Source organism: Sorex araneus, chromosome 1 (assembly GCF_027595985.1).
Source record: "Sorex araneus isolate mSorAra2 chromosome 1, mSorAra2.pri, whole genome shotgun sequence".
Taxonomy (NCBI): domain Eukaryota; kingdom Metazoa; phylum Chordata; class Mammalia; order Eulipotyphla; family Soricidae; genus Sorex; species Sorex araneus.
The window spans coordinates 132,068,871-132,357,228 of NC_073302.1; the positions used below are offsets into that span (position 1 = coordinate 132,068,871).

The 288,358-nt window shown below is 37.6% G+C and overlaps 3 protein-coding genes and 1 pseudogene across 5 annotated transcripts; 2 read left to right on the forward strand and 2 right to left on the reverse strand.

Moving 5' to 3' along the window:
- Positions 1 to 16,656: 16,656 nt before the first annotated feature.
- PARP8 (poly(ADP-ribose) polymerase family member 8) lies at positions 16,657 to 189,768 on the forward strand. Of its 3 annotated transcripts, none has more exons than XM_055136503.1 (27): positions 16,657 to 16,805; positions 17,878 to 17,979; positions 19,016 to 19,070; positions 103,105 to 103,142; positions 114,353 to 114,442; positions 115,220 to 115,290; positions 117,359 to 117,436; positions 118,625 to 118,719; positions 128,407 to 128,467; positions 129,402 to 129,492; positions 135,656 to 135,722; positions 141,629 to 141,754; positions 142,542 to 143,106; positions 145,044 to 145,094; positions 145,180 to 145,275; positions 156,446 to 156,538; positions 160,418 to 160,543; positions 162,731 to 162,796; positions 165,460 to 165,527; positions 167,135 to 167,183; positions 168,237 to 168,349; positions 170,588 to 170,660; positions 171,819 to 171,888; positions 173,670 to 173,743; positions 175,356 to 175,425; positions 176,946 to 177,030; positions 189,435 to 189,768. In XM_055136503.1, exons 1-27 carry the CDS (start codon positions 16,769 to 16,771, stop codon positions 189,535 to 189,537), a joined length of 2,613 nt encoding a protein of 870 aa, XP_054992478.1. In that variant the 5' UTR covers positions 16,657 to 16,768; the 3' UTR covers positions 189,538 to 189,768. The 3 variants fall into 3 exon arrangements, with proteins under 3 accessions (XP_054992478.1, XP_054992485.1, XP_054992469.1); XM_055136510.1 differs by lacking the exon at positions 16,657 to 16,805 and adding an exon at positions 17,293 to 17,429; XM_055136494.1 differs by lacking the exon at positions 16,657 to 16,805 and adding an exon at positions 17,340 to 17,779.
- Positions 16,673 to 17,544, reverse strand: LOC129404310 (uncharacterized protein C10orf95). The gene is made up of 2 exons (XM_055136529.1): positions 17,229 to 17,544; positions 16,673 to 16,788 (listed from the first exon to the last, which is right to left on the reverse strand). The coding sequence occupies exons 1-2, from the start codon at positions 17,542 to 17,544 to the stop codon at positions 16,673 to 16,675; spliced, it is 432 nt and encodes a 143-aa protein (XP_054992504.1).
- Positions 137,882 to 138,349, forward strand: LOC105943003 (60S ribosomal protein L21-like). Its single transcript, XM_055136520.1, has one exon. It carries the CDS (start codon positions 137,882 to 137,884, stop codon positions 138,347 to 138,349), a length of 468 nt encoding a protein of 155 aa, XP_054992495.1.
- A 49,227-nt stretch (positions 189,769 to 238,995) lies between the features above and the next one.
- On the reverse strand, positions 238,996 to 239,084 carry LOC129401159 (U2 spliceosomal RNA; annotated as a pseudogene).
- Positions 239,085 to 288,358: the final 49,274 nt, after the last annotated feature.

Here is a 288,358-nt window from a genome sequence, read left to right on the forward strand (position 1 = left end):
CTGCTAAAGAAATTTTTAAAATATATTTTATGTAAGCACATTTTTTTTATTCTTTGCCACTTATACTTCTAGGTTTGTAATCAAGCAGCTTATGCTGCAGACCATCTCTGAAAAATTACTTTTTTCCTATATTATTGTTGCCTAAAGAGAATCGTTTAGCAATGGGAAACACTGGAGCATTGAATCAGTGTATAATTGCCCTTAACCTTCATAACAAACGTATGAAATGAGTACTATTTATTATCCTTATCTTGAGGATGAGAAATCTGTGATTTATAAGAACAAATTTCACCAAATTCATCAGAGAAAAACAGTTGCAAGGCCAGAACTCAAATTGAGGCCACCTGAATGCAAGCCTGAGTTCTTTATGTCTATCATAATTATTTCCTACTGAGATGTATATTAAGATGCATATAACATTTTGCATCATCTACTTTTTTTATCTCTCTCTCTCTTTCTAAAAAATTTGCTGTAGCATAGAAATTTATTCACCTCTGCATTCCCCAGAGCATAGCATAGGGCTTGGAAATTAGAAAATGTTGGAAAATATTTACTTGGAAAATTCTCTTTCTGTGAAAGTGGTTATAAACATTCAACTAGTTGTATGTGCTTACCAATTACTGTAAGGAGCAAAGAGAAAGAGAAATTATAGACCTTACTTTAGATAACATATAATTTACTTAGAAAGGTAAAGTATATACATTTGAAAGGACTGAGAGATATTTGTAAAAGACTTTAAGTATCTTGCCTGGAGTATTTAATTAGAATCCCTAGAAAAAAATATGACATTTATAGTACATAACATAATATTCAGTACCTATACACATATAGTACTACCTAGAGAGAACAGGAAGGAAAAATATGGCAAATATCTCTTTCTGCACTTTTTTGGATTTAAAACCCTTCTATAATAAACACAGTACATAATGTTAGCAAAAGAGCACACAGATGTTATTTTGCCTCTGTAAAGTTTTATAAAATCATCACAATGCAGTATTTTTAATTTACATTCAAATTTGGAAGTTTTATTAGCATGAAGAATATACTCTTGTTTCAAACATACAGAAATCATAGATATAATAGGAAAAATTTAAATATATAGCAAAATAATAATAATAATAATTTTACTAAAATTCCCTGACCGTCTTAGGCACAATGTCATGTATTGTCCTGAAAGTTTCTATAAGATATTGGTATAAAAGCTGAAATTCAAAATATGTACTGAGAAAAAAGACATCAAATAACAGTAATAATTTTGTTTTATTATTTTGTTGTCTTCAATTTAAACTTTCCCGTAAGATGGAATTTTCAAATATTAAACATTTTAATTTAAAAAGAAATATTTGGGCCAGAGAGCGAGAGAGTACGGTGGGTAGTGCCTTGTACTTGGTCAACTAGGTTTGATTCCTGGCATCCCATGGATGCCCAACGGCTAAAGCCCAAGGGGAAAAATGAACATTTTAAACTTGAAGCATTGAGAGGTAGAGAAGAATTCCTCTCCCCCTTTGCATTAAAACAAAAACAAAACCAAGTTCAAAATACTTCGAATCAGGAGCCGAAGAGATAGCATGCATAGTCATGCCTTTTCTTGCTCTGCTTTTTGATCCCTGGCACCACCTATGGCTCTCAGAGGTCTCCAGCCAAGGTTCACTCTTGAACACAGAGCCAGGAATAGCCTCTGAGCACTGCACAACATGCCCCATCCTCATATATATATATGAGATGAAGATAAAGAAGGTAGAAAGAAGTTTAAGGTTACTGATCGAGTTGCTTAACGGCCATGATCCCAGGGACTCAGAAACAAATCTTCGAACCCAGCGTCTTCTGGCAGAAATCCCTCCAGATTTAATTATTAAAATTTCAAAATTCCAAAATTTTGGTAGCGCCGTGCGGTATCATATGCTATTCATAATCAACAATAGAAAACAAATTGTCTAATGTTGCCTTTCAGCACATCTGAGTGCTGGGGTAAAATCCCAAATAATAATGGTAGATCTGGTGTCGAAATAGTGAATGTAATCGAAGTAGAGAGAGAGTAATGTGGAAATTATCTGCCACACAGGTAGGAGGAGGATGTAGGTTGGGGGGGATACTGGGGTTTTTGGTGGTGGAAAATGTGCACTGGTGAGGGAATGGGTGTTTCATCATTGTATGACCAAGACTTAAACCCGAAAGCTTTGTAACTCCTCTCACGGTGATTCAATAGATAAATTTATTATTATTTTTTTTTTTAAAGAGGTTTAAGACCTGGAAGAAGAAAGAGCCTCTCCTTGCATCACTGTGGAGGAGAAAGGCATGATTCAACCAAGACCTGCAGTGAGGGGATTAGCTGTCACTACCGGAAGATGAAACTGAGTGAATGGACTCAGCTCAGCCTTATAGAAAATTCCTAATGAGTAGGATGATGCTCGCTGAGCTTCCGTTCTGGAACCATGCAGACACCCTCCCCCTCAACCCCACAGTAAGATGTCTAATAGTCCCAAGTGACAGGAGACTGTGTCCACAGTGGGGGCTCCTGAATCCCAAATATGCCAGAGGTTGTAAAGATTGGGGAATTGGAGAAAGTCCCTGCTTCTGAGCACTAGACAGAAGCATAATATAGAATTTTATTCTATATATGGAACTATGTAGTACAGAATGTTACACAAACATCAGATGAACAATATCTAAGAAACACATCCCAGGAAATGGGGTTTTACTGAAGAAGCTCATTTAAAAAAGGAAAATTTTCAGAGTTGGGTAAAAATAAATTGTAGCCATATTAGCTTTCCATGTCTGTGTTGTTCTAAAATTCCCATTGGGAAACAAATGGTGTTTCAGAATCTCTAATTTGAGAAGCAAGCTAAATTAGATTCTGCTTAAAAAATAAACTGCAATGTTTCAAAATTATACACACCATTCATATTCTTATTGCAGCTTTAAAAGAGAAATGAAGATATTGCTAACACCAATGTTTAGAGATAGCCACTCAACACTTTAGAGTAGTTTTCAGGCATACCATGCAACATAATCATACAGATTTAAAGAATTTGATTTTAGAAGTTTAAATTGAATGAGAAAGCTTTATTTGGGTGGGCCAGGGAGATAGCGCAAAGGGATGGAGTCCACACTTTGCAATGTGTGAGGCCCCAAGTTCAGTTGCTGGAAGAGGCCCTAGAAGTACCACTGGATTTGGATCCAGGGAACTCCGGCCCCACAAGGCTTGAGCAAAAAGCTGTCGAGCTTCCACCATCAGGCAGGTGACTTGGAGTGGACCTTCAAGGTTCCCAAGCTCCACTGGAAAGTTTCCCACCCTCCTACACCCTGCAATCATAAGGTTCTCATTTAGATGGTCTCTTCTGTTCATCAAATAGAGTTTCTTTTTTTTTCTTTTCATTTTTTTCTAAATAATTATATATATAATTTTAATTGAATCACAGTGAGATACAGTTATGAAGTTGTTCATGGGTTTCAGTCATATAGTCATATACTGTTCCAACACCCATCTCTTCACCAGTGTGCATTTCCCACCACCCATGTTCCCACCTCCCTTCCTCCCCCATAGAGGCAGGCACTTTTCTTCTCCTCTGTCTGTCTGTCTGTCTGTCTGTCTGTCTGTCTGTCTGTCTGTCTGTCTCTCTTTCCTTTGGCAACTTATGGCTTGCAATGCAGATAATGGAAGTTTATCAGATATATCCCTTTACCTACTTTCAATTCTCAGTTCCTGTCCAAAATTCTCATTTCAAACTATCATTGTCATACTGGTCCCTTCTCTATCCTAACTGCTCTTCATCCCTGCCATGCCTCCCCTCGCCCCTCCCCCCCAGACACTCTTGCGGCAAGCCTCCAGTCATTGATCAGTTCTTCTGGCCCCTGTTTTCCCTGGTCTTGGATAGTAGTTTCATATTAGATATATTTTTATATCCCACAAATGAATGCAGTCATTCTATATCTGTCCCGCTCCTTCTGACTCATTTCTCTCAGCATGATACTCTTCATGTCTTTTCAAAAATAATTAGAGTTCTAGTTTATACAAGCAATGCTTTGTTGAAATGTTTACATAGTTTTAATCTATTTCTTTTTGTCTCTACTGCTGCCAATCAACAATTATCTCAACAGAGCTGAATATCAAAAGTAAACTCCAGAGTGTCTAGTATAAAGCAGCCAGGGTAGAAGAGATAGTCTGGGGCTAAAGTGCAAGAATGGCATGTGTCTGACCCCTGCTTGGCCTGGGTCCCACATAGTCCCCCAAGAATCACCAGGTGCGTGGCACCCTCAGGTCCTCAGGTCAAGTGCAAACCACCTATGTATCAGTCCTAGTTCCCCCTGAATGCTGCTAGGGAGACAACCTCCTTAAAACAATCAACCTTTTTATTCTCACTTACATGTCTGTTCTTGATAAGGTCTGGGGTGTATAGACTGTGTCCGCTCTAACATGGCAGGATTCCAAGTTGCAAGTTCAGTTTATTTTTTACCTGTCTCTCCTTCTTTGGAAAATAAGCAGATTACCTAGGTTATGGTCTTCTCGTAGTGATAGCATAAGTGCAAGAGAATAAATTCCAACACACTAGCACATCCAAACATCTGCTGGTTTCTGGTACTTAGGAATAAGCTAATACCCAGCCATGAGGATGTACAAGTCCAAGGGCTACTGTAGGAAGGTACATATCAGCTGGATAGAGGTCAACAGAAGTCACATATTCGACAATGAAAGGGCCAGATTCCTCCTATTCAGGTTAGAGGAAAAGGGGAATTTTCAAATAATCTTATCTGTTCTATTATGTTGGGGCTGGACTGAGCTACCAGAATGAGCCCATGTAAACTACTCCACACAAGGGCAGGAACATAGGGACACATGAAAATGGGCTAGATATCTTGTGTGTCCTGACTGGTTTGGATGAGGCTGAACATCTTCTTTTGGCTGCCTTAGTAAATAATTTCCTAAATCTCAGTATACCGAAATTGTCAGTCTTCCTTTTCTCACAGATCCCTGGTTCTACTTAGACTGTCTGTTGTCAGTATGCAGATTCTAGGTACTTAGCTTGTTTGTCAGTATGCAGATTCTAGGTACTTAGCCTGTTTGTTGGCAGTATGCAGTTCCTAGGTACTTAGCCTGTTTGTCAGTACGCAGATCCTACATTGTTTGTTTTCAATATGCAGAACTTTGCATGATCTTCCTGTAACTCCTTTGTTGATGACCTCATTGTATCGAGCCCTGTGAACTGTAGGATGGTAATAAAAAAAGAGTTCAGGATTCCCTGCTTTTGTCACAGAGTCAGAGAGAACCTGAACCTTCCATGACATAAATTTCTTTTGCGTTCCTTGTCTCAGCACCTCCAACTGAATAAACATTCAAGCAACACCATTAAATTTCAATGGAAACTTTAAGCATCATAAAGTTAGCTTTGTGCTAATCTTTCAAGTATAAGTACTACTAATGTCAGTGGCACTTGTAATTTTATTTACAAACATTTACCCTATTACAACATTTTTATGGAGTTCTCAGTTTCATAAAATGAGCAAAGAGAAAAATCCTTCTGAAATGAGATAGATCATCCTCATTAGGTTTTTCTGTAACCATTTCTCCCTCACAGATTCCAGGCTCTACTACCAATTTTATTTTGTGAACTATTAAGCATACTTTTAAGTAGCATATTATTTTATTTATTTTGGATTGAGGGTCATCCTCAGAGATGCTCCCGGATCAATTCCATCTCAGTGCTTGGGGGGTTGCTCCTTGCAGCTTCTTGATATAGAACGAGGTGTCCTTCATACAATGTCTGCTCCAGCCCATTGGGCCATATATCTCCCTGAGCATAATTATTTAAAACCCAAAAGGTTCCCTGCACAATGCAGGAGAAAGACCAGAGCCCCCAAGGAAAAAAGAGAGTGAAATTTAGGGAAATAAAACCCTATGGTCTGGTTTTGATATCAGGAACCAGGAAGAAAAGAAAACTGGCTCTTTGCTATGATTTCAAGTAGGAATTTTGCAACTCTGTGAAATGATAGCACCTCAGAGTTTCATAAAAAAAAAAAACACAAAATGAAAAATAACTTAGTGACTTTGAACTCAGTGCTTTAACTTGCCTAAGCTGCTGCTTTCACTATTCTGTAAGTTTCCATGCTTTTCTCAATCAAGCAGGGTAACTTCTTGTTCTAATGCATACAGTTATCCCTTTCTCTCCTTTGCTCTGTCTTTACTCTCTTTATTCCCCCTCCCTATTCCTCTTTCATGCTTTCTCTTTATCAGTTCATGGATTTGGAAGCAGTGTGCCAGCCTACTTAGCTCATTCTTTTGCTATTAGACAGAACCACACCTAAAATGACCTAGACAAACTTTAAAAATATATAGATATGGTTAACATTGGCAACTTTTTTTGTTGCTGTTGTTGGAAACTTGCTAATGTCAATATTTCAGGAGACTGGTGTGCCTGGCAGTAGAAGAAGCTAGACTTGTAATATATGGGGCAGTTAAGCTACCCACTCTGATTTAAAATTGCTGTCATGAGCACACCTGGTCCTGATGGAATCCAGCTTAGGTTGGGTCTGACATAGTTCTAGACTTAGGCGTAGGCTAAGATTGATTTGCTAGGGCAGGCCATAATTTCACTGGAAGCCAAGCGTTTATTATAAGGTGGCTGTGCCACCTTCTGCCAAGTTTTCTCTGCAGAACTATTGTGGAAGAACTGACTCTAGCCAGCTGATATTGAGCAAGCAGTGTCATGTGCTTTCCCTTTCAAAACCTTTTGGTGGCTAAGAAATTCAGATGTCTATGCTGGAGACGTTCCTCCGGGGTTGTTGTTGAGTGCTCTTTTAGTCTCCAATGTAATGATGTTCAGGCCCCCTTCTACTTTCCAGCAACGGCCTGATATTTTACAATTCAGTTCACTGAAAGGGCAAAAAAAAGATGTTTGTTGCGATTTCTGTGGTGTTAGTACTGTGTCCCTAAGACTGATTTCAAGCAATCAACATGACCATCACTAGATGGGGTGTGAAGAAGAGCTGATCTTGTGAGCTTCTAGGCTTTCACACGGCCTAGAATGTTCATTGCATTCCTGCTGCTCTCCCTTTAGTAGTCCGCCTTAAAGGCAGCAGCAAACCTTCACCCTCAGTTTTGTGGGCAGGTTCATATCTGTGTTTCTAGCTGTCCATGAAAGCGTACTCTCCTTCTCTGCACAAGTACTCACTGCATGCTCTGTGGGTTTCACTAATATGTGAAGGGGAAATACTACAAAACCGAGCAGATTTCACATGCTCTGAGGACATTTTCTCAGCCTCTTAAGAGAGAAGACAAATGGTGAGTGTAGGCAACACTAACACTTATGCAAGCACGAAAGGGAGGAGCACAACCTATAATTAATATTCACTCTGTGAGAAGAAGGAATAAATCCAAACTAGTGAAAGGGAAATATTTCATCCTCAGAAAACACAAAGATGAATGTATGCCTCAAGGTCCAGGGAGGACTGCAGAAAATATTGTAGGGGAAACAAGGCTATTTTTTTTCTATTTTTTCTTTTTATTGTATTTCTAATTTACAGTAGCAAGAACCCCAACCAACATTGCCTTCATTCTTTCCCATGTGCTGGCCCTGAAACGGAAGAGAAACATTTTCTGGGCCTAACAAATCGTAGTGCCACTGGGCAAGATCTACTTGGCAAGGAACAGTCGTAGCTGTTTTAAAAGTAAACTCTTGACCCAAGCTAGATTTGGAGTCAAGCTAATTATATTATCCACACCCTACCTCCCCTCCTGCCAGCCTAGGATTAATGTATAGGATTTGGAGAAAGAGACAGTATACCATTGGACGAGGGATTTATTAAACTGGAATATTTGGCCTTACCAGATGGCCATTTCCTTGTTACTAAGAGTCTATAGAGGCCAAGCAGAAATGGGAACGAGAAGTGAAAGAAACCTCCCACATCAAGTTCCCAGATACATCCTCTAGTTCCTCCAGCTCTTACTTTGGTTGGTTAGACTGGACAGCGTTCTGTTCTATGGGATCACAAATCAGATCTTGCCATGGCTGTTTGAATTAGAGTTCTGCCAGATAACGAAATGTCTCCTGACAAATACAGTGCCCCTGGATTCCTTCTCAGGAGGCAAGACTGGGTTATCAGAAATGTTTCTTCCGAGGAGTTCCTTGTTCCAGTTCCTTCAGCTACTGCCTCTACCTCTAATCTGTATGGATTTCAGGGTGGCTCCAAGCACACAGGGCCAACAAATCTGCAAAAGATAAAAATTCTTTTATTTATTTATTTGCTTTTTTGGGTCACACCCAGTGATGCACAGTGGTTAATTTTGGCTCAGGCACTCAGGAATTACTCCTAGATGCTTGGGGACCATATGGGATGCGGGAAATTGAACCCGGGTCAGCTGCATGCAAGGCAAACGTCCTACCTGCTGTGCTATGACTCCAGCTCCAAGATAAAACTTCTTTCACAGAAAACTATAGCTTGCTTGCAACAAATGCTTGCAGACAATGTGGGAGAATCTGGAAAAAAATTAATTTGATAATTTTATAGATAAGTGAAAAATTTTTCTAAGTAATTCCTTAAAAATAATTAATTCTCATTAAGCAGCATTTATATTTCTTTGCATACATTTATTTTATTTGATCCTCTACAGCTTTCACTGATGGGAGCCATTGTTTTTCTTTTTCAGAAGGAAAAAACTGAGGTCTTATGTAATAATAATGCATGATTGCATATCATTGCGAATTATATCTTTAGTAAGTTGGAGAGTCAATAAAACATTGATCCAAAGATTTTACTTCAATACTAGTGATTATATTGTCAAAACTGCTTAGATATTTATGCCACCAAGAAGAATATATAATGGAAATTTGGGTTTGGATTTTAAAAATATATATTATTGAAATCAAGGAAACAATAATCTATTTCCCCCAAACTAATCAAGCAAAAGCTCCAAAGTGATCAGTTAGTTGCTGGCTTTTGGAAATGACATACATTTCTCTTAACTGAGCATTTTGCAGGCCCAACATTGGAAAGTATAGTCAAATAATCAGAACCTTGAGCAACTTGAAGAAGAAAATTATTGATAAAACAAATTAAACTGCTGGGGGCCTATAGTTTGAGTATACGTCAGCTTCTTTCCTGAGCACAGTTACACTATAAGACTTTATTAAGTCTAATTGGACTAAGATGGCACTAACAAATAGCTTTGGACTGGAAAGAACCTTAGATCCCTGACCTGAAATATCTGGTCAGTGAAGACTTTAACAGAGCTTTTGAATAACCATCACCTTTCTTCATTGCTGTACTAAACCTCCCCAATGCCATTTCTCCATTTTCTCTACATGCAGCTTATGGTGATGTATGTTCATTGTATATTCTTCAACTGAGCGTGCTCACCGTTGCCGCTCGCAAATGTCCATAAATTTCCCTGGAAAACTTCTAAATTTGTATTGATGGTGTGTTACCCAAAATTATATCAGAATAATGCCTGATTCCCCTTTTACTTTCTAAAGCTTGCTAGTCACATTCACTTCCTAACCTGTAAGTTGTGCTTTTGACAATAAGTCCCTTCTTTTCTATTCAGCTGTTTCTGTACTTTTTGTGTGACAAAATTCTTTCTAAAAAATAAAAACAAAAACCAAACTCTAATCTATTAATCTCTAAGTTTACTTAGATTTTAAACCAATATTTTAATTTTATATGATATAAAATTAATGTTACATCAAATACACTTGGCAAGAATGTGTGTGAATTCAAAGGTCAGAACAGAAATCAATCAATCATTCACTCACTATATAGGTACTTCATACCTCTAATATACGCAACATTATTCCAAGCAATAATGCAATTATTATTAGCAAGTAGCAATAGTGCAAAAAAAGACTAAACCCAAGTACAATCTTATGGTCAAGGTTTTTTAAAAATAGCAAAAGATAATAATTAAAATCCCCAAGTCAAATAATTATCCATTATGCTTCTTGTATAATATTATAATAATCTCTATTATAAAGTCAATGGATGAATAGGAAACTTGATAGGGCATTTGCCTCACATGCAGCCGACTCGGGTTCTATTCCTCTGTCCCTCTCGGAGAGCCTGGCAAGCTACCCAAGAGTATCTCGCCCACATGGCAGAGCCTGGCCAGCGACCCGTGGTATATTCAATATGCCAAAAAACCCCAGTAACAACGAGTCTCAAAATGGAGACCTTACTGGTGCCTGCTCAAGCAACAGGGTGACAGTGACAGTGACAGAAGCTAGTTCATACCTTTAAGAAGCCTACTTTTTCAATAGGGAGTTCAAGAAAGGGGAAATAGTAGTGAAAAAAAATTTTTTTAATAGGAATTTTTACGGGGCCATACCCAATGGTGTCAGGGGAATAAGGATCAGGTCTGGTGATGGTTGACCCATGGGTCAGCTGTGCTTAGGGACAACTATTAGAGATATAGTAGTTCTAGTAGTTCTCAGGAAACCATCTGGTGCTGGGGATGGAAACCCAAGTCTTGTACTTTCTAGGCATATGCTCCACCAGCAGCTCTTTGGTCTTTGGAAAAGTTCTTTAGAAAGTTGTATTCGATTTGAAAAATTTCACTTGACATTTATCATTATTTTGTGGGACTGGGATCAAACTAAAGAAGAAACATGCCTTTTTTACCATGCAGTTATTTTTACCATGCAGTTATGTCTCTAATCCCCTTTAAAAAATATTTTTGGTAGTGCTGGAGAGATAGTACAATGGGGAAGGCATTAACTTTGCACGTGGCCTACCTGGGTTCAATCCCTGGCACCCCGTATGGTCCCCCAAGTACACCAGGATTGGTCTCTGAGGTCAGGGCCATACTGCCAGGAATAACTCCAAAATCAAAAAAATATTTTTTAATAGAAATTTCACATGTCTTTATGTCTACAGAGTACAGCAGAAAAGGAATTGTTACCTAGCATATAAGTAATAGTCTATCAGTAAATAATAAAATTCCAGAAAGCAAGTAGGAAAATTAAGTATATGGTAGTAATAATACTTAATAACATTTTGATATGGGCTGAAGTAATAGCACAGTGGATAGGACATTTGCCTTGCATGCAGCTGACCCGGGTTTGAGTCCCAGCATCCCATATGGTCCCCCAAGCATTGCGCGGAGTAATTTCTGAGTGCAAAGGCAGGAGTAACCCCTGAGCCTCACCAGGTGTGACTCAAAAAGCAAAATAATAATAATAATAATAATAATACTTGGATACTAAAATGATGATACAAATTTTCAGTAAATGGTTTTGGAAAACTGGACCACTTCTTCTTCTCTCTCTCTCTCTATATATATGTATATATATAATAATCTCTATTATAAAGTCAATGGATGAATAGGAAACTTGATAGGGCATTTGCCTCACATGCAGCCGACCCGGATTTGATTCCTTCGTCCCTCTCAGAGAGCCTGGCAAGCTACCCAAGAGTATCTCGCTCACATGGCAGAGCCTGGCAAGCTTTCTCTCTCTCTCTCTCTCTCTATATATATATATATATACATATATATATATATATATATATATATATATATACCTATATATCCAGGACATGCAAAAAGAAGTAAAATGTATATTTTAATGTAGCTAATTAAAAAAATTAAAGATCAACTGTTCATATTGTTGGTAATGCTGTAGAGAATTAGGTACACTCAAAAACAGTTGCTGAGTCTGGGAGATAGTTTAAGGGACTTTGAGAATATATTTTGCCATTGATAGTTTCAGGCTCTGTTCTTAGTACCACATTTCCACCTGATCACTGACTAGAGTAGTCCCTAGCACAGAGCTCCAAGCATACGACACCACCAGGTATGGCCAAAACAAATAAAATAATAATTAAAAAATCAATGACAAAAGTTTGCATATAAAAATAAGAATAATTAGATGGTACCTGTCAGCTATTTCAATTATTTTGTCACTATTATCTGATCAATCCACTTTTAACAATATGTCCCAAAGACACATGAAAGTAATTTTAATTCCAAACCTTTATAAAAATCCACATTTTTTTGTCAACAAAATTTTGGTTAAAATGTATTATGGCAGATTCATTCAATGAAGTGCTCTGCAGTGGCTAAACCGTAGAATGAATTAAGTCTCTCTGCAGTGACATAAACATTTCTTTAAGGTAGTGGACTGACAAATTTGCAAATCCAATTGTCTTTGGGTCCAGTGATAGCTGAGTTGGTAGACTGACTGTCTTGCAGGCATGAGGCTGTGAGTTTTCTCCTTGTCACAGCCCCACATGTTGATTGTGATCCCAGGGGTGCAGCTGTTTTGTTGCCCCAACATCACAACAAAGTATGTGATCGATGGCACAAACAAAACATGTGATCATGTGCAAGCACCACACACTAAAGTGTTCGATTCTCTGTGAGCACCATGACTCAGTGTGTAAGTCCCACAACCAAGTATGTGTAAGCCCAACTAGATGCAGATGATGAACATGCGACTTTGTGTACAAACATGCCAACCAACTTTGGGAGCACTGAGACAAGTATATGGTCCGGAGTCATCACAACAAGGAAGGCAAGGGAAGGGTGCATATCAAACAAAAAATGACTGCATGGTTACCAGAATGAAAGGATCCTCAATAACTATTGATGTCAGTAACCTTTGGAGTTGGGACTTGGGGCAGGAGTGAGAATTTTACAGTTCACTTTTTTTTTTTTTTACTATTTTGGGTCATACCTGGCGATTGGTTCCTCCTGGCTCTGCACTCAGAAATTACTCCTGGCAGTGCTCACAGGACCATATGGGATGCTGGGAATCAAACCCAGGTCAGCCGAGTGCAAGGCAAACGCCCTACCCCCTGTGCTATCGCTCCAGCCCCTCACAGTTCACTTTTTTGTACTAATGTCTGTCTTAAATGGCTTGCACTGAGAAAATGTTCATACTGTATTTGTGCACTTTAAAAAGCAAACAAAAGAAGAGATATCTAAAAGAGAGCAGGATGTAAATCATTGGGTGCTGACAATAAATTTGTGTGGGACGAAGAGGCATCTATGGAAACTGGAACAAGGAGGTTTCCATAGTCTAATAAGAACTAAAGGTTGATGAGAGAACAAATGATACCAAGTTAATAAAGGGTACATTGGAACTAGAAAAGTCTGGATTTCATCCTGTTGGTTTGGTATAAGGTAAGTTCACTTCAGTTGCTAGAAAGAATAAAAGCTTTAGCACATCCACTGTCCCACTGTATTTAACCTTAGAATAGAGGACTTGAAAAGGACCATATTGGAATGATTCTCTATTGTGTAAACACACAAAAAAAGGCGGCACTCTACCTCTCCCACCGCCCGAGTTCAGTAGTCTCCAGCCTCTTCCCCCACCCCGGGGAGGTTGATGGTGATGATGAGGCAGGCGAAGGAAGGAACGAGGGCCAGGCTGGTTGGTCTCAGTTGCAGTTTATTCCATTCCCATCTCCATTCTCCTCTGAGTCTCCTCCTGCTTCTTTTTCTCCCATGCTACTTCATTCTTCTTCTCCTCCGGATCTGGATGTGGATCTAGCTTCTCTAGATCTGGCACTGGAACTGGCCCCCAGCCCACTCTTTCAGCCTAGTTAAATCCCCAAGGATGAGCGATTGGGGCTTACACATAGGTGTGGTCACAATCAATAGGGGTAAAGTTCTTTTCCTTAGGGGATGCTGCTTCCAGGACAGATTCTCTTCCAGCAGGACGACTCACCCAAGAGCAGAATCCTATGGGTGTGTTTATCCTCTCCTTGTCCAACTAACATATAAGTATTCATAATATTAATCATTTTGTATGGACATAGCAAGAGATGCATTAAGCTTATAGAATTGCTCTCCTGGGGTCACCTCGATCTCAGACTACAGTACTCAGGCCTATCCCTAGCAGGGTCCTAGTCTCGTCGTTGCTGTTGGATCATGACATGACATGTCTATGATCAAGCTCTTAACGTATAGTTAAGCATTAGGCACTTTGGCCAGGCCCATCTTGATGCCAGGGTAGCACATAACTCACCGCTTGCCCTGGGTCTGTCCCATCCCTCCTTGGGACCCTGCTTTTGGGGGTGCTAGGAAATAAGGGCAGCTGAGGCTTAAGTCAAGAAAGCAGATGCCCAGGAGTGAATAATATTCGAAGCCAATTAAATCCCATGTTACCAAAGCATATTAACAACTGTCTTTCTTTGTCCATACAAAAATGACATTGTTTTAAAATAAACTATTCAAAAGACATGAGGAGAGGAACGAGGCAATATTAACTTACAATACAAGTTCACTGTCCTAGCAAGGTCTGACATTACAAATTAACAGAGTCTGATTAGGGGAAAAGCTGATTAATTGGTTGGGGAAGAGAGCATAGAGAAGTGGTTACAGATAGACAAAGGAATGGGAGTGACTCGGGAGCACTTTGATTGGTGTGACCCGATAAACCTAAGCTCTCTGTAGCAAGGAGAACAGGAAATACCAATGTTGTCTTAAAATGTTTAGGGATTATTACCAGATATGCCTAAACTCTGTGGCAAGGGAGAAAGGACAAACCAATGATATCCTACATCTCCCCCTTTTCTGTTTACAAAATCACAAGAATTTGAAATAGAAAGAGGAACAATTCCAAACACAATAGTCTCATTAGTTGTACTAAAACTTCAGTCCATCCCTGAACCCAGAGCAGTGCTTTTAGTAAAGCATCCAATTGTTCTGCACTGTCCACGGGTGATGAGAGTCACCAATGATGAGTCATTTTGTCCCGTTCTGAAGAAATGAAGTGTCTGGATTAAAATTTGAAGAATTGTTTCTGCAACAGCAGCAGCAATGGTCACAGCAATGAGTCCCAGGGGAGCAGCTATAGGAGTCTGATGAACTTCATGAAGTACTGGATCAGGCAGGGAGCACTGGAACAGGAGCATCACAACTTCTGTCAGGAGTCCTTCAGCAGGGGAATGCAGCCCTTCTCTGGTCAGGTTCACTAGCAGTCATATATGTGCAACCTAGCTTATGTTTGGAAAAAACACTTTTTTAAAGTTATCAGAGGCTTTGACCATTGGGGTTTGGTACATCTCCATGCCTAAGGATAGAGAAAGAGACAGGGGGAGCTCCAACATGAACAGTTATCCTAGAAAGAAATTAAAGGGTCTTTCTATTAAAAGTCATTTCTTCTTCCTTTGGGAACTGAGGCACCCGTGAATTCCAAGGAGAGGGTAAAAGGAAGGAATTGTTAATCCAAAATATGGGGTCCTGGCATTTTCCATTCCAGGACCTGTAAAGGAAGGATACAAGGAATGCTCTTAATGTGACCTCATGATACGTTAAAAGAGCTTCTAGAGGCCTTTGCTACAGGCCCTCTGATGCAAGCTCCTCCTCTGGTTTCCTTGCGGCTTCCAGCTGAAATCAGTTTGGGGATGGCTTGGGGCTGGAATTTGGAGGATTGTGAGACTGCAAAGTTCTGAAAGTTAAAGCAGGCAGATGAATTCAGCTCCTGACAAAATGCAAAACGGGACCCAAAGTTTCTTGGTGGGGTTATCTGTTGAAAGAAAAACGTAGCCTTTTCCTCGAGTGAGGAGTCTCCCTGCTACCCATTCTTGGTCAATTTTAATCCAAATAGGAGAATTAATAATTTCCTGAATCTGTGCACCTTCCTAAAAATGCCTTTTAGCTGCTGTATATGGCTCTCCTTGAGGTAAATTCAAAAATTTTAAAGATAACAATGACAAGGAGTCAAATGGCGGGGCTCAGGGAACCATATGGGATGCTGGGAATCAAACCCGGGTCGGCCGAGTGCAAGGCAAACGCCCTACCCGCTGTGCTATTGCTCCAGCGCCCCCCCCCCTTTTTTTAAAGTGTGCTCAAGTCATAGGTCCAGGAAGACCAGAATGAGATCTGATTTGAGTAATAAAAAAAGTTCAGAGCACTTTTGTAAAACAGCTTGTAGCTGCTGAAGCAATTGTTGAACTATAGTGTTTAATGCATTTACAGACACAGTCATAATACCAGGGAAGAAACCAACAACATAAACTGAATCTGAGATTATATTAGCCAGCCCTGGAACACGGGCGAGTGAAGAAACCTATGTGGCAAATTATAGCCTTCATTGGAAGCTCTTTTCTGATATCAGAAATAACCTGCTTCATACTCATGCACACACAAGCAGAAGTATCCTGGTGACAGTGCCTTCTGTCCCTCACCAGATTCAGCATCTGTAGTGGCCGAGTGGGTGAGCACCCAGGATTTTAAGATTCTCTGGAGAATCTTAAAAGAGCCTGTCCAGGAGGACCTCGATGTCTGGTGTCCCCTCTCCCCGCTCCTCCCCCAAATATCACGGTGCCCCTGTTAGAATTCAGACTGAACAGACACTGAGTCTGGACCAGTTTCACAGCCCTTGGGTGCTTACGCTGACAAGGAAACTGGTTGAACTCAGGGTACCCATAGGGAAAAGAAGCTGCAGGAACAACCCAATCAGCCAACATTTAAGCCTCCGTCCCATAGACCAGGCGCTGCACCAGGCGCGGGGAATGCAGAGCCGAAAGAGACAAGGTCTGCTCAGAGAAGCTTTCTCAGCGGAGAGAAGATCCACAGGAAAAGTGGCACGAAGGGCTTTCGTTGGGGGCATATGGCAAGAGAAAGGCAGAACTGCCACAGCAGCTCCAGGTGTGCCAAGGCAGAAAAGAAAAGTGAGGGGCGGGCACTCACTCTCTCATTTCCAAACAAGACAGCCGGGGTGTGGGAGCGCCCTCTTCACGACAGGCAAAGGCGGGCGTGATTTATAAAAGCAAGCCAGACAGATGTCCATCTTTTAGGAAGACCCTGGCACGTGTCCGCGGATTCTGCCAAATGCTCACGGCCAGAAGTATCTGGGAGAGAGGAACTGGTGAGTCTTTGCAAGTGGAGGCAGACCCCTCCAAAGGGGCTGCCTTTCTTAGAGGGCATCACGAAGGGGGTCAACTCCCTCCCCTCCCCGCCCCCGGGGGGAAATTCACCCCAGAGCAGAAAAGCCCAGACAGTTCAGGCTGGGGCGGGGGGCGTGCACGCCAGGAATGCTTTTTTTCCGAGCTTTCCCCATCTTGCCTGATGTGGCCACAAGGAAAGATCTGTTCGCTTTATTTATTTTGATTTGCCAAGATTTTTTTTTTCTTTTTCCCCGCTGCCTCCTCCCTCCCAGCCACTCGGGCTTGGGTTCTCCATATGACTCATAATTCCTTCCGAAAGTGGAGTCGAATTCATAAAAGTGGTGGTGGAGGAGGAGGGGCGGAGGGTTGCCCGCGGCTCCGGCGCCCCGGGGAGTCTTCGCTACCTGCGAGCCCGGCTCGAGCCTCCGGCGGCGGTCGGGGCGGGGACGTGCCCCTCGGCAAGCCCGGGCGGCGGGGGCCGGGTGACCGGGGCGGCGGGCGCGGCAGGGGCTGCGGCGGGCGGCGCTGCAGCAGCCTGGGCACGGCCGCCGCCCGCGGGCGCGAGTGTGCGCGGGTGTGAAAGGCCGGCGTGCGGGCCGCCAGGGGTGTGTGTGCTCGCGACGCGGAGCCCCGCCGCCTCCCGGCACCCCCGGACTTCCCGCGGCCGCGGGTCCGGGCGGGGGTGGGGAGGGCGCGAGTGAGACTCGGTGGCATCACCATCCATTGTCAGGAGGGGAGGCAATTGGAATCCAGCGGCGGCGAGCAGCAGCAGCTGGGCGGTCACATCTGGGAATGCAAAGCCGACCTCCCCCTCCTCCTCCTCCTCCTCCTCCACCTCCTCCTCCTCCTCCTCCTCCACCACCACCCCCACCACCACCTCCTCCTCCACCTCCTCCTCTCTCACCCCGGATCACTTCCGAAACCACTTCGCCTTCAGCCCCAGCCTCGGCCAGAGGTTTCATTTTTTTAAACGGAATATTTACGAAAAGCTGCCAGCGTGCGAGAGGGGCGGGAGGGGGGGTGGGGTGGCAATAGTGGCTGCTTCTTTTCCAGGGATTTATTTCATGGGGATGTGTTCACGGCAAGAGCGCATTCAGAAGGATATCGACGTCGTGATCCAGAAGTCCAGAGCCGAAAAGGACTGCCTGTTTGCAGGTGAGTTCGCTTTTGCCTTCCCGGAGCCGCGGACCCGGTGCCCGCCCGCTGTCACCCTTTTCAGTTTTCTGACCGCGACGTGTGTGACTGACTGCGGGTGCAAGGTTTTTTGTGTGTGTGTGTGTGCGTGTGTGCGCGCGTTTGTGTGTGTGTGTGCGTGTGTGTGCGCGCGCGCGGGGTGGTGGCTTGCACGTCCCCATTCTGGGGTTCACTTGGCAACAGCTGCTGCAGCAAGAGCTGGAGCCACCCGGGGGGAGGGGGCTCCGGCCTCCCCCCTGCCCCCTCCCGGCCTCGCGCGGTGGGCTCTGAGCGGCGCGCGCGATATTTTTAGCCCCCCCACCCCCCTCCCGAGGATGCCCCCCGCGTCCACGCTCGCCTCCCGGCTCCCGGCAGCAGCGGCGGCTTTGCGCAACCGGCTGAGCGGCGGCGGCGGCCGGGAACGGCGCCCGTTGCGCCGCGCGGTGCTGCCCGGCTGCGCCCCCTCGGCCGGGGGAGGCGGTGCTGGCTCGGGCTCCGGCTCCAACCGCTCCCGTTAGGTCCCCAGTGCCCCGGCTGCGCGTCTGCCCCGGAAAGACAAGGGGTGGTGGTGGGGGGGGGGCTCGGGCTTCCCGAAGCGCGGAGCGTCCCATTGCATGCGGGGTCGCCCTGCGTCCATTTTTTAATTTTTTAATTTTTTTTTGGCTCCCCCGAGAGAGACAGAGAGAAAGAGAGACAAGCGTCGACTCTGCTTTCGTCGCCGCGAGCTCGGCGGGGGCCGCTTCCGGCCGCCCGGCCCGGGAAATTCCCGCCGTTGTCATGGCGCCCGGCACTTGTTGCGGGGGGCGGCCTCCCCGCGGCGCCCGGCCCGGGTGCGCCGGGCGGAGAGCGCGGACCTCCGGGCGCCCCGGCCCCGCGCCCGCCCCGCCCGGCCGCCCGTGCGCTGCAGCGAATAGTGGCGGGGCTGCAAAGGACGGTGGGGTGGGGGGGTGGGGGGGGTGATGGGGAGGGGGGGGAGATGCGCCCCGAGGTAGCTTTTAACAGGACTTTCCCGGTTCAGATTTCAGGTACTCAGACTCCACCTTTACATTCACCTACGTTGGAGGCCCCAAAAGGTATTTGTGTGTCTTGAGTTGCTTCATTTCCTGTTCACACGCTTGTGTTTCCTTTGTTCCTGGGCGTGTTCCGCATTCGTTTTTATCTCTGTTTTTGTCTTTTCTGATATTATTATTATTATTAATTTTTTTTATAAGAAAAAAAGAATGCCGCCTTCTTTCTGTCCGGTAGCCACATCCCCAGCCCGAGGTCCGTGCTTTCTTCAATAGGAGGGCAAGGGAAAAAGGTTCGAGCTGTTCCCAACTTGTAGGCACATTCAGGCACTAAGCAAAGTCTGACACTTGCACGTGAAGGCAGTTGTGCAGAAGTCGCTCGTTCTTGAGGCGTTTGGGAGTTCTCAGAGTCAAGTGGATGGCAAACTGGAATATAGGGTATGAAGTGAAATGCACCAGAGACCGAGATGTCACAAAATAGTTGGAATTGAATTGCCTGGTGAATTCGGACTGTATGTTTTTGTTTGCTGAGGGTTGACATAAAGAAACCGCCTACCAGTTCTCCATTTTTTGTTTTTTTAAAGCAAAGGTCTCTTCTCTTCCCTTCCCCCTCCCTGCCCCCTTCTTCCCCCCCCTCCCCCCCACCAGCCACACACAGTCAGCTGTGGGGAAGAATTTGGAGATTGCATGTAGCTGGAGCGCTTAGCTTCCTTCTGGAGGGGAAGGAATGAGAGCTACATGTAGAAGTATTCAGTTAACTGTGAAAGTCCACAGTCTCACTTAAGAGGTAGAGTTATGATGAAAGAAGGCCACTAATACAATTTGCTGTTTTCTCCTGTTGGAGAGTTTCAGCCCTGTTAGCACTTTCAAGACCGAGTGATTGCACAGCATTGGCCCCTGGGAGGACCATATGAGATGAAGCCTTGTCGCTGGGGTTTGACATCCAGTATCAGTTGAGCCCGTTCCAAAATATCTCCCAGGAAATAGAAACATTCGTGAGCATATAATTGCCAAAGAAGCCAACTTTTAAAGAGGCATTTCTTTTTAACAGTTTGAAATTAATATGGATCCTTAAAGTGCTTGGGATCTGTGTTGTAAATACACATTTCAGAAAAACCATTCATTAAAAGTTACCAGGATGGCCGCATTTGCACTATACCTAAGCTTCTGGGTTGATTAGCTGCAAATATACAATATGAATTTTTGTGGGAGAATAAAATGATAGTATTTCTTAATTAGTATAGTAGCATCTTGTATATTTTGAATAAAAAGTAATTAGAGGAAATTCAGCTAAAGTAATGCTACTCTGACTCAATGTCCAGAAGGGTGTTGGTATACGATGACAGTCTTTTCGGCTATTTTGACAGTTGAAATATTCTTTGTGGCTGTTTGGGGACACTGCACACTTTCAGGTAGATATCTATTGAAATTAATTGTCTTTTTCACAATTGTCACTGTTTCTGTACTGAGAGGTATGAACTGGGAAGTCTCTAGATAGATTGACTTCTCAGTGAGTTAGCTTTATGATTTTCAATAGGATACTTCAGTTCTTTTGGCCTCCTTTTTGATATCTGTACAATGAGGGGGCAAATTTCATCTCTAAGTTAGCACAGTAAGATTTTTTAATCAGCAAATTTTTGAACTTATGTACTGTCATATTAGCATGCCAAGAGGTGGAGAGGGTATGAATGTATCTAGGAGTAAAACTTGGGATTGAGATGAATAATCAAGATAACATCACCTTTCATTGTAAGAAGAAATATGGTTGCTTTTAAAATCTGAAAGGTTCCCCCCCCCGTGTAATCCTATTAAGATATAGCATTTTCTTTTGACTGATTTAAATACCTGACTTGAAAATTTAATGTAGAACAGCATGTTGAAGAACAAATTGTTATAATAGTTGATGTGATTGCTTTGTCTCCTCAAAAGATTGTTCTGTAATTTATTATATAAAACTTTGTTTCAGTGTGATGATAGTAACATCCCTAATTTTATTCTCTTATGAGTTTGTAGCTTATGGTAGAAAAAATATTTTCCTGCAAATAACAATATACCACATTTATGATCCATATTAGAATATGAGTGTTCTGTACTTCTCAATGTAATGAGTCAATTGGACATTGAAAATTGAAAATCCCTCTGTTATTATTAGATATACTTACAATATACAATAACATAATATTCAGCCAATGGCATCATTTCAGGTAAAGTAGGCTTATTTTACCATTAAAGAATGTAAGATACTTGGGAGGATTAGTATGTGGTTACCTTAAATGATACTTTAGCAATCATCTCATTTCAGGTTGTAAATAGTACACCATTTCTGCATTGAAGCTTCCCAGGAGTTATACGTAGCTCTAAAGACAGAGGTTGATCTTATCTGTTCATACTCAAACTCAGAAATTGAGTTTTCTTTACTAGTGCATTTTGCTTTTATATTTTGTGGTGCAGTGGATTGAACCCAGGGCCTCACACATGTAAGAGAACTGTTCTATTTCTGAGATGCATCTAGCTTATTTATTTTCTTGTGTGTGTGTGTGTGGGGGGGGGGGTGGTGGTGCAGTGGGGAAACGGTGCTTTTCAGTGATTCTTTACTAACTGGGCCTGAGATTCTCTTCAGAGTTCTGAGTCTGTGATTTCTGGGATTACCCGAGCCAATCTGGTGATGCTGGGTCCATGTGTCTCCAGATCTCCTCCTTCTCAACAGTGCCCAGGGACCTTCAGGCCCGTACCCAGTAATGCTTGATGCTTAGGGCCACCATGAGTGCTAGGGATCCAACCTGATTGTCCTTATGTGAGGTATACCTTAACATATGTACAGTCTCCCCAGCCCCTACATGCACATGTTAATGTTCCTGTGGATAGGAGCATGCCAGGAGATCGGTGTGTGAGCACTGGCCGGTGGTCTATCATTTGACTTTCCATTTGGATTTCCTCAGAGGGACCTGGTGCTTGTTAGCTGCTCTGCCTTGGTGTTCTTCAGGTGAGAAATGAGGGGGGAAAGCAGTTGGTGCACTTGAAGCCTGAGTTCACAAAGAATTATTTGTTATCCTCGCTTTGGATAGACACAGGGTACAGCAAGGTTCCAAGGAATTTAAGGAACACACAGATTTATTGCTGCATAAAACCCTGTTCTAAGACTCCTGAGGCTTGTGTTCATCCCTCTACTTTAGTATTCCCAGTCTTTTGGACTGCAGACAGATTTTGACATTAGAAAACCGCAGGTAGTTAAGATTTTTAGCCTTAATGTCTTTGGATTGACAAATAGGAGCTATTAAATGTCTTGCATTTGGTTATCTATATAGGCTTGAAAGCTTGGGACATATACATATATGTGTTTGAGTGTGAATGTATATATGTTACTGTTGTTTTTTTTTGTTTTGTTCTGTGAACATGCCTGATGTTTCTCAGGGATTACTCCTGACTCTGTGCTTAGGGATTGCTCCTGGCAGCTTACGGGACCATCTGGGGTGCTGGAGATCAAACTCGAGTCAAAGCTTGCAAGGCAAGTGCCCTCCCTGGTGTACTATGTATCCAGCCACTAGTGTATGTGGATGTATGAAGAGCAGGATTAATTCATTCACAGCGGCCCTTACAGCTCCTCTCATCCATGTCATAGACTCATACAGTGCTATCTCCCAGTTTGATAGGTTGCAAGATCTTTAAGCCAGGAGCCTCAATTCTACACAGATTTCAACGGCGAGCTTTTGAGCCACACCTGGAGGGCTTGGTGGCTACTCCTGACTCTGTGCTCAAGGGACCATCAGGTGATGGGATGGGAATGAAGTAAGCCCGCTGTGTGCAAGGCTTTAGCCTCTCTACTGTCTCTTTGGCTCCTGGACACTGTTTCTTGTGATCGTGGATAGATGGCATCTTTTGAAATGCACTTCATTTTTTTTTAGTTGTTTTCACATGCATTTTTGCAGCATCACGTATAACACTAATTGTATTTTACAATTCCTCAAATAATGTGCTGCTGCCTTTTACTCCTGTGCCTTTGCTGCTTGGGATACCCATCTACATCACAACCTTCCCCTAACCCCTCTGTGTCCCAGCCAGAGTCCGCCTGGCCTTTACTCAAGGTCTTTGCTAAGTCATATTCCCCTCTCAAGTATATGATTCTGTTAGGTATTTCTAAAGCCACATATATTCTGAATTGCATTGCATCGCGTTGTACTGTTAGCACCATTGTCTTGGTCATACATCTGATGATGAACCTTTTGGAGGCAGATTCTGTTCTATTTATTGTACTTTTCTCAGCTCTTGGCTGGCATACTGCCTAGAGCTGTATATTTTGTGTATGGATAGAGTTGAGTAAATTACCAAATGAGCACTAAACAGTTTCTGACTGGTGCGAAATCATTTCCTAGCCTTGTGACCAGATGTAGAGATACTCAGATCCTTCAACTGTACAATCTGGTGATGTCAGTGGAATCTCTTACCAAGTCAAAGTGACAGAAATTGCCTGGTCAAGTTGTGAGGTCTGTTTGCTGGGTGACATATTTGAGTGCTTTCTGGGAGCAGACAGGTAGTACAGTTGTGTAGGATAATGGAAGCAGTGGGGACTGTGATCCCGTGGAGTGTTTGGACTCTGAAAGAATTTAATTTTCTGATAGCACAGCGAGTAGGGCATTTGCCTTGAATGAAGCTGACCCGGGTTCCATTCCTCTGTCCCTCTCAGAGAGCCCAGCAAGCTACCGAGAGTATCTTACCCGCACGGCAGAGCCTGGCAAGCTATCCATGGTCTATTTGATATGGCAAAAACAGTAACAACAAGTCTCACAATAGAGACATTACTGGTGCCCATCCGAGCAAATTGATGAACAACGGGAGGACAGGGCTACAGTGCTGCAAACGTATCAGCACTGCGGGCATCAAGCAGATTTTCTGAGGGCCCTGATACACCTGGCCTCCTGATGCATTAGTTCCCATTTCATTGTATGCCTTTGAGAGAAATTCTGATTGGCTGTGGAAATGCATTGGTTTGCTTTTGAAGTTCTGTGAAGTCCGTGTGCCTTCAGGGGCGGGGAATGGGAAAGGTAGCGAAGTATTCCAATCATATACAAAAGGTTCATTAGTTTTTATTATGAAAGAAGTACACGCTCATGACAGGAATCTTGAAATAGGGAATTATTTTGAAACCCTCTTTTCAGATGTTCTTTTGAGGAGGGTGGTGGACTGTATTAGACTCCCGCAGCACACTGCAGCTCTCCAAACCCTTGCCTCGGCCTTCCTGAGGTGCTTCATTTTTCCATAAAGGTGTTCTTGAGGTGTCAAAATGAAAGATCACCTTTTAAGTAAAAAATTACCGTATCTAGCATGTTAGCAGTGGAGACTTGCTCCCCCAACATCTTTTTACACTGATTATTTCCCAAAATAATTATTTAGGGAAAAAAGAAGCACGTATTCCTTAGAGCATTGGAAACCAACTTTGAAAGTAGCGAAGAGGGAAAGGAAGCAGTGGGTGGGGGGAGGTCTGGCCTTTCATATCCCTTTGTGAATTTGTGGTTTGGTTTTTTCTCTCTTCAGCACAATGTTTCCTTTGAGTAGGTTTTCGTTGTGTAATGAATTTTAAGACCACTGACCTATAGTTACCACCAGCTTAACACAAGTATAACTTTATTGAGTCTTAATTTTTAAAACAATATTGACACTTCATTTGTTTCACTGATTTAAGAGAGTTACTGTTAATCTACCTTATTGAACATCAGTTCTGTGCTTTTGTCTACTTGACATTCTGTATTTGCAACAAAGGTAAGTGGGTGTTGGCTATTTTATAGCTATAGACACTGAGGTTTGGTAGACTTAAATATTTTGATAAAAACAGATAAAAATATATTGCTGGAGTAACTGCATATATTACAGTATAAGCCATTGTTTCTATAAGATTTAAGTGACATTGGTTGAGCTGGCATGGCTGGAATGTTTTGAAGTGTTTGGCCAGAGAGTGCTTGTTAATGGGCTGTGTGCTCTGGGCAGTACAAAAACTTCACTGGTTGACAAGGGATGTTGTCCCTTGTCATTTCCCAACATTGATGTTGGGAAATTGGGAACATTGGATGTAGAATCCTGATTGGGTTGGGCCTATCCTTTGAAATTCCCTGTTACTTCCCCTGCAACATTAAAAAAACTCAAACATAAAAGTAAAATTCCATCAGTCTTAAAAATATTTTGTAATCTTCTACACTCTCTTTCTGATACATCTCGCAAGCCTCTTTCTCATTCTTTAAATTTCCGAGAGCACATTTTCCAAGTAACTCCAGGAACAAGTTATAACAAATATGTTTTTATTACTAAGGCACAGATATAATCTAAGATTCTTAAAGTCAGTTGACTTAAATGTTGGACAGATCTAACGTACCAAAACAACCAATTGTTTCCTTTTTTGTAAGAGTCTATTCTCACAGACTGGTCAGTATTGCATTTCCTGAGCCTGCGTGCTACACTTCCCATATCTCACCTCTTTTCCTCTTGTTTTTTATTTCCTTTTGAGTTTTTAAAAATCCATTTATTTGTTTTTGGGCCTTTGGATCACACTTGTCTGTGCTTATGGTGATACTCCAAGCTCTGTGCTCATGGATCACTCTGGGTGGTGCTTGGAGAACATGTGTAGTGCTGGGAATTGAATCCTGTTTGGTTGTATCCAAGGGAAGCAAGCATCTTATTGTTCTTTATCTTTCTGGCCCTTCTTATTTACTGTTTTGAAGGGGAAGGAACCTCACCTGTGGTTTCAAGGCACCGAAAAACTACAGTCATCAGTGCTCAGGAGGCCGTGCGGTCCCCGGGAATGACCATGGGACACCGTGCACATGAGCCATGTGCTCCAGCCCTCTTAGCTGTCTCCCCAGCAGGATCTTCACGTCCTCAGAACCTCCACTCTCTCGCAGTGTGAAATTATGGTTGAGATACTCATTCCTCTCTGTGTCAATAGTAGGCCTTGCCCAGTCATCTTAAAATTTAGGTCAGTTTGGTGTCTTAAAACTTTTAATTACCGAACTGCTCATTCTGTGAGTTCATTTTTATTCCCTTTAAGCATGAATTTGATCATAACATTTTTCTGCCTAGAGGCCTTTAGATGCAATCATAGCTTCTTCCATAAGGAATGTAACACTGTTCCTGGCCTTCAGACATCACCTTCTCCATGCACTTATGCATATCCTCAGACTTTCAAACACCACGCTACTCCTGTTTATTGAGAGAGTGTGCTCAACGGTAGTTTGTATTAATTTAGTATATTAAACTCACCTAGTGGTTCGAGGTTTATTGATTGATGGGATCTGTGTCAAATAATATGCTTGGTTTAGATACCAAGGCTGTGGTTTGTATTATCACAATGGCCAGTTCCTTTACTCTTTTCTTTGACCACAAGTGTCATTTCTGTGAAAATATAAGATGTGTTTATGCTCAAGAGAAGGGTACAGTCAGAACAGAATGAGAGTGCGAAGGCAGAATGAATCCGAGGAGGATGTGCTCTGCATGTGAACAGACTATCTCTAAGCCACTATAGACAACCAGGGCAGCAATTTCCTGAGGGTAGTTGATTTGCATTTTGGTGCCATTCTAGTTTGTGACTGGCACCATATTGATATTAAATGCAAGATGCCTAATCGTTCATTGTGCAGTATAAAAGGGGGACATCCACTTACGCCTTCCTGTGGTCAGAACAGTTTTGCCTATACAGAAATTAGCAGACCCTAGCTGCTAACTGACTTTGTCTCAGATGGTTTCTTTCTGAACATTTTGGTCTGTAAACGGAAAGGACCTCGTTGATGACCGGAAACCCTCCTTAGGACTTGTTAACCAACTCTGATGTGTGGTAGGTTTTTTGAACTTGAATCACTGTGTTGTTATCCAGGATCACTTTCAGAATTTTGACTGTGTTTGAAGCATGGAATTGAATCAGAGACTAATACATAACCATGTTCCATTTAATAGGTGTTTTTGTAGACAATGAAAAATTTCACTGGAGAACAAACAAAATGTCTAAGGAGAGAGCTGTGTAACAAAAGAATAAGTTAAATAAAAATAAGTCACAAAAGATAAATCAACACTGCTGAAAGGCTAGAAATCTAGTTCTCACCACAGGGCCCAGATCATATGTATTTCCTGTTATTTACTAAATGATATTAAAATTTCACATTATATGTTATAGCACTTCCGAGACTACTTAATTGGATGTTAAGTATGTAATCAGAAATGTTTGAGAAGTCTTAAACAGTACTGACCAGTTTTTGTAGTTGATTTTTCGGAACCTTTCTTTTTTTTTTTTTATATTTGAGCCTTTTATATATTCGGTTACGTTATATACATCTAGGAGGTGAATGAAGGATTTGCTGTTTTCAAGTCTGACTTCAGATTTGGAACCTTTTGAGAGAGTTGTTTGTGGCAAGCACTTTTCAAATGTAGTCTCATTCATTAAAAATAGTCTTTGAGTAAATAATATAATAGGAATGGAAATTGCTGATTCACATTAAGCTCTGAAGAATTTATTTTCAGTAATTTTTATAGAACTTGCTCTATGACAAGGAAAGCATAGTTAAAGGCATTTGGTATTTCAAGTCACTAAACACTTCTGCATGAGGCTTTCCTTCTCTGGGTCTCTCGCTCTCTGTGTGGTGTTGAATCCATTTATGATAAGGGCTCTTAACTATTCTTCTCCATCAAAGCCTGAAGGTAGCAGGGCCCTCTTTGGCTCATGATTAGAAGTCAGTCTCATAAGGAAGTGTTAGGGATGGATAATGATCCAGTGCGGCAGACACTCTCATTATGTCCTCTTCAATGCTGTCACTTTGACTGCACCAGGCCTTTATAGTGAGCAGCCTTTGATGGGAAGATGCTTTTGTAGAAGCTTGCAAGTAAGGGAAATAATTACTTTATCTGAATCTTTCTCTGAAAGATTGCATTTAAAAAAACTCAATGAGGGTGGGCTGGAGCCATAGTACAGTGGGTAGGGCGCTTGCCTTCCACATGACCAACTTGGGTTCCATCCCTGGCACCACATATGGTCCTCTGAGCCCCACCAGGAGCAATCCCTGAGCACACAGCCGGGAGTAAATCCTGAGCATAACTGGGTGTGGCCCAAGTCCCTCCCCCAGCTCCTCACCCCACCAACCCCCTCCCCAAACACACAAAAAATAATCAATGAGGTTCTCTATTTTGCATAATCATTTTCCTTGCAGTGAGAAAATGAAAAGTTTTCTGAAGAAATTTTATTGTATTTCTTTTTGTTTTTCTGTTTGTATTTTGGGCACACCAGGCTATGCTCAGGGTTTATTCCTGGCTCTGCATTCAGGGGTAATTCCTGGCCCTGCCTGGGGAACCAGATGAGGTGCTGGGGATTAAACCCTGGTCACCGTGTGGAGGCAAGTTCCCAACTCACTCTACTGTCACTCCAGCTTTAGTTTGATTTTGTTTTTGTTTTCTGGTTTTGGAGCCACACCCGGTGATGCTCAGGGCTACTGCTTCTTCTGCACTCAGGAATTACTCCTAGCGTTGCTTGGGTGACCATATGGGATGCCAGGGATTGAACCTGGGTCCGCTGTGTACAAGGCAAGCACCCTATCCACTGTATTATCTCTCCATCCCCTCCATCCCCAGTTTAAATGTCTTTCTCAACAGATTTTCAACATTACTTAGGAAGCCTGACCCTAACTTCTTTTTAGCCCAACCCCAACCTCATTCTGTAAAGTTGAGGAAGCAACACAGATATGGACTGGAACCTCAGCTTTGAAATACACTCTTATGGGCACAGGGCCAAATATATATTTAAAATAACTTATGCTGGAAGTCCATTTATTTCTGTTTGATTACTCTATAGTGATTTGGGAGATGGGTGGATTGTCACAAATGCAGGAATCCAGTTGATTGTAGGTTTCTCATTTGGAAGTTGGTGTGCAAAATCTGAACTGAGTGAATTCATGATTGTGATAATATATTTGCCAATCTGTACATATCCCTGTCATTGATCTTCATAAGAACAAAGTGCTAGATGTTGGCCTGTGGAGACCTAAGCAGAATGCTTAAATAGGTTTCGTGGATAAAAGCTGATGCAGTCATCATTTTTCATTAAAATGCACCACGGCTAGAGATGCAGCAAAATAAGGAGAAGTTAGGCCTTTCAAATGAAAAGCTGTCATCACTGTATTATCAAAACAGAATTTTAGAATTCTGTTTTGATAATAATGAATTCTCTAGTGGATGATCAAATTCATTTTTTGTTAACTAAGAAAAAAGTTGGAATAATTCTCTGAGCCAATTCTTTCTTTAGCAGTATACCCATATGGGAAAACCAGACAAGAACGGTGATTTCAGACTTTCAATAAGTGATTTCAATGAGAATTGCAGATTTATGACTGATTTTAGCCCCCACATGTTACAAAAGGTCTAAAACTTTTTTTTTTTTTAATTATACTCATTTGACTTGACATTCTGGGAAATGTTGCGTTTCAAATTTTAAGCCAACATGCATCTGCTCAGCACTTCACATTTATTGGAATGGTCAAAATCCAGAAATCTGTAACTCTGGACAATGGGTAGTGATAGGAATGCCCTTTCACTGTTGGTAGAAAGGCAAAATGCTGAAGCAGTAGGGCTGGAAGACAGTTTGGCATTTTCTTACAAAACTGGAACTATAGTCATAACACACGAACCATTAGTCACACTTGTTGGTTGGCATTTGCCCTGAGAATTGTAAACTTATATTCACCCCAAAACCTGCTCACAATGTTTATGTTTATAAATACATCATTAAAGTTGTTCATACTTGTAAGCAGTTAAGATGTCCTTTATTAGGTGAATAGGTACATTGTTACATTAACAATGGAGTCAGTATAGAAATGAATGAGCTAGTAAGCCATGAGAAACATGGAGAGTCTAAATTCATGTTATTAAGTGAAACAAGCTAATCTGTAAAGAAATGTATGAAGTGATTTCACCTCTATGATGTTCTAGAAAAGGATAAATGATTGCAGGTGTAGTAAAATCGCCAGTGGTTACCAGGGAGTGGGAGGAGGGAGGAATAGGCAGAACAGTGAAATTACTATCCTCTAGTATGATTTTGTTTGCTAGATACATGTCATTACACATCTGCCCCAGTTCACACAAGTACAGCCTGGAGAGTGATCCCTTACTGAACCCTGGTGGTAATTGATTCAGTGGAGATACATCATTAGTAACAAATGTGCAGGCCTGTGAGAGACTGCTGGAAATGGAAACAATAGCATGTGTAGAGGTAGGAAGTGTATGGGGAATCTCTATACATTTTACCCAGTTTTGCTTTGACGTGGAACCTGCTCTCAAAAACAGCTGGTTAGTAAAAAGCAAAAAAAATAACAGTTGCTTGGCAACTTCTAGAATTCTCGTCTATGTTTATAGAAGGGTTACGAACTTTAAATCATCAAGCCATAAAAATTTAAATTAAGAAAATATAAACTTAGCTATTTACTTTTATTAAATAAAATGCCTTAACATAAAATTAAAATGCATAACCTATATTATGGTTTTACCCTGTAGCTAATTATATAGAAAGTCACTATTATAGCTTAGAAATCTATTACTGTTACTCAGATGTAGATTATAAAATTACAGAGTAATTAGTGTTCTGAATAGTGCTAATAACCTACAAAAATTCTCTGTGTACGAATTTTCACTCGCCACAATATTTAATAATGTCAGTGTACTTCTAAAATAAAATCAATTAGGAACTGGTATTATCAGACATTTCTGTGGTCAAATACTAAGCTTAAACATAAAATGTATGTGAAATGTGTTTCCTACATTCACACATACTTGTATGCACAGGCCCCAAAATATATTTAAATTACAGTGCATTTGAAACATACTAATGCATTAAAAACAAAATATATGTTCCTCTAAAACATACAAAGATAATCTTCTTAACTACACATACACACACTTGGTTCTTAAAGATAGGAAGCATTGGGCATTTTTAATATATAATTATATAAACATAATACTGTTAATTTTTTTTCTCTTTATTTTTGCTTTTGGTCAGGTCTGGTGGTTCTCAGGACTTATTCCTGGCTCTGTGCTCAGGGATCACTTTCTGTCATTGCTCAGAGAGAACGATCCAGGGTTCTGGGGGTTGAACAGTATATAAGACAAGTGGCTTACTTGCTGCTATCTCTCCAGCCCCCAAATTAAAAAAAAATCTTGGTTCTGTACTACTACTTGTAGAACCACTGTAGACTGATGAAATTCTAGGTGATTTAAATAAAACTTTTAAACTGTCGATGATAGTCTAAACATTTTGGGGGGGGGGTCTTATGAGATTGATTGATTTTCTGTTTTTCAAAGTAAATGTTGCAAACATTGACTAAATTTATAGGATTACTTTAAAAAGTCCTTATTTTATACAGTGCTGTATAGCAGAACAGAAAGATTGATTTTGTTTAACGAGTGAGTGAAATAAGGCTAGTTTCCCTGAGCCTTGGTTTTGTGAAAAATGACAGTAATATTGCAAGGTTTTCAGTATTAAACTGGGTAATATGTTCCAAAGGGGATCCTGAAGGTTGCTCCAGGCCTTGGGGCTTTAGAGTTCATGACATGGAGTCATAGGTCTCCAAAAGTGGTTACAGAGGAATGTATATTTAAATCAGCAAAGTCCAAAGCTCATAGGGCAAAGACCAGGAAGAGCCAGGCACAGGTTTGTAAGTGCCCTAGACATACATGGAGTCTTAATTTTCCTAGCAAGGATGTGTGGTAACACATGCCAAACATCCTTCTCCCAGGGAAGCTCACCTAATTCTTAGTTTCCAGGTTTTGTAATTAGGGGACAGTCCCATAGATAGATGTGATTTTTGTCACTGACATCAGCCACTCAGATACCAGCCTCTGATCACAAATAGGGCTTCGTCACAAATCACCTTTGTTTGCTTGAATTCCAGGATCAAATTGGTACAGTACAGCCCTAGACCTAAGGCTCATGAATAAACTGTCTTTATCAAGCAGAATATTCCAAGGACTCCGAGCTCATTTCCTAGGAACTGGCCAAATGCCAGCCTTAAATATAAAAGGTTTGAGCAGTTAAGGCCTGATCTAACCCTTTCTGCATATATTCTGAGAGTGTAGCACAGGACCTGACAGGGAAGGCAGTACTCGATATCATTACTCAGATTAATTCAATTCTAGTCTTTGGAGTCAGGACCTTTTGAGCAAGATGAAGAAAGAAAAATAATTGCCTTCTCCATTATTTGGTAGGACAACAGCACTGGCTGACTAGAATTTAAACTTTCCTTGATTTAAAAAGTTTTTAATTGCATTGCCATTGGATAAACAATTTTCATAAAAATGACATCAAATGTGCATAAGAGCTTTTAAAAAATGCAATTCTATCCATTCATTTACCTGCCTTTAATTTTTCTTTTTTTCCCCCCAAATCTCTTTCATTCTGATTTTTGTACCACATCTGGTAGTGCTAAGTGGATATTCCTGGCTGGGTGCTTGGCGATCACTGGTGGCTGAGTTTGGGGACCATGTGCTGCTGGGGAATCCAGCCCACCCCTCCTGCATGGAAAACAGTGTGTGCTACCCATTGAGCTAAATGATCAGCCCTTTTAAAAAAATTCCACTTGAACAAAACCCAAATATAAGATTACAGATTTAAGCCTTTGTATGATTAGAAACTAAAAATCTTCCCCACTCCTATTTAGTTTATTATCTGTTTATCACAGAGTTCTAGAGATACTTCTTTTCTTCCCTTGTGTCATGGGTTCCTGGTCTTCCATCCGTACCTTTAAGATAGTTGGGAATCAGTTTTTTGTTTTTGTTTTTGTGTCATACCTAGTGGTGCTCAGGGATTACTCTTGATTCTGTGCTCAGGGGTTATTCCTGGTTGTGTTCAGAGGATCATATAGGATGCTGAGCATGGAACAGGAGTTGGCCATTTGCAACCATCTCTCCAACCTCAGGAATTTTTTAATATGGAAAGTTACAGGTTTTGTCTCCATTTCGTATTTGCTTTCAGTCTTGTATTTTCCCTTTCTTCAATTTGTGTAATGTTGAAAATTGTTGCTCTAGAAAGTTAATCTAAAACCTGCTTCAGGGTTCTTTCTTACCAGGTTGCACTCGTCTACAGTCCTTTACTATCCTTTGAATGGCTCATATGTATTGTTACTTGTGGCAGTTTCACCTGTCCTTTCTGACATGTAAGGACTCTCTGAGTAAGGAAAAAAAAAATCTTTATTTTAGGGTTGCCTCGTAGACAAGTGTTGATTACAAACCAAATGACATTAAGGCAACAATAAAATAAATTTAATTCATATGTTAAATCTAAATTCTCACTTTTTCTGACATGGAGAGGTAAATGTCACAACTTTCTCCTGAATAGTGGTTAGGAGATTTCTTTTGATGCAAATTTTTGAGACATGAATAAAAACACTTGGGAGTTTTGTAAACAAGAAATTTCATAGCTGAGCAAAAAGCTCTCTGAATAACTAATAAGAGATGGACAAAAGAGCAACCATGAGATAGGCAATTAATTTCCGCTTCTTAAATTACCTTTACAGTTTGTCTGAGGCAAATATCTCATTTTATCCATATAAAAGGTTATCTAAGGAGGCTGTTTGAAGGCAAAGGTGCCTGAAACAGCTTTATACATACTCATGGCCTGGATTGCTTTAACATTTACATTTTTAATTAAAGTCGCTGGTTATTTGAATTTTAAGTGGCGTAATAAAGGGAAAGCTTTTCAGATTCTGTGGGAGAGTGCTTCAGATAGTCATCACTAGGCTTGCAGCTTAGACTGCCTTCATTATCCTGGATCAGTGCCCTTTATTATTTTTCACAGCTCCCTCACTGTAGATTCGCATACCTTACACGTTCTCCACAAGTTCCCCACAAGCTTCCGGTGTGCTTCTTTTTTAACAATGACTCTCACGGCTGCAGCAGTTGCTACAACAGTCAAGATGAGAAACTGTGAGGGTGACTGGGGCATGGAGATCCTTTGTAAATCATCTGTGCTCTTGCTGCTCTTTCATTGACTTAATCTCTGTCTCTCCTCTTTACAATATGTATATAAAAACACACATGTTCCTGTACAGGTCCAATAGATTGACTGTTAACACACTTCGATCCTAGAGAAAATAGGTTGCTTTTCATTGGCAAATGAGTGAGTTGATTTTCTCCCCTTCTACAACTTGCCTAAGTGTATTGAAGTGATATACTCAGTTAAGAAAAACATCGGTTTCATACAGTGTTTCACTACCATATGCTGTAACTGAAGCTTCCTCTTTGTAAGGATAAGTCTGTAATATTTGGAAGCCTTGTGGCAACAAGTCAATTATAGAATCAGATTTCAATGGAAAAGCAAAATCTTGATAGATTCAGCAGAGTTCCACTGGTCTTGTATACTTTTTCAGGACTTCTGAGGACGTGCCTGAATCTCATAAAAGTGATGCATTGTCCTTCAAACGTGCAAAAAGTTCTATGATACTACTCTTGAAGTCCTGTGAATACCTTTAGTGTATTAAAGTTTTGCAAATGGTTGACATTTTATGCTGGGCTGTTTTACTATTTGTCCTGAAATGAAGACAGGCATTAGCCTTCCTGAAAATTAATTAATTTGCATAGGTAATTTACCTAATAGAATAAAATTGAATTTATTTTCAACTAAGAATATGTAGTTTTCTAGATAAAAGAATAGAGAAATCATTATATATTTGATTCCATTGGAAAATATTACTCTTGGGCCAGAGAGATAGTACCAGGGGCTAAAATATCTGCCTTGCATGTGGCCAACCCCAATTTGATCCCTGGTACCACGTTCCCCTGAACACTGCCAAGAGTCACCCATGATCACATTGCCAGGGCCTCTGCTGGGTGTGGTTCAGTATTACTCTTTCTTAAAATTATAAATTAAATTCTTAACTATCTCATTAAAAATTTGTTTCAGTAAAATATAGCTGAGCAGTTGAGATGGTTTACCTCCTTGTCTGTAAATTTTATGAGGTTAAATTTAAGTGTGTTTAGCCTCAAATCTGGTCTTTTCTTATTTTGAACAACCTTTTGGAGCTCCATGATCAATGCACAAAAGTGTTGGTCTGCTTGTGGACGGTCACTCCTAAGCATTTAAAAAAAAAACTTCCCTATTTAGTAAGGGAGAAAGAGGAATTAGCACGGGAAATTGGAAAGGAAATAGTAAACATTCCTCTTTGATAGCTATAGCAGCAGGCTTACCGATTCATTGTATAGACTCCTGGAAATTATTTAAGAGCTTCATATGAATTTCCAATTCTAAGCAGTTGTGAAGCATTTGATCCAAAATAAAATCATGAGCTTTTGCTTTGCAGTTGTTGAGGAGACTCAAGAAATTAGAATGAAGTTTCTTTCAACTTACTCTTTAATCTTTCTGTGAGTTGGAGGGCAGGGCGTCAGAATGCAGACCTGTTTATTTTATCCTCAAAGGGGAACTATTCTAGTTGCTCTTGTTGCTTTGTTAAGGAACTTCCAACCCTGAACCCTCACACTCTTGTCTGCCCTTAAGTCTTCCCACACCCTTGCTTCATTCACATTATTGCACTGTGATGTGATCAGGAACCAAATAACCAACCTTGTCACAGTGGTGTCTAAAATGATACAGGCTTGATTCAAGAATTTGACCCTGACCCTCTGATATAATTTTTGACTATTTAAAGCATGTTTGTCTACATGTTTAGTTTTCTTCATTTTATGTTAATCACTCATGTACTCTGTTTAGCTTTGACTACAAAGTTGTACAAGTGTTGCACATGGCTGCCCCTTGTCATAATGATAAACAGCAATGTATAAATAGTTGAAATTTTATAGTTTGATCAGGTTATGCCATTAGAAATGTATTTTCCAAAGTGTCAGTACATCCTCCATTTTTGAGTGGAGGGAACTTAGATCTGAGAGGAGCATCATTGAATACACAAGATTGGGGTGTGTGTGTGTGTGTGTGTGTGTGGTGTTTGTGTGTCTGTCTTTGGTATTGGGGAAGGAAGGGGTTTGATGCCACTTTCTTTGCTTAGAAGTTGTTTGTTGTTTTTGGATTTGAGTAAAAAAATTTCTCTCCCCAATGTATGATATTACATTTTGCTAAGCTAAATTTTAAATAAATCATTTGGGCTTATTTATAGTCACTTAACATTTTCAGTTCAAGTGTTAGTGTTAATTCTTCTTGCTGGAGAGAAAATACTAAAATGATATTTAATGTGATATCTACTTTGTTACTGTGGAAATGTAGAAGTTTGGCATTCTAAATATCATGTCTTAAGTTAACAGAAAATTGCCAGTGTCACATAATACTGAGCAATAATAATCTGTGCTTTCTTGTATATTCCTTTAATCTTTTATTTACAAAGTAAGCCTAGAAACTTTATACTATTTAAAAATTTCAGAATTAGGTCACATAATGTGTCAGATTTCTAACATATATATTATCCTCATGAATAATGATAGTTTACATTCTATAAATTAGATAACTTTGAATGAGAGGTTAATATAGAGTAAGACTAATATTTTCACATGCTAGTAATTTTTTATATGGTATATAAAATTTTATATAACGATAAGATTCTTAAAATTTCTTCCTTCACTCACTGGTATTGGAACATATGTTTTGATAATAGTGTACATTTGGCAAGGCAAGATAGTACTCAGAGTTGATTTGGAAAAGACTTGGTCCTATTATCTGTGGACTAGTGTAGGAAGGACTGTATTGGAAAAGCAAGGGAATGATAGAGAAAACAGATTAGCAGCAACATTTTGTGATCCCAGGGCTGTATCCTGAAGAGATAGAAGATTCCTGTGGTTAATGCAGCAGGAACTCAAATTGAAAGCCATCCACCCAGGAAATAATTTAAATATCCTGGTCCTAGCTGGAGTATGAATGCTTTATTTACTTTGTGGAGCTGTTTGACCTTTCTCAGAAATTCCATCAATTTCAGATGTAGTGTAAATACATTTTCCCTTTGGCTATTGTACAAGGACGTTGAGGATTAATTAAATAAAAGAAAGTAGTGCATTGAACTCCCAGGAGACTAAGGAGCTATTTATCATTTTCTCATCATTCATTCCGTATTCATTCGTTTTACAAAAAATTGTTGAATACCAATTATAATAAAGACACTATACCAGGTGCCTTACTTGGTGATGAATGGTTAGGGTGACTTCTTCCCTCATTATGTTATGTGTTTATATTTTATTTGTTAAATCCCATTATCAGATGAGTAATTGTGCTGGGATATGCTGCCAATCTCAGCTATAGTTGATCTCTGACTAACCGTGTTGACACATTCATTATTTTCTTCCTAAATTTAGACCCAGTCTTTAATTTCTGCCTTTAGTGATGCATAAAAACAATGTTTTTCCTATGTGAGAATCACTATAACTACTTTGTCATACAGAAAAAAAAATAACACATTTGACAGAGAACCTAAATAACACATTCAACAGAGAATGTAAAGCTTTGTTATAATTTCTTTAAAAATATGTAGGCCTTATTTTAAACGGCACACAAATTTTTGAGGTGCTGGGTATCAAATCTAGGTGTTATGCGCACAAAGTATGGGCTTTGCCATTGAGCCACATTGGAGCTCCTAAGAAAATATAACCATATACTTTTTTTTGGTTTGTTATGTTATTTTTGTTTTATTTGGGCCAGGGGCTACTTCTGGCTATGTGCAGAAGATAGCGCCTGGTCATACTCAGGGGACCATGTATTGCTTGCTAGAGACTGAATCCTGGCTTCCTGCATGCAAAGCAGGCCCTTAACCTGTGAGCTGTCTCTCCAATCCAACCTTATAATGTAACTTTACTAAGTGGAAATTTTTATAAATCTAATGTGAATATTAGGTTAATTTAATATTACTGAGCATTAAAGACCTAACCTTTGATCTGTTTGAATAAAAATATGTTATCAAGGACATACATTTAGACTTCTCTAATAAGTATTCAGAGACTATTCTAGTGGAAGAAAGCACACGATTCTCCAAAGAGCCTAGTGAAATTTTTTTAGCTTAGGCAACTTCAACTGGTTCATTCTTAAAGCTGTTTAAATAATGAGAGAACTGTTTGATTATCAGTCTGAAAATGTAAACTTTTAAAACTATCAGCCTAAGCCAGTGAAAGTGTTAAAATTATAATGTGTGTTCTGTTCCCCTCTGGTTTATAAACAAGCGGAGTCTACTTTAGTATACAAAGCAAAATAACTCTTCTTGAGTGTTTTTCAATTCACATTGGTGTTTTTGGTCAAGGAAAGTATTAGTGCTGGAACTAGAACCTTTGTCACTGTCAAGTAATGCAGAAATGCAGAATGTTTTGTGTTTTGGAGTGGTTGTGTAACAGGATAATTAGTTGTGTGGTCTCGGGTTAAATCTGTAAAAACTTAAGAATCTGGATCATGAAAATTTGGTTTGAAGAACTCAAGGTTGAGAATAACTAACAACTAAATTTATACATACAGATATATTCACATATATTCACATATTCTTTTACTTTTCGGCTTCCAGAGCATCATCCAAATGCTGAAGCTCCTAAACATAATCCTGACAGAACACCAACATCCAACTTCTGCTTGATTCACACCAGCCTATCAGAAACCTTAGAACAGTATTTCCTATAATTTATTTTTACAGCTTGATCTTTTCAAGAAGATTGTATTAGTCTGGTTATTTGAAAGCTTAGTAACTCTCACCAATGGCACGTATTTCAAACCCTGTCATCTTTTTCCTTCCTCCAAAGCTGGGTGTGGGATGAGTTCTCTCTCTCTGTAGGTGGTTTGCTTGCTGGGCAATCAGGGAACTTGAGGTTCTGGTTTCAAGTCATTAAACATCTGTTGCTTCATCTGTCCCACTTAACAAACAATCACCCTAGATGGATTATCTGTGAGGTTTTTTTTGTTTATTTTTTAAAGAAACCAGTCTTTATATTTTTCCTAATCTTGGTGTTTGCCTTGTTGAAAAGTCTGGTTGATGAGAAGGGGAGCAAACCAGCTAAGATTTCTAGAATACACTTATCTCCCTTTTAGTCTGGAGAATAACAGTAAGCTTTGTGTCTGGTATTTGTGTGTATATCAGGATACCTTTGCAAATGACCAACTCAGATGGGCTGAAATTTTGTAAAAAAAGGATTTTCTTTTATATTGAACTCTGAACTTGTTGGTCATTTGGTTTCCAGATTGGTTCAGGACTGAGCAGTGTCCTCAAAGACTTGGTTGCCTCCCAGAAGTGGTCCTTGGCTCTCTTTGTCTGCTTGTATCCTTTCTCATGCCACTGTTGGACAGTTGCAGACAACTTCAGTGGGGTTTTTTTTTCACTTCCCTATTGAGAGAGGCAGCATGCTTTTGAAAACTGATTATTTTAGACTTAAATTGCATGTCCTGTTGCTGGACTTCAGGGCTGTCTTCGTTGTTCCCAAACTAGCTGTCCCAAGAAAGTTAAGATATACTTATGAAGATTAGGAACACTTCTTTAAAAGGAAATAGATGTTGGTGCGGGCTGCTGCAGAGTCCGCCAGAGAGTTTTCTACTTGCATCTCATACATCATTTTTCTGTCTGACTTAATAAAGTCTGGGGAACAGTTGAAAATAATCTTCAGCAATTACATGTACCATGTTTTATGAGAACAGTTAATTTTGACCCACAGCATCTGCAACACAAACAAAAGACGTTCCTTGAGTTGAGTGTGGCCAGGGCAGATTTCTGTAAATGTTGCCAGAGTGTTTGAAGGTAGCCGCAAAGATCCCTGGAAGTAGTTATTGCATAAGAGGCTACACAGGAGATTAGCGGTTCATGGGGAAATGAGACACAATATATTGTAATGAACTCTCCCATTTCGGGGCACAGGGCAGAGCTTACACTATGTAAGTACTTTATTCTTTCTTCTAATGCTCAGTGATTCACTTGAACTTCCATAATAATGTGGGTTTCAAAGCGTATATGTGACATGGAGTATGTATTTTAAAGGCCAATAATGATAGTAATTAAAAAATCAGATAAATTTTGACTCTATAAAATATAATTATAAAAGTTCTCAGTTAATATTTAAATACTATCTAGAAGTAGAATCTCGCTTGACTCTTCAGGTAACATTTACATTTCTTACCGGTAGAAAATCACGTCATGATAAGGAGCTGCATATACTTGATCCCTTTTGTTATACGGCTTGCTCTGTGAAGCAGGCTACGATGGCTTGCGGTGTTGCCTAAGCTGCAACCCAAGGCACACGGACAAGAGAAAGACCACTTCAACACAGTTGGACAGTCACTGAGAAACTGCTCCCTTTTTTGTGCCCAGATGGGGTTCTGGAAGATGACGACATATGGAAAAAAAAAGGGTCTTGCTGAGTACTTCAGGATATTTCCCAGTGTGTTGGGGCACTCTTAAAACGGCTGTTTTTCACCCTCTGACTTCGGGGGAAACAATCAGATTCTTTATTCTACATAGAATCTGAGTGTGATTTTTCCAGGAGGTTGGGCTGCTTGGAAAATTCAAGTGATTGCTTTATCCTATTTACCTACCCCTTCTCTTTTGGCTCCAGTGGCAGCTTTTGATTGTCTTGGTAAAAGTGATGTTATCTGCACTGAGTGACTTCAGACTTGTGTTGGTGAGGTTGGAGGTCGAATAGCTTCAATGGAGAGATGTGACCACCCTCGTGCTGACCTTGCCTGGGAAGTGCCTGGAAGGGCAGGACTCACACGAGGTGGCAGGAGCCTCTGCACTGCGCGGGCACCTCTGACGAAGCGGGCAGTTCCGCTCCACCTTAGCCCCCACTTGATCTACGTTGCACAGGACTGACCCTTATCAGTTGAAGGTTTAGCCTTCTCAGCCTGCAGCCAGGTCATTTACTTTATGGGAAAAGGAAAGTTGTCCTGACCTCCGCCCAAGTTTGCCATCTATTCTCACAGGGGGAAAAAATTCTGGATAAGACAAATAGTGAAGCAAAGGAATTCTAATAAAAAGGTAAAGTAAACTGAGTGGGGTCTGGGAGGGCAGAAAATATCCAAGAGAGAATACATGCTTCTCCCAATAACAAAGTGGGGCCTCTCGAAAGAAGGGATAGGATTGTACACCCAGTGTAGAGGGGGTGGGCAGATCCAAGATGTAGACCCCATTACCTTTGCAAAGCTGGTTCTATAGACCTTTCCCCAAGCTGTCCTGTCCTTGCAATGACAGGACATTGAGTTCTTTGCCTTGGACTCATCCTTTGTTGCCAAGGAAAAAAGAACTTTGAGTTCAGTGGTCTTCGTTCACCTCGATTGACCCTGTGGACTCATCTCCAAGAGAGGTTCAATATTTGACTTTATACCTTTTTTTGCTACTTACAGAATTGCCTTTGCATTTTTAGACTGACTCCTTTTTCCCATCATGTCCTGGTTTTATTATCTGAAACCTGTTGCCCAGGATTCCTCTGCCATCCCGGTCGGTCTGCCTCCTCAGGCTCTAGTGACCAAAACACTGAAGTCTGAACCGCGTCATTTTATTAAGTTTGGTTTGTTTCTTATTCTCCATATCCTTCATTGACTGGAGGGAGCTCCGTGTAAGGAACAGGGGTATCAGATTGAACAGCTTCCAGCTTGTCGGCACATTATCTGGAAACATCTTTTTACTTGAGTCTATTTCATGGAACAAAGGAAGCTCGATCGCTTTCTACGTAGGCTTTTTTTCTGTTCTCAACCCAGAAGTGGCACACATTACTTAACTCACATGCCATGGACTCACATAGTCTGTCCAACACTAAAGCTTAGAGCGAGGGTGGAACAAAAGGAGTTTTGGTAAGCATTACTACAACTGTGATATTTTTCTGTGGTGCCAGAATGTTGAAATTTCTGAACACATGGTGAGGACTAATTTGTCTTCTCACTCCACTTGGTAGAAGGGTTACTTATTATCCTTAGTTATAGGTTAACTCCTAAATGAAGCATTTGTTTCACCCTCCACTGAGGATGCACATGTGTTCTGATGGGAGACTCTTTCTGAAATTATCATTCTCAGTGTTAATTCACACACCTGAGGCTGTTTAGTTTCTTGTTTCACGTGGAGCTTGGGCCTTCTCTGAGGCCAATCATCTTGTAGCCTTCCCATAAGGGTTGCCTATTGGCTTATATCCTTTTGCTTTAAATTAGGAGCTGGGTTCAGTGAATTATGAATGATGCACAGACATAAAAGGATTCCTATTTGATAGCTTCAATTTCTTTATGAAAGAATGTAGACTTATTCAGAAAGTTGGGATAAGAATTGCCATATCAAGAAGTGTGGAAAGAAGAGAAATTGTTCATGTTTTCTTCTGTGTCCTCTGTGAAATTTCTACTCTTGTAATTCTTGTCATACTCAAACTTTTTTCTACATTTCCTGTTTTTCTCACCCTTTCCTTCTGCTGACCTGCACTAACTCTTGGTTATTCTCGCTTGTTTATTGAGAACTTTAGCACCTGGTTTGAAGTCTTAGGATCATCCTAAATTCAGCAAGCACAAAAGACTTTAAAATCTACATTGTGGACCTACTTGATATTTAAAGGTCTCTTAATTCTTTTCCTCTCATAACACTAGTTTTTTTCACATCCTTACCATGTTAGCCTAATAGTCCTACCCTGGAACTGCTTAAACTCAAGTTACCCCTCACACCACTTTCACACAGTTCCCTCCAACCCCCCCCCCAGTTCTCAGATAATCAGTGGATCTCATGGCTCATTTACTTTCTATTAACTTCCTCTAATTTTATCTTTTCCCTTTTTAGCCATGATAAAAACCCTCTTGCCTTTATCAAAGTCCCATTTGCCCTTATCCTCTCAACTTTCTTGTCCTTTTTCCATTCTTTAGCTAACCTACATCTAAAGGTCTGTTATCCTACTCCTCTCCTATATGCATGCTCATATTACTACAGGCAGAAGCTCAGCAGAATAAAATTATCCCTAAAATATAATCTTCAGCCTCAGCTGGGTCCTCACCTGCCATAACTTATTGAAGGAATGTTAAAGACTGAGAAACAAGCTTTCTCACCCTTCATCTCCCTCTTGTTTTCCATAGTTGTTATTCTAAACATTGCCTACTCATCCTTCACCTTCCTTTGCTCTTCCCAGATATCTTCTTTGCACCTTTTTCTAGTTGACATCACAGAAAGGTTCATATTAAAATTAGTTACTGAAGCAGACAACTCATTTCTCACTAGCTAGCTACCTTCACCATTGTGTTCTCTCTTTTTTTAAAAAAAAATTTTATTAGAGAATCACTGTGATGTACAGTTACAAACTTAAGAACATTTGTGTTTGCATTTTACTCATACAGTGATCGTTTACCCATCCCTCCACCTGTGCCCATTCTCCTCCACCAATGATCCCAGTATCCCTCTCACCACCCCCACCTCCTCCCCCACCACCCCACCCTGCCTCTGTGGCAGGGCATTCCCCTTTGTTCTCTCTCCTTTTGGGTGTTGTAGTTTGCAATAGAGGTATTGAGTGGCCATCATGTTTGGTCTATAGTCTACTTTCAGCTCGCATCTTCCAACCCGAATGGGTCCTCCCGACATCCTCTGCTTGGTGTTCCCTTCTCTATCTGAGCTGCCTTTTTCCCTAGCATGTGAGGCCAGTTTCCAAGCTGTGGGGCAGACCTCCTAATCTTTATGTGTTTTCTCTTGATCACCTTTTCTTCTTGTTTTTAAATCTCATTGGAATGTTGCCTGTGGCCTATGTGCTTAAGAACTCTTTATGCACTGGAACACGGTCCATGTTTTATCCTTCTTTGGTTTACTTTCCTTGCTAGCTCCTTTATGTTTTTCTTTTCTTTTCTTTCTTTTATTTTCTGTGTGTGTGTGTGTGTGTGTGTGTGTGTGTGTGTGTGTGTGTGTTGGGGTAGGTGGAGGAAGCAAGCCTATAAATTACAAAACTTTGTTTCCTCACTCTTCATTTGCTTCTGTAGACATTCTTTCCAAAATAAAATTCGTACAGAAGTGTGTGTATGTTTTCTCTTTTCATCCTTGTTCGGCCATGCTCTTCAGTTGCGCAGCAACTTCAGTTGAGCAGCAGCCTGGTGTGGCATTTAGGACTACATTGCTTTATTACTTGGGTAACTAGAATGCAACCTCCAATGGAGTTAATGATGCCTTAGCATCGGAAATGTTCTCTTCTCTTGGCCTGTGATGGATTTTTAATTTTGCCACACATCTTCAGCTGCTAGGTCTTTTTTGATGCACTCTACATCCTGTTCGAAACCCCTTAAGTGTAAGTGTAACTTAATGTTCCTTTGTGATGTATCTCATCTTTTACCTTCCCCCAGCACTCAGGAAAATCTCCATCAATACCCTTGATATTATCAATATAGAATTCAGTTAATGTCTATATTGACATCTTTAAGAACACCCAAATTCCTAAACCTAAATTTTCAACTCTACCCTTCTTTGCAATCTATTTTCAGTTCTGATTTGTGTTTTACTTTCCGTGCACTTGTCTACTAGATATCACAAACTGGAAACTTTAAGGAACTTTGCATTAATTGGATATATGTAAAAAAAAAAAATTAAGCTCATCTCTTGCCCCTCCTCAGGTTGAGTGTTGTTGAATGAGTGTATTCCTCACCCATAGCTTCATCTCTAGGACTTTCCCACACTCCTCATGCTCTTACTGATTTTTAGCTCATGTTCTTACTAAGTTTGCTCCTTTATACCAATCAATGGTTTATATTGAGTGGTACCTGCTTTCTGTTCCTCACTCTCTTTACTTCGCTTCTGACTACCTTCAGCAATCCTTATGCTGATTATTTTGTAACCTGTTTTCCAGAGTAATCTCTTTCTTTGTCTAGAGTTTCATCATCACATTTTATTTCACTCATAGCAGAATAATAGTTCTTAAATATAAGTTACTTTCACCCCCTCAGGCCCTTTATAGTTTCTTCACTGACCAGAGAGTGAAATCTAAACTTTTCAACACGTGCCTGTATGACTAGGCATCGCTTGACCACTTGGATTTAGCTCCTTAATCCTTATTCCTTTATTTTAATATTTATTTTTATTTTGCACAGTTACCTCCTATTGGTTTTGTTATCAATGTAGATGTCGCTACCTTTAAGAATTCTTTGCCTGAGATCCTCAAAATAAGATTATATGTTTCACCTTGTGCTCCTGTAGCCCTGGGTCCTCAGCAATATAGGAATATTTATCACATGACTAAAATTCCTTATTTTAGGATGCTGCCTTTAATACTGATTAAAAGAAGAAATAATTTCATTTTTCACTTAGCAGAGTGTCTGTGTTAAAGAAGGTAATCAAACCCTTTGAGTGAAGGAATGAATGCTAGATAGCCTTATGAAGGGAAATCCTTTTGCCCAGTGATTCTTTTTTCTTACTTCCATAGAATGGTAAATATTAATATGCTTTATTCCTACAAGTAGCTTTTTTCTTATTCTTTTTTGGCATAACAGTAGCAATGAGCAATGCAATAAAGGCCTATTGCACCTTTATAATGTACTGTTCCATATATCTGTGAGCATTTTGTTGTGTTCATTCATTATGCTGCAATGAAGATATTCTGCACTTAGATTTCCTTGTATTTGCCTGTTTGTTCATCATAAGCTTTGTATTTGTCAGTTTGTCCATTGTAAACCATCATAAATCAATGATTTGGAGTCTTTTGACACACGTTACAGAATTGCTCTAGTGAAAGAGACACGAGCTTATGCTTCTGCCAGCCCTCTCCTGACTTACTTCAACAGGATCTTAGGTTTCTTTTTAATTTTCTCCGATTTTACACCGAATTCAGTCTCAAGAGTTTCCACTTTCATTTATTTAATTCGCTGTAAGTTTTAATATGTTTTTAGCTTATTCTCAGAAATTTGATAAAAATCCCTTTGGAGTTGGGCATTGGAACCATATTTCCTCCAGAGGAGTTTCAGCTCTGCTTATATAAATTTGCTGTCCTTGAGGCATTTCCTTACAAAGGTGTCAAGAATCTTGGTTTTAACTTGGCTTAATTCTGACAGTGTTGCTTGAGATTTTCCTTAAGAAGCTGGGGTTATGTGTGTTCCTGACTTTGTAAACTTTACGGAACAGTCAGCTCCCAGGTTTAGAAATGAAATGTGAGTAATAATAAAAGTGCCTCAATGCAGACCGAACTGCCAGGGCTCAGGTAGGTAGGTAGGTAGGCTTTCTCGCTGCATTAGATGTGGTAGTGCCCTAAAGCAGCACCTCAGCAGTGCTCAAAAGATGAACCGGTTCCAGAAGAAGGTTGTGTATGATCTTGGAGACTGATAAGTTTAGTCAGTTTGAGTATTCATGAGACACATTCTAAATGTAAGCGGGTAGATTCTGGAATCCACATTAATTAGATGCACTAACTAATGATTGTGGTTGCCACTGAAAGTGTAAAGCTATTTTTAAATCTTTTAATGCCTTTTAAATAAAAATAAGTCGGTGCCAGAGAGCTAGTACAAGGATCAAGCAACTGCCTGACAGGCAGCTCATTCCAGTTTCATCCTCTTCACTGCATATGGTCCCTTGAGCACTGCCAGAACACAGATTCGGAAGTCGCCCTGATCACTGTTGGGTAAGGGCCCCCTGCCAAAGAAAAAATGGTTGCTTTTAGCCTTTGGTCACTTATCCTTTGGTATGTATCATTTAAAAAATTCTATTTGATATTTTTGGGGTTTGTTTTGGGATGACACCTGGTGATGCTCAAGTGTTACTCCTGACTTTGCACTTAGGAATTGCTTCTTCAGAATGAGATGCTGGGGATCAAACCTAGGTTGGCTGTGTGGAAGGCAAATGCCCTATCCACTCTGTTATTGCTCTGGCCCCTAATTTTATATTTTTGCTTTACTGTAGAGCTCAGTAAAAGATTCCTTTCAAACTGGTTTTACTATTCGTAAGTTATTTTAATTTCAAAACAACAGGAAAAGAATTACTATTCTCCAAATGTACTATATGAGTTGGTTTGCTTTTGAATGCGCAAAATGTAACTTTAGTATGCTTGAGCAGTGTTTTGTGATTTACAGTTGTTAAAGGAGTTATAAATTCAAAGTTTTTTACTTGGGTGAATTCAAATGTGTTTTTTACCAAGGCATTATATTGTTGTATTTTAATTGAATTTATTGGTTTTTTTTTTTTTGAACACAAAAGGCATGATTTATATGTGGATAAAATAAGGTTTTTCACTGTTGGGAATTGTAGATCTTATAAATTACAAAAAATTATTTTGCTTTTTGTGCTACACACTGTGATCTTCAGGGCTTACTATTGCTCCTGTGTCAAGGGATCCCTCCTGGCGGGGCTTAGAAGACCATATGGGTTGCAGGGGATTGAACCTGGTGAGGCCATGAGCAGGCAAGTGTCCTGCCTACTTTACCATATCTCTGGCCTTGTATAAATTAAATTTTTACATCATCACTTAGAGAAAATAAAGAATATATTAAAGATTTTGTTCTAAATGAGGGAAAGAAAAGTAGCTACTCATTAATTTAAAATATTGTACAAAGTGTTTCAGAGAATCAGGTTGTATCATAGCTTCTTTGTGGCTTAATCTCTCTTCTATTAGTTTATAGTCACTTTTTAGAGTTTTGGGCTGCCTTAACAGAAATAATGAACACACACAAAATGAGATCAATTTTTTAACATTCCTGGAAGAAAGATTTTTATTCAAACATTTTGAATTGGAATATCTGAATAAAACTGTCCCAAGTGTTGTACTTAAGCACCCAAGGTTATTGTCACTGTCACTGTCATCCCGTTGTTCATTGATTTGCTCGAGTGAGCACCAGTAAGGTCTCCATGGTGAGACTTGTTGTTACTGTTTTTGGCATATTGAATACGCCACGGGTAGCTTGCCAGGCTCTGCCACAAGACGTTACTGGTGCCTGCTCAAGCAAAATATATGTAGTGGTGGATTAAGTAATCAATCACCAACATCTATCCTATTATCCTAACAGTTGAATGTCCCAGAATTAGCTTTCAGAAATAAGGATTGCTTTGATTTAGGAGTGAAAAAAGTGGGTTTTGCTGTTGTTGTTGCCACTTTGCTGAAAAAAAAAAAACCAAAACTTATATGTAGATGAATTTCTCTTTAAAATTCTCCGAGAGGGTACCCCTTCTCTTCAGAGAAAACCGAGTTCCATCTAACTAAGATATTTTTTTCCCAGTTGAGAGACCAGATAGTAAGTCTATATGTGAAAAAATAACCCACAAATCAAAACCTTTTTATCTTGAATAATCTAGTCTCCAACATATAAGTAACTCTTTGTTTCTCTTTTTGGTAATACAGTGAAACTGGAGACTTCATTTGATTAACTACAAGGAAGTCAAACAGTTGGACCTAATGTACTAAACAATGCTTCAAAGACAGCATTTTATTTTATTTTATTTTTTGTTGTTGTGTGAACCATATCAGGACCATGACTAGCAATGCTGGGTTGGTGGTTTGAGAGAGGGAGTTTATAGCACTGGGGCCACTCCCAGGACACCCAGGACATACAAGTCTTTTCTCTACTGTTGAGTCACACCCCCTGCCCCCCATAAGGATGCATTTTAGTTAAGAAAAATAAATATGTGTTTTATTTACTCTTATTTTAATTATAATCTTTTGATTTAATAAGTGAATATTTGTGTTGGGCATCATTTCTCAAAATTAGCCTTTACCCCTCTGAATATAATAATAATAATCATTTATTCTTTGTAATCGCTACTCTTAACACTTAATAAAGTAGTTTTAGCTAACTCATCAAGTCATACCAGATTCATCTGAATATTCATTCTAACACTTTTGATTGTTTTAAAGTTTATGAATTTCTGTGTTCATGAGACGGTGAAAAATCCCCCAGATTTTGCCAAGGAGAATTTCTTTATATTAGAAATATTTAAGTTTTACATGTTTTAATATTATTTTTCTAATTTTACTTATTTTTTTCCCTTCAATTTAAAATGTGACTTAATTTTAAGTTAGAGATTCTAACTTTTGGAGTTAGCTAATCTAAAACTTATTGAAGATTTTACAGCATTGCACCCCATCAAATCCCTCTTTTCCTAAATTGAATATGATGGAAAGTGTTCCATGCAATTCTCTTTAATTTTATCGGAGGCTCTAATAGTAGTGAGTGTAAGCATGAAGATAAGAGTGGATGTATTGGAGAGGTAATAAATGACAGAAGATTTGGTATTAATTGGTGTCTGAGCTTTGGATGTAGGAAAGTTCAAAGCATCATGAATGCTGCTATTAGCCATTTAGCTATTTTGCCAAATTTATCTCACCATCAATTCTAACAAAAAAATCTGCTTTTTTAGCCGAATGTTTTTTCTAAATACTAGTTTTCCTTGGGATTTTTTTTATAAGTGGAATATCATATATATGACATTTTAAACAATAAATTTAGTTTGAATAGTCATTTTGAAGTGACTGGTTAATACAATTGGCTCTTTTGAAATAAGGGAAATTCATATGATTGCTAAAAAGACAGTTTAGCTTGAAAAGACCACTTATAAGCACATGTTGATTAGTGATTTCAACAGAAACAGTTTCCTCATCTGCATAGATAATAAACACATTGTGGGGAAGATATTAACATGCTAAGAGAACAAACCATAGATGCATATTGGGAACAAAAGGAGCTGTAGATGCACACTGAGAACTTTATTTGTTTTTGTTCGGTAACATTTTAACCAGTTATAGCCAGTTCTGGGTTCAAGCCCTACACCCCTCCCCCACACCAAAGATCATTTGTCCCTCCAAATCAACCAACCATATAGAAAACACCAAAACAAACAGAAAAACACCACCCCCTCAGAACCTGATATGTCAATAATTTTCTTTTAAAAAGCATGAAAAGATTTGACCTTGTTCTGAAAGCACTGGTTTATCAAAATTATGCCTGTAATTTTGGAGTTGTGACTATTTTTGCCTGCAAATGTAAACTAGTATTTTTTCTAGTTTTTCTTTGGTTTTTGACAACTGACCTTTAAAATAAAAACAGCATGCAGTTTTTCTGCTTCCTGAGACTAATTTGCCAAATACATAATTTGAAACCATATAAAATGAGTTCAATTTTAGTCATATAGTTATTCTTAAATGGCAGACTTTTGAAGTTAAAGGAGCTTCTTTAACTTTTAATTACATCTTATTTAATTGTCCTGTAAAAGGACATTGAATTTGTGGTGTGTTTGTGGGGGAAGCTGGTATTACACCATACTAAATCAGGCATTTGCCATAATTTGATCTAGTTTTGTGTGATAATAGCTTCATCTGTGATCATTGATACAGCATGACACTCATTGTTAAACTAGACTTTAACTTATAAAATCCTGCTTTATTGGTGCCTTTGCGACAGTACTACCTTTCAAATCCATAACTCCCTGTGAAAGTGACAATGTCCTGAAATGACACTGGCTGTGAATAGTAAGGCTTTTCTCATTGTACGGTTTTCTAACACATTCTTACCTTCTAAAAATATTTTTATTATTCAGAATCAAAGAACACTGGTTCATTCAAGCTAAGAATCTAGCAGATTGTCAACCTTGCCTTTGACACCTCTCTCACTGCCATCGAAAACAATGAAATCCTAAATTCCATTGCTCTCTCTCCACTCTTTCCCTCTACCATGTGTCTGTCTCCACGCTGTTCTGCATTAGTAGGAATCGTTTCTTTTGTTAATGTAGTATGAAACATCTTTAATCCTCCTATGGAAGTAATTGAAGCACTCACTAATGCTTAAATGTAAAACACAAGGATTAGGTGAACCCTATCACTTACACAAAAGTAAAGCTGAGGGAAATAGAAGTAGGCCTTTCATTCATGTAGTTGTTCTTTTGTAATGTTATAGCTGACTGGGTCCCTTATGGGCAGACACATTGTAGGAAAACTAGATAATTACAGTGGTAGAAAATGCAGATGGTGTTACCAAAAGGGATTTTCAGCCTAGTATGATCATTGTTAGAAAATACTATTTTTAGCAAATAGGGAAATGATTTTCACTATTTTACATGAAGGTGGGACTAGAGCGATAGCACATCGAGTGGGGTGTTTGCCTTGCATGCGGCTGACCCGGGTTCCATTCCTCTGCCCCTCTCGGAGAGCCTGGCAAGCTACCCCTGGTGTATTCTATATGCCAAAAACATAACAACAAGTCTTACAATGGAGACGTTACTGGTGCCTGCTCCAGCAAATCCATGAGCAACTGGATGACAGTGACAGTGATATGGAGGTGAGGTATTTATATGGAGGTGAGATTTCTTGGAACAGTCAGTTTGGAGGTCTACTTGGGGATTTCATTTATCCCTTGAAAGATTCATGGTATTTTCACTGTCATTCCACGTTCCTTATTCTAGAACTCTTATGTGATTGCCTGTTACTCCAGGTTCCATTCTAGTCATGGAGGATACAGAAGTCAGCTCTAGTTCTCAGCAGGTTGGCATTTGTTCTCTGCTGCTTTCATAAAACCCATCCTGGGGACAATTGCCTGTGAGTATCTTCTTAGAAGAAAGTCTCCAGGGGACCTATGCCTTCTGCTGAGATATTCAGGTGGCTCTCTAGGGGACTGACATTTACATTTGTGCCCTTCATTAGTTTTAGGATATTGAAGCAAAGACTTGGTTAGAGAATGTGTTTTTGGAATTACACAAGCCTGCCTTCAAAATTTCACTCTCTCCTAATTTTCTCCTACCTTTTAAATCTGAGCATACTACTTAGCTTTTTTACAATTTCAGCCTCATAGCTAGACTATAAAATTGTTGCAGTAAATATTTCTTTCTAGATTGTTGAGAAAAGGACTGTGTTATAATAGTTTAAGAAACGTACAGGAACTTATGTTGACATGCTGATTGTAGTTGAAGGGGAAAGATAAGGGTGGACAAACTTTTCTCAGACATTTTATCATGAACTCATAATGTTTCTGTATCTTAAGAATAGAAACTATCCTATCCAGTTCATTTTTATGTCCATTGCTTGTATAATATTTGGTATAGGGTTTCTTACAAGTTGAGCGCTAATGAGTATTCATGATTAACTGCTTATGATTCATAAATAAGTATTGCAGGGTCTTTGAGAGTCTTTATATACTCTGTATTAGCATTTGAATAATAGCTCCTTTTTAATTAACAGAATACTATCTTATTAAAGAAAGACTTGTCTGGAGACCTTATAAAATTTTCTTTGAAATGTTTTGTGTCATATATGGGAAATTGTGAATAATTTGCTTTTACAAGTGTTTTACTGGTTTATGTGTGCTTACCATTAATCATTTACAAAATTCTTTTAAGCCTTAATACTATTTTTTAAAAAATGTTATTGAGATACAAGGATACAGATTTGTTTTTTTTTTTAACTTGAAAAATGAGTTTAGTGGATCCTACCAGAGAAGAATGATGGACTAATTTTATAATTTAGTGATTCTCTAAGTTTTTATTAGTATCTACTATATTTTACACTCTGTTGGATGTTGGGAATATGACAAACACAATGAATACTCTTGATTTCATTGTAAAAATCAGACAAAAATATTAAGTAAAATATTTATTTATTTATTTGCTTTTTGGGTCATACCTGGCGATGCACAGGGATTACTCCTGGCTCTGCATTCAGGAATTACTCCTGGCAGTGCTCAGAGGACCATATGGGATACTGGGACTCAAACCCGGGTCAGCCGCGTGCAAGGGAAACGCCCTGCCCACTATGCAATTGCTCCAGCCCCAAGTAAAATATTTCTAATGCTGTTGTAGGAAATGTAATACAGCAATTGTTAAAAAGTTTCCTGTTTCCAAGAAATCTAATGTGGCAGAGTGAATAAAGCTCAGAACTGAGAAGAAATTTGATTAAGGTGATTGACAGATGATACTGACTTTATATATTATAGAAGCTCAAAGGCAGGAAACTCCATTCATTGTCTGCGTGATGCACTGGGTTTTTAGAGGTTATTTTAATTCAGAAAAGGATCAAGGAAGAAAACAGTGACAGCATTAAATATGGCTGCTGGTAGGCCCGTGAGATTGACAACCCTGTGTGCTTCGATAGTGGGAGCTTAAATACCCCGTGATTCCTCTGTCACAAACCTGTGACTAGCACAAAGCTGGACATAGATAACAGTAGCGCTGGGTGTTTACTACGTCCTTCAAATGGCTTTTTTTGTTGAACACTTCCCTGTCCCAGTTACACCTAACCCACACGCCAAAATAACACACAACGTACACAAGTCTCTGACATACTTTTAGTTTGCATTGTTTGTTTTTTGAGCTTTAACATCTTAAAAAATTTTGGCAGTGTTTAACTACTAAAGCCTAATAGGAAGTACCTTATTTTGTGATCATTTTCCCTCCATGATACTAGATGTGTTCATGAAAATGAGATAGTGGGAAAATATATAATATTTGAGTGTTTGATCTTATGAAGAAAGCAGAGATGACTAGAATTTGACATTTTAAGTCAAGTATTCTTCATTGTTAGCTAAATGAGGAACATGAAAATCCCCAAAACAAGGACTTATCCTGGGTTAGACAGCCACTGACTGCTTACAAGGCTCAGCATATAAAGCATGCACACCCTTATTTTCTTATTTGGGACTCTTGCATGATAGGTGACTTTCCTTAGTTGAGAAAACAAAATAGAAGCTCTCCTCACCTTCTGTTTAAGTTTTAGCAACCCAGGTATTTGCTGATTGTAAAAAATAATAATAATAAAAATCACCTTGTATATTTTAATTTCCTTTTTAAAAAATCATTAAAAGATGGACGTATGTCAACATCTGAGTCCGCTTTCTTATGCTGATGGGTGTAGTAGTGGCAAAATTATATTCATGGCAAGGTAATGCAGACGGCTTCGGCTTTGTCTTACTCTCAATATCAGAAGTCTTGCAAAAGGGTACAATAAGGGAGGGCTTATTTGGTTTTGATTCAACTCAGAAAATTATTTCCTAGTTAATACTTGTGTTTGTTTTGGCTCCTTTGAATTTTGTCTTGAAGTTGAAAGCCTGCAACATTTCCCTTTCCATGGCCTTCTGAGTCAGACACACTGGCACCTTTGACATCATCCTTGGACCTGTTTCTTAGCACCATTTGACTATTTAAAGAATACACCTTGTTGGTGGCATTGTCTTAATTCTGTTTCCACGTGTCCTTCTATGTGTCTGACAATACCATTGTTTTATCACAGTTCCTTTCCCCCTCTCTACTGCATTCTCAAACTGAATAAAATACTGAAAGTAATGTAAAAAGATCTAGGTAAAAAATATGATTTTTTGGGTCTGTTTTTTTGGAGAGAGGTCATAAATCCAGGACCTCATTTTCTAAGTGTATGCACTTCCATGAACCCAACCCCAAAATAAAAGTTTAAATCTGTTTTTCCTCTGGCTAGGAGATCTGATATCTATTGATTTCCTGTGGTAAGCTCTAGTGTGTATATATATCCTGATAATCCTCTCTGGAGCATAGAGATCCCAATCACCAACTGACCATCAAAAGATAATAATCAGAAAAAATCGTTGCTTTTTTTGTGCCATCTTTGCGAAATTGCTGCAACTCATTACCTGAGTGAGATGTGATCCAGCCTTTTATTTGAATCTTTACTTTCTATGAGCACACGTATGAGGCTTGCAGGATTTCTCTATACCATTTTTAAAAGGCATTCCTTTAAATCCGGCCACCCCCATATGTTAGCCAATAACTGAAAGTCACTCTTGGATATTTGAAATGGACTGAATTGAGTTGTGCTGGAAAATAAGCATTAAACCTGAATTTTAAATATTTGGTATAATAAAAAGAATGTAAAATATCCCAGTCTTTATTCAATAATGTATTGGAATGACAATATTTTTTGGATACATTTGGCTAAATAGACTTTAAAAGTTGGTTTCACTTCCTTGTTTAACCGTTTTAATGTGATGATTGAAAAGGATCACTGTGACTCTCACTGTGTTTCTTTTGGACAGTGCCACTGTACAATAGATAGGCAAGAAAAATGCTTCAAATAGTTTTAGAAGACTAGATTTTATTTTTGATGTTTTCAGAGAATTGCAGAATCTACAACAATGAAATTTGCATTTGTTTTGGGGCCTGCATGGTGTTGGGAGGCGGGGCAAAGCTTCCTGTGGTATCAAACCTGGGCTTCCTGCATGTAGTGTGTGCACTCAGGCCGTTGCACTGTCTCTTCAGTGCTACAGCAGTGAAGATGTTAATTCTAAAGCTCTTCATGATCAGCAATTCATTTCCCCGTGAAGCAGGTGAGAGCTTTAATATTGCCACAGGATGCACATGACATTTATACATGGACGAACTACAGGCTGGTCACAGCAGTGCTTTTATTGCCGTCTAGATTAGTTTTGTGATATAGACGGAGACTACATAAACAATGGAGAATACTTTAGCTGGGAAATTTTACCCTAAATTTAAGTATGACTTTTAAAATGTCATGATTGACCTGACTGATACTGTATTCTTGGTTAGTTTTGGTTTGTGAGTGATTTGATGAGATTAGAGACCCCAAAGTAAGTAAAGGCATTTTTGTTCTACTTGTGGGTTTTGCACACTTCACTTGATTATAGGACAATGACCATGATAGTTAATTAAGTTTGCCACTTTTTAAATTGCTTTTCCTAATGTGTCACACAGTGAAGAAAGAAAAATACTTAATTGATTGGTACATCTGGCTTATATTTTAGTTAATTGGATTTATTTTCTTTTAAAAATAAGGCTGCAATAAAGGATATAATATCAGAAACAATGCCTGTTTGACATCAATTATTGAAAATGAAATTTTAAAGCAAGTGGTTTCAAAAATACTGATTATGATTCCTGCTCTATTAGAAGTATTAGAAGGGTGGCTGGAGCAATAGCACAGCGGGTAGGGCGTTTGCCTTGCATGCGGCCGACCTGGGTTCGATTCCCAGCATCCCATATGGTCCCCTGAGCACCGCCAGGAGTAATTCCTCAGTGCAGAGCCAGGAGTAACCCCTGTGCATCGCCAGGTGTGACCCAAAAAGAAAAAAAAGAAAGAAGTATTAGAAGAACTCAGAGGTAGCATGCTTCAGAAGTAGAAATGAAAAGAATATGGTGAGGCTTTTGGTCAAACATTTTCACTGAAAAATCAAGAATTGTTAAAATTATTTTCTGTAATATCTGGTTAGATTGAATTGCAAAAGGAAGTCAGGTTACTGACAAAACTGATAAAATAAGACAATGATCTAGATATATTATTTCAAAGCACCTAAGTGCAAACCAATTAAAGAAATGCAAAGAATGAGAGTCTCTAGAGAAACAACATAACTGTTAGGTATATGAATATATAAGCCGTATGCAGATAACTAACACAGGAACACATATTTAAAAGAAAATGAGATTGTTCTAGGATTTGATTAACATCATAAGCAAGCTTACTGCATATATGATTTGATTTGTTGCCATTGCCCGCATGCAGTTCCTTGAAAAGCACTTTTAATCTAGAGCTTTTTCTCCCTTTTTTTAAATATCTGGTGAGGTGCAAATCTTTTAATTTTCTTTTTATTTAAGATCATTACATTCTTTTTTCCTATGCCATTTGACTATCTAGAGTCTTTTGCTTGTAACTTCTTATGATTAATGTCAGAAACAAGCATATTTAAAAACAAATTTAATGGTAATATCAAATTTTTAAGAGCCTAAAAGTTCTGTGTAAATTTAGATCTTTCATGATCTTGGGTAATTAATCTCTTTGATATATAGGAATTATAGTTGTTGCTCTGTGTAAGTTTAGATTTTTCATAACCTTGGGTAATTAATCTCTAATTTCTACATAAGAATAATACTTTGCTAAAGTGAATGTACAACCAAACACATAACTCAGCCCTGTATCTATGATAAATGGAAGTAGTAATGATATTATTATTATCATTATTAAAAAGAAAAATATGGTACCATTTTTCATTTTGTCAAATACATTTTATTTTCAAGAATAGTTGTACTTAAAACTTGGCTAATCTGAGGATGGAAAGATAACACAGTGGGTAGGAGGATACTTGACTCGCAAGCAGCTGACCTAAATTCAGTCCCCATTATTCCATATGGTGCCCTGAGTACCGCCAGCAGTAATTCCTGAATGCATAGCCAGGTGTAAACCCTAAGCATTGCACGGTGCAACTCAAAACCAAAACAAAATATAACATACTTGACTAATCTGAATTTTTCTCAATTGATATGTTAGTAAACAGTTAAGATTCCAGTAGCAGGCAGAAATTTATTTCTATAATTTTGGTACACTGGTATATGCATATACACACATATATATGTGTATTTTATGAAATCACTGCTCAATGGTTTCATAATTTGGACAAAAATCTATATAACTTTTTTTATTGAATACTTTGTCTATGTGTTAGGCTCAAATATATTTATGTAGTTCACTAAATCAATATGTTCTTTGTTTATTGGTATAAAAGCTTTTTATAAACATAGGAACACTTATTGATTTAATAAATCAGACATTTGTCAGCCATGTATCAGTATAAGTTGTTTATATGCGTGAAACAAGCTTTTTTGGACAGAGTACATTTTATCCTTCAATTTATATCCATATATGATCAGTCAGTATTTACCTCTGATGATATAAGTTGTGGGGTTGCATGAGAAAAACAAATGTCTTTCATATATAGAAGTTACAATTGAGGCTCATTTTAATCCCTTTTGCGTAGCTTGGCACTTTTTAGGTATTTTTAAATTAAATTTTAAAAATTCTCATTTTGTAGTAGTAGACTCAGAACTTGCTTAGAGTGTTTTATCCTTTGTCTCAAAAGAAAAAAAAAAACCCAACTAAATCTAAAGTTTCGATGATTTATTTTGGGGGCGTGAGTTAATTTGGGCCACACCACGTGGTACTCAGGACCTACTCCTGTGCCTGGGATTGAGCCTGCATCCGCTGCATGCAAGGCAAGCGCCTTCAACCCTGTGTGCACTATCTCCCCAGCCCCCTACTAAAATTGCTAACTCAGAAAACTAACTTTAAACACTTTCAGTTCTTTCTTAATGCCTGACTATAATGTTTGAAAAGACTTTGAGTAACCCCCTGAAAGTTACTTTACAGAAATATTCCAGAGAGAGGGAGATTGATTGACTAGGGGACATGTTTTAGTAGCCTAGCATAGAGACATTCTATCTGTCAAATTGTGTTTTCAAAGCTGACTATGTCGACTGCGTCTTTTGGATTTGAAAGAGTGAAGGTTTTAAATGTTGTTTCTGTTTATCCTTAATTTCTTTTGTTTTTAATGAGACTTTAAAATACATATATAAAGCAGACACACATAATTAGAAATTAGGACCTAGAATTAGAAATCAAGACAAAATGATATGTTTAAACTGCTCTTTGCTGACTTAACAGGTTCTATTGAATGTCTGTACTTGAGCCAGTCCCTTTTAAAGTCCATTGCTTTGTATGTAAACTGTCTTTATATTTCTCAGGAAACTTCACGGCTTTCGTTATCCTTGACACTGAAATTTCACGGTGAAGTAGTTTACTGTAGACTTTAAAATCTATTCTGCAGTGTGGAGCGCCCATCCCACTGTTCTGAGTTTTCTTTTTTCTTTTTTTGCTTTTTGGGTTACACCTGGTGATGCACAGGGATCACTCCTGGCTCTGCACTCAGGAATCAGGAATTACCCCTGGTGGTGCTCAGGGAACCATATGGGATGCTGGGAATCGAACCTGGGTCGGCCACGTGCAAGGCAAACGCCCTACCCGCTGTGCTATCGTTATCACTCCAGCTCCTGATCTGAGGTTTCTTATAGTACATATTTGGTTATATTTCTTCACTTCCTTTAAGCCCCTTTGTTAGGACTACAGTTGAACTTCCTATAATGATCCTCTGTTGCTTTTTGTCTTACTTTATGTACTTGTTCTGTCTTCCTTCTGTATCAATTTATTTCTCTGCTTCCTTCAGTTCACTAAAATAAAATATGGTCACAGCACGGATGAAAGGAAGGGCACTTTATTTTGAGAGTTTATTTCAGGACTGCTCAGAGGAAGATGCTAACAGCGTTAGTTCTGATCGCTGCTCCCTCATGCCCTCAGTGCGTGGTCTGGTTTATGTACCATTCTGACAGGTAGACCATCCTCAACAGAGAAAAAATTTATGTTAAAGTAATAGATAAAAATGACAAAACATTTGTCTTTTATGGGCATATGCTATTCCCAACATGCTGACCTGGCTGAACAAGAAAATGAAATGCATTTGAACTTGAGAGAGGAACCATTGTAGGCTCTGAGAGATGAAAAGTAAGAGATAAAAGTTCATCATAAGATATTTTAATGAAAGGTTGTTTCACCTGGTCTTGGTTATAGTGGTCAGCTGTCTGATAGGTGGTCTCAGCAAGGGACTGGACTCTAGAGGGGCTGCTAATATTAGACTTTCACAGACAAAATAGGGAAGGGCTCTGTTCTCTTTCTGACTGTAATAACTCCTGTAATTCACTTTGTTAGTGCTCAATTTTTTAATTATCACTACTTAATTGTTGCTGTTTTCTTCAAAGGTTCTTTTTGTTCCTTTTAGTCTTCTACATTCCTGGTGGAAGGTTTTTTTTCCCCCCAATATATAATTTCCTTTTACCACTCGGTAGCACAGTCGCACTGTCGTCCCATTGTTATCAATTTGCTTGAGCGGGCACCAGTAACATCTCCATTGTGAGACGTTGTTACTGTTTTTGGCATATTGCATATGCCACAGGTAGCTTACCAGGCTCTGCTGTGCGAGTGGGATACTCTGGGTAGCTTGCCAGGCTCTCCAAGAGGGATGGAGGAGTCGAACCCGGGTCAGCTGAGTTGAAGGCAAATGCCCTACCTGCTCTGCTATCGCTCCAGTCCACTCAGTAGTGGATAAAATACAGCGGTCATAAAAGTTAGCAAAAATCATTGCTACCTTAGAGTGTAGAATGTACTTGCCACAAGGTTTACATTCTACATTCACAGTCTTATCACTGGTTTGTTTAATCTCAGTACTTAAGGCAGAAATTTATTCTCTTCTTCATAATATACTGTGTTGCTAAAATACACCTAGGACAGCCATAAAACCTGGGAGAAAGGGGAAATGGGAGAATAAAGGCAAGGTTCAAGATGCTCTTCACACCCCTCTTCCCAAAAAGGGTAAAGAGATTAGGAGATGGTGAATGGATTGGATTGTTAAGGATGTGTATATGAGAGAGTCTATATGTGTAGGTGGGTATGAGATGAAAGAAGAGAGGAAAAGAAGACAGAACAGGAGAGGGAAAGCAGAGGTAAAAAAAAGAAGGAAGGGAAAAAAATAATGATGTTATCATAACCCATTTCTCCTTCTCCCTTTGCTTTAGCTCTTGGTAATTTGGTCTTTCGCACAGCTAAGAGTTTTCATACCCTTCATTTCCTCTGTTTCAAACATTATTGTCTGTCAAACTCTGATTCCTACTTTCCCCCAGATATTGAGAAAACTAATTTTGTTCAATGAATCACGGAAATGAAAGTGAGTGACCCTCTTTGCAGGTCTGGGGCAAAAAGGAGTAAGATTCTTGTGCTTTTGTCCCCCTTAGCCATTTGCCTCTTCCTCCCCACCTTGATTAGGTCAAGGTTGCCGGTCCGGTTCACATCTGTCCTCTTGAGAGGAATTTGCTTGGTGTCTTCTGGAATTGACTCCCATCCTCTTACGGAAGGAGGAAATGCATGGGAATTCTCTGCTGCTTTAGACATTCTCCTCTCTGGATGTGACGTGCGGACTGCAGCACTACTCCACAGGGCACATAAGAAGTTAACCCAGGGGCAAACGCTTCATGCTGCGAGGCATAAAGTAAAGATGTCAAAGACTTCTTGATGCTGCTGGTGGGTTCCAGAGTCCTGTGGGCATCCTGGCCCCACTCCCCCAGGCTTATACACGAACACCAGCAATTTCTGCATCTTTTCTTCTATAAGATCATCAAGGTTTTTATTTATTTTTACGGTCTTTTAAAATAAATTCATTTGTGGTTTTGGACACTTGGAGGCAGAGGCCTTGTTTGTGAAATCACTACCCATTTTCTGTTTTCAATAGTGATTATTAACACCATTAGCCTTCTCTGCTTTGAAGCCAGTGGAGCAAATGATAGGCTAGGTTATTTATCTTGCATTACTGTGGTGGTAATAAACCCTACAGAGAAATGAACATCTAAAGGATTTTTCTGCAAAATTGTTTCACCTGCTTCCTTAAGTATCTCGTTATGTCTTCTACCGCTAGCAAATATTTATGCTCTAATATGCTTTTCTTTTTAATTTAAAGAGGAGAGTGTGTTGTATTAATTTTCATTATGTTGAAGATGGTTTGAAATCGATTACAAAATGAATAGCAAACATTAAATTAACTTATGACCAAGACAATAAGAATAGTGTATGCTGATCTTTGGCTGTTGGTTTATGGTTTGTAGGTTTATCCTATAGCTACATATATTTATACAGATTTATTTAAATGGTAGTTGGTCTTTTATTAAAAACAAAAACAGCTCTTAGAAAAAATTTTGTGTTTCTTCCCAGTGTATGACTAGATAGTGTTTTGTGAAGTACCCGTAAAAGAGCAAATACTCCTGTTTTTTCTTGCTGTGATTTCTGTGTTGTTATTTGCACTAACAAAATACACAAGTACATTTTAGAAATTCTTCAGCTTCACATGGATTTTGTGTTAACATCAGTAACTTTTATTTTTTCTATAAAATAGTAGCAGTTATTAAGGATTCTTGGGAAATAACTAATGTGTATTAAAACTATGACAACTGATCTCTTCATTTGTTCTTTTAATAAGAACTGAGTGAGGTTCAGCATCTATAGGCCACCTTGAATATAGAAACCACCTCTTGATTAAGCACACTCTGACGAGGGAACAGATGAGAATGCAGAAGTGATTCACTGATGTTCAAGTGAGATTATAGGGAATTTCAGGTCACACTGAGAGCACTGAGACTAGAAACCATACACAGATCTGGCAGGAAGGAGATGAGAGTTTTGGCATTAGGAATATTTTACATAGGAAAGTAGGAGGGCCATAAAATAAGTTCATTTCTTAAATTTCAGTGGTAAAATTGTATTTTATTTTTATCATCTCTTTATGTTCATGATATTAGGTTTATTTAATAAATTTGTGCAGTACTATGATTAATAATGACAACAGCTAAAATGTATCCAGTTTTTACGAAGGAGGCTAAGAGAGTACTTTTGAAAATTAAATGAAAACTATTTTAAACTACTCTTTTAAAATACTTCTTTGAAATACTTGCTGTGTGATCTTAGGTGTATAATGTGGTTGCCCCCTCCCCTTTTCCCTTTCTGTCAATTGGGGGTGATAATTGTTTGTGTGTCAAGGGCTTTTGTAAGGATTCTGGAATGAAGTATCTTTTAGAAGCGTGTTTGATGCATATGATGCATACTATCCTAATAGACATTTAATGTTCAGCCAACATTAAATGTCTATTAGGATAGTATGGTTAATATTTTCAGCAAATCGAGAAGGTAATGTTATAGATAATGGTCACTACAATTTACATCCTATTCCCATAATCTGTGAGTATGTTCCTTATGACACAAAGGACCCTACTATTGTGATTAAAATTTTAAATGTGGAGACCATTTGAATTACCATGGTGAGTCCAGTGTCCTTACCGGGTCTTTAGAGGAGGTTGAAGAGTTAGAATAGGAGAGACTTAGAGTATAGTATAGATTCAGACTTAGGCAATAGGAGATCAGAGTCAGAGGTTTGAAAATACGTTGGTATTGGCTGGAAAGTTGGAGGTGGGGGTGCCATGGTCCAAAGTGTAGGGAGCCATTTTACCTTACTGATCTTATCCTGTCACTATTTGTTTATCACTAGCTAACCCCATGCCACACCTAGCAAAGGTTGCCACTCCTAATCTTACTGATCTTATCCTATCAGCATTTGTTTATTACTAGCTAAATCCCGTGCCACACCCTGCATTTCTATTGGGGGTCCCGCCACCACCTCCTCCCAGCAGGGAGGTATAAATACTGTAACTGCCATGCCTTTTCTCCCTCCTCCGGGCTCTGTGTCTGTTCATTCGGCTGCCCTATGAAGGGTTCTCCCTGCTGAACAGAACGAGACCTCCACATCGACTTCCACACCAAAGAGTGTGGGCGGCCACTGGAGGCTGGAAATGCAAGGAAACATCCTTTGCATCTAGACAGGGAATGTAGCCCCTCTGACAATGCATTTTGACCTGGCTGGCCTTTCAAATGGACTGGAGTGGTAGCATGGCGGGTAGGGCATTTGCCTTGCACGAAACTGACCCGGGTTCAATTCCTCCGCCCCTCTTGGAGAGCCCGGCAAGCTACGAGAGTATCTCGGCCACACGGCAGAGCCTGGCAAATTACCTGTGGTGTAAACAATATGCCAAAAACAGTAACAACAAATCTCACAATGGAGATGTTACTGTTGCCCGCTTGAGCAAATTGATGAGCAATGGGATGACAGTGACAGTGACAGCCATTCAAACTTGACCTGTAAGTGTGATATTCAAAGAATGAATCTGTGTCAGTTTGAGAAACTTAGTTGGTGCTAATTTGTACAACAGCAGGGAGAGATCACTATCTTTGATTTGCAAATGAGGGAATGAAAAAAGGAGACAGCTAATAGAAAGGTTTAGAAGTCCTGGTTATAAGAACAAGGCTTGTGAACTTTTGATGGACGAAATCCCTAGGGAGGGAAATGGGCCCTTCAGTTTAGTGCCCAAGCTACATCAGCCCCTGGATTTAACATCATACTTACACTTGACTGCATCTAAAAGTCTTGAGCCACTCCAGAGCCAAGGGTCAAATTTCTCTTTTTCTTAAAATACATTCTTATAGCCTACCCTGCTGCCTTTCCACTTAGTTAAGTCACTTGCATTTTCTGGATCCTTCTCTCTTTCCCAGAGCACTAGAAATTCATTTTCCACTGATGGTTGCCTCATTCTTCACGATTTTATGTATTTATGTCCACTTCCCTCCCCCACAACACTGTCATTTTAGTAGCGGTCAGGATTAGTAAATCATAATGAACCCAAGCAGTATGTTAATTTTTACTGATGGCAGTGCCTTCTTTAGTACCCACAAAAGACTGCCAACAGCAGCATAAATTCAGCAGGATTATGACAGCTGGGAAAAGAGTCACATGGTCTTTGTGAAAACATCCTTCAATTTTTGCATTCACTAGTAATCTTTCCATCTGTATTATCTTCGTGATAGATCATGTAGGAGATCAAGTGCACTACATGCTCTGGCAGTGTTTGTAGTACATATTATGTGACTCATTTATATCTCTCATGAATTTTCTAGTAATTTGCTCTCTTATTTTTGGTAATCATTCCCATATTTGGGAAATAGAAAATCAGCAAAGCTGAGTAATTTAGGGGTATGTGTGACTCTGCCAATTGTCATGACACTCATAACCACCTTTTCTAAAAATGAAATTCTGCAAATAAAGGTAATATAAAAAAAACAGGATATCAATAAAAATTATAATTAAATATTTAAAAATAGTTATTTAAGGGCTGGGGGAGTGGCTAAGTGGGAGTACTCTAGCCTTCTGGGTCAATTCCTGGTACTGCAAAAAGTAAATAGATAAGTAAATTTATTCACACATACAAAAGGCAGTATTAATGAGGTAAACAAATAATTATTAAGAGAACATAATATGTACAAATAGAAATTTACAGCATGTTGACCTATTAAGTTATATTTATTTATAACTGAAGCTTCTAGCTTACAGGTCTTTACAAGCAGATATGCCCATATTTCTTTTTTGGTGCAGTGTGGTTTGGGTCTCCTGGCAGTTCTCAGGGGTTACTCCTGGCTCTGCACTCAGGAATTACTCCTGGTGGTGCTTGGGGAACCTTTTGGGATGCTGGGGCTCGAATCTGGGTCAACTGTGTGCAAGGCAAACGCCCTAACTGCTCCAACCCCACCAGTATTCTTGGCTTGAGTAAGTATTTAGATGATGTTTGTACAAGAAAATATTTGGGGGTTGGATAGGACATCAATAATTAGGTTAAGTAGTAAGTTATATTTTTGTCTAGAGTTAAATCATGTAATTAGGGAAGGAAGTATGGTGTAAGAAATAGTATTAAAAGCCAGGGGTAGCTGATGGACCATCTATACAGAGAGAAAAATGAAAGGATTGCAGAACTGAGCCCTGTAACATTCCCCAAAATTTAGAGGTCAACCTAGAAGATTGATTAAGCAATTGAAACAAAGAGGCACCAGAGACATAGAGCTAAGAGAAGAATGATACCATGGAAGTCAAGAAAAGAAAGCGTTGAGAGACTATCTGTATCTGACAAGTGCTAGTGAGAGTTTAATTATAGCAGGGAGAGAAAAGAGGCCATTTGCAGTTATGGAGGTGGTTAAGTATATTAACAAAACACTCAGTTTCAGTGGTTTGAAGGGATTTTGGGACCTGAGAAAATTGAATTAGTGAATATAGGCAGTTTTCAAGTCATGATTGTCTGAAGTGTAATAAAGAAGTAGAACATCAGCTAGTCAAAAAAAATATAGACTGCATCTTCTGCTACTTGTGGGGAGAACAATGTTACGGTCTAATTAAAGTAATGTAATACAGATAAAACTATATATATTTTTTACCTTCATCAAAATTCATGGAACATGTTTGAGTTGGGGTAAGATTCTTATACTTTCTGTATTCCTGTATATGAAGCTTTTCTGATAGTATTCCCTGCCGTTTGGAGAAGTCTATTTCATCTTCATTCTTTTTTTTTTTTTTTTAATTTTATTGAATCACCATGATATAGTTACAAGCTTTCAGGTCTGGGTTCCAATCTTATAATGATCAAACACCCATCCCTCCACCAGTGCACATTCCCCACCACCAATATCCCGGGTATACCCCCCTTTCCCACCCTCCCCCTGCCTCTATGGCAGACATTATTCCCCATACTCTCTCTCTACTTTTGGGCATTTTGGCTTGCAATACAGACACTGAGAGGTCATTATGTTTGGTCCATTATCTACTTTCGTCATGTATCTCCCATCCCAACTGGTTCCTCTAGCCATCATTTTCTTAGTGATCCCTTCTTTATTCCATCTGCCTTCTCCCCTCCGCTCATGAAGCAGTCTTCCAGCTATGGGGCAATCCCCCTGTCCCTTGTATCTACTGTCGTTGGGTATCCGCCTCATGTGGTGCTCGTGCAGCTGCAGTGGGGCCGCACACATGCGGCCACCAGGATCACATCTCGGCCAAGAAGTCTTATTTCAGAGTAGGTCTTCTGAGGAGGCTAAAATGGTGGGTATTCTCTGTTTGAATACGTACTATTTAAACACCAACAGATTCAGAATACTCTTAAGTTGCTTTGTTTTGACTCGGATAGATGAATTATTGGTATATAAAAATTGGCCAGCTGTTTAAGATGCATAAAGCTAATTGTAGCTTATGGTATAGAGCATGCACTTGCAATTTGTTTCAGAATACACAGCTGACGGTTTTGATGAAAATTCAGTTCACTATATCCCCCATCACATTTTCTCTTAATTCCCAAAGTCAAATACCTCTAATTTCTTTAATAACTTACTATGTTGTTTTGTATCTCCCATCGCTTGATTAACTTGTATGGATAGAATACAGTAGACACAACCTGTATTAATATGGAAAGATATTGATTAAAGTCTATGACTAGCCTTGTCTCCTTTAACTTTTTTTGGTGTAATTTTTTTATATCTGTAAAACATTTTAAATTAGATTTATAAATCTTTTTTATACTATATAATTTTGATACTCGTTTAAAGATTTTATTTATTATGTATTTACTTTTGTAAGGAAAGTTGCTTTCTAGCACTATATAATTTGAGAATATAGTTCCATACCTCCTCAGCTATATGTCAGTCACACTATATTCATTGCAAAATGTCATTTTCTGTTCATTTAAGTGCACTGGACTTCCTCTACCGTTCACTCTTCTTCCTGCTCTCTGAAAAGTTCAGTTTTGTGGCCAGAATCCAAGGGTTTGTTTTGGTTTGACTTTGTTCCTCTGCTGTGTTTCTTTATATCTTATACAAGAGTGAAATCATCTGTATTTGTCTGTATTCTGACTCACTTTGCTTGGCACAACGCCCTCCAGTGTCATCTATGGCAAGATTTCCTCTTCTCTTTCAGCTGAGTAGTACTCCACAGTGTGTGTGTGTGTGTGTGTGTACAGTGTGTGTTTGTGTGTGAGAATGTGTGTATACCATATTTTCCTTATTCATTCATTCATCTTCATCTGTTGTTGGATGCTTAGTTTGTTTCTATATTGGGATTGTTGTAAATAGAGCTGCTTGTAAGCATAGGAATGCATTTATGTTTTCAGATTATATTTTTGCATTCTTTGGATAGGTACCTAGAAATGGATTTGTTGAATGTATGGTAGATCTGTTTTTAATATTTTGAAAAGTCTTCATACTATTTTCCATTAGTGTCTATGCTAATTTGCATTCCCAAAACAGTGGATTAGTGTTACTTTTTTTTTTCTTTTAATTTAACTGTATTCCTGCCAGAACATTTTCCTGGCCTTTGTGATAAAGTCATTCTTACCAGTATGAGGTGATATTTTATTGTGATTTTGATGTTTATTTCTCTAACAGCGAGCACTAATGAGAGTTTCAAAAAAGTGCCTGTTGTATCTATATGTCCTTTTTTTTTTTTTTTAGGAAATACCTATTCAGAAATTCTGTACATTATTGTTTTCTGTTATCCTTGAACATTGGAATTTTATTTTCACATTTTGCATATTAGTCTGCTGTTGGATGTATGATGGCCTAGTATTTTCTCAGTTTGTGGAATATCTCTTTAGTTTGCTTGTTTGGGGACTCAGGAGTAAGGCTTGGTGATGATTAAGGGGCACCTTATGTGGTGCCAGGGATCAGATCAGGATTGGCCACATACAAGTCAAGTGATTTCACCACTGTCTCTGCAGCCTCAATAATAGGATATCTTTTTGTTTAATGATAGTTATCTTCACTGTGCAGAATGATACACTTTCATTTATTATTTTGCTTTCGCTTTTCTTGACTTTGGAGTCTAGTCTACACAGATTTTGCTGAAGGCACTATCAATCAGTGTATTGCTTATGTTTCCTTCTGTTATTTTATGATATCAGATTTTACAGTTAAGTATTTATTTTGTTTTGTTTTGTTTAGTTGAGATTAGGATCACTCCTGGCAACCATAGGGAACCAGGGATTGAAACAGGGTCAGCAGCATGCAAGGCAAGCCCATTATCTGCTGTACTATCTCTCTAGCCCCGTATATATTATATGATATGTATTATATACCACATATATTGTATATATAGCATATATTAACATACTTACTGTCTTTTGTGTGTATTAGTCTGTCATGGGAAATACTGGTTTTATTATTTTGCATATGAATGTTCAGTTTATCTGCATTTTGTTGTAGTGACTTCACCTGTTGTATTATCTTCACTCTTGTCATTCATATTTATGCACATTTATTTCTGGGCTCTAAATTCCAGCTTCTTCAATCCATATATCTATATTCTAACACCAGACTATAGCTTTACAGTGTAGTTTAAAGTGAGGAGCTTGATGTTCCCATTTTGATTTTCTCAGGATTACTTTAACTGTTTGGGGGGTCTTTCATGTTCTCATACAAATTTCATGTTGCTTATTTCTTTAAAAAATGCTACTAAATTTTGGTCAGAATTGCATTGAATTTGGATACATTTTTGTGTAGGATGGCAATTTTAATATTGACAATTCTTCTAATACAGTGGCAGAGAGTTTTCCTTATTTTGTGTGTGTTTTTCTACATTAGGAAAAAAACGAAACAAAACAGTAGTTTCAGAGAGTTGTAGTTCCTGAGCAATAATGAGTAAATTTATAGATTTTTTTATGTGTTCTTAATGAAATTAATATTTTTTGGTAAGAAATCATGGCTTTGTATATTGCCTGCTATGCTTTTATAAAAAAATTTGTTAATATTGAATTCTGAGTTTTTCCCAGCAGTTCTTGTAATTTTTTTATGAATTTAATGTTTATGTGCATTTATATCATGTTCTAACATATTTTGTAGTTTGTAATAGTAAGAAAAATGACTCAAGTTTATGATTCAGATTTTGTTTTCCATGCCTAAGCTATTTTCAGTTTCATTATGTTGATTTAAGTATGTTACAATTTTCAGTGGATGTTTTAATATATTTGAAGGATGAGGAACAGCTGGACTGAACAGTTGTTTTTGTATGAAAGTTTTGGGGACTGCTTAAATTTGCTTTACAGTTACTAATCTTGCTCTCTTGAACACATAATACTCTCTCCCTCTTTCCCTCTCTCATCATATTTCTCTAAATAAAACTATTTTACTTAGTTAAGAAAATTACTCATATAGCATTCGTTTTCCTTTGACAATGTTTTCCTCTGATATTAGCTCCTAGTGGAAGGTACTGCTCCAGAAAACTGAACTTCTGTAGTCAACAAAAGAGTTTTCAGAACAGTTGAGAAGTTCAATGCATTAATGATATTAAAAGATGCTGTGGTATAGAATTCTGTGTGTCTAGTCAATCCCTTTCTTGCTAGCACACCCGACTTGACATTTTCAAACCTTTCTGAAAGTCACAAGTGACCAAGTCGGTGACCAAATGGAGCAGGATCTCCCTATTTTCCTCCAGAATTGTCCTATGTTCATACATTGTATAAATGAATAGTCAGGCTATTATTTCAAGCTACTGAAATCCCATGTAAAAATGGATTCCCCGGATATGTTTTTGAGCCTTCTAAGACGAAGGAATCTAACTGTGGGTTCAGGAAGGAATGATATTTTGTGAACGTAGGTCATAGTCTCAGCCAGAAAACAATGGAGAGTTTATGTGTTTAATATAACAATCACATAAATTTCACATTATTGCAGCATTCTTACCCTGAAAAGTGATGTGAATTGTCCACTCACTAGGATTCTTTGGGAATGGCTAGTGTCAAAAAGGCGTTTAACTTCACTAAGTCATGAATATTTCTCCAGCAGAAAATTTACATAGATTATGGTATTATTCTGTAGCAGTTTACTGGAATGATCTGTAATGTGGCTTGAGGACAGTCAATAGCTATCACGTGCCATTTGAAATAATTCACTGATTAGAGATATTATTAAATTCTTGCTCAGTCTTTTTAATCGCTGAATGTTAAAGTGTTTTCTTGCCTCCTAAATATGGTAATAGCTTTGGTAATAAGCTTAAAAGACCTTTCCCTTGAGAATAAACTTTCAGATGCCTTAATGGATCCGATAATTAAAAAAAGTAGCATTTGGCTCTCAAATGCTCATTTTAGGATTATGTTTGTTTTTAAAAATGTACTCACTTTAGAGTCCTGGAGAGTGAGTTGTCATTTCTGTTTTAGGAAGCAGTGGAAGGATAGTAAATTTTTATTTCCTTGCCTTTTTGCTCCAGGGGTTAATTCAGTGCATTCTCTGCTAGGAATAGATTGTTTTTATCTTCACTTCTCAGACCAGTTGCCTTCTCAAGACTTTTAAGTTGGTGATGATGATAATAACAACAATGATAAAGATGTTAAAATGATTACATGTTTGGTGATCAGTGGCCAAAGGCATTTCTTTTCTAAAAGGAATGGTTGTTTATATTTGACTGATAATATTTAATTTCATTTAATATAGATAATGAAAATAATATATTTAATATAATGAAATTAATTGTATATAATATATAATATATTATATATTGATATATTTAATAGCACAGTGGTTGGGCTTTCGCCTTTCATGTGGCCGACACGAGTTCGATTCCTAAGCCCCTCTCAGAGAGCCCAGCAAGTACCAGAGTATCTCGACCGCGCAGCAGAGCCTAGCAAGCTACCCATGCGTATTGGATATGCCAAAAACAGTAACAAAAAGTCTCTCAATAAGAGACATTACTGGTGCCCGCTCGAATGAAATAATTTAATATAATGAAATTAAATATATTATTTTTGTGCTTGAATGAGTACTATGATTTTGCTCTATTTCTATTATTCTTTTGCTATAAGATAGAAAATAAGTTTCTTAAACTCTTACTGTTTTTTAGTCCATTCACACAGGTAATATAAAAAGTTAGAAAGCTCTTTAAAGCTTTAGGAAACTGTTGAATTTTTAATTTATTTTTAATGGATAATAATTTTTCACTTTGTTGTAATAATTTTAAAGAATAAACCTTTCTATGGTATAACCAGGGCATTATACATGCAGATCACACTCTCACTTAATAAGTTCTTGAAGACTTTAAGAAAGAAAAATGAGAAAAATAAGTGAAACAAAATATATACCTCTTTGAGGACTATTTTTGAATTTTCCTAGTTGTATTTGTTTTTTGATTAGATGTTTAAAATCTCATCTTTTTCAGGAAGAAAAGAGGTACATAAGCAAAATTTCTTCTCAGAGTTTTAAGTCTAGAGCATTGAGATACTTGCTGAAAGTTTAAAGAATTTTAGGTTACTTTTTTAAAATGGGGAAAATTTTAAAACCTCCTGGAGAAATTACTTTTTTGGTGAGCATAATTTTGTTCAGTGACATGCCTATAAATAGTTTTCAGGATCAACTGTAAAAATTTTAGAAAATGTGATTGTCTGTTCAGATTACATGCCTTTTCTTTCTGCTTTTGGAATGAACAAGCAAATACATAACTAGGTGAAATTATATTCTGTGTGTGAAAATTGATTCTTTTACCTACGTTTAAGCATGCAAATTGGTAAATTTTCACTAGATGCATTTAAAATAAATCTTAGATAATCAAATATATTGTGTTTCCTTGTAAATGATGCAATGCATATGCAAGCACAAAAAGGGAAAATCAGTTTGATTGCCTATAAAAAGCACAAAGTTGATTGATTCAGAAAAAAAAAATTGCAGCTACATGGTCTAATACTGATGTGTAAATGAGTAAGAATCACAGTTGTTTTTGTCAGAATTACACTTGTGATAAATGGAGTATTGATTAGGTATTAATTACATATGTTTTACATAATTCTCTCGTACTCTTTTGTCTAGCTTATTTTATTAATGGAAATCATATTTTTTTGTAAAAGCAGTATACATTACTATTTTGATAATATATGATGTTCTTTAATATTTGCTTAGTTACAGATGTCTTTAAAATATCTTTGATTGAAGTAATAAATACCAATTAAATTTAGTTGTACTTTTTTAAAAATAAAATTTTACACAATGTTTGTGTTAGCGTGGATTATCTTAAGGAGAATTCTAAGTAATGCCTAGAATAAGAAAAGAATCTGGTGATTTGTTTATTTATTACCATTATTTTTGGGTTTTGGGCCACACCCATTGGTCCTCAGGCCTTCCTCTTGGCTCTGAGCTCAGGGATCAATCCTGGTGAGCTCAGGGGACCACATGGGTATGAGAGATCAAACCTAGGTTTGACACGTGCAAAGCAAGTTTCCCACCCACTGTTCTGTCTCTCTAGCCCCAGTAATTTTTTAAAACTCAAATAGATTTTAAAAAATGCTCATGGATAATATTTGATTAGAAATTCTGTATTTTTTGTTGCTGTTCATCTGGTTAATGTGTTGGGTAGCTTTTGCTCTTTGACATGAGCGTATTTTCAGTTGGTATGTATGAAGTTCCAACAAGTTCAAGTTCTTTCTAGCACTGGTTGTCAATGAAAACAAAAAGTGGGCCAAATGACATAAGTTAAAGGGTAATAAATTCATGATTGGTTTTTTTTCCCATGGCAGACTTTTTTCATTTGTTTATGCAATGTGTAACACTGACAGGAGAACAAGTATTTAGTTTAGTTAAGCCATAGTAGCAGCAGAAGGTATGTTAAGCCTTAGACCTTTCTTCCTTGATTATAATCAAATGTGTCTTCTTGATTATATTTGTTTTTGGTGTTTGTAGTTGTGGTGTTTGTATTTCAGCACAACACTGCTGATGTTGGCCATACGAGTTTGTAACAATACTGTTTAATTTTTCTGAGTTTCTGAGTATCTGCCAAACTTCCATCAAATCATGATGATGAAAACATCCACTGAAATCTGATCTGCTTTGTTCGGTTTTTTCGTTAGTCTGGTGGCATTTTGATGCCTCGTTTAAGAAAACTTTACAGTTCACTGTATGATATTCTACAGCTAAACCATATTAGTCCCAATTTAAAATTTTATTGTCTTACCCGGTGGTGTATTTGATTTGCCAAAAACAGTAACAATAACAGGTCTCATTCCTCTGACCCTGAAAGATCCTCTAATAGTTGGAAAAGATGAGTAAGGAGAGGCTGCTAAAATCTCAGAGCTAGGACGAATGGAGACGTTACTGGTGCCCGCTCAAATGAATCAATGGACAATGAGATAACAGTAATACAGTGATACAGTGATAGTTAACTGCATCAAATGTATCTGGTGTTGAGGTTTACTTTTCTCCCTTAGCAAGATAGTGACATTGGTAGTCTTCGTAGACTTCAGAGTGTGAAATAAGCCACGTTTTACTGAATGATGAATTAACTGCTTGTTAAAAAGGTATCCTGCAGGGATCTCTTGAATGAAGGAAGCATCTGTAATAAGTTTTCCCTGGTTATCTTCCATTCTTTTTTCACCCATTTCATAAGTATTTTTAACAGAGTATATGCAGATTTTAGATCTTATTTCAGAATCTGATAGAAGTCTCTAGATTTTCTTATTTAATCACATTTATGAGTATTATTATAATCTATTAGTATCAAGAACCACTGTAAAGCATATTGTATAATTGCCTATGAGGTCTCAATTTAAAAAAACCCCATGAAACAAAGCTCTATGTAGTTAAGTTGGCTAGAACACGGCAATGATTGAGCGAGTTCCTTTCCCTAGAAAACCCACATTTGGATGTGTTTTACACTCTGGTTTTGTGTAGACTTGATGGCTACTGAATATTCCCCAAGAAAGGCAGGGTCCCCAGGTACTGGGTAGGCCTGGCATCTGTGAATTCAGGCGATACTGGTCAGGTCTTGACATCACAGGTCCTCTCTGTCCCTCTACTATAGACCTTTTCAAAGGATAAAGGCCCATGTCCTCTGCTTTTAAATATTTATTTTCTGGGTGAGGGTAATAGGATGGTGGGAATGATGGAGATGCATTGGGGAAGGAATAACCTCCTCTTTCTTAAATTATTTCTTGTCATGGAAATGACCAAAAAAAAAAACAACCAAAGTCACCAGAACCTACTTTATTATTTAGAGACAAGGTTATCCCATGCTTCAAGGAAAGAATGACATTTATGAGCATAAATCAAAACCTTGCTGTTTTAAAAAACTTGTTAGAAAGACACATTGTTTGTAATAGTTTAATTTTTAAGTCGGGATATTGCCTTTTTAATTGTTCTGAGAAGCATTTTATTGTTAGCTCTCTATAAACAGAACTATAGTATTTTTGCCACCACTTCTTTAGCCTTTGCAAGGAACATTTGAACTACTTCCTCATGTAAGAATGCAGCATATTTTGACATATGGGCCAGCTCTGATTCTTCCTTGCCAACTACTCACTTCTTTTGGACTTGCTCCTGCTTCAGTTGGCTTCCTTTACAAAAGATGGCCACTGATCCACTGGAGTTGTATTTTCTTTTCATGTCCTTTCTCTCTGTAAGTTGTGTGCCAATTACTTGGATCAAATATTTGGCAGTGGTTCATGTGGAAAACATTGAAAATTTGTTGGAGTGACATTGATCATAACTATGTTTCAAATGTACATCATTGAAAATCAACATTTGTATACATTATAACACTGAAAGTACAATGTTTTCCTTCCCACATATTTGTCTTCTTTTACTCCATTTATCTACCCCTCTTTTCCTTTTCTTTCTGATAATACCACAAATTGGTTTTTATATATAACTGAAATCTTACAGTATTTGTCTTCTCCCTTTTGCTTTATTTCACTAAATCTGCTCCATCCATGTTGGTGTAAATTCAGGGATTTAGGTTGATGTATTTTTTATCTAATGCTCTATCACTGGTGTTGTTTCCAACTCTTGACAATTGCAGAGGCTAAAATAAGCATGGAAGGTGATTATATTTCTATCTTTGAATGAGTGACTTTGAAGTCTTTTGAAGATAACCAGAAGTGGGATAACTAGATCATATGGAACTTTTATATTTTGAGGAATCACCATCCTGCTTTCTGGCATCACTTCACCACTTTACATTTCAACAGTGTCTTTTTTGGTAGGGCAAAAGAGTTGTATTTTTAACAAAAGCAAAAATACTTCACATACTCTACATTATTGGTAGGCTTGCTTCAAGCTATTCAACAAGATACTTTAAGGCCAATTATCATTTGCACCTTTTATTGTGCCAGCAGTTATATATATATATATATTCAAGGAATAAAAGACAGTTTTTGCTTAAGAGGTGTGGGTTCTACATTTAATTTGGAAGCTATAAGGTGACAAAATGAGATATGTGTTGAGGCTGGAGTGATAATACAGTTGGCAGGGTGCTTGCTTTGCTTGCGGTCAACTCGGGTTCGATTCCTGGCACCCCTTAATGGTCCTCTTGAACCAAAACACACAAAAGAGATGTGAAGAATGAAGGTAGTGAGCTTTAAATTCCTCCATTTTTTTTTCACTTTTTGGTGGCTACTTCAGGCTGTGCAGTGCCTGCCATGGAACCTGGGCTCCTGTAAGCAGTGCATGTATTTGAGCTTGTTGTGTAATCTCTCTGCCCCTCATTTACAAACTTCTCCTTGATCATCATTTCTCTGGGTACTGCCCATCGGTTGTCAAGTCACTTGTCTGTGTTCTAAGATCCAGTTTTTCTTTATTATAATGGAAATTTTAGTTTATTTAGGAATATTCCTTCACTGGACTAGAAACTTAAGTTTAGGGGTCCTGTTTATTCCTCAGCTGTGTTGGCAACAATAGATTTTCAGAAAATATTTTTCCCATTTTTGGTTGAATGAATTTATAAATGAGTTCTGACTATTAAGGGCTGGTGAGAGATTATTAAATCATTTTTTTCTATTCATTGTGAATGTGAGTATCATGTCTCTGAAGGGCTTAATATTTGGCACATTTATAAAAACTCAGTGTGCTTCTGAAAGTTCCCTTTGTTTTGTAGCATTTTCAGTTATGAGCTAATCTCTTTAAATTGTTTCCTCAGAGCCAGGTCTGTGATGATTGGGTGGGTTAAAATGGTGCATATTTGGGAAAGGAAGATCTTGGGACTGGAACTGGGCAAACAGGAATGTTGCTGGGGTTCATTAGCTCTGTGTCATCTTTTTCTCAGTGCACATTGATGGCTGAAGTATTTCCCTCCAATTCTAATGAATATTTCTAAGCCATTATCTTGTTTCTTGTGGTAAAGTGACAGTATTCACTAAGAAGCTTGCTTCACTGATACTTAAAATTTTAAGTAACAGAATGGGTATAGGTGACGAATTAGTTGTTGAAGTTAGACTGATTTAAGAGTAGTCTAAATTTTGAATAATTATCAATTAACTAGTTAAATGTGGTAAAACTGATTTTGTTCATCTTGGGTTCTGAGAAAAAAATTTCAGTTATTATCATGCAACCTTTTAAAATTGGCATCATCATCATCATCATCATCATCACCATCATCATCATCATCATCATCATCATCATCATCATCCCATTGATCGTCAAATTTCTCGAGCCATCTCAGCAACCTCTCCATTCGTCCTATCCCTGAGATTTTGAAGCCTCTCTCCACTCGGCCTTCCCAACGATGCCGCATTGGAGGCTCTTTCAGGGTCAGGGGAATGAGACTCAGCTTGTTACTCGCTTTGGCATATGAATACACCATGGGAAGCTTGTAAGGCTGTCCCATGTGGGCAGGAAACTCTCAGTAGCTTGCTAGTTTCTCCCAGAGGGAGAAGTAGGTTATAAGATATCCAGCAGCCGCTTCTGGGAGCTTGCTTTTAAGTCTGGATTTTGGCCGTTGATGGGATTACACACACCTGGGTTCCTCTGCCGGTACCTTCATGTGTGAGGCCTGTCCGAACGTGTGGAGAGGGGCCTTGAGCATGGCTGTAGCTAGGTTCCGGTCGTCTTCGGCCGCCAGGAGCTCTGCTCGGGGCGGGGAGGGAAGCTGGAGCCCATCCCCTCAGAGGGGCCCCGGGGAAGACAGCTAGGTGTGCGGGCAAGAGACTCTCTGCAAAAAAAATTGGCATAATTGGCATAATTTCCATAATTTTGCTCTGTTCTGAGTTTTTTTTTTTCAGTTTTGGTTATTTCAGTCTCAACTTTACTGTTTGTCCAGCATGTTATCTCAGGCCCTTGTTTCCCTAGGCGTTGCAGTATCAGAGTGAAGGTCCCTATGTTTCTTCAGCTCCTAGAAACACACAGAACTCTTCTTTGGGGTTATTTTTAGGGTGATCCTGGGTGCCCATGTGAGAGCCTCAGTTCCAAATTAGTTGTTCTGATCTTGAGAACTATTGATACTGAAATCCTTCTAAAAGAGAAAGTTAAGTACTTACTTTTAACTATTTTAGTACTAAAGACGTTATATATACTTTTTATCATTCAAAATGAAAATGTTTACTATGGAATACTTATTTTTTATAATCCTTTATATTGGAGCAAAATAAATGTAAACTGGAAAATTATTTCATAATATGATTAGTTTAAAGAGCTTCATTGATATAAAAAATAAGAGAGTGAATTACTTACCTTTAATTCAAACGGACTGAAGGTTTAAACATTTTTTACTCATAAATCTGCTTAGATATGTGGCATATTTATCGTGCAGTCATATGGCATACATGTTAATGTGCAGTTGTTGAAAAATGCTTTTCCAAAGTGAAAATCTCATTTAAAGGAAAAATTCCAACAAGTTTTTACCTTTGTTATTTTCGTAAGTCTGAGTAAGAATAGTATAGTTATATCAGTTATTGGTATAATAACTCAAGCCTATTTGTAAAATTTATGTCCAACAGAGATAGACTTGTATTCTTTCTCAAAAATTGCTTTGCTATTAAGAAAAAGAGGAAAAATAACATTTTCTTCACACTTGACTGGTGAATTTTATTCACGGCTGGTTTGAATTGTCTGAATTGATTTTAGACCTGAAGCAAGAGCTAGTGTTGTGCTACGTGTGAGTGTTAATAAATATGCAAATTCAATTAAATCATTATGAACATGATAAAAATTAAATGCATCTGCATCAAAGGACACTTGTGAATTCTGAACCACGTGCTGTGTATTGATTAAATAGAGGGCCAGGTTGATAATAATTTTTAAAAATCAATTAATTGACTAATTAGACTATTTTTGGTCTTCCCAAGCAGGCACAGAGTCCCTGAAGGCCATTCTCTGTGATAATCAGCCATCAGGGTGATTGATTCAATGCGGGGACTAGAAGGATGTTGAGATGCTTGGGCACTGTGCTGCTGCTGACCACCAGGGCCCCCTTAGTGGTCCAGATGGGAATTTTTTTGCTCTAAGTCTTGGACTTTTATATGGGAATAAGTTTCATTTCTCATTGCAGTTCAGAAATCTAACTCTTAAAATAGTTTTTTGAGTAAGGCATGAATTTTTTTCTGCAGGCTTCTTCCATCCATCTATTTCAGATTAGCTGTCTCCAATGTTTTTACTTCCTTTCTTACTGGTAAATTAAGACTCCTTCTTGACACTGATGACAACTTTAGTGTCTTTCTTGTCACCATGCACTCTATAAACATAAGAATATTCATTGGCTTAAAAAGAAAAAATATATGTTAATATATATTTGGTCTGTAAATCTGGCATCAATTTTTAAAAAATGTCTGTTACTTGAATGGAATTTGTTTCAGGATAGAAGAGGACAAGAGCAAAGGAGTTACATATGCTTGATAATACAAGTACAGTTAAATAAATACTTACAATGCTTGCAACAAGCTCAAACAGAAATTGATTATTTCCATGTCGGTATTAATGCTTTTACTTTCCTACATATTTTTAAATACATAAAACTTGAATTCCTCAGTTCATACTTTTTACCAGATTTTTTTTTTTTTTTTGCTTTTTGGGTCACACCCGGCGATGCACAGGGGTTACTCCTGGCTCTGCACTCAGGAATTACTCCTGGCGATGCTCAGGGGACCATATGGGATGCTGGGATTTGAACCTGGGTCGGCCGCGTGCAAGGCAAACGCCCTACCCGCTGTGCTATCGCTCCAGCCCCTTACCAGATTTTTTTACCAGAATTTTATCAGATTTTGTTTGTAATTCCTCACACTTTTTTCTTTATTAATTGATGTAACTGATGAATGTCAAATCTAAAGAAAAATGACATAACTGTGTCTACTTGATGATTCTTAAGCTTTATTTTGATTCCAAAATTACTGCTATCCTTGATTTGATATATTTAAAGCGAGTTCCTTTGAAAATGACTTCTTATTTACAGATTATGAGTATTTTGCTAACAATGATTACAAGTGAAGTATCAGATGAGAAAATCTCTGCATAAACACAGCCATATTGATTAGAAGCCAAGGAAGTAACCTGTGAGAGAAAGTGGACCTGCTGCCTTGGATTTGCTTCCTTTAGGACATGAATTCTTTCTCTTTTGACTCCATTTTCAGATGTACTTGGAGGAAGAAAGATTAGATCTTGTCACCAAGTAATCAGAAATTTGGTGCCATAGCAAGTCTCAGTGTATAGAAAAATCAAAAGAAGCCAAATAACTTAGAGGAAAATGTCAGCAAACCTTACTTGACTTCTGGGTTACACATGGAATTGAATGAGTCCTATAAATTTTTGTTTCTTCATCTGTAAAATGAGGCTGTGCACTGGGTGGTTACTGACTTCTGTTCTACTCTAACACTCTGTGAAATCAAGATCCCGTTGTACCCCTTCTTCTGCTGCTCCTAGCCACTACTCCAGTCTTTTTCCCTTTGGTTGGTCTTTAGGGAGTGAAATCAAAGTAAGTTTATCCATTTTGATTTCATTTTATTTCAGTTCATTTCTCATTTGCTATTCTGTCCAAATGAGTGAGCATGTAGGTTTGTTGAACTTGAGTCAAATGAAAATGTAAAATAGGTGATTCATAGCATTGTGTTCGTTCAGGTCTGGATCTCACAAATCTAAGAATCCTATTAGAGTAATTTATAAGATAAAAAAAATGTGCATGTTAAACTCTGAATAAAGCATCACTAGAAAGTTTTACCTTTTTACACTGTGAATATAAAATCCTTGTAATTTTTATTATGACCAAAATGTTGAGTATTCCCTGATATTAAAATTTGGGTGTGAGATATTTTTTTGTGAAGGGATAAAATATATAGGACTTATTGCTTAAGTATTTATTCTTTTTTTGCATAGTTATAGACATTGCCCTCTGTTATAAATGCTGGAAGTTGAAATATATCAATTGTATATAATAAGTTACTGTGAATTTTGAAATCCAAATATGTCTTGTAATGAAAACAATTGTTTGGTAGATTTGGACCTGCTTAGTGGCAAAGTCATCTACACTGACATAAATTTACTAACAGTAAGAGCATTCAGATATCTCCTTCCAGAATTATATTTGTTGATAGAGTTATAAATGTGTACTTTATTACTTCCTAAAATATGAAAAACAGACTTTGAAATACATCTTCGGACCAGGAATTTTGATAAGGCATTGTTTAATATTTGTTAGTAGTTTACACAAAGGATTAAAATGGGACTATATGAATACTGGTTTCTTACCCGTTAGTGCCAGAAATGAAAATTCAGTGCAATAAATAGGCATTTATGTAGTGCTTTCCCCTAAGACTAGAATTAGTATGCAATATGGGAGAGAACCTAACAAACATAAAACACATGACCACATTTATCCTCAGAAATGAGTGCATAGTGTTTGTGATTTTTAAAATCAGTTTGGTTTCCTTTAAATACAATCATTATTTTTTTTTAGATTTGTTAAACATGGTTTAACGAAGTACTGAATAGAAATAGTTGATATGCAGGCTGATATTTGCATAAAAACTAATTAATGGCTTGCTTTGGAAGTATTTCATATTTCATTGAGTAATTTGGCTTTGAAAACAAAGTAGTAAAATTGTTTTTTAATGGTATATGCAAATGACACACAATAGCTTTGACTCAGCAGATTGTATTTAAAAATAAATTTGATTGCTATAGGAAATGAAACTGTGAATAATTTTCACATAACAGTGCTTTTTGATTTCTGAACGGTGGTCATAGATGACTGGTTAAAAAATGCTCCCGACGTTCAAAAAACTTGCTCATGACGTAACAGATGCTGTCTGCTGGACTCTATTATGGGGAACTTAACTTTTAAAAAGGAACTGAAATTTTATTTTTAAACATTTTTAAAAATGCTACTATCAGTGCTTTCTGTGAGACTTTTTTCCTTAAAAATTCTTTATGTTTAAGAATTCTTGAAAAAAATTTAAAATGTTTAAAAATGATTCTGACATTTTAATGTAATGTTCTTATAATATGCCAGTTTTCAAACAATTATATTGTATAGTGGTTTATATTGTTAGACTTTGATGAACTATATGAACTATATTCAGGGACAGATGCAGTGGTTGTTAAATCATTTAGAAAATAGTTCATCAATCCTTCTCATCTCTTAGTTTGTTAAATTTTACAAGTGTTTTGTCCATCTGTGGTAGAATCTAGTGTTTTGGATCTCATTTATTTACTTATCACATGAGACTTTATTTTTTAAATTTTTTTAAGACCTATTTTTAATTTTTAAATGATTTTTTATTATTTAAACTTACTTATTTTTTAATTAGTGAGTCACAGTGAGGGTACAGTTACAGATTCCCTCAGAGACCTTATTTTAATATCAGTATGATTTATTTATAATTGTACAAATCATATTCATACAGTTTAGATTGTTATTTTATATTTTCCTTTTAGTGTAATTTACTCAATAGTTTTGGCATACTCTTCAATCAAAGTTAACTTCTGAACATTTTCTTAAGTTACATTGTCCTATGGAGGGTATTTCTTTGCTTTCTTACATACTGCACAGTGACTAAAAACTATGTTAGTGGGGAAGATGTACTCATGTGACACTGTAGCACCACTGTACTACTGTTGTCCCATTGTTCATCGATTTGCTCAAGCAGGTACCAATAACGTCTCCATTGTGAGACTTGTTGTTATTGTTTTTGGCACATCGAATACACCACGGGTAGCTTCCCAGGCTCTGCTGTGTGGGTGAAATACTCTCAGTAGCTTGCTGGGCTCTTCTAGAATGATGAAGGAATTGAACCTGGGTCGGCCTCGTGCAAGGCAAATGCCCTACCCGCTGTGCTATTTATTGTCCCAGCCCTCAAGTGACATAGTTATGAAAAACAGTTTGGACGATTCAGTCAATGGTATAGCAATATTAACTACCAAAATGTGCATCAAAGGGCAATAAAGGATTTTATCATTAATCCATGTTTTGTTTTTGGGTCACACTTGGAGTTGCTCAGGGCTTACTTCTGGTCTGCATTCAGGGATCACTCTTGGTAGGGGTCAGGAGACTCTACGGGGTGCTGGGCCACATGCAAGACAAGTGCCTGCTCATTGTACTACTTCTTTGGGCCCTTATAGCTAATTTTTATAGTTTTTTGTTTTTGTTTTGGAGAATATTGACGACTGAACTAGGACTTTCATCTATGTGAAGTGTGTGTTCTATCACTGAGTTACATTCCTGGTCCTATCTTCTTTTTCTAAAGAGATCTAATTCCAGATCCCATATGGGTATATGTCTTTTTTTTTTTTTTAGTATTTCTGAAATTCATAATAACTTACGCAGTATCTCTTGAAAGTATAGATTGCGATTGGGAAATCCCATGTCACCATTTTCCTTCTCATGACCTTTTAAGAAAAGGAAGGAAGGAAAAGAGAAGTAGCACCTTCATGGTGATGTCAAAGTAGCCTGCCCAGTTTTTCATTTGCATTGGACTGGCACTGGATAATTAAACTAGTGATAACCACCATAGTCCTACATGGTAACAAAGAGAAAGCATGTAGGCGAATTAATTGTTTGCTGAAAAATCACAGGATCATCTTAAGCTAGTCAGTTTGTCATTAATTTACTATTCTCTAAAGTTTATTCCCCTTTCATCTTTCACAGCCTTAGAACTCTATAGTTCTCAACCAGATTTATAAATGTTTTCCAGGATGATTTATATATATTTCCTGTCTTAGTTTGTTAATTTTTTTCCTCTCTCTTTCTCCCTCTCTCCCTCTCCTATTCTCACTTTCTTCCTCCCATTTCTCCCTAACTCTTTACTTTTTCTCTTCTTTGGAGCCAACAGATGTGTCAGTATTTAGAAGTGACATTCCATGGGAACTGGAATTTTCCCATCCCAAACCCCACCCCGAATTCATACTGCTGAAACCAATGGTATCAAGACATGAATTTCTTCTCTAGTGACACATTGCTTACAAAGGAATGCTGAGACAGTGAGGCATAAATTCCCATTCTAAATGCAACCCTTAACAACATTAAATGTGCAGAAGCAAGTATTAGGCAAACCAATATTCTAGACTCTCAGTATCATTAGTACCACTGTAATGTATTGGTATATAGAAATTCATCATGAACAAAGGGTTTATAGTGACTGGAAGAGCATTTTTTTAAAAGATGGATTGATGTTTGCTTTTCTTTGTGATAGTGCTATGCTGGGTTTGTAGTGTACATTTATTTAACTCCCGGGGAGCTATCTGAGCAGAATAATCTGTAATTTCTAAAAACATGTTTACATGACCTGCAAATATTGAAATTTTAAGATCTTCAAATGCCCTTTGACGTTTACTCAGATTTTATAATCAGTCTTGCAAATGTCAAGTGTAATATTTTCCTGATTTGGAGCATATTGAATTATCAATGAATACACTTGAACCCTCTGCACATAATGTATAAATACAGACAATGTGACTCCTTTGTTCTCATTTTGCTACGTTATGCAGTGCAATAGAATTCCATTACAATGATTTGTCGTATGCAGATACTCGATAGGCTAAGTTGTACCCCTTAAATATTGCATATATGAATAATATATTCCATAAGGGAAAGGCAAATGTTATTTGTCTCCTAAAATCAGAGTTATAAATAAACTTAAGATAATAAGATTTAGGTTATCCTTGGTACGACATAAAACACTTGTTACTAACATATTTTAAAAGTCAATCAGTGCACCTGACAAAGGAACTAGACATACATTTTGAGTATCTCTAAGGATTCTGCATGTAAATATATTGAATCACTGGAATACAAAAGTGAACAAGATACAGAAAAATTAGATCTAGTGAGAGAAACATTGATGCATTGATTTAATATCAACTGAATGTATAACAAAGATTTTAGAAAGTGTTGGTTAGTACAGGGTGCTTTGAAAGTGTTTGGTAATGGTACTTAACCTTGTTTGGGTCATATTGCAGACTAAAGTAAAATTTGAGAGGGTGGGCTTGAGAAAGTAGAAATGTAAACTCATTCTTAAAGGACGGGCAGAATCTACCCGAAGACTGACTCAGAAGAGGTTTTCTCCTTTACTTAGTGAGCACACTCTCATTTGAGTTGTGAAACCATGTCTTTTTTTAAAATTAGGAACTGTGATTTACAAATCTGTTAATAACGGAGTTTCAGTCATTTAGTGTTCCAACCACAAACCCACCACCATTGTCATTCTTCCTGCACCAATGACCCAGGTTTCCCTCCCTCTCCCCACTCCCCACCCTCCCGGTAGTAAGCTCTAAAAAAATTGCTGCTTGAATCACAAAATTATGTTAGTACCAGCTCAGCTCATATGATTTGTGAGGCATTTTTAATTAAACTTGTCTTCGCCTCTATAAACATATACAATTTTTACCATTAATAAAATCCATGCTAGAAGCATTGCAAAGGAAAAGTAAACATCAACAGCATTGAATCCAGAGGCCGACTTCATTAAAAGTATGTCTCTTCCTAAAAGCCTTTTACCACTGCAAATTTGTTTTTATATAAGTTTATATAAACGTCATTTTCCCTGTTTGGTTTTTGGGTTACCTGGTCATATTCAAGAGCTACACTGGGCGTGGTATCAGGGGCTGTTCTGATTCGTTCTCGGGAGCCGTGAGGTGCCAACTGTTGGACTGTGACTCCCACTTATGAGCTTGTGCACATAAAGATCTAAATTTTTCACAAAAATGTGTTCACATCTCTATTAGGTTAGTTTTACATCCCCTTTCACTGGCTACTGCATTTTTGTACTAGATACCATTATTTATTTAATAAGTCCCTATACATGAGCTTTTCAAACACCCCAAAGTACTCTCACTACAGCTTGCGGTCTTTATAACAGTGCCTTAATGACTTCAGCACTGAAATTAATTTGAAGAATCATTTAGAAGTTATAGAATTTCTTTGCTTTCGCTTGCCTACATAAAATGGTTTAAACAAACGTTGGAGGTTCAGCCTTTAATTTATGGAAATATACAAATGTACTCTACCAGAAAGAAAAGTTCCACTTGTAAAGCCACAAACTACAATTATTTGAATTATAATAAGATTTTTCATAAGTTAGCCTTTATTCATATATTAATAGCTGAGGCAATCAGAAGGCCACTTAGAATCAGATATCTCTGCAGCTTCCACTAAAGAATGCTTACCATCCCAAAGGAAAAATTCCTTCCAGCATTTTCCCCCGATTTCCAAGTTTGAGACATTATTTCCTTGTAGTCTTCCTCCTGTTATTATCAGCCACTCCCCAGGATAATTGTTCATTGAAAACAATACTGAAGTATTAATTGGGCATATAGGACTTAAATTTTCAAATTTGGAGCTGTGAGTTGTTGAGCTCGCATTAACTTTGGAATCTTGGATTGGTCTCTTAAAAACCTTTATTATTTGCTTCCCAAGTTAGAAAAACAAGACAAAGAAACTTTCCAAAAGGTCTCATTTTTAGCACTTAGAAAATTGGGCTGATTTCTGTCTGTTGAGGCTCTCAACATTTGCTGGGTTTCTTGGCTTTTTAGAATGTGACCTTTCTCACTTTACATAACATTGGTAACATATTGCGTGAGGACTAGGGTAGTTTTCCTGGGAGGGATTTTTATGCTTGAGCTCCACATAGAGTCAGTTCCCTTCTAACCCAAATAGTTGCTTTTTAGTACTATTAAGTGGAAATTATTTTTATAGGTGATAGTTCAAAGATAGTTTTAGTTACACAATTAATTTGTATGATATCCTGTTGAAAAGAGACGATGAACTCTTATTGAACCCATGAATGTAACAATATAGCTAGGAAAAGTAAAGATAGCTCATTAGGTGTTTTCAGTATTCTATAGGGATCAGTGAAAATTACATGCTGTTTTGAAACATTTAATCTTATTTTATATAGCAGTGCCTACAAAATGGAAAAAGTTGCAACTTAGAAATGAAAGTCTTATGCATCTGGCAAAAACTAGATCAAAACCGCAGAATTGTATGTAGATTAACAATAATAATTTGCTTATCAGTTACTGCAGTCTTTTAGTTAACAGTAGTCTAATAGAGGTGGAAAAGTTTGCTTTGAGGATATAGTATTACTGTATCAAACCCATCACCCATGTGGAAACCCCTTTCTGTCACCCCCCCCCCCCCCACACACACACACATACTGTCCCTGAACCACCTTTCTCATCTATACCTTCCTTCCTTACACTTGGTAGCTTCAGTTGTGTTACCAGACCCTAAGGGTTTGTTCTGGACATCGCCCTTCCCTTGTTTTGCTTCTTTACACGCCACATATCAGTGAGATCATCATTTAGTGCTTGTCTTTCTCCTGATTTATTTTGTTTTTCAGTTCCATCCAGGTTGAAGCAAAAGGCAATATTTCATCTTTTCTTCACTGAATCTAGAGTACACAGTATGTCTTGATATAATTCCTGCTTCCACAGCAAAAGTTTACTTTAAATTAGTATTCAGTTCAGACACATTGATAGATGTTTAGACATATCTCCAAGACTGTGGTAATATGATGGTAACTTTTCTTAAGCTCCCATCTTTTCTTTAGTAGAATGATTCACAAGGCTATGTCTGGGTTGTGTAAGAATAAATTGCATCTGCTAATTGAATATTTAGTAATCTGTTAACCTTGTACTCAAAATATGTCAAATTTAAGTACAGTACCCTTATTTTCAAATAATTAAACTTTCTACAGCAATCTTGTGAGAAGAAATCATTTCCAAAAGCTTAATGAAGAGTGAAAGGCTAATTGATTTCAGTAAGCACTTAGCAATACTGTTCTGTGGTTTAAAAGTATTACTATTTCCTAATTACTTGCTCACCTTCTCTTCTGAAGCAAGAAACACAGTGGATAAAACTAGGGTTTTCTGATCCAACTCTATATAGATGTCAGTGTCACTGGCACTGTCATCCCATTGCTCATCGATTTGCTCGAGCGGGCACCAGTAACATCTCCATTTTGAGACTTTTTGTTATTGTTTTTGGCATATTGAATACGTCACAGGTAGCTTGCCAGGCTGCACCATGCGGGCGAGATACTCTTGGTAGCTTGCTGGGCTCTCTGAGAGGGGCAGAGGAATCGAACCTGGGTCAGCCACATCCAAGGGCAAACGCCCTGTTGCTGTGCTCGGACTCCAGCCCCTATATAGATGTACTGAAACAAAATTGTAAATAAAATGTCTATGAAATACTGAAAATATAAAATTAATTTAACTACAAAAACATATATGGAGGTGGAGAGATAGTTACAGTAGGCAACGCTCTTGCTTTGTGTGCGGCTGACTTGGGTTTTATCCTCAGCACCCCAGATAGTTCCTTGAGCCCCATCAGATGTGGCCCTTGAACATGCAGCCAGGAATAACTCCTGAGCACTGCCGAGTGTCACTGCTTCTCAAAAAAGAAAAATATATTATATGCTGTAATGAAAGTGGCTTTTCTGTGATGAATAGCAAAGTAGTAATATCTGTGCTCTTGCAAATTTAGTTAGATGGTGTCTAATTTGTTATAGTTATTGTAAGTTATGAGTTTATAAGGTATGAATTTCATGGATATTATTTCGAACTCTAATTCACTAGTGTATTTTCTGAAATAATTAGACATAAATCACAACGTTAAAGCTATGTGTTTTAGTTTTTCTCTTTTTCTTGGGGCCACACCTGACTGTGCTCAGGGATTACTCTTGGCTCTCCATTTAGGGATCACTCCTGGAGGGATTGGGACACCAAATGTGGTACGGGGGGGTATTGAACCCAGGTCATCTGCGTGCAAGTCAAGTCAAGCGCCCTACCCTCCATACTGTCTCTGGCTCTGTGTCTTAATTTTTAATTTGTATTGCTTGTTAATGTTTTAAATATTTCAAAAGGGGTCAGAGAGATCATGCAGCAGGGAAGGAACTTGCCTTGATTGTGAATGAGCTGGGTTCAAGCTCCAGCACTACATAAGGAAGGTCCTCTGAGGCTCCCCGGGAGTGATCCTTGAGTATAGAACCAGGAATAAGCCCGCTGGGTAAGGTCTAAAAACAAACAACAAAAAAAAAAGAAAGAAGGAAAGAAAGAAAGAAAGAAAGAAAGAAAGAAAGAAAGAAAGAAAGAAAGAAAGAAAGAAAGAAAGAAAGAAAGAAAAAGAAAGAAAGAAGAAAAAAGGAAGAAAGGGAGAGAGAGAGAGAGAGAGAGAGAGAGAAAGAGAAAGAGAAAGAGAAAGAAAAAAGATACAGAAATGCATCTAGACTGTGAGCTGTGCTACAACCCTGTGCCACCCGGGGAGGGATTCTCCCTCTCTGCCCTGTTTTTCTGTATGGAAAATGGCGGTGGCGGCAACATCCACATGGTGAGAGCCACCTCCTAAGGAACCCCAACCCAGAGGTTGGACTTTTCAGTGACGTGGCTTGTAGGTGGTCCTGGGAGGGGGATATTACCTGCATGCCCTCTGCCCAGATAAGATCTGGAGCTGTGGCACGAGAAATGCACCCTCTGCTCCTAAAGACTATGATCCGAGAGTTCTTCTAACCCATTTTGGCACCCAGAGCGACTTCTTACAGTAATGCATCTAGACGTGAACTGAGCAAAAATATCAGAAATCCAAAACCGCGCGGCCGCGGGATATCATAGAGTCTTTATTCTCAGCAATGAAAAGAAATTATTAAATGATGCCTTTTCAGCAGACCTGATTGTTGGGGGAAAATTCCAAACAATAATAGTGAGTTCTCTATTGAAATATTGAATGTATTCAAAGTATAGAGAGAATAAAGTGAAGATCATTAGCTACTTAGGTGGGGAGTGGGTGGGAGGGGGGTATATTGAAGTTCTTGGTGGAACATGTGCACTGGTGAAGGGATGGGGGTTTAAATCATTATATGACTGAAAATTAAACCTGAAAGCTTTGTATTTTTTCCATGGTGATTCAATAAAATAAAAACTTAAAAATAAAAAAAAATTAAAAAAAGAAGAAAGAAAGAAGAAAGAGAAAATATCTGAAACCGTTTAATTGGTCTGTTTATAAAGTACAGTCATATCAAGTTTAAGAACCAAATATATTTCATGTTAGCTTCAACTATAAAAGAAAATTTATTTGCTCATGTAATAAAAGCTCATTGCTGACATTTGAGTTTGCTTGATCACCCAGTCTGCCTCCATGTCTGAGCTTTTGAGATTCTGCTGTTCTTTGCCTGAGTGGTGTTAGAAAGCACTAATGGCAGAAACACGTCCATCATTCAAGGCCAGCAGGAGTGGATGTCCTCTCAACAGCATTAAGTAAAACCTACATGTTTTATTCTGGTGCACTCAAGGACATACAGCTGTCAGGGCTAAAGCCTTTCCCCCCTCTCTGCCTGGAAGGATTTTCCTTCTGCAAAATCCCAAGAGGGTGAAATGAAAACAGGAAGAAGCCTTGTGGATTTATTGTGCTTCCCCTTTTTGAATTTGGGGGAGCAGAGGAAGTTGCTTATATCTTTCTGCTCAACAAGCATGCTTTCTCTGATATATAAGCTTCCTTGCAATCTCTTTTACAATAGGGAGGAGGAGATACTATCTCACTAAAGAGTTAAGTAGGGGGAGGTTAGGCTATTTAAATTTCTCAGGTTCATATGACCTGGTCCTTAGTTTTCAGGTGGCAGCTAATTCATGTTTGCTAAGTAATGTGGTGAGAAAGGTTATTTTGAATTGGAAGATCAAAGGACTTTACATTTTTCATAAACATTCATTCTAGAGATAATTATAGTGCTCCTTCCATATGTCAGATATATGGTGGGTCCTGGAGATACAAGATTGAAGAAAACAGAGGCGCCTTCTAATCTCCTGGATTTAATGGAGGAAGTATGTAATTACAAACTATAACTTCTCCATCATAAGACCTGTCCAAGTCTGAAAAAGGCGATCAGTAATGTTTTTCTAGCAGGTGATAGCTGGATTGAGATCTAAATGCTTGAATGTGTTAGCAAGGCAAAAAAAGGTGGGAAGAAGCAGGAGAGAATATAGAGCAGGGAGAACATTGCATGTGTATGAATTGGAAAGAGTTCTTTTTCTTGGATCAATAAGAAGAGTCAATGCCCTGGTAAAGACAAGGATGAGATGAGTAGAGGGACTTTTCAGGAGGCCTTACACATAAGTTTCAGCCTATGTTTCTTTTAGCATGTCGAAGCGATTTTATTTGATCTAATTTCATTTCTTCTTATTTCTCTTGCCTTTGCCAGTGGAATCATATTATTGAAAACACCTTTGAGGTCCAACTCTTGGAGCATTCCATCTGTATTTTCCTTAATGAACTTTCTGGAATCTGGTCTGATCTCAAGGTCTTTTATACACTTTGAATGTAAAGCACAGAGCCAACAGGCCTGCAAGGAGGATGCTCAAACAACTACAACTAAAATTAAAAATACGCCTGCCACAGAGACAGGCTGCAGGATTGGTGTGAACCTGGGAGCATTAGTGGAGGGTAGGTCACAATGGTGGTGGGATTGGTGTTGGAACATGGTATGCCTGAAACTCTGTTGTGAACAATTTCATAATTGACGGTGCCTAATTTTTTAAAAATTGTGTTTGAGGAGGGCTGGAGTGATAGCACAGCGGTTGGGCGGTCGCCTTTCACGCAGCCGACCCAAGTTCGATTCCTCTACCCCTCTCGGAGAGCCCGGCAAGCTACTGAGAGTATCGAGCCCGCGAGGCAGAGCCTGGCAAGCTACCCGTGCGTATTGGATATGCCAAAAACAGTAACAATAAGTCTCTCAATGAGAGACGTTACTGGTGTCTGCTCAAACAAATTGATGAGCAATGGGATGACAGTGACAGTGTTTGAGGGCCTGAGATGATGTCTTAAAAAACTGAAGAGCATGCTTGGTGGGAGCTGGGTTTGAACAGTGCTGGAACTCCTTTCCTCAGTCTGCCGAAGCTCTGGCTGTGTGTCCTCTAAAACACTCTGCTAAGTAATCTACCATAAATGATCTTTAATAAGTAATTAATCCACCTTAAACTTTTGAGAAAGTCGTATCTTAATATATATTGAAATTTTCTCTCTGAATATGTCTAGGGTTTGTTTTTTTTTTTAAAAAAAAACATGTTCATGCAACGTTTTACTTTAGTTAGCTATGCAAAGATTTATAAAGGGCAGCTTTGCAGCTTTAACATGCTTATAGCAGACCTAAACCTTTTATAACCATTTATATATTTAACTTTGACATAAAATAGTGAAGGAAAAAAGACTAGTGAAGAAGATAAAGGCACTGATATTTAAGTGAATATTTATTTAAAAGATATTAAGTTAGTTTTAGTGGCAAATTGTGTAAAGAATAAAAGTCCAGATATCAAGCCTTTGTGGGGGAAATATTGAATTATTTATATGTAATTGGTATAGATACCAGTGATTGGTGACATCCACAGTCTACATTGCATCTTTTACTTTTGGGCTATAATTTAAGATAAGACACTGTCACTGTCACTGTCATCCCATTGCTCATCGATTTGCTCAAGCGGGCATCAGTAACGTCTCCATTATGAGACTTGTAGTTACTGTTTTTGGCATATCGGATACATCATGGGTAGCTTGCCAGGCTCTGCTGTGCGGGCAAGATACTCTCGGTAGCTTGCCGGGCTCTCTGAGAAAGGCGGAGGATACGAACCCGGTTGGCCTCATGCAAGGCAAATGCCCTACCCGCTGTGCTATGGCTTCCAGCCCTTAAGAATGAGAGAGAAGAAAAACTCCACTTAAAATATACTCCTGACTGGTGTTTGACTAAGGCAGTGTTAAATTGCTCATATCATATCATATAGTGTTTTAGTAATATAAGTAAAGCATGCATCAATGTTATTTAAATTTGAAAGGCAAAACTGGACTCTGTCTTTCAAGTTTATCCCTTTTGAGATGACGACTTACTTAGAAGTCCAAGCTTTTGACCTATTTTAAAAATAAGCGCAGAAGTCACTGATTCTGCCACTTTAAAATGAAATTCTTTGGTTACTTTTGAAATCTTTTGTAAATTTATTGAAAGTATAAGAGTTATCAGTGCTTTGAAATGCACAATAAAATATTATTGAGAAACTAAATGTTTATTGGACAGATATCTTCACCTTAATACCTTTGAAAAGGGAAATATAAAATGTCCATTCTCAACAACTTATTTCTCTGTTAGGTAAAATAATAGAATTATTCACCATGAGAGTTCAGTTCTCTTGTTTTCATGTTGTGGTACCAAAGGACAAGACAGATATTGTCACATTTGTCATTAGGGCTCTTAAAGAATGCATATTAATATCTTGCAGAGAGTCTATTAATGATGCAACAGAATTATACACAGGCATTGTCTCTACCTCTGTCCTCTTTTAGGAGACTAATTCTTCTCACAGTATTTTTGAGATTGAACGAGGATAGAGTGTGGGATAGAGCTCAGTGGCAGAGGACTTGTGATTGTTGCTTTTTCTGTACAAAACTTGCTTTGTCTGTACAGTGGCCTGCATCCAATTAGTAGTAATCACACACAGACGCAGACACACACACACACACACAACACACCTCACAGGCACACACGTACACACACTCACGAGTAGGAGTAGGGTCAATAAAAATTTCATATTCTGTGCTTTCCTGGCAAGTAAGTTAGTTAAAGGAGGGAAGCAGGGTTATGGTGCTTGCCTCACATGCAGCTGACCCCACGCTCAGTGCTCTACTCGGTGTGGCCCAAAATTCTCACCAAAAACCCCTCAGTTTGAAAACTAAAATTTGTACTTGATTGCATAAAAAAAAATCTGGTGCCTGGTGGGCTTTGTTTCTGTTTTTGTTTTTGAGTAGCTTTCCTAAATTGTGTCATTAAATTGTAACTCAGACGTCAGGACTGGAAATAATGCAAATACCACCCCGATTACTAGGTTCGAAAATAGACAATCCACATGACCAGAGTATTTGGAACCTACTGTCCTTTTTGTACACCACACAAAACCTGGGAAGGAAGTGTGATTAAAAGGTATGATGCTCACGTGTAGTGGTGTGACTACCGAGAATTAAACCAGCTCATGACCATCAGCAATAGTTTTGTTTTTTTAATCAAATATTCAACACTCGGTAAACTGCCAAGGACTGTCTTGGAATGTCCTTTAAGTCCTCTTGGAAATAAAAGGTAAGTTTTGTTCTTATTCAGAACTTAATTTATTGACTCATGAATTACTGTGACAGAATGTGGGGAACTTAAGATGAAATTGCTTGGACTGATGTTCAGAGGAAAGGACAGTCATTCTCTATCAAGGTGAAGAGGGACATAGGAAGGAAGGAATACCTGAGGTGGATGGAGAAGGTCCATAAAAATGTTCTTGAGATTAAATCTTGAGGAAAGAGGAATCCGAGTGTTCCAGAGAGCTAAGTGTGTGCATAGAAGTAATAATAATGATAATATTGTTCGCAGTATTGTCATGCTTTTTGACTATTTTTTTCTTGTTTATTCCTTACACTGTCTCAGGTACTTTAGATGAAAGAAACTGAGACAGAGATTGGTTAGCTATCTAGCCTGCCGTCACACAGTTAATTGCAGAATAAATTAAAAAATTCAGTTTAAAAAGTTCGGTTTCCTCGTGTGAGAAACCCAAAACCCAAAACACTTGTACCAAGAAAGATAGAACTTGAAAATAAAGAGCTGTTGGAATTTGTCAGGATTTTGATCAGTCAGGTAGTCTGCATGATGTGAGACAGATCGTGCAGAACTGTGGAAGACATGCTGAGTTCAGGTTTTATGCTGTAGATTTAGGAAATATTTTGGAAAACATCCAGAACCCACCTTCAGCATTATCACATGAGGTTCTTGGTAGAAATGCCTGTTCCCAGATTCCATATGAGCCCTACTATTCCTTGATATGCAAAATGACCAGGAAGCATGTGCGCTGATATGGGCAAGAAGTGAATAGTAAACAGATCTATAGTCCTAATAGGACCTGCTACTGTTATTTGCTAGGAACTTCTTGATAATTACTCAGTTGAAAATTAATGTTAAAAAAGGCTATGAGTACTTCCTCTGCATTGTACTTAATTATTTGCTTGTGAAATTTAGCTCTTGAAAAAGAGGAAATAAAAGAAACTGCTTGGGACCAGAGAGATAGTATACCCAATAGGGTACTTGCCTTGCACCTGGCTTACCCAGGTTCCATCCTGGCACCCCATGCCATCTCCTAAACTCAGCCAGAGGTCATCCCTGGACACAGAGCCAGGATTAATCCCTAAGCACTGCTGGGCATGGCCCCAAACTATAAAGAAAGAGCCTGTATGATTTGGAGATACTGAACTTTGGAGTTTTCTCGTTTTCAGTGATTGTAGGAAGCTCAGTGATATTGTTTATATTACTCATGCTGGAAAAATAAAGCAGTCAGCAGAGCTGGAATATATTTAAATATGAAAAACACACTAATAATAACTATAAAAAATCAAGAGAGTAAAATGAGCATCCTTGGAAACAAGAAAATACCAGGGAAAGGTGGATTTAAAAACTCAAAGAAGTAGGGCTTCGTAATGTTGTTTTTATTAAGAGGCATTTGAGAACTTTTTAAAGAAAGGAAAATTGAAAAGATCATTGATAACATGAAGAAGAACAGATTTTGTGGAAGACAACAAAGAGGAGCCAATCTGTAATGTGCATGGGTAGTGAGAATGGGTTAGGTTACTCTGTAGTTTCATTTTAATAAGAAATTAAGTAGGGTGATAATTAGTAATAGCCGCAAACTAACAGACATTCCTAAACTTGAACATGTAATACCTATAAAATGAAATTTTTCATGTATTATATAGCTACACAGAAAGAATAAAATTCTCATAAATCCAATAACTTAGAGATAACAGCTACTAAAATTTATCATTTTTCAAGCCATGTTTCTGTCACTCTAGACTTGCAGTTGATATTAATTGATGAGTTTTTAATAAAAATGTTGAAATAGTTGAAGTTTTTGTATGTGTTTAGTAAATCTAAAAATGTATCATTTTACATTATAACTTTTGTGTGATTGTGTATGTAATAGATTTCTAGTCTCATTATTGGCATTTTGTTCTTTAGGCTACTTTTTCTTTTTTTATATGACTACTGCTAGTATCTTTGCGGATAAATATTTAAATACTTCCACAGGTACATGCTTAATTAATTCCAAATTGTGGAATTGCTAAATTAATGGAAAAAGATATAAAGCAGTGTAGGTCTATGAGATCTACATATGAGGTAAATTGATTAGTCTTAGGTAAAGGATTAGACATTTCATTTCACATGGGAGCAAGAGAGAAGTATGAATTTGAGGTGATTGGTTTGAGAAATTATTAAAATTGCCTACAGAGAAGAACCTTAGCAAAATCTGTTTCATCTTGATATGGATAATAAAGGGAAAGTTTGTTATAGGGTTAGAAAGTCATGTATAGTTTAAAGGAAATAACTGAAAAATAAATAATTGAGGGGTGGACTTCAAGGTCATTGAGCAAAGTTGTGATTGCTGCTATTGAACCTCCTTGCTCCACTATCATTACCAGCAGTACTGAGTCTAGATCTCGGTTTTGAGAATCCTGAAATGATTTGAGCTTTGTTTTGGCAAATTGTAGGTTAGGTATATAGTGTGCACGTAGATGAAGGACTAAGGGTACACAATGAATGAGTGGAAGGTTGTGTGCAATCTATGATTGCATCTAGAAGGAAAAAGATAGGAAGGACTAATAAAGCATGTGTTGAGCAAAATCATGAGGACTGAAGGTGCCAGAGGATAAACCTAAGATTAAGAGCTAGAAGTTGTGAAGATGTGGTTAAAAAATAGGACGCTGGCATTGCTACTTTAAACAGGAAGTTATTTCTACTCCACGTTAAAGTTTAAGAGATAAACACAGATTTGGTAAATTAAGGTTAAAGGAAGATAAAGTTACAGAACTATATTCAGCTTAATGTTATCCTTGTAGAACTGGTCATGTCACACGTTCCATCAAAGAGGAAAATAGTGATGTTGAGAAAGTATAAATTCAGGGTCCAGGAATCTGGTTCACAAGATGGCAGATAAATAAAACACAAAGGACTCACTTAGAAAACTCATATATTTACTCAGTACCTTTTTTGATTGGAAACTTAACCTTCTAGCCTAAGTTCCCTTTTCTGTTATATCAGAAATGCCATTTTCCATTAGCACCCTACTTAATTTTTTGTGGGAAAGAGAAGGCATATATACAGAGTTTACTCCTGGTTCTGTAGTCAGGAACTACTCCTGGCGTTGCTGGGGACACCATATGTGGTGCCTAAGGTCTTAATCCTGGTAAGGTACAGGCAAAGCGAGTGTCTTATCCTCTGTACTATCTCTCTGGTCCCAGTATTAATGCTTTCATGAGTTTTCTTAGTTTTTTGAGCCTTACAGCTAGGCCTATGCTCAGTCGATTGGTTCTTCGCAAATGTTTCAGAAAGAATAGAATGGTAAAAAAGCAAGTGTTTAGTTTAGTTACAAGAGTAACCCTATAGACTGGGGTATAACTAGTTAGTAGAGCATATATGGGTCACTGAGTTTTATCCCCAGAACCGAAATAATTAATTATAGAATTTAAAAATATATAAATAGGAAGGTTAGGTAGATATTGATCTAAGGGTTCTCCAGGGATTCTGTTTTAGAAACTGTTGATGATTGAATCTTTGGGATAGAAACTAGTAGAGGGATATGGTGGAAGCAATCATTTAAAAAAATGATTGAGATAGTAGAAGTAATTTTTTGATTTTAGATTTAAGTTTGTGAGATTGAGAACTTGAGACTGAGTGCTCTAAAGTTGATGCCTAACATGGAGAGACTGATCTGAGTACCTCAATGGATTTGTAGTTTTTGTTTTTGGGCCATACCCAGCAGTGCTTAGGGCTTACTCCTGGCTGTATGCTCAGGGCTAACTCCTGGCAAGGCTTGGGGGACCATATGGATTGCCAGTAATTGAATCCACATAGGCTGTGTGCAAGGCAAGAGCTCTGTCCTCTATACTACCACTCCAGCCCAGTGGATTATTAATTTAGTGTGTTCCAAAATTCTTAAGTCATTTTTGCCTGCACCACAATTTGGAGATTGCTCCAAGTATTTTTTTTCATTTTTATATTGAAGTATTTCATGTTGACATCACCATATTTTAGTTTTGTGTGTGTGTGTTTGTTCTGTACTTGCAAACTGTACTCTTAAATCTATCTGAGCTTGAGTTTGGTTTTTGGATCTTTCATTGGCCCTGTTAGATCCTTCAGTTTAATCATCCATGTCTGCTTCTACTAGATTGTTTCCCTCAGAACTCTGTAAGCCACACAGTGAAACTAATTCAAATTTTACAGCCCTGGTGATTTTCCTTCCAGTATACTACCAAGAAAATGCTTTAGCATAAGGATCTGCTGAATCATTTTGTAGAGACTTTTCTTTCTATTTTGTATTTGAAAAATTAGTTGTGATCACGAACAACAAATGTCTCCTTCTATCATGAGATAATGAAACTGTAAAGTAAAATCATCGGTGTTAGCTTCGGTCTCTGATAAATGTAATATATTATGGTTGTTTTAGAAATTGAGTTCCCCAGGGAGCATTTGTTCAAGTAAAATTTGAGTCTTGTACATTTTCATTTCTTGTGCTTGGAGCTGACTAAAGTTACTCAGCACCTGCTACTATGTGCCTGGCGTTATCCAGGGGCTTTACAGCTGTTAGACCACTAAATCATTAGAGAAGACTTGTAAGGTAGGTCTTGATTCTCATACTTTTACCAGAAAATCACCGAAGCCCAGGTGTTGAATAACTTTTCCTGTGCTTCCCTGAGATCCATGGTAAAGAGAGAATTTGACTCTTATTTGTTTAACAATAACTGTAACAGGCGCCCTCATTGGGGATAGAGTTGAGAATGTATTAAGGCTTCATTTTGGATTTAGACATGGATTTGGATGAAAAATGAAGCCAACTGTTGTTGGATGAGATGGAGGACTGTTGGGAATCGATTCAGCTTAGTGCTGAATATAATCTCTGGGCAAGGTCCCAAACTTTCATCACATAATACTACTGCCAAATGAAGGTTTGCCTCGATCATTAATAATGTCATTTCTCCATAGCACAGTCCCACTGAATAAAGGAATGAGTTGTAGAAAATAAATTCATATGGGGTCATAGTATATGTTTTCCCCTTGCTTGTTTGAGCCATGGTTATTTCATCTTCCAAGTCTTGGCATTTAATTCAGGACTGTGATTCCCAAAGCTGGACTCTTGGCGGGGATCCAGCATCTGACATTTGGTCTGCCCTCTCCTTCTTCCACTGATAGTTACTCATATTTTACTACTATAATAGTTTCCAAATCTGACATACCTCCTCTTCAACCAATGCTATTGCCTATCATAATATTTTTTAAATATATGAGTCTAGCTTTAAAATGCTATTTAGTTTCATCTGCTATGATTTTACTTTTTTGAGTAATAGAAAAAAAATCAAAATAGAATGAGCTGAGGAGCCAGTTAGTGGTTGCCTGGCATTGGGGATTTGGGGGTAAAGGAAGACAAATATGACTACAAGAACATGAGGGGAGTGTTATCTTGATATAAATAAATATTTTTACACTTAATACATTTATATTTAAATATATGTTTTAATATATAAATAATATGTAAATATATAAATTTATTTATATTTATATAAATACCCGATACAGGATCAGGTATTTCTGTATCTGGATTTGTGGTAGTGTGTGTGAATCAAATAAAATGAAATGCCATGGATCTATACTCAGAATAATCTGTATTTCCAGGTTGTTGTCACCTGTTTATGGGTACCCAGGGAGATCAGTACTGGAAGGTAGTCAGAGGGGAAAGAGAAAGAGAGCGCCCTGTAAAGTAAAAGAAAGGCATTTTTCACGCTAAATTGGGATGCAGGTGGCCCTCAAATGGAGTATTCCATTAAGTGCCGAGAGGTGTGGGCATCTGTGTCATGGGGGCTGTAGGGCTGGCTTGGCAAAGATGATTTTCCAGACCTTTTTCAAGCTGCCCATGCTTGGGTCTTTCTGCGCAGGTAACAGTCCTGTTGCTAGAGCATTGTCAAGGAAAAAAAAGACTTTGGATTGTAGGTCTCCTTTTATTTAGTCTTAGTAAGCTGTCTGTTTATGCCAGATCCTCTCCTGAGGGAGCCCTGTACTCAGGTTAGGGTTGGCATCCTCATTCTGGAGCTGGGGCTGGTGCCGGAGCTCCTTTCAGACCACATCTTGGTTTTACGTTTGCTTGAAATACATTGCCAGAGGGCTCCCCTTCCTGCCTGCCTGCTTCTGTGGTACTGTACATACTTAAGGTTAGTCACTGAGGGGGAGGGGGAGGGATACATGAACTATTTATATTCTCTGTACAACTTTATTCGACTCTATACTTAAAAAGTAAAATAAACTATTTTACTTTGTCTATCCTATTTATTATGTTCCATCTCCTTTACCTCTGAGTTCATTAATCTGATTCTATTTCAACTTCAGTCTTAGCATTAATCTCATATTTGGGGTGAAGGAAGACAAACATAACTAAGCGAAGATAACATGAGTTCTCTGCCAGGTTACCAAAAAATGCTTCTTGAATTAATTGAACAATGGAGTTTTACTTTATCAAAGGATAGTTTTCTCAACATTTGATCTCATTAATAATTCTTCCCCTTTTGTGGGGGACCCTTGGAGTCCCCCAAATTAGCCATCAAGGGGCCTAGGAGATTCGCAGAACCTGACACTTTAGTTGAAGTACCCAAGGATGTGACTTTGTTCTTGGTGCTCAGGATTACTGCGCCATCCCAGTGGTTCTGAGAGAGAAGTAAACTATCTTGTGGCCACAGTCACAAAGCCCAAAGTCCTCTCACAGATTCCAAAAGGCGGTGGCTTTTCAAAAAAGAAAAAAGATTTTTTTGTTCCACCTGTTGATTGGGATTAAACCCAGAGACTCATGTAGGCAGTGGAGATACTCATTGACCCAAAGGTAATGGCCTTTTTTTTTTTTTTGGAAGATAGGGTTGACTCTTGGGGCCACACCCAAGAGTACTCAGGGCTTACCTCTTGTTCTGGGCTCAGATTTTTCCCCTGGTGATGCTTGGTGGATCATACACAGGGTCAGGGATTAAACCAAGATCTGCAGCATGCAAGGTATTTGCCTTAATGGCAGTGGAAAGTGGCTCTTTTTTTCCCCGGAAAAAAAGGTCTGGGAATATATTCTCCAGGACAGGAGGAACCAGGAATCCCAGGATAGGAACTTTTCTGGATCCTGACCACCCATCCACCCATTCACATTTTTTCGACTGTTTGATAGCCCAGTGTATGATCCTTGGTGAACAAATCCTGTGTGTTGAAAAAGATATTCTGTACTTGTAGTGTTCTTTACAAGTTATACTTTCTTTGTCTTTCATTTCTTTGGGGGAGGGGAGAATGGGCCTCTTGTTCTCTTAATTTTTCAAACTATGATTAAGGAGCCATCTGTTTCTACTTTTAATCCGGCCACATTTTCTTTCATGTTTCACATATTTTGAAGTTCTGTTATTGGGTACACATGCATTTAATGTTTGTTGTGCCTTTACCTTGATGAACAATCCTTTTATCATTCTGAATGATCTCTACATTGCTTGAAGTCTTTGTCGTTTATTTAAACAGTGCAGTCCTCTGAGGCTTGTAGTTTCCACATATCGCTCAATCCATTCCGTCTACCTGTATGTTTACATGGAATGAAAATCCCTTCAATATTGATTGAATTGGATCTTTTTAAGGGTGGGGCCTCTCCAGCAGTACAAGGAGACATGGGAACCACTTGCTGATGATTCTCTGACTAAGGGATTCTGATGATTCAGTGCTCACTGTGGGTGGTGCTGAGGAATACCGGGACCACCCCTGGCGGTGCTTGGGGAGGGGATCATGTGTCGGGTCCCTGATCTGGGTCTTGTACAGGCACTTCAGCTCTTTTACTCTGTCTTCCTGACCCTGAGAACTTGTTTTAAACCATTCTGGCCATCTTTGCTTTAAATTTAATATGGTTAGTTATTTATATTTAATGTAGTGCTTGATGGGATTAGATTCAGGCACACTTCACAATTTTCCTTCTGCATTTTCCTTCCTCTAGGATTGTTTTTTATGTTTTCTCACATATTAAGTAATTTTAGATTGTGTCAGATTCACTTTGTGAATAATACTTTGACAAGTATTTTGTCTTTCATATGTTCCTTCCACGAGAATCAAATTATTATTATTTATTTTTTGGTCTTAACAAGTCCACTGAACTGAACCTCAGTTTGGACTTTTCTGTGGCTGGTGGCACACCCTACTGAGCCATTCAAATGGCTAATAAGTCCAGAGGAGCTGTGTGTCAAACTCTAAAATATGTGACTTTTTATTTTCCAAAAACAATGAAATGAATGGATAAATATGAATGAAGTTACTTAATGTTCCTAACTCAAGAGACTTTCTTTCTAGCTGGTAGAAAAGAGAACAAAACAATATGATAAATTCACATTTGTGATATAAGTACACAGAGGCATGTGGTTACTGAAAAAGAGTTGTGAAATGATTAAAATGCGTTTTTAAAAACAGCTCAGTCCTAAGAACGAGAGGCAATTTAGTATATATAGTGATGATGAAAAACTGGCTGATGAGTAGCTGTCAAAACTCAGAATTTTTTGAAGTAAAGGACAGGTTTCTAAGGCAGAGTCAACAGTTTGGGAAACAGTATTAAAGTCATGATCACAATCACGAAGCCCATTAATCGTCGATTTCTGATTTCTCGAGCGGGCTCAGTAACCTCTCCATTCGTCCTTTCCCTGAGATCTTAGAAGTCTCTCTCAACTCGCCCTCCCAATGATGTCACACCGGAGGCTCTTTCAGGGTCAGGGGAATGAGATCCAGCTTGTCACTGGCTTTAGTATATGAATACACCATGGGAAGCTTGCAAGGCGGTCCCATGTGGGCAGGAAACTCTCAGAAGCTTGCCAGTTTCTCCCAGAGGGAGAAGTAGGTTGTAAAATATCTTCTGGGAGCTTGCTTTTAAGTCTCTGGATGCTGGCAATTGATGGGATTACACACACCTGGGTTCCTCTGCCGGTACCCTCATGCGTGAGGCCTGTCTGAACATGTGGAGAGGGGTCTCGAGCATGGCTGTAGCTAGGTTGCAGTGGTCTTTGGCCGCTGGGAGCTGTAATTGGGGTGAGGAGGGAAGCTGGAGCCCATCCTCTCCAAGGGGTCCCGGGGAAGACAGCCAGGTGTTCGGGCAAAAGACTGCATTGTATTAAATACTGCATAGTATTAAAGTAATTGCTTAAATTCTTGACTACTTTTTAAAGCAGAAGCAATGCTTTATTCTTGGCAAGAGAAAGTGATTTAAGGACCGGGTAGGTAGTATGGGGATGGAGAAGTAAGACACTTGCCTGCCTCACTGCTGACCCTGGTTCAAACGCCAGCAACCCGTATAGTCACCTTAGCACCTGAGGAGAGATTCCTGAATGCAGAGCCAGGAATAACCCCTGAGCACTGCTGGCATCCCCCTACCCCACCCCCTTCCAAAAAAAAGAGAGAGAAATTTATTTGGTGATACCTGTGCGAAATATACAAATGATCACAAATTAGGGACTATTAGCACTAAGCTTAGACGATTGTTCTATACTAAAATACCTATATTGGGAGAAAGGCATTTCAGAATCCACTTTCATTCCTGATCTCAGAATTCTGAGTGTCTGAAATCAGATATCAAAGACATTTTTAATTTACTTTAAATGTTATTGGTTTATACGAAATATTTCTAAAAGTGAATGTATAATATGGACTGGACTTTGTTATTTTAAAGCATATAAAACCTTTGCAGTAACTAAGCCTGCTTTCTTTTTTTCTTTTAACAGTGTCTCCTACTCAGTACATGTATCTGAAGATTACCCAGGTATGTTTATCTTCTTTTCACTTTTACTATATGTACTCTTTAGAGCCTGGCAAGCTCCCCATGGCATGTTCGATATGCCAAAACCAGTAACAACAAGTCTCACAATGGAGACATTACTGGTGCCTGCTTGAGCAAATAGATGAACAACGGGAGGACAGTGCTACAGTGCTACTCTTGTCATAACTTCTTTGAATCTGTTTATTCGAGAGTTGTAAAACATTTACAGGCATGTCTGTAGATTTGTGTGTTAGGATCAGAACACCCAAAGCTATAGACAGAGTTCTTTTGGTTATTGGTAAGGTACACTGAGAGAACTTCAATAAGTTTCTCACTGAAAGGCGTTTCCATAAGTATCTGTGATAGCTTCAGCCTAGAGATAATATCATTACAGTTAAAGCAAATAAATAGTCTCTAAACCACATTATTTGTTGGTCCTTTGACTTCATTTTGCTTTTTGGAGTGTTAAAAATAAATACTTAACTTTCTTTTCTAAATATATTTACAATTAAGAAATTCTCACAATAGTGGATGAAATGATTACCGTCATACTCTCATTTGGTGAAACTGTTAATCAGAATAGAAGGAAGTGGTATTTGAGCTCCGTAGCCCAAAGTCTGTGGGTTGTACCTCTGGTCTGCGCTAGGCATGTTGTATATATATGTACAGCCGACCTCACCATGCGCCCTGAAATGTAGTACTAACTCCACACTTGTTCACAGAAATCAGAATGTGCGAATCTTTCTTCCGAACCACAGTCAATTTTATTTTCTGACTTCATTTCCTTCTTTGTTTTCCTTTCTTTTCATTCCTTTTTCCTTATCTTTTCCTTCTTTCCCCTCCGCTCCTTCACTTTTTCTCCCTGCTCTCTCCGTTCCCTATTCCTTTGCTCTCCTCAATCTCTCTTTATTTCCCTCTTCCTCTCTGCCTCACTTCTCTTTCTTCTTCCTCTTCCTCTCCTTTACTCCCCTCCCTTTTCACATTCTGAAGTGCTTGAGGGCTACTCCTAGCTCTGTGCTCTCCTGGGTGCTCTCACAGCAGTGCTTGGGGGATCATGAGGTGCCTTGCTTGGACCCAGGCTTCCTACGTGCAAAACCATGCTCCAGCCCTTTGAGCTGTCTCCCTCTTCTCAAACTTATTTCTAGACTCTGGTAGTCCCATCGGCATCAGAGCACAAGATGCCCCATTTGTCACATTAATTTGAAGACATAAAAGCAAGATATTTGTCTTCCTATTTTTCTCATCAGTAGTGACTCTATGATTTTATTTTGAATAAGAGATCAAATATAACTTTTCACTCTGAGAAAAAGATTCCATTACTTATATTCTTTGACAAAGAAAAACACATTTTAAGCGACAATATCTGTTTCTTTCATACACACACTTTTCTTATTCCAACAGTCCTTCTTAGTAAAATCAGAACAACACAAAACTACTGTTAAGATCTGAGTCATAATGTGATCTGGAGTCATAATTTAGATTAATATCCAAATTTAGCACTTTTTACTTATTTGGGATCATATTTTTCTGTATGAAAAGAACTAGATTAATGAAAATTTATATATTTTGAGTATTAAGAATAAATAGCTTATTGTCTGAGATTACAAAACATGTCTTTAGCATTTAACTAATTTTCTATGATAGTATATATTATCTACCTATTCTTTTTTCCTTTTTCATAAGTTTAAAGGTTACACATGAAATTATTTCGGAAATTACCCTTCTTTTGCTTGAATGCTCTGTATTTAAAAATATATAGTGAATTATACCAGATTATGTTTCATGTCCCCAGACATAGTAGCCATATATAGTTAACTGTATCACTATATCACTGTCATCCCATTGTTTATCGATTTACTCAAGTGGGCACCAGTAATGTCTCCATTTGTCCCAGCCCTGAGATTTTAGCAGCCTCTCTTTACTCATCTTTCCTGATGATTGGAGGCTCTTTCAGAGTCAGAGGAATGAAACCTGTTATTGTTACTATTTTTGGCACATTGAATATGCCATGGGGAGCTTGCCAGGCTCTGCCCTGCAGGCAGGATACTCTCAGTAGTTTGCCAGGCTCTCTGAAAGGCATATATATTTATTATAAATAAATAAGGCATATTAATAACTTCAAAAACTTCATTAGCAAATAACAAAGTCAGGAATGGACAAGTGTCATAATTTCACAACTCTTCCCTTTTGTTATAATTATTTGGGTCTTTATCTGCACTCTAAGATACTAGGTATCCTTTGGGGAATAAAGTCTAAAAATTTTGTTTTTGTTTTTAAAAGTCAGCTAGTAGAGTATATTGATCTGATTTCGGGGAATAACTCATCATTAAAGATATTCCCATTTTTAAATAGCAGTAAAAAATTATGTTAGAAAGATATTGCTAGAAGAAGCAGGACATGAAATATTTACAAGTACTTTTTTAGGAATAGTTTTGCAGTCGGCCTTTGTATAATTTAGCATGTTTTTGATGTCAAGTGTTTGTTTGCTTGGAAAATACAAGTTTCACTATTTACTGTAAATCTTCTACTTGTTGTGCTTCTTATCCGAGGTAGCTCTTTGAGAGGTAAGCCACAGAGACTCAGGAACTTAAGCTAGGAGAGAGAAATAATGTCACAAATCAAAACCCAACTTGAAGATAGAGATTCTGCATCACTGGAGGGAAACGGGTAGACAATGCCTTTAGTAACCCAAGTGAAACACATATATAGCTCCCCCTTGTGGATTATTTTTTTTTTACCCCAGTAAGGGAAATGCACTTGAAGATGAAATAAACAAAAGTGGAAATTTTAAAATTGAGCTTTTAAAAACTTGGATTCAATTTAAGGTTGAAATGCTAAGTTTGTTGAATTACATTCCATTTCTAATGTAATTTCACTTCTCAAGTAAAAAGGTATGTAAATACAGCACAAAAATAAGAGAGGGAGATTAGAGCTTTCTCAACAAAATTTTGAACTGTATTTTCATAGATATGAATAGGTTCTAAACGTGACTCTGTGGAGATAGAACAAGGACGCTTGTGACATATTATGTTTAAAGTAATGTGCCAAGAGAGGTTGAATAATATTTCTCACAAACATATATTTTGATGAAAAGTTATTTTATTTATTTTTATTGGGGCGGGGGTGGGCATCCCAAATAGTGTTCAGGAGACTCCACGGGCAGTGCCAAGCTGTCTGTCAGATTAGTGCAAGGGTCTGAGGATGCGATGCTGCAGAAGACAGCAGTGCTGGGGATATCTGGGTCCCTTGGCAGTGCTGGGGTCGTCCAGGGCCAAACCTGGTGATGGTTGGGGGCGTACATGACATCCAGGATCAAACCCTCTATCCTGCCCCCTATTAATAAATTTAAATCTGTTTTTTTTTTAATTTTTACTGTGACTTTAGTTCATTGGCTTGGTTTCATAAACTGTATTGTATAAAAATGACTACTTTGCTCTTCCTTTTTACTATCCCTGCCTGTTTATTTTCTCCCACTGCCCGGATACAACTTCTAGAATCATCTTTAAAAATCAACATGAAAACTTGGTTCCTTTTGTCAAAATTCAAAGATTGGCTTCCAGTTGCTTCCTGAAAAGGGAGTGTAATTCCTTTCCTCATTTTCTAAGTTTCTTCTTTTTGTAATATAACTTTAACAGACTTAGCTCTGGCATTTCTTAAGGTGTCGGCCAAACGTGCTTTCTCTTTTGAACAAGTTGATAAGTTGTATTAATCGATCTCTGTTGTTGGTCTGTGAGAATTAATCAGGGTATATGTGTTATGTTATATACTCTGTTATTAAATGTGTAAAATTGGTGAAGTAATAAACCTTTTGATATCTGAAAGAATTTGTAAGCAAATCTTTCTGAAACTGATACTCATTTTAGTTTGGTCCTGTATGAGTTTTCATATTTTTCTGCCTAATTACTGCTCTTTTCTATTATTATCACTTTTAGTAACTTTACTATGGGTTCTTCATGAAAGTTTACTACTAGGTAAATTTGTAAATATATACTGATATATTTTTAAAATATAGTATCTCTGAGGCACTGTCGTCTCATTCATAGATTTGCTTGAGCGGGCAGTGTCTAATTCTCAGTCATTTCTTCATGTAAATTTCTGTTTTATGAGTATTTCTCTTATTTCCTTCCCTTGAAATGTTTTCTAAAATGTTTCTCTGTAAAAACTTATTTGAAAACATGCTGTGCTTTTATGGTTTTATCAGTTCTGATTTTTATAATTTTCTTATTAATATCTCAGGAAAGTCCTCCTTCCTACTCTTTCCTTGATTAATGGGTCAATGGTTAACTTTTCATTGTTTGAAAATACAGGATTTTCTGCATCCTCTAGAAGTGTAGTAACATAGACTTTTAAATTTAGGATTGTGTCACTTTATTTTTCTAGGAAAAGATTTTGTCATTTCACAATGCTAATATGTTAGATCATGTATGTCTACTTCTGATTTCAGGTTGCTTAATAAAATTTTAAGGAATATCTTTTGAATTTTAGGTGTTCATATAACAAATACAACCAAGTACAAAATATAAAGTGAATAAATAGAGCGATCTGTTACATTTTGTTTTACTTTAATTTTAAGGATTTCATTTGGTAGACAGTTTCAAAAAATTCTAAAGTGAGGGATTAAGCCATCAAGTGTGTCTATTTGCAGTCATGAATAATTGACTCTGCTCTAAAAGAACAGTTGAATTTTCATTACTTTTTCCATCCAGTTAGGTAGTTTAATGGTGGTTGGGATTTCTCCCATCCCAGTAATTTGTATGTTTTTATGATTATGGAGTACCAGTTTTTGATTTTAGAAAAAAAAAGTAAAGCATTTATTTTGTATATATTTCACCATTTAGTGCCTATGTTATTACTTTAAATGTTTGAATAACTTTACCAAATACTTAATTTCTTTCTCATCTTTATTTTTTGTTTTTTGGGTCACACCTGGCGATGCACAGGGGTTATTCCTGGCTCTGCACTCAGGAATTACCCCTGGAAGTGCTCAGGGGACCATATGGGATACTGAAATTCAAACCTGGGTTGGCTGCGTGCAAGGCAAACACCCTACCCGCTGTGCTATCGCTCCAGCCCTTCTCATCTTTAAAATAGGGATAATACTTGCTTGGGGGGTACCGTTCATAATATATAATCAGGATATAAGGAAACCAACATAATTAGTATTTATGATTATTTCTCATAACTATATTACACCGTCATGAAGAAATAGAGTGATTTGAATTAAATTCAGTTGCATTTGAAATGCAATAAAATCAATATTTGGAGATGCTTTCCCATAGTTCTCTACTCATCTCTCCCCAGTTATTCATGGAAGTTCCGGAAATGCTTGCATAGTCTGATAGGGGAGAAGAGAAAAAACATTCATATTGTTAACTGCCTTTAATTAAACACTGCAGGTCTTCTTCAAACAATTATGTTGAAGAACATAACTGTCCCCGCAGGTTTAATGAGAAAAGGAAGCCTCGAGTCAAGGGAGAGCAGACCAGTGAAGGAATCTGATTTTGAAACCGTTCTATTATGCCACTGACTCATTCTGTTACCTTAACTGCATTCATTACCCTTTGTATGTCCTACTTTCCCAACTCTAGACAAGAATGATGTTCTTATTACAAATGTCAGAATAGCTTGGTGATGATTTAGAAGTAATTATTTAAGCAACTGTGGAAAAGGAAAAACATAGACTCGATTATAGAGCTGAGACGATCTTTAGCGAGCAAATTTTTTTCACCTGAGTAGACTGTGATTTTACTTAAAAGCAGTAGGGTGCTATCTGGTTGTAGGCTCTAGATTGGATGAGATCAATTTTCCCATCATTTCTATTCTTGGCTTCTGTGTGATTTGGCCTATTCTATCATAAAGAAAAGTTAATTGATATTGCTGTGAAACCTTTTATGTTTGGTTACATTAAATGAACGACACTCAAGAAATTAAAATATTCTAATTTCCGAATACTTATAAAAATAACAAATGTATAGACAGTTTCTTAGAAAATTCTAAATGTGAATGCATAATCCTGGTTTTTTGTTTGTTTTGTTTTTGGGCCACACCCAATGATGCTCAGGGGTTCCTTCTAGTTCTGCACTGAGGAATTACTCCTGGCAGTATTCAGGGGACTAGCTGGGATATGGGGATGGAACTTGGGTCAGCTGCATGCAAGACACATGCCTTAATCTGTGCTGTAGCTCTGGCCCAACAGTGTCTTATTTTAATTTTGCAAACCTATATTCATCAAATTATATATTCATCAAATTATATAGTTAAGCTCCCTGCCTTTTTCTAACACTATATATGTTATTTGATCTTGAAATTGACTTAATGATGACCTTGTTTTCTGAAGCATAGTTTACTCACCTCTTCATGGTTTCATGAAATCCTTATTATGCCTGACACTGGGATATTGCATGGCAGTTGGTCAACTTTCTGTATTTCTCTGGCTCATTCCTCCAAGTCGGTAGTCAGCTATTAGATCTGATGTTTTACTAATCCTTTTTAATACTCCTTCCCTCATAGGCCTGCTTTTAAAAATTCATTTTATCTGATATCATGACACTGTGATTTACATAGTTAATCTGAGCTGAGCTTCAGGCATATAATATCCCGACACCACCACCATCACCAGAGTCAACATCCCTCCCCCCAGGCACCCACCAGTCTGCTTCCTTATCAGGCACATTTTAATATTTGAGTATTGTAGCTTGGATTTTGTACTTACAGTATTGTTGATGCTGTAGTTTATGTACATACATAAGCCTCATTTCTATATTATCAACATAGAGAAGATGCTTGAGGCCCGGCATGAGGTTCTGAACCTCATCCCTGCTAACTCCCATCCCTCTCTTCTTATTACCTTCCCGCCCCACAGATTCTTTCCTTCCCTATCTTTCTTTCTGTTCTCAGGGGTCAAGGGTATTCTGGACATCCGTACTTTGAGACCATGCATTCCCTTTATCCTGTTATTCTATATACTGCAGATAAGTAAGATCATCTGGCATTTGTTCTTCTGACTCACTTCACTTAACATGATATCCTGCAGTTTCAACCAAATTGTAGCAAAATGCATGGTTTCATCATTACTTGGAGCTGTGGAGTATTCCATTGCATGTATATAGCATACTTTCATTGTCCTTTCACCTTTTGTTTGGCACCTAGGTTTATTCCATATCCTAGCTATTGTGCTGTGTGTGCCAGTGAATAGTTTTGTGCACATGTCCAGTTAAATGAGTGTTTTTGTGTCTTGGTTGGTAGATACCAAGAAGTAGAACTGCTGGGTCGTATGGTAACTGTTTTTAATTCTCTGAGAAACCTCTATACAGTTTTCCATAGGGATTGCACCAAACAACATTGCCATGATTAGAGGATGAAAGTTCATTTTTTCACCACATCTCTGCCAACATTCTGTTTTAAGAGATCAGTTTGCTTGGGGACTACCTATTTAAGTTGATTTAGTAACAAATACCTTTGAATCACTAAGCCTCTAAATGAGTTTTAAGAAAATACTAGCTTTTATGGAGGACTTTTTGATGAAAAAATGAAAACTGTCAATAGAGATTCCAGATAAGTGGTTAGAGTCTAACTGAAGTAGTGATGTGTGATTAAATTAAATATATACAACTTTAGTTTCTGAATATGTTGTTGCACTTGATGAGTACTAATATTACACCACCCGTGATGCTACTTCAGAATGAAGTAAGGGAACTCCTTTTCAGGAGACATACCAGGGGGACATCCTGTCTTTTCCCCCTTCTTTCTAGTCTCTTAAACAAAATATTCTAAAAAGCAAAGAAAAACTAAATAAGGCAAAATTTACAATCAAAATAATGAAATATGGCAAAGCTATTTTGTTTAAAGTATATTTTCTTCCTCAACATATACCATCACTGATAGCTCATAAAGACTTTTGTCTTTTGAAAGTCATTTGCAGCTATGCTGTGAATATATCACTGTCATTCAGTTGTTACTCAAGATCTAAAAAAGTACAGATGTTTCTTTGGACATAGAGTAATGACTTAGTTATCTATCAATTTAAAACCATGTTCTCACTGTACTGACACAATATTATGAAAACTTAAGATCGTCTAATTTCTCTTAGCAGAAATTGACATGGTGTTCTACTATTATGGCAAATACTTTGTGCTTTTCTTTTTTTTTAATTTAAAAATAATTGCTGTGCATATATTCTCGGCTCCGCTAGGAGATCCCTGACGGCTCTCCCTCTCGCCGCCTGGGTTCAGTGGACTTGGGTGGCTTCCCGCACAGGGCGGCCCAGGCCATGGGCGGATGAAGGAGGAAACGAGGGACAAGCTGGTTGATTGATGATCAGTTGGGCCATATATTCCATTCTCCCCTCTTGCCTGTTCCAATCTCTCTAAGCCTCTCTTTCTAGTCTCACACTGCCCCTCATTCCTGTTTCCTCCTCTCTCTCCTGCTCATCTCCCTGCGTTCCCTCTCACAGCCGCGTCTCTTGTCTCTCCATGTGCCTGCTCCTGCATTCTTCCCCTACATTCTTCTCCCTCTGTCCCCCTTGCTAGTCTCTCCACATTCCATCTTGCTGCCCTGGTCTCTCTCTCATCTCTTCCCAACTCCTCAGCATTGGGGTAGCCATCACCCCATCTGGCAGCAACATCAACATATCAAAAGCCCTTCTTCTGCTCAAGGGGGGTGTTTCTGTTCTCCTTAGTCCAATAACTTAATTAACATCTTAGTTAACATCTTAATATTAGTTACTTTGCATGGACACAGTAAGAGATACATTGAGCTTGTAGGGTGGCTCTCCTGGGGACATCTCGCCATCGACTCAGACTACAGTGCTCAAGCTGGATTAATCATCCCAACCCTAGCAGTGTCTAATCTAGTTATTGCTTTTTGGATCATGACAGAACTAGTCCATGACTATGCTCTTAACTTATAGTTAAGTATTATGGCACTTTGGCCAGGCTCATTTCTATGCCAGGGTAGCACATAGCTCACAGCTTGCCCTGGGTCCATTCAGTTTTTCATCGGGACCCTGCTTTTGGGGATTAGAAAGTAAAGACAACTGAGACTTAGGTCAAGACAACAAATGTCCAGGAGGTAAATATCATTCAGAGTCATTTAACTCCCAAGTTACAAAAGCATAGCATTAACTATCTTCCTGTGTCCTTACAGAAAGGACTTTGCTCTGAATTAACTATGCAGAAGACTTAAGGAGAAGAGAAAAACAGTATTTACAAGTTAACAGAGTACAAAGAAAGAGGTTGCAAATAAACAGAGGAATGGGAGCACTGTAATGGGAGTAACCCAATAAACCAAAGCTCCCTGTGGCAAGGCTGAAACAACAAACCGGTGTTATCCTACAGTATAGGACAATTATTTTTATTTACTTTAATTGAATCACTAAAACAGTAACAACAAGTCTTACAATGGAGACATTACTGGTGCCCGCTTGAGCAAATTGATGAACAATGGGATGACAGTGACAGTGACACTGTAAGACCCTTAGCTGTTCATGATTAGATTTCAGTCATGCAGTATTCCAACACTCATCCCTCCACCAGTGTACATTTCCTCGCACCAGTCTCCCCAGGTTCCCTCTCATCACCCCCAACAACCCCCCAGCCTGCCTCTCTGGCAGGCACTTTTCTTCTCTCTCTGTCTCTCTGTCTCTCTGTCTCTGTTTGTCCTCCCTCCCCCCTCTTGGGCATTGTGGTTTTGCAATATTGTAACTGAAAGGTTATAAAGAATGTATTTTTACCTACTTTTAACATTCAGTTCTGGTTAGCATTGGGCAATTATTAATCGACTGGGGAAGTGTTTAATGGCTCTCAGGGATATCAAGGAAAAATATCCTACATTTTTGAAGAATACTAGTTTTTCCCCAAGACAAAAGTGACTAAGGAAGACACTGAATTGATGGAATCACGTCTAGTGTCTGCTGTCAGGCTGGGTGAGGAAGGAGAGCCACAGAGGCCAGGTGTGGTGGCCCTCCCTGAGGGAACCCTGCTGGGCAGAGCCCACAGGTCAGAGCTGAAAGATGAGTGGGGTGCTGCCTGCTCTCTCAGAGCCTCTGTGCAGGGATGAAGACCCCCTTCCAGCAGGATGCAGCTGGTGGGAGCCCAGAAGATGTAGAAGGTTGAACTGCCTCCTTTAACAAAACCAAACTCGGCATTATCCGTGGTTAATGTCTCTGCATGATCAGGACTCACAACGCCCAAGTCTGAGTCTTCCTGGAGAAAAAGAGAACAACCCCAAACCAGCTAAAAGCAGAACCTTTAGCAACGGGAAGGCGAGCCCTCCGGCCTGGGAAAGGACGCCTGCCCTTCTCCCTACCTGCCTGGCCGCAGGAGCCAGAGTGTAGTGGAACCCGAAAGAGAAACCTTGTGCGCTGGCCCTGACGGGCCTTTGGGGCGCTGTGGCAGCAGCAGGCACAGAACTCTGAGTCTCTGCCCCTTGCTCTGTGTCCTCTGGGTCCCTGGACTTCCTGCTCCCGAGCAGAGCGGACAGAGGCCTTTGTCTTTCTGTTCACGGTTGAACTGGAAGCTGTCGGTCTTGAGAAAGGGTAGACATATAGCCCAGTCCCCAAGCAGTATTTTCTTTGACATTTTCCATTTTCTTGTTTTTGGAGCGGGCCAGAGTGAGGAAGGATGCTTTTAATGCAGTGCATTAATTTGTATGATATTTAGGTGCAGTTAATTCACGGAAAGTTAGCGAAACGTTATTTTAATGAAAAATATGATAATGTGGAAGGTATGATTTATAAAGATAACTATTTTAATGGAAAATGTAATAATGTGGAAGATAAGAATTGCCAAAAAATATACTCAGCGCAGATTCTTTAATGATCTGAAACTATTTTATATTACACAAACTTGGCTTCCTGTATCAGGTAGTGTTTTGGAGGGAGCGTGTTCAGTTAGTTGAGCAACCAGTGACATCCAAGTATTTTCTTGTCACTTGGGATATCAGTGACATTTTCTCTATCTGCAATCTCTATTTTCTTTGAACATCTCTGGTGCTTCCTGGTCCCCCAAGCATAAGTAATAAATAAAACAAATATGTGACTTCAATAAAAGACACCCTTTACTATTGATTCACAGATAAACCTATAGTTTCCTTTGTTTTTTCTAGAGATCATTCATAACAGTAGTGTGTTTTGTTCTTGGAAACCATATCACTATACTTTTTTAAAAAGTGTCTTTTCCATAACTGTACTTTTAACTGTTCATATTTCTTTGAAGATAACACATATGTGTCAAGTTCAGAAAATGATGAAGATGTATTAGTTACTACAGAGCCAATTCCAATTATTTTTCATCGAATAGCAACAGGTAACAGAATTTCAAAATTTGTTTTATTTTATTCTTTTCCTGATTGTAGATAGCTGTATGCATATATTTTTCTATATAGCAGGTATCTTTTAGCAGGTATCTTTAACATCTGTAACGTGGTTCTCCATTTAAGTTGTCTTTAAAGTGCATAGTTTGTTTTTACAGTTTTTTTTAAAATAAATATATTTACAGAATTCAAAAAAATCCCTGATTAAATGTATTGTTGATTTTTTGCCACTGTGAAATTATCTTTATGTATAGTCACACTGCCAGATGAAATGAATATTTAAAAAGCATACTCAAGGCAGTGTAAATTTCATAAAGCATTTATTGAAAAGATAAGGAATCTACATAGTGGCACATTAATTTGGTCTTTTTTTTTTTTGGCTCTGAGGCCACACCCAGAGGTGCTCAGGGATTATCCCTTGCTCTATGCAGGGATCATTTCTGGCAGTGGTTGGGGGACAGTATGTAGTGCTAGGAATCAAACCTGCGTCAGTCACAAGCAAGCAAGGCAATGCCTTGTCACTTGTATTATCTCTCCGGCCCCATTTTAACCTTTAATTTTTATTATCTTTGAAAATTCAGAAGAACTTGTATATTACATCACTTGCCACCATAATATAATGTCAAAGTATATAATTTGACATATATAATTCAAAATATAATTCAATTCTCTTCAAAGGAGAGAATCATCCCAGGTTGTTGTACTTATGATTGTTCAGTTGATAGTGGACTAAAAACAGAAATGAGTTTTCAATTATAACTTTCTTTCAGAATTAAGGAAGACAAATGACATTAATTGTTGCTTATCCATAAAGTCCAAATTACAGAAGGAAAATGGAGAGGTAAGTAAATTATGTTTACTCTTTCTTAAAAATAAACATTTTAAATTTACTGTGTATTTATAATTAATGTCATCATTGCTATTTAACTTCAAATCACATTCATTCGATGAAGCTTAAGCTCATAGATTAGTTTTACAGTGCTAAGAGTAATGGCTTAAACTTAACTGCAAAGGGGTTCCTTATATTTTAAACCAGAAATATCATCTGGTTTAAATCTAAATAAGGACCACGTAACACCTCACTTATTTTCTAACATTTTGCCAAATAATGTAGATGACTCAGGTGCACATATGTAGCTAGTTGTAACTTTTAGTTGACTATAGTTTTGGTTTTAGTTTTGATGGGACCCTCACAGTTTCTTGTGTAAGAGTGATAGCTAGAGAACTATAAGTCTTGAGTATAGTATTATTAATAGCCAGTGTTTGAAACAATAACAATTCACTAGTCCACTCTTCTCACCTTTAAAATGTTTATTTGAGGGGCTGGAGTAAACATGTAGAGTGCTTGCCTTGCACTCGTCTGGCCTGGGTTCAGTCCCTGGCACCCGATAGAATCTCCTGAACCCTCCGGGAGTGATCCCTGAGCTTAGAGCAAGGAGCAAGTTCCGAGCACAGCTTGATGTGACACAGAACTAAACCAAAACAAAACCCAACAACAATGACCAAAAAACCCAAATACTTACTTGAATCTACAAAAAGAGAAAAAAAAATAGTGGGATGTTGAACAAATACATGAGTGCCGTGGCACCAAGGCTTGCTTGCTTCTTAAAATCCTGTGGACTTCTTGTGAGTGAAAACAATCATTTTTCTCTTTTATATCCACAGTGAGAGTTACTGATTGAGCAGTGCTGTAGCTAAAGCCATATCTGTTCACATTTTATAACATCCAGATTCTCATTTCTGAAAGGTTTTTTTTTTTCATGAAGAATTTGAAATTTGTTCTAGAAATTTAATATTGATTGCAGATATTTAATTAATAGATTCCTGTGCCTAAAGAACATTTCTTTTTTCTTTTTAACTACGTTACTACATCAGGGATAGGAGTTAACCACCTTTAAATTACATTAGATGAATTTTCCTTGTTTACATTCATAACAGATGTAGTTCAGCTAATTAGAAACTGAAATTTCAGACTTAAGCATACGTAATTAAATATCCTTTTGAAGGCTGAAATAAAACAAATAATTTCTGTATACTGAAAACTCGCTTTATAATGGGATTCATATTTATTTTCATAACTTGATTTTTATATTACTGGATAAAGCACATTTTTTCTTTCATACCTTTGTATATAGTTGATAGTATGAGAATAGTCTGCAATAAATAATCCTGAGGACATTTTAATAGATACTTGAATTAGTATGAGCTCTTCACATTCTTCATTCACAACAAAAGCAGTGCTGCATTGATTACATGATTGCATGGCATTTAAAAACTCTGCATCAAGTATTAAGTTGCACAAATCAGGACAAGTAAACTAAGAATTTCAAGAAAGAGGTCCACAAAATTGAATGCATCCACAAAACTGTCTTTTGAGAAGATTTTTATAAGGACTGGAGAGATAGTACAGCAGGTAGGGCACTTGCCTTGCCCACAGCTGACATAGGTTTGATTGCCAGCATCCTGTGTGGTCCCCCAAGTGCTGACAGAAGTAATTCTTGAGAATCGCTGGGTCTGTTACAAAACAAAAAAAAACTTGTTATATAAAATCTGTGTGAGGAAAACTGTCACTGTCACTGTCATCCCATTGCTCATTGATTTGCTCTATCGGGCACCAGTAACGTCTCCATTGTGAGACTTGTTGTTACTGTTTTTGGCATATCGTATACACCACCGGCTTGCCAGGCTCTGGCATGCGGGCAAGCTACTGAGAGGAGCTTGCTGGCTCTCCGAGAGGGGCAGAGGAATCGAACACAGGTCAGCCGCGTGCAAGGCCCTACCCACTGTGCTATTGCTCCAGCCCATACTGTGAGGAAAATAAGGTCTGCTTATTAAGGCCACTCACCAGTTTCCAAAAGGAGGCAGGCTAGTTTGAATAATAAAACTATTTGCTTACCCTATTATTTTAGGAATCAAGACAAAATAGTACAGTGGAAGAAGATTCTGAAGGTGATAATGACTCTGAAGAATTTTATTATGGAGGACAGGTAAACAAACTAGGTCTTCCAAATATTCTCTCTTAAAGTTTATGACAACCATATAGGTTCTAATAGAAATTTGGACTTGTGATCTAAGAGAACTCTGTTCTGAGTTTTGTAACGAAGTAGGAATATTGCATAGTTACTCCCTTTTCATTTTCTACACATCAGAAATTAACTTGCTTTTGCAGGAAACAGTAGTTTACTTGCATTGAAGTCTTAATTATAAGCAGCATTTATAATGCCTTTGAGTCACATTTCTTAAGCATGTTGTGCTCAATTGATGTTTTGATCTGATGACAATTCTAACAAAAGCATACCTTATTCTAAGTAGAAGATGATTAACCGTTATAAAAATTGATGGGTCTTAGTTATTGTGCACTCTCATTATTCTATTTGTATTCATTGTTTTTCTTTTCTCTTGCAATCAAGTTTGTGTTTTAAAACTGTTGGAGAAACACCTTTCGTGTACATGAAAACAGCACAGTCAGTATATACATATAAAATAAGATCTCTTTCTTTGCTTCTGAAAGCTTCTTGATCAAATATGCCTTGTAATTTGGATAGGCAAATAATGGGAAGGTAAAATGTTAGAGGTGCATCCAAGCTAAAGCTGTTATTATGTAAAAGGATATAAGCCAGCTTACTTATTCAGAATAAAGAATCAGTCATGTTGTCAGTCAGTAATAGACAGGCGAGAGTCTGGACATGAATAAATCTACCTTTCTTTTCCCCAGGAAAACCTTTCTAGCAATGGGATATTTTCTCCAGTGATTGTTTTTTTTTTTTTTAAAGCAGTGTAATACTTAAACTTAATGTAAAATAATTCTTCAAGTTTTGATTTGTGTTTATACACCTAATTCTAATAAAGGCAAAGTAAATGCTTTTCTTCTGTCTTGACATTCAGTGAGGAAGTTTTTCAAATTTTCTGCCAGACACTTTTTTCACCCTTTTTTAACACTTGCATTTTCTTCCTATCAAAATTGTCTTGTTTTGCTTCTTAAACATAATGTTATGTAAGACACATGTGAGCCTTAGAACTTTAGCGAATGTATGGTTGAATTATCTCTTTTAAAATGGTGACTGAAAATAATTTATGGCATAACCCTCAGAGAGAACGGCCCAAAAGGCTGTTTTTATTTCAGTTCCTTTGCTGCTTCCACCCTGAAGTCATTTCTCAGTTGTCCCTTTGTTCAGGTGAACTATGATGGGGAACTGCACAAGCACCCACAACTTGAAGCCGATTTGTCTGCAGTGAGAGAGATCTATGGGCCACATGCAGTTTCTCTCAGGTAAACAGTGCTTTTGTTGAAGAAAAGTGGAATAATTTTGCAGGTTGTTGGAATTTTGTACTTTCCTTATTTAAGTAGAAATGGTCTAAGATTAGTTATATTTGACTGTAGTCAAGAGATTCTGTTGTACTCCTAGTTATTTAAAATAGTATATACCTTTGACCATTTTGGGTAGGGTGGGGCATTGTTGCTTAAAATTATATTGCATTAAAGAAATCAGTTATTTAAAGTAGTTTGATAAAATATGTGTATTTAGTAATTGTCACATGCAGTTCCTATAATAGATTTGGCCTTTGGGTCTCCTGATGTTATCATAAATCAAAGATAAATGTGTGAACAACAAAAGCCAATAATGCATAATTGCTGCAGTCCAAATAACATTGTAATGTGATCGGAAAAAAAACACAAAGGTGTAAATTGACTGTTTGTTTGAATAGCAATGTAGCTTATTCTGCAGTTATTTAATATATACACTTTCAGAACATTTTAAATTTCAGTCATACAGAGGAGCCCATCATCCTTATTAACCTTTCTTTTACCTCCTTAATTCAGAACAAAAAAATATTCTGCCACCATACTAGTTTTCTTCCCAGTGTTACAGTTTATTATTTCAGATTTTGTTTTTTTTTCCATAAAGGGGTTGAGTGTGACACTCCCTTTGGAATTGTAGACCTCTCTCGACCCGACTTCTTTCCATACCAGCTTTCCCTCCTTCCACCTGGGCCAGAATTGTTCCTGGCCTGCAGCTAAGTCATTATTCCCTTTTGACTTTGAGCATCTGTACTAGCAGTTCTCTTCTCGCTCAAATGTCATTTCTGTCTTTACTTGAGCCCCAGCCCAAAGGTCAGTTTGTCTTTGAGTTTTTTGCATCTCCAAAACAGATTATGCTGCCCTCCCAAATCCTATTCCATATGCCTCTTACCTCATTTCTTATTCTTATCATGCCATGCCTTGCTTTATTCCCATAAATGAATGTAATTGTGGGACATCACACTGTTTTGTTGCTTCATTTCATTTATTTATAATGCAGTGTCTGGAATTGTGGGTGCCAAGGATCACACTCAGACCCTTCCACATGTATGATTTTTATAACTTGAGCTATATTTTCTGATTCTGTTATTTAGTATAGAATCATACTTTTTATTCCAGTATTTAGTGTTACATGAAGTCTTTGTGATACAGGCAATGAAATATAGAATATTGTCTGTATTAAAATCCATGCACAATGCTCACAGTATCTGGTTATTTTCTTTTCAGTGGATAGATCCAGATTCTGAGAGAGCAAATACTTTTAACTGAGAAGTACACATAGACATAATTCATAACCATATGTTTCAGTTTTAGGCACAAAAACAGGAACTCATGCTACCTGTACCCAAAATAACTGGGGTTGTGCATCCAGACTGTCTTTCTCCCACTCACAGTGTTCATTAGTCAACAGTTGAATGAGAGTGCTTGGAATTGTGTTTAAAAAGTGAATCTGAACATTTTTAATTTTTAGTAAATTTTCTATTATCATTTCACAGTTAGTTGTTGCTATAGCTGTATGTTAGTAGGGAATGTGGATATCCTCTGAGAATTTAGGTATACAGAAAAGGCAACAGGAAGAACTATCAATGAACACTCAAGAACTTAATTTTTCAACTTTAAAACTTAAAGTTTAAATCATAGGATTTTGATCTCTTCTCTGATAAAGTCTGTGAGATAAAATTATAGAATGCAACATAATTCATTTTTTCAATACTTTTAGCCCATATTGATTGTCTTCATGGTCAAAGAGTTCTTAAGATAGGTTTCCATGCTTTTTAGGCACCACTCGTATGATACATATGGATTTCTTTTTGTCTCCTCAGCAAGCATTTGTTAGCACCTCATATTGTCTATATTAATATTTTCCTTTGATAATAAAATTATTGGTAATTTTTCAACTGCTAAATTATCAAGAATTTCAAATTTCATTTTATTTGAATTAAGTATCTAAAGTCATAAATGGTTGCATTCTCCCTCTTGCCTACTTTACTCGTAAGTTTTGATCCAAGTTAACTTAGTGAAAGCTAATCAAGTTCCTGCTCTCATTTTTTATTAGCTACTGTGGATGTTTCTAGAACAAATAACCTTCCAGAGACCTCATGGTGTAAAGATGAATCTCATCAAGATTAGTTTGATTTACTTTAAATAAGAATGGATTTACTGTATGGTCTTAAGTACTGAAGTAAACATGGGAGAAGGGTGTTTTAGGCATAAGGTTTTGGAATCATCTTTGCAGAGTTCCAAGTCTGTTGAAAACAGATTGTTCTAATTAGCTGTTCTTTTACTTAATTGAGGTTTATAAGAACTTAATGGAGTTTGAAGAACAAAAGTACCTCAATATGCATAACAGGCTATTGGTGTCATTTTTTTTTTTTTTTGGTGTGTGATATCTAATGAGAAAGCCAGCTAACCTCATCTAAGTTCTCTGTAAGAGATGGAAAGAGCTGAGATTGCCATGATTAAGGCAAAACATTCTTAAAGTATGGTGGAGGAGGTTATATCAAAAATAAATTAATTAAATAGATTAATTACTTAGCTAAATAATTTAAGCTTTCTGTAGCTATATAATTCAAAACCCAAATACTACATGTGTTAAATCATTGTTGTATGAACTGATGACAATTCTGGTTCATAGTTTCTTATCGAGACATGACTTTGGATTCGGAGGGAAATCCGTAATTAATCCCTATGATCAGTCTGAGTGTTTCATCTTGAATCATGCAACAAGATAAGGATATTTTATTTATTTTATTTATTTCCTTATAAATTTATACCTAGAGTCATGCATTTGTAAAAGTAATAGACCATACAATTTAAAGTTTTAAATTAACATTTTGGATTATTGGGAAATTGCACAAAAAATTTCATTTGGTTAGAAATGAAATTAGTCTGTAATTTCCTTGTGGTAATTTTGACTTTTATGTCATAAAAGACCCTTTGCTTTATATCATCTTCCATTTAAAATTTAGAACCATATGAATAGTGTTCTGACATTTTTTTTTTTTTGTGGCTGATGCTTTCAGTAGATTTGGAGCATGTCAGGATTGTAACTTCTGTATTTATTACTTTTTCTGGATAGGTAATTGTGATAGTCTCTTGGAGTTCATGTTTTAGAGCAGCATTATTCAATCAGGAATCACAGGAAGAAATCAAAGGGGAGTAAGGTCAAAAAAAAGGTTAAAAACAATTTTTATATGAATGGCATGCTTGGAATTTCTTTGAGTTTTGTGGAAGCACTGTCAATAAATTAATCTTTTCCAATTCTCATCAACGTATCACAATTTACAGTACTGTGCTTATAGTTTCTATTCAATATTCGAACACCACACCCACCACTGTCCCAGGGTCTTCTATCACCCCCATCTCCCAACTTGGTAAATTTAAACCCAACACCCAGGCCTGTATTCCCTAAGTGGGTGAGGGTTGGGGTGTGGGGCGATATTCAAAGAAAGATAAAGCATATAAACCAGGACAGACCACTTTAGTTTCCCTGTATTTCTATTTGTGGTGGTCAGTAGGATTATTCACAGATCTTCTGGTTAGGATTTTATTTTACGGCTCCTTGTAGTGTTAGATGTGGACACAGAGTTTCAGCCAGCAAAATATGAGCAGAAGTGCTGGTATGAGAGTTCCCATAAACCTTGGATCCCATCCTTGTGACCCCCTCGTGATAAGCAAGCAGTATTTCCCCTGTTCTTTATTTTCAGAAGGGCCATGTACTGCAGGAGGGCCTTGGTGATTCATTGTTGGGGCCCAGCAGTGCCCAGTGGTGTGCCAGCTACCAGGACCAGCCTACTGGTACTCAGGGGGGAATTTCCCATTCTTTCTCCTATTATTCCTTAGGAACCATAGAGCATGAGATAATAAGTCCTTATTTCTTTAATTAAATCACGGAGTTTTTTTTTAGTGTATTTGTTAAACTGGCATAATGTGACCTACATATGTCTATAATCAGATAAGATTTGGGATGGAATATTTGTAATGTTATTAATCACATATTGATTCCTGAACCTCTTCCTCAATATCATAAGAAAGTGAAACAGTCTGACTCTGAAAATCAGGGAAAAGAGATGAAAGAATTTGTTATATGCCTGCGGAGGTGTTGGGGGGGTGGGGGGGAGGGTAGGCTTGAGGATGGCAGGGCCCCCGGGGTGACTAATGATGGGATTGGTGTTGCAACATTGTATGCCTGAAACAATTCCATTATAAACAACTTTGTAAATCATGGTGCATTCATTAAAAAATATTTTAAAAAATAAAGGAGGCAAATGCAAGGAACTATTTTCTCAGTTTATACTATAGTTTAAATTTCAGATATTCAAATTCTGACTGTTACCTCTACTCCCAGTTCCTGTAGTTTTCTTTCTGGGAACCAAGCCCTACCTAGAATTCTTGGGACTTATTCCTGGGTCTGCCCAGGGTCATCCCATTGGTACTTGGGGACCAAATATGATGCTAGGAATCAAACCTGGGTTGGCCATTTGCAAGGTAATGCCTTACCTCTGCTTCCCAAATCAAGTAGTTGTAGGCTGAAGTCAGGCATACATAGCACCTTTCACACCATTGTTTTCCAATAGCTTATTTTCATTTTAAGATATTATTTTGTAATTGTTCTCAGTCCTCTTTGACCTTTACAGAAATTTATACACAGTCTTGCAAATGCTTTACATTATCAAATTTTCTTTCTGCTTACTGTGTTTGCTTATTTTAGACTCATCTCCCACAGTGAGCAAATCACACACATGGAGTAGGCATGCAGAAACAGATATGCTAGCTGTTAGTTTTAGTTGTCATGACAAGGTGTTTATTTAAAAAAAAAATCTCAAAATATAAAAGCATCTTAAAATGTATCTGGCAAGTTTTTAAAAGTGGAAATAACGAAGAAGCAATGAAGATTAATTTCCTGAGAACCTGTGCTAGAGTTCCCTGTATGTGTGTATGCTTTTTAATTTCCTTGACAGTTAATGAGAAAGACTAGGCATAGAAAAATTGATTTTATAACCATATGTTCACTGCCAAACTTGATCAGATAGCATTATGAAACATCACAATGATATATTGAATAGGCTAGAGTTTCTTGGAGATAGAACCACCACATAAATCATCTAACATTTAAAATATTGTGAGTAGTATGTATTGTATTATTAGTGAGAATTTCTTGATTAATTGCATTACATTAAGAAACATGATTGTCTTAAGGAGTACTAATAGTACTCTTAAAAATACATATTCATTGAAAAAATGTTACTACAAGTGTTCTTAAGCTAGAATATCTAAATGATACTTAAATATCAAGCAAAATCTGATGGACCAATTTCAAAATTGAAAGGATTACTAGAGTCTAAAAAGAAATGTATAGAACTGTTTTTCTCAGACCTCAGTTTCAGACTGAAACAAGTGCACTAGATATTTTTGGGTTGCATCCCTTATTTTAATAAATTTCAGTTTGATGAGATATTTTCACCATGAGCAATTAAATATAGATGGTTCATGAAATTATTTTGACTTGCTATAAGCACTATACATAATTCAGACACAACTAGATATATAGCTACATAGTATAGGTGCCATTCATATTTCAAGCATTTGACTTGATTCCGTGTCTGCCAGTCATATCTCCATCTCTGAAAATTACTCAGATATAAAAGTAATTCTGATGACTGTGTCTAACTGTAACCATGCTTTGTGGTCACACAGCAAGTAAAGTGAAGCTGGCATTATATAAAAGGACCATCACAATGGAAATTGGATTGCATATCATTGTAAATTCTTTGAAATATGGCATTAAAAAAATGTGTTACTACAGATCTCTACCTGCATATTCATTAACTGCAAACCTTTTATATGTCTCAAAGTTCTAGATTCAGGTTGTGTTACTGTGAAGAAGAGCATAGCTAACCAATTATCTCCTCTTTTTACCCATTCAAAAGAAATTGAGGAAATGTTTATAGCAAAAAATACATTGAAGAAATCATATACAAATACTTAAAATTTCAGGCTGGAGCCAGAGTATAGCAATAGGACATTTGCCTTTCAGTTGCTGACCTGGGTTCGATATCCAGCATCCCAGAGGATCTCCCATACATGCAGAGCCAGGAGTGGCCAAAAAACATCCTTAAAATTAATATTTTATTGTTTTTACAGGTCATAAGTTTGCTAGATTCAGTTGAAGTGCTGTATTAGTCTACTTAAGAAGAAAAGTTATGAATAAAGCTCTTAACTTATTTATCTTTTGTCTTGGATTCCTTTCTGTAAGTTTAAAATGACCAAAGTCTTGCTGTCACAAATAAATCCAAACAGAAGTTATTCTCTCCTATAATACTGGAAGTGATGGGAGAAGAAAAATTACTTGGTTATGATGGGGATGGGTTATGATCATACCAGCTTCATAAGTATAGTTATCATACCAGCCTCATAAGTATAGTTATGAATAACTATACTTATGAGGCTGGTATGATAATAAATTATTATAACTTCTTAAACTGGACATTAAACAATACATATTAAGACTTTCAAATATAATTTAACTACTTATTGTACTCATTAATTCTATAAATTTATTTCATGAGAAGACACATGCACATAGATTTCTGTCCAGAGCTATACTTAATCAGTATAGTGGGAAGAAAGTCAACCTAAAGTTTTTTGAATAACTATTATACAGTTGTAACCATTTAATGTTATGATTTTAAAGAATACTCCAAAATAGAAAAACATGATAGATAAAATGAAAGAACAGGAAAGAGATGCTTATATATCATATGGCTAATATTATGTTCTCCAAATTATATTTCTATAAAGAAGACTATAATAATATTTAAGCAAAATGATTCATGTTAATCACTTATTGGTTCATCAAAATTATGTCTAAGAGGTGATTGAGTAATTACTTTTTATCTATTTTTCTATTTCTGTCATTTAATATTGAGTTTGTATTACTTTGGTAGTCAGAAAAAAGTAGACACGTTTTTAGAAAGAAAAAAAGTAGATACGTTTTTAGAAAATTTGTATCATTTTTTTTTTAGAAGGTGAGATAGTCCATACCCAGCTGTGGTCCTGGTTTGCTCCTGGTTCTGTGCTCAGAGATCTCTTCCAGAAGTTCTCTGGGGACCATGTGTGTGTTAGGGATTTTACCTCAGTTGGCTGTGTGCAAGGCAAATATCCAACCTGTAGTACTATTGGCTCTGGCACAAACACTTGGCATTAAATATTTTTTTCTCACAATCTGTACATCATGTTTATATACATTTCAAAACCTTTTTGGTTTTCCTATTTTATTTACTAAAGGTATTATTTTATTGTCTATACTGTTTTTATTAATCTGCTTATTCAGTAAACAGTACGTTTGGAACATTTCTTTCTAGCATGTTAAATATTTTTATATCAAGCACTTAAAGTAATGCCTACATTTTTTGTGTGCTCCAGTTTAAGTATTTCCTTATTCCATTTATGTTTCCAATTTCTACTGTTACATACTTTCTCCTACATAAAATTTGCATTTTTTTTTTTTTTTTTGCTTTTTGGGTTACACCTGGTGATGCATGGGGTTTACTCCTGGCGTGCTCAGGGGACCATATGGGATGCTGGGAATTGAACCTGGGTCAGCTGTGTGCAAGGCAAATGCCCTACCTGCTGTGCTATCGCTCCAGCCCCAAAATTAAAATTTGCACTTTTTTTGGCTATGATTATTTTTGAGAATGTTTGTTATTCGCTTTTGTAGGCACAGAAACTTTCCTTGAGCACCTTCAATATTCTGTCCTCATGTCTGCCTTTAGTGACTTGCTTTCAGCATGCCCAGCTGTAGATAGATGATGTCTTATGTTATAAACAACCTGCCAGTGTTCAGGGTCAGCACACTGTGGCAACCGGGCAATGGGGTCTGTTTTGGAACAGCATCCTGTCTATAAATATTTTTTGTACAGATGTGGCAGCAAATGCAATGAGGAATGTGTGACCTGAAAATCCTGTGGTGTTTATGCTCTCTGAGTCTTTCTTTACAGGGGAAATAGGTCCTGGAACTTAAGGCATAAATACAGTGGTTTGTTTCTTTGGTCTTTCTTGTCAGAGTATCTGTGTAATTTCATACTTCAATTAGAATATTTTTATAGATTTTCATGATGCTATAAAGTTTTTAGGATATAAAGGTTTAGTTTTGTAAATCATGAACATGTATTTAGTGTTTTGATATTTGTAAGTGGAAAATGAGAAAGCACAGAGGCTAAGTTAATATATTCTATTATACTGCCGTTTTCAGGTCATAGATTGCAAGAAAAGAAAAGGTCCCCTACGGTCCTTTATTCTTCATATTTAGCCATTGAAAATGTGTTTGACAAATACTTTTAAAAGAGTTAAAATTTTGTATTTGGTATTACTTGAATATATATCCACAGAGCTTTTTTTGATGATTACTTTATCTGCTTCGTAGATTCAACTTCTCTGCCCCATGTACTGGACTTTACAAAATTTTGAAACTGGACATGAATTTAATACTTGACCCCACTTATTTCCCTCTGCCCCCTAGTAATTGTTTTACTGATGTGAATCTCAGTTTTCTCATTTTAAAATGAGGATGGTAAATGATATCTTCTTATAAGGCCATGAAAAACATAATCTCTTAAAGCTTTACCTCATTTTCCAATGCAATATGATAATTTATTGAATATTGAGCTAATTATTTTCAGAAGTAGGGTATGTGTATTCATATTCTGCCTCTGCTCCAGAGTAATGGCTAGTTGCTTTATGTCTCTGGGCATTTAGTACATGTATAAAATTTATACAGAAATTATATATGCATATATACACACATACACACACACATATATATAAAAAATGCATTGTGTTCATATGTATGTAGAATCTTGAAAATAGTTTCTGGTACAAAACCCACAATAAATAGCATCACTAACTCTAATTGTTATATATGTCTCTATACTTTTGTCTCTTCACTATATCATAGTTGTTACTTTATAATTTCCTAAAAATATAAAAATGTCACGTATATTTTGAGTATAAAAGCTATTATTTATTATTTTCCTAGAAATATGCTGTGTTCTCCTTGAGCTGGAGAAAAGTTTGTTTCTGTAATGTCTTTGTGTGAAACAGACACACTATTTGTTTTAATGAAACAAATTACTTGTTTTAATGCTTATATGTTAGACTCTCAGAGTTTCCTATGAAAACACAGGCATTTGAGAAGCAGAGAACCTGGACAAATTTTAAAACCATGAATGTTTAGAATGAAAAATTCATGAACCTGTTAATATGGTGTTGTTTTATTCCATGATTCTTTGCTGATTTCAGAAGCTTCTTTTTAGGTCTTAGAGTCAACTCTTATCCTCAAATAGTACAGTGAAAAACCAGTCACATGAGAAGTTTTACTGAATACAGTAAACTGGGGATATTTAAAACTATGAAGCAAACAAATCTTGTTTTTTGTATGCAGATATATGCACAGACAAGAAGGAAATTCATGGAGGGAATGGGCCACAGAGATAAAACAATTAGATTGAGTTTTAAATTCATATCCAGTCTCATTCCTGAGATACCTGTAGAAATCAGCAATGAATTATAATTAGTGATTGGATATTTTATCAAATATTATCTTGTATATATGCTTTTAAGGAAAATTAAAAATATATTATTAATCTTTGTTTTCAGGGAATATGGAGCCATTGATGATGTCGATATTGATTTGCATATTGATGTTAGTTTTCTTGATGTAAGTAGCAATTTATGAAATATCATGGTACATTTATTTATTTGTTTGAGGGCTGCATTTCATAGTAGTGCTCAGTGTGTTCTGCAGGCTGTGCGCTGAGAGCTCAATCCTGGCAGAGTTTGGGGAATCATACGGCATGCTGGGATTGAACTGGGATTGGTAGTATGCAAGGCAAGCACACTACCCATTATACTTACCCATTATAAGTAATTTATGAATTTTGTTAGAGTGATTTAGTTAAAAAATACGATGATTAATTGAGTAATTCAAGAAACATATGTACACATGTATAGTTTTTGAATTGATTCTTGCAACATGTTCTGAACCAATGGGATTTATTATATCACCTCATTATTCTTTTTTGCTCTTGGGGTCATACCCGGTGATGCACAGGGGTTATTCCTGGCTCTGCACTCAGGAATTATTCCTGACAGTGCTCAGGGGACCATATGGGATGCTTGGAATTGAACCCGGATCAACCGCGTGCAAGGCAAATGCCCTATGCGCTGTGCTATTGTTCCAGCCCCACACCTCATTATTTTTAATCTTATACTTTAGTTTTTATATGTGAAGCAAATTTATAGAATAGCTTAGCTAGCTTTCTTTTCCAAAGCTAGTACATCTTGCTGTGATGTATAGAGCTCAATGATTTAAGTATTTCTCCAAAATAAGTTAAATTTGCTTTCTAATATTGAGGGAAAGTGAAGAACTCTAAGATATGACTATTTCTTTTTCTGTTTTGGTTTTTGCACTTTACTCAGGTCTTACTCCTGGCTCTGTGCTCAGGAATCACAACTGGCGGTGCTTCTGGGACTATGTGGGGTGCTGGGGGGTGAACTCGAAGTGCGCATGTGAAAGGCAAGAATCTGATCCATTGTAATATCTCTCCAGCCCCAAGGTGACTAATTCTATTATTTCAAATATTTCTGTACAGGAGGAGATTGCTGTGGCTTGGGAAGTAATTCGTACAGAACCTATAATTGTGAGACTGCACTGTTCACTTACACAGTATTTAAATGGCCCAGGTTAGTTTATTATTCTATTAATTTGAATTAATTCTACTAGGCTTTTATTATTTAGTAAATGATTATTACGTGATAATTCTGTACGCATACAGATATCTTGATAATGTTTTTTAAATATTCTTGAATATTAGTGGATTGTGTCTTGACAGTATGACGATAGGTATACACATATTTTACTGTATTCTAATATCTATTATCATATATAACATGTCATATATAAGCTCTTATGAGGCAAAAGATAACATATAAAAGCTGTTTGTAATGTTGATGCTCAATAAATATAATTTGGGTTGCTAAAGATTATTTTTATCTCTGAATCTGATCCACTGTATCACTGAATCACTGTCATCCCATTGTTCATCAATTTGCTCGAGTGGGCACCAGTAACATCTGCATTTGTCCCTGTCACTTGCTAATGTAGCCCAATGGTGTATTGGGGGCTCTTTCAGGATCAGGGGAATGAGGACCACCATTGTTACTGTTTTTGGCATATTGAGTACTCCATGGGTAGCTTGCCAGGCTCTGCTGCTGTATAAACAAATACCCTACTTCTCCATCCCAAAACTTGGTACATTGAAAACTATTTAGCAGCCTCTTCATCAGGCTCCACTAGGTACCTGTCAGGTGGCAAATGGGGCTTTTTTTTTTTTTTAGAGAATCACTGTGATGTACAGTTATAAACTTATGAACTTTTGTGTTTGCATTTCACTCATACAGTGGTCTGTTTACCCGTCCCTCCACCAGTGCCCATTCTCCTCCACCAGTGATCCCAGTATCCCTCTCACCACCCCTACCCCATCCCCCACCACCCCACCCTGCCTCTGTGGCAGGGCATTCCCCTTTGTTCTCTCTCCTTTTGGGTGTTGTAGTTTGCAGTAGAGGTATTGAGTGGCCTTCATGTTATTGAAAGGCTGCCCTACATTGGATGTTTAGGGTACTTGGCTTTCAGGTAGCTAGCAGTGGTGGAGACGGCTTTGTGGAACTTGACTAAGGCTCTGCAACTAAAACACTTGCCTTCCATGAGGCTTCTACATGCTGAGTAGGTTTCTTGTAGCCCAGTGACTAGGCTCCAAGAGCAAATTTTTTATATATCAGGAATAAACCTGGAAAAACACACAGTGAATCTTTTTTTTTTTTTTTTTTTTTTGGCTTTTTGGGTCACACCTGGCGATGCACAGGGGTTACTCCTGGCTCTGCACTCAGGAACCACCTCTGGCGGTGCTCAGGGGACCATATGGGATGCTGGGAATCGAACCCGGGTCGGCCGCATGCAAGGCAAACGCCCTACCCGCTGTGCTATTGCTTCAGCCCCACACAGTAAATCTTAATCAGTATATTGAAGAGCCTACCAAAACCAAGGGACCAAGATACAGAAAGCACATCTCAGAGCTGTAGCCACCTTTAATTGACCACATTTGTTTACTGTGGTCTGGCTTTGCATGTTGCTGAAAGTATATAAGAACTTATTTCTACTGTTAATTTTTCCATTAGAAAAAACTCAATTAACCCTTCAATTTAGGAAATATATAGAAAAATCTGTCATATATATATATAGGAAAAATCTGTCCTGTATATATAGGAAAATTTGTTTTGAAACTTTCTTGTCATATCCTTTCAGTTTTTATATAGTGCAACCTGCTAAAATAATCAACTTGTAAAGTACATTTCTATTGATAATGGTTTTGTGCTGGACAGTGACAGAGATGTCACATTTTAATTTTTTTTTCAAACATAGAAATGTATAATCAAGAGGAAAAGTAATTGCTATTGAAGAAAACAAGAAGCTCTCATCTCTTAACTTATCTGGGGCGTAGGGGTAGCCTAAGCAGTGTTCCGATTGTCTGGGGCTTTTCCCAGTGAAACTTAGCTAGCTGGGCCAGCTGACTCAGTGCCATGCCTGGTTACAGGGCACTGCTCACTCCCGTGGGGATCTTGAGTACCAGGTCCTGGCAGATGCAGGGCACATCCACTTATTCCCTGAGCTTTCTCTCCAGCTCTTCTCATGTCTTAATTTTTCCTTCTTCTAACATTGGTGTTAGGAACAAAACTCTGGTTAGGAACAAAACTCTCTCAATCTTGATTCCTGTAATTTTTTTCCTAAGGTGAGATTGTGACACGCTTTTAGGTAATCTTGCCACTGATATTATTTAAATCAAAGTTAATGTTTTAAACATGTTTCCTTCACAATAGTTGTTTAAAATTTTGTCAGGTTGCATAGTCTGATGAGTAGCTTAACAATTATATTTTAAATTAAATTTAGATAATTTACTGTTGGTGCCACTTCAGTATCAAAGAAACCTTTTATTTCTTTGTTTTCATCTCTATTAATGTGTACACTTGATTTATTTATAAGCATGAATACATTTAGTTTAATTTTCAAACCTATTCAATCTTAGGAATGATACAGATTTGACCAAGTACAAATTTGGGAGGCATTATAGTTCCTCCACACAGGCAAAATTGCATCATAAACTTCTGTTAATTTGTGTCTGAAGTGCTTTAATTTTATTCATCTATAAGAAATGTTTTTGAGGCTTTTTTTTTTTCCCTGGAGCGAGCAGGTATCATTGGACTACACTAGCTCGCAACAGGGACAGATGGAGATGTTACTGGCTCCTGCTCGAGCAAATCGAAGATCAGTGGGACTACAAGTGATACAAGTGATAAGAAATGTTTATTTTGTGTTTCTTGTGTGTACTTGTTGGACTGGGCTGGAGCGATAGCATAGTGGGTAGAGCGTTTGCCTTGCATGCAGCCAACCCAGGTTCGATTCCTCCGTCCCTGTCGGAGAGCTTGGCAAGCTACCGAAAGTATCCTGCCTGCATGGCAGAGCCTGGCAAGCTCCCCGGGGCGTATTCGATATGCCAAAACCAGTAACAACAAGTCTCACAGTGGAGAAGTTACTGGTGCCCGCTCGAACAAAAATCCATGAACAATGGGATGACGTGTTGAACTATTTTTCCTTCTATATAATATCTTTTACCTACTTTACATTTGAAATTTGCAAACATAGGTCTTAATTCACCTCACACAAGTTTCATGTAATTATTTTATTTTTTATCGATTTGTCCCAAGGTTGAATCTAGGTTGAATCTAGAGCCTCCACAACATTTACTTTTTCTTTAATATTTTTCTATCACCTCTGAATATTTTTGTGTTTTCCAACTTATCTTCTATCCCTTTAAATAAGTTTAGCATGATTAATCTACTTAATGTTTTGTATTTCTATACTCTATACTAATACTGGGTATTTTCTCTATTTGTTGGTTTTATAAATGCAGTATTATTTTGAAATCTGTCATGAACACAAATCAGTAATTGGCCAGTATTCATCATTTTATTTCTGTAAATGGAGCTGTTTTTCCTCAGTCAGATATATTTCAGGAGGAGTTGAAATGTACATCTTTTAGAAATTAATGTGATTTGTATGGATTTTTGTATGAATTCTTTACTCTAGATACATTAGTTCTAAGACCAGGCAGCTGTAGGGGATAGACTTTGAACTCTGTAGGAGCCACACCTTGATTGCCCAAGTCCCTGTTTTTCTGTCCTGTATCTCCAGCCCCCAGATTCTGCAGGTTTGAACAGGTCACAGGAACACGAGATCTTAGAGTTTGGGCACATTAGAACTTTATCCTTCCTACCAACAGCAGCTAAGCTCTTGGGAGTTCTTTGCCACCTCCCCACTCTCCACCCTGTTGGTGTCACTGATGTAGGCGTAAGTGGCCCATCTGTTTTGCTCAAGACTGACCAGTTCTGTGATGCAGTTGCTGGCCCATTCTCACCCACACCATCTGACCAAGGCTGGGACTTGACCTGAATTTGCACCTTTGTTCTCCAGGTTTTGTATCATCTTCCTTTTCCTCCCATCCCATCTCTTGGGAGCAGTTCTGTAGTGACTGGCTGTTTACCCCCATCTTGACTGAGGACTGCATCCAGGGAACCATCACCTCACATGGTGGCCTGGGGACAAGAAGGTCAGCAGAACCTCAGGAAGCATTACCAGAGACTGGCCCGTTACAGACGGGCGGGAGGGGAGGGCACACTCTTTCCTTCATGCTTCGTCGCTTTCCTTGGAGATTCATTAGTGGTGGTCTGCTTTAGCTTTTCCTCTCTTTCCTAAAGTGAATTTTGAGTCATCACTTCAGGACTCTTTATGACTTGTCCTGTCTGCTTTATTCACAGGAAAATGTGCTGAAAGTTTTTCACATGGTGTTATACTAGGTTTTTGGTCCAAATTTTGCTAGTTTTATTTCTCTAGTGCACAGATCATGATGGAACTTGTTCAAGAGCTTTAACTCTCATTACCATCTTACTAGTATATTTTCCCTGATGTCATTTTTTTCCTTAGAGAAAATTTAAGAAAAATTAATTATAATATATAGTAACACTAACTATATATATAGTATAGTACAATGTATAGTATATGATTAAAACAAGAGTTATAAAATGGAGCACATAATTTAGCATCTCAGAAGAAACAGATTTTTTTTCAACTTGGTTTATTGCAGACAAATAAAAAGGCAAAAAAAAAGTTTCTTCGAGACTGTTTCTGCAATATGTCTTTTTAGGTATGAGCATTTATAGAAAAATGAACTTGCAAAAACAATGACTAATCCAGGGTTTAGACTGACCTAGTTAACACTTTCTTTGTGAATTAGCCTTTTTCCTTGTATGAAAAATACTCATTTGAACTATAATGCGTGACTAGGGCTTCTTTGGCAGGATATCTGTGAGTGAACAAGAGCAGCAAGAAAAGAAGTACTTATCTTATTCACTTTGAAACTAATGATAGAAACCAATTGTATTGTACATAAATAAATAAGACACAATTCTTAGGATTCTCATTAAAATATATAAGCCTAGTTTCTGATATCAAGGACAGCTTTCAGTTTAAAATGACAAATGATATTTATAAATATAGTATTTTGTGCACATCATCATATTACTGATACCTCTATGTTTACACGGTCAGAGTATCAGAATAATTTTTACATCTACTATGAATATTAACCTATTGCATCGTTGTGGGAGAGGAAAAAGATAGCTTTCACTGTTTTGAAACATGAAAATGTTTACTGTAGATAGTATACATATATTCAGTCAAATTTTCCCTCATTCTTCTTCCCCCCCACACACCCTCCATGTCACCTTTGAAAATAAAACATAAAGTTCTCTTAAATTATGAAAATTTGAGGTTATATTAAGGTTATAATATAAGGAGGTTATACAGAGAATCCATACAGTCAGCATCCACCATGATTAGTAACTCTTTATGTGAATCTTTAAAAACAGTCCTGAGATCATTAATTTTATTAATTTTCTTTTGGAGGGCTTTGGCCACACTTAGCAGTGTTTGGTGGCATTCAGAAGCTGACCTTCTTAAGCCACTGAATGAATAATAACTTTTTGAGGGATTATTCATTTCACAAAAATTATAGTTACTAATTTAAGGAATATATATAACTACTAAAAATAAAAAGGACCCAGTATAGTATGTAATGACAAGTAAATTTCTTATTTCTTAATGCTCATCCCCATTTCTTGATTGTACAGTAGAGTTTTTTGTATATGTACAAGTATGTTTTTCTTCCATTTAAAAACTATCCTAAATATTGCTATTCATAACTAAATATGTTTTAGATGTTATTCTTTGTTATCATATATATCTTACACATATTTACATATATATACAGTGTACATTTGAAATGTAATATGTAATGACCAAGAGAATTATTTCAATTTTCTTTCTACATTATTTACTTATTTATAAGTAAGTAAATAAGTATATATAAGTACACCTTAAATGTATAAATTATATGTCATTGTTAAATACATAATAAGTAACATGCTGTGTACCTACAAAGAAATATGGATTATACTGGGGGCTGGAGCAATAGCACAGCAGGTAGGGCATTTGCCTTGCATGCCGCCGACCCAGGTTTGATTCCTAGCATCCCATATGGTCCCCTGTGCACCACCAGGGGTGATTCCTGAGTGCAGAGCCAGGAGTAACCCTTGTGCATCGCTAGGTGTGACCCAAAAAGCAAAAAAAAAAAAAAAAAAAAAAGAAAGAAAGAATTATTGATTATTTTTCTTTTATCTTACCACTGTTTGAGTTTAAAATTTAGTATTTTGACTGATTCCCTTTTTTCCTTTGCAGTGCCCACTGTTGATGTCTTTCAGATTTCCACAAAGGAACGTTTTGGTTTGGGACATCAGCTAAAAAAGTGAGTTCTATTCCAGAAAATAAAAAATTTCAGTTAGAGGGGACTGAGTTCTTGTTTTGCTCACTCCTGCCTTCTCTCCACCCAGATCTTCAGTTCATTTTTAGTCACTCAGAGCTTTTAGAAGTGAGAAGTTCAGGAGATTCATTTATCCTTATGCTAATATTTTTCCAGTATTTCCTATTTGAATGTGATTAATATAATTAATCTTTTGAGATAATAAATCATAATTTAACATAAATTTTATGTCTAATTTTCCTGAACATAAAATTACATCATTGAAGTGATATTTAAAACTTAAGGGTCATACCTCAATTAGCCATGGACCAAAAATAAACTTAATAAAGTCTGTGATTTTTGAAATACCAGCTTAAAGAATTTGTATTAAAGAGCCTACTTGAAGTATAATATTCTGTGTGGTATGCATGCTTTTCTTTAGTTTAAATTCATTGAGATATAATTGAATCGCTGTATATTTAAACATACAGGTTCGACCCTTCAGTCAAACCTACATATTAATTTTCATTTTTCAGAGTTTTTCATGGGTATTCTACATTATAATGTCTTTGAAGCAATATTCTAGGAGAAAATTCTTTGGAATTTTTGTTTTCAAAATGGAGAACTTTGCTCATTTTGTTTGTAGCATCACTCCTTATTACCATGGATTGTACTGATTACAGAGCTAAAGAATTATTTCAGGTTTTTAATGACTTTACATAGAGGCAGTATTGCACAAATGTGAGTTATGCGTTACTATGTTTGATAGTATAAATTCTTGCAGAAATTTTGGAAACACTGTTTGAATGTGTAGATAATACATTTAATAATAGATAATAGATTTAATATACTTTATTTCTACAATGCTTAAGTGAACTTTAACTTAAAGCAAATGTTTAGCAATTATGATCTAATGGCAAATTTTCTTCTCTTTAAATGGTGGGTAATATTCCATTGTGCATATCATAGTTTTGCTACATCCATTTATGTACGCTTATCTTTATCTTTACTGTTGTAGGTAATGTTGTAGTGAATATAGGGGTGCACCTATTTTGTGTGTATGTGTGTGTGGGGGGAGTTCCTTTGTTCAGATATTCAGAAGAATTATCACTGGATCATATTATAGTTCTAATTTTTTTGAGGAATCCCCAAACTGTTTTCTACAGTGATTGTAAAATTTATATTTCCCTCAACAGTGTGTGGGTATTTTCTTTTCTCCACGTCTGCAGGGAGAATAAGAAATACTTTCTTATTCAAAAAAATTCCTTTCTTTTGATAGTAGTCATTGTAGGTAAAATGTTTTATATAGAGATAATATTAACATAGATAGATACTAACCCTTTATTAAATTAACTTTCGATGCATATTTACCACAAGAGTAATTTTAGAGTAGTTCTAGATAAGTATTTAGTTTAGATAAAAACAATAGTTCTAGTAAAACAGTTAATTTTTAGGAGATGGAGCGATTGTACAGAAGGTAGGCAGCAACTTCCTTTGCTTACAGCTGGCCTGGATTCAATCTCTAGCACTCCCTGTGGTTCACTAAGCCCCGCTAATAGTGATCCCTAGCTCAGAGCCAGGAGTAAACGCTGAGCACAACCGGATGTAGTCTCAAATCCAGCTAATTATAGTGAAATGAGGTTGATCCACGCAAAGTAAGAATCGTAAAAAGGGTTATTAAATCTAGGAATAGTCTAGGAATAAGTAGCTTTCTGCTCTTAGTCACTTCTGAGCATATCAATTGGATATGCTCGGAAAAATAAATAATGTATATTTCTAAACTTGAGAAACTAAGGAAAGTTGTTCATTATAGTCTCTCTATGATAATATTATTGAATAAATAACATGTGTAACACATTTTACTTATATTTTCATCCAAATGTTTAGCATTTTATAAAGTTATTTCTGTGGATAATTTTAGTTATGAGGAAAATTTGGTTAGGTGGACTAGACTTTTTTTTTAACCCTTAATTAATTTAGGCTAATTATTGCTATATATTTGTGTTCTTAATGATAAACAACTGGATTTGACTGTGTCACTCAGAGTTTCTTTTCTTTCAATATAACATAGTTTAAAAATCTGATTTATTTCTCATAATTGTGAGATAAAGTTTAAATATAAAAATGTTAATTTTTGCCTTTCGGCTGGAACCGCCAGCGCCAGAATGACCAACACAAAGGGAAAGCGGAGGGGGACTCACTATATGTTCTCTAGACCTTTCAGAAAACATGGAGTTGTTCCTTTGGCCACATACATGTGTATATACAAGAAAGGTGATATTGTAGACATAAAGGGAATGAGCACAGTCCAAAAAGGAATGCCCCACAAATGTTATCATGGCAAAACTGGAAGAGTCTACAATGTTACCCAGCATGCTGTTGGCATTGTCGTTAATAAACAAGTCAAGGGCAAGATTCTTGCCAAGAGAATTAATGTCCGCATTGAGCCTATTAAGCACTCTAAAATTCGAGACAGCTTCCTGAAACCGGTGAAGGAAAATGATCAAAAAAAGAAGGAAGCCAAAGAGAGAGGGACTTGGGCTCAACTGAAGCACCAGCCTGCTCCACCCAGAGAAGCCCACTTTGTAAGAACCAACGGAGAGGAACCTGAGCTGCTGGAGCCTATTCCCTAGGAATTCATGGCATGAGAAATGTTTGCTTAAAAATAAGAGACTCCTGGACTATAAAAAAAAATGTTAATTTTTTAGAAGCATGCAGCAAATTAGTAAAGCAGATTAGGAATCTAAACTATAATTATTCACGAATCATGAAATCCCATTAATCACCGATTTCTCGGGCAGGCTCAGTAACATCTCATTTTGTCCTTTCCCTGAGATCTTAGAAGTCCATCTCGACTCGGCCCTTCTAACGATGTTGCACTGGGGGCTCTTCAAGGTCAGGGGAATGAGATCCAGCTTGTTACTGGATTTTTCATATGAATACACCATGGGAAGCTTGCAAGGCTGTCCCATGTGGGCAGGAAACTCTCAGAAGATTGCCAGTTTCTCCCAGAGGGAGAAGCAGGCCAAAGATATCGCTTCTGAGAGCTTGCTTTTAAGTCTCTCTCTGGATGTTGGCCGTTGATGGGATTACACACACCTGGGTTCCTCTGCCAGTACCTTCATGCATGAGCCTGTCCGAACGTGTGGAGAGGGGCCTCCAGCATGGCTGCAGCCAGGTTCCGGTGGTCTTCGGCCGCCGGGACCTCTGCTCGGGGTGGGGAGGGAAGCTGGAGCCCATCCCCTCAGAGGGGCCCTGGGGAAGACAGCCAGGCATGCGGGCAAGAGATTCTCTGCAAGAGACTATTATTATTAAGGAATATTTTTACAACTTAAAGATACGCATTATGTTTATTCTGTGGTTATCTGGTGTGTTTCTGGAAGCTATACATATAAATGAAAACAGAAGTAGCAAAATCTTGTGAGTATTGATGGTGTGCTAATTGTTCTAAGCAATTTATACATATCAATTCTATTGATCATTATAGTAAAAATATGAAGCCTATAGTATTATTATCAGTACTTCCTGGGTGATAAAACCAAGGCCCAGAGAGATTAAGCTACTTGCTTAATTGAAAATTACTTGTAAGAATGTTGAGAAAGCCAGATTTGAGGCAGTTATTACAGAAATGTGCTGCCACATGTAGATTTCAGATTACCATTGAAGTCAAACATATTAAATTTCTTATAGAAAAATTATTTTTCTTAATATTGTCCTGGGCTGGAGCCATAGCACAGCAGACATGGCGTTTGCCTTGCACGCCCGGTTCAATTCCTCCTGCCCGCACGGCAGAGCCTGGCAAGCTACCCATGGCGTATTTGATATGCCAAAAACAGTAATAACAAGTCTCACAATGGAGACATTACTGGTGCCCACTCGAGCAAATCAATGAGCAACAGGATGACAGTGATACAGTGAATATTGTCTCAGCCCAGTCCATGGGACAATAGTAAGAAAAAATAATTTTTCTATAAGAAATTTAATATGTTTGACCTGGGTTTGATTCCTCCGCTCCTCTTAAAGAGCCCGGCAAGCTCCCAAGAGTATCTTGCCTACACGGTAAAGCCTGGCAAGCTACCCATGGCATATTCAATATGCCAAAAACAGCAAAAACAAGTCTCACAATGGACACATTACTGGTGCCGGCTCGAGCAAATTGATGAGCAACGGGATGACAGTAACATGACACTGACTATTGTCCCAGCCTCCTCTTTGTATAGGAATATATCCAGGTATTTGGGTATCCAAGTTTAAAAATTACCGATTTTGAAGACACATTTTATAATGCTGGTATAATGAAGTAGGAGAAGTTTTGGCTGTTTTGATTTAATATATCGTTCCGGTGAGTCTGTCACAAATTGGAAAGCTCATGCTGGGATTTCTTAGGAGGAGATATGAAGAAATAGCAATTGTTCATCATAGGATAAACGTCTGTTTGGTACAAAGGATGTTGTTCCTGGGGATTTCAGGTTAGGTTCAAGGAAGAAGAAAGATTAAATGTAAACAAAAAGCTCTGCATCTTTAATTCTACTGGGAATTTAGTGTGATTTGGGGATCCTTCAGTATTGATAGCAGTTTTTCTCCTTTCTTCCTCACTACCTATCTTTGCTTCTCAAAAGACCCAGAATAATTTCATGTGCGACTGCTTCCTGGAAGCCTAGTGGACTTAAGGGTTGGGTGGTAAGTCTGAGTGATGTGTTTCTGGTGCCCCGAGATGGTTTATAAGACCTGAAGAATCTTGAGCCGAGAAGCGCTAGAGTACTGAGTCATATCAACCCCTTTGGCTAACATGCTGGCATGTCAGTCCATCTATTTCTGACAGTGACAGGATCGCAGTTGTGCCCTATTGTATTCAGGCCAACATAGGAGCATTTCATTTTTTTGCCTTATTGTGGAGTGTGTAAAATAGTAGCTACTTGCTGGGGCTGGAGGGAACAGTATCCTAGCATTTTAGAGATAAAAGTGGTATATTCATAAAAGTTTCCTTTTACTCTTTAAGCATATTGTAAATGATAAACACATTGATACATTTTTTTCTTTATAAATATCAATCTGTGTCAGAATGGCAAAACAACAAAACCCAAAATGATAAGCATGTTTTGATTTTTGCAAGGAAACTGAAACGTAATTATTTTCGTTTTTTTGACGCCACATCTGGCTATGCTCAGCATTTGGTCGTGGCTGTGTGCTCTGGGGTTATTCCTGGTGGTGCTCAGGGTACCATATGCTGTACTGGGGATCCAACTTGGGCTGGGTGCATGTAAGACAAGTGCCTTACGTATTGATACTAAGCATTACCCACATCCTACATCAGTTAATAGCCAAAAAAATTTTAAAGACCTTCAAACTAGCCAACAGCAATAACAAATGTCAATCAAAATACTTATTTGAAAGTGAATGGAGCTATCTTAAAGAGGAAGTGTTTTGGTATACTATTCCTCCTTAGAGTTGATTTTGTTTTGCATGACTCATTTTTACTTATAGTTTTACAGTTTCACTTTGGTTTCCTTTCTATGAATACTGCTCATAAGCATTTCAACTGACAAACTGAGTTGTATCCTAGTAAAGTCATAATTAGTATCAAAACCTTTTCTATAGTTATTTCCAGCCCAGAACATTCAGAAGTTTTTGTTATGTAGCTAAAGGGTGGGATCCAAAAAGTTGCTTTTATAAATCTCTTAATATCCCATTATATGAATTCTATCATTTATATTTTTGTCACTGTAATTAGTTATTGATTGGAACACAACATGTCATAGACATTTCCTACATCATGCATTTCTACAGGTAATAAAAACAGGTCGTAGGATTAACATCTCAGATGATTATGTATTTATTTTCCTTTAATTAATGTCTTCGCTATATACTAAACACTTGGAACTGTCTTAACAGTCTTATCTTTCATTTAACAGAATCATGCAGACGTTTGTCACACAGCAGTGGAAACAGAGCAAAGAAAAATCCAATTGCCTGCATAATAAGAAGCTGTCAGACAAGAAAGTGAAATCTCCCCTGCATTTATTTTCTACCTTGCGCAGGTGGGTAACAGAGAACCTCATCATTGTCCGTCTTGTGCTGTTCCATTTAGAGCATTGTTTCTATTTGTTGCATCTGTTTTCCTTATGAATTCCAAACAACTGTCCAAGTTGCATACTTGGACACAGGTCTGAGATACACATTGAGATTATTTAGGGGAATGGGCTCCTAAACCAGTGCTGTGGGGACAGGTGTGGCAGGCAATGACCGACCCGAGAATGAAGGGCTGCCAGGGCCACCTCAGTGGTGATAATCTCAGGGAATTTTCTTTCTTTAACATGTTACATTTACTAAAATGAGATTCTTTGTTTCAAATTACCTGGTTTTCCTTGCTATATAGGACTCTGGAGTAGAAAGAAAAATAAACGATAATCATTTTTCTTTTCTTTTTTTTTTTCAGACAAATGTGTCATTCTCTGCCATCCTTCATTTTACTTATGTTTTGGGGCAATGCCTGGCAGGGCTTAGGGCTTACTCCAGACTCTGCACTAGGGGACCATTCCTGGCTGGCTTGGGGGAGTTTGTGGAGTAGTGGGGATCAAACCTGGCTCAGCCACATGTGAGGTTAGCACCCTACCCACTGTACTATCTCCCCACTGCGCTATTCCCTGTGCTCCTTTTATACACAGTTTTGATTTCAGGTTTGGCAGGATAGACTGTATTCATGTGTTAGCAGGATTGGCCCTGCCAAAATGAGGGAGAGTTGATTGGATTGAGCCTGACAAGCGTTCTTTAGGGTCTGCTTGTACTCCCGATCTGTCCCTTATTAATTGTCCTTCACTTTTGAAGGTCGCCAAGTTATCCTCCCCCTGGTTGTGGTAAAAGCAAATCCAAACTGAAGTCTGAGCAAGACGGGATCTCCAAAACACACAAGCTGCTGCGGAGGACTTGCTCCAGCACAGTCAAGGCAGATGACATGTGTGCCACCAAGTCCCACAGGACCTTTGGTCGCTCCCTGTCAAGCGACCCCAGGGCTGAGCAGACAGTGGCCACGATGAAGTCACACAAACTCTTGAACCGCCCCTGCCCCGCAGTGGTCAAGCAAGAGGACTGCCTCACGCTCAAGTCCCATAAACTTCTGACTCGGTCTTGTTCCGGAGAGCCGCGATGTGAGCACAACGCCAACTTGAAGCCACACAAACTGCTCAGCAGGTCTTACTCCAGTAACCTCCGAGTGGAAGAATTATACGGACTGAAGAGTCACAAGTTACTCAGCAAGTCTTACTCCAGTGCCCCCAAGTCATCCAAAACAGAGCTTTTCAAGGAACCTACCACAGAGGGCAGGAGGCTCTCTCTTACCTCAGGGCTTATTGGTATCTTAACACCATCTTCATCTTCATCTTCCCAGCCTGCTGTGCGTAAATATTTTCATCTTTAGATCTCTTAGCTCATGTGCAGTTGAGGGAATGTGTTTGCACCAACGTGGAGGAAAGAGTAGCAGGATGAGTTTCTTCTCATTTCTTAAAAAATGTTGACTTATAGTAGGCGGGGGAGCGGTGTTGTTTTCTTTTCCACACATTGACAGCTCATACTGGAATGGTCGTTTTGACTCTTGAAAAATAAAAGTAAGACGACTATTGATTTATGGTCCATTTCAGTACTCTTATGTTGAACACTACCGGAAGTGGAAGGAAGTCAGCGGGTTTCACAAAGCTCATCCTGTTAAGAAAGTACAGAATTTTGACTATGTTGATTTGTCTCTATCATTAGTCTCCCGCCTGGGTTGTGGAGGATAAGAATGATCTGATTTAAATTAAGAGTAATATTTTTGCTTTTTAGATATTAGAGTGAAACTTTAATATCTTTAAAAATTTGCTCATGAGCATGTTTGTTATGGGAAGAAGGAAAGCATTTTCATGCCTGTGCTCTAGAGCTTCAGTTAAAGCTATCCTTTAAGTTTTTAATTTATGAAACGAAGGTCACTTTCTCCTGAGGCTATATGGGGAGCAGCTGGGTCTGGAGATAACCATAAACTCAAGTCCTGTTGTGGTGGTTTCTATTAGGAGTTAGTTTATTGCCGAGAGGAATTTTACCTCTAGAGTGATTTTAGAGTGAAGTTGGCATTATATTTATAATAGATAAGGAAACAAACATATGTTATTGTGTATACATTAAGTAATTGGTTAAATTGTTTAGGCAGTTTTTATTGTCTTTCTGTGTGTGTGTGTGTGTGTGTCTGTGTGTCTGTGTGTCTGTGTGTGTCTCTTAGGGTGAAGCACATCTTTAGCTATTTGCTTTTAATATGGACACACCTAGCAGCAAATAGTTTTAAAAGTAAGGTAGTGTTGTCAGAAAGTTGTGTTGCATATGTATAGATTTATGCCTCAAATTAAACTGAATTTTGTTTTGTTTGTTTTTGGAGTGGGGGCACACCCAGCGACACTCAGGTACTACACCTAGTGGTGCCAGAGGAATCATGAGAATCATGAGTGCTGGGAGTTCATTATTAAAGCTGAACCTTTTGTGTGCAAAGCATTCTCGCTGCCCTTTGAGCTCTTTACCTGGTCCTTACATTATCAATTTTACCATAAAATTATATTTATGTTGTGGAGATGCTATGTTAAAGTATGCCGCATTCAGGTGGACAACCCTAAAGCATATTTCTTATCAAAAATAAGCTTTAGAGGCATATGTAAATTTATATTGAAGACCCTCCCAGGTCATTGCTGGCAGTGCTAAGAGAAGCTGCTCTCTCAGAATCTAACTGGACCCTCGAGCATTGCCACGCATGTGTGCTCTGACCCTTTGAACTCTCTCCCTGACCCTTTTCAGAGTTTCTGTTGCAGGAAGTTTCCTATGATAGTTTTATTTGCGAAAACAATTTCAAGTATTCCATAAAAGAAGATCTATCCATGTCTTTCTGGATAGCAGATAAGCAGAATACAGGAGTTTAGTCTTGAATGCCATTCAGCTTTCTATTTGGTTCTTGGAGGAATAATTCTGATTGTGAAGTAAGATTGAAATACTCTATAAACCGAGGAGGTGGGAACATCTGTTGATGAACTACTAGTACAGGAAATGAGCTTTTGTGATCATATAAAGATGTCAATCATTTGTACTAGAACAGAAATTATGAAGGCAATTTATGTAGTATAACCAAGATCGCAAGAGTAAGAGCAGAAGGAATATATTAATAAATTCTAACTTCTTGATGTCCTGATCAGTGACTTTATTCATATCACAATGTTTGAAAGACCACATCTGTATTCACTGTTGCTGTAAGCAAAAGGCTATTATTTATGTATTTGCCCAGTTAAAAATCATTTTGTTCTTTTACTTTGCTTTTTATAGCCAAATGGTGCCAAATGCATTCCAATACGAGACCGTGGCTTCCTAGTACAGGTACGTGTCAGGCTCCATCTGCTGTAGTAATGATTTTATCATTGATGAGCTTTCCTTAATTACCTCTCTGTGTTGTCCTATTCAGACAATCGAGTTTGCGGAACAGCGGATCCCTGTATTGAATGAATATTGTGTGGTTTGTGATGAGCCACATGTCTTTCAAAATGGCCCCATGCTTAGGGTAAGTTCATGTTGGTCGTATGTCAGTGTTGATTTAGAATACAAATGAAGAAGGTGAAGATATAAGCATAACTGATAACTGCATTTGAAATCAAACTATTGAGCAAATTAGGGCATAAAAGGGTATTCGTTTTGACAAAAACAAATTTTAGCTCTTCAATTTTGAAAAGTTATATTTAGGAAATTGTTCTACTGTATTTCTTATATATGCCTATTTACCATTTATCTTTCAATCTATAGCTATCTCTACTGTGGGTATATAAATATGTAAAGCTGTATGTGTGAAATTTGTAAAGTTACACAATTTCAGGTGCCTACTTTGGATTTCAGACATTACTCCCTATATTTATTTAGAAGAGATTATACTGCATCCAAAGAATCAGAATGAAGATTTCCCAAACACCAATTTACTAAAATATTTGGGACATTATGGAGAACATTGTGAAATGAAAATGTATGCATCTGGGTGAGAATTACCAGAATCAAAAAATAAATTTAAAATCACTTTTAAAAATTGAGATCAAGTCATTGATCCTTTATGAGTTAATTTTAGTTTATGATCTGAGACTGGGTACAGATGAATTCTTTTGCAGGTACCCTGTCTTGTTGTCTCAGGGCTATTTGTTGACTAGAATATTTCTTTCCATTTAGTGGTCTTGACACACAAAACAAAAGATGATTTCATCCTAGATGTATCTGTTTATTTATAATGCATTTTGTTTCTATTTGACTGGTTCTCTGTGTCCTTACACCTGTTCTCCATTCTTTTCATTACTGTAGCTTCATAATAAATTTAAAAGAAATGGAACTCTTCCAACTTCGTTTCATTATAAGACTATCTTCATTGTTTGCATTTGGATTTCACTATTGCATTTCCATGCATTTGCATTTGGATTCTAGGAGCACCTTATTCATTTCTGCAAAGATGGGTGATTAGAATTTTGTCAGGGTTTATAGTGGATCTGTATGTTAATTTGGGAAGTTTTGTCACCTGAAGGAAAATAGTTCTTCCATGCTATGAATATAGAATATCTTCATGTTTTGATCTTTTTAAATTCCTTTCAATGTGTTTGGTAGTTTTAGTTTAAAAGTCTTACACTTCCTTGAATAATGTTTTTAATTGTTAATTCTTCTTGATGTCTTAAGAAAAAATTTTGGTGCCTTTTCCAATTATAATTAAGATTACACAAAAGACTCTGTCTAGAGCAGTTAGGTAAGGAAAAAAAATAATAGTGGCTGGAGCAATAGTACAGTAAGTAGGGCACTTCCTTTGCACACCACTGACCCGGGTTTAATCCGTGGCACCCCACATGATCCCTGAGCCAATCAGGAGCAATTCCTAAGTTCAGATATAGGAATAAGTAAGCCCTGAGGACCACTGAATGTGGCCCCAAACAAAACAAAACAAAAGAACAAAAAGATATCTATTTTTTTTAGAAGTGAAATTTCTAAAATTTCTAAAATGATCTCTGTTTTGGGCACCAGGCACTGTATTAAGATATTTTGCATGTTAATTTTTTACTTAGAAAAACTTGCTGATTATGGGGGTCTTTGTGTGTTTAGTTTTTTTGTTTGTTTTTGTCATGGTGGAAATAAGATAACTGATACTGAAAGAGATTAAACAGGTTTGTTTAATACAGTAACATACAGCTGGTGTGGGCACAAATAGATTTTGAAACTAATTCTGTCTAATCTCAACACTGCATCATAGTGCTGGCAATATAGCTCAGTGGCAAAGTGTGTGCCTTGAATAACTGAAGCCCTATGTTCTGTTCCTGGAATCACAGACTGAAAATCCAAAATAACAGAAATACAAACTGAATAACTATAAGCACAAAAATACACTAACTTCTTTCTTACCCACAACACAGACACACAGAGAAATGTTTCTTAAAATCTTTATAAGTATAAAGCACTGTTTGATTTTGATTGTCTCTCTCTATCTCTCTATCTCTCCCTCTCTCTGTCTCTCTTTCTTTCTCTCTTTCTCTCTCACACACACATACACACACAAACACATGGAGGAATGTTTCTTGAAGACTTTTTTGGTATAGAGCTCTCTTAGATTTTTGAGTTGTCTGAAGCCAACCCAAATTCAATCCCTAGCATCTCATATGGGCTGCAGCAATAGCACAGTGGGTAGGGTGTTTGCCTTGCACATGACAACCAATCCGAGTTCTGATTTTCTCTGTCCCTCTCGGAAAGCCTGGCAAGCTACCGAGAATATCCCGCCCACACGGCAGAACCTTGAGAGCATATTTGATACACTAAAAAAGAGGGAGAATCTTTTGGTTATCTTTATAGTATCCACTTAGGAAGTACATTGTTATTTTGCCAGTGTATCTGGTGATAATTATTTGTTTGTTGATTGGACCCATAGCAGTGTTATTTCCAATGCCAAAGATGATAATAAGCTATTAATAGCAAATGCTTTTGAACACTTTTTATGTGATCATGTAGTACTTGAAGAAATTTATATGGATTTTCAACTTTAATAGTCATTGTAACCATGTCATATGTGTTGTATTATTGTATCATTTTTACAGCTGTGGAAAATACTAATTTGTTTAATGTCACTCTGCATTCTTTTGAATGCATTACCCTTACCTCTCTCTCTCTCTTTCTTATCCCTTCCTCCTATCCAAAAAGAAAAAGAAAAAAAAAAAGAAAAGAAGTGAGTATTTGAATCAAGGATTCCATTATTATGAGGAACTATGGCTTTCCATATATTCTGCCAGAGCTCAAATCCTCTTGATATTAGTGCTGGTGATTGAACCTGTGGCTGCTGCATACCAAGCAACACTCTAGCCCCTGATGCTCTCTCTGGCCTCTGATAATAGCTTTAAAAAAATCCGTCTTCCAGATGGGAACACTTGATTATGCACATATGCCCCACCTGGAAAAAGAATCCAATTATAGTTTTGTTTTTTCTTTTGGGTCACACGCGGCGACGCACAGGGGTCACTCCTGGCTTATGCTCTCAGGAATTACCCCTGGCGGTGCTCAGGGGACCATACGGGATGCTGGGATTCAAAAACCTGGGTCGGCTGCGTGCAAGGCAAACGCCCTACCCGCTGCACTATCAAGCCAGCCCCAGTTACATCTGTTTTTATATTTTGAACTTATGCAGAGTACTTTGATTGAGCAGAGCAGACCAACAAAAAATTAAAAACCCTTCACCTACACCATGTTTTATACAAATATGGAGCTAAAATATTTTAAGTTCTGTCATTTCCACTTTTGGTCGGAAGTAATTTAAGCTTCCTTAAGGTTCCTTTAGGATTCAGACTTATTTTTCATTTTGTTTTGTTTTGGGACCACAACAGGTGGTACTCAGGGTTTACTCCTGGCTCTGCACTCAGGGATCATTTCTGGTGGGGGTTCAGGGATTGTACGGAATGTCAGGTCTAAAACCTGGATCTGCTTGTACAAGGCAAGTGCCCTGCCTGCTGTACTCTCTGGTACTTGAAGTTATTTGTAAACATGGTTTACTGTTTCTGTTTAATTGCCTGTTTAAAGTTCAAATGTAATTATTTTAGCTTAAAATCTTAATTTACAACACACACACAAAGTTTTCTATGCTTTCAAATAGTCTACAGTGAATATTACAGTCTAAATATATTATGTAACGATTGTTTGAAGGACTTTCCTTAGTTTTACAATTTAAATTATAGAAACTAATTATTTGAAGGTAGTGAAATGTGACATTAAGAATACGTGATATTTTATGAATTAAAGCTAATAGTATTATTGTAAACTTAGAATAAATAATGTATACATTGATTATATTTATACATACATACTTTATATTAAAATATATAAGACAAAATATATATACTTATCCACTAATAGCTATTAAAATGATTATGCTCTCTTTTGAATTGATGTGAGAATTTTCTTACTGACTATCATAGTAATAGAATAATTTTGTGGGAACAGAGGATTGGCTAGGGCTAGAGTCAAGGTGAGAGTTTGCTAATCCAGTATGTAAATAACTACTTATGATTTTAAGGAAGAATAATTCAGTTTCTCTCCTTTTAATAGAAAAATATTTTCGTGAGTAGTGGGACATCTGCTCTTTATTACTTAACAGATTTGAGATCTTCCTGTTAGCATATCATCCTATGTTCACACTGACCTTCTCTCAAATAAAATTATAAATGTGGGAAAATTATTTTTCAAATGTTCATCTAAAAATTAAACTGATAAGCATCTTCAGTATTTTTGAAATTTCTATTAAATAGAATAATATCTGATTTCATTTTTCAAACAGCTGTAGTCACAATATATTCCAAGAAATTAACCTCACATATTTAAGTATGAGAAGAAATTTCATTTTGCAAGCAGAAGAATCAAGATGTGTACTTAAAGTAATTGGGTCATAGCTTTATAAATAGAAACTTAGGTTTATTATTAAACAATGATTAGTTATCTAATCCATTTGGGGATTTTGAGATTTGACTCTTGACCAGGGGTGGGAGGTGGTGGGAGGTGGGGGGTGTAGAAATTAAGAAAGCCTTATAGAAAGTATTGAAATATTTGGTACCTAACATAACTCAGTGGTTAAAATTGGTTAAAAAAAATTGTGAAAGGCAGAGTAACACTTAAATAACTAGTATTTGGAGTATAGTATGTAAACAGAGATTTGTAACAATAATTGAATATTGTGGTTTTCCTCAATTTTATGAAAATTTTCCAGTATTAAAACTTTGCACTTTCAGTATGGTGCTGAAAAGGTAGTTTCTAACATCAGTATCAGTATCAGTATCAGTATCAGTCATCCCATTGCTCATCGATTTGTTCGAGCGGGCACCAGTAACGTCTCTCATTGAGAGACTTATTGTTACTGTTTTTGGCATATCCAATACACATGGGTAGCTTGCCAGGCTCTGCCTGGCAACATATGTGCATATAAAAAATATAGAAAATAAGGCTAATTAGAAACATAGTAGAGTATAGAAAGTAAGGATAAATTTCAATGAAGAAATTTTTAGATAGTCACTAAACATATACACTAAATGGTTTTCATCCTATTTTCAGCTTTGGAATTGATGGATGAGTTTTCGCCATTAAAAACTATGCTAGGGGCTGGAGCGATAGTACAGTGGGTAGGGCATTTGCCTTGCACAAGGCCAACCTGGGTTCAATTCCCAGCATCCCATATGATTCCCCGAGCACCACCAGGAGTAATTCCTGAGTGCAAAACCAGGAGTAACCCCTGTGCATCGCCGGGTGTGACCCAAAAAGAAAAAAAAAAAAAGAAAAACAAAACAACAAAAAAAACTATGCTATTATTGGAGACTGGAGCAATAGTAGAGTGGGCAGGGAACTTACTTGCATGCAACCAACCAAGGTTCGATCCACAGCATCCCATATGGTCCCCTGAGCACTGCCAGGAGTGATACCTGAATACAGAATCAGGAGTGAGCCCTAAGCACAGCCAGGTATGGCCCCAAAGCCACCACAATAAATAAATAAAAATTATATGGTTGTTTGACAAGGGTATTTTTAAAAATGTTCTTCCCCCTTTAAAAAAGCTTGAATCACTATGAGATACACAGTTAAAAGCTGTTCGTGATCTGGATTCAGTCATACAATGTTCCAACACACATCCCTCCACCTGTGTACATTTTCCACCATCCATGTCCCCAGTTTCCATCCCCTGCAATACAGATTCTGTGAGGTTATTATGTTTGTTCCTTTATCTACTTTTAGCAGAGTTTATCCAGAGTGATCGTTCCAACTGGCTTTGTCATCATGGCCCCTTACTTATCCCAATTCCTTCTCCCCAGGCACTTGAAGCAGGCTTCCAACCATGGACCAATCCTCCTAGGCCTTCATTCTACTGTTTTGGGGCATGAGTCTCATTGTTTTATCCCACAAATGAGTGCAATCATTCTATGTCTGTCCCTCCCCTCTGAGTCATTTAATTAAGAACAATACTCTCCATGTCCATCTATTTATGAGAATTTCATGACTTCCTTTTTCCTAACAGCTGCATAGTAGTGTAGATGTAACATAGTTTCTTTAACTAGTTGTCTGTTCTTGGCCAACTGGGTTGTTTCCAGATTCTGGCTTTTTTGTGAATAGTGCTGCAATAAACATGGAAGTATAAATGGCATTTCTGTTGTGTGTTTTTTGACCTCCAGGGTTTCCAGAAGTGATGCTGCTGGGTTGTATGGAAGCTCAATTTCTAGCTTTTTGAGGAATGCCCATATTGTTTTCAAGAAAGGCTGGGCCAGTCAGCATTCCCACCAACAATGGAGGAGAGTCTTTCTCTCATCATCCACGCCAGCACTGGATACTTTTGTTCTTCTTCATGTGTGCCACTCTCTGTGATGTGGGATAACTTGTTGTTTTGACTTGCATCTCATTGATGATTAGTAATATGTAACATGTTCTCATGTGTCTTTTGACCATGTGTATTCCTTCTTTGAGGAAGTTTCTGTTCATTTCTTCTCCCCATTTTTTGATGGGGTCGGATGCTTTTTTCTTGCAAAGTTCTACCAGTGCCTTATATGTCTTGAATATTAACCCCTTATCAAATGGCTATTGGGTAAATAATTTTTTCCCAATCTGTGGGCAGTTTTCATATCTTGGTCACTGTTTCTTCTGAGGTGCAGAAGCTTCTTAGTTTAATGTAGTCCCATTTGTTTATTTTGCTTTCACTTGATTTTGCTTGGTCAGTGAAGTTTCATCTTTGAAGATGCTTTTAACTTCAGTACCATGGAGGGTTCCTCCCACATTTCCTCCACTTACCTTATGGATTCAGGTCCGATATTGAGGTATTTAATCCATGTTGATCTGACTTATGTGCCTAACAGAAGAAAGAGGCTGAGTTCTTTTTTTTTTTTTTTTTGCATGTAGATGTGCAGTTTTCCTAGCCCCAGTTGTTAAAGAGGCTTTCCTTGCTCAATCTCATATTTCTTGCTCCTTTGTCAAAGATTAGCTGATCATATGTTTAAAGGTCTGTGTCAGAATATTTAACTCTGTTTCATTGATCTGAGAGTCTGTCTTTATTCCAATACTATGCTATTGAAGCTGGGGAATGTGATGCTTCTCATCTTTTTTCCCAAGGAGTGTTTTAGCTGTTTGTGGGGGTTTATTGTTCCATATGAATTTCAGCAGTGTTTGATGTATTTCTTTGAAACTGTTTTGGGAATTTTTATAGGGACTGCATTGAATCTGTATAATGATTTGGGAAATATTGCCATTTCGGTCATGTTTATCTTCTCAACCCATGAGCAGGGGATGTGATTCCTTTCCTCATATCCTCTTTAATTTCTTGAAGTAGTGTCTTATAGTTTTCTGTTTGTCCATCATCTCTTTAGTTAGGCTGATTCCAAGGTACTTGATTTTCAGAAGCATGATTTTGAACAGGATTTTTTTCTGGTATCTCTCTTCTCTTTCATTATTTTGTATATGTGGAAGTTTGTATATTGATTTTGAACTTATCACTTTACTAGACAAATCTGTTGTTTCTAGGAGCTCTTCTGTAGATTGTTTGGGATTTTCTTAAGTATAGCACCCTGTCACCTACAAATAGTGATAGCTTGACTTCTTCCTTTCCTATCTGGATGCCTTTCATATCTTTTTTTTTGCCTAACTGCTGTGGCAAATACTTCCAGTATTGTATTGAATAAGAGTTGTGAGAGTGGACAGCCTTGTCTTGTGCCTGATCTTAGGATGAAAGCCTTTAATTTTTCCCCATTGAGAATAATGGCACACATCCAAAAGAACAAAAGCAACCACTGTTGGAGAGGATGTGGGGAGAAAGGGACCCTCCTGCACTGCTGGTGGGAATGCCGCCTGGTTCAGCCCCTTTGGAAAACAATATGGACGCTTCTCAAAAAATTAGAAATTGAGCTTCTGTTTGACCCAGCAATACCACTTCTGGGAATATAGCCTGGAGAAACAAAAAAGTATAGTCGAAATGACATCTGCACTTATATGTTCATCGCGGCACTGTTTACAATAGCCAGAACCTGGAAAAATCCCCAGTGCCCAAGAACAGATGACTGGTTAAAGAAACTCTGGTACATCTATACAGTGGAATACTATGCAGCTGTTCGAAAAGATGAAGTCATGAAATTTGCATATAAGTGGATCAACATGGAAAGTATGATGCTAAGTGAAATGAGCCAGAAAGAGAGGAACATACATAGAAAAATTGCACTCATTTGTGGAATATAAAATAACAGAGTAGGAGACTAATACCCAAGAATAGTAATATATAATACCAGGAGTTTTATTCCATAGCTTGGAACTTTGCCTCACACACTGGGGGGAAAGTCATACCGAATGGAGAAGGGAACACCAAATAAAATGTGATTGGAGATCCCTCGTGGTAAGGGAAATGTGTGCTGAAAGTGGACTAGTGACCGAACATGATGGCCACTCAATGCCCCTATTGCAGACCACAACACCCAAAAGGAGAGAGAGAACAAATTGGAATGCCATGCCACAGAGGCGGGGTGGGGTTAGGTGGATGGGACTGGGGGGTGGGAGGGATACTGGGTTCATTGGTGGTGGAGAATGGACACTGGTGGAGGGATGGGCACCGGAACACTGCATGAAGGAAAAACAAGCACGAAATGTATGAATCTGTAACTGTACCCTCACTGTGACTCACTAAATAAAAATAACAATAAAAATAAATAAATAAACAAAAAAGAGAGAGAATAACATTTGCTGTGAGCTTGTGGTAGGTGACTTTGACTATACTGAAGAACTTTCCTTCAACTCTCACTTTGTTAGGAGTTTTTACTATGAGTGGGTGCTGATTCTTGTCAAGTGCGTTCTCTACATCTATTGTTACAATCATATGACTTTTACCTCTCCTTTATTCATATGGTATATTATGTTGTTAGACTTGCGAATGTTAAACCATCCTGGGATAAGTCATCCTGGGATGAATCTTACTTGGTAATGGTGTATGATCTTTTTGATGAGTTGTTGAATTCTATTTGCTAGTATATTGTTGAGGATCTTTGCATCTGTGTTCATCAGGGATATTTATGTGTTTGAGGGGCTTGTCTTAAAGTAGTCTGTTTAATCTTTCCTGTAACTTTGGTTTTGAGTGTATGAATTTCCTGAGTTGTTTGTGAAGCTATGTATTGTTCTTTCAAACAAGAATGACAGCCTAGCTGAGTAAAATATTCTTGGTGAGGCATTCATTTCATTGAGTTTTTACACTATATGCTGCAACTCTCTTTGGGCCTGGAGGGTTTCATCTGATAAGTCTGCTATAAATCTTAAGGATACTCCTTTGTAAGTCATTTCCTTCTTTCATCTTCCTCCTTTCAGTATTCTGTTTCTATTTATGGTTTTAGTAATGGTGATTATGATGTGTCTTAGAGTACGTTTATTTAGATTTCTTTCAGCTGGTACTCTTTGGGCCTTTTCGACCACCCCAACCATATTAGGCCAATAGTCCATTACCCTTACTCCAACAGTTCCCCCCAAAACACAAAGCAGCTGTGACCACAAGAATCAAAACTGCAAAGGTAACAATGATAATGCAGTACGAAAACCCGCAGGTTTAGGAGTGAAGACTCGAGTTCAGATGACCCAACCAGTAATAATAGAGCAATAAAAATTGCTGACAAGGAATTTAGAGGAGCTGTTAAGGATGCATATGGAGCTTAAAGAAGCAATGTGTACTATCTTCAGAGGGTAAGATATTTAATATAAATTACCATGCACTGAGACAATGTGCTGAATAAACAGTACAATGTCAGTGGGAAAATAAAGTGGGAAATATGAATGCACACTTTTTATACAAAGAACACTAGAAGATTAAGAATAAGTTAAATGCTCAAAACACAGTAGCAACTGAGTAGTCTGCTCTATCAATATAACCAAGTACATATTACAGTATTTATTGTTGGTGTCGGATAAAGAGCTTCCTCCCATTAATTTCCTCCCATAGTAGTTTTCTTGAATGTCTCAGAAATGTAGTCAAACTTCAAAGAAAATACATCAGGTCACTTTTTCATTCTAAAGAAAAATTTGAAGCTGCCAACCGAATGCTTTGTAATTGGCCAGGCTTTACTTCCACACAGCCACCATGTGGACCCACAAGCATAAAAGATGTTGAGAATGGGGCCTGACTTCCTCCACTGGTTAAGCAGTAGCCCAAGTCATGCCTCGAAATGACTGAGCATAGGAGCATTGGCACTTACAAATGCCTTTTGTCTGCCCTGCAACAGCACCCTGGCTTGCATCGTGTTAGGCTTCATCAGTTACCTAATGCAATGTAACTTGGGAGATATGATAAATCAAACAGATGACACTATATTAGATTTGAAAGATGAGAGCTCTTCCAAAGCAATTGCAAAGTGTATATTTCAGTGCTGTTGACTTCAGGAGGTTATTGGAGTCAGAAGTCTTTGCAACAAAACCAATCTTTCAAAAACTGGGTAGCAAGTAAGCAGAGTCTTGCTTACTTCTTCCGAAGACAATTACCTGGAAAAAGAGTTATGATTATCCTTTATGTATCTATTTTTTCTACAGGTTAAGGCTTAGCCTAATGTTTTAATACATCACCACTTTAGAAATATCCTTTTTATGTGTCATCTCACATGCAAATGTGTATTAGCAGGAGAAATGGATGATTCAACTTAAGGATACTTTTTTGTTTATTGCTGAATCATATTGTGTTCCTAAAGTGAACGGAAATAAATTTATAATATTTTAACTATAGCACTGTAGCACTGTCTCCCCATTATTCATGGATTTGCTCGAGCGGGCACCAGTAACATCTCCATTGTGAGACTTCTTGTTACTGTTTTTGGCATATCGAATACGTCACAGGTAGCTTGTCAAGCTCTGCCATGTGGGGGGTATACTCTTGGTAGCTTGCCGAGTTCTCCGAGAGAGACAGAGGAATCAAACCCAGGTCGGCTGTGTGCAAGACAAATGCCCTACACGCTGTGCTATGTCTCCAGTCCGATACCTAGGTTCAGAAAATGATTATATGCTAAAACCTGTAAACCCAGATTTAGAAGCTTTTACTAAATTTCTAAATAAACTGAAAAGAAGTGTTAGTTTATTTCTTTTTTATGTTCAGAACTTTACATTTCAAATTTACTAAGTGGAATGGTACATTTTAATTTAGAAATTGTATGGATTAATAAAAAAGTTGTCATTTGTTCTTCTTTCTTTTGTAGCCTACAGTATGTGAAAGAGAACTGTGTGTATTTGCTTTTCAAACCTTGGGAGTAATGAATGAAGCTGCTGATGAAATAGCAACTGGAGCTCAGGTAGTTAACACTGCCAATTATTCGTTATTTTTATTGGACAAATTTTTTCCAATTAAGTAATTATTTTCACACTGCTGTTCTTTTAGGAGAATTTTATGAGTTTTTTATTAGATTAAAAAGCTGACAGTTGATATGTTTTAGACAGAAACTAAATTTGGATACTTTTATCTAATGTCTTTTGTCATTTTGTAATTGACAATGGGAGAAAGTAATCCAACTTCCTATTGTTTGAAAATGACTGTTACTCTTTTTTTGTATGGTAAAATTGAGATAGTGAAAGTTTCTTACATATATTATATAAATTTATTTGTAAAGCCATACTGCCATAAAATGGAAGCAATTTATTTTGAAATTTAGATAAAAAGATGATATAAAGAAAATATAATAAAAGGAAAGTATTCAAGTTTACAATAGCAATATTTATGACCGAGAAATAGAAAAATAAAAACCAACTTGATGTTGAGGAGTGTGTGTTTCTGAAAAGGAAAAATTAAGTTATAAGAATACTAAGCACATGTAAGTATATCAAAATTTCACTTGATTTAATTCTTATTTCTGAAAATAATTGCCAATTTTATTGGTAATTATTAGGCTAGGGGCAGGGAGCTAGAGGCAAGGAGCAGCCATGAACTGCAGCAACTCAGGTCCCCAGGGCTTGTCATGAGTCAAGTGCATATTCAAAGCCACAGGCGAATTCCATCGCCTCATTGACCCCACCCGACCCCTCTCAACACGGTCTTCTCCATTGACCTAGTACGACTCTGTGGCTCTAAGCACCACATCCCCTGGAGTGGCCCAGAAAGTAAAGCAAGGTTCTATTATGATTTCCTTTATTCCTAAATTAGTAATAATAATAAGGAAAAGAAGTAAAATTTTAATTTAGAGAGTCTAGAACAATTATACACTACAGCATTTATCTTATTCAAAATTTTAATAAACCAGAGTATTGGCAAGGAATGGAATGGCAAATTTTCCTCCAAATGAACTCAAAAACAATCTCCCTTGTATACAGGATATAAAAAAAACATAGTAGGGGAATAACAAAGGCCAGAAGGCAATCACTTGGTGGGGAGGAGGGTAGAGAGGGGGCACCTAACAAGGGTGGAGGAAGTGGTCACTCTGGAGGAGAAGGGGTGGTGGAGGCGAGGTGCTAGGTGACAGTTAAGTGTTATTCATGAAATCATATCCATTAACAGTACTGTAAGTCACAGTGCCTAAAGTTAAAAAAAAGTGCTTGCTATAGAAGCTGATGGGTGAGAGTGAAACTGAAGACATTGGCAGAGGGAAATGGATGCTGGTGATGGGATTGATGTCAGAATATTGTTTGCCTGAAACTACCATGAATAACTTTGTCATTCATGATGATCAATACAGAAATAACAAAATAAGGTAAAAAATAATTTTAAAAATCTTGTTCAGTATCTTATACGCAAATAGATAAGGGTAAAGTTATGTATGCATGACTAATGTTTTGCTTTATGTCCATATATTTTCTATTAAAAATTATAAAAGAAAATATTAGTAAATGTAAATCCACATATACATTCTAATTTGAAATAGTGAACATTGTGAATAAACTGAAATATACCTATTTTGCTACAAACAGTATTATATAAAAGTATTAAAATCGATAAGATAAACAGGAAGATTGTTCATCTCTACATCAAGAGAACTCTGTATCCATTAAACATCTTTCTCTAGCCACACCCAGCCTGAAAACCACTGCTTTACTTTGTTTTCATGAACTGGACTATGTTGATTATATTTTATGTAAAATCATACAGTAATTTTTTTCCAGTGAAGTGAAATTGTTTTATTCAGAAAATTTAACTTCGCAGAAATATGGGGGCAGAGAGAGAGACAAAGAGAGAGAGAGAAAGTGTGTGTGTGTGTGTGTGTGTGTATTAAAGTTTATTGTATGTTGTAAGAAAGAGTTTGACCTCATTCTTTTTCATGTAAAGGTCTAGCTCTTCCACCACCATCTATTTATAGACCTTTCTCATTGGGTGGTCTTGGCATCCTTGCTGAGTAACATTTGACCTATAAGAGAAGGCCATGTGCTTTAGTGAAGCTTTATTTGCATAGTATGGCTTCTTTCTTTGTTTCTGGATTACACCCAGCTGTGCTTCTGGCTCTGTGCTCAGGGCTCTCTCTTGGCAGGACTCGGGGACCATATGGGGTGCCACTGATCGCACCTGGGTCTGCTACATGCAAGACATGTGCCTTATCCATTGTACTATCTCTCTTTAGAACACCTTTTTAAACATTGTTACCAATCCTCAATTATCTCCACCCCAGTGTTTCAGAAAACACTATTTTATCCATTGTTGATTCTTGTTTGGTAATTCTTCTTGAGTTTTTATATTGAGGAATGTTAGGAAAGGACTCTTAAGCAGTGCTCAAGGGGAACTGGAACAGTGGTTTTTCACCAACCGGGCCATTTAATTGAATGCTAGGGCCTAAGGATAAGGTACTATTTGGTCCCAGTGCTGGGAACAGCACGAGCCACTCCTAGGGCTATTACCCAGAGATGCCAGGGTCTCCCAGGCTACATCCGGCAGTGTTCAGCGTGCCATGTGATGCCAAGAATCAAACTGAGGTTGAGTCTATGCAAAGCACTGTCTCCTAAGCCCTCTGATTTTCTTTCATTGGGAGATCAGATAATACTGCTTATATCCAGGTTAAGATACATCTCTGAGATAGAAGGATGTGAGTTGAAACAGAAAATCAAATTGTTCTGCTCCCACTGTATTTTTAAATGTCTGTTTTAATTTTTTTCTAGAAATCTCTTTTCTGAAAAACCTAAGTGGGCGGCTTCCTATGAAGCTCTGGTCTTCCTGTAACTAGCCTGTTTTGCTGATCCCTTTTCACATAGTTTCAGGGTTTTCGCTTGAGTTTCTTAGAAAAAATGTGTTTGAGCAGGAGTGGGGAGGGAACCTGATCATTAAACTGATAGTGGTATGCTGCCTGTGACTAAACTGTGTCACAGAGTCGTAGAGGAACATAGAATAAAGCCCTCCTAAGTTAGAAATAGCAGGTCATGGATGTTTGATAGCCTAGGGGAACAGAATAAATATATCAGGAGATTTGCAGTTCTTAGATCATGCCAAACACATTTTCTGCATGTTCAGTTTCCTTACCCTGGAATGCTTTCTTTACAAACCCACTTCTCCCTCCCTTCCATCATTCAGGTCTCTGTTGGAACATTTCTACAAACCCGTACTGCCCTAAAACAGTATCCTCTGCTACTGCAGCTCCAATACATGGTGTTTTAAAATTTTATATAGTATTATTGTGTGGGGTGTAATTTGGAGATACACCCAGCTTTGTGCTCAGGACTTATTATTACCCCTGGGAGTGCTCAGTTCATTACATGAGGTTCTGGGATTGAGTCTAGGTTGGCCATGTATAAGGCAAGTGCCCTACCTGCTGTACTATATCTACATGTCATTTTTATAGCAATTGTAAAACCATTGTGCAGTGTTTTTAAGCATGCATTTGTTTAACGGATCTAATTACTTATTGTACATCTTCTCATTAGAATGTAAATTCTATAAGAGTGAGTCCCCATCTTTTCTTCATTGTTTTATCACAGACCTAGATCAGGGCTAACATATGTATATATGTATATATATGCATGTATGTGCATATATATAGATGACACTATATTAGACTTTGAGCAATTGGAAGTAGCATTATTTTATGTTGATTATCTAGTGTGGTCAAATCTAGATTAAAGCTCCATCTTACAGATTTTAAAGGTTGTTGGTGGTCCCAAGCATTTCCAACTTATTCTGTGTTGTCATCAGAGGAAGAAACAATGACAGAACCCTTGATAAAACCTATAAGATAGTAAATATTTTGTGTTTGTATTTTAAGGTCGTTGATCTACTAGTATCCATGTGTAGGTCTGCATTGGAATCTCCTAGAAAAGTTGTCATTTTTGAGCCATACCCTTCTGTGGTAGATCCTAACGACCCTCAGATGCTGGCCTTCAACCCTAGGGTAAGTAGTTATCCCACCTAACACACTCCACCCACATTTCCTTTAACTGTCGTTGAGATTCCATGAGCACTCCTCTTTCTGTTGTTTTGTACATTTTGGCAACGCCATCTGTAATTGGCCTTGGCCTTGGTTTTCTTTTATGAAACAGAATAATTCTTTTTCCGTAAACTTGATTTGCTTCCGTTTGTTTTTCATATATTTTTCTTACCTTCTTGAAAGTTATTTTAAGAATATACTTTTCAAGAAACTAGACCCTTAGACACCTCAAATTCTAATCTTTCCAAATCCCTTCACGGGGAAGAAAAATTTTAACTAGTAAATAGTTAAAATTTGCTATAAATAGTTATAATAGTGGTTGATATGGCTATTTTAATTTTCATGTACTTGTTTTGAGATTCAGACTTATGTAATCTCATTTTAATTTTAAGGTTTGTTAGTATAAAGACAGATTTCCTCCATTTTTGTATTTTTCCTTCACCCTCCTCCTTCTCCCTTGCTTGTTATCTGGAGGTTAGTGAAAGTTGAATTCTTATTGTTTACATTTCTTGAGAAAAGAATTTTATCAATATGTATGGAGAACAGGTAGAACTTTCTGAAATAAAATTTTGTTCTAATTGCATCATGATCACGATCACGAAATCCCGTTAATCACCGATTTCTCGGGTGGGCTCAGTAACCTCTCCATCTGTCCTTTCCCTGAGATCTTAGAAGTCTCTCTCCACTGGGCCCTTTTAATGATGTCGCACTGGGGGCTCTTTCAGGATCAGGGGAATGAGATCCAGCTTGTTACTGGATTTAGCATATGAATACACCATGGAAAGCTTGCAAGGCTGTCCCATGTGGGCAGGAAACTCTCAGAAGATTGCCAGTTTCTCCCAGAGGGAGAAGCAGGCTACAAGATATCTTCTGGGAGCTTGCTTTTAAGTCTCTCTCTGGATGTTGGCCTTGATGGGATTACACACACCTGGGTTCCTCTGTTGGTACCTTCATGCATGAGGCCTGTCTGAACATGTGGAGAGGGGCCTCGAGCACGGCTGTAGCTAGGTTCCAGTGGTCTTTGGCTGTCGGGAGCTCTGCTCGGGGTGGGGAGTGAAGCTGGAGCCCATCCCCTCCAAGGGGCCCCCGGGAAGACAGCCAAGCATGCGGGCAAGAGACTCTGCCTCTTAGACTCAGAGAGTCTAATTGCATAAAATTTAAAATTGCCTTTCTATTACTCTTCATCTAGAAATTATTTTAGAACAACAATAACTGATAAAAATTTATTGGAAAAGCTTTTCTTTCTATTTTAGTCCCAGTAATATAGATAGATAGATAGATAGATAGATAGATAGATAGATTATGCTTAAAATGAATTATCAATCTTAGTTTGGTATCTTACTTTTTTTTTTCTTTTTTGGGTCACACCCGGCAATGCACAGGGGTTACTCCTGGCTCTGCACTCAGGAATTACCCCTGGCCATGCTCAGGGGACCATATGGGATGCTGGGATTCGAACCCGGGTCGGCTGCGTGCAAGGCAAACGCCCTACCCGCTATGCTATCGCTCCAGCCCCAGTATCTTACTTTTTAAGCAACAACCTTGCCAAGAATTTTAGGGGCCGGGGTTTGGGCCACCCTCAGCAGTAGCTTAAGACTTAGGTTTACTTCTGATACTTGCGCAGGTATCACCCTTGGCCATCCTCAAGAATCCCTCTGTATGCCCAGACTCGAACCAGGGCAAGAGACCTAACCTCTGTACTGTTTCTCTGGCATCAATCATATGAAAATTAAAGTTAAGCGAACTGGTACAAATTAGTGGACTATTTTATTTTTAGGTGAATTTTGTATTTTTATTTTGAAATCTATGCTTGGTTTATCCCAGCTTGCTTTTTTTAAATGAACATTAGAATCAAGAGCTCAATAATTTTTTTTTGCTCTAGTTTTTCTCCTTATACAGCACATGATTTTATGTTCTTATATTATGACTACAATTGTTTTCCTTTTTTCTCCCTATGACTCAGTTATAAATCCTATGTCCTTGAGCCATCTTATTAAAATCTTTTCTGTTATATACACAACACAGTCATAACTTTCAAATTGCACCTAATGGAAAATTCACATACAGAAATAATATGTTTCGCCAGTGATGTGCACACTTGCAGAAGCCTATAGTGAATACTGTTTTTTTTTTTCCCTCTCATTAAAACAGAAGAAGAACTATGATAGAGTAATGAAAGCACTGGATAGCATAACTTCTATTAGAGAAATGACACAAGTAAGTATATTATCTTTGGTCTTGTACAGTTGTTTTACTTGAGTAAATTTATATTTTAAGGATGTCTGAGATAAAAATATGTCAGAGTACTGACCATGATTTGAAATGTAGACTTTCATAAGGAGCATAATTAAGATCATAAAAATAAATTAAGGTTGTGCCACAGTTTAGAATGTTTTAATGAAATTACATCAGTGTAAAGGCATGCTACCATTGTGACTTTTGAGAGTAATTGCTAATTATAATCCTCTGTTCTTGCTTGCGCAAGAATTTGAGTACATGAAGCTATGTCAGGATATCTTAAGATAGAGGCGAAATATGCTACCACCTTCTTAGGCTGTCATTTTAAGTGTATGGTACTGAATTCAAATAATTTGTTAAACAAAAACATCACATTTAAGTCATGCATAAGTGATCTAGTTATAATCACATAAGATTTCAAAGCAGCTTTGGAAATCATCAAACTTCTGGATTGTACCCGTTTATATTTTGGGCCATTAGTGAGGCTTTGGTGGAAAAGTTTGATGAGCAAGGATCAGAGTTTTATGAAAATCTAATGTATCTGGGCTGCAGGCCAGCATTTGGAAAAGCACATACTATTGAATTATTGAGACCTTTTTACTGCCAAAGATTTGAAGAGAGGTTTAAAATTCATTATAAGTCAAAATTAATAATCTATAATTGACAACAGCACACTAATTATGGGTTGTTTGAATATGGTGGATTTATGGCTTGCATTGCCCCAGAGATCCTTGCAATTTTTTTTTCTTCCTTTTGGATCATACCTGGTGATGCACAGGGGTTACTCCTGGCTCTATACTGAGGAATTACTCCTGGCGGTGCTCAGGGGACCATATGGGATGCTGGGAATTGAACCCGGGTCCACCGTGTGCAAGGCAAACACTCTACTGCTGTGCTTTCGCTCCAGCCCCATTCTTGCAGTCTTATAATGAGTATTACTCTGGTCATTTCATTTCACTGGTGAAGGAATAGTGAATTCCTCCTGTCCAGAAGTCCAGAAGCTTCCATACCTCTTTACTGTCATCATCACTACTGTACTTGAAATTGTGCTCCCAAAGAACATTTTTACAATTTCCAATTAGATTCTTGATTCTTTTGATAACTCTTTATTCATGTAGTCAGATATTCACTAACTCATTCATCTGTTTATTCAACCAATTGTAAGTCAGGTATTGGTAAGTGAGATGTGTTATTTTGCAAGTAGATTATTGGCTTAAAAGTCATCACCTTTTGAAAGCTATTTTTCTTTGCCCCAACCAATCTGTTTTGTCCAGATTCCTTTTTAAGTATTTATTATTTGTGTAATGAAAATAATAGGATTAATTTTCATCTACAAGAGAAAAATATTACAGTATCTTATATGTTCTAATATTAAAATACAAAACTATTATGATACCTTAAATAAAATTAAGTAAACAGTTTTAGACACAAAAATAGTTTAGTACAGGGTATGTATACTATACCCTAGACCTACATCATTCTTGGTATTAAAAATAGCTACAAACTGATTCTGGGATAAGTTCTATGCCAAAAATTGCTGCTTTTATTCTGGGTCATATGTAAGCTATTTTAATAGGTGGCAATGGAGATAGATGGTTGACTGTCAGCTCAGAAAGCTAAGGCTCTTGTTATATAACTAGTTCAATGATGATGTGATCTGTGACCTTGGGCAAGTTCCTTAATTGCTTAATGCCTCAGTTTATTCTGGTGCCAAATAGTAAGTGGCCCCCCTTTTCATGTTGTGTACTTTATAATCAGCCACATGTTTTTCTTTCTCCAAATTATTTCCAAATTAAATCTATCAAGTAAGTAGAACATCATACTGTCCCATTTTCTAGATTGCAGTGCCCTATAGGTTGACCTACGATGTCACAGACAGCTGGCTTTTGTTCTGTGAACACAGTCATTGACTAGATAACTTCATTAAGTACTTTGAAAAGAATTGCTCTCATATAAATGTTATCCAGTTTTCTCACATCCACACCTAAGACAGAAACCTCATATGTGAGCATTTGTTTTTATGACTGCAGGTTAGGCTTTGAGAGTTAGAAATGGTCACTGTGAAAGAGAAATCACTCCAGACTCTTGCTAAAGGTGGCAGGATAGCTTATGAGGAGACTGCAGCAGGGGAGAGAGAGACTGCAGCGTGACTGAGCTCATCTCCTCATAAAATGAAACGCTCAGAGTTTTAAAGTGAGAACAGAGAGGAAACAAAAAAGAAGTGAAAACATAGGCGACCAAGCAACCTAAAGTTGTCTGTGGGGAAATGGGAAATTATGGTCAGGGGCTGAATGGCATTATGACTAGTTTAGCATCATTGGTTTTCTTGAACAGGATCCTCAGCAGAAGTCTGGGATCACCTTCGGGAAGGTGGCTTTGTTCTTGGAAGCCAAGTGAAAGCGTAGTTGAGACTCTAAGCAAAATATTAGGAGCAAGTCCTTGTGCCTGTGGTATCTGAGTTTGTATCATCTTGGCAGGGTGGGGCGGGGGGATGTATAATTAGGGTAAGTTGTTGCTCTCACTGTGTCAAGGCCACAGGTTCTTAGGTTTAACTAGCTTAGGCACAGCTAATTCAATCTGATTTTTCTTCTGGGGAAAAATATTCAAAGAAAAATCAAGAAGTGTAATGACCTGTTTTTCAGGCACCCTATCTGGAAATCAAGAAGCAGATGGATAAACAAGACCCTCTTGCTCATCCTTTACTGCAATGGTATAAATTTTAGTTTTCCTCTTAATGAAAACAGCATTGTTTTCTGCTCCCTGCATTGGGGAGGAAATGGTCCTCTGCAAGCGTATAGGACCTGGTGATTTTACAACCCAAGAACGCTGAAGGCCTCCCACTTGAATTAAAACTTGTACATCATAGCAGGAGAGACGCTTTCAGCGTGCACTGTACAGCACACAGTCTACTTGACAGCAGTTTGTAGTCTTACAAATGTGTGATTTACCTGATTAGATGAAGAAGCAGTTTTGGTTCATTTAATTTTCTAGTTTACTGAGGAGCATGTGATAAAACTGACTCTTTCGATGTGTAGAGGAAAATCAGACTGAAAAACGAGGCTTTGTATAATGTACTCCCTTCACATGCAGAGCATGAATTTCATGAACTCTTTGATGGTTGGAATGGTACTGTGTTTCAGAATAAGGCTAACGAAGGATGTATAATATTAGTGCTAGCAGGGGAGGTAGGCTAGAAAAGAAAGGTCTAGTGTTCATCTTGCTGCAGTGCCTACTTCAAGTAATTTACCTTCTGTTGATTGATTTGCAAAGTTAAAATAATAGTATCTCTTCACCAGATCTGTAAGGGTTTCGGTACTTGTCTCTTTAAAATCACTGAAAATTCGAATACTGTGGAATTTACCACAGTTATTATGTAGTAATAAAAATGTAAATATATTAAAATTTGGACTGAGTACTTAACTCTGTTCTAAACAGAGCATTGTTGTTTTTTTAATATGTAAATGTGGTAAAGAAGTTAAATATCTGTAAAATGTGTGTAAAGAAGTTAAGTCTGGTATCCTATAATTCTAATTTAATTTTTATATAGTCAAAGCTTCAATGTTCACATTTAATTTAGCCTAAAAATAGTGTGGCAAAATAGGTTTAAGAGCCCTTTTTCAATCCCTGATTATTTGACACTAAGTAAATCAAATAAAGCTTCTTTTTTTTAAATTTTAACCTTGGCATTATTATATTCAGAATGAAAGCAGACCCCTCAAATAACTAATCTTTTTTCAACCTCAATTCAACCTAATGATTTTACTTGTGGTCATTAGTGGTCATTTAGTTCACTTTGTTACCCACCATTCTTTTAAGGAAAAGAAATCCTACCAAGATGTTTTACAATTTTCACCACTTTTTGTTTATTTTGAGGAACATAGAACAGTAAGTTCCTTACCAACCCAAAGAGATTTTTAATATGTAAAGAAAATGGTCTTCAAAAAAACCTCTTTTTTTTTAGACATAGATGAATCTAACTCTTTTATCTTTGTATTTAAACATTACTTGAAAGTATACACAGAAACATTCATTTTGTTAACATTTGAGGCTGACTGTTAAAATTGATATCCCCTTAGGTTTTATAGGATGACTTCTCTACATTTTCTCTACATTATTTCTCAAAATAATAGAGCTTTTATTACATGGATTCTCCAGAGCATTTTAGGTGGCACAGGAAAATGTTATAATTCAATAGAATTATTCCTCAACTTAGTTTGTGTCACAGCAAAAGTAGGTTTCAAACATTTTCCAACTAGGGGGAAAATCTTTATGTTGGGCATATATTTGTGTCTGATGGATTATTTTAATTATTTTCAGGGTTATTTCAAGTAACAGGTCACATATTGTGAAACTGCCAGTTAACAGGGTAAGTTGTTTTCTCACATATCCATTCAGGGATTGGAGGCGTTAGCTCTGCGTTAGCTCTGCGAGATGATCATGGTAGGGTGTCTCTCTAGGAAATTGAAGTGATTTCAGTTATGCCTTTTTCTTATGTTTGAAATTGCCACATATGCACCCACTTGAAGCGTTTCCAATTTTTCAAATTCAACCTGCTGCCTTGACCTTTGAAGTAAATACAAGTCAATATGAGATAATTGAGCTAACCCACAAGCAATAAAATATTATCTCAAGCAAAGTGCTTTTTGCCATTATCAGTTTCATGTTGGCAGAGCCCCAGTTCTCTAGATCTGAGAAGATACTTCCTACACTTCCATCCTTGTGATCGTCCTAACAAAATAAAAAAAAAAAAAGTCTGATAGCTCAAATTGATGCTAATCATCACCAGAGAAAAATTGCTTTCCTGTATAGGATTCTCTTAGCTGTGTGGTTTTAGCTTATGGAAGTTTACTCCTAGGTGAGATGGCTGCAATTAGAACATTTTTTTGAAGCATTTGTTCTAAAAAGCTTTTTTTTAAAGTGTTCCCTTGAATAAAGGGGGGAAGCAGTACTTGAACACAGACAAGTTCTGCCTTTTAAAATATATGCAAATAAGGCCTAATGACAATTTTTGCAATTTTAATATCTTGAACTAACTTTTCTTTCAGCTTAGCAAACTCTTAGAACATTTTCCCAGTTGAATAGCTCGTGTATACTTAGGGAATTCAATAATAAAAGTCTTGAAAAGAAATGTAATTAGGACGGCAGCTCTGCTTGAACTATTCCAAAGCTAAATATAAATGACTTTGGATTGTCTGCTATTTCTGCCCATTAGCTTAAAGAATTATTTTTCATATCGGCAATTCCATGTGATTCATGTAGGCATTTTTTTTAATAAATGGCCCTTTAAATATGATTAGCTTAAAATTTGACTATGATTTGAATGTAGATAATTCTTTCTCCAGTAAAATTTGAAATTGTCAGAAGTTTGATTGTATGTTAAATTTAACATGCTTTTCTTTTTCATCATTTTAAATGGCAGCAATTGAAGTTTATGCATACCCCACATCAATTCCTTCTCCTCAGCAGTCCACCAGCCAAAGAATCCAATTTTAGAGCTGCTAAAAAACTATTTGGAAGCACCTTTGCATTTCAGTGAGTATGACTTAGTGGAGATGGGGCTATGTCTCCACTTCAATCTTCCAGAAGTGTGAGAGGGATCAGCTTCTCCTTTAATTATGGTCCTTTCCCCTTTGGTTTTGGGGACGAAAGCCAGCATGATTAGGGGATATTCACTACTCAGTGTTTCAGGACTATGCAGTATTGCGGATTGAACTTTAGGTTCCCAGATGCAAACATGTGCCCACCAGTCTACTGATCTGTCTCCCAGCCCTAATAGTTGATTTTTTAAAAAATTGAATCACCATGAGATACAGTTACAAAGAAAGGTTTTGTGATCACGAATCAGTCATAAGATGTTCCAACACCCATCCCTCCACCAGTGTGCATTTCCTGCCACCCGCCACGAATATCCCACGTATCCCTCCTGCCACCTCCTCTCCAACCCCTGCCTGCCTTTATGGCAGTCAGGCACTTCTCTCTGTCTCTGTCTCTCTCTGTCTCTGTCTCTGTCTCCCTCCCTCCCCCTCTCCTCTCTCTCTCTCACGTGCACACATGTGTGCCTTTGGGCATTATGGTTTGCGACACATATACTGTAATGCCATCATGTTCCATCCTTAGTTTACTTTCAGCACACATCTCCCATCCTGAACAGTCTCTCCAACCATCATTGACTTAGTGGACCCTTCTCTATCCCAGCACATGAGTCAGGCTTTCAAGCTGTGGAGCAATTTTCCTGGCCTTTGTCTCTACTTTCCTTGGGTATAAGTCTCATATTATGTTATTTTATATTCCACAAATGAGTGCAATCATTCTATGTCTGTCCCTTTATTTCTGACTTATTTTACTTAGCATGATACTCTCCATGTCCATCCACTTATAATCAAATTTCATGACTTTATCTTTTCTAATAGTTGCATAGTATTCTGTTGTGTAGATGAACCATAGCTTCTTTAAACAGTCTTCTGTTCTCAGGCACTGAGGGTTTTTTTTCCAGATTCTGTCTTTTGTGAACAGTGTTACAATGAATATACAGGTACAGATATCATTTCTGCTGTGTGTTTTTGCACACAGTATATTCACAGAAGTGGTATTGCTAGGTTATAGGGAAGCTCAATTTCTAGTTTTTTGAGGAGTGTCCATATTGTTTTCAAAAGAGGCTGGAGCAGTCTGCATTCCCACTAACAATGAATGAGAGTTCTTTTCTCCCTGGAGCAATGCCAGCACTGGTTGTTCTTTTTCTTTTTGATGTGTGCCAGTCTCTGTGGAAGTTGATATTTCATTGTTGTTTTGATTGGCAACTCCCAGATGATTATCTTTGTAGAGTATTGGTTCATATGTCTTTTGTCCATTTATATTCTTTGAGAAAGTTTCTGTTCATTTCTTCTTCCCATTTATTGATAGTGTTGGAGAATTTTTTCTTCTAAAGTTCTATCAGTACTTTATATATATTGGATATTACCCCCTAATATGATGGGTATTGGGTAAATAATTTTTCCCATTTCATGGGCTGTCTCTGTATCTTGATCATCATTACCTTTAAGGTGCAGAAGCTTCTTAGCTTAGTATAGTGACATTTGTTTATCTTTGCTTCCAGTTGGTTGGTCAGTGGTGTTTCATCTTTAAAAGATACCTTTAACTTCAGTATAATGAAGGGTTCTGCCTATCTTTTCCTCCATGTACCTTTTGGATTCAGGCATGATATTGATGTATTTCATCCATTTTGATGACATTTGTGTCTGGCATTAGACAGAGATCTGAGTTCATTTTTTTGCAGGTAGCTGTCCAGTTTCGCTAGCACCACTTGTTGAAGAGGCTTTCCTTGCTCCTCTTCACATATTTTACTCCTTTTTCAAAGATTAAGTGAACATATATTTGAAGGTCTGTGTCAGCATATTCAACTCTATTCCATAAATCTGTGGGTCTGTCTCTATTTAACGACAAATAGACAGACCACTAAATTATTATTATTTTTTTCTTTTTTAGTGAAGCAAGGTAGTTTTTATTGAACAAAATTTTGTAGAAATGCATTAGGGGAGAGAAAGAGAGGAATGTTTGTTCTGGAGAGAATATGGACTTCTCCAGAGTAGAAAAAGCAGAAAGAGAGAGATGCGTGCTCAAGGGAGAACACGGCCTGAAAGAGCAAGCAACCAGTAAATTATTTTTGAGAATATCCGACTGTCAGAAGGCACCTGCAACTTTTTTCATGACCAGTGTGAAAGAAGATTGCTGAGTTTTTGTCGAATAAACTTCCTGTTCTGCTCTGTTTTTCAGCGGCTCACACATTGAAAACTGGCACTCTATCCTGAGGAATGGTCTGGTTGTTGCTTCTAATACAAGACTGCAGGTATTGAAGCAAGATAGTTTTCATTAGAATTTATTTAGAAATAAATAAGAGAAGATAAGGATAAAGATGTAAGAGGAAAGAAAGAGGAGAAATACATTCAACAGAGAACTCGGGCAGCATAGAATCAGAGAAAAGCAAGTGAGATGCATGTTCTAGGGAGAACACCGGCTCGAGGAGCAAGTCTACATGGAATGTTTTACCAAGATTTCATTGTTTTTCATGGTTGGAGTTAACTAAGTTCTCCTGGTATTAACTCTTTTACTTGCACAAGGGGAGATATTGTAGGTTTAAAAAATTACGTGCAATTTTTAATAGGCCTAAGTCAGTTTCATGAAATAACAAAATTAAAATTGACCTGCTATAAATACTATAAAGGAATTAAAAAAAAATTAAATTTCCTGTGGGAATACTTTTGATTTAATATATGTTTCTTGAGCACAGCCTCGGTGTGAATACTTTTTAAGAAAAGGAAAGGTGGGGCTGGAGCGATAGCACAGCAGGCACGGTGTTTGCCTTGCATGCGGCTGACCTGGGTTCGATTCGCAGCATTCCATATGGGCCCCCAAGCACCGTGATTCCTGAGTGCAGAGCCAGGAGTAACCCCTGAGCATCGCCAGGTTTGACCCAAAAAGGAGGAAAGGAGAGGAGAGGAGAGGGGAGGGGAGGGGAGGGGAGGGGAGGAGAGGAGAAAGGGAACACTTGGAACTGGCAGGGAACTACGAGGGTGGTCCTCTCCCACTGTACACCTTCATCTTACACATTCCACGTCACACTGACAGCTGGTATTCACCTCCCAGTGTAATGAGATCAGGAAGGAAACGTTTAACCCAATTACCTCTGATCTTTCACCACAACAGTGGAAGTAGACTCAGCGGTAATCTCCCTAAGTTTGCAGCTGTTGAGTTAGCATTTAGTTCATACTACAATTCAGAGTTCCTAGAACAGATAATTGGAAAGAATCGTCATTGTTCTGAACAGGTTCTTATATGAGTGGTAAAATATTAGTTATTTTCCCCTAACATTTTTTTGTATATAGATCACTGAACTTTAAGATCTTTCTTATTTTTAAATGTAAATGCTCCAGGATAAAAAAGTTTGGAAAACAGTAACCTTGAGGTCATTGATTGACACTTATTCTATCTCCTCTTCCCACTTTAGCTTCACGGTGCAATGTATGGAAGTGGGATCTACTTAAGTCCGATGTCAAGCATATCATTTGGTTACTCAGGTAAGCTTTCATTTGTACATGGTCTAGGCACCATTATTTTTTATCAGGTGACTCAATCATTGAGTGCAATTTTAGATCATGCAAGTTATCTTGGGACTGCCTATATTTTCCAAAGAAAACTTTTGAACACTGAAAAGTTTAGGATTAGAAAACACCACTCAAACTATCAGTCCTTGGCACTGCTCTGCAAATCCCTGCCTGGAGTGATCTCTGAGGACAGAACCTGCAAGAAGCTCTGAACATCTTGGGGGAGAGGGGTCAGAAAAACTTAACAATGGATAAATTAAATTAAGTATTATTAAATAAGTACAAAACAAAAAACTGAAAATAATCAGTTTAAATAAATACATGCTTAGATTTTAAAAAACAATGATTTATTAAGTACTGATTTTCTGCTTCTTATATTAATATGTGAATAAATTCTGTGTTATATAAACTCCTTTGAGGTGTTCTTGATAAGAACTGTGAGGGATAAAAGCAGGTACAGTACCTGTATGTCTGTACATTTATCTGTGGGAAAATTTTGTAGGTTTCATCAAATTATACATGTGTCCCTGAACTGAAATTACCTTCAATTAAAAAACAAAAAAAACTGGGCTGGAGCAATAGCACAGTGGGTAGGGCGTTTGCCTTGCATGTGGCTGACCTGGGTTGATTCCCAGCATCCCATATTGTCCTCCAAGCACCTCCAGGAGTAATTCCTGAGAGCAGAGCCAGGAGTAACCCCTGTGCATCACCCAGTTATAACCCAAAAAGGAAAAAAAATAACTGTCTAGTTGGTTCGGAGGACTTCAAGTTTATAAGATAATGAAACAACATTTTCTTTGCAAACGAAAGTCTTCACTTTCTCTTCTGTATCGTGATTCTGAATATCTAGACCTGCTCCTCAACTTAATTTTACTCAATTCTGCAGTGGAGAAGATGTCAGACTTGAAAAAAGGTTATGGTCACTTTTCTTGTATTTTGGTCATTTTTTATTGAGCCTTTTACTGAAAAGGCAGCAAAAAGGAAAAAAAATCGATGCACCTCTCAAATTTTGGATAGTTAGAAGAACATGGTTACAAATCATCCTATTCTAAAATATAACTTTTGTTCTTTTTGTGTAAAGTCTTTTGCATATTTAAATCATGGCATTATCAGAATAAGCTAAGGCTTTTGAGTATAACAAACAAAAGAACTTCAACAAGTTTTCTTTTTTAATAATTCATAAATTAAGTTTTACTGCTAATTCTTATTTTTGTTCATATTTCATACTCTTATCTTCCTATATGCAAGATGCCAGGAAAGAATATTAGGTGCCAAACTTTTAGAATTTTATATCAGTTTTAGACAAAAGAATTCTTATCCCTGTTTATAGTGGGAAAGAAAGAAAATGCTTTTCTTCCAAGTCAGCCAGATCAGACTAGCCTTTTACCCAGGTGTAGAGCATACTTTTGCAGCCGAAATTTTTTTGTTTTGTTTTGTTTGGGGGGCCATATTGGCAATGCTTCCAGCTTACTCCTGACTCTGCACTCAGGGCTCACTCCTGCAGCTGCTTGGAGACCCTATGGGGTGTTAGGGATTGAACCCGAATTGTCTGCATGCAAGGAAAGTGTCCTACCTGCTGTACAATCTCTCTAGCCCCCCTAGTTGCATTTTGGGGAGAGCTTCTGGTGCCCCCTTTGGGCCTGAAGCAAACAAACCCTTATTCAAAGCCAAACTTGGTCATCTAGCCAGATTTTATTTTAAGCCGCATCATGTAGCTGAGTTATTGAATTGTTTTCTCTTGTACATGTTTTCAGGGATGAACAAGAAACAGAAGGTGTCAGCCAAGGATGAGCCGGCTTCAAGCAGTAAAAGCAGCAATATGTCACAGGTGTCGTAGCAACTGGAGTGACTGGATGATGAGTAGAGGCTAGCTTCAGTAGCAAGCAGGATTTCAAGCTGTGCCAGCTTTTTATGTCCACAAAATTGCTTTATGTGGTCATTACTCATGAAGGAATGAAGCTCACTCTTAAATAGAATAGCTGAAATGCCTTTAATTTAATAAATATAAAAAATATTTATTGAGTTCCTACTGAAGAGTCTTTATGGTATTGGACTACAATAATAAAAATTGGAAAATTCTCTTTAAAAATAGACAAATTATCAGAGAGCCTTCTTGCTACTGAGTGGCTCTGGATAGATCAGTTAGTTGATAGAAGGCTAGCTGCTTTTGTTATGGTGAATGTTATGGAAAAATCAGGCCAAAGGGGGAATGATGGGAGGGACGTTGAAAGTCAAATGAATGTCAGTGGAGGTGGTCAAGGAAAGGATTTCCTCAGTTCATATTTGTGTAAACACGTGCAAACAGTGAGTGAGTGCATGAATATGTGGGTCTTTGAGAAAAAGAACACACACAAAACTTCTGCTTCTGAGAAAACAAACCTTTGGAGAAACTAAAAGCCCGTGAAATAAATAACATTATGTTTGTTTGTTTGTTTAATAGTATGAAAATCTAATATATAAATTAAAACAAAGTTCCAGATTTTCTACAGGCATCTTTAACTTCTGTGGCTTACCTAAAGACACATAAAAAATAAGAAAAAAAGTGAATTTCTCTGGGTAGTTGGCTGAGCTAGAATAATTGATTTTAATGTTTATAAAAGATTAGCTGCTTTAATTTTATTTACTTTGAAATAATGATACCAGGCTCTCAATAAAAATAAATTTGTGTTCTAATTCCATGTTGGAAGGTTATTGAACTTTAATTTAGCATTTCAGTTCACTTATCTTGAGGGAGCAATTTAATAATAATTATATACATAAATTAAATTATATTACAAGTACTGTTTGACATTAGGAGAAAACAAGTATATGGCTACTAAATAGATGGACATGGAGAGTATCATGTTGAGTGAAATGAGTCAGAAGGAGAGGGACAGACATAGAATGATTGCATTTATTTGTGGGATCTAAAAAAACATAGTATGAAACTTATATCCAGGACAGTAGAAATAAGGGCCAGGAGGACTGGTCCCTAATTGGAAGCCTGCCACAAGTGTGGTGACAGGAGGAGAGGGCAGTTTGGACTCAGAAAGGATGGCTATGATAATGATAGTTGGACATGATCACTCTGAACAACAACAACAAAATAGGTAAAGGAACAAACATGATGAACTTTCAGTACCTGTATTGCAAACCATAATGGCTAGATGGAGAGAGAGACAGAGACAGAGAGGGAGGGAGAGAGGGAGGGAGAGAGGGGGGAGGGACGGGGAGAGAGGGAAGGGGGGCGGAGAGAGAGAGAATGCCTGCTCATGGTGATCCAATATAAAAAAATGATATAAAAGCAAAATTTAAAAAAGAATATTTCTACTAGTCTAGATAAGCTTTTTAAAATAATCTAAGGACACTTTAATGACCCGTCTAAATGGATAACCAGTTTATTCTCACTTTTGTTACTGTCCTATTTTTACTCTAATTTTTTCAATTCTTTTGGAGTTTAGTCACAGAAAAAAGGACAGCAATCCCAATTCCTGCAAAGCCGCAACTTAAAATGCATAGCCTTATGTGAAGGTAAGATGAAAGTTTTATAAGCTTCATAGTGTCAGTTCTCTATCATGTCCTCTATCATGTCTGTATTTAAAAATTGAAGTACATTTACAGAATATTCATAATAAGACAGTGAAAACATTATTATTTATCACTGTCACTGTATGACTGTCATCCCGTTGCTCATCAATTTGCTCGAGCGGGCACCAGTAACATCTCCTTTGTGAGACTTGTTGTTACTGTTTTTGCCATATCAAATATGCCACGGGGAGCTTGCCAGGCTCTGCCGAAAGTACAATTCTAATGGTTCCTCTGGTTGGCATCATGAAAATTATGCAAAAGGTATTACTGTAGCACTGTCATCCCATTGTTCATCTATTTGCCCGAGCAGGCATTGGTAATGTCTCCATTGTGAGACTTGTTGTTACTGTTTTTGGCATATCGAATACGCCACGGGTAGGTTGCCAGGCGCTGCCTTGCTAGCGGGATACTCTCAGTAGCTTGCTGGGCTCTCCGAGTGGGACAGAGGAATAGAACCTGGTTCGGCCGTACTCTCGGCAGCTTGCTGGGCTCTTTGAGTGGGACAGAGGAATCAAACTTGGGTCAGCCACATGCAGGGCAAACGCCCTACCCGCTGTGCTATCGCTCCAGGAAACATTATTTATAAACATTTATTAGGGCCTTAGTGGACAGTAGTTTTAATATTGTTGATAATTGTGGTGAAAACCAAAAGGCAGAGCTTAGAAAGTACTCTGTTCTATTCTTGGCAGTTCTTTCAGTATAATGGCAACAATATCATTATGATCAGGTGTCACATTTTTGTTGTTGTTGGTATGCCCCTTACTCTTTAGTCTGGTTTTTAAATACACAGTAGTATACACAGAGTCTGTAAAGCAATCATTCCCCAAGAATATGACCCAGTAGATCTTTCTGTTCTTGTGCTCAACTTTTTAAGCTGAACTTAGGACAGAAAGATTGATAGGGAGTTTGCAAGATCATATGCTTGCCCTCAGTTTAGCTACCTATGGCATATTCGATATGCCAAAAACAGTAATAAGTCTCACGATGGAGACGTTACTGGTGCATGCTCAAGAAAATCGATGAACAATGGGGCAAGAGTGCTACAGTGCCACTTTTGCTAGAAATTCAGCAGGATGGAAAAATCACTTTGGGACTCTTTTACTCCGATAATGCAAAAACAATTTCTCTCCAAATAGTGTACTAATCACGTTCAAAACATAAACTTGTTAAATGGTTTTCATTTTTAATTTGAATTTTGACATCTAATAAATGTGATTTTTTTTTTCTGTCCCATGGTGCTCGGGGCTTACTCCTGGCTTTGTGCTTGGAGATCACTCCTGGTAGTGCTGAGGGGGACCTAGCAGATGCTAGGAATTGAACCCAGGTCGGTTGCGTGCAAAGCAAGCGCCCTACACTCTGTGCTGTCTCCAGCTCTTTTTGCATGTATTTGATTATAGATTTCTATGAGAAAAACTATTGTAACTTAAAATCAAATAGGTCTTAATTTTTGTCTCCATCTGCAGTGATCACCTCACCTGACCTGCACAAACATGGAGAGATATGGGTCGTGCCAAATACCGATCATGTCTGCACACGATTTTTTTTTGTGTAAGTGTAAAGGCTCAAATTTACGTGGCCTGTTTTTCTCCGTAAATGAGGCCGAGTAATGATGTTATTAAGTCTTTTTCAATTACTCATGTATAACAAATAATTTCTCACTATCTGTATTTTAATTTCAGTGAGTAGTATAAGGCAAAGTGATGTTTAAATGCTGTTAACTTTGTACTGATGAAAGACATGTATCTTTAACCACTTGTGTAAGTATGTATACGTGTGTTTGTATAGACAAATAGAATAAATATTGCTACAATTTCTAAAATTAGACTGTGAGTGAGGAAAACTCTTAATAGAAAGTTTTTGATCCCAGAAACATCCTGGACTGTCATATCGATGTGGATTTTTGGACACATCTGCATCCTAAGAGACGTATTGTTGAAGTATTACTTCTCACCCCTAAATAATGAGCACACTATCCTAATTCTCATCCACCCTTACTTGACTCCAGACCCATTTTCCTTATCTGTTTCTTCCTCCTCTCCAGCTAGGGCACAGAAAGTGTATCAGGGGAGAGTTGAGTGGTAAAATAACTTCATCAAGATATGCCCTAATGTATTCTGTGATTAATAGCACACTAATCCCATTTTTAATCAGTTTGTGCCATAGGCTCACCAGTTATGAGTAGATGATATTAGTGAGTTTCATACTTTCTGTAAGCTTCTCTAGTAGATACAATATATACTATCAGTAGCCTCCGTAGAACAGTATCTCTAGCTGAATCCCAACAATTAGAATAACCCACAAAAGTATGGTTATATAGAACAACAACTCTAACATAATAACCTAGATGGAATAGCCCAGAGCTACTAACCAAAAGGACAAGATCAACAAGCAGTTAATAGAATCCTACCATCTCGTTGGTCGGCTTGACTTATCGTTAATTAGCCGAAACCAGCCTTGTAGGGTTGGAGCCAAGGGAAACCTTTACATCCCCCTCCTGATGGTGCCCTTTGCTGGGAGTCCCCATTGGTGACGCCCTAGTAGAAATCAGAGAACAAGGGAGTACAGCAAATGAGTAGATATATGCCAGCCTTCTGGATAGAGTGCAAGGTAGACACAGGACCAAGTGGCACTAGAGCCTCTTAAGAAAGCTATCTGCATATGATCTTTAAGGGATATTAGAGGACTAAGCTGGCATAATTCACCCCACCCTCCTTCAAATATTTTTCTTGTTTTCATGAACATTTTGCTCATACCCAGTTAGGAGAACATCCTTCCCAAAGATCCTTTCAGTCAGTCATTTCATTGAGTGACCTTGACGTTTTCACCAGAAAAGAACTCCAAAGCCCATTCTTTTTTTTTTTTAAAGCCCATTCTTTAGTCCGGCAAATTTACTCTTTCAGTGTCTTGCTAAAATTCAGATTTATTGAACTAAATAACATACTTGACTCTGAGTAGGTAGTCAAGATTTCTGGTCTCAGTTCTTTGAAATTTTGTGTAAAGTGCATCAAACAAAAATCTGTAGGGATATGCGTGTGGGTGTGTGTATATGTGGGTTTGGAGGGGGGTTATTTTGTTTTTGATTTTGAGAGAATAATTTCTGAATTCCACAGGAGGAAAATATTTGAGAAAAAAGCCTTCTGAAGGAAAAACTTTTAGATACTCATGGTACTTTACAGATTATACAAAGTGAAAATTCCATTAGTATGATTATTTTCATTCCTTTGTAAACACAATTGAGATTTTATCTCTTTTATCTACACCCTCAGGAGAGAACATAGTAATTAAGGAAAATTGATAAGATTCAGAACATATTAAAAAGAAAATTCATTCACTAATTAATTTACATTCTAATTACAACCATCAGTTTTTTTATAAATGATATAATCATAAATTCTACTAGTGATGTGCCTTCCTAGAGAATGGTAACATCTCGAAAAAAATTAGTTGATAAGAAAGTAATGAGTTATCATAAATATAATATTGTTTTTAGATAAAAACTTATTATTTTATTGTGAAAAAAATTATAATCCTTTGTGTTTGAAGTTTGGATTGGTTACTAGGATATTGATTTCCTTTTTAAGTCTGTGCTCAGATGAAAATAATAAGTTAAAGTCACTTACATGCTAATTTGATTTCAAGAGTAAACCTGATAATTCTTTTTAGTGTTCTAATCATATTCTTGCCAATAAGTAAAAGACACAAAATGAGAAAAACAAACTGAGACATTTTAGAGATCAGATTGCTGAATCAGAAAAACTTGGAATCAAATTTTAAAGTAGAGGAAAACTAGAGGCTCAGAAAATTTTGCTGGAAAATTTCAAGATGAATTAATTTGACCATATGCAAATGCTTCAGGCAAAATGAAATAATTCAGGTTTTATGCAGGTTAGAGCCAATTTCAAATGTTTAGGAATTGTTAATAAAGGTTAATTCCATTACTCCATTGCTGACTTAGAAACATGCATAAAGACTTGAAGGTCAGTCTTCAGAAACAAAGTCACTGTTTAAAAAGAAATAAAAGGGCTAAGAGACAGATTTAAACAAAGGAATGTGGAAACAAAATATCTTGTTTTCTGATATATATACTTTGCAACAGAAATGTCTGTTTTAGTGTGAAAGAAAAAATAGGTCTAAAGAAGAAAAACACCATTGATAATTTTTACAGATAAGATAAAAAAATATTAAGAGCAAGGAATTGCGGATTTGGCAAGTTAACAAGTTAGGATTATCTGAGACTATGAGCCTGCCCATGCTTCACTGCCCACCAGATTCTACCATAATGGAACTCATAAGAGATGGGAGTGCGTTTTTTTTCCCTCAATTGTCTGGGACCAAGGAAAGGTTAAAAGCCATTGGTTTTTTTTTTCTTTCTTTTTTATTTAAAGCTAAGAAGTACGTTTTTAATGCTCAAGTATTTGATTTAAATCAGTAAGATCTCCACAGATTGTTTTCCTATGTTCTATACTAAATATGTTTACAACTTATGCCTGCCTATTTCCCAAAACATTTTGAGAAGTTTATCCATGTAAGAACAGGAAATAAGCAGATAAAACAAGCCATCTGCAGAGCATTTTTTATATCAAGTAGATCTAGCTTGCCAAATATATTTTAGAAGGAAACATTCCCAGTCTATTGTACTTCTTAGCGTTGAACTAAAGTACTTCATCTTCCATGGAGTTCCTAGTTCAAACTAGTCTTTTTTTCCTGGTGTTGTTAGAGCAGACCCAAAGCTTCCCTTTAATATTCAGTTTCTGGGGCCAGGGCAATAGTACGGTAGGTAGGGCGTTTGCCTTGCATGTGGCTGACCCAGGTTTGATTCCCAGCATCCCATATTGTCCTCTAAGCACTGCCAGGAGTAATTCCTGGATGCAGAGCCAGGAGTAAACCCTGAGCATTGCTGGGTGTTACCCAAAAAGCCAATAAATAAATAAATAAATAAATTCAGTTTCTTCATTGTGTTGAACTCTTGCATGAGACTATAAATTCTTAACTCCTGCCCTTTTTTTTTCTTTCTGGGTCACACCCAGAAATGCACAGGGGTTACTCCTGGCTCTGCACTCAGGAATTACTCCTGGTGGTGCTCAGGGGGCTATTTGGGATGCTGGGAATTGAACCCGGGTCGGCTGCTGCAAGGCAAACGCCCTACCTGCTGTACTATTGCTCCAGCCCCTTAACTCCTGCTCTTTACTTTCCTGCTTGTCCACACCACTTTGCACATAAAGTTACTCTTTTCTCATAAAGTTTGATAATGGAACAAGGACAAGGGCAAGAAATGAAGCTGTGTTGCATTGTGTGTGATTTTTATTTGAAATTAAAGTTTAAAACATATGTGAATGGCAGTTATGGGGTGGGGGTATATTAATAAAATAAGAACTCTATATTGACCATTAATGAAAAAGAGATCTTTCATCATGATTATATGAAAGATAAAGCAGTTTGAATTGGGACATACTGAGGTGCAAACATTTATACAGATAAAGACAAAAAAGTCACAGCTTGGTGAAACTGTGTGATAGCAAACTGTGTGACATCTAGCTGATATAATCAGAGAACTTTCCTCTATCCCCACACTGTAGCAAATTCATTTTCTCTGTCTCTAATACAGATATCTTTGCAATATTTAAGCTGCCACCTCACTCTCCTGCTTAAAACTCTTTACCAACTGCATATTGCATTTAAGATGAAGCCCAGTCTCTTGGCGAACCTGTTTGGTCCTTGGTTCCTTCTTAAGTGCCCCCAGTCTCGTAGACCATCTCTCATTTCAGGATGTTAAGCTTTACCGCTGGAGCATATTTTGTGGTTTCCATAGTGTCCTGCTTTTGCTCTTTCCGTTCTGTTTTAAGCTTGGATTTTCTCTTCCACTCTCTCCTCTCACACTTCTCTAATTTCTACCCCTCTTTCCATGTTTAATACCTTTCTTATTCTAGAAACCATTGGTTTGTTTGTACTACTCCCTTATGTTAGTAGGTAGTGCCCTATACATATTTTTATTATTAGGTTATGTCTTTGTATGTTTGGTTTTCCCATAGTCTGTGCTTCTTAAAGTCAGACACAATATCATTTGTCTTCATGTACTTAGAATCATAATTGGAGATCAGTAAGAATAAATGAAATGCCCACATGATAGCTGCTGACTGCCATTTCCTCTCAAAACACTTGCTAATACCATCAATCGATACATATGAAATGGAACCCAGTATTGCTAAATCCTCTAACCAACTCCCCCACACTGTGCCATAATTTTATACATCAGAGACATGAAATCTGAGCTGTATTTTTCCATTGCTTTTTAGTTTTCAGTTGCTTTTTTTCCTTATTCATCATAGTCATCAGGTACTTAGTTTATCGTTTCACATGTTCTCATAGCAACACCTTTATTTTCATTTTCTCCCCCACGGACACTCCAGGTGATCAGTAACCCGCCATGCTTATTGTCAATTTCAGTGGCCCAAATATATTTTGTACAGTGTCATATTTGTTCAACATTATGACTATTTTATTAGAGTTACTTCTTGAGTATGCAGAAACTAAGATCAGAGATAAATAAGAAAGGGAAAAGAATTATCCATTTAATTAACTACAGTTTATCTTTCAGTGTGCAGCCTATAGTTCCAAGCAAACAAAATGTTAAGCTTTTATTATTTATGTCCTGTTAAATTTTTGTTTTTGAGTCCACATCACCTGTGCTCCGGGCTTACTCCTGGCTCTATGCTGAGGAATCACTCCTAGTGGTGCTCGAAGGTACATATGAGGTCCCATTGAACTGGGGTCATGGATTGAACTGGGGTCAGGCATGTGCAAAACAAGGTCCTTCAACCCCTGTACTTTCTCTCTGGCCCCCATTACATTTTTTATTTTGCTTTTTAGCTCACACCCAGCAATGCTCAGAGGTTACTCCTGGCTCTGCACTGAGGAATTACTACTGGCGGTGCCTGGGGGACCATATGAGGTGCCAGGGATCAAACTCGGGTCGGCCATGTGCAAGGCAAATGCCCTACCCGCTGTGCTATCACTCTGGTCCCCCCATTACAAGTTTTAAATCAGAGTTTTAATTATTCCTTGCTCTAATGCAAGCTTATAGTTTTAGCAAATAAGTGTATGGCATTCTGCAACATAGAGCCTTTTATACCTTGCTTGATTTTCCTGTGCAGAGAAATGATTAGATTAAATGCTAACCTATTCTGTTTCTTAAAACCAGCTTGTAGTGGTTTTAGCCATTCCTAAGCCTTTGCTTTGTCCAAGTGACTATTTCACCTGCTTGATCTGTGACTGATCTTTCAAGGCTTAACTGCTTGTATTTTTCCATGGGGCCTTCTCTGAGAGCTCATCAGACAAGATTTGTGCCTTTACTTTCAATTTTACTTTTCTTTTTATATGACCCAGGCTACCTTGTCCTACAATTATTTGCATAGTTTTATTATTTTGCCTAGTAAAATGCAAATTATGTCTGTATTTGGGAATCTCATATCCTGCGAGAAACACAATACATATTGAGTGGAAGTAAGACCAAAAGACTAGATGGCCAGACATAATGAAGTGATAAAATACGGGGCCGGAAGTGGACACTGTACTTAGAGCATCAGACCTTCAGCAGCAACTTTAAATCAGATTGCTAAATATCATTCAGTTCACACTGAATGTCTCCTCTCTGTTCCTAATGAAAATAAGTACTATCATTTTTGATTCCCAGATTTGGGGACCCTGAAAACAAATTTGTGTGTGTCAGTCTTAAAACTATCCAAGCCTCTTTATCAGTTTGAGTAAAATTGTCAGCGCTGTAAAAAATTTTCATCCATGAAATGTTCTGATACATACAAGAGTTCTAAAATGCAAAGTTCCAACTGCTCTAATATTTTCTCTCCAATAACTTTAAAGCAAATTAATTAGCCTTTTAAAATTTTGCTTTGCATTGAGGCCACACCCAGCAGTGCTCAGCACTTATTCCTGGGTCTGTGCTCAGGGATGACTCCTGTCAGTGCCTGGAGGACCATATAGGGTGCTGGGGATCAAATCCACATTGCCATATGCAAGAAAAACAGCCCTAACTACAGTGCTATCCCACCAGTTCTCCAATTGGCCTGTTATTATTTAAAAGTTCAGTGATTTTTTTTATTCTCCTCAAAGCATAAATCAGTTTAGTCTCCTTTTAGGGATGATTTCATTTTTCCTTTCTCAGAAACCCTACTAAGGTATATCATTTCCCTATTGATAATATTGTCATAAATTTTTTATTGCTTCCTGATCATAAATGAATGTCACATTCACAATCTAATATTTGTAAAACTAGCAGGTAATCACTATTTCCCATTCCATATTCTAATACACACGCTGAAAAGGAAAGTAGTTGAGGCAGGAGAGATAGCTTCTGCAGCTCAATTTCGTTTTTCTGCTTAGTGGAGCCTCTCCCATTATCTGGTGTCAGGGGAGCTGGGTTCCCAAAAATTCTCAGGAGGGTTCCTCCCCTATGGGTCCAGGTCCCCTTTCACTAACCCAGGAGATCATAGATATCTCAGTGGCTTCTCTCTGGGGTTCCAAATGTTGTGATGAAGTTTGCTTAATCAGTCACACCAGCACCATCTTGGGTGTACAGGCAAAGAGATTTATTTAATGTCTTGGGCAGATCACAACTTGGTAGTCACCTGAAGTTTCGACCCAAAGTAGCGGCTCAGAACACTTTTGGGGGGAGTGAGGGGGTTGGACCACACCTGACTACTCAGTGCTTGCTCCTGGCTCTGCATTCAGGAATTACTCCTGGTGGTGCTCAGGGGACCAGAGGGGATGCCAGGGTTTGAATCTAGGTTGGCTGAATGCAAGACAAGTGCCCTGCACACTGTGTTACTGCTCCAGTCCCTTCAGAACACTTTTCGTAGGACATTTTTTCTGGTAATCATAGCAATGGTGAGACAAAGAGATGAGAGGCATAGTAATACAGTTTGGAGGAGGGGCCACACCCTGCAATTCTAAGGGATAACTCCTGGCTCAGTGCTCAGGGATCACTCCTGGTGGTGCTTGGGAAACCAATATGGGATGCCAGGAGTCAAACCTGTGTTGGCCGTGTAAAAGGCAAGCAACTTACCCACTATACTATATGGCCCCTGAGTGCAATTTTTCAGTTGGCCGCCATAATTCACCTGGTGGTACATAGAGGGGACTGACAATCATCCACAGTTGCTAAAAATCTTTGTGTTTAGTGCATTCTGTTTTAGTTTCCGTAGAAGCATTTATGAATTTGATAATTGTTTGGTGGCCCCTTCCCACCTAAGTAACATATTGGTCTGGGTCCTTCAATTCTACTCTGAATCTTATCTTATGATTTATGGTCCATTCATCACTGCCTAGTTTCCAAATAGGTCAGCTTCTTAGCTTCCTGCATAGAAAGCTGTTTACGCTCCTGCTTATGTTTCTATCTTTCCCACTACTGAAACAGTACATCAAGATAAGGAATTTCTTAGGCCATGGGAGTACATGGAGACTAAAGCAAAACCAGTTTAACCCTTACATAGTACAATGCCAAGTGGAATTCTTATATCTAAGACTTGCCTATTGACCAAATCAAATGTTAGTTTTTATTTGATGATTATACATGCTTCATAATTGAAGACTCCCAAATGTCTTTGACCACTTTTTATTCTCTAAATCAAACTGTTGGTTTTTTCCTTCCATTTTTAATTTTTTTTTATTATTATTATTTGGGTCACACCCAGTGATGGTCAGGGGTTACTCCTGGCTCTGCACTCAGAAATTACTCCTGGTGGTGCTGGGAGAACCATATGGGATGCCGAGGATTGATCGAAACTGGGTCTGCCTCATGCAAGGCAAATGCCCTACCCACTTTACTATCACTCCAGACACTGCTGTTTTTTTTATAGACAATGGAAAACAGGCACATAGTAATATTCAACTTCAACTCTCACCCAAACACCCTGCTCTCTCCTCCTTCTATGCTCTGTTTTAAGTTTCTAGTTTATTTGGAGAATATGAATCTCTACTGCATTAACTTCAAATGCTTTTTAACGTGTAATATTTGGTGAGAACACAGTGTTTGTCTAACGAGGGAATAAAGGAGGGAATGATGGAACATCCCTGGAAAGGAAGTTTAGATTATGATAATGAAGGGCTCTGGTTCACATGCCAGTGACCTTAGGTTTTATTTTGTAAATGAAGTAAGGGTCATTTTTATTACTCTGGGAGGGCTGAGAATAATCTGAAATGAGGGTTGATGGGAGAAGAGTGATGACAGATCAGTCAATGTTACTACAAGAGTAAGAGTTGTTACAAGTCAGTTTTCCTCACAGCAGAATAAATGTGTTGACATTATTTGGAAAAATAAAACAATACTTGAATTGCCTTATGCAGTTAATACTATGTGTCCTACTCTTTGTCTTACTCATTGTAATTTCATTTGCAGTGGGGGGTCTTGGGGCCACACCAAACAGTTGTCAGGGCTTACACCTGGTTCTGTGCTCAAGGATTACTCCTGGGTTCAGCCTGGGGATCATGTATGGTACCTGGGATTGAAACCAGGTTGACCACATGCAAGGCAAACACCTTATCTGCTGTACTGTCATTCTTGCCCTCATTTTAATTTCATTTTAAGATGCTAGCCTAGACAGCTTAAATTAACTTCAGATCCCATTAATTGGATGCGGCCTATAATCTGAAGATCACTCCTATAGATGGTTGATTGGGCTGGAGTGATAGTACAGCGGGTAGGGTGTTTGCCTTGCACTCAGGTCGACCCAGGTTCGATACCTCCACACCTCTCAGAGAGTCCAACAAGCTACGGAGAGTGTCTCGCCCGCACGGCAGAGCCTGGCAAGCTACCTGTGGTATATTCAATATGTCATAAACAGTAACAGCAAGTCGCACAATAGAGATGTTACTGGTGCCCGCTCAAGCAAATCGATGAGCAACGGGATGACAGTGATACAGTGACAGATGGTTGATAATGAAAGCCTAAACCAGAGGCCCCCAAATTTATATGGCCTGCCAGCTCCTTTTAGAAGATTACTCAGTGCTCCCCTGGAAATCCACATTCCTAAAGAAAACATAAAGCTCCCCTCCCTGCCCCATTGTACCTGAGGCTGCTACTGCATCCTCAAACCAATCTTTCCAGAAAATGATGGAAAGGTTCAGGGAGGTCTGCACTCTCACCCCTTGGGTGACCTAAACACTGACCTAAAGAATAATTAAGAACATGGATATCAGATATCTTGGTAGTTGCATTTAGACAGTGAAGCAGAAAGTTTTCTTACTATGCATATGCAGATGATAAATACTGATAAAAAAAAAGGGGTAGGACAAAAAAATTAAGTCCGATTTAGCATTACTGTTTGTTGTTTTTTGTAGGAAAACTGTAGAGAAAGATGTGGAGGTAGAGTTTCTGAAATCAGCATATTGATGATAGTTAAAACAATGAAAAAGATTGAAATAATTTACAGTTTGTCATGAAAAGAAAGAACACGGTCTGAGCAGTGAAATTGTGAATAAAATCAGCATTGAAATGGGAGACAAGGAAAACAGAAGTAATAAAAGAGATTGGGAGGAATTCATTACCAGAAGACTAACTAGAAAGTAAGGAGATAATTTTATCATATTCTGGAGATACAGAAAATGGAATTGCCTGAATTAATCTAGTTAGGAGGCCACACACAACCAGTGTTCAGTACAGTCAGCAATGTCAGAAGAATGAGTTCAGTGAATTGATTTTTAAAAAGTGAAAACTTTGCATTTTTGATAAATTTTAATCAAAAACTAACTTCAAAATAATGGAGATAATAAAACGTAGACTGAATACTGATTAAGCATTTCTTAATGTGTTACATGTAGAAGACTTGGTAGGTACTGACTGTATTGTGAAGATAGCACTGTCGCACTGTTGCCCTGTTGTCCTGTTGTTCATCGATTTTGCTGGAGCAGGCACCAGTAACGTCTCCATTGTGAGACTTGTTGTTACTGGGGTTTTTTTTGCAGATTGAATACTCCATAGGTAGCTTGCCAGGACATGCCAAGTGAGTGGGATAATCTCGGTTGCTTGCCGGGCTCTTCAAGAGGGATGGAGGAATCGAACCCAGGTTGGCCGAGTGCAAGGCAAACACCCTACCCGCTGTGCTATTGCTCCAGTTCTATTGTGAGGATAGAATAAACCTAAATGCATATTAGGAAGTTTAGAATTGGAATATATGCGGACTAGCATCGGAAATTTAGAAGCTATCAAGAACCCAAAACAGTACTAAGTGCTTCCCTCTTCCTCCAAAGCACCATGGTTTTTGTTGTAGCTGCCCTGCTCAGATCCTCCTATTTAGTCTTTCTCTGTTTTACATAATCTAAATCCTAGGGGACTTAGCCTGACTGAGTAAAACACCAGTGGGGCCAGTAATTAAGACAGGTTTTCTCCCCATCTTGACTTAAATAGCTTAATTTACGTGCAGTCTAATGGGTAACCAGGATTTATGCAAAAAGCAGGACTAATATATTTAATTGCCCTATAAGTACATCTTTACACAGTGCTACAAAGCACCTGGCTTTATTTGTACAATTCTAAAACATTTCACTCTGCATGTTCTGTGGTTCTTAGACCACTTCTATCTAATCTTGTGATAAAATATAACTGTACCATGTATTTTGTTCTTTTCCAAGGGGTGCTTTCTTGGCAGTGCCTCTCAAACAGTTTTCAGGCCATGTCTTTGGATTGCAGTATTAGGGGTCTAACTACAGCCCTTGAAACTATCTCTCTAGTCCCATAATTGGGTGGTTTAATATATATATATATATATATATTTACACACATGTGGGGTGTATGTGAGTATGTGTGTGTAAATAGGTAGGTAGATAAATACTGTGTTGTAAAAATTAACCAAGTAATCATTCAACCATGGGTCATTTTTTAAGAATTTAAACTTAATATAAATGCAGTTATCACTAGCTATTTAAGTAGTGGATTATGTAACAGCCTAATCTTTCATGGCTTATATCATGTGCTTCATTTTACTTATTCTGCTTTTCCAGGAGACTTAAGGCTAGTGAGGAAAAGACAGTGGCACATATTAATCTTCGAGGTCCTGCTTACTTAACCCTGGTTATCTATTTTGAAGTAATTACCACTTCTCTAAAGCTTCTTTCTTGAAATCATTTTTATGAAGAAAAATTAATTCATCACCTTTTCTACTGAATATTATCACCAAAGTTCAAAATTTCATTTTCGTGAAACTCTTATTGCCCGAATAAGTTTAATTGAGGAAATGAATTATCTTCTAAGATGTAATTATTTCTTTCTAAAGGACTTAGTAATTGCTGTCTTTTAATGTTGTTTTTTTTTTACTTGAATTGCTTAGCTAAACGTAGCTGACTTGCATTCTTATGTGAAGTGCCACCATAAATAAGAATATGTTCTAGTCAAACTAAGTACCACAACTGGTGGGAGGGGTGGGGGAATGAAGCACTGAGGGTGAAAGAATGTTAATTTGAAGGCTAAAGTGGCAAACAAGCAGGACAGGAAGTGATTTCTGAGTCTCTCACTGACCAGAAAGTAAATCAGTGACGTAGAAATGGAGTTTAAAAGTCCAGAACTTAGGGATTATAAAGCTGGAGTTATGTTTTTTCCCAGTAGGCTACTGTAAAAATAACAACAGCTGTAGGGAAGACACTGGGGTGCTCCGTGTAGCTCGGGCATTATGTGGAGCTGAGAACATGAAAATTAAAAAAGAAAGAAGAGGAAAACTACAACAAGAAAACTGTTGTAGTTTTCATAACATGAGCACATTACTATTACTATTGGAAATATGGGCACATTACTATTACTATAATATGGGCACATTACTATTACTATTGGAAATATAGTTCTCTTGCTGTTGATCCCCTGGGGGCTGTATTTTACGATCAAATGACTTTTCTAAGCAACTTAAACGCTTTTTTAATGTCCCTTTATGACATCTTATGTTTCTGTGTTTTAGCTATGAAGATGGCCAAGTTGGAGATGCAAATATTAACACACAAGAAGGCGGCATTCACAAAGAGATTCTGCGAGTAATTGGTAATCAAACTGCTACTGGTTAAAGGACAACCATTTAATTAACATGATTTGAAAACCTTCCTCGGGTTCAAAGCTGGATTTTGAACTGAAGAAGATGACAAAATAATTTATTGTTATTATAAACAAGACTAACCCTTTGAATACGGATTTTTTTTCTTAGCATTTCTAAGTATCTTAATAATACCTAAAATGGTATAAAATTTATCACTTGTAGGGTTACGGAATCTAGTAATAAAATTACAGCAGCACTTAAACTGAAGTTTGGGTTGCTCACACAATAAACATATTGAAAAAACAGTTTTGTGCTGATATTTTTATATTAAGCTCTTTGATTGGACATTTGGTATTATATATCAACATTTTAGGTTACCAAAATAGAATTGAGAACGTTTTATAATGGCATCTAAATCTATAAGATACCTTGCAATAAGCGTTGGCACATTCTAATGTGCTATAATTAGTGGTATGCATATTCAAGTATTTTGGGGAGGGATGTTTCCTATTCTCCTAGGCTTTTACTTTCGTATAAAAATCAATTAAGTTTTTTTTGCCCCAAAGTATGTCATACATGTGTATGGATTAATGCATAAAATATGAAAAATATGATTATGCATATGTATTATCTACACATAAATGTTTTTAACAAAAGATGGCACAGATCAGTAAATCTATTCTTTCCATGAAAAGAAATACTAATAAGTAAGTGATAAATACTGACATGAATAAAACAAGGTATGGGCCAATTTTACCACATTTGTTCACTGAAAATATTTGTGATTATTTTTTTCTATTTGTTTAAAGAATTTAATCCATCAGTAAATATGAAACTTATTGGCACTGTTATCTAAAAGTTATAATTTGTGGAACATAGATGCCTTGGTGGAATAAACATATTCAAGTGATTGTGTTTGAAAGAAAGTCCTCAGAATTTAATCAAGCAGTATATATTTTTTATTTTCTATAATGAAACATTTTTTAATTTATTTATTCCACACCAGCATTTTTATATTTTTCATTAATACTTCTGCTTATTTTTTCATATTGAGAAAAAAGACAAACTTTGAAGTTTCTTTTATATTAAAAGAACACAACTAAGTTTATACAGAACAATAGCACCAGCTCTCAAACATTCTTTCCAGAATCATGTGCTCATCAAGCCATTTCTATTTTCGAGTTCAAAAGTTCTTTAGATCCATTTACATGTTTTAATTGACCGTGTTGATTTTCCTCTGTGATGTTTTTGAAATAGGCCATTCATAAAGGCACTCTAATTAGTGAGTCTGCAACTCTATTCAAATTCTGAATCAAGTCTCATATCAAATTCTAATTTATTTGGAAAGAAAAATTAAAATGTATCATCATTTACAAGTACGATGTAATAACTTACGTGTTTGTTTTCGTTGGCACTGAAGGTGAGGAGAAAGGTCAGACACAACTGTTAAGTATTGTTATTTGGAAAGTATTTATGAATTACTTGTTCTCTTATACTGTAAATAATTAAACATCCATTTATTTCCGCAGAAATAGACTTGAGGTGGTTGGGATATTAATCATTGTGATAGAATCCACTTAAACATTCATATGTTTCGATTTGTGCCTCTGTGCTCAAAGCCAGACTGAGGGCTAATATTAGCATGATAAGGCCGACATATGGTATCTTTTTGGTATCTGTGAGTACATATTTGAATCTGTGGGAATAGAAAACTCTAAGTTTCTTCCTGCTAAGACTTCTGAAGTCTCCCAAGTCAATTCATGTTTTACAAATATTTTTAAATGCAAAATTATTTCAAATAAATTTTGTTGGTCAGTCTATTTATGACATAAATCTGAAGGTGTACTATACAATTTGGGAGTAACAATCTTGGCACCCCACCTATTAGGCAGCTGTGGCACCCTCCAAACTTCCCCAGAGTGGCTCTGAGCAGAATATTAAAACTATAGACCTGGTCCATTAGTGCTTTCCATAACAGGTGAGTGATCTACAAGGAGAATAGTATTGGAAGTTTGTTACAAAGTCCTGCCAACTGATAAATAAGAGAAAATTCATCAAATGAACAAAGAAAGTATATTGTTAATGCCCACTAAAATAGTACAGAACAATAGACATCTTTTATGACAAAATAAGCATATTAAAATAAAAAGTATTCTAATGCTATTGCAATGCAGAATGAGCTATTTGGTTTATTTCAAAAGTCAGATGTCAGAAGCATCGTAATTCAATGTTCCAAGTAGAGCCAATCTTTTTATTGTAGTTTTGATGTGCTATAGTATACCATTGCTTATCATTATTTCCAAGGAATCTTACTTCAGTCACAGCATTTCGAAATGAATATTATGCTTCCAAAATGCAATCCAGGTCCTTAACATTTGTAAGTTTAAATTTTATTACCATTCTTGGTTCATCACCATTTTAAGGAAATATTATCTGTTGACATACTTGATTATTTTAAGCATTGCATTTATTGCATTATATAAGCTTTTGAAGTTTGTTAACTTGCGTTCTGTAATAGTGTATGAGTGTCTCATCCTTAATCTTATTATCAGATACAAGAATCCAACCAAAAGTGTTGTGAATGCTCAAATATTCCTCATTGAAAAACTTAGTTTAGAAAAGAAATCCCTCGATTATTGTTCCCTTTGCTAAAAACAAATGAGGAACTCTTTAATATGAAAGTTCATAAATCTTTAATACCACTGAAAGAATTTAGCAGTTACTTTATACTATAATACCATAGCTTGCCTTAGGGCATGAGAAAGTATTAGAAAATATTAAAGGAAGACTCATCATCCCTGTCATAAACTGGATAACTTCCTCAAATAGTAATTGAATGTCATGAGGGCTCAGTCAGTTTTTATTTGTTTACCATCTAAATGAATGGATTTCATGGTGGCACTTAAAGCACATTTTTAAAATATCACATTATTCTACTGTCCTACTGAATTCTACATTATAATACTACCTCAGGAAACTAATTGCTTAGGTAAATTGGGTTTCCATTGAAAGTAACAAATATAATGTTATAAAAGAAATCACAGAAAATTCAAGAGTCAATCTGAAATTTTATATATATATACATATATATCCATATATATATTAAGTCACCTCTTGAAAGTATAGTTACTTGGTTATTCAGTCTCTGGTGGGAAATCTTGTAGTACTAAATGAATCATGTAACGAAGGTGAAATTGTAAACTTTAAAAATAATTTTCTTTAAGGATTGTTATCTCATGAGCCAATGTTAGGTCCACACTCTTAAAGCCAAAATAATTGCCCACATTAGACAGTTGAAGGATTAAAATGCCCATCTGCTATTCCAGAATTTCAAGTAATTTGCCATTTAATATCTGCTAAATTTTTGTCAAATTATATGTAGATTTGATGTGTATTATTACCCAGTACATATTTCTTGGGAATTTTATATATAATACAATATATTAGGATAAGTTTTTGTAGGTCAAAAAAATTTCAAGTAGTTTTTAGACAAAACATATTCATGAGTGTGAAAAGCTGTATTGAAGAACAGATTACATTACACATTGCCAGCAAGGCAGTTAAAATAGTGCTTGCTTATTTACATAGTCAACATAATTTAATGTTCTAAAAATAATTTCTTCAATATGCCCAATATATAATGTATTATTTGAGAGATTTTAAAAACTGCAGCCACTCCTTTATGTAACCATTAAAGATATGCCTATGTTTCTTTAACTACCAGCCTTCTTTGCAAAATATTTCTTGACTTTTGTGCACAAAGTAGTACTGCAACCTGCTATTTAGCCTTTGGTGCCTTAGAGTTATTATAAATATTTAACAATATGTACATAATGTAAATACTGCCAAGAGATCACTAAGGCCAAATATTTTCTCTATTCACTTTTTATTGCACTTGCTTTCTATTGCTACTTAAGCCTCTTTTATCCAGCTTTGTAATAGTTCTAACATTGTAGCCAATGTAAATGTTTACTTTGAATAAATCTGAATTTGTTCAACAAGTATGGTATATTCGGGCACTATTTTGAAACTCGGTTAGGCCTTAGATACTTCTGATATGAATCTTGGTGCTGGGGACTAGATAATTGAAATTCTTACCAAACTCTGAAAATGATGTTTCCCTTTTCACTTCTATAATAAGTGAAACCCAACTTTTGCTTCTAAAATAATAAAGAATAAATGAGGAAAACTCTTTTTGCTAGTATTTGTCGATGTAGCTGTAATATATTAAATTGGTTATGTGTTGACATTTTAATTTCAAATTCTCGTGAGAAATACAGGATCGAACGTTTTTGAACATTGTGTGTGTGTACTCAAAACTCTTAGCCATACCAAAAGGAGGATTTCAAATAAACCGTCCTAATCTTTCTAAATATTTCTGACTTTATTAGCAATTATGAAATGAGTTTTACAGCACCACTTTGTAAGGGCCAGAATATAGTACAATAGGTAGGGTAATTGTATTGCTTATGGGTCAACAATATTTGATCCCCGGATCCCCGGTACCACATACAGCCCCCTAAACCCCTGCAAAAATGATCTCTGAACACAGAGACAAGAATAAGTCCTGATCACTGCTAAGTGTGGCACCTCAAAACAAAAACTAAAAAAAATCAATCACTTCAATAAAATGTTTCCCATTAATTATGTAAGATATTATAAATATAGATCTCAAAACACACAAATAGCAAATATAAGGAAGTAAGTTTATTTTATCATAATCATTAAAATAATGCTTAGAAAACTTCAATCACTTCAATAAAATATTTCCCATTAATTATGTAAGATGTTATAAATATAGATCTCAAAACACACAAATAGCAAATATAAGGAAATAAGTTTATTTTATCATAATCATTAAAATAATGCTTAGAAAACTTAAGTTTATTGAAACTGAACTATTAGAAATGTTTTCTTTGAGTCTAGTATACATTTTGGCAATCAGTATAGGGGATAGAGAACATTAAATTTTGTGTTGACCTTAAGGAGCCTTTAGTCTTTTTTGGCAAAATAAGAAAAACTCATTTGGAAGTAATTTGTGTATATCTCAAAGCCAAGAAGATGAATGGAAAAGATGATAAATACGAACAAGGATTAGAGGAGGAACATCAGCTACATCATAGTAAATGGGGCAGAATTGTGGAGAATTCATTCCATTAGCAGGACCCGAGGTGCCTAGTGGATCCTCTTCAGTGTGAGTAGAAGGCCTTAAAATCAAAGGTGGAAGAAAAACAGCATGTGAATAGAATTCACAGGTGAAGTGAATATGAAGGAAGAGAGCTCACATCTTGAATGAATCTATCTATCTCTTGTAAACACACTTTCTCATAGCTATTTGTTGAACTAATAACTAGCATAGATGTTATTTTAATTTTCAAGTTAGTACCAGTAAGTGTTACATTGCCAAGTTCAAATGACTAACCATGTAGTTTTAATACTTATAATGCTGAATATAAATATTGTTTTGTTCTGTTTTTGCTTTGTTACTTATACATCAGAAAGTACTTAATTTTTAGTTTGTCATTTCTCAATCAAATTTTGCTGATTTTTTTTCCCTTAAAACTCATTCATGGGGGCTGGAGCAATAGCACAGCGGGTAGGGCATTTGCCTTGCACGTGGCCAACACAGGTTCAATTCCCAGCATCTCATATGGTCCCCTGAGCACCGCCAGGGGTGATTCCTAAGTGCAGAGCCAGGAGTAACCCTGGTGCATCGCCAGGTGTGACCCAAAAACCAAAAAACAAACAACAACAAAAAAAAACTCATTCATGTGTGTGTGTGTGTGTGTGTGTGTGTGTGTGTGTGTGATAGGAGCAGTAAGGGAGGCCATGCCTATAAGGTACCTGGGTCTTGTCCCAGCAGTCTAGGGGACCATGTGGGATTGACCCGGCCTTACCACATGCTGAACACATGCTCCAACCCTTTGACCACTCTCCCTGGCTCAATGTTATTTACTTTTTTTTTTCATTTGGGACTGGAGGTGTAGGGGGTGGGTGTTGGGGATCAAACTTTACACATACAAGCTCTGTTGCTGAGCAGTAACCCGAGGCCTCAAATCTCAATCTTACTGACTTTAGGGAGTTATCCTTTTCCCAAAGAAATGCCTCCCTATGGAATTTGGCAGGAGTTAATTTTTTGTCAGGTTAAGTTTCCCAGTCACCTCTACCCCCTTTGAAGGACTACTGATAACTTGGCAATAAGAAGTTGTTGTTTTTTTTAAGTTATATGAGCTGATTTTTCAAAGGAGAGACAATATTGAAAGTCTTGAAAATGTGTTGCATTTTAGGGCCTTCTATTCCCCAACTTTCAGTTTTCTGTATTTCAAATTGCAGTGACTTGAAACATGTGTGTGATGAACACTGAAATTTTCAAGGATATGAGATATGTATATCTTTAAAAATAATTTATTCTGTAATTTCAAATGAAAGAACATTATAATAGGATTTATTTTATGTAGTCCATTATAATTTAGAAGCAACTAAAACGAGATTATTTTATCTTTTTGTTCAAAGTATGAAATATGCTAACAAATGTTCATTTTGTATAGGTAAGATGTTAGTTTACAAAGCTCTCACTATGCTCTAAGCACCTGTGTTCTTTTTTTTTTTTTTTTGCTTTGGGTCACACCCGGCGATGCACAGGGGTTACTCCTGGCTTTGCACTCAGGAATTGCACTTCCCTGGCAGTGCTCAGGGAACCATATGGGGTGCTGGGAATCGAACCTGGGTCGGCCGCGTGCAAGGCAAACACCCTACCCGCTGTGCTATTGCTCCAGCCCCACACCTGTGTTCTTTCTAAATAAACATTTTTTATTTTTGTTAATATCTCAGGCTGTTAATACATATAATTATAAGAGACTTGTGAAACAGTCAATGAAGAGTTATGTCTGATTGCTTGAAGAACTCTCAGGAAACATTAAATAGTGTGGGGCTGGAGCAATAGTGCAATAGGCAGGGCACTTGCCTTGATTGCAGCTGACCCAAATTTCATCTCTGGCATCCCATACGGCCCCACAAACGTTGCCAGGAGCAATTTTTGAGTGCAGAGCCAGGCGTAGTATTCCCTGAGCACCAATGCTTGTGTCAAAAACAAGTGATTAAGTTGCATCACATAGTCTGGGTATGGTTTTCTTTTAGAGAATCTGGAGTCAGGAAGTTTGCTGTACATGTGATTGGCAATGGGAAAATTGTCCAGAGCCTGGAGTTAGTGACATCATGAAAATGAACTTACTCAAAATTACTTAAAAAAGTTGATCTGGGTATGAAAGTCTGCAGAAAAGGAACTGAGGAAAAGGATTGATGGAATAGAAGAGAATGTAGAAAAAATACAGAGAAGAGAGCCAGCTACTGTGTCAATTATTTTAGTATAACTATAAATTGAGACTAATATTCTTCTAGAGTTTCTGTTGGAGATCATTTGGATTCTCCTATTCCTTTTTGAGTTCAAAATTGAACTGAGGTAATGGCCTGGTAATCTTCCTTCCACATCAAGGATATTCTAAGCACATACTTAGCTTATGAGGGGATACGTACAGAATAATGATATTCAGGACAGGAAAACAAGGTTTGCAAAATCCTATCCCTCTACCTGTAAACCCCAGACTTGCTAAATACTGAAATGTATGAAGTTAATTTAGAAAGTCTCATGACTTAATATGATTTATAATTTGCCAATCCATTAAATGTTTTAGTGTGTCTGTGTATGTAGGGTTTATGGATACGTAATCCATTTACACGTCTGTATGTATGCATGTACAAAGGCACTGTGACCTGGGGAACATGTAAGATATATCTGCAGGATGGTAGTATACTGCTCTATTTTCTACTTGGACATTCTATCCACTGTGAATAGTTTTTACTCACTCCTCCATGTTGTCTGATGATTCCAGACTGGCAGCTCTTATTTATTACCCCTACTCAGCTTCAATTTTATGTGCAAAACACAATTAAACATCTATTCCTGAATGTTCTGAGGGTACCTAAAACTCCAACCAGTGGCTCCATCTTCTAGACCTCTGTTCTCTTGTACTTGGCTCATGACACATCTTCCTGTTTATTCCAGCCAAGAGACAGATCATGTCCCGGCACTCAATCCCTCCCATCTGATTAGTCCCCAGATCATGTTAATTCCTCCTCGTGAGTGTGTTCACATTTTTCTAACTCTTCTGTGAATCCATTTCAAATTGTTATGTAGGTCATATTATCATCCTTCAGCAGCATACCTCGAGTATGGTAGAGTAGTAAAGTATTAATACTCAATATATTCCTTCTATTCTTTGATACCTGCTAGCTATGCTACTAGATATAACAACTGACTCAAGATAGGGTTAAAGATTACGTGATCTTTCTGATTTTGTACAACCCTTACTTGAATTACTTCAGTGTCTTCCAGTTCATCATTCAAGGAATATTTTCTAACTCTGCTTCACTCTTTTTTCCATCCCAGCCTCATTTTTCAGCATCACCACCTCCATGCTTTCATTCAATTTTAAATCCACTTGCAATTCCTTGCAGTTCAGAGTAGGGCCCCCTCGCTAGTCACCTCCCCACATGCATTTTTTCTCTCTGTCCATGACAGCCTAACTCCCCATTTCCAATGTCTAGCCCTCAATCTGTTCTCACTTTCTAAATCCCTCATATTTTCAGTGTGGAACAGATGTTCATTATGAATCTCTAAGAAACTGACCATAATCTTAGCATACAGTGAAAGGCTTTATTGATTTGACCGTTTCTTCTATCCTGCTAACCCCTAATTCATGATATCGAGCAAATAAATATTTAGCATTTAATAGACCATAAAAAAGAAATTAGGAATTTTAATCCGATAAAGATGGTCTTCAAATTAAGTGACATTAAAACCCAAAATATTTAGAGTGCCTTATAACTGCAACTGGCATATTCTAAAACCTAAGCAGCTACCCCATAGGCAGGGAAATATAACAAATCAAAATGTCATTACCAGCACCACCATCATTATCATCATTACCTATTTAAATCACCTGAATTAAAAGTAAGAAACTCTAGATATTTGTAACCTCTTGTCACTCTTTAATTATATATTTTCTTCTTCCCATTACTCATGTGTATCTTAGGGAGCAATACCTGGGGTGGAAGGTCACTTTGAAGGTCATTTTGAGGGCTCAGAATGAAACAAAATTGCATACTTAAATATTTATAATTTGACGTCAGTAATTTGCATGACTAAAGGATCATTGCTTCCCTAAATAATTACCTTAAATAATGAGCTTTTTTAGCATATTTAAAAGCTCATTTACAGGTCATTAACTACTTGACATACATGGAATAGAGATACTTTAAGCTAGAGCACTAAAATTCATTACCAATAAAAATAAATCAGTGATGTAATTAAAGTGCATTTGTAATTATAATTCAATGGGAAAGCAAGGTTCGTTGCAAAGGAATTTTATTCTTCTAACATGGTTTAAATTATAATGAGCCTGAATTTTATTACACATACTAATCCTGTGACATACAATGTGATTTTTTCAGCTGTGTAATTGTGAATTTACCTCTATGCTCTGTTTCTTGGTTAGCTTCTAGGATACATATTTCTTAATAGCTGTAAGCTCATAAAATAGTCAATTTTTTACTTAGAATATGCAGCTGTAGTGGAGCAATGTAACTTTCTGCATCTCATTATTTGGATTTTCTTTTCTTTTAATTTTTTTTGCCTTTTGCAGATCTATCCATAATTCAAGGCCAAGCTAGCATGCCCTCATGTATACAAATGCTTTCTGCACCACCCAGCCATAAATGATGTCTCCATGATCCAAATTCCTCAAATGCTTTGTGTTTTACTCTGACCTACAGGTCTCACACTTTCTGGAGCTCGCTGTATAAAAGAATTACATTCCTGAATCTTACACTCCACCTACAAGCACAATAATCTCTGTCAATGTTTTGCTTAGTTTTATAAACTTTTTAAAAGTACTTGTTAGTCTTCCAGCCACATCTGATTGTGCTCATGGCTTACTCATGGGTTTGTGCTCAGGAATCACCCCTTGCAGGGCTCAGAGAACCGTGTGTGGTGCCAGGGATTTAACGCAGCAAGACAAATCCCTTATTTGCTGCACTATCTGTCTGGCCCTAAATTTATTCTCTTAAACTTGAATTTTTCATCTTTTGAAAAACCCTGTGATTAATTTTGTAAATTTCTGAATAAAGTCACAAAGAATAAATCTAGTCCCTTTGGACTGAAGGTGATCATCATATCTCCCTCTCTTTAATAGATACTTCAGCTCTGATACCCAGCCAGGGAAAGCTACCATTTAGCTTTCTAATGGATCAATGTAAAGATTGGTATATACCACTTCCTTTTCTCCTTCTCTATGGGAGTTTCCTAAATCTACTGAGGATGAAAAAAATTGCGCCCACTAAGGCAAGATACTCTGCCATGTGTAGATATTTCAAAAATGACATGCATAATTCATTTTTAATTATAAGAGAGTTTAAAATAATGTGTAAGCAAACATTACATTTCATAAACATGCCAGTTTTGTTTGTCATGTTGTCTGATTGACATCTGTTTATAGGAATCAGGGATGCTATTTTAGCTTGCATACTTCTAAGAATGGGGGTTCTGAAGTATATATGAGCACACGTTCTCACTGAAAACTTTGTCTCTTATTAATCCCCCCATTATTCTCTCCACTATGCACCTACAATAATCGGCAGTTCTAATATTTTTTAATAGGCATTAAAAACATTTTTAATGTTTTTTAAGCTCATGGTATGTACCATTGTTCTCTAGATGTTCCTCTCTCTCTCTTTTTTTTTTTTTTTGCTTTTTGGGTCACACCCAGCAATGCTCAGGGGTCACTCCTGGCTCTGCACTCAGGAATTACCCCTGTCCATGCTCAGGGGACTATATGGGATGCTGGGAATCGAACCCGGGTCGGCCACGTGCAAGGCAAACGCCCTACCTGCTGTGCTATCACTCCAGCCCCGATGTTCCTCTCTCTTTACCTACACTCAGTGGCTCCTGCTTTAAATCTCTACCATTCTTGTCAATCCAGACATTTTTATATTTTATCAAATTGGGTATTAATCCTGAACCAACTTAACCTTCAGCTCAGAATTCTGTCTTTCATCTTTTTATTTCCATTTTTAAATTTGGTCACTATGAATTACAAAGTGACTTTGTTTTGAAGGGACTTTATCTGGTACTGCCAAAGATCTATACCACGCCTCATTTGTGCTCATCCCATGGAGATGTCTGTCCAGCTCTGATGTACATGTTGCTTGATTCTTTTTGTCAGACCCTGTGTCTTTCTAATCTTTCCATTTTCTTGATGTTTTACACATTAAATATAAGTGAAATTTATATTTTCTATCTGATTATTGAAGAGGTAAAAACTAGTTTAAACCAGGGATGTGACTCAGTGGAAAAATACATCATCTATGGGCTGGAGCAATATAGCACAGCGTGTAGGGCAGCTGCCTTCCACACGGCCGACCTGGGTTTCAATTCCCAGCATCCCATATGGTCTCCCAAACAGCACTATGATAATTCCTGAGTGCAAATCAAGGGGTAACCCCTGTGCATCTCCGGGTTTGATCCAAAAAAGGAAAAAAAATACACACCGTATATGCAAAAGGCCTGGGTTCAGTCCCTAGCACCACCAGCACGTGCATAGGCACATGTGTACACACGCGCACACACACAATGATAACGTGACTTCATGGGATGTTTTGAGTTTGATTCAAATTTCTTAAAGCTTCAAGGTATGTGTTTATTTTTGCTAGAATATAGTGTTGAATGGACTGGAGCAATAGCACAGCGGGTAGGGCATTTGCCTTGCATGCGGCCGACCCGGTTCAATTTCTCTGTCCCTCTTGGAGAGCCTGGCAAGCTGCCAAGAGTATCCTGGCTGCAGGGCAGAGCCTGGCAAGCTACACGTGTCGTATTCAGTATGCCAAAAACAGTAACAACAAGTCTCACAATGGAGATGTTACTGATGCCTGCTCGAACAAATCGGCGAACAATGGGACGACAGTGCTACAATGCAGTGCTACAGAACTACAACAGATTTATATGATTGGGTTTGGATATGCCATGTTCTATCACCAATGTCTTCACCATTGTCTGTTTCCCTGCACCAATGCCCTCAGTTTCTTTCCAACTTACCAGTCTGCCTTTACTCACCGATCTGAATGAAAACTCAGTATCTGTAAATGTATGTACATATATTTATATGTGTGTGTGCGTGTGTATGTATTCTTTCATTAGACTCCTCCAGATAACCTGTCTTGTGTGTATGTATGTTGTGTGTGTCCTTCACTACCCTGAATAAGTTAACTGCAAATATTTTTTGATGAATAAATTATGAGAGCTAATTTGAAAGCTTCACCCACAGAGCAGTGTTAGTTATATGCTATTGACACTTCCTTAATTGGTTCTGCCCCTACACCCCAATGCCCAGAGTGCTAAACTAGGGACACATAAAAGTCTTTATAATTTTTCAAGTTCATTAAAACAAAGGATGACTTTTTTGAACAAATAACAACTAGAAATCCTCTCTGGAATAAAAAGAAAAAAAGGAAAACAATTGAATTGCAACTTAAAATTCTGGCTGTTCTGTCTCTTGTTTGGTCTTGAAAAAATACAGCCACCTTGATATCATTCACTGCCCTGTTTCTCACAGCAAAGCCTTGTCAGATGTCAGAATTAGCATGGTCACTGACCACAGACTGACATGAAAAGGGGAGGGGAAACCCTTAAAATTTTCCCTCTTCCAGCTACTTAGCCTCCAGGATCCACTTGCACACCACCCCCTGCCCTGCCTTGGGAAGACCATATACTTCTTGTTTCACTTCCAATTATGAAAGTGTCATGAAACTCAAAAAACCAGTATTTATCCTCAACACACTTCAGGACTAGGGTACAACCAGCCTACAGTCAATTTAAGACCCGTTCCTAGTATCAAAGAGACAGCACGTATGCTCTTTGGCTTGCTGTAGGCCATCTGTCTGATTGTGTGGCCAGCAAATGATGTTATAAATGTCCAAATGGCCCTTGGCAGAAAAATATCTTCCTCACCTCTCCAAGCTATTCTAATCCTTTGAGTAGCCAAAGGAAGGCTTTTTTCCCTCAAAGTGAATAAAGAAAGAAAATTGGGTAGGTGCCCCAAGTTCTCATATCCAATTGGATAAACTCCCCAATTTTTCTTTTTTTCTTATTAATATAAACATTTACTTAACGTGATAAAGCCATACTTTTCCCCACAACCCTATCCTTCACCCCCATCTTCCACAGGATGACTTTATTCATCCTACCCCTATTACAAGCCAAATATGTTAACATATTTTCCAGCACATATTTTTCCTCACAGCAGTCTGGAAGGTGAGAAGGTGAAAGGTCGACCCATATTGTGTTGTGACCTTGTTGACAAAGTGTCTTCATCTCAGGTCCTGAAAGACAAAAGATGTGCACTGTGAACACAATGAAGGAATGCAGGTAATCATGGTTTTCCACATCACCACCAACAAACCTCAGAACACCAAGGAGATCAAAGTGAAAAGGTTTAGAAGCAGTGACAGGGACTGACATTTAATAAAGGTGGCAAAGACAGGAAGTTAAATACTAAGTTCAGGTTACAAGACCTAACTGGGTTGTAGAATGTATTGTGTAGAGGCACTTCGCAAATTTCCCGCTCCTGACTATTTATGAAGTCCTGGGAGAAGGAAAACATTTAAATACTTGATAGTTTTGCAAAGGTCATCTGATAGCAAGTCCTTAATAAGTCATCACTGAATAAGTGAACAGAATTGATCAGTTCACCAAGTATTGAGAGTGAAAAGGGGTTAGAGGAAGACAGCGCCTTATTAGTCAAGAAAAATTCTAGATGAACATCATTTTGTCATTCCTACTTATCTCACACAGCACACACACACACACCCATATATATATGTGTATGTACATATATACATATATATATATGTACATGTCATGTTGCTTTCAGTTACCTAGCTGATATAACTCTTCACTTACATTGGTGTGCTGTGGTTCAGGCCTTAAATTTTCCATCAGTCTCATGTTTAATCCCTAACCCATGCCTACTACAGAATAGGTTCTCTGTTATACTTCAGTGAATATGCCTGAAAGATGTGCCAAAATGAATTGAGGAAAAAAAAAAGCAAAATCACAATTGGACCTTTAAGCAATCACTACACAGATTCATCAGGGATGATCCCCTGTGTTGAAAGTATTTCTGTACACCCTGGTAGAAACTTCGATCCACCAGATATATGTGAGGGTGCTTGGAGGAGGAGGGAGGGAGCTTTACTAACCAGGAGGACCCAGCTGGGGGTACTCAGGGAGTGAAAACTGCAAGCATGACAAGATGAGTATAATTTTCTATTGATTTTATACACTATTGGAGCCAGGATTTGTGTCTTCCTTTGACTCACTCTATTCACTTTAAATTTGCCATTCTAATTGCTCTTGGCATCTCTTCTCATTTGCACTCTTCCTCTTGAGTATCAGTTATCTTGAAATTCAAATAGAGGGTGGACTGTGAACGAGTAACAGCAAGGACCAGAGCCAGGACAACCTAGGAACTGAGATGCTCTCACCGGACCTATTTTTTTCTGATGGAATCAACCATGGCTAAAATTGGTGATTTTCTGGGAGGATGTAGCAAGTAAGACTGGTTACAGTCTTTATCCAGGTCATCCTAAATGCCCAAAGGAGTTCATTATTAATTAATTTTCCACAACATTTTAATATTATACCAGAAATAAAAGCAAAAGGTTGGGTTATTCCTGGGCCCTGGGAGGATTTGAAGGTGAAGGTCTGAATTCTGCCTCAAGGAGCATTCATCCTCTGCAGTAAGAATGATGAAGGGATGATGGCACTATATATGAGGCATTATTCTCAATGAGTCATATGCTTTGCTTCACATCATATAATAACTTTTAAGGTTGATGCCATTATCCCCACCTCACCGAAAGGTACAAGGGTTGGGTCTTACTGTCAGTGAGTCGGGGAAGTGAGGTCACTCAACCTGAACTCAACGGCTCAGCACAATTGAGTGTAGAATAAACATGCCTGAATTATTCTGGAATAAAGCACTTGTATTCAGCATTTATAAAAAGTTTTATCCATCTCTTTAGAACTCCTTTTGGCATTTATAATGACCCAAATAAAGACCGTGGCCAGTAGAGAGGATCCTTATATGGAGAGAACTGTTGCTAATGTAAATGCTACGCACAACACTTAGTTTTGCAAAAAAGATCAGCAGAATCCTGGAAATGTCTCCCCCAGAAGAGAGTGGGGTCCGCTCCAATGCCTGTCCTCTGATTCATCTGCAGCACATAACCCTCAGTCTGCTCACAGAGAGTGGAGTGCAACAGCTCCAGAAAAGCTGTTGGAGAAAACTTACAGCTGTAACAACACAAACCGCAGAGATCCTCACAACTCACATCCCCTAGAATTCAGTGCCCTTGTTATTGCTTAGAATTATGAAGCCCTGGAAAGATATCAGATTAATGAGGGTCAAAACAAAACACCACAGAAAACACAGCATGTGCATAGAACTCTCAGATAACCAGAAGTGAAGTAGAAGCTATTACTATTTATTCAACACCCAGAGACAAAGCTCTGTTGTCCAGACAATTATTTTTTTGTGTTTGAAGCAGTTTGTAAGAACTGTGCTGAGAACAAGATCATACAGATCATTCTCTGAGTTTTTTTTCAATCATCAGTGACGATATTTAAAATGCATATTAATTTCTTATCATGCACAATCACTCTGTACAATGAAAGAGATGCTCCAGTATTTATATGAACAAGACAATGTTTTTCTTTTCGCTTGGTCCCTTCTGTGCCACCCCAGACATTTTGGCCCTCAGATCCATTCTGTACTTTTTTCTACCATTCTGCTCTGTGTTGCAGGGGAAATTGAAATTGTTGCTTTTCTCATGGCCCTGCATTAGCTGTCTTCCAGATGGACTTAGACAACAGACAGTACTAACAGGAAATTGCAGAACAAGACAAGGACAAAGACAAACAGTTCCCCTGCATTTGTTTCTGTCTTGACCTCTCCAGCAGAAGCCATTTCTCCTCCATAGCCTCAGCTACCTCCTTTAGGACAGGCCCACTGTGCTACCCAGACCCCTCACACCTCTCCTGCTATTATTAACTCCTGGAAAGCTTCCTCTGCCCTCTTTGAATTCTAACGCCCTCCATCACTTGTGTAACTAACGCTCCACATTCATATCTCAGACAAAAATATTTCAGTGCCTAAAACAGTCCAAAAGGCAATTTTTTTGCTGATTAAATGAATAATTAGAGGGAGACAAGTGTATAGATGATGGTAACATAGAGTTTCAGGTATAATAAAATGGTTATGAACTAAAGAAGCCAAAAGAAAAGGTTCTTGGTGCTTTTTGAGATCATAGGAAAATTGGATTTTGAAGGAAAAATTGTCAGATAAATAATTCTTCATGAGAATTAGAAAATGTATCAACAGAGACAGGACATAAAAAAGAGAAATAACATCCAGAGACTGGCTTAATATTTCTTCATGGATAGTATATGAGATTACTCTCTTGAGAATTGTGGAAATTGAATTCAAAATGACGAGATCTAGCCTGGAAAGGCTTTCATGTTTGGACAAAGGAGATTGAAATTTTCCTCTAGATGCATTGAAGATTACAACCTAGAAAATTACTAAGCACAAAATAACTTAGATCATCATGATATTCTTATTCCAAAACTAATGCAAATATTGTATTATTGCTTAATTTTTTTTGCTATTTCCATTTGTAACTGATTTTGTCATAAAACAACTTCTCGTAACATATTTAAAATTGTAAAAAATTATTTTCAATGGATGGAAATGCTTCAATGTGGAGCATTTTGTGAATACTGATATTTTTGTGAATTTTGTGAATACTGACTTTTTAAATGTACGAATTCTAAGAGTATTTGAGCATTTGTTGCTCCATTACAAAATAAGCATCAGCTACTTTTTGTTTTTTACTATTGAACATCGCCTTGAAATATAAGCAGTGTGCTTCTTCACCCACAGCCAGATGGCTGCAATGTTCTAATTGCCTGAAATCCCACAAAAGTGACATTTACAGACCAGAATAATGTCAGCTTTGGAAAAGAACACTGCAGGGTATCAGAAAACCATGTTGTTACAACTTTGTCGATCTGGAATCACTGCTAAGTGTACCAGCATATGCTTAGAGGTCCAGTTGCTGGAAACAACACCTGAGCCAGTATCCATGCATATGGAACAATAAAAGCAAAGAATGATGAGTTGCAACAGTCAGCGCTTATACGGCAACACATGCTTTGAAATGATAGTTTGGTGGGAGAGGGAGGTGTTGTCTATAGCGTTTGGAAGATCATGGGGTGCCTGGGATTGAATCTGAAACAACTAAATTGTGACAGAGATGCTGAAAACAGAATGCCCAGCTTGCTGATTTATTTCTCTGTGATGTGTTTTTCATAGAGGTCTTTGTCAGAAAAAATCAAGAGAAAGAATTACTTTAGGGTTAACTTGAGCCTTCAGCCATGCCAAGATATACTTAAGAAAACCCCAGAACAACTCCATTCCCTAGACTCAGATTCAGGTGCAGATTTGAGACTGACAAGTCTCTGTACTTAATTCCAGAGCAAGAGAGTTTCATGCTTCATAGTAAAAGCAAAGTCCAAGAATGACCTTCAAGCTTCCAAGAAACTTGTAGAACTAGTTGTAGGACACACATACACATTCTTACTAAGCGACACACACAGAAAATAAAGAGATAATAGATACTTTTCTACTCCCTACCCCTCACCCAAACACATGAGCAGGGTAGTTAAAAATATCACCTAGGGGCCAGAGCTATAGTACACTGGAGAAGGTACTTGCCTTGCATGCAGCTGATAGAACAAGGGTCTCCTTACTTTCTGCTGGATGGAAATTGGAGCTCTAGCTCCAGGACTAACCTCTACTAACGTGGTCTTGACAGACAGGGGTAGAAAGGATAAGAGCCAATTGGTGACCTCCCCCTGAATCTCCGAGGGAGCAGTCCTCATTCACTCTGGGTTCTTTTGAAGGTATGAGTCGGAATGACTTCCTGATTGCCAAGTCTGTAGTTTCTCCTCTGAGCCTTTTCTGGTGTGGACAAGACACCAGCCAGGTTTCATATTTCCCCTCCTGAGCTGTATAGACGACTGGTTATTGTCCAAACTGTTACTTTCTGCTACTTTCTGGGTCCTAAGGAGCAGGCATTTGTTGGGCTTTGATTTACCTGTGTCTATTGGCATCTCTTTGTTGTTGCTAGATCCTTCACTTTAGGTCTGGAATACCTGAGGGAAAACAAATTCAGAGAACTCACCACCATTTTATCTTTTGGATCTCCAAATCTCTAGTTACTCTGCCTCCTTTACCCAGCTTTTAGAGAATTGTTTGCGTTGCTCAGCCTCTCTATATTTTAGTTTTTTAGTGTAGGAATAGGGGAACGTATCTCCTATATCTATTATGAAGGAAAAATCCATTTGTATTGAATTATTGGGTTTTTGTTTGTTTGCTTGCTTGTTTCTTTTATGTTATTGTTCCCCATGCCTGGCATTGCTTGAGAGCGGTGCTCAGGGCTTGCTCTCAGCAGTGCTTGGGGATAATGTAGTGCCCAGGATTGAACCTGGGGCAGCACATATGAATCGTCTACTCCAGTTCTTTCAGTCATCTCCATTGCTCTTTTTATTCTTTCGTGAATTTTCTGATCATGATATTTACTTATACATATTAAATTATTGTTGCTATTTTGGTTTTGTTTTCTAGCTTGAGATAATCAATGCCCTATTTGATTATAAAATTTCACCAGTGTTTAGATATACTTTTAATTGTGTTTATAATATTGAAACAGGCAAGTTTTATTATGCGTATAGTCAAACTGCTTGTTGGTTTTTAATACAAACTTTCTCTCATTTCAAATTTTAAAGGTCTTTTTCTGTCCAGATATCAAATAAACATTTGCTCAATTTTTTTGTTTTTATTAATGACTTCATCATTTTCTTTTACTTTTCACACTTTCATACACCTCAAATTAATGTTATTCTATAGTCTCAGAGGAGGAGTCATTTAACTGTTTTCTGAAGAATAAGTCTTGACTGTTTTGAAAACTTGAAAATGTTTCCACACATCCTCAATTCTACTCCGAAAGCTTGCTGCAGCTACTAAGGACCATCTCATTGATTAATTCTGTGGCCCCACAGCACCTGTCTTCCTATCTTTGTGTCTGAATTCACCTCAATTTGTTTTCAGGATGATAGGAAAGAGAACCTTACCTGAGCTATCATCCCAGAAAGTAGTCATTTAACTGGAAAGTTAAATGGCTGGTAAGGGAGGTCAGAGATAGTGGTTGAGCTTTTTACCATGTCTCTTTGCATTCTGGGTACCATTTCAAGCTCACAAACAGAGGTTGAGCTTTGCTGACTATTAATGAAGTGATTTACTATAATAATCTTGATACATAGTTCAAAAAACAAGCAAATGGGCACCGTGGCAACTTCACATTTTCCCACATTGTTAGATTTTGTTTGGAGCTCTAGATTTGACCATCCAAAACACTCCTTATAACTATTTTGCATACAGGTGTCTCTCCATTTACCCTCTAGATGTGCCAGTGTGGTTCTGCTTTTTGAGACTACAGGAAGGGATTTTATAGAAGCAGGCACCCTCCTTAAAGTGAATCCTTTAGTGCTTTTTGCCATTGCTTTTTCTATCTTCTGTATTTCTAAGTCTTCATCAGAACCATAGATGAATTAAACAAGAATTACTTTCTGTTTAATTCTGCTTAATGCATAAGGTTAAGAAGAGAGACCTCATAACTATTATCTAGGGTAATTCACAAAAAGGGTCACAAAGTAAAATCTGATTACTGAAATTAAAAAGTTGTTGCTACTAAACTGGACAATTTTATAAAGGGTTTAAAAGAAGCAAGAAACATGTTTCTGGGGGAACATTTAGTGAGAAAAAAAATCAAGCAAACAGTACTTATTATATTAGGAAATGCACAAAAAGTAAAGTGACAGTAACTTTCTGTTGGGTTTCTCTCTCTTTTTTTCTAACCCTTTGCTATGTGGCACATTTATCCAAAAAATAATCTATAATCATATTTTATTAAGTAAGAATGGGGAGTGTACAAAAGTGGGAATGTCCTTGGTGTACCTTGTTGTCATTTTCCTTGAGTTATGGTGACTTAGATCCAGACCTACATCAATTCATTCTACAGCAATAGAGTATTGTTATATTGAACATCACTTCATAACTAGTTTTTATTGCCTTACAATGCAATAGTGAATCAAAAATAACTACTATAACACCTAATGAAATACAACATTACTTTAGCAATGCCCATTTAAAGGATAACATAAGACTTTTTTAGAAAGAAGAAGAATTGCTGTTTTTCTTTCCCATTTTTCATGCTGAGTTGCGACAGGGGTACTGGAACCAGAAAGTCCCAGAAGAGCAGGTTTATTTCCTTGGGGTGTGCTTTTCACAGATGTCTTTGTCAGGCAAACCAAGTGAAGGAATTACTTTAGGACCAAACCTTCAGCCATGCCAAGATTTACTTGGGAAGAAAACCTTAGAACAATTCCTTTCTCTAGGGTCACATTCTGGTGCAGACATGAGACTATTTTAGGGCCATGTGCTTTACACAAGAGCAGGTTAGTTTTATGCTTCACCAATTACCTTAAAACTTTCCATAAAACTTTTAAACTAGTTATAGAAAACATACACACACAGAGGCATGCACACACAGGCATACAGGCATGCACACACACACACACACACACACACACACAAGAATCTAGGTACTTTTCTGCCTTCCCGAATCCAAGTTCATAAGCAAGGTAGAGTTAAAAATATTTATTTGGACAAAAACCTCACTATTGTTTGGAATCCCCCCCCCAAAAAAAATGAATGTAATCAAAGTAAAGAGAAAGTAGAGTGAAATTTATCAGCTACACAGGTGGGGTGGGGGACTGGGGGGCTGTGGGGGTGGGGGGAGGTTTACTGTGGTTCTTGGTGGTGGAATATGTGCACTGGTGAAGGGATGGGTGTTCGAGCATTGTATAACTGAGACTTAAGCCTGAAAACTTTGTAACTTTCCACATGGTGATTCAAAAAAATAAATTTAAAAATAAAAAAATATTTCTTTGGGGCTGGAGAGATATAAGGTTTAAGGTTTAAGGTTTAAATATAAGGTTTAAGGTGCTTGCCTTGCATGCATACAACCTGTATTTGATCCACATCACTGAATATGGTCCTTAGCCCCACCTGAAGTGATCACTGAGCATAGAGCTGGGAGTAAGCCCTGAGAACAGCCAAGTGTAGCCCCAAATACAAATACAGACACACGTAGTGCATATATATTTGGCAAAGAGAAGTAAAAGCCTTTTGGGGATAGAAAAGAGTCAAATTGTACAAAATTAGGGCATATTGAGAAGATGAATGAAGGTCAAATCAAACTTCACTTCTTCCATATTTTCCCTTAGGGGAATTCATGAATTCTTTCTGAAAAGCACTTCAAAGTTCTCTGCTACCCTAATTAAAAGTGTTGTGTATGTGTGTGTGTGCATGCATATGTGTGTGTGTGTTGGAGAAAATCTCAAATTTGAGGGTTAGATGTTTGTTTTGCATTTATCAAATGGACCTCTGTTATGTCTTAGAGATTCTAATAAAATTCTATAAAATCTTGTGAATTTTGAAGTGAAAACTAACCTGCCACTGATTTCATGGTCTTGGAGACCTGATGAATTCTTTAAGAATTCAGAGAGGTCATAAAGTGAGACTTTACATTCTCTGCTTTATGTGAGTGCTCCTATGTGTATTATTGTCATCATTTCCATACACAAATAATGCAAGGAGACTCGGAGACTAATCATATGACTGGAAAAATCCTCTATCCTCCTGCTAGGTTTAATATACTTGCATTCACATTTTCTCAATTGCTCAAATGTCTGACAGAAAGACCTCTCTGATGACTTTGTTACAGAAATAAAATAGAAGAAGGAAGATCCCCTGGGAGTGGGTGCCACCTCTGTGTTATGTCAGCTATCACTGAGGTCATTTGAACTCTGTAACTGGTCTTTCTTCTCTGTTCCTTGATGGGTCATTTATGCAGTAAACCAATGCCTCCTAACAAAACATGTGCACAAATGTTTCCAGTAAGGCTACACTATGTATTTTTAGAAAAATGAAAATGGTCTTGTAAATTTTCCAGACCAGTATTTCTCTAAGGTACATTTACCTAATCTATTTTTTTTCGTGCTTGTCTCTATTTTTCCATATTATGCTAATCCCTAAATGCCTGCAGGAATCTTGTGTATGCCTCTGTTAACCCGATAATTTTCTCTTAAGAGGGCATATTCTCTTTGGATGTAACTGCAATTCCATTGTCAGTGTCTCTATTGAATTTTGTTAAGATTGATGCATATGTCACAGCAACACAAATCATAAAAATAAGTATTAGAGGTTTAAAGTTCCAAAAATAATTATAGAGATACTACAATAACCTTTAAAACTCAAAGCCTTCACATTCCTATTGACTCAAGTAAAATGAACAAACAGAAACAAGAGAAATCTTTGCATTTAAGGGAGGTTTTAATCTTTAATTATTTTCCCACACTTTTATATTTTTTCTTTTCTTTTATCCTAACAATATTTTTTTTAATTAAATCAAGGTGAATTACAAAGTTGTAGTTATTTATAATTGAGTTTCCAGAGTACAATGTTCCAACAAAAATCGCTTTACCAGTGTCTACTTCCCTATACCCGTGTCCCAAGTTTTCCTCCCGCCCTCTACTCAGCCTCACTTTCTCTTTTTCTGTGTTCCCATTAGGCATTGTGGTTTATGTTAATTTTACTGATAGGGTGTTATGCATATATCTTTACCTCCTCTTAGCACCCGGTCTGTAGAATAACATTCGTTTGTGCTTTCTGCCTTGCCAAAGGGAGCTTAGGTTTATTAACCCAACTTCCATCACAGTGCTCCCATTCCTCTGTGTTTATTTGTAACCTCTTTCTTTGTGTTCTGTTAACTTGTAAATATTGCTTTTCTCTTCTCCTTAAGTCCTTTGCATAGTTAAGTCAAAGCAATTAAAAAGCGATTTTTGTGTGGACACAGAAAGACAGTTAATGCTAAATTTTTGTAACTTGGGAGTTAATTAACTCCAAATGATATTGATTCCTGGGCATCTGTTCTCTCAGTTTAAGCCTCAGTTGCCCTTACTTCCTAGCATCCCAAAAGCAGGGTCCCAACGAGGGACTGGATGGACCCAGGGAAAGCTGTGAGCTACCCTGGTATTGGTATGGGCCTGGCCAATGCATAATACTTAGCTATAAGTTAAGAGCATGGTCATGGACAAATTCTGCCATGATCCAAAAAAGTAACATCTAGATTAGGACCCTGCTAGAGTTAGGAAAGTTTAATCTGGCCTGAGCACTAGTCTGAGATCTATAATGCAATGTCCCCAGGAGAGCCACCCTACAAACTCAATGTATCTCTTACTGTGTCCATACAAATTAACTAATATTAAGAAGTAGAATGGAGATGTTAATTAAGATGTTAATTAAGTTGTTGGATTAAGGAGAAGAGAAACACCCCTAGGTGGTATTTTCCTGATCAGTGATCAGGAAAGGCTTTTGATATGTTGATTGCACTACCATATAGACTGTGGTATCTATCCCCAATGCAGGGAGTTGGAGGGAGACTAGGGAGAGACCAGGGCAGCAAGATAGAGCATGGGAGGCTAGCAAGGGGGACAGAGGGAGAAGAATGTAGGAGAGGAATGCAGGAGCAGGCACGTGGAGAGATGAAGAGAGAGAGAGAGAGAGAGAGAGAGAGAGAGAGAGAGAGAGAGAGAGAGAGAGAGAGAGAGAGAGAGACCAGGCTGTGAGATGGAGGGGCAGGGTGGGAGGGAGATGAGCAGGAGAGACAGGAGAGAACGGGAATGAGGGCCAGTGTGAGACTAGAATGGGGAGCTTATGGAGACTGGCACAGGCACTTGGGGAGAATGGAATAAACGGCAACTGATCATCAGCCACCCTGGAGGCCTCGTTTCCTCCTTCATCCACCCATGGCATTGGCTATCCCGGGTGGTGAACTGCCCCAATTCCACCAAATGTAGGTGGCAAGAAAGAGAGCCTCAGAGTTTCCCCTAGCCGCCTGGAGATTATACACCGGTCCTTGTCCAAAATGACCACTTCCCTTTACCATTCCTGTATTTGTCCCTTCCTATCCTATCCCCTCCCCACGCTTCATACTGAGGACCAGCTCTCCCGTTTTTGGTTTCTATTGCATGAGATAGTATATTGAAAATATATTAGTTGCAGTGTATTAAAAAGGAAAAGTTGAGAAGTATGTGTGGTTTCATAGAATTGTTTTTTAAAAAAGCCTAGGATTACATGAGTTGAATTTCCAATCGTGTCACTCTTTATAGTATCACTCTCTTTGCCATTAGCTCAGAAAAAAAATATGACCACTTTAAATTTAAAATAAATTACTGTTGCTCTTCCAAATCAGGTAGGACTATAGAAAGCATCCTTTCTGCAAAATATGAAAATATCCTTCAACTAACACTGATAGTGTGTGCGTGTGTGTGTGTGTGTGTGTGTGTGTTAGAGGATAGATCCAGCATTAGTAGTGTGTGCTGTTAAAAATCTGTGCCCTCACAGACACCTCCCTAAGTGATTGTGTTCAACATGCTTTTGCAAAGATTTGAGAGTTTGGATGCAGGAAGTGCACAAAGGAAATATTTTGAGCATGGTGATAAATAGATGAGCTCAGTATGAGAATCCATCTTTTGAAAAGAAAGAAAATAGGAGACAGTTTAGCAGTAAGTCTACTATGTTCTTATGGATGGATTCCTGTGTTACTCTAACGATGATTATTGAATTTTAAAGATCTGGTTTGTATTAGAAAAATAATCACGTATCTTAACACATTACCAAAGTCCTTAAAGAAACTAGTTTTCTAAAAATATTGTGCTTGCTTACAGAAATTTCATATTTCTAGGAAAGGTAAGTTTTCTTTTATTTAATTTTTATTTTATAAAGTAGTTCACAATATTTTATTACACTTACTATTCAAATGCTAATCCCACCACCATTATACCTTCCCACTACCATATTTTGGATGTTTCCATCCCAAACCCCAACTCCTGCCCCAAAGCAGAGCTGAGTAATATATTTTGTAATGTTTGTTATGAAAACTACTGGAAATGCTACAAAAAACTTTCCTTAGAGGAAAGATTGTGAAAATTGTTGTATTTCACCAACGGGCCATTAAGCCCTTCTATAAGATATCTCTAACATGTTAAAGGTTGGGACTATATATGCAGGGGCTGGATCGATAACACAGAGGGTAGGGCATTTGCCTTGCACGCAGCCAATCCAGGTTCGATTCCCAGCATCCCATATGATTCCCCGAGCACCACCATGAGTAATTCCTGAGTGCATGAGCCGGGAGTAACCCCTGTGCAACACCGGGTGTGATTCCCCCCCACCAAAAAAGCAAAAAAAAAAATTTTTTTTCTTTGCCACAAAAATCAGTTGTTGGAAGAATAGATTTTACATATTTTATATTTATATATTATATATGAATAAAATATATTTATATATTTTGTATGTGTATATATATACACATATATACATGTATATATAATATTTCTCTCTAAGATTGGCTGCCTCCTACTTTGAACCCCATCAAATGTGTTGCAGTACTCTTGGAGTATGGGTAGGATATGTGGTATGAAGTGTCCAGTAATAGGTTCACCCATAGGTGGGGCTCAGTCTGAGCAAGTGGAGAGTGGCCATGAGCAGGGCCGCTGAGTTCTGGAGGTTTTCGGCTGCTGGGGCTTGGTCCCTTAGGGCAGGGAGACTCACCCATCCTCCTCCCAAGCACCCCAAAGAAGTTATCTTGAGTCCAAGAAATTCAAGCTGTAAAATCTTCGGGTAATTTCACTGGTGATTTTTTTTCACATAATAGCCTTCTCTTGCATTTTTTAGGTTGAGCAGTAGTAATAAATTCCCTTTTCCTAGTTCATGTTTTTCTTATTAAAGATGTAATCATCCTCTACATATACTTCTCCCTCCCTTTAAAGACAGAAAGTAAATGGGCCAAACATATTTTCCTCCTTGTACATAAAACTGGATCCCATTGAGTTTCAAATATTTTTGGTCATTGTAGCCCCTAATTCATGCTTCATGTCAGTTTCAACATCATTCACTATACTAAAGAATGAGAGAAGGAGGTTCCTCAACAATTCTTAGAGTTTGGTCAGAGGACTGATGCCAAAAGACCTTCAGGAGGTCCATGAGGTCAAAACTATCTTCACTGTCACCATCTTCATATGTCATTTGCCTCATAATTTTAAGAGCCTAGCATACCTTGCCAAGTGGATATACAGAGAACTTAAAAGCATAAATGGATATGCTAACCAATTACCTTTAGTAAAACCAGACATGAAAGAAAATTGCAATCATATGAAACAATGCTATTTTCAAACTCTTTTTCACTTGGAAATATACTTTTCCTTTATAATTTGCTAGTTATATTAATATGTAGCAGTGTCAATATGATTTTATATTTTAAAATAATAAAAAATAAAATAAAATAAAATCATATTTTAAGTAATATATTTAAATAGTATATTTAAGTACTGAAATTTTTCCAAATTACCCTTCAATAGGGTTACAATACAAATATTGGTCTTTAATTGACCTTTGTGTTCAACATTATAACCAAAGAAAATAAGATTAGTAGGAATCTCGGTAGTCATATCCTAAGGTAAAAAGTCTCCCTAGACTTTCTAAAACAGTGTTTTTTCAACATCTGCACACCTGCAGACCTACAACTATTCTATATATATATGTACACAGACCTGAAGTGATAACCAAGGCGGTAGTCACTGGTTTTCTTCATTATTCAAAATATCTCTCTTTGGTAGACAGTGATTTTCAATCATTCTACACATGTAGACACTCTGTGTGTGTGTGTGTGTGTGTGTGTGTGTGTGTGTGTGTGTGTGTAAGAGAGAGAAAATGAGAGGAACTGATTTGGGGGCGGGAGGGGTAATGAAGGGAAGAAACAGGAAATAAGTAGGGAGAGAAGTTTCTAAAGTGGGTGGAGAGTTGGAGAGAGAAAGAGAAGAGGGGGAGAGAAAGGTGGGAAGGGGGAGGGAATGATTCTATACATAGAAACAATTTAAAATAGGAAATACTAAAATGCACTTGCTCTTTTTTCTAACATGGTATCAATGAAATACTTTAAGTATTAGTTTAATTTTCAATTTATAGCCAAACAAACTTTCATTTGAAACGAACAGACTTTCTTCCAATAATCAGAGCTGTCTCATAAGTCCATAAAGTAGTTATTACTAGAATATTTCTTAGATTAGTAACTAGAAGCAATGTAATGTTTGGAGATGAATACAAAATCAAAATTTGTGCATTCGAATCCCAAATTCAAAAGCTGCTATAAAATTCTGGGGTGGTAATATCATCTTAATCATGAGGGGGCAATTTCAAAGGGAAATAATAATAGTATAGTAGCTACTTCTTATAGGGTTGTTATAGGAAGAATGGCATCATTAGTATCAGTAATTAGGAGCTAATGGTAAGAAGCTGTTAAACTAAAGGACTTTGTATCTAACAACACAAACACAAAGTCTACAGAATTATGTGTAGCATATAATTAACAGAATACATAATAAAATGTTACTGTTGAATAAATATAGCAGCTATTATAATAATAACTTCACAAATATGGTACTAATAATTCTGTTTGATGATGCACAATACCTGGGCACAGGTACTAGCCTAATGTTTGGCACAAACTAAAAGCTTAGCTGACTATAGCATCATGGTGATTACTAAGCTACATCCCCAACTGATTCATGTTAGTTACAATCCCTATAATTCCTCAATGTAGCAATATTAGAAACTAATGAACACAGCCACATTAGAATTTTATTAGAAATATAACCTAAAATGATACTATTCTGATACTAAGTAAAGGAAAACTATAGGTATATACATACAATTAAGATAATTTCTATAGACAAAAATAAAACTAATCAAAAGGGTCAAAAATGAAATCAGTATTCAAAAGAATTCAAGCAGTGGGAATCTGACTACCACAGACCAGATAGACTTCTGTTCATTGTCAACCACACCTATGAGTAATTGCTACTCGCAACCCTTCATGATTTCTCTCTAACTAACGCTGTGAGACTTGAATAAATGGCAACTGATTACCAACCATGTGTGTGTGCGTATGTGTATAATTAAGCCATGCCATGAAATCAGATCTCTCATTTAATTTTCACAGTATAACCTCAGAGTGTATGTAGAAATGTGTTTCAGTGAATAAATGAACAAAATTATGTAGAAATAAGTAATATTTGATTACACTTTAGTAAATATTTGTTCAGTATCATTATGGTATTGAGTAGCATAGGATTGTGTTATAGCTCTTCCATAAAAAATAGAGAAATATATCTGTATATATATGTGTGTGCATATATATATGTATATATATGTTTATATATATATATAAATGGCTGGAGCAATAGCACAGCAGGTAGGGTGTCTGCCTTGCATGTGGCTGACCCGAGCTCCATTCCTGCGCCCTTCTCAGAGAGCCTGGAAAGCTACAGAGAGTATCTCACCCACACAGCAGAGCCTGACAAGCTACCCATGGCGTATTCGATATGCCAAAAACTTAACAAGTCTCACAATGGAGACCTTACTGATGCCCGCTCCAGCAAATTGATGAGAAACGGGATGACAGTTATATAGTGACAGTGATATTTAAATAGTATATTTAAAATAATATATGATTGAAATAGTATATTTTTAATTTTATTGATACCCTAAAGAGAGATGAAAACCCTCAGAAGTTAAAAGTTTCGTTAATCTTTAACAATTGAATGTTTTGAGTTGAAACCAAAGGTTGAGAGCTTTTCTTTTGCTTGTTGTAACCTCATTCAGTTCTCCTGAATGAGGTTATGGCTTTGGGTGGCTAAATCTCAGTTATTAAACACACATTTCATTTGTCTTATCTATTTTGTCACTAACCCTGTCTCTTTGTTCTACCTAAGCTTTCAGGGTATATAAAATGAAATAGTAACAAAGTTAATTGGCTTTAGGTTTAAAAAAAACCTAGAAAAAAATGAAAAATAAGGCAATATAATGTAAGTAAGAGGAACGTGGGATGTAGTCAACAAATGTAGGTTCTGACCCACTAACCAGGAAAGTAAATTAGCATTATTGTCAGAAATGTGATAGAAGAGATCAGCTTTTAAAATTTTTTATTTCATTATATTATATTATATTATTTTTAAAGAATTCTGAGACAACATTAACATCTATTATTTTCAAGATTGACTTCCCAGAACTTGTATTTCTGAAGATAAAACAATGATTCTAACTGGGAATTTAGGAAACTAGGAATGAGGTAAGATTTCTTACTCCCCTGCTCCAATCAAGACAAAAAGATTTCTAGAATGTATTATAAATAATCTTTTATGATAAGGCTACATTGCTGGGGCACAGGATGAAATGAAATCAGACTTCTAGATTCTTCTCTGCCCAAGTAGAAAAAAATATATATACTTTAGCTAGGTAGGAGAAGAAAAGAAACACATTTAATAGTACACAACAGAGAATTTACATTATTTTAAATTCCATAGTAAAGGATTTAAAACCTGAGGTAAGGTGTGGGACAGGGTTCTAGGCCATAAAAGAGAGAAGCTAGAACCACACTCAATGTGGAGGGCATAACTTCATCAGAAAATACCTTGTCTCTGGATGTTGCTCTGCTTAACATAGATTTTTCTGACAAAAAGGGTTATTTATGGTGATGACCCTAAACTTTATTCTTCAATATAATGGTATTAATTTCTCTTGAGATCTGTCACTGTCACCCCATTGCTCATTGATTTGCTCGAGCGGGCATCAGTAAAGTCTCCATCTCAAGATTTGTTACTGTTTTTGGCATATCGAATAAGCCCTGGGTAGCTCCATGTGGGCAAGATACTCTCGGTAGCTTGCTGGGCTCTCCGAGAGGGGCGGAGGAATCGAAACCAAGTTGGCTGCGTGCAAGGAGAATGCGCTCCCCACTGCGCTATCACTCCAGCCCCTCTTGAGACCTACAAGCTTTAATTGACTTTCACTCTACATGCTAAGGGGAAACACTAAAAAATGCTTCTCTGGACATCTTGGAAATAACCTGTCTGAATATTTTGTGCGACATCAGTGATACAATTTTATTTGATAGAAAATATTTAACATTAAGATGTTATGCTAGATGATACCTTACTGTATTTCCAGAGAGCAGGCCATTATAAAATGTGAATTTGACTAAGACAATGTATTTTATTGCCTATTCTGTGCTTTGGGCTAAAGTACAGCAGTTAGGGTGCGTTTGCCTTGCATGTGGCCGACCCGGGGTTCTATTCCTCTGCCCCTCTTGGAGAGCCCGGCAAGCTACCGAGAGTATCTCGCCCCCATGGCAGAGCCTGGCAAGCTACCTGTGGCATATTCGATATGCCAAAAATAGTAACAAGTCTCACATAGAGATGTTACTGGTTCCCGCTAAAGCAAATTGATGAGCAACGGGATGACAGTGACAGTGATTCTGTGCTTTATGAGTTAGGGATATTATCTTGGATAAATCTGAGATGAAAACTACTAACAGTTAAGAGACTGGGAGGAAAACATTCTTGTATTCTACTAGTTTCCGTGTTGCTTTGACATACGAACACAACCCTCCAACTGGGATTTCACGCTGACACTCTCTTTATTGGGGCCACCAATTTCAGAGAAGCAACTTAACCTTCATCTATAGAACATGATTAAGTGGAAACTTCTGGAATATATCAGAGAAGTTTCTTACTCCACTGGAGTTTATGGAACATTTGCTTTGTGCTGAGGTGAGAAAAAAATGTGAACTGCCAGATCTAAATAACCACTGAAGTGGAGAACATTTTTATAGATGAAACAGAACTGTAAAATATTGCAGTGAAGTAGTACTTTTTAAAAAATTCAAGAACTCTTCCATATAGGTTTTATCACTTTTCTTTCCTCAACTCAAATATTTAGATAGGATGCTATCTTGTTAGGGAACTGTGGAGATCTGAAAGACTTTGTGTGAGTTCATTGTCAAGAGGCACACTAAAAGATTGAACTAACATAGAGCAATTCTGAGTCATGATCTGAGTCCTTTTCCATCTCAGTGTTGTGATTCACACCTGTATTTCTAAGTTAATACAAAAGGTGACCTAAGAATGCTTCTGTAATCTAAAACACTTCCCAAACAGAAAATTCTCCTGATTGAAGAGAACATTTCTATTATCAATCCTGGATCACCTTCTACACCAAGAATACAGCTCTCCCTCTTTGTTCTCTTCTGTCAATAAGCATCTTTTATATTCTAAGTCTAATGGCATCAAATAAAGTTTAAAATGACTTTTTAAAAAGAGACTATACTTTTCTATGGTCATACCATTGATTTCATTATACTTTGAAAAGCTGTAACATTGTCAATGGCCTATGGTTTAGATCATGAGAAATGTGTGATCTTACTTATCTAGGTGACTCATGGAAGAAAGAAATTGCAAGGCATGTTATTTTGACTTCTATTCTGCATAAAAAAATTACAAGATTTAAGAAGTCTTTAAAATTTTTAAATCTTGCAATCAATTTAAAAGATGTTTCATATTAGGCTTAGTTGTGCCACTTTTGGGATGTGTTTTTCAGCATAGCTTCTACGGATAAGCAGTGTTCTCTATAAGGATCTATTTCTCCACAGTGAGTGTTCAGTTTTGATCATGGAAAAATAAAACCTGAGAAAAGGTACAGTATGCCATTCAAGTTCTACACTTTTGCTATTCACCAAAAATTCTAACAAGGTTAGTCATTATCCTGCAATTAATAATGACTTTAATGTTGTCAACTGATGAAACTCATGCTTTCTTTGGCATTTATTTGGGAGAGATTTTTGTAGTTTGGGGGATTTTTATAGTGCACTAAGTTAGTTATACTATTATCTCAGCTTTAAGTTGCATATAACCCATTTTTGTGCTTGAAAGCAAAGCATTTATTGATTTAGTTTGGAGAAGACAAAATACACTAGAACTAGTCAAAAATATGCCCTACTTAGATAAATGTTCCATTCACCTTATTTCTCAAATACACAGGCAACTTTGATAACTCTTTATCTATAAACAACAGAGTGGAGTAGACTTGTAGTCTGAGAATTCATCACATGTCACTGGAGAATTCATCACATATCACTGGAGAATTCAGCATATTAGTTTGCTTCTTATCTGCCACAAGTAAATTTTATTATTAACTCTTAGATGATTCTATGAAATTCACTAACCATTTATCTGCTTAGCTTGACAATCTACAACAAAACTATTAATTATATTTTTGGAGGGAAATATATAACTTTAAGTACTGGTCTGAGAGAAAGCAAAACAATTTCAAATGGTAAGTAGACATGTATATTTAGAGTGGCTCTGAGTTATTGCTTCCCTGTTTCAGCTCTATTTTAATTTATTTCTTGTATTTTCTCCTCTTTACTCCTCTCCTGCTTCTAATATTCCCTACCATTTTTGGAAATCTGCTGTTGTGTGTCATATACAATAATTCTGTGTGTTACATCAAACTTTTTGAAAGAAGATAGTATCTTCTTCTCTCTTGTTAGATTAAGGAAATGCAGTCTGGAAGTAAGAAGATAAAATTGATCTCTGACTATATATTTCATAATTTTAAAAGATTGTAAAACTCAGAAGTACGTAAAAACCAGTCAAAAATAAACCCAGAGCTGAATTCAAAATTAAAAACCAGAAACTTCTGGAGAGACATTATTGAGAATGAAAGTAATCCCCATCATCCAATAAATCATATAGAAAGAAGATGACATGCAGGCTGAACACACAAGTCTTAAAGGACCAGCCCAGAAGAGAATGTATTGACTCACTGGTGCCAGGGTGATAGGATGAGGATAGGGCACATGAAAGAATGTCCTGACCAGGTTCAATCCATGGCACCATATGCCTCAAGAGCAACACTGGGTAAAGTCCTTGAGGTCCTAAGGACTGTCATCACTGAGTCAGAGCACCACTCAATCCTTCAGGACTCAGCACTGAACCCCCACCCCAGTTTCTCAGTTGAGAGAGTCTCACAGGGAGGCATCCCAAGTTCCCTGAGCACTATGTGGGAAGTGCCTCCTAAAATAAATTTAAAAAATAAAATAAGATGACTGGAGCAACAGTATGGGAAATAGGCACACTTGCCTTACACAGAGACAACATGGTTTGGTTATTATATATTTTCCTTTTTTTGGTCACTTCTGGTGATGCTCAGGCGTTACTCCTGGCTATGCACTCAGAAATTTCTCCTGATGGTACTTGGGCACCATATGGGATGCTGGAGATGAAATGCTGGTCAGCTGTGTGCAGGCAAGCTACCTACTCATTGTACTATGGCCCCAGTCCCATCAACATGGGTTTGATCCTGGGACCCCATTTGGTCCCCTGATTACCATCAGGAGTGATCCCTGAGCACAAAGCCAGGTGTTATCCCTGAGCACCTTTTGGTGGGCCTAAAAGCCAAAAATAAATAATTAAAAATAAAATAAAACAGACTTCCTCATTCTTTTCCCATATAAACTGCGCCTCGTGATAGCATAGGCAAGATGTTCTCTAGGCTATGAGTCCACATCCTCCTGTCTGTCAGCTTAATGGTACTAAAGCTCTTCCTTATATCTTGACTCTTAAGTGGTAATGAAATAAACCATAACAATTACAGTTATTGTAACTCTAAGAGGAAAAAAATAAGCAAAAGAAGTACTACATTGTCTACCCTATTGCAAACCAGAACACCCAAAAGGACAGAGAGAGAACAAATTGAAATGCCCTGCCACAGAGGCGGGGTAGGGTGGGGGGGTAGGATTTGGGGGTGGGAGAGATACTGGGTTCATTGGTGGTAGAGAATGGACACTGGTGGAGGGATGGGCTCTCGAACATTGCATGAGGGAAAAACAAACACGAAAATATGTGAATCTGTAATTGTACCCTCAACTGTGACTCACTAATTAAAAAATAAATTTTTTTTTAAAAAGTACAACATGGTCTATAGAAGTGTATTTATTTTTTTTTTTGCTCTGAGGGCCACAGTTAACAATATTCAGGGGTTATCTTCAGGTTGAGGTTTGGATGTCACCCTTGGTAGTGTGATGAGGATCACCCAATGCCAGAGATGAAACTTGGGGCTTGTTCATGCAAAGCATGTGCTCCAGTTCTTTGAGCCATCTTCCATGAACAGGGCTTTTAGTAGGACTTTTGATTTTCTATTGTATACATTTGCTAGGGTACATATAACTTTATTTTTTCACTGTTCTGAAGACTAGATCTGAGACATCTGAGATTTAAGAATCTCCTTTCACAAAGATAACCTCCCTGTGTTCTTACATGCTCTCTTCTCTATTGAGTTACTCTGTATGTAAAAATTTTCTTTTCAATTTTGTATTAATTGTTGGGGCCACATATGATTGTGTTTGGTGGAAGGTCATAAGGATGGCTTCAGATAGGGTTTGGGGGTCTATGAGATGTCTGTGATCACAACCCAGATCCTTGTTCTACTATACTATTTTGAAAATTTATCCATCCAACAGAACTTTCTAACAGTAGAGAAGACTTGAAAAGTTGATGCTACTCTACTTTCCATATTTGACAGGAAAAATCCACACCTAAACAGAGGAGACACTAGATTCAGTTTTCAGTTAAGCTTGGTGGTGTATTAGTGTCTATTAAGATCTCCCAAGAAAATGGAATGAATATGATATCCATATCTCTCTATCTCTCTCTTTATCTCTCTCTCCATTTATCTATCTATATATACTTGTTTTAAGAATTTGGCTCACAAATTGTAGAAGCTGAAAAATCTAAGATTTGTAGTGCAGTCTAATAGGTTGGAGATTCTAGGAGAATTGTAACTGTCTTCTATCTAAGGCTTTAAACGAAGGTAGAATTTCCTTCTCTCTGAAGTCTTTTAACTGAATAGATGTGGGATGCCTGCATTATGAAGGATAATATCACTGTCACTGTCACTGTATCACTGTAATCTCGTTGCTCATCAATTTGCTCGAGCGGGCACCAGGAACGTCTCCATTTTGAGACTTGTTGTTACTGTTTTTTGCATATCGAATACGCCCCAGGTAGCTTGTCAAGCTTGCTGTGTGATCGAGATACTCTCTGTAGCTTGCCTGGCTCTCCGAGAGGGGTGGAGGAATCAAACCTGGGTCCACCGTGTGCAAGGCAAATGCCCTACCACTGTGCTATTGCTCCACATTACTCAAATGATAATATGAATTAAGTAGCAATCACATCTGTAAAGATTGCATATTATTCAACATCTAAATTTGTGTTTGACCAAACTACTTTGTACCTTAAGATAAGCAAATTAACACAACACAGATCGAACTTAATGTACAATATTGATAACCCTTATTGATACCATGTCCAAGAACATAAATCATTTTCCAGCAATGAGGTAATCTCCTAGGCTGTTATCATTTCATGGTGGTGATTCACATTTTGGAAGTGGGGGTTCTGTTCCCGAATCCTGTATTCAAGTTGAATTTAGAGGAAAAACTGTTATAAAGCAATGGAAGTGCTTCAATACAAGCGGATGCTTTACTATTCTTTTGTCATCATACTTTAAATATAGATTAGATTTAGTTTATACTATTAAATAGTTTGGCACTATCAAACCATTTTATACTAAAATTCCAAGCCATAGAAGAACTAAACTTTGATCTATAATTGAAAATTACTATTTCAAATCCCATACCCTAAAAATACTCCTTTATTATTTTAACATCTCATATAGTGTCATTGGTCCTAAACCTAGTATTCCATTCCTCACCAAGAAGCTAAGCACATTGATGTACCTCTTTAGGCCAACAGTATATTATATTGATTGATAAGACTCTTACAAGAGGCTAAGGCTATCTGTGCATTACCCTCTAACTCTTCTCCCTCTTAGGATGAGAATTAGCAGCAGTGAACACATGAAGAAATAAATGACAAAACAAGGGCTAAGAGGAGGTACAAGATGGCATTACTTCAGGGCTGGAGTGATAGATCAGTAGGTACGGCATTTGCCTTACACAAGGTCAACCCAGGTTTAATCCCCAGCATCCCACATGGCCCCCCAGGACACTGCCAGGAGTAACTCTGCCAGTAACACTGCTAAGATGCAGAGACAGGAGGCGTAATCCTTGAGCACCACCGGGTGTGACTAAAAGAGCAAAAAAAGAATAAAAAGAGAGGAAGAAAGGAAAGAAAGAAAGAAAGAAAGAAAGAAAGAAAGAAAGAAAGAAAGAAAGAAAGAAAGAAAGAAAGAAAGAAAGAAAGAAAGAAAGGAAGGAAGGAAGGAAGGAAGGAAGGAAGGAAGGAAGGAAGGAAGGAAGGAGAAGAAAGAAAGAAAGAAAGAAAGAAAGAAAGAAAGAAAGAAAGAAAGAAAGAAAGAAAGAAAGAAAGAAAGAAAGAAAGGTTGGAAGGAAGGGAGGGAGGAAGGAATGGAGGAAGGGAGGAAGGAAGGAAGGAAGGAAGGAAGGAAGGAAGGAAGGAAGGAAGGAAGGAAGGAAGGAAGGAAGGAAGGAAGGAAGGAAGGAAGGAAGGAAGGAAGGGAGGGAGGAAGAACCACTTCAAGGTAAGGTAAGGTAATGTCTATATTGGTAATAATAAGACAAACTAGTTTAATTAATATTTAGTAGCCTCTTCTTAAGAGTACAAAAGTAATTAAAATTTATTTTAGAATAATATTTAGAAATAATTTCAGAAGAACTTGAAAGGAATGATTTAGACCTATCAAATAAATTTATTGACATTGTTTTAAAAGAGTTTCAGCATACCCATGGGCTAGAATCAAATTTACATAAAGCTATAAGAGTACTGAAAAAAAGGCAAATGTGACCTTTATTTACTTGAAAATTTTCATAATAATGTATGAAAGTATGTTGCTTTCTTAGTAAAACAATATCAGAATTTGGAACACAGTGGCACCTGCCTTTAAGGATGAGCTTTCACTGCAGTTAAAGAAAAACAAATATACTCAATAGGAGTACTTTAAATTGAATAACCCAACAATAGCATTATCCATAGCTAAGAGTCGCTACATACTGCTTCCATACTTGGCAGTTATCAATGATTTAATCTCCTAAGAGCTCTCTAAGATTAGTCATATTATTCTGCACATTTTGTAGCTGAAGAAGCAGAATCATGGGTAGTTCACAGACAATCTGCTAATATCTGGAAAGACACAGTAAAATAATAGGATCTCTGATAAGAAAATTTATGCTCAGTTTCCCAATTACTTCACAGGAATGGATCCTGAGTTTCCTCGGGAAAGGCGGTGAATGAAGCTTCTCTTGCCTTTTTTTTTTTTTTTTTTTGTTAGGTAGCAGGGAAAGAAAGAGCATTATCCAAAGAGGTACAGGAAAATCCCTAAAGGATAAAGATGTAATTTTTGGAAGACAAAACACTTCTGGGGTAGAGAAAGATATCTATGGAAAGTACAGCAAAGAGTCGGAGAGAAATGGCAAAGACAGTTGTTGAAAGATCTCCAATTGATTCGACAGGACTAACTAGAGACTCACTGGAGACTCATGAACATGGGAGGGATAAAATGGAAATGACTATGAAAAAAATAAGTTAGGACTCAGTGCCATATCCTGGGGGAGAAGCTGATTCCGAGAAAGCACTGATGCTTGCCCTGAATACTGCTTGCTCTGAGAATACCAACTAAGGTTTACATAAACTTTCTTGCCATCCATAAGGATAAAATTCCCTTTATTATGAGTCGTAGGGCCTGCATTACCTTAGGGAACTTACAGTCATAGAAATTTATTATAAAATTTCAAGAGAAATGGCAATATTTAATATCTAATAGATGCAGGAAAATTATTAACATAAGGATATGGGCAGTTTCAACACTAAAATACTCTACAGACTTTTTAATGGTACCATATCTTTGAGAAACCGAGTTTTCTGAGTTACTGTCATAAAAACCAAGTAGTGTGCAGAAATCAATATGAAAGGGAAGATAAATGTGACCTTGTCCAATCTGATTCCCAGGTTTAAGGAACCATGCAGTGCCCAGGAGGTACAAAACATTGACATATGAATAAAATATAAATTTTCTTCCAGTTCATGTATATATGTGTTTACACACAGGCATATGGATATATCACTATTTATATATTTGTTTTACATTTAAATCACATCTATGTTTATGGAACATCAATTTATTTGGGAAAAGCTTCTTTAAAATATTTGCTTTGGGCCTTGTTGCTGCCAAGAAAATATTGTAACAAGAGCATTATAAGCTGAGAAAGCTTTAAACTCTCTAATGTCAAGAGTTACAAATGCAATCAGTGCCCAAGAAAATAGAGAGAGGGCTGGAGGGTTGCATGTATTTGTATTATGCTGCTGCTTTTTATTTATTTATTTTAAATTTTGTATTGAATCACCATGAGATACAGTTACAAAGTTTTCTGATTGAATTTCAGTCATACAATGCTGCTGCTTTTTAAAGCATGAAATAACTTTTAAGAGTAAAACTGTTTAAAATTCTCCACCTCAATCCTTACCTAGTTTAACCTAGCTTGATAAAAATGGTATCACCATCAAGTCAGAAACCTAAGTTTCATCAAGTTTCATCATTTTTTATTTTTTCCCTTTTACCATTCATAGTCTATCTATCATTAATTCTAGTTGTTTCAACTTACATCTCAATTCACCCATTCTCTCTAGCCTCACGGCTACCTCTTTTCCAAATCCACCTTTCTTCCTCTCCTTGACTTCCTGATTTTAACACCGTCTGACTGGTCTTTCTGTATCCATTCCTCCTATTTTTCTTTTCTTAGCAAAACAACTTCAATAATCTTGCAGAAATACAAATAATGAGATCTTCCCATTATATTATTAAATTCTGCCACAACTTCAAACCTTCAGTAATTCACATTTCACTTTATTAAACAATAAACAAACCCTCAAAGCTATTTAGCATGACATAAGCAATTTCAATATCATTTATCTTCCTAAACTCATCTCTACAGTATACCCCCATTTGCCATCACATTGAACTCTCATTTGGACAAAGACACCAAGCTATTCTCCAACTCAAGACTTAGCTTCCTGACACCAGAGAGATATAGTCAGCAGACAGGACACTTGTCTTGCATTCATCTCTTCCAGGTTTAATCCTTGCACCCTATGTGGTACCCTGAGCCCTGCCAGGAGTGATCCCTGAGAGAAAATCTTGGAGCAAGCACTGAGCACTGATAAGAATGGCCCAAAAGGCCTTACCAGCATGTCCTTGGCCCAGATAAGATCCGGAGCTGCTGCTCTCAAAACAGACCCTCTGCTCCTAAAGACTATGATCCAAGAGGTCTTTTAACCCATTTTGGCACCCAGAGCGGCTTCTTACAGAAATGCATTTAGACTGTGAACTGAACTAAAATATCAGAAATACAAAACTCATAGCTCATATAATCTTCATTCTCAGCAATGAAAAGAAAGTATTAAATGATGCCTTTTCAGCAGGCCTGATTGTTGGGGGGAAATTCCAAACAATAATAGTTAGTTCTCTATTGAAATATTGAATGTATTCAAAGTATAGAGAATAACATGAAGATCATTAGCTACTTAGGTGGGGGCTGGGTGGGAGGGGGGTATATTGGGGTTCTTGGTGGTGGAACATGTGCACTGGTGAAGGGATGAGGGTTCAATCATTGTATGACTGAGACTTAAACCTGAAAGCTTTGTATTTTTTTTCTTACGGTGATTCAATATAATAAAATAAAATAAAATAAAAGAATAGCCACAAGAAAAAAAATCCCACACAACCCAAAAAGGAATAAAACAAAACAAAAAACACAAGACATGCCTACCTGGAGTGTTTTAATCACATTCACCAATATTAAAATGGACATTTTTGTTCCATGATAATAACTGTGACTTTCCCTGCCCACACTCCCTAAGATAAATTTTGAGCACTGTCATAAGTAGAATCCCTCTCATGAATTGAACTAATTGCAGTTTTACCCATTTACCTGCCCAGTTACCTGCCCATTTACTTTCTTAGTGACCCCACTGAATGGTAAGCTATTCAAGAATAGGTAAAGGGTATTTCCAAGTATTACTTAATTGTTCTCTGATACTTGTAGGGACTAGTACTTAATGTGGAGTAAGTGAAAGGTGAATGAATGAGTGAGTGGAAGGAGACATTTCACAGTGGCAGATGCAAGATTTGGAATGTGGAGGGAGTCAGTTTGTCCATTCTTGATTGAACTTAATCTTACTCTGATGGTCCTTGTTTTTGTCCTTGGAATGAATATCACCTACAGAATTGAAAGTGGACTAATAGAGTAAAACCTAAAGGCAAATTTAAGTACATGAAAAAGTAAGCAGAGGCCTTTTTTTTTTTTTACAGAATAACTCCACAAATTCTCTAAATTTGTGAATATGAATAAATATGTTAAACTTTTTCTTGTATCACCTTTTTCTTACATTAAGAACATGAGTATTTCAACAAATGGGTTAAATATTTATCATACACAAGATATTACTAGAGCAACTCTTTTCTTTTTGCCGAAATACTTATCCTGTCATATATATTTATAAACTTCTCAGCAGTGAAATTCTCATGTATCAATCAGGAGCAAGATTTTTTAAGATGCCTGCTGCATACAGCATGTATGATGCTGCAAAGCAATATTCCAGTATCTTATATCCAGTCATGAATTCTACTCAAAATGTCATTCCAGGTCCAAAATCCTGGAAGAACTTATTTTGTGCCTGAAAAATATATTCATGAAGACACACTGTAACTGTAAAAAGGGATTTCTGAAGGAACATCCATTTGTATTGACTTTAAGATAGTGATTAGCTTTAATTTTCTTAGGTTCAATAAAGTCAAGAATATAAGTATGCCTATCATGATGAATTTAATATTTTGTAAATATGTAAATATTTACTTCTACACACTAGGGTATAACTCTAGAGTAAACAGAGGAGAGAGAAAACTGCCTAGGTATGATATGGTTGCATCCACAAGCAGCTTACAAATGAACTGCAAATACTGGGCCCAGATATGCCTATGTAATACGATTTCTAATAAGGCTTGTACTTACAGAATCAATAATAAGGAAAATGTGGAAAAAGGAGGAATTTCTTTGAGATATTTCTGTTTCCAGGTCCACTGAGTATGATTATCCTGTGGAATAAAAGTTATTTACACTTAGGTGAACAATATAATGTTTTGCAATTTGGACGACTCTCAAAAAATTAGATATTGAATTCCCATTTGACCCAGCAATACCACTGCTGGGAATATATCCCAGAGAGGCAAAAAAGTACAATCGAAACAACATTTGCACATGTATGTTCATCGCAGCACTGTTTACAATAGCCAGAATCTGGAAAAAACCCGAATGCCCCAGAACGGATGACTGGTTGAGGAAACTTTGGTACATCTATACAATGGAATACTATGCAGCTGTCAGAAAAAAGGAGGTCAAGAATTTTGTAGTCAAGTGGATGGGCATGAAAAGTTTCATGCTGAGTGAAATGAGTCAGAAAGAGAGAGACAGACATAGAAAGATTGCACTCATCTATGGTATATAGAATAACAGAGTGGGAGACTAACACCCAAGAACTGTAGAAATAAGTACCAGGAGGTTGACTCCATGGCTTCGAGGCTGGCCTCACGTTCCGGGGAAAGGTCAACTCAGAGAAGCGATCACCAACTACATTGTAGTCGAAGGCCATGTGGGGGAAGGGAGTTGCGGGCTGAATGAGGGCTAGAGACTGAGCACAGCGGCCACCCAACACCTTTATTGCAAACCACAACAGCTAATTAGAGAGAGAAAACAGAAGGGAATGCCTTGCCACAGTGGCAGGGTGGGGTGGGGGGGAGATGGGTTTGGGGAGGGTGGGAGGGACACTGGGTTTACGGGTGGTGGAGAATGGGCACTGGTGAAGGGATGGGTTCCCAAACTTTGTATGAGGGAAGTATAAGCACAAAAGTGTATAAATCTGTTACTGTACCCTCACGGTGATTCTCTAATTAAAAATAAATAAATTTAATAAAAAAAATATATATAATGTTTTGGTATGGTAATTACCCAAATTAAGCTTACAGACAAATATCTCTCCGTGTTTTTTGTGTGTGCATGCATGTGTGTGATGAACATGCTTAAGAGTTTCTCGTGTAGGGGCCAGAGAGTTCCTATAGTGGGTAAGGTGCTTGCCTTGCAAGTGACCAACTCAGATTTGATCCCCACCATTCCTGGTCTCCTGAGCCTATCAGATGTAATCCCAGAGTACTGAACCAGGAGGAACCCCTGAACATAACCAAAAGGTGATGGACCCCAAACCAAAAAGAAAAGATTTTTCTTTTAACAATATTCAGATATAAACAATGAATTAGTTCTAGTTACTGTGCTGCATAATAAATTCCCAGAACTTCTTTAGTTACAATGGAAAATTTGTACTCCTTGGCCAAAATCTCTTTCACCCATTATTTGTGTTTGTCAACTACTGTTCCACTCTGCTTCTATGAGTTCATCTATTTTTAAAGCTTGCATATAAGAACACACAGAATCTGTCATTCTGTGATTGGCTTACTTCATTTTGCATAGTCTTCCAGGTTCATCCAATTTGTCACAAAGAAAGTACTTCCTTCTTTTATGGCTGAATAATATTCCATGGCATGTAACTGTCACATAATCTTTTTTTTTATATTCTATTATTTTATTTTATTTATTTTTTAAAATTTATTTATTTTTAATTAGTGAATCACCATGAGGGTACAGTTACAGATTTATACATTTTTGTGCTCATGTTTCCCTCATACAAAGTTTGAGAACCCATCCCTTCACCAGTGCCCATTCTCCACCACCAGTAAACCCAGCATCCCTCCTACCCTCTCCAATCCCATCTCCCCCCACCCCACCCTGCCACTGTTGCAGGGTATTCCCTTTGGTTCTCTCTCTCTAATTAGGTGTTGTGTCACATCATCTTTATCCACCTATTACACGTAATTAATTTGTTTCTATTACTGTTTAACAGTCTTAATGACCTGAAATGCTGTTGAAATGATACCATGGTTCCTGGTCCTTGAATGTAGATCTCTTTTATTCAGAGGCATTTATACTAAAGTAGCACTGCATTGTAACTCAAGCTTCAGGTGTGCATCACTGAAAATAAATAGGTACATATATTACTAGATGTTTAATTCTTTCTGTCACCATGCAATTATCTCCCTTATCTGGTTTAAAGGCATATTTCTGTAAAAGCGGAATTTTTAAAGAATTCTATGAAGAAGAAATGGACCAGTAAATAACTATGTGGCAAAAGTATTAGCAATTCATGAAGAAATGCAGCACATTTCGAAGGTGTTTTTATTGTGTCCCCAGTTGGAGGGTGGTCTGAATAATGAGCAGCTGTCTGCAGCCTGCATCCTCTCAAACATGAGGGGCACTTTCAGTGCCTGGTATGAGCTAGTGGCCATGGTCCTATCATCTTACTCACCTCTGCTACACAGATCTCTGGGCCCTGCCTGGTTACTCTCTCTTCTCAGAGGAAGAAAAATGAAAGAGGTCGAGTAACAACTTCCAGAACATTGTCCTAGAATATAAATGATTCTGTAGGGGAGACACTGACATTTCCTTCTGCCCTCTCGCCTTAGACTGTGTCCCGGTCCAGGTTTTGGGGGATGATTAAAGATCCAAGAAGAGAATGTCCCTGAGTAGATAACGAGAGATTCAATGACATAGAATCTGCCGAGTGTTTACCTTAATAGCATTTACTAGAAGATTCTTGGATTGGTATCTCTCTGTGGGAGTTTCCACTTAGCCTCTGAGAAGATTGCTCCGATTAGAAGAAAATTGTTTTAGAGAAAGAGATAAATCCAGGTGAAGCTGGCGTCAGAACTAAGAGAGCTGACTGTAACTTACTTTAGGCATGGCAGCATTTGGTCTTAGATTTAGTAGAAAGCTGGAAGGTGAGTATTTTATAAAGATCATTCAAAATTCAAAGTAGACTCCACAGTACAAAGGGTGGAAATAGCATTATATTTATGTCCTTCAGTGTTCAATTGGAGAATTCAGCTTCATCTTTAAAATGCAGTTAAAAGCAAGTGTGTTGCACCCATTTAAGTCGTTAAGTCAATAGACAATAGATGTTACTATGTATACAGTATCATAAAAATAGCTGCAAATGATTTAAAAAGTCTAATGCCTGATCCTTGCCATCACTGGAAGCGGAAACATAATCATAGGAAATACAAAATATGCAAGGCGATATCTAAACACTAAGTTAAGTGATTCAGCAGTTTAAGTTTTAAAACTGAAAGCCTTATTTTAATTGCAAATGATGTAATTGCATTTTCATGGTTTTCAATAAATGAGATGGATTTCTCTCAGATTTGTTCTTTTCCTGGAGAAATGACTTGGCCTGCATAGGCCACGCTGAAAGCCAGAGTCTAGTTCCCCTGAAAAACTTCTTCTGGAGCTAAATGGTGCCAGGAGTATCTCCTGGGATGAGAAGAATGAAAAGGTTGATCTCAAAAAAGAGTCTTCAAATTTTAGGGATGTTCAAATGTTAAGATTAAACACACACACACACACACACACACACACACACACACACACACACACAAACTGTTTTCTCCTTCTCTGGTGCTATGGTAAAAAAGAAGTTATATTTAATTACATACAATTGTTTGAAATTATGCTTTGATTTTTAAAGTATTTGGATACTGTGAAATGGTGGCCCTAATACATGGGTCAAAATCAGGGTAGTGAAGGTGTAGCTAGAGAATCGTTTTAATATTTTAACATATAATCAGTATTGCCTTTGGGTATTTTCTCTAATAAACAAGAGAGCTATACTGTGTCAGTTAGTCCTTTGCTGAAGTTAGAATACTGGTTGAGATTTTCCCTAGTGAACTATCTGGCTATGATTTTAAGTATTTAGAAACTCATTTATGTAAGCTGAAGTCCAAGTTCAACCCAGCATTCGGATTGAAAAATGCTCCAGTGTCTAATAAATTGACAAAATAAGTAACACACCTATATTCATCCACATTCTTTGATTTACACAGGAAAAAGTATTTGTGTATGAAATTAGAAAGAGGAGAACTGGTGTGGCCATTAAGTTGAATGACCCAGCTAGAAATCCTCTAGATATACCAGATAAACAGATTGTTTATCTGTTCAGTGTAGTTACCACATCCATATTTTTGAGATTTACACCTATTCCTTAACTGCATTTTATCACCACAGCTATGGCTGGTAAGAACAGAAATCTTTATATATATATAGAGAGAGAGAGAGAGTGTGTGTTTGTGTATATATATATATATATATTGCTTATTGCTTTACTGAGAATCAAAAATTAATTTCAATATAAAAATTTCTAAAGTATTGAATCATATAAATCTCTGGGTTGTAGTTCTTGCAATATATTCTGCCATGTTAAAAAAAGAAGGCAGTCAGGGAGATAGTTCAGTTAGTATTGTGCTTGCCTTGCAATAGGCTGATCTAGGTTCTATCCTGACACCCCATGTAGTCCCCTGAGCCCAGCAAAGAACTATAGAGCCAGAAATAAGCTCTAAGCACAGCCAGGCACATCTCTTCAAAAAACAAAAACAAACACAGTTGCTAGAGGGAGAAAAATAGCCAAGTAAATATGCTGGAAACAAGGGGGCAGGGTGCGCAGGTTATGTATTTGCAATTTTTGTTGCAAAGAGGGGAAAGAGAAAGACATTTTCACATTTAGTGTAAACCCCCTTCAGCATGGACACCAGATCTTGGATGAAAGGCACAGTAAGCTAGGCATAGATAAGGACTTAGGAAATTTACCTACGGGTAACAGTAAGTAGTTGCCAAAAGAAAATTATGAGGACAGGTTAACTTAGACCCAGAGACCTTGAGATATAGCCATGTGAGATTTGCATACATGAGATGGAAAAGATAGAAAGGCACTGAACGTTTGGTAAGTAATTTTGAAATATCTTTATAATTATGGTTGGATTCAAGGAAGCTTACAACCACATAAAAGAAAGAACAGTTGTTTCAAATCAATTGCTTTGCAAATAAAAAATAAGCAGTGAAGATAATAAAGATTAAAGCATTGTGGTTGCTTTGTATCACACATAGACTGGTGGTATGATTTTGGTTTGTTTAGGGGGCCACACCACAGTTGCTTGGGGACCACTCCCAGTTCTGTGCTGGGGGGTACATGGGTTACCTCACCAGAAGCCCTGGACTGGATTCTTGGATAAGAGGTGACCCATGATGGCAAACCACCTTCTCAGGACCTTGTTGCTCATTTAGAAAATTATATATTTAGATAAGACTATTACCGCAGTATTTCTGGGTCTGAAACTTACAGTTCTTTACAAATGTTTAAAAAATATTTGTAGTAGCTAAATTATTTTTGTATGCTTACTGTTTAAGGTTTGTGTGCCTTTACAAATTTATATTTATTTCAATTTTTCTTATAAACACGTAAAAGTAAAACTTTTTTTCAGGCAATATTTAACAAACAATAGGTTCCTACTATGGATTTTAAAAACAAATTGTGTACTGAAATCAATCTTTACTCTGTGAAGTATGGGACACAAAAGCTATTCTACACTTGCTTCTGGTACATGTCAGTGACTGAGCATTGAAAAGAAGTAATTTAGCTGTTGTTGAAATCTGATTTGTGTTCGCTAAAGTATTCCAGGAACCCCTTGAGTAGAGCTCTTACTAATATTGGTAGTTCCCCCAAGGAGGTCTGAGAAATGAAAGATTGGTAGGAACTGTGGAAAGGAGAAGATAAAAATACCTAAATCTTTGATAGTTTATGCAAGGTTAGGTTGAGCATAAATCCTACTTTAGCAGAAAGTTAAAAAGAAAAATTGTGACACAAGGATACAAAATAAATTTATTTTGGCTGGGAAAGTGAATCGGAAATATTATAAAAGGCAATCCTCTATAGAATTAATAGGATAATTAAAGACTAGCCCTGGGAACATCATGAAAAAAGTAAACCTTATTTGGAGATACTCCTATTGTGCTCTAAAAGTAGGGAACTTTTTTCTTTTCTTTTTTTGGGGGGGCTTTTTGGGTCACACTCAGCAATATTCAGGGGTTACCTCTGGCTCTACACTCAGAAACTGCTCCTGGCAGTGCTTGGGGAACCATATGGGATACCGAGGATTGAACCCTGGTTGGCCCATGCAAGGCAAATGCCCTACTGCTGTACTGTTGCCCCGGACCAGGGGAACTTTTTTCCTAAGGTATAATTTTGGGGGGTGTGTGTGTGAGAGAGATATGAGAGAGAGAGCATGAGAGGAAGAGAGACACAGACAGATAGACGGACTAACAGAGACAGAGAAAGAGAGACAGAGACAGAGATACAGAGAAAATACCATGCTGGATGTATGGATGTGACTTTAAATTTAACTGCAGAACCACAACCTCTTATGCAGGAAGAAAATTCTTCAATTTTTAATTATTCTTCTCATTGGTACGCCAATGCTATCCTTCCATGAAATGTATAGAAATCCATAGATGTGATGATGATTTAAGAACCAGGTACATAAGGTAGCATCTGAGGAAAGGGGAAAAGGAAAGAAAAAGAAGAAACACTAAAATAAAAGAATATTATCAAGCCCTTTCTGAGAATATTCGTAAATGTGATTTCATTGAAAAGAGATATTCATACAGACAACATACTTTCTCTGGGAGAATACTAGATACTATGCATAAGGCATGTTTTTTTAAGGAAATAGTAGTATATGTAAGAGAAGAACGTGGATGTAGGAGTTAGAAGTAGGTTTGAGTCTGAAACAAAGGTTTCATGGAACATTTGCTTGTCATTCTAATCTTTGAATTCCATGTATTCAAAGCAATTCTATTCTCAAAATGTTCCAGAGATTATTAGTGACTATAAACATTTTAAGAGACTTGGAGAGTAAGTACAGTGGGTAAGGCATTCATCTTCCAGTAGCCAGCCCCTGTTCCATCTCTGGCACCTGTATGGTCCCTAGAGCCCAGAGTCAAGAGTAAACTCTGAGCATGTCTGGTGTTTCCTCAAAGCCAAAAAATTACATAGTTTTATGTTTTTATTTAAGGTTAGTCCCAGATTTCTATCTCATGGAATGCTTTCAGTTAACACTTGTGATAGTGTTATACCCATTTTATAGATAGGCTTTAAGTCTTTTGGCCAAAGTCACAGTGGGCCAGGCCATTGACTGTGATCCCAAGTTTTATGATTTACTCCACGTCTAAAGCATTTTAACATTCCTGGAATAGTGACCAATAAATTCAGTAATAAAGCAGAGAGAATGAAATGACGTGACATCATTACACCACTCCTCTCTCATCAACTCTTCTAAGTGAAAATTCTCATTATATCATGTTCTTGTCATAGCAATATGTGCTTTGTTTATAGTCCAGCTTATTTAAATTTATTATGTAAACATGGTATATTGTATTATTTGTTTTAAACTGTTCTTCTTAATGAGGTATATTTTCAGTAGAGATTTCCATAACTGCAGTTTTCAATTCAAAACTACAGTCTTGCTACAGACTTCACATATACTATCACTTAAATAAGTTTTTTTCTTTTACTCCTTTTCTTAAACTTCAGCTATAACATATGACATTTGGGGCAAACATTTGAACAAAGTATAACATAGTTTTGCTTTAGTTGGAGCATTTTTGCATTATTTTGCATATATATGCATTATACGACATATGCATAAAGTTATTGATGAAGTTAAACACAATATATCTGTTTTCAAATTATTGAATTTGAATCCTGGGTACTTAAAGTTTCTTCAGAATCCTAAAGATAAAAGAGTGTGTAATAAACAAAAGTAATATCTACCAGGAATAATAACTGTGTTTCTGTCTCCCCTTCATATGCCTTGGAACCAAACACAGGAGTGGTTCTTCCCAAAGACATGACCAGCAGGGTATCATATAATTTGATACATTCCTTCCTTTGGATCCGGGGGATGTAGTGACTGTCTTGATGCCACAGCTCATTTGGACAGAACAAAAATACCAGGGTCTGGAAGGCTTAAATAATGACTGTGTCTGTCATAGTTCTGGAGGTCAAGGTCAAAGTGAAGCACACTGAAACCTGGTAAATGCCTGCTGCCTGGCTGCTAGCTGGCTTTCTGTTAGCTGGGTCTTCTAATAGTAAAAGTAGGAGGAGGGGACTTTCTGAAGTCTCTTTTTATAAGGACACTTAATCCTGTGCAGAAAGCTTCTCCCTAATCTCATTACCCACTCCAAGACCCTACCTCCAATTACCATCACACTGAGGATAAGTCTATGCCATTTGAGCAATAGAGCGGAACAACCGCATCACTGGACTGTTTTTGTAGGCTTTGGTGCTTCCAGTTTCTTTCTCTTATGATTTTCATACACTTGATACTACACTTGATCTTAGCCAAAAGGCCGAGAAGCTATGAGCCTCATGCATAAAGGAACCGGCAGAGGAACCCAGGTGTGTGGGACCCAGGGCTGAGATCTCCAAGCCTGCTAGATTGGGACTGGGCCTTTTCCGCCCAGATCCCCCATTTTCCAGTAGCTAGGCAGTCACACCCAGAGCCTGCCCCTGGCGCTCTATAATCCCATCAATGGCCAACATCCAGAGACTATAAAACCAAGCTCTTATAGCTAGTTCTCCCTCTCCCTGCCTCTCCCTCTGGCAAGCTACCAAGAGAGTTTCCTGCCTGCATGGGAGAGCCTGGCAAGCTCCCTGTGGCGTATTCATATGCCAAAACCAGTAACAATTATGGGTCTCATTCCCCTGACCCTGAAAGAGCCTCCAATGTGGCACCGTTGGGAAGGACGAGTAAAGAGAGGCTTCTAAAATCTCAAGGCTAGGATGAATGGAGACGTAACTGAGACTGCTTGAGAAAATTGATGATCAATGGGATGATGATGATGATGATGATAATTTTCACATCAGAGTTTAGCTACCTTACACAGAAAATCCCAAGCAGGCCTATTGAGAGGCCCAGAGGAGAGACAGAAAGCTCCTGGCTGATAACCCCAACTGACAACAGTCCAAATGCCTATCTGTAGATGTTCACTGAGGTAGTGGAAGCCTTAATACTCAAAGCCATTTTAGCTGATATCGAATATATCAGAATATAGTTCACATGAAAGCATGGTCAAAGAACAGAATTTTTAGTTTAGAAAAATGGATAATTATTGTTTTATACTACTAAACTTTGCTTTATTAGGTAGTTATAGACTACCAAATTATAAATAAGAGTTGCTATATTTCGGTTTGAAACCAGAGTCTGTTGTATTAACTTGATAGGAGTATATTCTATGTACACACCCCACCTGAAAAAAATCCTAACAGAAATGTGGTTACTCATATTCTGAGTTTTTGCCAAAAAAAATCAACCATACAAAAATGTGTCATCTAAACCTTACAGAGAAATGATGACAATATAACACAGTAGTAATTTCTTAAGTTTCGAATTTGAAAATAAGACGTGAATAAAATGACTTGTGATCTTTAAATGGTGTCTGGTCTAAATTTTCCCCTTTCCAGCATTATAGGGCTAGGCATTTATAATACAGGTGTTTATGAGATATAGGGGTAATCTCTTTGATTAGAGAGGATCTTTGTATATAAACAATATTTCTACATGTTCATGCCTGGAAGGGAATGTGAGGATTCTGTGGTATTCTAAATCCAGCAAATATTTTGTGAACACTAATTATGCAATTATATGTCAGGTGCCAAGCTGAGATCGAGCTTATTTGCTGACAGAGAGGAGACGGTACCTATTATTATGGAGCTTCCAATAATGTAGGAGAGACAGCAAACCACTAACTCTATACCAAACACCTATCACTGCAATTCTGCCAAGTGGTGTGGACAAAAACACAGAGTACAGCAAAGTATATATTAGTATAATCCAATTAAACTTGGCAGTATAGTTATTCTCCCCATTAAGTAGCACAAACTGAGATCTTAAAAAAAAAGTGTTTAAACCAAATAGTGAAAAAATGTGGAGCTTCTTCCCATAACAGAACTGCTACTGTGAAGCAGACACCCAGAAGCAAAAGACTCAGAGTAAGAGAGACTGGACAATGCAGAATGTCATGCATAGGGGTCCATGGATGGGTTTTGTAGGTCTTTTCAGACCACGAGAAGTTTTATTTTAATCCCAAAAGTGAAGTGGCACCCTTGACAACTTTCAAGAAGTGAAATAATAAATGTTGATGTTTTTAAAGTGCAATATCTAGGAGGAAAGGTTTTGAGTGAAGAAAAAGGTGTACTAAACATATAGCTTAGCAAAAGAAGGCTTGATGGCAGAAGGCATTGTGGTGGTGTGGAGACCTGAATAATTCACTGCACACATTTTCCAAACTGACCTTTATCCTTAGCTTACTCCTACGTTCTTTCCATCTAGAAAATTCAAGTGACTCTGCATTCCAGGCAAATATGGTAACTCTCCCGGAGACAGAGAATTCCTGCAGCTTACCACAGCTCTCTGGCATGGGGAGAAGAGTGTGGCTTGGAGCAAGAGGAACAGCTGTGAGTTGTTCTTTCCCATTTCAAAGTTGGGCGATTAGCAGACAGCCTCTTGCCCACCAATGAAGAAACAGAACTGATTATTCTGTAGGTGGCATTTTCTTTTTCAATATCAAACTAATCAATGTCTTGCTGTGGTGGAAAGAGACACAAAATTGCTGAAATGGCTGCCTTTCAGATGAGAAAAAACCTAGCACCTGCACTTAGGTCCATAAATAACTGGAGGTTATTTTCCCTGGGGATGGGGTTGTTGGTCCAAATGTTCCCACTAAATGCTAACTTAGTGATTACACTGTGTCTGTCTGAATTACCATTGTAATTTCAAGAGAAAAGCTTTGGTTTGGCCACAGAAAAATAAATTTTACGAACCACAAGTTTATATTTGAAGTAGGATTGCGGGGGCTGGCTGCCTCTTCCAGCACAAAACCTGAGGGAAAAGCTTCCTATAATGGTACACTTTTTTCCTACTTCAGTATGTTTAACCACAAATCTGTTCTGTTATTAGCAAAACTTGGCATAGTTCCATAATTATTACCAGTTTAATTCTATTCATTACCAAATCACCTTTACTGACTACCTCATGTGTTTAAAACCATACTAATAATCAATCTTTTATATGTGATAGCATTTGAAGAATTAACTTGTCCATCTTAAAGCTAGTTCTTTAGAGAAATAATTTCAGTTTTGTCTAAGCCTAGTACACTGTATTTGTTTGGAAACATTCTATGTAAGAATTTCATCTTCAAAAACTATTGGGCATAAGCTGTTCTGAGGTCTTTAACATGATATTTCTAAATCTTTTATTGTAAGTATTCAGTTTTGCTGTTCATTTTTCAGAGTTTCCAACTGAACAACACTTTAGTTTTCATGCTGATATTCCAGGATCTTACAGACAAACTTTATGCCCTTTACACTTCATTCTATTGCTTTTTATCTTGCTGAACTACATTTTCTGTGACCTTGCAGTAACAGAGTTCTCTCCAGTGCCTGGCAGGAGGTGGCAATTCCCCAAAGCTTCTCCCATTATCTTTCCTTCATCTTTCATTTGGATTTTTAACTCCACTGCTGCTCTAATCACCCCAACCTTCCCCTACCTTGCTTCTGTAAAAGGCATCTCATGTTTTCCCTCTCATTTTAATTAGGTGAATTATTCACCACCAATCCCAGTAGCAAAATGGCTGCCTCTTCTCTTTTTGTACCTTTTCCCTCTTCTGTGGCTTAGCTCTTACAGCCTCCAAGGAACAGGGCTCCCATGGAACTATCTCCTACTGGTCCTCAAATAAACTCATTCTTTTTCATCAATCTCCTTTTCCTCTTGCATCTGTACCACCGCACTTCAACCCAATGCATAATTCATACTTATTTTCAACAGTATGGTTTTATTAATAGTATTTACCTCCATCCACTGTTCTGCCACTCATTCCATTATTACAAATCTTGAACTTAAAAGTTCACATCTTGCTAAAGATCTGTATTCTGCGTGAAACCTAATTACAGAGGGAAACATACATAATAAAGTATCCGATGTAGGGAGATAACAAAGAAAAGAAGGCCAGTTCGGTGATGAGATGCTACAATTCCTGCTGAGGTAGGATGAAGCTGCTTCCCTAAACAGCACGAATACAGGGGATTTTGTGGAATAATTAAACTAGAGGTGTATGGAACCAGAGGGGAATGCCCTTTGGCTCATTGAACACTAAGAGGCATTATCCTAAAAAAGAGAATTAATCGAAATACAACAAATTACAGAAAAATTTTAGGAGCTTTGCATTCTCAAAATTTTGTGAATCAGGTACATGTCACAACAGATGACTAAGCGTTCTTCTTTTGGGGAAAAATATTATCAGAGAGGGAAAAAAATCAATTGCGATAAATATTTTAAAAAATTTTCTGATCTCTGCTCTGTCTTTATCAGTGGGAAAAATCCTTTTCCGGCATACAGTGGTCTCATTCAATGTTTCACTGATTTTTAAGAAAGTCCCTTGAAAGACAGAACTTTTTAAAATTATAAATAGGATAAGGAATCACAGGAAGTAGTGATTTTATAAGGAATGCAGAATTTATAAGGAAATAACAAAACTAATCAATTTTCTTAGAGACAAAAGAAGATATGTCTATCAAATAATATGATTATTAAAAAGAAATGGTTTTAAAAGATCTTTGAAAAATAAAATGTATTATATTAAAATTGAATGTAATTTTTTGAGTTTAATATTAAAGATATATTTCAAAAACTAAAATAGTAGAGCTGTAAAATACAAGATTGATAGAAACTAGAAAAATATTATAGTAGCTAAAACCTTACACAGGGCTGTCCCGGATTTGATCCACCAGAACCCTGGATGGTCCCCTGACCCCACCAGGAGTGATTCCTGAGCACATAACTGGCAGTAAAACCTGACCATAGTTGGGTATGGTCCCAATCCCTCTTCCCAAAGTACACTGAAATAGAAGCACTGTAGCACTGTCATAGCACTGTCATAGCTCTGTCATAGCATGTCGTCCCATTGTTCATTGATTTTCTCAGGCGGGCACCAGTAACGTCTCCATTGTGAGACTTATTGTTACTGTTTTTGGCATATCGAATACGCCACGGGTAGCTTGCCAGGCTCTGCCATGCTAGCAGGATGCTTTCAGTAGCTTACTGGGCTCTCCGAGAGGGACGGAGGCCTTAAACCCAGTTCGACCACATGCAAGGCAAATGCCCTATTCACTGTGCTATCACTCTAGTCCAGTGTGCATTTACTAAAAATAAATTATGAGGGTGCCTCAAGCAGCTCTCTCTCTCTGCCTAGGTTCGGTAGTCTCGGGCTGCTTCCCCCCCCCCCCCGACCCAGGGAGGCCGATGGCGATGGGCAGGCGAAGGAAGGAACGAGGGCCAGGCTGGTTGATGTCAGCTACAGTTTATTCCAATCTCGTCTCCATTCACTTCTCTGATTCTCCTCCTGCTTCTTCCTCCCGCCTCTGCACACCCCAGCCCACTCTTACAGCCTAGTTAAATCCCAAAGCATGAGGGTTTGGGGCTTACACATAGGTGTGCTCACAATCAATAGGGGTGTTTGCAGGCAGCTGGCAGACGAGTACAGAAGTTCTCAAGTGCATAAGCTGCAAGTCAAGGGGGCGAGACCACCTCAAGGACTTGTGCACATTTGGGATCTGTTTCCAGGTTTCCAAGGTTACAGAAAGGAGCTTGTCCACCTCAAGGCCATCCCGAATGCACTGCACAGTTCTGTCATGTCGCCAGGACTCAGCTCCGCCTTGGCAGTTCCTGCTCCCTGGCCTTAGCCGGCTCGAAGTCAGACTGTTTGAAATGTGAGTTGTTATCCCCTAGACCAAATCAAACCATAACAAGACAGTGGCTGGATCTGTTGCTAGATTATTGATGTAATTAATAATAATGCGATGTCGGGGATCGAATCTGGGTCAGCCGCATGCAAGGCAAACACCCTTCCCATTATACTATTGCTCTGAGCCTGAATTGGGATTTTTAATAGCATCAAGAGTCCTAATTAATTGCTTATAAGTGGGTGGACATGGAAAGTATCATGCTAAGTGAAATAAGTCAGAAAGAGAGGAACAGACATAGAATGCACTCATTTGTGGAATATAAAATGACACCCAAGGACAGTAGACACAGGGCCAGGAATATTGCCACATAGTTGGAAGCCTGTCTCAGGAGCTGGGGGAGAAGGCAGCTGGAATTGAGAAGGGATCATGAAGTCAATCATGGTTGGAGGGATAGTTCCGGATAGGAGATGTGTACTGAAAGTACATAAAGGACCAAATGTGATAACCTCTCATAATGCCCAAAAGTATAGAGAGAGTATGAGGGAAATTGTCTGCTATGGAGGCAGGGGAAAGGTTGGGATGTGTGTGTGTGGGGGGGGAGTTGATACTGGGGGCATTGGTAGTGGAAAATGTGCACTGGTGGAAGGATGGATGTTCGATCATTGTATGACTGAAACTCAAACATGTAAGCTTTGTAACTCTATCTCACAGTGATTCCAAAAAAAGTCATAATTAAATTGTTAATATGAAATCAGGAATCTGGGACAAAAAAGAAAAGTGATGACTTTCATTAACAAAAGGTTAAAAGTAACTTTTGAGGGGACTGAGTGATAATACAGCAGGTAGGGCATTTGCCTTGCATATGGCCAACCAGGGTTCAATCCCAGAACTGTATATTTCAAAGTGATCTATCTAAGATGGATCACTTTGAAATATCCATATCAAAACAATAGGGTTTTGGGAATGAATAAAATTCTTAATGAAATGGTTAATAACAATATATTCCTTATTTGAATGGTACAAGTTTATAGTCCAAATGAGATCTTTGAGAATTAATTATCATAAGATAAAGAGTCCCACACTAACTCATATTATGATGACATTTCAGATAAAGAAAATTTAAAAAATTCTTAAAATCTTTCAAGGAGTATAGAAAATGTCCCATGGAAAGGATAAAAATCAAAATCATAATAGTCTCTTTATCTGCCACACTAAAAATTTCTAAGCATAATATCCATAACAAAAATATGTTGTTTTGTTTTTTGCTGTATCTCAATTCAAGTTCTTGTTTCATAAGTGCAGTTTGTTTTCTACACAGGCGTCCCGGTTTACCTATTTATTTGCTTTTCCTCATTGGTTTGGCTCTATGCCCATTCCATATATAGTTGTAAACTTATAGTTTATATGGTGACATAACCCTAGTGAGCCTTCCGTACCTACTTACACAATCACTCAACTGAGGTACTTCCTCTGACTCTCTTTTGCTCTTGTTATTAATATTCATTAACTTTTCTCTGCTAAGATTCACTCTTTGCAATTCTCTAACCCTGAGAAAGGTGTCTGCAATGCTAGCAAATTATTCATCCTAGAAATATATCTTTGACAGGAACTATATTATTGTCTTTTATTCCCTTCTTCTCTCTAAAATAAGACACACAGATCCTTCACAAAATTGCCACCACTGCTTACATTTTCATCATTTGAAAAATCTTCTAGGTATTATATAAACTTTCGGGAAAGCAGAGATGTGAGAATGACTAGAAAATTTGTCAGTAAAAATTACATCAGTTGTTTTTAATCTCTTGATTATAAAAAAATAATAATATTGCAAGGTATCACTGGCTCTAAGATAAGTAAAACCAGTATATTAAAAACTATTATTTTCTCTTATTTTCTCTTTTAGTGAATTTGTCATGTTGATGACAAACTCACTAAATGAATGTGATGAATTTAGCATAATTAGCTAGATTGAAATTTGAATTTCAATTTGATAGTATCCCTTTACCTGTCTACAAACCAAAGCAATATAGGAATACTTTAAATTATATTGGGTGTAAATACAGTGATAAATGTATAATTGATCAATTAAATAGCATTTCACTGATAGATAATTCAGTTTAAAAACATCTTTTGGAGTTCAATACTATGGCACTTTATATATTGTATTATCTTTAAGAATTACTGTTATTTATTCAGTATTGAGATAAAAATGAAAAAAGTCTTGCATGGTTAGCTACTAAAAATACATACTAGTAAGAAAATCACTTACTTCAGATATTAGCTTTATCATCAGTAAAATAGAAGGGATAGCCAGAACCATATCAAAATCAATTTCCAACATTGTATAGTTTTTTAATTACTATACTTGTGAGAGAAAATTACCAACAAAAATAATGGATACAGGTTAATGAGATTCACTTAAGCTAATAAAGATGATTTGTATCTGATTGATAATTTAGGTAAAAAATGAACTTGCTTGAGCAAATTACTGTGATTGAGAAGGAAATATGAATTAAAGTGTTCTAGTTGCAAAATATTAGTTTTTATAAAGTCTATCACAAGTTTTGATTAATAATTGTTTTTTAATAATCTCATATTGTAAGTTCATATTAATAGACTTATAAACTTATAGACTTATAAAATTAAATAATTTTAATTACCAATTTTTATTTAAGATATAGTAATATCCATCATAGGGGACATAATTATGAGGAAGATACTTATTATTATAAACTTTTATCTAAGGCTGCTACCACAGTATTCAGAGAAAAACTAAGGCATAATGAGTATGGATATTATTCAAGATCATATAATTATCAAATGATAGATTTTTTTCAAACAGGTTCATAAGACTCCAAAGCTATCCTTTTAACCACTGTGTTATTACTATCACCTTTGTAAGTATTTTAGTGAGTAAATGTGCTACAACTTTTTATTTTTATTTAATCTGCTAAGTGTTATAAAAGCACTTTTTGTGTATATGCTGAGCAAGATTTTCACCTATAAAAAATTAATTTTCTAGCACTTATATCTAAGTTGAATGTTAACCATGGATTAACGATGTCTCTTAATCATTAAGTGACCCAAGCTCTTATAAAACAAACAAAAAAATAGAGCACAAAGTTGTTACTGTCTTGTCTATTGTCTATTTGAAGTCTTTCTTTTTTGGTTTGGATAATCGGATACTTCTTTGTAGCGAGTAAATGCCAAATCAAAGCCATGATAGAAATGAGCGCATTTTCAGAAGGCAACCCCCCCATTATATACACTAATGCAAAATCCTGTCCCCTCCTTTGTCAAGATATTCTTTCATTGGTAGTTGACAATTTCATTTATACCTTTCAAGTGAAAAACAAGTTACAACTAAATCTTGCATATTATTTCTTGTTGAGGTAGCATAGTTGCAATAATATGTACACCATTATTGCTTTTATGATATCACTGCATTATGGGTAAAACCATTTCTCAAAAAATATTAGAGTTTTAACTTTCTGTATTCAGTACGTGACCTCATTCGGAGAGAAGTCCAGTGCAGTGGTAAACTAGTTAAAAAGACATCATTAGGGTGGTCCGTAACCCAATATTCTGCTATTCTTATACAAAAAGTGGAAATTTTGCTCATAAAGAAGGAAAGGAGGAAACAGTAAAGAGACAAAAGGAGAAGTCCTAGAGCAAGATCTGAAGCAGTCTTCCCTCCAGACCTCTGAACTCAGCTTTCAGATCTCTAAACCAAGACAATGTACTCTGGCTATTCTTTTAGTACTTAGTTACAGCAGCTCTAGCAAAAAAAAAACAAGCGAACAAACATACCTTGTAAAAAACTAAGGCACGCAGAGGGGCGTGCGCACTTGCTGGCTCTCTGGGTGGCTCTATCTCACTGACCGCCTTCGGTGCTCTGGAACGGCTGTGCATGGACTGGATTGGGACGGCTGTTGGCCAAGGACAGGCGAAGGAAGAACGAGGACCAAGCTGGTTGCTGATTAGTTACCGTTTATTCAATCTTTCATCTTTCTCATCTCCCACACTCCTAGCTCCGTCCTCTCTCTGGATCTACTGCCTCGTCTTGATTCTCTCCCCTTTCACTAGTTTCTCCCCCTACTTGTCTGTCTCACCTTGCCCTCTAGGCTACACACAGCCAGGTAGCAAAATCAACATAAGAAAGCCAGGTTCAAAGCGAACACAACCTAGGGGCATTCCAAAGCCCTTCCTGACTCTTAAGGTGTTTTTCTCTTTCCCTTAGTCCAAACACATTGACATCTTAATACTAGTTATTTTTTGTATGGACATAGCAAGAGATACATTGAGGCTTGTAAGGCAGCTCTCCTGGCAACATCTTGCCACAGACTTAGACTACAGCACTCAGGCCAGATAAATCATTCCTCACCCTAGCAGGGTCCAAATCTAGGTATCACTGTTTGGATCATGACAGCATTTGTCCATGCCCAAGCCCATTTCGATGCCAGGGTAGCACACAACTCACTGCTTGCCTTGGGTCCGTCCTGTCCCTTGTCGGGACCCTGCTTTTGGGTGTGCTAGGAAGTAAGGGCAGCTGAGGCTTAGCTGAGAGAACAGATGCCCAGGAGGAAAATATCACATAGCATCAAATGACTCCCAGGTTATAAAAGCATAGCATTTGCTAAGTCTTCCTGTGTCCATACAAAAAGGACATTGCTCTGAATAAACTATGCAAAGGACTCAAGGAGAAGAGGGAAACAATATTTTCAAGTCAACAGAACACTAAGAAAGAAGCTACAAATAAACAGAGGAATGGGAGCACTGTGATGGGAGTAACCCAATAAACCTGAACTACCTGAGGCTATGTTATCCTACACCTTGTTATCTAGGCTGTGTCTGCAGCATATTAAGAAATTTAAGTCAATATCCTAGCCTTTTGGAAGGGTTCCATGCATTTGTCCTTTATTCTTTTTGCAAGTGAGAGAGTAGGTGGTGGAGTGGATGGAAGACTCCCAAATTGCACTCATAGGACCCGTGAGCCACTCCCAGCTGTTCTGGGTGAGGGAATGTGGTGTTGCCCAGACTCTGGAGAATTGAGCACTGCCAGGCTCACCAGCCCAGGCCACCTGGAGATGACATGGAGGCCCTGCGTGTAGAGGATTTAAATAAGGAGCTGCATGCATCCTAACCCCTGTTCTAGCTCCCTGACCTCTCCACCTCTTCCGGGTGTAGTAGGTGGGGTAGTGGTGTTGGGGCTTCCCTTCAGTATTTGGCCTTACTTCTGGCACTGTACTCAGAGTGTAACTGTCCTAAAAGCCTTGGAGGCACAGTGTATGATGCTGGAGATCAAAGTGGGACTTAATCCATGTCAGGCAAGCTTCTTAATCCCTTCATGATTTCTTCCGGCCCTCTGTTCATTTTTTTTTTTTTCAATGCAGAGGGATTACTCCTGGCTCTGCACTCAGGAATCGTCCCTGACGGTGCTCAGAGGAGATGCTGGGAATTGAACCCACTGTACTATTGCTCCAGCCCCTCCATTCTTTTATTATTAGGAAAAATAGACTCTTCAATTGACTCCCAAATAGGAGTCTACCCTGTGTGTCCAAGGTCACCCCACTTCTCTCTGTGTTGGATATCATTGGTTTGTCCTGCTCCCCTTGCCACAAGGAGCTTAGGTTTATCAGTCACGCCTATCAAAGTGCTCCCGAGTCACTCCCATTCCTTTGTTTATCTGTAACCATTTCCACCAGTTTATCTGCTCTTCCTCTAATCAAACTCTGTTAATTTGTAAGTTCAGACCTTGCTAGGACAAGTGTACTTGTAAGTTAATATTGTCTTTCTCCTCTCTTATGTCTTTTGAATAGTTTACCTTAAAACAATATCCTTTTTGTATGGACAAAGAAAGACATTTATTAATATGCTTTGGTAACATGGGATTTAATTGGCTTCAAATATTATTCATTCCTGAGCATCTGCTTTCTTGACTTAAGCCTCAGCTGGCCGTACTTCCTAGTACCCCCAAAAGCAGGGTCCCAATAGGGGACAAGATGGACCCAGGGCAAGCGGTGAGTTATGTGCTACCCTGGCATCGAGATGGGCCTGGCCAAAGCGCCTAATGCTTAACTATATGTTAAGAGCTTGGTCTTGGGTTTGTCATGTCATGATCCAAAAGCAACTATGAGACTAGGGCCCTGCTAGGGCCAAGAAAGACTAATCTGGCCTGAGCGCTGTAGGCTGTAGTCTGAGATCGAGGTGACCCCCAGAGAGCAATTCTATAAGCTTAATGCTTCTCTTGCTATGTCCTTACAAAATGATTTATAATATGAATACTTATACATTAGTCGGACAAAGAGAGAAACACACCCATGGATGTCCTGCTGAGAAAGATTCTGTCCTAGTGAAAGCATCTTCTAAGGGATAGAACTTTACCTCCTATGGATTGTAACCACACCTACGTGTAAGCCCCGGCCTGCGGCATCCGGAGATTTAAGGTAGCTGTGTGAGGGGGCTGGGGTGAGTCGAGTGGAAGCAGAGAAGAAGAATGAAGTAGGATGGGGGAGGAAGAAGAGGAGGAGAATCAGAGGAGAATGGAGAAAGAAGTTTGGAATAAACTGCCGTGAGACCAACCATCTTGGCTCCGTTCCTTCCTTCACCTGCCTCGTCATCACCATCAACCTCCCTGGGGTGGGGGAAGCGGCTGCCCTGTGCCCAGTGCCCGGGGCGGTCCAGTGCGTGTCGCCTTTACCTTTTCTTTCTTTTTTGTGCTTTACACATCTCTGCTTGTTTGTTTCTATCTGACCTATTCTTCCTGCTTTGTGACTCTTGCTCTTGACCTCTGACATTTCTCTGGTAGAGATCAAGGTGAGGACTGACCAAAAAAGGAGGATCTAGGACAAGATATGCAGGACAGAAAGACACTCAGGATTTGATCATAAGCCAGCACGCTTCACAGATGCAGTGGATTTTGAATTGAAAGAAATTCTTATTCTCAGGGCGTGTTACTCTTGGTGACCTTGGAGTCACCTTAGTGAGTAACTCTGACTCAGAAACCCTGATCTCGGCTGTGCTAATCAAAAATATGACAATTAATAATGAAGTGATAGTATGAATTTAAAAATTAATGTGCCAACTGACATAAAACATTGTGTATCTAATATATGAATGGAGCGATAGCACAGTGAGTAGGGCGTTTGCCTTGCACACAGCTGACCTGGGTTCGGTTCCTCCATCCCTCTCAGAGAGCCCGGCAAGCTACCGAGAGTATCCTGCCTGCATGGCACAGCCTGGCAAGCTACCCGTGGTGTGTTCGACATGCCAAAAACAGTAACAATAAGTCTCACAATGGAGACGTTACTGGTGCCCGCTCGACCAAATCGATGAACAATGAGACGACAGTGCTACAATGCTACTGTGCCTACTATATAGATACATACAGTTCTATACTCGATGAGTGGGTTTTGAAAGGCAAAGGTACTTCTATACTCATTTAGCAAATATTTATTGCAGGACCTCTGTTCTAAACACAGACATAGACATTGACTCATAAAAGAAAATAATGGTGTTAATGGCTTTGTGATTCTGTGTTTTTGAGGATTGTGCATTCTTTAGGCTAGATTCTTCTATATACCAGGGAGTTATGTGAGATCAGACTGTAAAGGTCCTTCCAACTCCAAATTTTCGTAGCTTTTCAACTGGATTCCTTATTTATCCTGGACGTTCTGGTGGCGTAGGAGCAAGGTGACTCCTGTATGTGAAAACCATTGAGTTAACACTCTTGTAGTCATGTGACCAAAACCATCATGATTAAACTGAATAAAAGTTTTCCATTTAGGGGCCGGAGCGATAGCACAGCGGGTAGGGTGTTTGCCTTGCATGCGGCCTACCCGGGTTCGATCCCTGGCATCCCATATGGTCCCCCAAGCACCGCCAGGAGTAATTCCTGAGTGCAAAGCCAGGAGTAACCCCTGAACATCGCTGGGTGTGACCCAAAAAGCAAAAAAAAAAAAGTTTCTATTTAAAAAAGTGGTGTGTGGCAGGTGTGGGATGGGGAGAAGCTCTTGAGACATAAGGACACTGACTCATTGTGGATTTGGAGTTGAAACACCATGGGCCTGAAACCCTGTATTGAAATTATTGGAGGTTTGGGAGAAATAATTTCTTATTATTAAGTTTTTAAAAATAATTTAATTTTTATTAAGGCATCATGATTCATACCACCATTCATAATAGAGTTTCAGGCTATTAATAGGTAGTATTGTAAATCACGGTGCCTAGATTAAAAAAATGGAAAAAAATAAAGTCACTTTATATTATAAAAATCTTAATAAAATTTTGTTATTTTAATTGTTTCATATCTTTATCTTATATAGAATATAGGATTCTAGCAAAACATGACTAGTTTGTCCATCTACCTGCAGGTGCTCTCAAACTTCAACCTGTGAAGGTTTTCTAGGTCATAGACTAAATTTAGAAAAACAGCAAGATTTTTTAAGCAGCTACTACTTTAAGACTTGGTACTATACTTTCTCTTATCCCTAAATAGCCCTTCTTCACATTTCCCCTACTTCTGAATGTGTTAGGAACAGTCCACTTACCTTTTCAAAATTAACAGCTATCATGAGAGCATTAATAGGACACTGGTGTGAACTTGGTTTTGTTTCTTTCCATTAAAATGTATTATTTTCAACATCTTGCTGTTTCACTTCTTTTCCCTGGAGTTGAGCACAATTACGATTATATTCTTATGACTCTGCCTTAGAGCTCTCCTCCTAGACGCAAGCTGTACTGTATCGTTAACTCCACAAGATCCAATAACATTTTCCCAAACATGTTGTGGCTGTCACCACTGGAGAGCAATGCTTTTGGGGTGGGGGACAGGGGGGAGATGTGGAGCTGCTAGGTGGCACATTCCTTTCTTCCTTTGCTGCTTTCCTAATTTCAGATAATTGTTGAGTTGAAGTTTATTAGCTAATTGTGTACATGCTGTGGCATTCAAGTACTTTCATTTATGCAGTTGACAGTAAGTAACTAGAGTTTTCTTTGATACAGGTATTTTTCTTCCGATTTGGAAGGTGGAACTGCACTCTACTAATTGTGGTGCTTAGAAGCCCAGTGTGGATCTAACTAGAATTTAATCAGTTATAGTTATTAGGGAATTAGTACATGCACCTTGGGGAATTACATTAATTTTTCTCTACCAAAGTGGCATCCAAGAGGAGCTTTATAAAGGTGTATATAAAGCATGGGCATGGTTTTACATAGAATATAGGGAGCAAGATTTTGGGCAGGGACTTGAGCTCCTTGGATTTAATAAACTTTAGTTTAAATTTAATGTTATAGTAATAGTTTGACATTTACCATTGCCCTATTCTAAAAGCTTTTACTTATTTGTGGGGCTTACTTTTCATGATTTACTTTGGTTTGGGAATCACATCTAGCTGTGTGTTCATAGCTTACTCCTGGCTCTGTGCTAAGGGATCACTTTTTGTGGGGTTTAGGAGCCTATATATGATGCCAGGAATTGAACCTTGGGTTGGCTGTGGGCTAGACAAGTGCCGTACTTAATGTACTACTATTTCTTTCGCACTGTTTTGAAAGGTTTTAAAGCACAACTGTATAAAGCACTCAATTAAGTTATGTATTTGGTATGTACTTAGAAAACCCTTAGCTTGATTTGAATGCATCTATTGGTCACTATGAAATAAATGGTCGAAGTTGAACTTGATGCTACTGCTATTTTCAGCAAACCTCTGTTGTGTGCTTTTTTTTGATTCTTTAAAGAAACTATTTCTTTTAATTTATGTTTTTAATTGGGTCACGGTGAGATACATAGTTACAAAGCTGTTCATGATCAGGTTTCAATCATACAATAATCCAACACCCATCCATCCACCAGTGTCCATTTCCCACATCAATGATCCCAGTTTTCATCCCACCCCTACGCCCACCAGACTGCCTCTATGGCTCTATGCAGGCACTTTCCTTTCTCTGTCTCTGTCTGTCTGTCTGTCTGTCTGTCTGTCTGTCTGTCTGTCTGTCTCTCTTTCCTCTCTTTCCCTCTCTTTCCTCTCTCTCTTTCCCTCTCATCCCCCCCTCTCTCTCTCCCCCCACCATGTGCTCCTTTAGTTTTGGTTCTAGATGCCTTTAAATAGGAACCCAAAGATGTGGGCTCAGTGGTGGACTGCTTGTCTTGAAGGCAGGAGGTTAGGATTTGATTCCCACCACACATGTGGTGTGCAATCTCTGTGGCACCAACACTGGGATTCTCCAGCACACACAACTTACTTACTGTGCCACCCCTGGTGTGTGAGCCTCATCAAGTGTCTGAGCAGTGCACCCAAATATGTGCAACTGCTGATAATTGTAGCAAAAAATAAAAAAAGGAAACAAAAAAGAAATCAAATTTGAAAAAATAAATATAAAAAATATTTTTGCTAGAGATAAAAACTTGTTAAACATGTCCAAAATATGCCCACCAATTCTTCAGTCTGTGTACAGGCTCTGTATCTGCTTGTGCTCTATTTGGGGTTTTACATAAAGATTTGTCATCAGGCACCTACAGTCGATCTTGAGACCATGTCTTTTTTTTAGGGGGGGTGGGGAAGGGTGCTGATGGATAGGATGGAGGGGAAATGCCCAATATATTACAGGGATTACTCCCAATTGTATTCAGGGGATCATGCTTCGCTATTTGAGCTATCTCCTAGGCTCTTGAGACCGTGTTTGAAAACCTGAGATATTCCAGTCACTCTAAAATTCATGGACTCTGACTAAGGTGAGATGAAAGGAAGCAAAGTGATTTAAGGTACAAAACACATGTGCTGGCAATGATTTGTTCTTTTTTACAACTTTATTAGGGAATAGTTGACATATAACAAACAGCATACATTTAAAGCTAGTATTTGATTCTCGGTCTCATCCACTACAAATGAAGCTTTCTCTCATTCCTCTATAACTCTCCCTCTCACTTTGACTTCTCGAGGCCCAAAAAATCTTTGTGCCATGATAGCCTGCATTCTATAGATGTTTAAATAAATTAAATATTTTGTGATATATGTTTCTCTTTGAGTATTTTAATTCATAATTAGTGTGACTTTCACTACTATCATTATATATAGTGACAGTGAATGACTTTCATTGCTAAACCATATTCCACCCAATGGATATGCAGTGATTTATCATTCTATTCAAAAATGAATTATACCTAGCAAGAAAATGGGCACTTCAGTCTTACTACTACAAGGAAGCTAATTTTGCCATCGTTGTGGATAAAGTTGGATTGATATATTTTTTTCTTTTTGGGTCATACCTAGCGATGCACAAGTGTTACTCCTGACTCTGCACTCAGTAATCACTCCTGTCAGTGCTAGGGGGACCATATGGGATGCTGGGAATAGAACTCAGTTTGGCCTGTGTGCAAAGCAAATGCCCTTCCCGCTGTACTATGACTCCAGCCCCAGATTGATATCTTAAACCTTATATGATGCTCTATATGTAAGCACCTTAATGTTGGTCTGGTGAAAACTTTAGCTGAGGACTCAGCCTAATATATGGAAGTTGTGAAATAATAAGTTTTCATTGTTTGAAGTTTCTTTTATTATTATAATTTGTTAGATAGAAGAGGTTAAGATGGACTTTTGAGAGAAGTGGAACATGAAAAAGTGAATTTCCCATTAGAATAATAGAAAAATAGTGATCCTTTCTCTATCCCATGGAAATGATTACGCTAGATAAGAACTGCGTGCTAAAAGTAGGTAAAGAAGCAAGCATGATAACCTCAGTATCTGTATTACAAACCATAATGCCCCAAAAGGGACGTGTGTGAGGGGGGAGTATATGCCATAGAGACAGGCTGGGTGGGAGGTAAGGTGGTAGGAGGGACACTGGGGAGATCGGTGGTGGGAAATGTACACTGGTGGAGAGATGACTGTTGGAATATCATATGACTGAAACCCAATCATGATTGGTGTTCATGCCCAGTTCAATCAGCTTAATCAATGGCTGAATAAAATAGCAGTACTCCTACATTAAAAAAAAAACACCCAATCATGAACAGCTTTGTAACTGTGTATCTCAAGGTGATTCAATTAAAAACTAAGAGTAATAGAAAAATAGAGCACTGCTGTCAGAGTGAATTTTTCTTCTAATGTTACTGATAAGAGAGGCAGAGCATTCAAAACTGGAATAACTTCATTGGTCCGGGTGTAGCTACTCAGAAAAAGAAGAAATTGATGGACCTGGAGAGGCAAACAGGCCCTGTCAGAGTTAGATCTTTTCATTAAGAGTATTAAGATCTAACAAGAATATTTAATATGTGCTGTAGAATATAGAGTGTGATGGGAATAGTTAGCTTCACTTCTAACTGCAATGTGGAGGCTGGGTTTACTTTATTTGGGAGGGAAAATTTTTTATTTTTGTTTTTCGGGTCATACCAGGGATGCTCAGGGGTTACTCCTGGCTCTGCACTCAGGAATTACTCCTCACGGTGCTTGGGGCAGCATATGGGATGCTGGGGATCAAACCCAAGTCAGCCACATGCAAGGCAAACGCCCTACCCACTGTACTATGGCTCTGGCCCCAGAAAAAATATTTTTGATAAATATTTAGGAAAAGTTTTAAAGACAAGCACATGCACATATCACATAGATCTGCATCCACTGGCTTGAATAAGAAGGTAAGCCTGCCATTGATCTATAAGTAGTAATTGAAGTGACAGACATCTATGAGTCAAATGAAGACATCAGATGCATCACTGCTTAGTTTCTGCAAGATATCATTGCAAATGAGACTTTAAGTAACCACAGCTATAGGAAGTCATACAGTGTGTCATGGAGGCCAAAAATTATATTTAAAAAGAATTTTGAAAGTAAAGAGTGGTCTATAGCATATAAAATACTGAGGTTTGGAGATGGAAGTTCTATTTTAAGCTCTTATGTTTTGGTGAGGCTGGAGCTATAGCACAGTGGTTGGGCTTTCGCCTTTCACATGGCTGACCCGAGTTTGATTCCTCCGTCCCTCTTGGAGAGCCTGGCAAGCTACCCGTGCATATTGGATATGCCAAAAACAGTAACAATAAGTCTCTCAATGAGGGACGTTACTGGTGCCCACTCGAACAAATCGATGAGCAACGGAATGACAGTGACAATGATGTTTTCGTGAGATGGGGAGAGTGGTAAAGAAAGAGAAATGTAATATAATCAGCATTTTGGGAAGTTTGTGAAAAAGAAGGTGGAGAGAAGAATCTAGCAGGATGAGAAAGGAGGTCAGTGAGATTTTTTGATTGTTTTGCTTATTTGTTTAAAAATAAGAAAGATTTAAACACCACAGGGAAGAAGGGAACCGTTAACACATCCATTACTACTATGTTTTTATTGCTTTCTGTGTCTATTTGTTCTAAAGAAAATGGGAACATTTTAATTTAACAGCACAGTACTCAAAGGCAGAACTGTTTTTCTTTCACTTTTTTTCTTTAGTATCCCAGTTTAAATTTGAATTACAAATACCTCCAAAGGAAATTTTGTTGCAGCAAGCAAGCAGATACAGCAGCTCATTCACAGCTCAGTGTTTGTTGCTATAGCTGTTCCATGACATGGGTTAATCAATTAACAAGGCGGTAACTTTAATAGCTGTCTAAGCATCTGTGACAATTATTCAGGCTCTAAAAGACAGGGTTGCTACTCACCAGGAGCTCAAAATCTAATGGATGAGCAGATGAATGAAAACATTGGAAGGTTGGTTTATAGAATACTAATGGGGAGGAAAACTGGGGTTGAATTTCTAATTCCTATAGTATCATTCAACCCTACTTTCAAAATTAAATCCTAGTCCTAAGAAGGCTATGCAAAGCTTTCTTACCCACTGATCCTTGTAAGAACTAGAGCTTACATTTCATAACACCACTTTTGGCTCTAACCATGCCACAGTTCAAAGTTTTAAGAAAAGCATAAAGTCATTTGTTTGTGGTTTAGCAAACTATATGCATGAAGTCACTCTTAGCAGTCAAATTTCTTTGTTCCAACAGAGTAACATTAATCTTGACTCTCCCAGCTTTCTATTTGCCTCATGAAATTCCTATTACATTTCCGACAGCAGCCAAGACATTCCTATATGCTCTGCCCTCAGGTTAGGGTTGATATTGTAAAATTGCTGAATAATTGCATACTGTGAGTCTCAAAATAAGTTTGTGACAAGTACAACAAATAGAACCTATAACTTGGAACAAAGCAACCCAGATATTTTGAGTAACAAAATTTGAAGTTCACATCATAGAGGAAGAAGAAATGAAGTCATGCAAAGGTTTCCAGTCAACACTCAGAGACTGCACAGTTGAAACCACAGCACACAGCATGTTTGTCGAACCATAAAAGTCAATGGGAGTCAAACTTGCTTTAATATCATTGATGACTGAGTGAACATTGTACTAGAAAAGCTTGTGGCTACCCAGAACATATTCAGCACCCTGTAAACAAATCGTGAATTAGCAGCAAAATATACAATTTAATGAGTCTTAATCCCGTTGCTCATCAGATTTGTTCAAGCGGGCACCAGTAACGCCTCTCATTGTGAGACATTGTTACTGTTTTTGGCATATCCAATACACCACGGGTAACTTGCCAGGCTCTGCCGTGGGGGCGCAATACTCTGGGTAGTTTGCCGGGCTCTCCCAGAGGGGCGGAAGAATCGAACATGGGTCGGTCGCATGAAAGGCGACTGCCCTACCGCTGTGCTATCGCTCCAGCCCCATGGCTCTTAATATGCTTGCAAATTTAAGAAACTATCAGCATAATCTTATTTTAGGACATTTTTATTACCTGAAAAAAATTAATCTTACCTCCCATCTTTAATAGCTACCAATAAACTTTTTATCTCAATGGATTCACCGATATGAATATTGCACATATATGGTATCCTAGAGAATGTGAACTTTGTGACTAGTTTCTTCCCAAGAAATAAAATCAGGGAGTGAGAGATAGTATAGTGACACTTGCTTTGCTACTATAGGTCAATAGTCAATCTGGTTTAGTCCCTAGAATCCCTTATGGTTTCCTAGGCCTAGGCCTAGGACTAGCTCCTGAGTGCAAAGCCAGGAGTATCCCCTGAGCATCTCCAGGTATGACTCAAAAGCCAAAAGAGGAAAAGAAAAGAAACAAAATGAAATTAGCTTTTATATGAGTACAGGAAGATTCCCAAGCAATGCTCAGAAGTCTCATGACCACTCTGAGTGGTACTGTTAACTGTGTGTGGTGGTTAGATGCTAAGGCTGCAGATGTTGCTTAGGTCCTGTGGTGCCGAGAACAACCAGGGCAACCCTGCTGGTGCTCAGGAGACTCCAAGGCCACAACCTGGCAGTGCTTGAGGACCATATGGTGCCAGTGTTTAAACTTGGTCCCTTTGCCCTCAAAGCTTTTATCATTAACTGCTGAGCCATGTCCCCACCAAGAAGAAAGTCATTCCTAGTTCTCTACCTTGTGCCAGTACTTTATTTTCTTTCATGACTGAATAATACTTCATAATATGGACAACCACCCCATCATTTGGTGGACCTTGAGGTTATTATAATTATTCCTCCCATTAACATTTTTTTTTGCTTTTTGGGTCACACCTGACGATGCACAGGGGTTATTCCTGGCTCTGCACTCAGGAATTACTCCTGGCGGTGCTCAGGGGACCATATGGGATGCTGGGAATCAAACCCGGGTCGGCCACGTGCAAGGCAAACGCCCTACCCGCTATGCTATCGCTCCAGCCCCCCTCCTATTAACATTTTAACATGTTTTTGTGTGGATATATGTTCTCATTCCTTCTAAGTAGAGACTTAGACAGTACATATCAATTTTTTTTTGTTTGTGTTGGCCACACCCAGCGGTATACTCAGGGCTGAACTTCTGATTCTGCATGAGGGATCGCTCCTGGTGGGCTCAGGGGACCATATGTGGTAAGAGGGATCAAACTTGGAGCCGGTTACATGCAAGGCAAGTGCCCTACCTGCTATAGTATTACTCCAGCCCCATATGTTTTGTTTTGTTTTTTAACAGTTACCATTGAGATCTTTAAACATTCCTAGACCTGGGATTTGGAAAATTTCATTATACTAATCTTGTCACTATATAATCTGTACTTCCTTGGTTTTAGAACTGGGTTGGGATCTATGCAAACATAGTGTGTTATAAACTCTTTTCCATCTTTTTATATTATGTATTAGAAAATAATTTTTGGTGCCAGGGATTAAATGCAAACCTCATGTATGCACTGTAGTATTGAGTCACATCAATGATTCCAGAAATTATTTATATATATACAACAATATATGTGTCTATAAAGTATATATAAATATATAAGAAATTATACATATGAAAAATACTTATAAACTTATATGAGTATATAATATGTAAATATACATTATTTATTATTTTTTGGAGATGATTTATCTGTTCTACACTGTCTTATGTGTCAGGACAGAAAGAAGAAACAAAGAAATTGAACACTGTTTTTAGAACGGATTTAGGAAGTTTGATATTAACAAGGGTTGTTTTAAAAAATAAATGTCATCTAAAATAATAAAACAACAATTTAGTTTAAATAAATATCTATAATTGGGTTCTTGAGAGATTTAGAAACAGAATCTATGGTTATGTGTTGTAACTTTACCTTTATGAAAAGAATGGACTTGGGAAATAGAAAGATGTGGCTTTGAGAGTCAGCTTTTCCACTCACTTATTTTGCCTTGAGCAATCTCTTAGGCTCAGATTTTATCACTTCTGCAATAAGATTAATAGTAATATGTGTTATTAACAGCCTTAGCAGTGCTGTTAAGATTAAATGAGAACCTGTTCAAGAAATATGTTATATGTACTTTGGAAAACTTAAGTCCAATGAAGCTGATTAGATATTGTCCAGTGAAAGTGAAACTCATTTATTTGTACATGGTTTCTGATTTAAGAATAAGTATTGAGAGAACATTTTCCATGAACACTTAGGTGAAAAATCCCCATTGCTACCAAACCATGTAATGCCTTTAAATTACAAGAGACCTTGGCAATGGAGTAGGAACATATGGATCATAAAATTCCCTTTATTTATTCTACCAGACATGCATCTAATAACATTGTAGGGACAATTTATTTATATGACCAATCAGGGTTTTCTGACTCATGATGCCCCCAAATTATCAAGGCAGCAGGAGTTGCTGGTGGATTCTGAATGAGCAGGCTCCATGGTTGTTCTATGGAAGCAGAAGAAATGAGCACTTAAAATGGGTTCTGGGACATTAACTTTTCCAATGCAATTATTCAGCATGAATATTTTTAGGAAGCTTGTTTGTGTACTAAAGATGCTATTTTTAACAGTCTTAATGCTGATAGCTAACAGTGGACATATTTCACAACTGCTTTATTTTGAAAAGTGATTGATATCCTAAGTAAGTTTCTTAATTAACTGACTAACTTTGTTCCTAGGTCTGCCAACACTTTTGTTTGTTTGGGTTTAATAGTTTATAGTTTGTGAATGATGCTCACATAGAATAACATAAAATAATTCTTTAGAAAATATATACTGAATAAGTTCTAGTAAGGTATAAAATGAACTGTGTATACTAATTACCTCTGGAGAGGAAAGTAGAATGTTACAAAGATAGGGTGGCAGGGAGAATATGAATATATTCTATGTACACACATGATTATATTATATGTACAATTTTATGTTATTATTTTACTCCTTAAACAATAATCTGAATTAACTTTGTAATTGATAAACTATGTGTATCTTTCCACATGCTTGGGCCGAACCTCATGCACGAGTGAACATATTCCTGGACCAACACATCATCATAAAGGGAAATATACATATATATATATATATGTCTCTCGGAGAGCCTGGCAAACTACTGAAAGTATCCCACCTGCACAGAAGAGCAGTGGCGTGTTCAATATGCCAAATACAGTAACAATAACAGGTCTCATTCCCCTGACCCTGAAAAGAGCCCCCAATCATTGGGAAAAAACGAGTAAGGAGAGGCTTCTAAAATCTCAGGGGTGGGACGAATGGAGACATTACTGGTGCCTCGAGTAAATCAATGAACAATGGGATGACAGTAATATAACTGTATCTTATTTAAACTTATCCAGCTGCTTTCCTTACATTCTCCATTTCTCATTTTAGGTGCATTTTCTCATGTTTAGGACTTTGTTATTTCTAGCTTTGCATTAAAAGAAAAAGTATCTTTTTGACTAGACTTACTCAATGCTTTTTAAACTCTCATTTTACCAGAAAAGGTTTGCAAAATGTGATCACTAGAATACTGATTAAATTAAAGATTAAAAAAAGCACTAAATTTTTAAGGGAGATATTCAGTAGCATCTGTCATAAAATATGTGTAACTTGTCTATATATCATCTCTAAATAAACTTATTTCAGTAGAATAAATAAATGTGGTTTTCTAAATGTTCAGAGCAATATGTTTCCAGAACAGGCATTTTAGCAATGGGATAAAATGGGCATTTGTGTTCTGTATAGGAATGACAAATCCAATCAATGCTTACTTCACTTTTTCATGATTTCCATAATAAGAAATACAAACAACTATAATTTATGTGTCTTAAAGCACTTACTGATCTTTATAAACAGGATTTTTAATTATGGAAAAAACATAATTACATATTTTGTTGATATAATTTTATTTTTGTCATTGCACATCTTTAAATCATGATGGTATGATGCTTAAAAATTCATCATACCTCATAAAAGACTAAAAACGAAATAGATGCTACTAAAGAAATCGAGATGCTATTTCAGGGAAATTCTTCAGATAGAGATCTCTTTTATCTTGTTAGAGATGATGACTCTAGAATCTTTGATTTTTTTTCAGCAATGGTTGTTTTTTTCTCTTTAACTGGCATGAAATGGCATTGCTGTATCCAAGTTATTTTATTACAATTAAACATTTTTAATAATGTTATTGAGGGTCAAATTACAATGGTAGAAAATGCATATAAAATGCAATAGTATTATAATTTTGAAGATTTCAAACAATATAGAGAAAAGTACATGTTTAAGGTGCATACTTTGCATACAGCCCACCCTGATTTGATCCCTGGCACTATACCATGAGCAATTGTTCTGAGCATTATCTCTATGGTATATGATATTTGCTTTGTTTATGATGTTTAAGTTTTGGGTGCATTTGTGGATGCAGCTTTTGCAGGGCCCCAACCACTGCCAAATCTCCGGCTGTGCAAGGTCGGAACAGTACCTAAGGACTGAAGAGTCCTTACATTGAACCTCTGGCCATTTGGCAAGAGTCACCATAAGAGGTCCACACTCCACCTGAACTCAGCTTTGGAGAACAATCTCACAATATTTTTTAATTAAAAACAGATATTTGCGTAATTTTAGGAAAACTAATTAAACATAATGATTTCAAAAGATTAAAATAGTCAATAAATATTTTCAAGTTTTTTTCACATAAAAGACAATGCAATAGGTATTTTAGAACATTTATTGATTAAATATCAAAAATATTTAGAACAGAAGTTGGGATGACCCTCATCAGTAAAGCACCCACTTCACATATAAACCCCGGATTTAATTACTCTCACACCAATTAAATAATTGTTATTTAATTATTTAAATATTATTTTAATAAAAATTTAGTTATTTAAACACAGTATCAGTATTCAGTGTAAATTTATAATTCGAAAATGAAAAAAAATTCTTTGAATGTCAGAAAATAAAGCAGGCTTTTTATGAAAAAAATTTTAACATTCTTATGCTTAAGACATTATTTTTCATACTAGGATAAAGTGATGCTCAAAATAGAAAACATTCTAAATTCTTATGGAACTTATATTCTGGCTAATACTGGCAAAATATTAAAGGGAAAAGGCAAAAAATAGTCTTTTAGACTAACTGAAAATATGAATAAAGCTAAGTTATATATATGAAATGTTTGGAAGAAAGTATGAAAATTTAGATAGGATTACAAGACAAAACTAACCAGATTAATACCATGTAGTAACCACTACGAGCAGGCAGAACTGTATGATGAAGGATGAGGGGCAGGGTACCTGAGATCTAGACAAAGGCAAGAGAGAATGTGAAATTCTGAAATAAGATTGAGTCTGAAGTGTTCCAGGGCGTGGAGAGGGGCCAATGAGGTATTCAGAGAGAAGATGGAATGAAGAAGAGATGAAGCTAGATGGGCCATGAGCAATCAATTATCTTTGTGATTGATTGGCTCTGGCCTGATGGGTAGGTCATTGTAAGAACTTGGACTTTTACACTAAGAGCTGCAAAGTCATTGGAATTTTTTGAGCATCCAGATGACACAAACTGACCTACGTTTCAAAAGAGCGCTTTGTGGTCTTTAAAGTATGTTGTAGTGTGGTAAGGGAAAACATACAGAGATGAACTGAGAAGTTATCTCTATCATAGATGATATTTTCTTTGCCGATGGTGGTAGTAGACCCCAAATACATTTTGAAGTTGGAACCAATAAAATAGCGTCACAAAATTTATGTAGAAAATAAGTGAAAGATAGGAATAAAATATGACCTCAGGTTTTGGGCTCATTGTGCTAGGGTGTTTACTATCTAACTGAAATAAGGAAAAGCATAACCTAAGTGCAGGCCCTAGAAATGGAGGTAAGTTCAATTTGCGTGTCCTAAATTTGCTGTATCTTTGGATCATTCAAGAGAAGACATACATACGGTGGGAGTTTAAGCATGAAAATGAGTTGAAAATCATGAGAACCTTGATGATCGTTAATATCATCATATGGGATAGGATAAAATTTAGAATGAGTTCCAAAGAGTTGGAGGGCAACAGGAATTAGAGAAATCAAGAGTCAACCCCAGTGAGAATTCGTAAAGAGGAGAGAAGGGATAGGAGCTGAAGAAGAAAAGTAAAACAAAGGCATAACATTTTTTTTAACTTTTTTTGGGTCACACCCGGCAATGCTCAGGGGTTACTCCTGGCTCTGCACTCATGAATTACTCCTGGTGGTGCTCAGGGGACCATATGGGATGCTGGGAATTGAACCCGGGCCAGCCATGTGCAAGGCAAACGCCCTACACACTGTGCTATCGCTCCAGCCCCCAAAGGCATAACATTTTAAAAGGCTAAAATTCATACATGAAAAGTATGATTTTGAACTTACTATATGTTTGTTGATCATAGTATCTTTTGCAATTTGCACCATAACTGCTAATTAAGCAAAAACAAAGTAAGGCTTTGAAGAGGAGGCAGCTGATCAGGATACAACAATTGGGTGAAACTTACTAAAGAAACTTTTAAGTCTTAAACTTAAAATTTTCACTTGACCAGCATGATTTTTGTAGTTGTATGAAAAACAGAGAAAGCACTGATTGTGATGAGTTGGTAGTACTTAGAATGGGCCAGATGATTTGTTACACACTCTATAAGAAAATCAACTAGAAAGGGGTCTTTGTATTAGTAGACCACGGTCTTTTTGAAGTGGCAATGGAGTGCAGACTCAAAGTGTGTATTTGACATGTCAGTTTTTACTTAAAGAGGAAAATGTCCCATTAGGGAGAAAAGTTTTTCCAGAGACAAATACTCAAAATTTCTGTTTATTCTTAATCCTTACTGTGTATGCAAAGGGCTGGAACGATAGCACAGTGGTAAGGCGTTCGCCTTTCACGCAGCCGACCTGTGTTCGATTCTTCTGCCCCTCTCAGAGAGCCCAGCAAGCTACCAAGAGTATCACGCTAGCATGGCAGAGCCTGGCAAGGTACCCGTGGCATATTCGATATGCCAAAAACAGTAACAATAAATCCCACAATGAAAGACGTTGCTGGTGCCTGCTCGAACAAATCAATGAGCAACGGGATGACAGTTACAGTGTATGCAAAGGCATTGGGGGGAAGGAAGAAATAGGTATCATAATATTTAAATAATTTTTACACATTAGGTTTATTATTTTATGTTTTGAGCTGAATTGTATGTATTCCAATCATTTGCTGACATCCTAATTCACAGTATCTCAAAATGCAACTTTATTTGGAAGGAAATTTGGCCCACATAATTATTAGGATAAGGGCATTTTGGAGTTGAGTGGAGAGCCAGGATTGGGTGTGGCCTGAAAGCAAAAAAGAAATAAATTAAATAGAACTTTCTGGGCTTCGAGGGTCACTCCCAGCTGTACTGGAAGGTGGGCATGTAGCAACATAGCTGCACCCCGGAATGATGCTCCTTGGATCAAGTGGTACTGAAGGTAGAGCAAGAATATCTCCTTACACTCGAGGGCTGTCCCTTACCCTCAGTACTGTCTCTCCAGGCATAAAAGTTACTTTTAAGTACAAAAATTTTAAGTACAAAATCTGGAGCTAATTGTGCCCTAAAATCTGAGAGATAGTATATAATGTGATTTGATTTTTTTCTAACAAAATAGCAACACACACACTTAGTCAGATATGCGTTTTCAAACTAAAAGTCACGTGGGGCACTCGAGGGACCCAAGCATTTGGTGGCCGAGAGCTGCCTTCCCAGGCTGGTTGGTAGACAGTTTATTTCTCTCTCCTCCCTAGCACAGTCGGATCTCTCCCTTACAGCACAATCGTAGTTGTACTTTTAGTTGTAGTCCCAGTCATCATTGATAGTTCCATCATCCTAATCTCCTCATAGACCTCAAAGTCCTCTCCCTTATATCTTCCTCTTCTTGACATAGTCTGATAGACCTCTACTTCCAGTCTTCATCTCCATCATCTAGTCCTTCTATTCCTCAAAGTCCCAAAGTCTCCAAAGCTTCAGATCTCATCCTCTAGCCCCTTCTTACCTCTTCCAGCATACCTATTTAGAAAAGATGAAGGGTGGGAATGCACAAAGATGGAGTTGAACATTGTCATAACAACAAAGAGAGATAAAGCCACTCCTTTAGGAGATTAACTCAAGGAAAAAATCTCATCTGAGGGTTCGGCACTCCAGATTACTAGGAGATCTGCTCAAGGGCGGGATTCCATCCAGGGTGTATTGCTTTCTCCTTTCCTCAGCTAGTATTCCATTTAAACCATTATAATAAATTTACTTCTTATAATATTTCTAGTCATTTTGTCTGGACACAGTAAGAGATATATTAAGCTTAAAGGTTGGCTCTTACTGGGGACATCTTGCTATATATTCCAGACCACTGTCCTCAGGCCAGGTTAGTCTCTCCTAACTCAGCAGGAGTCCTTATCCATTTACAAATGCAGTCATGACAGAATTTGTTCCATGACTTTGCTCTTAATTCATTATATTTATGACACATCAGAGGGGGTGGGTTTCAATTTCCCTCCCTGCCCGGAGCAGAGCTCCCTTGGCCGAAGACCTCCAGAGCCTAGCCACAGCCATGCTCAAGGCCCCTCTACACACATTCAGACGAGCCTCATGCATGAAGGAACCGGCAAAAGATCCCAGGTGTGTGGGACCCGGGGCTGAGACCTCCAAGCCTGCTCTGATCGGGACTAAGCCTCTTCTGCCCAGATTCCCCATTTTCCAGTAGCTAGGCGGTCACACCCAGGGACGGCCCCCTGCGTCTTTTTATCCCACCAACAACCAACATCCAGAAGTGATAAAACCAAGATCCTGGAAGTGCAAGGCTGCTTTGAGGCTGTGTGACAACTTATAGCCTAGTTATCCCTCTGGGGAGAGTTTCCTCCACACATGGGAGAGCCTTGAAAACTCCCCATGGTGTATTCATATTCCCAAACTAGTAACAATGATGGGTCTTATTCCCCTCACACTGAAAGAGCCTTCAACGCGGCACCACTGGGAAGGATGAGTAAAGAGAGGCTTCTAAAATCTCAAGTCTAGGACGAATGGAGACATTACTGATACCATTCAAGAAATTCGACGATCAACAGGGTGATGATGATGATGATGATGATGATGATGATGATGATGATGATGGCACTTAGTTTGTCTCCTTTCTATGCCATGATAGGTTACAGCATTTCCCTGGGTCCATAAGTTTCATTCGTTGAAATCCTGCTTTTGGAGTGCTAGGAACTAAGGGCAACTGAGGCTTAAGGCAACTAAATATGGAGTAAATATTATTTTGGAGTCAATTAACTCCCATGTTGCAAAGCATAGCGGCAACTATCTTCTTGTGTCTATATAAACAGGACACTGTGAAATAAACCATGCAAATGACATAAAGGAAAGAGAAAAGCAATATACAATTATTAGTGCTTGATGGAATTGGGTGTGCCTCAAGGGCACTGTTGTGGGAGTAGCTCAATAAACCTTAAGCTCCCTGCAGGAAGAGCAAGGACAACCCAATGTTATCCAATAATCAGAGGTTCTTATTTTAAATGAACTAGAAGAAATAAACAGAAACAATTATAAGGGAACATATTCCTGTGAAAGCATTTTGATTATATTCCCAATGCCCATATATGTATTTATATTTTAAGATTTATAGATATTTTGCTTTATCACATACCTCACATGTATTAATGCTTAGTAGAATTTTTTTTAATTCTTTACAAATAAATCTCCCCCACCTCTTTTTTATACTCCTCTTTCTTTCCCTCTACCTAGATAATCTTAGTTCTCTTGTTTAATAACCAATTGTTGGATTTTTTAAAATTTCATTTAGCTCTTCAACAACTTTAAATCATTTGTAATGCACATATATATCAAATCTCCCAACACTGATATTTTGCTTATGATGAATTTTGCTTTATTTAATCACTGTGAGACCCTATGTTATGCTATAAATTACAAAACTTTATCATTTTTTATAGCTGAGTAGCATTTTCTTTATATAAATATACCACATCTTTATCCACTCATCCACCCACGGGCACTTTGGTTGCTTTCATACTGCAGTACTGTAAATAACACAACAATAAGTATAGTGGTGGATATGACTTTTTGTATTTGTATTTTCATAAGCTTTGACTACATAACCAGAAGTGGGGTTGCTGGATCACTAAGTAGCTCTACCTTCAACTTCTTGAAGAAGCCACATACTGTTCTCAAAAATACTTGTGCCAATTTGAATTCCCACCAACAGTGCTTGAGTGTTTCTTTTCTGTACACCCACCCCAGCAATTCTTGTTGTTATAAACTATTCTCACAGGTATGAAGTGCTTCTGTTTTGTTTTGCTTTTGTTTGGGGGCCACACCCATCAGTGCTAAAGGCTTTACTCCTGGCTCTGCATTTGGGGATCACTTCTGGCAAGGCTGGTGTACCATATGGAATGCAGGGGTTGATCTGTGGTCAGTCAAGAGCAAAACAAATGCCTTTTCATTGTGATTTTAATGTGCCTTTCTCTGACAATCAGTGAGAATAATTATCTTTTCTTATATTTCTCAGGCATCTGAATATACTCTTTAGAGAAGTGTTTGTTCATTTTTTATTTGTTTTTGTTTTGGGACCATACTTGGCAATACTAAGAGCTTACTCCTGTCTCTATGCTCAGACATTACTTCCGATAATTTATAAGACTTTTGGGGTACCAATATGTGGTGCCAAGTCTCAAATATAGGGCCAGCCAGCTGTGTGCTAGGGAAGTACTTAGCCTGCTGTACTATATTTTCTCTGCCCCCTCTATTTTTGTTTTTTATTTTTTGGGTCACACCCGGCGATGCACAGGGATTACTGCTGGCTCTGCACTCAGGAATTACCTCTGGCTCAGGGGACCATATGGGATGCTGGGAATCGAACCCAGGTTGGCCATGCACAAGCAAACACCTGATTTGCTGTGCTATAATTCGAGCCCCTGCCCCTATGTTTTCTTTTCTTTTCTCTTTTATTTTTATTACTGAATCACCGTGAAGTACAGTGACAAACTTATAAACTTTCATGTCTGCATTTTGTTTACATACCTCCACCAGTGCCCATTCTCCTCCACCAATGTTCTCAGTATCCCTCCCACCACCCCCACTCCAACCCCCACCACCCCACCCTGCCTCTGTGGCAGGGCATTCCATTTTGTTCTCTCTCCTGTTGGATGTTGTAGTTTGCAACAGAGGTATGAGTGGCCATTATGTTCTGTCTATAGTCTACTTTCGGCACACAGCTTTCAACCTGAGTGGGTCCTCCCAGCATTCTCTACTAGGTGTTCCCTTCTCTATCTCAGCTGCCTTTTCCCCCAGCATGTGAGGCCAGTTTCCAAGCTGTGGGGCAGACCTCCTGATTCTTACCACTACTACTCTTGGGTGTTAGTCTCCCATTCTTCTACTTTATATTCCACATATAAGCGCGCTCTTTCTATGTCTGTCTCTTTCTTTCTGACTCGTTTCATTCAACATGATACTTTCCATGTTGATCCACTTATATGCAAATTTGATAACTTCATCTTTTCTAACAGCTGCATAGTATTCCATTGTGTAGCTGTACCAAAGTTTCTTTAACCATTCATCTGTTTTTGGGCACTCTGGTTTTTTCCTTATTTTGGCTATTGTAAACAATGCTGCAATGAACATACAAGTGCAGATGTCATTTCTACTATACCTTTTTGGCTCTTCAGGATACATTCCCAGGAGTGGTATTGCTGGGTCAAATAGAAGCTCAATTTCTAATTTTTTGAGAATCGTCCATATTGTTTTCCAAAAGGGCTGAACCAGTTGGCACTCCCACCAGCAATGAAGGAGAGTCCCTTTCTCCCCCACATCTGCGCCAACACTGGTTGCTTTTGTTTGTGGGCCAGTCTCTGTGATGTGAGATGATATCTCATTATTGTTTTGATCTGCATCTCCCTGATGATTAGTGATATAGAGCATTTTCTCATGTGCCTCTGGGCCATTCAGGTTTCTTCTTTGAGAAAGTTTCTGTTCATTTCGTCACCCCATTTTTTGATCAAGTTGGCAGTTTTCTTCTTGTGGAGTTCAACCAGTGCCTCGTATATCTTTGATATCAATCCCTTATCTGATGGGTATTGGGTGAATATCCTTTCCCATTCTGTAGACCCTCTTTGTACTTTGGTCACTGTTTCTTTGGAGGTGCAGAAGCTTCTTAGTTTAAGATAGTCCCATTTATTTATCTCTGTTTTCACTTGCTTGGCCAGTGGCGTGTCAGCTTTGAAGATACCGTTGGCTTCAATGTCGTGGAGGGTTTTGCCAGCCTTGTCTTCAATGTCCCTTAGGGATTCTGGTCTGATGTTGAGGTCTTTAATCCATTTTGATCTGACTTTTGTACATGGTGATATGTGGAGATCTGAACCACTTTTTTGCATGTAGCTGTCCAGTTTTGCCAACACAAATTGTTAAAAATGCTTTCCTTGCACCACTTCACATTTCTTGCTCCCTTATCAAAGGTTAGATGTTCATATATTTGGGTTGGTGTGTCAGAATATTCAACCCTGTTCCATTAGTGCCCCTCTGTTTTCTAGTTGTGGTGTTTATTTGTGTTTTTGTTGTTGTTGCTATTAAGGAAAAGGTATTTTTGAAAAATAATGATCCATCAAAAACATAAAATTAAAAAAATCCATGAACATCAACTTTAGATAGTAGACAATAACAGTCAAATATTTTTATTATTTCTTCTGTGACTTTGGGCTGGAACGATAGCACAGTGGTAGAGCGTTTGCCTTTCACATGGCTGACCCGTGTTTGATTCCTCTGCCCCTCTCAGAGAGCCTGGTAAGCTACCGAGAGTATCTCGCCCGCACTGCAGAGCCTGGCAAGTTACTCATGGCATATTGGATATGCCAAACACAGTAACAATAAGTCTCACAATGAGAGACATTACTGGTGCTCAAACAAATCGATGAGCAACGGGATGACAGTGACAGTGACAGTGACTTATGTGGCTTTAGACGGAATGCCTACCTATCTTAAGTGGCGTGTTTCATTAATTGTAAAATGGGAATGATTATATTATCTAATTCACAGAGCTATTGTGATTATCCTCACCAAAAATGCATATCAAAAGCACTCATACTCAAAATAAAGAAAATGATGAAAGTCTGATACTTGCGAAAACATGGCATATGTTCAGTAAAATAAATAAGTCAGACAAAGAAACATATGATTTCAGTCTGACGTGCAACATGAATAAACAAAATAATAAACCAAACCAAATTAAAACACAAACTATTAGATTACAGGAACAGAATAGTCCTTACAAGAGGTAACAGGAGAAATTTGTGGGTAAATCAAATTTTAAAAAGATCAATTTTATGGTGTTGAATGAAAACCAACACCATTTTGGCAGTGATCATTATATGTAATATTGTATTATTATGCTCTATATTTGAAACCTATAAATATCATAAATATTTACAAATATAAATATTTTTGCCTCAATAAAACTGTTTTTATTCAGTTTGCATGTAATTGGTGGTCATTAAATGTAATTGTATCATTTAATTATTATTAATGTCGTTACCACTATTGCTGTCATTGTCAGCCTTTATTTGTTAACATGATCACGCTAAAATAAGAATCAAATTGGTTTAGTTTGCACTTTGTGCACATTCAGTGTGCCAATGAAGTAATCACTATGATTCTAGGACTGCTTGACAATGCATTTCCCTCCAACTTTACCTCAAATCATATTATTTTTTGCACAGTGACTAAAAGTTCACCATGATTCTCACTATAGAAGTCCCCTCTTCAATAAACATCCTTTAAAATCAGAAACATATGAGTATCTGAAGAATGTAAATACTGAAGGAAACATTAAGTTGAATTGATTTTTCTTCTTGTTAGCCTGAATGTGATCAAGTTCAAAGTAGTGAGATTCCCATGAGAAAGCAGGAACAGTGGGAGGAATCAAATCTGAGGAAAAGAAAGAAATAACAAGAATTTCATGAAAATGAGTAATATTACTTTAAAGTTTGAGAAGGCTTTGTCCAAATGACTGAAATTTTTGAAGTTGCTGCTCTTGTTTCTGTTTTTCTCTTAATGTAAACAATAACTGCAGGAATATTTGGGCATAAAATCAGCAAAAGAATCCGATTTATAAAATTATTCCCAGGAACTCTGCGGGATGCTCAGAGTAGAGCATCTTCTCACAGAAACAATGAAACAAATAGGTGTCTTCACTCAAATTTTTCCACCATGATGGGAAAAGAGGCTGTTGATAATAAATGTTTCATGATTAATCTTTTTTTTTTTTTGCTTTTTGGGTCACACCCGGTGATGCACAGGGGTCACTCCTGGCTCATGTACTCAGGAATTACCCCTGGCGGTGCTTAGGGGACCATATGGGATGCTGGGATTCTAATCCGTGTCAGTCAGGTGCAAAGCAAGTGCCCTACCCGCTGTGCTATTGGCTCCAGCACCCCTGCATGATTAGTCTTTTAGGCGAGAAATGTGTAATAGAAAACATGAATATAAGATATATTTTGATAGATTGATGTTTATGCTTTTTTGACGTAAATACTCTCAGCAAAAATTTTACTAAAGTATTTAATTACTTGTTAAAATAAAATTGGAAATAAAATTTATCAAGGAATATATTTAATAGTAAAACATTAACATTTGCATTAATTTGTTGGATGTGGTGATTTTTATGAGCACCATGATTATGTAGGACCATACGAAATGTCCTAAATCAGGATAATATAAACTATAAAAGTGAAGATTTCAGAGCTAGAACTCCTATCACACAGACTTTTTGAAACCGACTTAACCTTATAAACTTCTTTTGGCACAGGTACAAAATTATACAGATTAGCATTCAATGTATTCACATTCAGCACATAATAAGCAATCAAGAGATAATTAACAGTCCTTGAATTCACTTAAAACTTTATAGACTCAAGCTAGCAGCTATTTCACTTTGCTGTGCTGTGACCTTTAGAAAGTGACTGAGGATGATGCAATATTCATCACTGTCATCACTGTCATCCCCTTGCTCATCAATTTGCTCGAGCAGGCACCAGTAACGTCTCCATTGTGAGAATTGTTGTTACTGTTTTTGGCATATTATCTACAAAAAATTAGTGACACTGATCAATTCAGGAATAGGTTTTTTTATGGTAAATGTACAGAAAAAAGAAATAGAGATTCTGTGTTAGAACCCCAGGATCAGGGGAAAGCAAAGTAAAATGATGATCAATGTTCTCTGCCTTTGAGCCCCACCCCACACAGCCCCTAAGACCTTTGAGACCATCATAGAAATGATCCTAACTTTCCTTCCAATTAATTTACAGGGTCTGAAATGTCTTCACTTCAAATACTCACATTTTAGTTGCTAACTCTATAAATTGTTTCACTAGAGGAAGTTTAGTCAAATTGTATAATTACATCAAATTATTTGTTTCATTAAAATTAGATAAGTTATTACCTAATGTAGAGAGAAGTGGCAGGAAATATGTGTCAATGGAGGAAATATGTGGAATAAATTTCTGCCTGTGGAGACCTAATCCACTAACATTACCACACAAGGCAAAAGTTGTCCAGCATTTGTTTGAAGAAGCTCCAAAGACTGAGGATGAAAAACCAATTGTAATTCATTAAAAATAAAAATTTTAAAAATAAACAAAAACAATTGTGTTGGGGTTTGAGGCATCATCAACTTGACAATACTTAAAGGTTGATTCTTTTATAGCATTTTCAAAAGGGGAGTTTATGAATACAATTAATCTTGGTTCAAAAATTACTGAAATACTTTAACATCCCCTTAGGAACTCTGAAGACAATATAGTATGTCTTGTTCTTTGTCATATTGAAACAAAGAGTGACACCAGGCATGTAAATCCAGGATTAATGATTGACATCATTATTTGAGTGAGAAAAAGTGAAATGATCTCTACTTACGTCATATATAATAGTTAATTGTAGATTGATTACCAAAGTACTACCATAAGGCATTTAGGAAAATACTTTGGAGAAGTGAAAATTTCTTTGAAAGAATGCTGAAGGCTAAACTATGAAATAAACAAAAGTAAGTTTTAACCTAATTAGAGAGAGAGAACAAAAGGGAATACCCTGCCATAGTGGCAGAGTGGGGTGGGGGAAGATGGAATTGGAAGGGGTGGGAGGGATGCTGGGTTTATTTGTGGTGGAGAATGGGCACTGGTGAAGGGATGGGTTCTCGAACTTTGTATGAGAGAAACATGAGCACAAAAATGTATAAATCTGTAACTGTACCCTCATGGTGATCCACTAATTAAAAAATAAACAAATTTAAAAAAAGAAAAGTAAGTTTTACTTTATAAAAACTTCACATTCTTATTAAAAATCACTATGTAGAAATGATACACAACAGAGAATATGAGCAATGCATACTGGACAAAAACTGGTATCTAGAAAATATAAAGCCAGCTACACACCAGCAACTGAAGTACAAATAATTCAATAAGAAAACTAGAAACACGCACTTAACAAAAGAAATTATACAAAAGATCAATAAGTGCATAAGAAAAAGTTCAGTGTTATCAGTTACCAAGGAAATGCAAAAATAAAACCACAGCAAGAAACCATGTTATATGCATTAGAATGACTGAAATTTCAAAAAGATTGAAAACATTAAATGTTGTACAGGTTAAAGGACTGTTGAAGCTCTCACATTTTTTTAGGAAGGTAAGTAGTCAAACCTTTTGAAGAATGTTTGTTCATTTATTTTCTTTATCTTGTTTTTTTTTCTTTTTGGATCACACACAGCGATGCTCAGGGATTACTCCTTGCTATGCATACAGAAATTGCCCCTGGCCGTGCTCAGGGGACCATATGGGATGCTGGGAATCGAACCCAGGTCGGCCGCTTGCAAGGCAAACACTCTACCTGCTGTGCTATCACTCTGGCCCCATATTTTATTTTTATATAAATTTTCATTGTACTTTAGGTAGCATGGTGACAATAATATTAACAGCTATGATTTCAATGTATAAAGTTACTGCACCTTCACCACCACCAAAATACTCAACACTCTCCATCACTTGCCCTAGTCTATTTCTTACTTCCTCTGTGTAACTAAGCCTAACAGCTTGGGAACCTCAGTTTTGTAGTCAAAATTCAAGGGTTTGTCACTCATTAATATTATTTCCCTCTTTAGTTTCTCTATTTACAATAGGTGAGTAAGTTCATTTAACTTTTGTCTTACTTCCGCTAATTTTACTTAACATAATACCAAACCATTTTATCCAAGTTTCAGTGAACTGCAAGATTTCCTGTTTTCTATTGCTGCATAGTATTCCTTTGCGTATATATGCCATAACTTCTTTAAAAATTCATCTTCCATTGAATCTTTGGTTTTCCTCCCCTATCTTGGTCATTATACTTAGGGTTTCAATGAATATAGGTCTGTGTATCTTTTAGAGTTAACGTTTAAGTGTTCTTTGTGTACATGCCAAGAAATGAAATTGCTGGCTCCAATGAAAGTTCTATTTTTTACGTTTGTTACGGGGCCACATTTGTCAGTGTACAGAGATTATTACTGTCTTTGAACTAAGAAATTATATCCGGTGGTGCTCAGGGGACCCTTTGGGATGCTGAGGATCAAACTAGGGTTGGCAGTGTGCAAGGCAAGCACCCTACCCTCTGTACTATCTCTCCGGCCCTTCTTACTCTTACTTTTTTCCACAGAAACTGCATAGTAGCTCATTTAGAGTAAAATATACAGAAACCTCATGACCTAGTAAATTATACTTCTGGGTTTTCATTGAAGAAAAATAAAAAAGTGCATAGAAAATTACCATATACAGGCTTAATTATAGCAATTTTATTCATAATAAACCAAAAATAAAACAACATGAATGTCCATAATCATGTGAGACAATTAAAATAATATGAGCTATGACAGGAGTAGTATTACACACTACTGTGTGGAATAATAATAATAATAATAATAAATCTTCAAAATATTGTTAAGCCAAAGATACCAGACTGTCACTGTCACTGTCATCCCGTTGCTCATCAATTTGCTTGAGTGGCCACCAGTAACGTCTCCATTGTGAGACTTGTTGTTTCTGTCTTTGGCATATAGAATACACCACGGGTAGCTTGCTAGGTTCTGCCATGTAGACAAGATACTCTCAGTAGCCTGCCGAGCTCTCCAGGAGGGGTGGAGGAATCGAACCCGGGTTGGCGGCATACAAGGCAAATGCCCTACCCACTGTGCTATCGCTCCAGCCCAGGATACCAGACACAAACCAAACACAATAGTAAATATTCTATGGTTCAACTCATAATCTCCAAAATAAAGCCAGTAGATAGAAATTAGAGAGTGTTGTCTCTATCTGTGGGGAAGATTGACTGGAAAGCAGCTTGAAAAAATTTCCAGGGGTGATAGAAGTGCTCTGCATCTCGTTTTGGGTAATTAATGATGTCATGAGTCTATAGAATTAACAAATTCTTTAAAACTACATCTTACAGACCGCCGAGATGTGATCCCGGGGGCCGCACACATGTGCAGCCTCTCCGCAGCTGTACAAGCGTGAATCCAGACCCAGCAAAACCTCTTTCGGTGTGAGCAACTCCTCGCAGAATGTCTCCAGCCTGAGAACTAAGTCTCGGCCCCATGCCCGCCCGGGAGGGGAAAGGTATTTCTCTCTCTCGCCTCTTTCTCTCCGGGGATGAAGGGCGCGGTGGCCGCCATATTAAGACGACCACAGATTGGGTTTTCAAGCCTGCAATTATCTAACATGTGGAAGAAATCTCCCTGGACTTCTTGTTAAAGTACAGAAATTCAAAACCTGCAGTAGCGGCCGCACGACCTTATTTGTCTTTACAGTAGGTCTGAATCTAGTGGGGTAGTCCTAACAACAATAGTGAGGTTTGTGTTGAAATATTGAATGTAACCAAATTAAACAGAATGTAAAATGAAACTTATCAGTTACAAGGTAGGGGGTGGGGGGCATCAGTTACAAGGTAGGGGGTGGGGGGGCGGGATGGGAGGTGTACTGTGTTTTTTTTTTTTTTTTTTTTTTGGTGGTGGTATATGGGCACTGGTGAAGGGATGGTTGTTTCAGCATTGTATAACTGAGACCTAAGCCCGAAAGCATTGTAATCTTCCACACGGTGATTTAATAAAATAAAATTTAAAAAAAAAACTACATCTTACATATTGACTATATCCACAAAGCGTAATCCTCAAATGTTGAATTTCTAAAATGGGGCTGTTCTAGTAGCTTCATAAGTGAACAAACTCATAGAAACAAACCCATCCATTTTTATGTGACAGACTTTTCTTTGATTTGAGGAAATTGAAACACTGATTCTGTGAAACTTACTTGACTGATAAATGACAGAAATTATATTTTTAAGCTAGATCTGATGTCAAAACCTATGCTCTTCCCAAACGTCACGCTTTCATGATATATGATTTTTTTACAGTTACTGGTGATGATAGAAAGAAACAGACTTAGGAATGTGTAAATGTAGTTGAAATAGATGGAGCTATGAAGAATACAACTCAAAGAAATTTTGTGGTGTCTGAATTTTGTTTGTAAGAGCTTATTGTTATATAGAGACATACAGAAGGATTCCAAGCACTATAATAACACACAATGCCTATTACCTCAATTACTTCAATGTGAACTATTTTAAGAGAATAACCCATTTGTTGTATGCATCTGTTGAAGAAATCATCTTATAATTTCTTTGGATAGAATTGCTACTATCAGAAGTGTTTAGACAAAAACTAGTCTTTATTCTTTTACTGTTGTCTGCTAAAATATTATCTTAATAACAAGGAGAAAGAACTACGGAAAAATAAAGAAGTAGACTTTTGAAAGGACAGCCTTAACAACATAGGAGAAATTGATCTTACTACAAAAGCTCTCAAAAGTCTTCATTTCATAAATGAGCTTTCTTTGCTCTTTGTCATGGGACTCAAGTTTCGAAACACAAATAAGTCTTGCAAGAAGTTAATCATTAAGCTCTATCAATTAAAAGGTGAGTCTGTGGATAAAGAAATTGAAAACAGAATAAAGTATATTAGTCATTACATAGTATGTGAATCATTAGTATATACTCAATGGTATAACAATGTGGTGACATATCTGTTTAAATTTTCAGTTCATGGTTCATTTTTCACACACAAATTTTCTGATGTAGGTGGAGTGACTCTATGGACATCTGTTTATTTTCTACAATGGAGACCAGATCCCCTCTATCTTACTACTTGGCCTTGTTCATGGGTCATAGTTATAGTGTCTGCTAAAGGATATACCATCCATCACTTCCACTCACATCAGAACTTAATATCACTGACTACCTTACTAAAAAGAAGACTAGGAAACAGCATTCTGTAGGCAAGTACATAGGAAATTATGAAAGAAATTCACACATGTTGTCTATTCCATAGCAGTGATTTCAGTACTAGTGAGATTCAAACTAGTGCAACACCTGCCTGTCCTTCAGCAACTATAAAACCAAGATGACTGCCTTCTGACATCCTGATGGATCTATCACATCTTCCAGAAGGGCAATGGAAAAGTTATCCACGACTTCTACTCAGATCACTTTGATAGCCACGTTCACCTGCCAATATATCAAATTCCGAAGGATGGATATGTTGTTCCTGGCATTCTTCCTCCCGAAATCCAACATGCTATTTCGTTGGTAAAGAAGCATACAACACCCGGTCCAGACAAGGTCAGACCTGAACACATGAAGAATCTGCCGCCACTACTCATCAATATACTGGCTCAGCTCTTTACACGCTACCTGTCTGAATGCACAGTTCTGTCCCAATGGAAATCCAGCAGGACCATCCTGTTGTACAAGAAGGGAGACATCCATGACATTGGCAACTATCACCCGATCTGCCTGTTGTCCGTCGTCCACAAGTTATTCACTCAAGTCATCCTAAATAGGATTAGCAGAACACCAGATGAAGGACAACCATGCGAGCAAGTGCGTTCCGTAAAGAATTCATCATGATCGACCATATCCACATGGTGACCAAGCTCATCAAGGTTTCTCGAGAGTTCAAGATGCCGCTCTGCCTAACGTTCATCGATTTAAAGAACATCTTTGATTCTATTGAGACTGAAGTGGTCATCGAAGCCCTAGCCAAACAGGGCGTTCAAACTCAGTACATCAGGATCTTCCGTGAGCTATATTACGGTTTCACCACTAGAATCTCACCATTATACAAACAAGTGATCATCAACGTAAAGAAAGGGGTTCGGCAGGGTGATACCATTTCACCAAAACTCTTCAGTGCCACCCTAGAGAACATCATACAATGACAGAATGGGAAGGAATGGGAGTGAAGATTGATAATTGGCAACTACACCACCTCCACTTCGCTGATGACATTCTCATAGCACCAAATATCAGCCAAGTGACACGAATGCTGGCCGACTTTGACCATGAGTGAGGAAAGGTCAGACTGCAGCTGAATTTCATGAAGACAATGTTGATGAGAAACAAACTAGTTCCTGATGTTCCATTTGCCCTCAATGGAACAAACATCTCTGAATGCAGCAGTTATGTGTACCTAGGTTGAGAACTTAACATGACAAATGACCTGGCACCTGAACTGTGCAGGAGGAAGAGAGCAACGTGGAACGCCTTCAAGAGCGTCAAAGAAGTGGTTAAGAGGATGAAGAACCTCTGGCTCTGGGCACATCTTTTTGACTCCACCATTCTTCCTGCACAAACATAAGCCTCAGAGACCTGGGCCCTATGCAAACAGGATGAGAATGCTATTCAGGTATGCCAAAGAGGAATCAAAAGTGAGAAAAGAAATCCGGATTTCTTTTTTTTTAATTAAAGAATCACTGTGGTGGTATAGATACAGGTTTACATATTCTCGTGCTTGTGTTTCAGTCATATACAGCTTGAGTATCTATCCCTGCAACAGTGCCCATCCTCCGCTGATGACCCATCATCCCTCCCACCCACTTTCACCCCAACCCCTCCCCACCCGGCTCTTTGGCAGGAAATTCCCCTCTGTTTCCTCTCTCCCTTTGGGTGTTGTGGTTAGCAATGGAGGTCTTGGGTGGCCAATGTGTTCGATCTATAGTCTGCTCTGAGCACGCCTCTCCTATCCCGAGAGGGTCCTCCCACCATATTTTTGCTTGGTATTCCCTTCTCTATCTGAGCTGCCCTTTCCCCCAGCATGTAAGGCCGGCTTCCAAGCCATGGAGCAAATCTGGTACTTATTTCTGCTGTTCTTGGCTGTTAGTCTTCCATTCTGTTTTCTTATATTCCGCAGATGAATGCAATTCTTCTATGTCTGTCTCTCTCTTTCTGACTCATTTCACTTAGTATGATACTTTCCATGTTGATCCACTTGTATGCAAAGTTCATGACTTCGTCTTTTCTGACAGCTGCATAGTATTCCATTGTGTAGGTGTACCAAAGTTTCTTTAGCCAGTCATCTGTTCTCGGGCATTTGGGTTTTTTCCAGATTTTGGCTATCGTAAACAGTGCTGCGATGAACATACATGTGCAGATGTCATTTCGACTGTCTCTTTTTACCTCTCCGGAATATATTCCCAGAAGTGGTATTGCTGGGTCAAATGGAAGCTCAGTGGAGGCACCGGCCCCTCCTGCTGCTGCTGAGATGTGACCCCGGGAGCCACACGCACATGTGGCCCCTCCGCAGCTGCACGAGCATGAATCCAGACCCAGCTGAACCAATTTCAACTTGGGCAGCTACTTGCAGAATGTCTCCAGCCTGAGAACTAAGCCGCGACCCCATGCCCGCCAAGGAGGGGAAAGGTATTTCTCTCTCTCGCCTGTCCCTTCCCGAGGATGAAGGGTGTGGGGACCGCCATATTATGACGACCACAGATGGGGTTTACAAGCTTTCAATGATCCAATATCCGGAAGAAATCTCCCTGGACTTAGTTGTTAAAGTACAGAAATACAAAACCGTGTGCGACCTCATTTCTCTTCACAACAGGTCTGACTCTAGTGGGACGCTCCTAACAATAATGGTGAGGTTTGTGTTGAAATATTGAATGTAACCAAAGTAAATAGAAAGTAAAGTGAAACTTATCAGTTACAAGGCGGGGGGGGGGAGGGTGCGGGGGTGGGCGGGATGGGAGGTGTACTGTGTTTTTTTTTTTTTTTGGTGATGGGATATGGGCACTGGTGAAGGGATGGTTGTTTCAGCATTGTATGATTAAGACTTAAGCCTGAAAGCATTGTAATTTTCCACATGGTGATTCAATAAAATAAAATCATTATTTTAAAAAAAGGGAGCTCAATTTTTAATTTTTTGAGGAGCGACCATATTGTTTTCCAGAAGGGTTGAACCAGTCTGCATTACCACCAGCAGTGTAGGAGGGCCCCTTTCTCCCCACATCTACGCCAACAGTGGTTGCTTCTGTTCTGACACGAACAGCTCACAAAAATGCCTCTAGACTATAAACGAGCCACTGCCCCATGCAGCTCCAGTGGGCAAAGGCTTCTCTCTCCAGGCTTTTCCATCTTATGAGCACCACAAAAGGGAAGTAAAAGCTTGCAGTGATACAATTTCTGGCAGAATTTTCCCTGGACTTTACACAGAAATCCAAAACCAAGACCTAATATCTCTTAATTGTCAGCAATGTGAAACAGTTCCTTTTTAGCAGGTCTGACTTTGGGGGGGGGGAACTTCAAACAATAATAGTGAGTTTTTTGTTGAAATTTTGAAGGTAATCAAAGTAGCAGCCATTTCTCTAGACTGTGAACTAAGCTATAACCCCACACCGGCCAAGGAGAGGAAATATCCTTTTTTCTTGATTCTTTTCCCTTTTTCGGGGAGAAACATAGCATGGCGTCCACCATATTATGATGTCTATTAAGCAGGCACGAACTTGGTAGCAAGGGAAGGGGAAAAAATTATGTACTTGGAACAGCGGGACACTTGGGCAGTCTCAGGCCGGGGCCGATACCAGAACACGCTCTGCTGAGATTCAACCCGGGTGGCCACACTTTTGTGTGGCCGCTTTGCTGCTGATCAACCAGAATCCAGAGGCTAACTAGACTACTTTTGGTTCCAGAAACTGCTTGCAGCATGTCTGTAGACTGTGAACTAAGCCATAGCCCCACGCCGGCCAAAGACGGGAAATATCCTTCTTGCTCAGTTTTTTTTTTCCCTTGTAGGGTGATGTGGCATCAGCCATATTATGAGGACTATTGAGCAGGCACGAACTTGGTGGCATGGGAAGGAGAAAAAAAAAGGAGTTAATGTACTTGGAACAGAGGGACTTCATATCTCTTCATTCTCAGCAATGGAAAACTAACTATCAAATGCTTCCTTGGCAGTAGGGCTGTCTTTTTTGGGGGGAAACTCCAACAACAATAGTGAGTTTTGTGTTGAAATATGGAATGTACTCAAGGTAAAGAGAAAATGAAGTGAAATTTATGTTACGCAGGCGAGGGTGGGGGGGCAGGGGGTGGGAGGTATACTGGGGATTTTGGTGGTGGAATATGGGCACTGGTGAAGGGTGGGTGTTTGAGTATTGTATAACTGAGACATAAGCCTGAGAACTTTGTAACTTTCCACATGGTGATTCAATAAAAAATAAAATTAAAAAAAAAGATAGTGTTAGGTAATTCCTCCTTTGGGGAAGAAAAATGCATTTTCAGGTAAAATGGTAAAATGTTTTACTGAAAATCTACTTTTTATGGGAAAAAAGGTTTGTGAAACCTTTAATTGCTGCCTCTTTCACATACACTTCAAACTTTCTAACATTTTTCAGAGACTCCAGGACATGTGTATAAGGACAAATATAGCTCTAGTGATTATACAGATTGCCTTTGAAAAAACTGTCTTAAACATTTTCTGATTTAAAGATTTAAAAATCTTGTTAAGCAGTACTCCTCTGTACCAAAATAGCCATTTCCCTTTCATCATATAATTTGCTTATAAAAAAATTGCACCTTGAAAAAAATCAGATGGGCCGGACATGTAATGAGATTTAGAGATGACTGCTGGACTAGAGCTGTTACCGACTGGATGCCATGGGATGTCAAAAGAACAAGTGGCCTCCCACCTACGAGATGGTCAGACTTCTTTTTCAAGACCCTGAATGAACGGTTTGATGCTCTTAGTGTTCCTGGAGTGAGCAGATGCCATTGGGCTACACTAGCACATGACAGGGATGAATGGAGACATTACTGGCACTCGCTCGAGCAAATTGATGAACAACGGGATGACAAGTGATACAAGTGATACAAGTGAGGTCCAAACTAGTACAAACTAGTATAAAGTACAAACATGAATTTAGGCAATTCAGAAACAGTTGGTATAGCTTTCATGGTATAAAAAAATTTTAATTTAGAAACCACAGCTACATTATTCCATCTATGCTGTATTCCAGTGTGAATCTTTGTTATTCTCCTGTGTATGGGCTGCCTTTTAATTTGCTCCTTTTATTAACTATCAAACTTTATTCTCAAGCAAAATCAACTATGTTCTTTTCATTCAAGGAATAGGGATGTCACCTTTGAGAATATGACCAAATGTATTTCTTTAGCTTCTTTGTATCCCTAAGAACTTCATTGCTAGAACTATGTAAATGGACTTACACAGCTTCCAAGCAAATGAACTTTAACAAAATGTTACTTGCTTTTAAACCCACTGAAAGGAAAAAACAAAAGAAAGAAAAGAAAGCATATATTCTGTATGTTCCATAAATCTCATACTCAAAAGAACCCCTTTGGAACATGGAGATATACTTCTAGGAGAAATGACAACATTTAAATAAATTTAAATAAACAAATAAACAAATCAATTTAAATAAATAAATTATGATCTTAGATACCATTAATTTAATTTATATCTTCTCTATAGAAAAATAATTTTCCAGATTTTCCTGTGATGTTTTATAATTATTATGAAATGCAGCACTACAAAGTTAATCAAAAAGTTAAAATTTTGCTTTTAAAATAAAATTATTTTTATAGTGTCATCTTATCATATGGAAAGAAATTGAACAAATATTTCTCCTTAGATTTGTAATTTATTTTCCCCACTACAAGGTCATAAAAATAATTTTTATGGGATAATATTTTAAAATACTTCCATTTTGAAGCCAAAAATGTACTATCTCACATCGTGATCTGCAATAAAAATTAATACTTTCTTAATTTAGTAAGCGGTTTGCAATAATCACGGTTCTACACACAAACACTGAAGTGTTTAACAAATATTTTATAAATATAATGAGGATAATTATAAGTGCTTTCTCAATACATTTTTTGTTATATGAAAAGAAGAGCAAAATGCCAAATGAGTCTCATTACTGTAGAATCAATTGGAGGTGGGAGCTGTTTTCACTGACAATGATTGAATCAATGTCAGTCTCAGAGGTAAAAATCATGTTAGAAAAAAATTATGTTCTTCAAATGAGTAGAGCAATCCTGATTGTTTCGAAAGTCATTGCTTTTTGAGGTTGCAATGATGAATTTATGAAAGGTTAGAGGAATGTCTTCAAAATAAAATAATAAAAGGTTAATACCCATAAATTCTAAGCAGAGTACAGTGAAATATGTTACCACTACCACTGCTGTCTCTATGTTCAAGTTTTTATTTTTTTTATAATAATGTGCAGTTGATTGGTAAGTATTGGGGCAGAAATAGTCTTCTTACGCCATGTCAATTAGATGGAAATTCCGGTCACGTTGAGCATTTCTTTCAGGACATATGATTTGGATGATTTTAGTTCCCATTCTCTCTCTCTTTTTTGTCTTGGTGGTCATGATGCATAATCTGTAAGAATAGGGAGATGATGAGGCTGAATAGAGCAGCTGTGTGATTGACCATCACAGTGGTCAGACTCCAAAGAACTAAATCAACTAACTGGGGTGAGGATTAGCCCACAGGAAGCTGCTGATTGATGAGCACCGCCTCTTCTCTGCTCCAACACAACATGACACTTCCTCCATCCAAGGCATCTGAAATATGAGATTGTGGAAGGAACTTCACTTGACATAAGGGGGCTTTCCTGAAGGAAAGAGAAAACTAGATTGGGGGGCGGGGGGCTTGATTATAAGCACTATGATTAGGGCGATGATAACCATAGTTCAAGGTGAAGCATAAAAGGCTTCTGTCTATTTTTTTTTGTTTTTTTAGGAAACAGATGTTAGTGAACATGGCAGACAACAGCTCTGACTATCCTCAGCAGTTACCCTTGTTCCGTCTAAATCTTGCATCTTTATCGTCTTAGCAATTTACACGTGCAGAATAAGATTTGGCAGAAAAATATGAATAACTATCGAGAGTGTTAGTGGGTATGTTTTCTAAAGATAGATAAAAAAGTAAGACAATTATATTTTGAAAAAGAGAATTCATTTAAAGCCCAGCTGAAAAAGTTTTTTGTTTTGTTAAGAAGTCAATGATCAACACACAAGGAGGTAAAATATATTAATTCGGGTCACACCTCCTAGGAAATGATTTGTTTAATTCCACCCTCAAACACAGTGTGCTTCTTTTCTTATTATGAATACTATACATTTTATAAATGTTGTACACTCTTTGTTTTTGTTTTTTGTTTTGCTTTTTGGGTCATACCTGGCGATGCACAGGGACTACTCCTGGCTCTGCACTCAGGAATCACCCCTGACGGTGCTCAGAGGACCATATGGGACCTGGAAATTGAATCGAGGTTGGCCGCATGCAAGGCAAACTCCCTACCCACTGTACTGTTGCTCCAGCCACAAATGTTGTGCACTCTTACTATAATCTAAATCAAACTATCAAGCAAGCAAACATAACCTTCATTTTTCTAACAGTTCTTCCTAACAATTTTTTTTATAGCATGTCTCCATATGTGGAAAGTAAAGTAGGGAAATGGCTTAGATATGAGAATTCTTTAAGGTGGAGAATAGAGTCAGGAAAATTAAATTTGTGGGGACTGACACATGGATGTTCATTTTAATGGTTTAATCCCAGAATATAATTTCTGGATCTAGGCAAATTCTGATCTATGCTGGGAGTAAAGTTATAGTATAATGAAATAAACTCCTCATGGAGGATAGGACAAACTTGGGTACAAGAAAGGCACTTTTAAAAGTTTGAACATAATCTAGTGCCACTTTTTAATCTTGAAAAACTGAGTCCTCTTGTATAATGGGGAGAAGCTTGTATATAAAGTTTTACAATCATTTCTTAATTTTTTCAATGAAAATTTCACCAATGGAATTTGTAAATAGGATGATTTTTATCCTCAGATAAGCCAAAATTTCTAGTGGTAAGAAGTCATATTTTGAATTTTGCATTCTGTCAAACCACAATTATTAAATATTAATATGATGACATATCCCAAAAACAGTAACAATAAGTCTCTCAATGAGAGACATTACTGGTGCCTGCTCGAACAAATCCATGAGCAACGGGATGACAGTGACAGTGAATATGATGACTACAGTAAGCAACAGAATGCTTTTGAGAATCAAAACTTATTTTTAATATAAAAATGACTACAAACCGGGGCTGGAGCGATAGCACAGCAGGTAGGGCATTTGCCTTGCACGCGGTCGACCCGGGTTCGATTCCCAGCATCCCATATGGTCCCCTGAGCACCGCCAGGAGTGATTCCTGAATGCAGAGCCAGGAGTAACCCCTGTGCATCGCCAGGTGTGACCCAAAAAGAAAAAAAAATGACTACAAACCAAAATAACCACACTAAATTTTGCCAAAATATTTGACATGTAAATAATGCTTTCATGTCATAGAAAAAGCTCAAAAACATGAAATATTTTTAAAATTTACTAGTGTAATTGTTAACAGTTAGTTGAATAAGCTTTTTAGGGACTCTATGTTAATCCCTACATAAGTTACTGTGAATTCAAACAGACTTTTGAATTCACAGTAACTTTTGACTTGCTATTACGTCAATTTGCTTTAAAATTTATTTTGAATCATTGTGAAAACTCTTCAAACTGACAGGGTATGGAAAGCTGGTCAATAATTCTACTTTGTGAGTTGGAGAGATAGTACAGCAGGTAAGGCACTTACTTTGTACACAACTAACCCAGGTTTGCATTCCAGATAGTTCCTGAGCACTGCCAGGAGTCATCCCCGAGTGCAAAGCCAGGAATAACCCATGAGGATACAGGACATGCCCCCCATAAAGCCAAACAAAAATAATTCTACCTTAGT

Excerpts from the sequence above, each read along its gene's own strand:
- PARP8 (XM_055136494.1), top strand. The coding sequence starts at position 17,617 with ATGCAAAGCCGACCTCCCCCTCCTCCTCCTCCTCCTCCTCCACCTCCT. Across the intron at positions 156,539-160,417 it reads AAATAGCAACTGGAGCTCAG|GTCGTTGATCTACTAGTATC; the intron begins GTAGTTAACACT and ends TTGTATTTTAAG. Across the intron at positions 171,889-173,669 it reads CATATCATTTGGTTACTCAG|GGATGAACAAGAAACAGAAG; the intron begins GTAAGCTTTCAT and ends ACATGTTTTCAG.
- LOC105943003 (XM_055136520.1), top strand. The coding sequence starts at position 137,882 with ATGACCAACACAAAGGGAAAGCGGAGGGGGACTCACTATATGTTCTCT.
- LOC129404310 (XM_055136529.1), bottom strand. The coding sequence starts at position 17,544 with ATGGTGATGCCACCGAGTCTCACTCGCGCCCTCCCCACCCCCGCCCGG. Across the intron at positions 16,789-17,228 it reads GGCTCGAGCCGGGCTCGCAG|ATACTTCTGGCCGTGAGCAT; the intron begins GTAGCGAAGACT and ends CCTCTCTCCCAG.